This window comes from Thunnus maccoyii, chromosome 24 (assembly GCF_910596095.1).
Source record: "Thunnus maccoyii chromosome 24, fThuMac1.1, whole genome shotgun sequence".
Classification (NCBI taxonomy): Eukaryota; Metazoa; Chordata; class Actinopteri; order Scombriformes; family Scombridae; genus Thunnus; species Thunnus maccoyii.
In genome coordinates, this window is record NC_056556.1 from 15,760,318 (window position 1) to 16,029,732 (window position 269,415).

The following is a 269,415-nucleotide window of genomic DNA, read 5'->3' on the forward strand; positions in this document are numbered from 1 at the left end:
CCACAAAAAGGTGTTTCTCTTCAGTACAACGAGTCCTCTGGTTGCAGGTAGTATTATCACTTACTGGTCAGTCATTAATGTCAGCAACACTGACAATAATTATGACAGTGATGATGATTATGATGATAAGCCATAAACAGGAACATTGTGAAGATATTTCCAAGGATTTTATCTATTTATAACAAGCAAATACTGTATGATAAAAAAAACTTGTACTGTATATTATCTCCTCTTATTTTAGGGAGTAAACAGGACTGGTTTCAAGTCTCTGTCCTCTGTGTGGAGTTTGCATGGTCTCCCTTTCTTCACATGGGCTTTGTCCGATTTCTCCAGTTTCCTCTCACATGCAGAACATGTGAATGGGAGACTGTTAAAGAATTGAGTTTCAGGTGTAGTTTGACTCATATAGTGCTATAAAACATGGTCTGTAACCCTGAGAAAGCAAAAAGTGTAATTTGGTATGGCAAAATCTGGCTCTTGCATATCAAACAAATCACCAAAATCAATCAAAACATAGCAGTAATTAAGAAGAAGGAAATATGTATTAGGGGACAGTGGAGAACATTTAGTACAAAAGTTAATGATCCTAATAATGACATCTTATCAGTCTTCCACTATTACTCTTCGCTGCCAGTAAAACCAGGTTTTTATTGCAGGAGACACCTTGATGCACACTTGCAAATTGGTTTCAGTGCATTAACAAAAAATGAATTGCTGAGTGCTACCCAGCCACTGTTATATGCATATATTATGACTTTGTATGATTTTCAAACACTGACATATTTGACCTTAACATAGTTATTGTGCTGTGTTGATGTGGGGCTGATTCGGTCATTTAAGGCTGTAGAAACCGTTCGTTGCTTGCCCATGTTTGGATAACAGAGTCATAATTTTTAACCTTGCGGTTTGTTTTCATTACAAACTTGTTTTGACACTCACACCATTAGGTGGTAGCTGGTGTCATTCCAAGTACACCATTACTTGTAAAGCGATGTGGAATCATTCCAGCGATGTCTTGTTCCAGATCGAAAGTATCTGAGGCTTGTACCGATGTAGATTCCACAGAACACTGGTTGCATTCCTCCTCACCCACGCAAGGCCATTTTCCTCGACACAAACATAGGTCTTGATACTTGTTTGTCATATATAGGATGGATTCAGGAAGGTGGGTCAGCCATCACATTTATTAGACTACTAAAGAGCTTTTTGTGTAGTTTAAATCATTTATTTGGATGGCAGCTTCAGTGTCTTTGAGCCTTTCCAGGCCAGAGGTGCTTCTCAGTCTATGACCCTAATGTCTGACCTCTGTGTGTATGTGCATGTGCGTGTGTGTGTCACTGGTAATTTATTTAAATGCTAAAATGGCAGACCAAAAAAGAAAAAGAGATGAAAACAGTTTGTACAGAGCAGAATTTTAAAAAGTAGCTTATAGATTCAAGAAAATATAAAGAACTTCACATTGTCCTGAAAAACAAAATAGACTGGTTCTTCTTTCACTTCATCAGCAGCCCAAATTTGGTGTTGTTTATTGCTTCCTTCTGCCAACAGGGGGCAACCTCTGTCTGTGCAGCATGAGTTGGGCAGCAGTGAGCCCGGAGTCACAAGCCAGCCAGGGTTGTTTACTTCTCTGCTGCTGCTGCTGCTGCAGTAGAGGATCCTGGGAAATGTGTGTGGGGAGGGAGGAGGTCCATTTGGAGCTACTATGTGCTCCAGCAGTGAACCCGCTGTGTTTTCACTTCACACACACATGCACACACACACACACACGCACACATACACACAATGCAGTGCAGTGGAGAGGAAAGCTGGCTGACTGGCTGTTTATACTGTATGTCTGCTTACAGTATGTGCATGCACCTGTGCTTATGTGTGCAGCTGTGGGAGAGGGGGTGATGCTGGCAGGCTGCAGCACACGACCACCACCCCCTCCACCTATGCAGTAAACGGCCTGTCATGCTGTCATGCAGCAGGCAGGGGAGTTACATAAGCCCTGCAGGATGTGCTGCTGCACTGCAACGAGCGGCGACCTACAAGACAGTAAACAACTGACGTCACTGCTTCCGTGGCATGCATCAGCTCGCACTGGGACTGAGAGGGAAGGGGAGGAGGAGGAGGAGGAGGTGGAGGAGGAAGGGGGGTGTTTATAGTGCGTTGGTGTAGGACTGAGTGAGATTCTGGCATGGAGGCATAGAGGGATAGAGAGAGAATTGGGCAGAGTAATAGAGCTAAAATCTGCGACATGGCTGATGATTAAGCGGTGCATCAGCCTCCTCATTCAGAGTTTTGTGCCATCTGAGATGGTCATAAACACTTCCTGTCCCCTGCTGGTTGCTGACACATTGAGAAATGAATTTGCCAAAAAGGCTGCTTTCTGATTGTAAACACTGATTGCACAACTTTTCATAAAGGATATCAATGTGGTGAATCCAGGTAAATGCCAATAATGACTCATCAACATATGAGGGGAGGAAAATACACTTTTCCCAGCGCTTGGGCCAACATTTCCTTTAGTCATCTTATGTCATTGTGTCCAGACCCTCCTGCATTTCTTCCGAGATTTCTTCCACAGTGGCAAACCTTCTCCTTTTCAGTCCTAATTTTAGCTTCACCAAGCTGTAGGCATATGCTACCTAACGGCAAATCCGATAACAAATCCGATGGCTTCCAGGAATTTTTGGGTCTTCCCTCGTAGATGAGTCAAGAGGGACTTTTACATGGGCACTCCACAGATTATACACATGAAGATCAGTTTACTTGTCATGAGTGGTGTTGATCAGCCTGTGAAAATCTTTGCATTTGCTTCTGTGGCTCTAAAAGCAGCTTTATAAAGTCTGAGAAAATACTTCAGATCAGGCTTGAAACCTCACATTTTTTGTGGGACTTGAAGTTTAAAAGATGTGGGCAGGAAGGGTCTAATTAAGAGACACTATTGAGTTGCATTATGGGAATTGTAGGATCCAATGTTTTTGGAGCTGGACTCATACTAAAGACTAAATGTCAGGATATCTGCTGCTTCAATTTTGACCCTTCCTTTTTTTAAAGATGTTTTTTTCCCCAGCTTTATGGAAGTGCATGACTAAATTGCTGGAATGTCCCTTTAAGGGTTCAGATGACTGAGGTGTGGGTTGTAGCTCAGTATCATGTCCTGATTATTTACTAAATGCAGCATACAGAATACTGTTAAATGAAGAACGGCATGTATTTTTGGAATCAGGCACCAGCTGCCAAATCTGGCTTGAAGGGTAAAGATGACATACATTACCAACACACACACACACATATACAGTGCAGTGTGTGCATGAGAGTGTGTTTTCAGTACAGTATGTACCCACTTGCACGGTGCAGCTGTTTTATAAACAGAGTGAAAAAAACCACACTTGCCAAAGTCGCTTTTGATTTACTGCTGCCTCAAGGCACGATTGAACTTCTCACCACATAATCTTATACAAATGTCAGGAGAGATGAGGACAGGGAGATCCTGTTCACGTAAATTGCAGAACACAAAATATTGTGCTGGGCTTTCTTTCAGCTGGCAGGGCGAGCCAGACAGTACCCGGTGACCTTCGACTAAAATTAGATCGGCTTCACACATCACTACCATTCCATGCTGTGATCCGTGCTATTTTTTTTTTTTTTTACCTGTCTAATAGCTGTCTCTCTGTCTGTCTCTCGCCTCCAGTCTCTGTCATAACACGTTGTGTCATAACAGCATTCGCTCTCCCTCTCTGTCGTTATGAAATTGAATTTCTGATAAAATCCCTGACCATTCTCTGTTTTCATCAGACCGACCAGACAGCCAGCTAACCTGTGCAGCGGTCCTGATCAGTTACATCATGTGGCATAATAGCAGTGAGGTCAGGAGGTTGTTATGGCAGCCCTACAGTAACCCCGACTCGGTCTTGGTTTGGCTTAAAGCATGAGATAACAGCCCCTGCAGCTATAAAGTGAAGCAGATGGACTCACAAAGACGGTCAGGATTAGATTATGAGTATCTAAAAGCAAAAGTGCACTGTAGGTAGGTTGAACCAATGAGTTTGATGATAACTGCTATTTATTTAAAACTGTTTATCAGCTAGTTAGTATTATTTTTTGACCATGGCAACATTAAATAAAAAATAATCTGTTTTATTTACTCTCTACTCTCTCTCTATTTGTTTATCATAAACCAGAAATAATCTGAAATCTCCTTTACGTGAGGCTGTTATTATGCCTAAAGAGGGAAATACTCCTCATGTTCTGATATCACAACACCTACTTAATTAAGCTCAGGTTGAGAAAGGCTCAGGTGTCAAGTGGGGCTAATTAAGCCATGGAAAACAGTTCATGGAACACTGTTGGGTTCATTATCAGCATACCTTTACTGGATTTGTGCGGGAAGGGTGGCATCGGCTTAATGCCATATACACTCTCACCCACGCTTCTTTCCGCTGACACTTAAGCCTTTCTAGATTGGCAGATGCCTATCTTACTGGTGTTAAATTTAAGTGCTGCTTTTGACACCACTGATCACGCCATCATGATTTATTAGTTTAAACCCTGAGCTGGCACATCAGGATCTGTATTTCACTGGTTCTCCTCTTACATGTCAAATGGGAAATTTGTAGTCTCAGACGGGAGCCATATTTCTTCTTGTGCTCTGAGATATGGTGTGCCTCTGGGCGCAGTTCTTGAGCCTCTCATATTTTCATTCTATGCTTCCCCCAGGCCTCATAATTCACATTAAATACTAGTATTTGTATGTAGATAATACAGAACTTTATATTTAATTAAATATGTATATTTTTTATGACCTCAATAAAGCACATTTCAACTTAAATGTGGTGATTACATTAGGAAATTAATGCAGTTCTGCCACTTCTGATTGTTAAAAATTGCTAATCTATCAATCATTGTCAGATTATGACTAGATTAAAACTCAGGAGCAAGTTATCTCACAAAGTCCCCAACCAAACATTACTCCATCCTTGAAATTTTTGTAATTTTATGTTTTTACTGTACCTGAAACAGATTCCACTTTGCTTTCAAGTTGAATCTATTCACAACTTTGTTTAAAGTTACCATTCAGCATCTATGTGTAACACCTGAAACTTGAATTCATTGTTGAGTCAAGTCAGCTCATTGTAAGGTACAAACTAAAATTACCCGTCTTCTAAATAAACACAAAGTGCTACTGTTCATACTGTTATCTAAATGAGCTTTTACGTTCATAAAATGAACATAACATAACATTCCCTATTGGAATCAAAGGGGAATAAAATGTCAGTAAGAATACAGAAAATGTTACAAATCAGGCTTCTTATGCAAACACAAGTATTGGTCTCACTCTTTAGTAGGCTTAATCTGATATAAATCTTACTGTGATAAAGATGTAATTCAATATTATACAGACTGAGATATGTTACAGATAAATATCTCTTCCCAAGAAAACCACATATGTTTGATTGGTTAAGGAAATGATGGGGCTAGTAGAGTATGTATGCGCTGTTATTCTCATAACATGACGTGTATGCTGCTGTAATGGTGGGCTGGGCATATTTTCTGGCACAACTGTATACTTTAGGTAATGTCTTAGACAGGCTTACTAGGATTAGAAATTATTATCATGTGTGCAAGGCACTATCTGTAATGTACAGTTCAAAACATTTTCTTTTCCAGGAATCTGTAATAAATGGAAGATTTAATAGAAGATCCACCAATCACGATTTTCCTGATATTTGCAAACAAAATACATCACTCTAATATAAAGGTTCCCTGAAACATGTATTTCCAGTGTTGGCATTTATAGTGCTAGGTTTCTCTTCCAGTAAGGTTGTATTATTGATCATACAGTGTTTTGAACATTGTGTAATTGTTATCCTCCGTAGTCTCATTATCCGGGTGTCTTTGAACACCCTGACTGGTAGAGCCTTTTCTGAGTGATAACCGCTCCCATCCTGCCCTTCAGCCTAAACATGCTGGGTCACCTTCGCTTACTGGTAACAGTGTCACATCAGAAGCTTAACACGTATCAGCAACCATAGAGAACACAAGAAGACAGCACCCTCTGATGCATCTTATGCAACCTTATGCTATCAAGAGCCCTTCTTCAAGATACACAGCTCTGCTCAAAAACAACTCATTACATAACATTGAATATAATGACATTGCAATGTTCTGATGGAGTGTGACATCTTGTTCGACACAAGGGTCAGGCTTTGATTCAAAACAGGAAATGGTGCCAAGACAGTAAGCTGTGAAGTTTGATCTTAAATACTGTTAAATGGGACATGAGCTTTGAACTGGGTGGTTCCCTGTAGGTCGTAGTAACATTCCAGCCAGGTCGCTGATTAATCTATTTATTGTCTTAATCCTTTCACAATGGAATCTGACCTGATGGTCTAGGGACTAAACATACAACCCTGCTGCTATTTCACCACAAAGGCATCAATTCAGATAATTAATGCTCCTTTGAAATTTTAACGATCGGCCAGGATTGATTTCTTTAACAAAGCGTTTAACGTGCACACTGGGGCCATCAATAAATCATGTATATGCTCCCTTTTACACTGTTTATTGCTCCAGGTTATTGGCATGTTTTTGTTTACTTCAGGCCGGGAGTCTGGCACTCAGTGTGTGGTGCCAATCTGAGACACTTGGCACTCTTTGTAATCCAATGAGCAACTGGAGCAAAAAAACTCAGACAGAAACAGAGAAAAACATCAGCTCTATGCAGAGCATTTTAGCATCTTTAAGCTCATTGTTTTGTTTTTCTGGCCCGCAACTTTACCGTTTTCTCTCACAGCTCTCATGTGCATTGTTTTTACCCACAGAAAGCAGCTGTTTTCAAGACAGACAGATAAAGTTAGTGACTAATTGGTGAACATGTTAGAGCATCTAGAAGCTAATGACTCACATTGCCGTCATGTGTTGGTGGAGACCAAAAATGGAGGTAAAATGAGAATTGGTTTTGCATTCATAAGGTGGACGGTGAATCTAAATGATAATAATGCTCCATACCTACTGGGTGAATAATTGGGAAGTGTTTCCTAACATGCTCCCAATATCAACTTAAAAGGTGACAATATGGCAGTGAGATTTATAGATGCATATGAAGGCTGTATGTTTATCCAATCAAATGTGATTTGGGGCAAAGTTTGCAGGTCTTATTTCTTCATTTTTGCCTTGATCACCAATCAAAGGGATTGACAGGAGTCCATCCTAGATACCATTGACATAGGTTTTAGTTTACTTAAAGGTGCAGTGTGTAGGATTTAGTGGCATCTAGCAGTGAGGTTGCAGATTGCAACCAACTGAATCCACCTTTCCCTCCCCCTCTCCCTCCCCTTCCGAGCGTGTAGGAGAAACTATGGTGGCTGCAAAACTTCTGAAAAAGGCTTCTGAAAGGCCGTCTCTAGAGCCAGTGTTTGGTTTGACCATTCTGGGCTACTGTAGAAAGGTGGTGCAACATGGCGGACTCCGTGGAAGGGAATCCGCTCCCTATTTAGATATAAAGGGCTCGTTCAAAGGTAACGAAAACACAATTCTTATTTTCAGGTGATTATACACTAATTAAAACATACTACTAGATACTACATTTCTGCCAAGTCCGTTCTGCTACATGCTACTAAATTCTACACACTGTACCTTTAAGCGCCATATTCTTTACAAATATTATAAAACATATTGAAAGCATTAAAATGACTTTTGAAGTAAATTCAGTTTCTCCTGATCACCCTTTTTACAATCACAGACATGCTTTCAGCCACTGAAAGTTTCAGATTCCTGTTTTACAGCAAACATTGCAATATCAACCACAATTGACAACATTGCAGTTGACACTTTAGTGAAAAAAATGCATCAAACATCACATGTGAGGATTGTTCTGGTTGTGAATGTGTTTAGCTAAACATTTTTAAAACAATTATATTGAAATTTCTTGGTATCAGAAAGTAGGTTGCTCACTGGAGCAAGGCTACAGTTAGCTGTTTCGCTAATTATAAGCTGTCTGAAACCTTTTTCGCCTACCAGCTCTAGGACACAAACAAGTCCATGTTTCGTTGGAAAAAGAGGACTTTGGAAGTTAACTGCAAAACAGAGTCATAACATATGCAGGCGTGTCTTGTTTAGTTGTGTAAGCATGAGGCCCGAATGAAAGGTCACACTCTGTTTACAGCACACTTGTCATTAATACTAAGATAATCTTTTGTTTATTTTGTTTGATGGACACCTCAGTCATGGCTAGTTGTTGAGTTCTACAGCTGGTCATCTAGTTAGTTGCACCTGCTGTTGATTTCAGGGGTGTTTGGATCTTTGTTCTTGGATTAATTTGTTTGTTTGGGGACAGCACAGAGTATATGCGGGTCTCTCTGTTAAAAGGGCTGTTTTTCTGGATTCAGTCATAAGGTTTTGGGCATCTTTGCGTGCTACCACCCTCTATTAAGCCCCTCCGAATGTGTGTCTCCCTTGATTCTGTCCTGTTCTGTAAGCTTTAGCCGCGTGGCTGGCATGTTTGACGGATGATTTACTCGGCTACAGTGCACGCAAACATGCCCCCAGCGTGACCTTGGTTTTTGTGGGTGTTGGTGTGCTGCAGAGTAAGATTCCTATAGGCACTAACCCATTCCCACTAATAGGATTGGGCCCAGTTTCAAACTCCTGCAGACAGCTATTGGTGAAAAGTTCATATAGAGGGCATATGTGAAGCAATTGCACTGTGGAATAAGGCTGCAGCTCCCTTTGCATGGTGCAAAGAATTAAACTTATCCCAGATCACAAGAAGAAGGTGACTCAAATCCTTGCCCGACAAAATAAACAGAACCTCTGTAGTGTTGTGGTCACATAAAAAAAAAGTCATATTTGCTACTGTAATCTTCCCTGAAACTGCATAAAACAGCTCAAGCTTCAAACCACCATGCAATTTTAGACTATGACAGACTCTGAGGGTGTTTATGAGCAATTTGACCCAGTACCACACTTGTGAGGTCGCACAGGAGATGCATGGGGGCAGCACACAATTAGAAGCGGATGGGTTCCATGAATAGAAACCTTTGGAAAGAAATATTGACCTCGTCTCCACGTCAATAACACAAACATATGACAGAAAGACGTCAGCAGTGTGTTTTCAGCAAACATGAGGGGGAAATTTCCATAGAACGACAAGAGGAGAGATGAAGCAGACTCTATAATGGCAACACACCCGCACTGGTTAACAACGCCTGAGGTGTGTGTGTGTGTGTGAGTTTCCAATCTGTGTGTGTGTGTTCAGCATGTATAAGCTGAGTGGGCCTTTATCTTTGTTGTGTGACCATAAAAGCCTGGTTATTGGTTATAAAAGTGCACGTATCAGGATGTGTGTGTGTTGTAAAGCTTAGCAGTGTGTACACGGTGTTATGTTTCTCTATTTGAGCACAGTTTAGGCTTTGGATATATGGTGTGCGACACCAGGAAGCTCATATCATTAAGCTGTTTGTCTGCGTGTGAGTCAGTGTGGACATCTGTGTGTGTGTGTGTGTGTGTTGCCCTGTGGCCCAGGTAACAGAGGGACATGTACTTTCTCATAGATTAAGCCTTACATAACTCCACATTCCACTCAGCAGGTAAACAAGCACCGGGACTAAGGTCAAAAACAGCGAGACACCGGCTCAACTACGGAGCCAGACACTGAAGGCTGAAGCACAGTCGAGCCTCAGTGACCCACATGCTTACAAACTCAAGTGGTCATTAAAATCTGTATGGCTTAGGAAGCTCAGTAATCAACAAGAACTGTAAGCATCCATTTGGGTAGTCAGTTAATTGCCACTGTAGTACAGTGACAGTCTCCACTGTGGGTCGAGGAATGCTGGTAGAATGTTTAGAAGACTAAAATATGCTGCAAAAACTAAGTCATATAAGGAAATACTGCAGCTAGGAAGAACTGCTCCACAGTTATATTAGAAATAGTTGGAGAAAAGGAGGTGTTTCAGATAATGTATTCATTCCTGTACTGTGCAGTATCCACAACTTGCAAATCAATTTGCATGTCAGAAAAAAAATCTTATATTAATATTAAAATATGATATCACAAATCGGCAAAACCTAAGCATTTGAAACTTTTTTCTCACACACAATGGTTTAGTGATGATTACTGAGTCTTTAAAAAGACTAAATCCAGGAAAGGTGCCTTCATATGTGTGACAGTTAATATCATGTTTACAGTATTCAAGAAAAATAGTTATTATTGTGCAACCTAATTAACAGAATATCATCTTTTTTGTGCTCCTTTGGTAGGTTAGACACCTTTACACCAACATCAATTCTGAGTGTAGTTCATCTTAATAAAACAAATGCCTGCCTCTTATGGTTTTAGTTGGACACTGCCTTGAATCGTACTTTTGTCGTTTATACAAAAGCGTCCTGTGGGCCAGAACTGTGGCTGGTAAAAGGCTCAATGCTTGCAGTTCATGTCAGACTGAAAGGAATAATTTGACATTTTGGGAAATAGGGTTATTAATTTTCTTGTTAAGAGTTTGAGAAGAAGCACTGTCATGTCTGTACAGTGACTACGGAGCTAAAGCCAGGGTGCAGTTAGCTTAGCTTAGCATAAGGACTGCAAGCAGAGGGAAGCAGCTAGCCTGCCTTACTCCACAGTTTGAAAATACCAGACCAACACCTTCAAAGTTCACTAAATGTAGGAAATAGTTTGAGCAAGTAAGTCCCCATGAAACCACAACTTGTTGTTTTTACACTTTCGTTTTTGTATGGATTAAACAAGCAAGATATAATGTGTTAGCGTGTATAATGTGCTTTCAGCCTATGCTAAGCTACACTAACATCTGCATATTTTGCATACAGAGATGAGAGTGTTATCACTCTTCTCATGAAACTCTCGACAAGAAAGCAAATAACTAGCTATTCTTTCAAGGTTTTAGTTGTAGGCTCTGCCCTGTATCGCACCTGGATTATTATTTCTATGACAGGGCGTCATGTAGTGTCCTGCGGCTGGAGCAGTAGCTAGTAGGTCGTAAAAGTTAAATGCCAGAAGTTGATGTTAGATATAAAGTAGATTGATTCAGATGGTTTCCCTCATTTGACAATGCAGTGAATACCAAAGGGTTAGAGCAAAGTTCACAATAGTCTGGATTTAAAGAAGAATTTGAAAGATGCACAAAAAGCCTCCAGTCTGACAGGAGTGAGCATGAAATAATTCCTGACTTCATTCATTCATAGGCAAATGATAATCTTTATTGTACCCTGCGGCAAAACTTGGCTCAGACTCAATGCTGCTGCTGTTAAAAGTAACATCAAAACAGGCTTTAACAGAAGTAGATTGACAGGTTACATTACAAGACAACAAGCCAATTACATTTATGCTAAATACACAGATGGTCCTAATGCAGATATCCACATTTAAGCATTACACAGAGTGTTAAGGCCTTAATGTACACTGACAAAAATCACTTTTTGTAGCTGATCAGTGTAAAGGCTGAGAATAGACTCAGAGGTTTCACAGCTTTCCTTTGCAGATGCAGGAGCCTCACTAATAGATTTACGGAGATGAGATTACAGGAATGTATAAGGAGGAAAATAAGATTTGGACTCAAGCCAAACCTGGGGGATACTGTATAGCCTTTACATGCTATATGAGTTCCTTTGGCTGAAGCTAATTCAAGTAATGCGATCACTGAAGTGACAAAGTATAGGTCAAACTGTACTTTCTCCATGGAAGCATATAGATGACCAAATCTTAGAATTGGGCTTCAGACTGTTCGGGGATTGTCCTAAAGACATTTGTATGTATTCTTGTTTGTGTGCCTGCTTTTATTTACAGTGTCTGAATTTGACCATTTTTTGCCCAAAAAAGTCAATTTCTCATGGAATTCAAATCTGATCAGGCTGAAAAAGCCTCAGATAGAGACCATGGACCCACAAAACATTTGAAATCCAGAATAAAACTAGAGTTAGTCATCCAATTTATCCATGCATAAATTGATTTATGCATGATTCTTAAACCATCAAAATGTTGCATAAGGCAGACCATTAGACTCTATGTCTCTGCATGTGTAAATGTGTGTTTTGTAGCTTTTAGGTCACCAGCAGTATCATCCCAAATCCAGTGAGTCAGATTGGTTGTGCGCTGAGGGCCGCCCTCAATGTTAAACTGCCATGCTCCGCATTATAGGCTTATACTAATGCCTCATTAGCATCAGTGTCTCAGGTCTGGCTATGCGAGACTAGTGTCTCACTGACTCCGCTCTGAAACGGCATTGTACTCCACTACAGACGACCTGTTAGCATCACCGCCAACCAGGCAGAGCCGGAGGGGACTGAAGCATGTGACGCACAGGAAAAAAGCATGTCAGATCATCTGGCTGTGCAGAAGTGCTGGATGTATAATGCATATAATGCTGTATAAAAATAATTCAAATGAGCCGTCCAGCCCACACAATTAACATTGTATGACTAAGTTAAACAATAAAGTTAAATATGGTAGTTATTTGTTCCAGATCTTAAGCACTAGTCAGGTTTTGTTTCTACATTTTCTAGATTACTACAGCATGTTAAGGGTGAGTCATCAAGCATGTTTGGTGCTTTGTTTAAATTCCTGAGCATATCCTCCAGGTAAGAACATAGTTTGAACACAAGTAGCACCGAATGAGCTCACAACCGTCACACCTGAAAACTTCAGTTTGTTACCAATTACAGAAAATACCCAGAAATGTGTGGCTTTATAAGTCTGGCTTTTTTTTACAAGACCTGTAACTGAGAGGGTGAAGTCAAATAAACCAAACACAGAGAATAAACTGTGATCAGACATAAAAGGTGTTATCTGAGAAAATACTCTTCAAGAGTGTTTTTATAGCTCTGTGTGTCTTTAATTTTGTTTGCTATCAGACTGTAAAGGTCAGACACGCACAGATGGAATCATGGATAAGCCCGCAGGGTTTATGTGCATGACTGTATGCGTGCATCAAAGTCACCATAACTCCTAATCTCACTTTGCGTGTTTTGGTTTCTGATTGTGACGGAGAATGCCGTGCTTAAAACTCAGATGTCATGCAGAGGCTGTGTGTCCCGACACATGTGGATTAAATGTTAGAGGGCAAAGAGTGTGTGATGGATTTTGCGTTTTTATGCTGCTTTTCCATGAATTTGAAGCGCTTCGTATAAATACAGGAAGTGAAGCGAGAGAGCTGCTTTTCATGATAAATAATGAATTACATGACATAAAAATGAATGTGACCCGGTGAATCCAGAGAGATAATATAAATCAGTTTTCAGGCAACTCACTGTATGTATCTGAGAACAATTACACAGTGAATTTTTAGACTGATTTTACTGGCAACTTGACAAGACATGAAGCACAAAGACCATATATATATATGACCATAAATGTCAATTATCTGTATCAGCTATTTCCTTGTAAACAGTTATAAAGAACACCATGAAGTAGAGCAGAAAAAACAGGAAATTTATTTTTATAAGACATAAAAACCTCTATCAAGCTAACAGCTTATGTTTAAGGATGTAAATTTTGACTCAAGACTCAGATATTTACGTTCATACTGTATTTTCTAGAGAAAGAAAAACAAAGTATTTGTGGACGGCCATCAGGATTCCTTTACAGCCTGAGGGAGAATACCTCATCCTCTATTTTAAGGTTGTGCAAACTTTACACACGCAAAGCAAAGCAGAGCTGACACTGCGATTGTCAAAGTGTGTATTTGCATATTAGCTATTAGTAAGCCTTCCATTGGTCTGCAAGACCATTGAGCGTTCACATGCTCAGCCCGAGGCCTGCAGTGACTCATGTAAACTCAAAACTCATGTTTTACTCAGCATGAGTTTTTCCTCCTGAGAACGTGAATACAGAAACATAAAACAGACTCAGATCAAATTTCTAATGAGCTGGTACTTCTGGTTGACACTCATGAGGAATGGTTTAGACTTTAAAAAACCAAAAAGTATGTGTGGTGTAACAGCAGGAGAGCATACTGAGACAGGGATTTAAGTAAAGACAATTGTGCATATAGTATCAGGGGTGTACTATAGTATATAATTGAATGCTTTCGATTCAATCCATATGGGAAATTGTATTTGTATCAGCATGTCATTTTGTACAGGTGATGTTTTGCAGTGAACAGAAGCAAAGGAGTATGGGAGAAACCATCCTGCAGGCTATTCAGGTCACGCAGACTGTGATCTGTTTTATCTGATTCTAAAATAGTAAACTGACATACAGTATAATGCTGCCTACATCACTTGCTTTCAGTCCACGAGATATCATACCAGCTCATCAGAGATACAAAAATATGAGCTGACTTATGTTTGGCTCTTTTACAACAGTGTTTTCCCTTAGACTTCCTTTGCAAAACATGTTGACGAGCTGCAAGAGAGTGTCGGCTGATAAGATGGCATGTGGACCGGCAGGCTGGAGTCTTCCACTCCACTGCCAGCGTGGTAAACAGCAGCAGGAGTGTTTGTGAGCAGTGGGCGGGACCTGGGCTCCACATGCTGTCCAAACACGTGGAGTTGTTCAACACTCTGAATGCCACGAGCCAAGAGATACAGGAACTTCCATTCAAACACACACACACAAACACAAACTCACATGCATGTACAGACTCCCTCACTGACAAAAATATGCAATGTGTTTGTTCACTGCCAAACCTTTTCTTTGGGAGAATGATTTCTTTTCAGGTATGTCTAGTAAGAATCTTAAAAGACAGTACAAAGACTTTTATAATTATAGGTTGGAAAATAAATACCAAATAATATTAATAGAGCATCAGTAATTATGAAATGCCTTCTGCATCAACTCAAAACACCTTTGCTTGAGTCCAAATGCACGCACATTTCCAAGAGAACATACCCGTAAGGCTCTCAAGGCATTTTCAAAATAGCCAAAAGCTGAATCCCAAAAACTTTACTGGAACTGCAACAAGGGTACTGTCAACAAAAGTGACAGATCAAAATGAAATATGTTTGATCTTAAGGTATTAAGCCAAGCATCCAGTTTTTTTGCCTTGCAGCAGTTTTCTGTCTGGGCAGGCATGTAGAAGTGATGGCTGATAAAAGCCAGAAAGGGTCAGAGAGAAGACATGAACATAACAGGGTTTATTGACCTGTTGACTTTCATGTAATTAGAGTGCGGTCATTGCTCCAGGTAAAAGACCTAAAGAGAGTGCAGGCTTTTACGAAGGACAGATAAAGATTGTCAACAACCTCATGATTACTCACTTCCTAGTTCCTACAGCTCTGCTCTCTCTTTTAGACAGACTAGAAAAAAACAAACAGAAGAGGAGGAATGGAAGATGCAGCCTCTCTAGAACTAGAACAGCCTCTCAAGAACTTATTAACCCGCAACCTGGTGCTTCCCACAACTGTTAAGAACCTTGTGATGCTTGCATTTCCACTGTATTTTACAAATTGGGATATTTCTATTCTATTTCTTTCTACTATGCCGTTTTTTAACTGTTGGTTGGTCTGTCAGTTCACCACTTTGGTCTGGACTGAAAAATCCCGACAACTCTTAATGGACAGACATTCATGTTCTCTTCAAGATTCATTACAATCACTATGGTGATCCTCTGACTTTTCATCTAGGACCATCATCAGGTCAAAATTTAAATGTATTTATGACTAAATACCTGCAAAAAACTATTGACATTCCCATCAAACTCAGCCGTTTAGTGCTAACATGTAAACGATGGTAGTGAAAATGGTCAACCGTATACCTGCTAAAAATTAGCACGTTAGTATTGTCATTGTGAACATGTTAGGTTAGCTTGCGTCACAGTGCCTATACAGCCTTACACAGCTGCTAGGATGGCTGTAGACTCTTAGTCTTGTTAAAATATTGGTTGTCCTGGTCAATACAGATGCAGTAGTGAAATGGTGCTTACTGTGGTTGTGTTGTTGTTACATATCTGCTTAACCAACCATGACTGACAGCGCTACCGGCAGCTCCTGAAAGTGGCACTTGCATTTAGTATCACCTCCTGAGCAGAGACAAAATTTAGCTCTAGGAACTCGTCCCCAAAGCAGACAGAGAACGGTGGAAATTGAAGTAGAAACCGTGACAATTTGCAAGTTTCCTATAGTGGAAAAGTTCTACAAGTTACCAGCTTTTAGCTATGTGATCCTGTAGTATAGCACTGCTGGCATTCATTATGTCCTTAAAACTTTCCAGGATCTCACATTCATACACATACAAAATTTAGCATACTCTGTATACTGCATATTTTAAGTTTAACAAGGCTGACATGGTAGATTTTTCTCAACCCACTGAGGCCCATATGGTGCTTGAACTTCAGTATTTTGCATGACAAAATCAATATTCTTTATTCTTTATTTGGATTCCCGTTAGCTTCCACAAAGTTTTCACTAGTCTTTCCCAGGTCTACACAAAAACAACAACAATAAAATCAAACAATAATTAAAATCAGACTGTATCAATAAAACAAAACAAGCCAAATAAAAAGGTCAGAAAACAAGAGAAATAACTCCACATATGAAACAACAAACAATAGTTACCTACAATGAAAACAAAAACAAAATTGTCACAAATACACAAGAAGAAGAAGAAAATAAATAGAATTAAAGGTTCTGAAACAACAAAAAACATAATAGCATCTATATGAGATTCATCAATTTTTGTTTTAGTAATTTTTAAAAGAAAATCTACATTTGGTCTGTCTGATGTTGATGGGGAGCATATTCCATGCAGAAAAAACTCTATAAAGAACAGTTCTCATCATACAATTTGTTCATGGACTTGGCACTGCCAGATCACCAGTGCTCACTTGATGTGTATTATACCCATGACAAAAACCAGTATGTACTAGTTTTTCACATGAAAACATGAATACCAGAAGATTTTAATTTAGCCTTCACAGTTAGCCATGATAATCGGTTATGTACCTAACACATATTTGCATGGAAAGAACAATGAAGAGTTAATCTGGCTGCTCTATGCAATTTGAAGGTTTTTTTTAGATGTTTCTCAGCAGCACTTGACCAAATAACTGGACAGTACTCCAGGTGTGACAGAACAAGTGACCAACCAAAATCAATCATAAGAGAAGATGGAACATCTGCAAAACATTTCCTTGAAATTTCAATGCCCTTACCCATCATGGAAACAATGTGATCAATCTGACCAGACCAAAACAATAAATTATCTAATTTAACACCAAGTAATTTGGTCTTAGTGACCTGCTCAACTGATATCCCATCTATAAAGAGATTAAGTGCAGTGACGTTACCAAGAACATACCTACTACCAAATACAATACATTTAGTTTTGGTAATGTTTAGTACTAATTTGTTCAACTAATTTGTGCAACTCAACATGTAGATTCTCTCTCAGCTCCACTGAAGGTGGTGAGGCACAGAGCAAAGTTGAGTTATCAGCATACATCAGCATTTTTAACAACATATGGTAAATCATTTATGAAAATTGAAACCAAAAGTGGACCCAAGCAACTCCCTTGTGGAACACCACAAGATATCTTTTTACTGTCAGAAAAACTGCCATTGAAAAATATTCGCTGTGCTCTGCCAGAGAGGTAACTCTTCATCCAAGCAAGAGCTAAGGGTGAAAAACCATAACATTTGAGCTTTGCAATAAGAATACTGTGGTCAACGACATCAAAAGCTGCAGTAAAATCCAAGGGCACAGCTCCAACCAATTTCCTGTCATCCATATATGTTAACCATTGATCAGTCATGTGTACTAATGCAGTGCTAGTGCCCTGGTCTATAAAAATGCTGTGCTTTTGTAAGTAATCCATTTCTACTAAAATAATTTAACATTTGATTAAAAAAAGATCTTCTCAAGTATCTTACTCAGCACAGGGAGTATACGAATAGGCCTGATGTAATTGAACTTGGTAACTTTATTTCTCAGCTTACATTAAAGACTTCTGTCTAAAGAGTGCCCTGATTTATGAGCAGCTACCTTGGCTTTGTCCCTTTGAAGCTTTGAAGAGCTCAACTCATCATCTATCCATTATGCACTACTTCCCTTTATAGAACTTTTTCTAAGTGGAGCATGCTTGTCCACTAACCTCACTCATTTATCCATTTCAAAGCAATGTTTGCATCATTTTCCTGACATACATCAGACCACTTTAAATCTTTAATATCATTAACAAATGAGTCTGCATTAAATATTTTATATGACGTGCAGAAAACAATCCTAACCCCAGACTTGGGCATTTTAGTCTCCATTGTTAAAGCAATCAAACTACGGTCACTGCATCCCACTGCCACTGATACTGCCTTTGAAGACAGCTTATGTATATTATTAAAAATATAATCAATACAGGTTGAACTATTAACACCACCAACCTGGGTAAGTATCTGCCAACTTCTAACGTAGTGAGCAATTTTTAGAAAACCAGTCAATATTCAGGTCAAGAAGAAGGAAGTTATCCTTGCTTTCATCTGTCACTATATCTAGATTTTCACATATTCTATCCAAATACTTCACATTAGAACTGGGCGGCCTATAACAGCAACCAACTACAACTAGGCTTACAGTATGAAAGGTGAATCCATAGTCATTTTACTTCAATGTCAGTACTCGTAATATCATCATATTTGTCCCCATCTCTTCTATATAATCTACATCCTTCGACAGCCAGCTCAGAATCATCAAAAGTATGGTATGGTTTCTGACGGTGCTAAAACATGAATATTGTTTGAGGAGCAGATCCTGGTAATCTCAAGAACCTTGTTCCTGAGGCTGCATATATTTAAGTGAGCTAATACCAATTCTTCCTTGGCAAACTTAATAACAAAGATGCAGCTGTGTTATTTGGACACATAAAACAATTGAACCTTTAGGCACTTTAAGCCAATGATTGAGTTTGTCTACCCCTTGGCGTGATGCTGGCTTTATCACCTCTTTCTCGGGCAGCTTTCAACTTGGGCAAGAGCTTTTTCCTCCTCATTTGCACACCTTCTGGGAAGTCTTCATTTGTATAAATTTTTGTGCCTTTTAATTTCTTGGCAGAAGAAAGGACACTCTGTCTGTCATTTAAGCGCCAAGGTTTTACAACAATTTTCCAAGGCTTTTCCCCTCCTGGGGCTGACCAATTCCCTGGGCACGCTCACGCTCAGTATTCATGCCATCTAGTCCCAGGTTGCTTGAGAGCATTTGACAAACCTTCTTCTCTGATTCACTCCAGTTTTTTTACTTTCTCGTCTGCACTCCCATCAGTTAAAATGTTTGTTTGTCCTGCAGTGATTTTCAGTGTAGTCCAGCCTGGTAAACATTCCATCTATTTCCTGCTTAGAATTCATTATGTTGTTTTCAAATGACTTTAACTTTGTTTCAATCTCCTTGTATCCCCCTCTTGTCTCTTCAAACTTATCTTGGGTGAATTCCAAGCTGGTCTTGCTTTTGCTTTTGTACATCTCTACATCTCTACATCCAGTCTTTTGTTAGTTCCATCCATGACCAGCTGAATAAAGCATTTAAAGCTGTTCTGCTGCTGAAGTAACATCTCTTTGTAAAACTCTCTCTGCTGTTCCAATAACTGGGGGAGTACACTCATTGTAACCACTGAATCATCCTCACAAAAGGGATGTTTTAGCATATTTGGGAGGCATGATCTGTCTCACCAGGATGCACCAGGAGTTGATAGATGTTGGAGATGTTGATATCCAGTCAGGCCTGTATGTCAAAGGCCTAGTAGGCTTACGTCTCCCCCAAGGTCCATCAACTTGGACTACAGCCACAAACTCGAAAAACTGATGTGATATTGTCCACAATGTTGAGAGAAAATACAGATCAAAATCAGCTTGGTTCAGTGAGCAGCTGTATTTAAAAGTTCAGACAGGATTACATAGATTCCTGTTAGATTGTGGGGCACAAGCTTCTGCTTGTGTGCTTCCTCTTTAGAGAGTATATCCACAGTATGTTAATCAATATAATCAATAGAATCAGATTAGAATTAGATTTTGTGTGGTATTTTTAAAAATATATGTCAGTATGTTATGTTTTCATGTGGGATCACCAGTGCTGTGTGCCTCTGTCGTCTCCTCTGTGAAGAGCCAGAGCTGGCTACTGTAAGTGGGTCACAGCTCTGCCCTGTTGCTGCGGCGCGGCGGAGTTCAATGAGCTCGGCTGAAACCCTCCTTAGGCTGATTCAGGGAGAAATAATGGGGCCAGCGACTCCCAATCCCCTCAAGAGCGGCAGCACAGCACGGCAGCAAGCTGGCAGGGAGGCCCAGTGGAGCACAGTGTGGATGAGGTTGCCAAAGGAGCAGCTATTCGTTCTATAAGACCCTCTCACATGCTTGTAATCTACGGTGCATACCACACATGCTGTTCTTCAGTACAGCGGGTGCATCGAGTCCATACACATAAGGGGAATTGCCTTTTAAAGTTCAGTTTCACATGATTATTTCCAGTTTGGCCGTCCTCTGCAGATCAAGGCACTAACAAGTGAGGCCTGGGTTACGGGTTTAATTTCCAGTGGGGCTACTCATGCGGTTTACATGATGACCTGTTTATCGAACCTATTTCCCATGAATGACAGATTTAAAAGTTGACATTCATGGCTGTTATCCTATAAATATGAACAGTTGGCCTCTAATGATTCTTCCTGACAGCATCATCAGAATGAAATCCTGCAGGAACACTGATTCATAGAATGGAAACAATTAAAAAGGCCATAAGGTTAACATAAAACATAAATTAAAATATCAGATGTCATGTGCTCATGTTGGGAGAGTTCTTGCAGTGTGTTTGCACGTGCCTGTGTGTAATCAAATCAACAAATCCACTTTCTGCTGCTTATTTAGTTAACATGTTTAACATGTTTGTAACATCCTTAACATGACCTGCTTGGACAGTAATTTATGCCACTCTAAATTGGAAATATCCGGATCTTCAAAGACTTCTAGGCACAAGAAATGTCACAAGTTTGAGGAATTTGTATGTTGATGACGCAGAGAAAACACAGATTTCATGGTATCACAGTCATGATGAATTCTTTCTTGCTTGTCTCTCTTTGTGTGTGTGTGTTATGTGTACAAGCATGTGATTCTGAATGTGATTCTAAATTTGGGAATAATTGAGGGCATCCAGGAAAAGACCAGATAGACACACGCACGATTACTTCAAAGGAGCATCCTGTAAACTGTATTTTAGGAAGCTTTGACTGTTTTTGCACACCAGCCTGAAAGATTCACTTCCCTGACACACTTTATTTAGCAAGCTGTCCTTTTTTGTTGAGGAAGACAAACAGCAGCAACAAAAGCAGCGTACAACAAAGACTTCTGTTTTTGTGTCCTTCTCCTGTGGTTTGCCTTCAGGGCAGAAATGTGCCTATACAGATTTCGTTAAAGGAGGAGGAGTGTTTTTTAGACAGTCACAGTGCAGAGAGGGGCTGGGAACACTGTGTCCCTCCTGGTGGCTTGGTGGTGGGTTCTTATGTAAGGCTGGTTTCTGCCTGGCAGCAGAGCGAAGCCCCACTGACAGTGTCATACTGCTAATTAATACACACCAGCTAGAGGTGTGCCCTTAATGGCTGCTTGTATGTGTGTGTGTTCATTTTGTTTCTGTACTGGAGAGATGGAAACTTGGTGCAGTGATGGCCATAAAGAATATTAAAGCGTCACAGCTGCATTATGATCATATTGTGAGTGTGGGTATTTTTCATAATCACGTTTTGAGGGGACACACTGGGTGAGACCCTTGGTGACTAATTAAAATAATATGTATATGTAGAATGGGAGTAGTAGTAGCCTGAATGCTACTCACTTTTTCCTTCCTCTGCACACACCAAAGTCATTAGTATTCATTCTCTGGGGATCATGAATGTCTGTGCAAAGAAACGTCACGGCAATCTATTTAACAGTTGTTGAGATATTTCAGTCAGTCATGCTAGTGATATGGATGGCAATTTCTGGTCAGAAAGGGTAAAAAAAGATAAAAGTATACTACCATGATAAGAAATTGCTGGTACAAGTGAGGAGGGAGGAGAGTTATTGGTTGTTGGGAAACATAGTGAGACATTGCTAATCAGAAAGGGAAAATGTATTCATAGACATTGCTGTCAACAGCTGTAATTGGGGCTATTTCCTCAGTAAAAAGCAGTTCAAAAGAAACCTGTCCACAGCAAATTATCCATTGTTTCTAGAAATATATTTTGCTGTGTCTTTGAACTGATATTCTTCAATACCTTGAAGAAACAATTCATCATTTTGGGAAATTATTTGATTTCTTGTCAAGAGAAGAAGCACAAATTGTCTTTGCGTCAAGTATGAGCTGGCGCGAGGAGGCAGTTAGCTTAGCTTAGCATAAAGATCTCCACTGTATTGGGGTGACAGCAAAAGTCTCAAAATCTTGGCAAATGAATCCAAAATTATTTGCATGACTAGATACCAAAGTGAAAAAATATGTTTTTGGGAAAAAGATTTAGGTGAACTTACACTTTAAGCTTCTATACCTTGTTTTAACCAATAATAAGTAGCTAATGATAAGAAATGTAACCTCTTCAGTGGAGAGTATTCCTGTAACTTACAATGATAATGTGCAATAAGATAACTGAATGGTGGAAAAACACAAGATTGTTGCATGACAACTCCCAATATCTGCATGTGAGTGTGTGTGTGTGAGATAGAGACAGGTGAAATGGGTTGTTTACTTCATGTTTTGAACCTCCTGACCTCCCTGCTGTGACTACTCAGTCTTTTCTGGAGACGCGTGGCTTGGCAGGAAGTCATTGGCTCGGTATGAGCTTCCTGCCTCGGCCTCCGTCTGAAATAAAAACACCAACAGAGAGAAAAAGTGTCGGTCGAAGAGTTCAGCCTCTTCAGTCTCCACAGGATAGAGGTGGGATATCCTCTTCTTTCAACACACATTCAGGAAGCTATTTGTCTCTGTGCCAAAAGCATGAGATTCCACTTGGAAGAGGGAGAAGAGGGGCATGATGGGATTTCAAGTCTTGTGAGATTTAAAATGAGTAGTTTGTGGAGGATAAACTCACTTAAACTCAATTTTCATATATTTTTTGGCTAATTGAATGGTTAATTAACATAAGTCTTCTGACAAAAAACACAACATTAACATTTAACATAGTATTTTTTATCTATTTTTATCTTTATCATACTTCTTGGAAACAGGTAATTCTATATAGAAAATTATTATTATTACATTATTGTAGTGAGAAGATATTATTATTGTCATTAAAGCTACATGATATTTTAATTGTGGAAATAAATACAATAATGAAGACAAAGTTGTATCTCTTTAAATAAATTCATTTATTTCTGTAGGTTGCTATCCATAATCAATACAGACAAAAGCAATACTTGACTACCAGAATTTATAAATCATTATAATCATCTCTTGTGAGCATCACAATAAACAGTATATCGAACTATGTACAATGGAAGACGACGACACATTCAAACTGAGTCAATCCGAGATCAATCTGTAAAAGAAGAATCTGTCCATGGACACAGACATGGGGGGAAAAGCGCTTTGAGACGTGTCAAGAACGAAGTTCCCAGCAACAAAAGACAAAACACTTGGCAGAAAGAGAAATATACAAAGAGCAAAACTGCTTCTGCTCGTCACAAAAAAAAAGAAAAAAAATCATCAATGCAATGTTACATTTGGTTCCACGGTTGTAAACTAGATTGTATTCATGTCACTATTGCATATGCCATTAGGTAAAGTGTGTCGACAAGGCAAAGAGATCTCTATAATAAAATAGACAGAGTTTTTTTTTTCATATATTCATTGTGAGGGAGAAAAGCATACAATACACTGTACAACCCCAAAGCAAAAACCCCATCCCCTTTTTAAAAATCGGTAGCCAAAGTCTTTACACAGGAATATCATTGCAACATAGGTAAAATCTAAGTACTCTGTATTTTCAATAGATTTTTTTTAGTTAAACTCTTTCTATGTACACAATATACACATTCAAGACTCTGAAGATAAATAGATACCACGACTGAGCATGGTACAGCTCCAATATTATTCAACTCTGTCAAAACCATTTTCCCACATTATGTTTCTGTGGTGTTCCCACCAGCTCAGTGATACATTCAGACATGGTTAAAAGTTTTACAATCTACTGTACACTAAAGGGGTTGTGAGCCAGTTGGGAGTCGGCACAGCAGACGACACAAAGACCACAGAGTCAGGATGTCCATAGAGGGCTATTAGAAAATGCTAACAAACCCTCTTGGCGACCATTTTGGAGGTTCACAGGATCATTTTTTCACTGACCAAAGTGGTAACTAAAGAATATTAAGTATCCTTTGAAAGAACAAATAACACATTCTTCCTCTAACAAATGTACAGAAGAGGATTAGGGCCACATGTGAAAAATGTATTCCTCTTTTACATGTGAAAATACATTTTTCACATGTGGCCCTAATCGTCTTCCGTACAAGTGAAACATTGAATTCATCAGCAATAAAATGTACCTTCAGTACACTTTGTGGTTTCCCTGTTACAGCCTTACTTAGTCTGCTATGACCAGTAGCTGGTGCTACTTACATAGGTATTGCTGTGTAACTGTTATTTCTGTCAGTTTGCTACTCAACTTGTACTACTGTTAGACTAAATATTAGCATTTAGCATTAGCCTGTAAATGCCACTTTTAGCCGCAGAGGCTGCTTTTCAACAAAAGTCACGCAGTTTCACATTTTAAAGAAGCTTTTGAAAGAGAGAAGGACACATTCTTGTAACAAATGAAAAAATGAATTCATCAGTAATAAAACCCACCCTTACTCAATTCAATATTTTGTCTGGTGCGACCAGTAACTAATGGTGGCTAATGTTAGCAAACTTTAGATATTGCTGTATAATAGAATTACTGACTCATCTCTACTTGTGCTACTGATACACTGTTTTAGCATTTAATATTATCCTGCAATTGTTACATAACTGTCACATAATAAAGTTACATAGTGTTGCTTTAACTTGTAATATTACATAATTGTCTTCAGCCAGCTAGTTATATTTTCCAGACAGCTGATTCTGCAGTGAGCCTCCATGATGGCGCCAGATGTGGCTGTTGGCTTCTTCTATTTTTTTTCTTCGTTACACAGCCCTCCTCCCCCCAGTGCTTGTCCAACACTGCTGACACTGGCGGCCCCTTTCCCCTCCACTTCAGCACTCGTTCATTGACACCTCGACTGTGCCCCAATGTCGACATATTTCATTGGCTCCACCCCTCCATCCTGACCTCAACTAAGACAGTTGTACCGTCAAATGATATCACAGCAGGGTGGCCTGCGTCAAACTTAACAGCAGGCTGTAGGTTTGAAGGTAGGAGTGTGTGAGGTTTTCAGGCTCAAGTGACTGAGGAACTGTGGGAGGTACAGTGCATTCAGATGCCTGATGTTGTGGGGTCTGAGCTGAGTTATAAAGACATGCATAACTCTTAAAGACATTTAGAAATATATTTCTTTAAGTCCAGCGCTTTGATTGGACAAAAAATAAACTAGGTTAGAATAAATAAGAAATTAGTAATTAAGAAAATACTTTAATATCAATACGATAAATCAGATCTGAAGCAGCCCCACTGTACTGTACATTTCTGAAATTATATATTTTAATGGTAAACTAACTTTCCACAAGATAATAACAATATAGAGATGTAGGTCCAAACAGACATACTGCAATAGAATATTTATCTCTTATTTCATAGAAAACATAAGGACAGTATAGACATTAAGGCATTGGGTAGGTCTTATCAGACATTCATCTTTCAAAAATAAATAAAATATCTATTCTAAATATAGTTATATACTCAGTGTGCCTCTCAGGCTTGGTATCCTCGCTCCCTGGGCCATTTCTATAGTTAGTAGGTTTCATTGTTAAATTGTTAACTGACATACCAGTTGGCCGTACTTTGTCTCAAAAACACACACGCACGCACACAGGCAGTCATAAAACTACCCTCAAGTAAATAAATAGAATCTGGGTACCATTAGAGTTTTGTTATTGTCTGACTATCTTTGCTTCTGTGCTTGCGCTGTAATTTGGGTCACAGGAGAAATGGCCTCTGAAAGCGCGGGGAACATGAGACACACCAATACATGACACACACACATCCACAGACACACACATACACAAACACACCTGTCCTGCCTCAGGCTAATTCATGACATGCATAGGTGGTGACCTGCTTGTTTCCTAAGTGTGTGTATGTATTTGTGTGTGTGTGTGTGTGTGTGGTGTTGAGAGTCCAGACAGTCTTTTAGGGCCACAGAGGCCAGTGGAAGGGCAAAGTTGATTTTTTTTCTTTTTTTTCCGAGCAGCAGGTCAATGAAGACACCAAGTCAGAGGACAGAAGAGTCCTTCAGTCTGAAAGAGACAAAAAGAGACAAAAAGAAGGAGTTAATGGAAATATCTAATAATTTCAACTCTCAGGTAGGTTCAAAGCTTAAGTTATTCTATTAAATCAAAGCAGCACTTTTTATACATCACTTATTCCATAACAATACCTCATACTATTAAGTTCTGTAGGAAGAGCCTGTGAAGCCATTTGCATCCAACTGTCAAGCAAATTTTACTCAAATTTTTTGACATGTAAAAAATAAGATAAAAATGTGGTGCACTTGTATCAGCTGACTGGGAGTGAATAAACACAGATAAACCAGCTAAAGGCAATAATAACACATGGAGAGTTAAAGGCGCCCTGTGAAGTTTTCATGTAAACAAAACTTCTGTTTATATTCAGTGTTTCTCACATAAACACATTGAGTGTATCCTAAAAACCGCAGAGTTCATTTCCTTCCTCATAAAACATCTGCAAAGCTGTTCTTTTTAAAAAATATTTGAAATTCTGAATTGTTTACATCCACATTTGCTAGCCAGCAGTCTTCTTCTTCCGTCCCTTGTTGCTATGTGGGCATATTTCTGCACTTCTTTGCATGTTAAAGCCACCACTGACTAACTGAATAACGCAAAACAGGGGGGCTTGCTCATCAAAACATTGCTAGATAGCACTAGTGTTAGTCCAAAACGTATAGGGTACCTTTAATGTTTTGGTATATCCAATCACATGGAACCATTTTCTGTGACTATTCAACACATACTTTCTTTAACAACTAAACACTTGTGAATCTATAGCTTATATATATAGCTTCTTGTGCTACTGGGGTTAATTTTATTAAAAAAAATTCTCAAATATAACAATCATTCTAATAAAACTTGCTCTGATGGAAACACAGTTAATTTAGAAGCAATCTTTGTATATGAGAAGAAACAGGTGTTATGTTTTAAGCATTCCTTTCATCGCAGATGTTTAGTTTCATCTGTCTGGTTGTGAAAAAAAAAGTAAGTAAACCCTAATTTGTAGTCTGATCTTTTTTTTTTTTTTCCCTCACAAAAAAAACACCAGAGCCAACAATGCAGACCGTTGAGACAGCAGACAAGAGAGGTTTGAGAGAACAGAGTCTTATACTGTACTGTGTGAACTCATTCACAGACTCAGATTAGTGTTTTTGTGCCACAATAACAAGTGGAGATTGGGAAAACAGCTTGAATAACAGGAACAGTGAGTGCTACAAACACACGAGGTAGACGGCGAGGAAGTGGCATGTTACGACTTTATTATTTCCCTTAAAAACACATTAGTTTAATTTCTGGGCATGTTACTTCTTTTAATGTCTGTCCACCGCAGCATATTAACAATAGCAGGAGAGCCTTCATGTTGTGGTGTTCGACAGTGTGTGTATGTCTTTGTGTGTGTGCGTTTGGTTGGCCTTATTGGGCAGTCATTTTCTGATCTGAACACACCAGCCGTTTTGCCCAGTTAGCGCTTGAAAGATGTTGGGGGAGGCTGGGATCGGAAGGCAGTTGCAACGGTCATAATTACATAATCTGGGATGTAGAGTGATGGGGGTTGGGGGGTCTCCTGTCGCTCTTCCGTGTTGCTATGGACACACGCTGAGCAGAGGAGGACCATGTAGCAGCAGTGGCAGCGAGCAGTACAGTAGCTGATGCATCTCTGATATTATAAATACAGTATATTCTACATATTATACATACATGTGGTTGTTTATGACAACCACATATGACAAATATGGATAATTATATACTGTTGTGTGGTCTTTCATCGTGTGTGTGCAGGGGTGGGAGCGTTGCAAGCAGAAAGAGGGAAAGATTGACTTGGAGTGAGGGCGGTGGTCGTGGGGGAGGGAGGGACACTGGGTCAACTGGAAGCTTCCAGGAAGAGTCCAGTGGTGAATCACTAACGGCTGAGGAGGAACTCAATGTGTGTGTGTGTGTGTGTGTGTGTGTGTGTGGGGAAGGGGGAGCAAGACGTTAGGGTCCCGGCTCCTGACAATATCCTCGTTGCAGTCATGTGTCATGAAACCACACAAGGATTACATGGTTGTCTTGGGGCTGGGAAAACTTCTATCACTCTCAGGCTGATGAAACTCTTTAAAAAGCCGTTGGATAACCTCAAATATGCACAGCGGTCAGGCTGAGAGAGCGAGGCTGTTTTTCTTAGTTCCTGAAAAGTTGCCATTTTTTGAGATACATAGCTGTCACCCAATGCAAATATAAAGAAAAAAAACACCATCTTCCCTCCCTCTATAACATTTCCCCTTACAGAAGGACAAGATCTTTTTAAGATATTTTTAATATGATAAAATGAAGGAAGGTGGAGGGTAGCTCAGGACACTAGGGGTGTCAAGTCACTGAGATAAGTTCCTGTATCTTATATAATTTACTATGAAAACATCCAGAACTCACTTGCACATACTGACTTAATTTCTGAGAACAAAGAGGAGCAACATCTGATAAATGACGTGATAAAACTGTTTGGCTGATGTGATGAGTTATTGCCAAACTCATACCTAAGAATTTGTCTTCACTGCTACCCAGAATTTATATCCAAAAAGGATTTCTGTTGATTTTGTGCTCAATAACAAAATGTGGACAGGCTGGAGCTAACAAATGCCCACACCTTGCGTTACGTATTACCCAGCTGCTGCGCATGGAGTAGCCGCTGGTTCTCGCTGATCTACCCCCTGGCCGTCTAATCTCGCCTGCAGAGGCTGTAATCTCATCTGGAGCCGTCGCTGGCTAAATGTGGGGAACGCTGGCCACGCAGTTATCTAGCAGCTAGCGCTTCTGTCTGGAACATCCCGGCCTACTTTAGCCCCCCTCCTCCCTGTGCCATGAACACACATACACACACACACACACACACGCTGCCTGGAAACTCTGACACAAGAGCCTGCGGTGTTACGTGTGCATGTTTGTTCTCTATATATCAAGTAACATGGCATTTCTGAATTTCCTGCCCTGGCTGTTTGCATTGCATTGTAATTTTTGCAAGACAGCGGATTTAACGCAGCCCTGACGAGGATGCAAATAAACTATTTGAACAGCTTGTGTTTATGTGTGTGTGTCTTGATGGATTGGACAATCAGGCTGATGGCTAAAATCAGGTGTCACCTTTCCGAATAATTCGACAAATGCCGGAACAAAATGTGACGAAAATCAAGATAAGCAGTGGATGAAGTGGTATCAATGCAGCCCTCATATGCAAATGTCTCAGTCGCAGTATGTGTGTGAGACGGAGCGGCATGGAGGTAAAAGGAAAAAAAAGCAAGGGAAAGCACATAAACAGGAAAAGAGGGAGGTTGAGGAGGAAAAACGAGAGTCTGAGTGGGGTGCGTTGCATCTTCAGAGCGCGCTCAAGAGTCGCTCAGAGCCAGTTAGTGACGCATGGCTGTGCAACTAGACCTCGTTCCGCTCGCTGCCCTTTTCTACACCGTACAGAACATCACCGGAAATGTGGGCGACATAGATATATGTAACATTTGCTGGCAGTCGCTGGGTGCGTTCGGATCTACCCACCGCATCATCTCTGGGATGACATCACCGGCGATACTACTGACTGAATGACGTTGGAGAGGAAGCGGGATTTGAGAGTAGATGGACACGAATGCCTCTAATCTGGCGGGCGAATTACACACACACACACACACACACACACACACACACATAGTGCTGATGGTCGTGCTCTCTGCAGCCTGTGGGTGCGGCAGATGGCCGGGCTGTCATTAGCGGAGGGATAGTGAGTAGGTAGTGATGAAAGAGAGACAACATATAGTAGTATGTATATGTTTACGTGTGAGTGAGTGCAGGGGGCGGGGCAATTGCTGTAATGAGAGTGTTTGCATGTGTGTGAAGGTAGGGCAGAGGAGGCAGGTGTTTAACCCCCCCAACCCCCCACTAGTTCCTCCAAACACACACACACTCTCACACACTTGCCCTCCGGAGAGTGGCCATCTGCCACTAGCACTCAGGTCACAGCAGGGCTCCTCCTGTCTTGGAGCCCCCTGATCCCCCCCCCCCCCCTTTTTTTTTTTTTTACCCCCCGCCCCCACCCCCACCCCCCATCCCTCTATCTTCTACAAGCCACCCTGATGCTGGTGCTGATCCTGAAATGATTAATCAAAGTTATTAATCCTTTCAGGCGTGCACATCCCCTAGTAAAAGCCAATCAAATCAATACACCAGCAAACCGGCGTACGAGCCTAATGTGGTAAGAATCATCTCACTGTGCTAATCAAGCGCCTTGAATTGTCAGAGAGGAAGCAGGAGCCGTCATTGCCGTCAGATAAAAGTATTAGTCAAACGAGGAGGTGGAAACAGAGACGGCTGACTCGGCTAATCTGGGTCTGGTACAGAACATCCACCTGGCTGAGCTGCGGCTAGCCAGGGCTGCTAGAGGAGACGGGCAGCTCGGGTAAAGCAGAGGTAAACACCACCTCCGAGTCACATGGGCTGGCCCTCTGACAGAACAAGAGGTAAACAAACACCTGACCCTTATGCCAGGTGTTAAGACATCTAAGCTGACTCTAGGTGGTGCACCGAAAAAAAAAGAAAAGTATCCAGCTGTCAAAAGCTTGTGACCGCAGGGTTTATATGTTGTTTTGTTGACTGGAAGCAGTGCGGTCACGTTTCATACCGAGGGGGCTGTCACATGGGTCTGGGGGGGCTAAATTCCACAGGGTTAGTTTGGCAACCGTGCCTAGCTTGGGTTTAGCGCTACAGCCACATCTTCCTCCGGAGAGGTGGTGTTTAACCGGATGTTACCCCGACTAAGAGAGTCAGCAAGTTTTCATTCCAGCCAAACTACATTTCACTAATCAGAGTGGAGGCGCAGAGGTGTTTGGCTGGAATGAAAAAACCTGCAGACTTTTGGGTCAGGGTGGCGCATGGTCCGGGGGCCCAGCGTGACGTCCTGATAAACATGGAATCAAAGCCGTCCACCGCCAAACCCCCCCCCCCCCCCCCCCCCCCCCCCCCCCCCCTCACCCGCTTTCCCGTAGCACACTTTGACCTCCTTCACCCTGCTTCGCCACACAGCAGTAGGACGGAGTGTTCAGTAAACAAGCAATCGAGTCTGCCATCCCGGGGCTCCTGCGTTCCCAGAATGCACCTTGCTTCGAAGGGGGCCTCACCAATGAGTTTGTTTGTTGCTTTAAAAAGCTCAAGCCCCTCCCCTCCCCTCCTCTCTTCTCTCTACTGAGCATACAAGGCTGCACTCCATCTCCCCCCCCCCCCTTCTCTGCTTGTCTTACTTCTGCTAAGTGAACAGCCTAATGAGGCAGAAGGGCAGCGGACTGCACGTGCCATCCTGCCCCATTATGCACGCATTCATTCGCTCTCCCACAAACAGTCAGGGAAGCAGCGCTGGAAAACAAAACAGGCCGCTCTCTCTCTCTCTCTGTCTCTCTCTCTTTCTTTCTCTCTGCACATCCCTGCCAAGTGTTCACAGATACAGGCTACGCCACTGGAAAAAAAAAAAAAAAAAAAAAAAAAGATCCCTGAGAGAAAAATACCCCTGACTGATTTACATGCGTACGTGCAAGAGTCCCCATGTATGTGCTCGACTCTATCCCCTCCCTCCCTCTCTCTCTCTCTCTTTCCCTAGTCAATTACATTCAGCAGGCTTTATTAGCGCCATAAAAATAATTGTACTCCCATCAAAACAGGAGTGCGACACACGTGCCAAGCAATAATACGGCGCGAGATAAAAACAAACAACCGAGGCCAGCACATGTTGTCGGTCGTTCATTTTTCTGTAAATTCAATTTGCGCGGGGGACGCAGATAACCATCATTAACTCGGTTTACTGCCTATTTAACTGCAGGACAGCCATTTGACTTCAATCATGTACACATCACTGTCACAGGGATGTCACACAGTTGTGACAAGAGAGCATAAATCAAGGCTTCTCTGGGAAAATAACTGATTTTCCATACTATGGTGGTTGCTTGTTGTTGGTACATTCCTCTTTATTTGCCAGAGCATCACTGACTGTGCAAATAATAACTTTTAAAGCTTTTTTTTTTTTTGGTCTGTATGTTTAAAAATGAAAACATAATATAGCTTCTCAGTCCCCCTGTCTGGTACACAGGGGCCTTGTGGTGAAATAAAAGCCACTTTCTATTCAAATGACCTGGAGCCGAGACAAAAACAGGCCCCTCTCGCAGCAACTTTTCAAACCCGCTCCGCCAGGAATGCGGACCGTGACATCCAGTTACCTGATGGCCGCATAGCAACTCGCCCACTTTGTTGTTTTCCCTCCCTGCCTACAAGGACGCACGCACACACACACACACACACACAAACACATATCCACTTGTGCTCGGGCCTCACATGTCAGCGCTCGAAAAAAAACCCCCACCCACCTCTACCTACTCGCAAACACATGTGAGCTCGCTGTGTCCAATAAACAGCGCGGGGACAGAGGGTCAAACTTGGCTTTAATGTCAACATTCTGATCTGCCTTCGCTTCTTTTGTTTACGCCGTCTCCCGTTCTACGCCGGAGCTTTATTCTATTGATCGGGATATTCTGGGACACGGTAGTGATCATGGGACGGTGGGAATAAGAGGTCACATTGATGTGCAACACATCCTAATGCCTACCCGACTGAAAAACAACAGCCGGAAATGCTCGTGGCTCAGTGTGACATTACAACTGATAGGGCGTCCTCACTAACGGCTCAGAGGCATTCTTTTGGTATTACTGCTAATAACAAGCCATAATAAACCAGTTTTATTGACTTGATAAGGAACTATTTAATGCCTCCGATTTCTAAGCTACCGTATACTCGTGTCTGAAGGTTTTAAAATGAATCTACAATTTATCATTTTGTGAAAATTTTTCATTCACAAGTAGCGTCGGTGGATTGCTGAAGCCCACTCGTGTATTTTTGGTATCTGCAGCCCACGACAGCAGCAGCAGCAGCGAGGCAGCGTTCTGCTCTATCATGGTGCTTGTTTACTTCAGAGCTCTCAGCCCGGTCACGTTTCATAGCAGCCTCGTGCTGCCTTCACATACTGTGGGAAACAACTGGGATTACCAAACATGAATGATCCCGGAGAACTGTTTACATTAGAACAATGATTGCGACTCCGATCATACATCTCTCTTTTTTTGTTTTGACAATCCAAACTGCACTCTTTTGTTTCGTTGCACAAGAGGGTTATGGCAACAAAAATGCTTTTACGGGATCACTAAGTACTTGAAAGTAGGAGCTTAAGAGGAGCACCTGAAGGCAGCATCAGCACCTCCTACTTATGTACTTTGAAATCCACAGAGTCAGTTTGAATTTGAATTTAGGGGAAATGCAAGTTTGTGTTTTTTTTCCCTCCTATTTGACCACCATCTGTACAATGCAGTTATTTTTATAGAATAAACCCAAGATTTGGTCATCTGTTAGAAATAAAAGGAGCTACCTTTCACATTACTAACATATTTTAAGCTCTCCTTTCACAAGAACACCTGCAGGACTTAAAGCTGAAAGTTTAGATCAATTATTTAGCAGTAACACATCTGACATCAACCTAACTCACCCTTGGCAGTGGTTGCAGCCTCCTTGAATCCCAAACAGACATATGGTGTGTTGTGTAATCCATTGATACCCCCTTTGCAGCTGCTGGTGGGTTTGAAGCCAACCAGGTCCTCGCATTTCTCCACGCCTCTGTTGTCCAGCAGGTTCAATGCAATGTAGTTCAGTCCATTGGGGTAGCCGGCCGAGTTCTGCCGGTTCACCGGGCTGCCGTACTCCTCGTCCGAGCCCTCGCTGCTCCGGGATGAGATGTTCTCTACCGAGCTGTGCCTCTTCACGGCGTCGCCGCGGGCGAAGGAGGGGAACACGGGGGTTACAGTGGCGGTGGAGGAGAAGGTCTCGGAGCTGTGGCGCCGACGTCCCTGCGGATTGGCCCGGATCACCTTGGCGGAGCAGTCGGGGTCTACTGTGGAGGAAGAGGCGGCCCCGAGCAGGAAGACCCCAATGCTTTCCGGGACTCCCTGGTCCTCCAGAGAGAGCCTCCTCTCCCTGCTGCTCTGGCTGCTATATACAAAACATTATATTACTAGTTAGCAAAAGCTTTATTCTCATACTAGTAAATAAGAGATCAAACTATTAACAAAATACAGCCAAACTACTAAAATATTAAGGACATTTATTTGAAGTTGGGTCACAACCCCTTTTGCAATTCACATTCTAATTGCATTGAAGCTTAAAAATGAACGTATCTGCTTCTTGTTACAGTCATCTCCTTTGTGATCAATATTGATTTCATAAAGGAAATCAATCAAGGATCATTCATATTATCAATGTACATAATGTTGACTATCAAGACACTTTCCCTGACACACTGAACACGCGTTCATTGAGTAAAAATGTACGTTCAGAGTAATTAAAATGTCTGTTTCAGCACACAGTACAAACCTCAAATTAAAAACGGCCTTCAATTCCTGTTAATGACCGAATCACTATTTTTGGCCTTCCCTGTAATCACTGTTGAAATGAATGATAATAACCAAACACAGACACACATACCTTGCCGTGTTCTGAGGAACAAGCTGTGGAGGCGAGCTAGTCATTCCAAATGTCATCTCAGTGTAGTCATTTTTCCCCTCATCATTCAGGCCCTGAGACCCTTTCTTACTATCCAGATGGTACACTCCATCCTCCCCTGAGCAGGGGCACATGGATAGCTCTGGGAGTGCGTCCAAGCGCTCAGCGGGAGTGTCAGCCTCCTTGGGTGAGTGTGAGCCCAGCTCCAGGTTTATGTAGTCTGTCAGACAGGATCTCCTCGGGCCCCCGCCGCTGGAAGCCAGAGATGAGGACTGGCTCTCTGTGGACTCGATGGAGGGCGGGGAGAATCTGGTGCCGCTGAAGTCGATGTTAATGTACTCCCCGGGGCTCCTGGGCTCTCCGGGCAGGGGGTGTTCGTTCATGCTGGGCAGGGTCCTCAGGGTGTCCAAGGATAGCCTGTTAGGCCTGCCCAGCCTCCCTCTGTAGGGCAGGGACTCCGCCCGGCCGTGTCTGACCGGGGAGGGTACTGAAGGGCTCAGCGGTGAGGTCTGAGCTGCACTTGGCTGCATTACTGAATAGTAGTCAGACTCCGCTGCCCTCTGCCTCAAACTCTGAGGGCTCATCAACACATACTGGCTGTTATCTTCATTTTTAGAGGCTTGAAGTTTAGCAGGGAGGGTGAGGGAACCGGCCTGGTAAGCAGACCTCACTGATGCTGGTTCCCCAGCCAGCAGGCCCAAGTAGTAGTCAGGGGGGGTCTGGAGTGGAGGTGGGTTTCCAGGTGACATGTTCATGTATTCACCATGCCTATCTGGGCTCTCCATAGAGGATTTGGAGCCACACCACATTCTCATGTAACCGTTGTCCTCCAGAGAGCTGCTGCAGGGGGAGTTGGTCTTATAGCCCCCGCTGGCAGCTGCCTGAGGATGCACCCTAGGGTTCACAATCTGCTTCGGTGCTGAGACACACATGGGGCTCATGGGCACGTAGTTGTCTACCTTGCCAGACTGCGGCGCTACACCCGGCGTCATGGGCATGTAGCCATCATCGCCAAGGTTACTACTGGAGCTCCTGGATGAACCGATTTCTATGTCACCATAGTCCTCAGGGTAGCACACTTTGGGTGAGGCAGAGTGAGAGTTGTGTCCGTGGGCCATCCTCATGAGCGTGTACTCATCCAGGGAGGCAGAGGACAGCGGTGCCACCACTCTCTGTTGACGCGGTGTGGTGAGGGAGTGCGTCCGCTTCCTGTAAGCCAGACCCTCGCTGCCGGACCTGCTGCCGTTGGCCCCCTCCATTATCATGTAGCCACAAGGGTCACCGATGTCACGGGATGGAGGCGTGCTGGACAGGGAGTCAGGGGTGTCGCTGCGGGTCAGGGGGAGGAACTTGGGTTCACCCGGGCTGCAGCTGTAATCATCACACAGCATGAAGCCGGTGTCGCTGAGGGAGCCAGAGATGGAGGCGCTGCAGCTGAAGGGCCGTCTGGCTTTGTCAGGAGTGGAGATACTAGCCCCCCCTCTGGGAGACATACTGATGGGGCTGGAGGCAGCTGGAGGGGAGTTGGACACTGGCATGGACCGGCTGTGATGCAGGTTGGAGGAGGACTCAAGCATTCTGCAGGTGCGCCCACTGCTGAGTGTATGGGACCTGCTGAGGTGATTCCCAGAGTTTGGACTGGTGGGACTCCCGTTCACAGATATGGACATGGACACAGGCCGGGTCACGCTTCCATCTCCCTCGCTGGCCGTTCTTATCCGACAGGATGTGAACTTTCTCCCTGGGGACGTGGCTGCCATGCTATCTGTTCTGGATCGCCTCACCAGGCCCGTCTGACTGGGGGGGAGGTTGTTGAGGTTGCGTCGTGTGGGCACAGAGATGGGGTTAGTGCTGGCAGACTGGCTTTTGCTCCGCGGCCTGAACTCAGACAGCTCCTTCATGGCTTTCATGGCCTCTAGGATGGTCTCATGGATGTTCTGTGCCACCACTGAGTCCTCTGCCTGCATCCAGAACTCCCCTGGCCCTGTAACCGCTGACCTGCCCACTTCAATGAAGAAGAAGCTGTCTGAATGGCCACATCTCCGGATGTTCATGAGCTGTAAACTGACAGCAGCTGTTTCTGAGTTCAGTTTGACAAAGCTGATGGTCCGGCTGGACAAACACAGCCTGTATACTCCTGTGAGGTTCTTGATCTGACCCAAGCCTTTGGATTTCAAGTTGACCTGCCACACCTCCTTATAGACAGCAGTTGCAGGAGTAATGAGTCCGTAGCTGGACTCCTCAAAGCCCACTAAAGAAGAGGTGGAAGCGGGGCTGTCGTACACTTTCCCCTCCGCTATGAGATCAGTCAAAACCCCGTACCAGCTCTCCTGCTCCTGCTCGTTGTCCGCAGCCACAGCGAAGTACTCGTCCTTGGTGTAGAGGGCGATGAGGTGCTTGTGTTTGGCGTCGGCCCGTTTGTTTACGCACAGACAGGAGTCCAAAGTTATGACCCGCTTCGCCGCGGACTTGTTTCTCCATTTCTTCTCGCTTTCATAATACTCCAGCCGGGCAGGGCAACGGTCGGTCGCCTCCCGGAGCACGAAAAAGCGCCTGTGTCCGTGTTTCTGCTTCCTCAGGTAGCCGCACTTCTTCACACCGTTCGTCCCATTAGATAACAGGTGTCCTCCCGTCGCCGGAGGACTTGCCATTTCTCTCCACGTCTCTTTTCAAGTTCCAGATAAGCAAAGTCCTTTTATGGATAACTCGCAGCAAAAAAAATAAAAAATAAAAACTTCAAGGGTAACCCGTTTTTTTAAAAGAAGAAAAAAAAAATCTAATCCATAGCAGACACCGATAGATGTGTCCGCTGTCCGCCGCGGTAGAAGCAACAGTGCAGTCGGACCAGACCAGAGACTGATCTGATCCTGGAGAAAAACAACATGTGACGCTGCTGCTCTAAAAACAGACCAAAACACAGAGTCATAGCGGGGCGGTGCGTCCTGCAGGGGCCGTGCCTGTCTATCATCCGGCTCTGGCGCTGCTTATTGGCTGCTTAAATAATTCAAGGCAGGCAAACCCCGCCCCTCTTTTCCAGCAGCTCTCTCATATAGAAACAGAAATTATCAGAAGCCCTTTGAATTACATAAATGATTGTATATTCTGCTGTATAATAAGTGTCTCTAAAAACACACACAATGCTCGTTTTATACGCCTGGTTAAATGTAGCAGAACAGAATGATAGATCCATTAAAATATGCTCCTATTTTAAAAAATAACAGTGTGACTGACAGGACAAATGAGCCCATTTGGATTAATGAGGATTTGCTATGTGCAACATAATGCTGGATTGTAGCCATTCATTTATCAGGCAGTAAGACTGTAAACAACCCTGACGTCCCAATTGTTATATAAGGAGTGTTGTGGCCTATTTTTAAACCTGTGGGTATTCCTCTCCAATTGGAACCTTGCGTTTCCTATTTCAACACCTCCCATCTAACATTTGAACGGTGTTTGGTTATAATTATGATCATTATCTCTTGGAAACGTAGACTTTGCTATGTAAAAAAAAATTCAATCGAGCAAAGAGAGGCAACCTTGTTTTGCTTGTGAGATGATTTTCTTTTATGCTTATGGTGCACTTTGCTGCATATTTACAAAATGTTCATGTTGAATGAAAAACAGCCATCTCACACAGGAGGGATGACTAAAGCAAATGCGTCAGAGGCTTCAGTGTTAACTCAAGCTGCAGAAATGCTGCCATCGTCTGGCTGCTGCAGGTTTATTCTCTGCGTCTTCTTCCCACACATGATTTTGACAAGAAAAATACTTTATTTCCTCAGTGAAGATCACAATCTGAGACAAACAGAAAACACTAAAAGGCAGCCATGAATAACGGGGGCAGCTGCACTGTCAGATGACAGGAGGAAGCTGGCAGACATCTGTTCATCAGATCATCTCGGTAATTATGTTAGTAATTCTCCCTGTGATCTTCATGATCATTAGATCATGTCCGTGCAGAGCAGTGCAGCCATCAGACCCCTGTGAACCCCCCCCCAAACACACACTTGGATTGGTTTTCATAATCTCTCAGCAAGCAGATTACACCTCTGTCACTTAGGTGTCAGTGTGAATCAGATTGTGTAGATGATGGGGGGGTACCCCTCTTTAACCCCTTTGTAATGAGCATATCTCCCCGTTAAAACAACACAGATACTGCAGATTAAGGGTAATCCCTGTCTAATCAGTATTGTTCTCATTATTGTTATTGTTGATGCCCGTGTGATTGTGTATGTGATCCTGATGACACTTGGCCATTGCCTATTTTTCTGTTTTTGCACAAGTGTTAAATTATTGGGGTTAAGCTCAGGCCGAAGCATGTGTTTTCAGCATTAGCCCGCCACCTATAATCTGAGATATGAGCAAAAACATAAACACCTCCACCAGGATTTAGTAGTGCATTGCATTTGACGGCAGTTATAAACAGCCCGAGGCAAAAACAAGAGGAACAAAGAGATTATTGTTGACATTTAACTGGCAAAGATATACAGAAACTGGCAGCAATACTGAAGGAATATTGCTGAATGATGAATGTTGTTGTTTTGCATCTCTATGTTTTGCAGCCAGTTCATGGGATGTATCATACTGATACGTTCCCACACAGGTTTATTTCAACACTAATCTGGGTGTTTTTTGTTCCTTTGTGAGTTTGACACCAGGGATGTTTTATTTGTGCTCATGCCTAGGTGTGCTGCAAATTTATTGGATAAAGCATCTATTGCTTTAAATTGATTTTATGATTCTGTAAATACATCGTTTTGTTTGTCCTATCTTTCTCCTCTTGCATATTCGGTTGCTAGCTTTCTTTCTTTTTTTAGTTCAAATTAGGAGCTCCTCTAGCTCTGCAAGGTATTTTGGGATTCTTTCCACCACTGGTTAATTTTCAACTCCACGAGGCTGCCACATTCTACTACCCCGCTGTGAATAGTTCTGAGGACGGGCGCTTGTACTCGTATTCCCAGAAAATCTCTCACTCTGTCGTCTTTCCAGATGATTCTCTGGAGCAGCTTCAGTTTGAGTATCAGTTTCTGGCTGAGGGAAAGACTCTCAACTGACATACTTTGAAGCAGAGAAGCAACACGCTGTTGTTGATATGTTGTACTCTGAAGTTGCATAAGGACTTAAAATCCGAAATGTGTGACTTGTACTGAACTTGTAATCTGACAAATGACTTGAGACTTGCAAAACAATGACTTCATCCTACATCTGGTACAGTGTCAGTAGTAGAGGTAGTTGACAGGTTGACAGGTAGTGGCATCAAAGAGACATTCCACTGATTTTACACATGAAGTTCAGCCTGTACAAAACAGTTGTATAATGTCTCCTATCGCTCTGATAGATACTTTTAACCTGATGGTGTCATCATGGTTATCTCAGCTTGTGCTTACATTTCTAAACAGAAAGCCTGTTTAGAGGTGTGGCATTTGAAAGCGGGTATTTAGTAAGCAGAGAGTCTAATGAGTTGCATTATGGGAAATGCACAAGCTCGACTCATACTAAGGACTGAAAAGTCAAGATATCTTGACCTCTGCTGCTTCAATTTGTACAATTCTTTCAAAATATCCCCCAATTTTATGGAAGTGCAAATCAAAATTTCTGGAGTAACCCTTTAAATAAACCCTTTTCCCTCTAAGAGTTTTTACAGTGATAAATGTAGAAGTTGTAATAATAGTAGCTGCAGTAGTACTCACAATACAAGCCATTTGGGAGGTGAAGAGTAAGTGTTTATTATGAAGTGAGACAGTCAAAGTAGAACTAAATTTGAGGCTCCAGGATTACACTATTACAAACACATCAGGACAAAACTGCATATGAAGATAATAAACATTATGTCTCCCTGGTTTCACTTTCTGCTTCTCCTTCATATACATACAGTATGTAGCCACACACAGCAGCCAATCAGAGGCCAACTGTAAAATAAAACATATTTAGTCACCAATCCTGCATTTATTGTATTAACCAATCTGGATCAAGATAAAGAAAGTTCATTCATTCATTCAAACCTTTATTTAAGCCTCAAAAATCATTGAGATTTCTCTCATTTACAATGATGTCGAGATACAGAGTTAAAAACAAAAGTGTTGGTACAGAGACATTGGTGGAGAGGAAAATGCACCAAAACACTTGGGGAAACTATGCTCCCTAAGGGTGTGCTCATTCTATTTGTTTAGAGAAAACAATTACAAAAGCACAGGAAATTAAATTTTTACAATGTAATCACAGTACAGTTGAATAGTGGTGATCAAGGGGAAGAAGGAGGTCAGATTCCCACTGGGGTCCTTGCTGGTGACCTTAACTGGTGGCACAGGCTTGCAGCGCCTCTTAGGATCAGTGGCTGGAGTATAAAGTCTTCCAGGCTTAGTGCTCTGAGGTTGCAAGATTCTCACACAACAAAGCTGCTTTTCACTCCGTAAACAAATACAGATCAGCGTACCAGAGGGTCATGCGAGAAGGGTCAGCTCAGAACCAGAGGATTCTCATGTTAGCTGCTCTGAAGTACAGAAAGCCCTTTCAAACCACAAACTTTCCACACATGTGGCTTTAACTTTTAACACCTCCATGATTGTTGCTCACTTAAAACAAGTGTGATTATGACTCAGTGCTTTGCGGTATCCATAAGCCAGATATGGATGAAAGGTTTTAATGGTAAATACCTGCATGTGTGCACACATGCACTCGCACACACACACACAGACTCAAGCCAAGACCCACATGTCCAAGGAACATTCACTTGAGGATTGCAGCTTTAGTTAAATATGTACAACTTCAGGGCAATTATCATTAATTAATTAATTAATTATTAATGCATCTTTTAATTATATTTTTATTAACCAATTAATTATTTTGTCTATAAAATATGAAAGGAGTCTAATATAACCTAATCCTGTATTTTATGTTATTTTATATGGTTACTGAATACATTTCTGCCATGTTTTTTTCTCCTCTGAAAAGTAAAAACAACTGACACTATGCCTGGATTACATTGATGATAATCAGTAGCAGATACTGGAGACCGCACTGCTATCTGAGGGACTTGTTGGCTAACACAACACTGACATCTAGTGGCTGAGGAGAAAAAACTGTAGCCATGACCTGACTATCCTAATCTGTGTGTTTTGGCAAATATTTTTATGGTTTTTGGGAAAAATGGGAAAAAAAATACGTGAAAAGTTAGGCATGATAAAAATCAAAATACTCAGGTCAAACTTTTCTACATACTAAGTCAAAATGATGAGATACAAAGTCAGAATTCTTGGTCAAAATTATGAGATAGTAAGTAAACTCGTGATTTTTAATTTTTTATCGTGCATAACTTTTCATATTTCTTTTCCTTTCCTGGCAGAAGTGGACATCCATTTTCCATATTCCATATGTGACGAGGATATTTGATTCATACAGACTTATTTTAAAATGTAAACCATGCTTTGGTGTTTCATTTGACTTCTTTAAGATTTCATTAAACTCTTCGTATGATTCCTTTAAACTATTGGAAGTCAAGGAAAAGGAACCCTGACACTTTTACAGAGCAATGCCACCCTGATTTATTTACAGCATTCTGAAGATGCAGTTATTATGAATGATGATAATAGATGATATAGTGGAAAAAGGCAAGCGTGTGTCTTCATCAAAAATAAAACTTTACACGTAACAAAATGTAGTGAGGGAAGAAGTATTCAGATCCTTTACTTCAGTAAAAGTACCAATACAGCAATGTAAAAATACTCGACTACAAGTAAAAGTCCTGCATGAAAAAATATAAAAGTACATGAGTATTGTCAGTTTGATGTAGTTAAAGTATTGCAGTAAAAGTAGTGGTTTGGTCCCTCTGACTGATATTTTATTATATATGACATCATAAGATTATTAATACTGAAGCATCATTGTGTAAGCAGCATGTTACTGTTGTAGCTGCTGGAGGTGGAGCTAGTTTGAACTACTTTATATACAGTTAGATAGTTTAATCCAGTGGTTCCCAACCTAGGGGTCGGGCCCCTCCAAAGGGTCAGCAGATAAATCTAAGGGGTCGTCAGATGATTAATGGGAGAGGAAAGAAGAAAAAACAAAGTTCTGATACACAAATCTGTTTTCAGTTTGTTTGTTTTTTTGTTTTTTTTTTTTAAACTTTTTCTCTAATCTTTGATTTTTGGTGAAATATTGGATCATTTGAACATTTATTGCAATGAAACCATGTACAGTACTTGAGTAAATGTTACCTTCCATTAGTGATTGAGTTGGATATATGTTTCAGCTTGTGAATGGTAATACTCCACTGTACACTGCTGACACAGAGGCAGAGATATTCCATCACTGCTGTTTTCCCTTTCTTCATCAAGAGTCCATAGACTGTATGGTCCATGCTCTTATCATACATCTATTGTATGGTCAAGTCATACAACAATACGCAGATCTGTGCAAGCAAAAATTGTCCTAAGTGTTATCTTAAAAAGTAATAGTGAACATATATTGCACCTATGAAAGCTTTATGTTCCCCCAGTCTTGCTTTTATCTGTTTAATATATATATATATATATATATATATATATATATATATATAAGCCACATATTATTCTTTAGCTTTCGATTCAGCTGTGACTGTTTCACTAGCATCCAGTGAATTGGCAAGGGTTGGAGAATAGGACTTTATGGACAGGCACACAATAGGCAGTATTCACTATCCAATACTGTAGAGATTTTGGAAAATCTTATTTACCGAAGAGCAGAAAAGACCAAAACACTTTGAGTACAGCGAGGCAGATTGGGAACAATTCTCTGACAGCTGTAATAAAGCTATTGAGGGGATAAATGGGGAAGGGAAAATAGATGAATGGAGTAACAGCTTATGTGAAATGATTATGTGCAGTGCATATGACTGCATCCCTATAAAGGAAAATCCTAAAAGGAAAATGAATGTACCATAGTGGAACAAAGCATGTGATAAAGCAGTCAGAGATGGGAATCGTACCTACAGAGCACTGAGGAAATGCCCAAAAGAGAATAGAGCAATAGAGAATAAAAGGTTGAGAGCCAAAGGCTAGGAGGAGATATAGCAGAAAACCAGGTGTAGAGATGTCAGTTGGTGAGATATGGCGAGCAGTGCACCGAATGTCAGGAAGTTTGAGGAAAACAAATAAGACACTAAGGCAACACATGTATAAACTTGAGGTAAATGAAGATAACACTGACAAAGCTGAAAAGGATGACGGTAGCTATGAGATCTTTTAGAGATGAGGTGATTCAGTGTCAGAGGAAATATTGGCTCTCATAAATAATACATAGAAAGAGGGAACTCTTCCTAGCTCCTGGAGGAAAGCAGTGGTGGTTCTAATCTTAAAACTGGGGAAGATGCTTCACAGCCAGGCAGGGTCATATAGGCCCATTGCACTGACAAAAATAATGGAAAGAATAGTCACTGATAGATTAGTGTTCAGGCTGGAGAAGGAGGGTTGGTTTACTCCAATACAAAGGGGCTTTCGTAGAGGGAGGAACACTGTTGATTCTGTGCTTTCCCTTGACTCTGAGATAAAGAAAGCCGTGGTAAACAAGGAGGGACTAGCGGCGATGTTTCTTGATATTGAGAAGGCATAGGACACGCTGTGGACGGGCGGGGTACGAGGGCGTAGGCTCAGTTGGATTCAGGACTTCTTGAAGAGCAGGATTACTCAAGTTAGGGTTTGAAATGTTAATTCTGATGGCACAGATAGGGATAATGGAACACCCGAGGAAGTGTAATCTGTCCAGTGCTATTTAACATTATGATAAATTAAATCTTTCAAGACATTGGAACCAGTTTTGAACTCTCCCTGTTTGCAGATGATGGAGCAATCCAGAAAAGAGGCAGAAATATGAAACAAACAACTGAGCGAATGCAGGTAGCCCTGAGCAAAATAGCTAATTGGGGTGAAAAATTAGAGTTCAAGATATAGTGGGGGGAAAAACGAAATACAAAATGTCATATTTGGTAATGAGAAAACTGAAAGACAGGGTTTATTTATGTATGGACAGGGAATTAAGAGGGTAAAAGAATTCATATTCTTGGGAGTGCACTTTGACAAAAGACTAACATGGAAAAAGTAGATACATTATGTTGTGACTAAGTGTGAAAAGGTGATAAATGTAAGTAGTTCATGGGGTGTTGGCCAGGTTACACAATTAATGATCGACGAAGCAATGACAAGGTCAAGATTAGATTATGGTTCATGATATGGAACAGCAGCCAAATAAAATCTAAAAAGGTTGGATGTAATACAGGCTAAGGCACTGAGAATATGTTGTGTTGAGAATAAGTAGTGTTAGATAATGTTGGATATTGCTTGGGAGTGGTGAGCAGGGACAATAAAGAAAGAGTGTTTCATTTTTAATGAGTCAAGAGGCAGAGAAGCTGGGATTGGGAGAGGTAGAAGTGACCCTCAGTATATCAGAAAGCATAAGAATACATGATAGTACTGCATATCTGGGCATGGTAAAGGACAGGGTAAAAAACTACTGGGAACATTATCTCCAGATTTATACAGATGGGGCTCAAGATCCCAAAACTGGAAAATCAGGCTTTGCCTTTTTCATCCCAGACCATGAAACTATAAAGCTCAAATGACTGTCTGAGAGGGTTTCGGTATATACAACAGAACTAGTGGCTATAGTATGGGTACTACAGTGGGTAGAGGAGGTCAGGCTGAGGAGGGCAGTCATATGATCAGACTAATGACACTGAAAGAAAACAAGTTAGGGGCCCGCCCAGACCTTGTGGTGGAGCTGTTGGTTCTGTTGTATAACAGGTCGAGATTCGGTGGGGTTTTTTTGGGTGCCAGCCCATGTTGGGGTAGAAGGGAATGAGGCAGGAGACATGGCAGCTCAAGGGGCACTGAGGAGAGACACTGATCTGAGTGTATTCATCGGGATATCTGAATGTAGATCTATCATTAAGGAATACATAACAGCTGGGTGGCAGAAACGGTGGGAAAATGAAAAGAAGGGCTGTAATTACTTCTCAATATAAAAGAGTGTGAAGACAGAGCGTTGCTATCTAGGCAACGATATATCATGACACACTGTCATTTTGACCCGACTAAGACACTGTGGATTAGCAGGGGATCTATAGTGAGGATGGGCAAGCATGAAGATGGACTGTGTGGAACCTGCAGAAAACAACAAACTGTTAAACACCTACTTTTGGCATGCAGCCTATATGTAGAGCACAGAGCACAGTTATGTACTACATTATCATGTATGGGAATACAGACGGTCACAATGAGATACCTTCTTAATCCCACCGAGAACCAATCAAGGACTGTGAAAGCAGTGCTTGAATTCATTGTCGCAACAGGATTACACCATTGAAAATAGACATACCCCGAACTGAATAGAAGCTCACACACACACACACACACACCACACACACACACACACACACACACACACACACACACACACACACACACACACACACACACCAATCTTAATGCTTGTACTTTGATGCTTTGGCAATATTGTTCTTGAAACCTTCATGCCAATAAAGCCCTTTGAACTGAATTGAATCGAACTGCAGCCTAATCCCGACCTGCGGGAGGCAGCAATGTCCCGCAATGCATCTTGCCTGCCGGAAATGCACAAGAAGAGGAAGAATAAGGAGACGACCCAGAAGACGACGAAGAAGACGGAGAGACAGAAGACCGAGGAAGACATCAACAGAGACGGAACCATGGTCTCCGGTGTGGTGCTGTTTCTCTTGACGGTTGCCTCTGTCTGTGGAAAAGCTGCAGCAGAAGGAAAACTAGTCTATGTGACTGTGGTGAGTCTTTTTAAAATATGTGGTGTAGTGCTGCGTTTTTGGTTTGGAGAGACGTTTACGGAACTGCATTCAAAATGTATCAAGTTTTGTGTTGTCTTGGCTTATCTGTAAACATGAATATCAGCCAAAACATGAATTTAGTCAGGGTAAAATAGTTGGGGTCCTCCAGTGTATTCGGCTTATTTATAAACCACAAAGAAATAGTTATCTTTAAAAGGCACATTTTTGTGTTTGGTTTACACCGCTCGCTAGTAATTAATGCTTTCCAGTCTGACCCGTTGTAAAAGTGGACATTGTCTTGAAATAAGAGCAGAATTCACTTTGAATTAATATAACTAATTTGTAAAGTGCATAAAAAAGGTAAGGCGTGATTTGAATGCAATTGTGTAAGACATTATTAAACGACCAAAGACAGTCTTTTCACAAAGAATACAACAGGAAATGTCAGCAAGTATCAAGATGACACTTGAAATAAATCATTTGAAGTCTTCTTAGCTCTCATGTTAACGTTAGTCCTGACAAACACGTGCCAGCCTCACCTGTTTGACCTGCCAGTTTGAACAGATAATTATTCAAGTGTTTGGAATGAGCAAGAGCAACAACCATTGTCATTTTTTCCCCATTATTATAAACTCATCCTGTCAGGTGACTTAGTCAGCTGCACAAACAAAACAAAAACCAAACCCCGCTGTGGACTGGATTAGCAAGCCTAATATTTTTTACGTAAAAGCTGATATTTTCTGGGTCATATCTCATATCTGAGGCTGAGCTGGTCAAATTGATAATGATTTGGGTCATCATGTCCCCTATCCTCCTATTATCTCTGCTTGGGTCTTTTCCTGCATCCAAGAAAAAAAAAAACACAGGCGCATATTCATAAAGCACTTGCTCAAGTATTTGCAGATGCAGCATCTGCCCTTCCCAGCGGACCTGTTCACTGCTCACCAGGAATGCCAGCTTGCCTCAGGCAGGAAAGTGTAGCGCAAGTGTAGTCAAGGATACAGAAGTTATTGTCTTGTCAGAGCAACAATGAGCTATATACACTGATGACAGCGCAAGATGATGAATACAAACATAGTTCTGAGGATGGGACACAAGCAAACAAATTTCAAACTGTAGGAAGAACAAAACGTTGCTTGATCTCAGTGCTCAGAACACTTTCTTTCTTTCTTCATTTCTCTGTATTTGTCCTAAAGTAAAATATGTTGTGATAATATTCTTCTGTGACTGCTTAAGGATGAAAATCATATACAGTAATGAAAAAGTACTATTGATTATTTAGTCAAAATTGAGCTGCAAATATCGAATGTTAAAAAGTTCATTCCAGGTAATGTTTCTGTTTAGCAAATGTGCTGAAAAATGCTTCGTGACTTGCTCTAGAAACATTTTCTGACACAATATTAAGATTAGATTCGACAAAACTCTTGTTGTGTTAATATGTTAATATGTGATATTCTGACATTAATTATAAATCGACTCTGGCTGTAGGATCACTCGGTTCTCTTCCTTGCGCTCTTCTATTCCTCTTAAGTGTTACAGACATGGATCTGTCAGGGACGTGAGAATTGAAATAGCATTGGACACAGTCATGTTCTACCTTGTTAAAGCCATGACAGCAAGCATCTTGCATGTCACTGTGTTTAAAATATGAGGCTTTTTTAGGTTAAGGTCAGGAGGCACAATGAATGTTGCAGCTGATCATCTGTCAGCTCTGGAAGAAGTACAACATTGTTTTTTTTTTAATATGAAAGCTGTTTTGGTGGATGTTGTTGCAGCTATTTAGTGAGAGCAATGTCTTTTCTACTAAATGGACCCTTTCTTTGAAACAGTTTCCTACAAGATAGCCATGCATTGGATTGTGGGGCAGATAAGATTAAGAGTTTTAAAGGGATAATCCATCCGTAAATAGAATTTGCACACTTTTTCAGCTATTTTGAATAGCCCGGTCATGCATGCATGACTGCTCGCAACACCAGGAAACCGGAAACCCACATTTCTCTGTAGTGGCTAGAAGACCGAAAGTTGAAACTGTTTTGCTTGAATAGGCAGGAGATGTGTTGGCGTCTAGTAACAACGCCAGTTGACTGGAGACAGATATTACATTTAATATACACCACAGTTAGGGCTCAGTACATGACTTCCCTATTTATTACCAAAGCAGCAGTTTCAAGTGTGGGGCCCCGCTCATCAACGCAGTTCCTGAAAATGTTCCTGTACAGTATATTGAAACTATTTATGATGATTTTAAAGGCCTACCATGTTTGGAACCTTTATGTTTGTCTTGATGACTTGTGAATAGACATAATGATGTCTGACAAACACAATAGATCTTTACTGTCAGCTGACTGGATTTTGTAACTGCCAGTGACACAGATAAAACTAGGAAGAAGGTTTTGGCTTGATTCTATTTCAGAGGGGAACATGTTGTTTACAAATGTTACACAGAAATTCTCTTTGTGTCACTCAAAGGCCGAATGATGAGCAGCGATATCACATTATACAAATATCCACAATGTCGTATGCACTCTTTTTACATATGCAAAATACCGAAAGATACTGCAAACAGAAGCAGAGACAGTGTGTCACGTGTTAGTGGAGCATTAGCTGACATCTCTCCTCTCTTCCCCTGCAGTTGTTTCGACATGGTGACAGATCACCAGTCAAAGCCTATCCGACCGACCCACACCAGGAGAGCGACTGGCCACAAGGCTTCGGACAGCTCTCACAGGTATAATGAATATTTCTGACTGTTAACCTGCTATTTTCTTTTTTAATGAGATTTCATTCTGATGTTCCGAAAATATATCAACCAACATCATATATACTTCACATAAAGACCCCAGAAACAAACCCACAAAAAAACCCTCCTGCAATTTTATGTAGCTTACTCACAGCTAGTAACTATATTTCTCCCCATTTAATTTTGGATTTCCAGTGCTTAAGTATAATTTTTTTTACTATGCAATTCATACAAGTGATGAAAAAAACTCCTCTGATACCTCACTGTGTTGTTTAGTATTTCCTGAAATAAACAAACTGATTAGAATTGAAATAGATCATTTTATTAGTGTCTTATCTCCACTGTTATTCCTTTTCATAGTAATTTGTACTGCACTTTGGTCAGCTCCAGTTGTTTTTATATGTGCTCTATAAATAGACTTGACTACAAGTATAAAAGCTTAAAATTTTGTAATGTGACATTTAGCAACCGTGTGGAAGGAAATGAAGGATTTCCTAAACAAATCTGATCTGACCAATGCAGAATTTCTTAACTATATAGAAATCTAATAAATCAAACTTTGATTTACACTCATTTGGAGGGAAATTTAGTTTGATTCAGAAATAGATACTAACTTAGCTGGTAAAGTTAACAGAATCTTGCAGAAATACTACGCTGTAGAGACATTGTTAAAATCTGAAATGCGTAATTGGAATCAAGGTTTAAAGGTGCAATATGTAAGATTTGGCCACCTGCTCCAAACAAATAGGGGGCAGCATATCACCAGAAAACACAATATTAGATGAAGACGAAGGAAACATTACAATCAAACAAAAAATATCATTGTGAATGAAAATATAAAATAATGTCTTGAAATTATTTTACCTTGGATAAAGTTCACAAATATAACAGAGAACTGCAGAGTTACAGATTCATTGTTGCAGACTCTTTGGTTATATTGAGGGAGAATCTTAATTTTAACGTGCGATTTTCATGTTATTGTCCTACGTCAAACTTCTGTTCAAAGCTTAGCTACACCCATTGACGCCATCAGGATTGAAATGTCAGTTTGCCTTTCCATCACTCTGTTTGTGTGTGTTTTTCAGGAGGGTATGAGGCAGCATTATGAGCTGGGACAGTTTTTGAGGAAGCGATACAAAGGCTTTCTCAACGAATCCTACGACAGACACGAGGTAGACGTACTCTCCTCTCCCCTTTCAGACCACATGCCACCTAACAGACAGATGATGATTCATATTAACTCTGAGGAGAAGGGGCCTCTTGCCATATTGGTGTGAATACAGGGTTCCCACTGGTGCTGAAATTCCTGGAACATGATGGAAGTTTGACAAATGTCCTGACCTAACCAAAATCTGTTATGAACTCTCCTCATAAAACTCTCCAGTGTATTCAAACACATTTATCCATCTTTAAGATTAAATGACAGTTTTACCTGCTGGTAAATGAATTTGATCCCTCACTCCTTTGTCCTCAGATCTCAGTTCGCAGCACAGACTACGATCGCACTCTGATGAGCGCCGAGTCTAACCTCGCAGGTCTGAAAAACTCTTCTGAATCCTCTTCCCACTACGTCTCTCTCTAGCGTTCCTCCTCACCTTAATAATCTGCATCATTCTGTCTCTCGCCGTCATCAAGGTCTCTACCCCCCCAGCGGTCGGCAGGTCTTTACAAAGGACTTACAGTGGCAGCCGATACCTGTGCACACCGTGCCGCAAAGTGAAGAGAGGGTATGCATGTAACAGTTGTAGTTCTCCTTGTTATAAGTGATTCAGTGCTCTCTGTCTGAACTTTCTGTCTTTTTTTCTTAGCTTCTCTCGTTTCCTTTGGGAAACTGTCCTCGCTACAAACAGCTGATGAATGAAACCGAACACACAGAGGCGTTTCTCAATATCACCAAAACATACCAGGTGCAGTCTCTTCTTTAGTCTGAGAACATACAGTAGAAGTAATATTTTTTAAAATGATGATACAGATGTTGATGAGTGGTCACAGAGCTTATTGTGTTCTTCTCTTCAGGACATTATAAATCTGGTGAGGGATAAAACAGGACTGAATAAGACTAATGTGGAATCAGTCTGGAGCGTGTATGACACACTCTTCTGTGAGGTGAGAACGTACACACACACACACACCAGTAAAAACAGTATAGACACGTCTGACTTGTTTTTATAAAACCAGCATATTCGTGTCATTAACCTCTCTGTGAAAGTCCAACCTTGTGAAAGAGCTCATCTCTGGGAAAGTTTTTCTTTTGCAAAAAAATCCTTTCACATGACTTTCTCTAGAGTTATGTCGAAACAATGTTGAATTGAACCAGACGTAGCAACAATTGCATAATGAGAATTTGTCATTTGAACATTACAATGCATGAAATGTACATAAGAACATGATGTGTATATATTTGGATTGAAACAAACAATTATTAGTTTATATTTGACAAAAATCTGCTTTATGTGAAATTTCAGTTTCATATCATTGTTAAAATATGTTTCAGGTGGGATATTGTGGCAAGTTAGAGTCAAATACAAGCACTATTATTCAAGATAACTTCTAAGATCGAAGAGTTAAAAATCACCTCTCTAAATTGTTGTCACAAGAGGTTTGAATATGAGCTGAGAAGTTTATTCAGGTTTTGTGTAAATGTCTGGTGGGTGTAGCTCACTAAATGTCACGTGTGTTGGTTTTAGTCTCGGATTACCTCACCAGTTTTGAGGAACACGCAGACATTTTGGCAAGCCAGCTGTTTGAGGAACTGCACTGTGCAAATAGTAGCAGTTTCACATCTGGGTTTTTTTTTTCTCTTGCCTTATCTCGCTCACAAAGGTCTGTGTGTGCGTTTCAGCATGGATCTTAGTAGACGACATCAATATCTCTGATGTTGATGACATTTTCTGTGTCTGAGGGATTTATGAATCAAATACACAAAATCGAGCAAGATCTCATGTATGAGCTAAATATGAAACGTGGGGTAACTGGGTCACTGAGCAGCCACAGAACGGTTGAGCAACAATGTGAGAGATGGTTGCAGCGAGGAAGAGAGTGCAGGCGGAGGACTGCTGGCAAATTGCGAACAAGAACAAAAATACAGAAGTCAACTTAATTACTGCTTCATTAAAACTGTTGGGACATGTGTATTTTATGTTTCATGGTGTGTGTGTGTGTGTGTGTGTTTGTCTGTGCATTCAGTCCCGTCACAACATGTCCGCTCCTGACTGGGTGACTCCTGACGTCATGGAGAAACTCAGAATACTCAAAGACTTTGGATTTCAGGTAAAAGCAGTAGTTATTTATTGATGTGTCATTCTGGATATTTGGAAACAAAAGTGTTGTAATGTAATGATATTATTTGATGTGTAATTTCCACAGGTCATGTTTGGGGTCTACAAACAACAGGACAAGAGCCGGCTGCAGGGAGGTATGTGTGTGTGTGTAGCTGTAGTTAACTTGAGACTTGCCATACAAGATCAACAGGAAAGTTCTGTCTTCAGAGAGACAAAAGTATTCCTGGTTTCATTTATTATTTTGCATTAAATCTATGCCTTTAGCTTGTTTTTCACTGTCACATGTCGTTTTTGACATTTTGACATTTTTATATAATTTTGTGTGGGATTGACTCAAAATCAGCTACACTGTCAGGGCTCAAGGTTCTCAGGCACCATGTCTGATTTCAGGCATAGAGCAGTTTTAAATACATATAATACTTCATTCAATACATTGTCCACATTTCCTCCTGGACAACTTTTCATGCTAGCATATCTTTTCTTGCTTTAATCCCTGCAATGTGTGTGTTCATGGTAATAAAGGAACATGTCACCCAGTGCAGCAGTGCGACTCATTGATGAGTTCTATGGCACAGAGAAATAAGATTTATCAGGCTTTGAATACACACACAATACTGGTTGGTTTTAGTTTTTTGATGGGATTTGTTGACAGGAAATAAAAAATACATAATATCTCCAGCCTTCATTTAAAATGAAATGGGGACATAAGTATCGCTGTCTGTCTTTCAGGTTTACTGCTGAGTGAAATAGTGAAGAATCTTTCCAAGATGGCCGAGCCAGAGTCAAAAGAGCGACTGAAATTGATGATGCTGTCAGCGGTGAGATAGTTAATAATAATAATACTGTCACTACAAGAACACCAAAAGTAATATTTGTACGTACTATTTGATTAACATATCATATCTGACGTGTGTGTGTGTGCTTGTGTGTGTTCCACAGCACGACACCACTGTAGCTGCTCTTCAGGCCAGCTTGAATGTGTTCAATGGAAGACAGCCGCCATATGCCTCCTGTCAAATATTTGAGCTGTACAAGGATGACAACGGGTAAAACACACACACAGAATAAACTTAAGACACTCACTCAAGTATAATACTAACACACACAGACATCATGTGATGATGAGGAGCCGGTATCAGGAAAAAAAGGAAGATAATATGCTAAGTGGAATAAATAGATGAGACTTTTACTTTATTTGTGGGTCAGAACTGCTGATAATGGACAATAAACATATTTAAATCATAAAACTGACACCTTGTATCTGTTTCTGTCTTTGTGTCCATCCAGTTCTGCCTCTGTATCAATGTTTTACCGGAACGACAGCACAGTGGACGCCTACCAGCTTCAGTTACCAGGCTGCACCCTTGACTGCCCCCTAGAGGATTTTGTGAAAATTACAAAGCTCTCTATTTCAGATGACAGGGAGAAAGAGTGTCAACTGCCATCAGCTGGGAACGACAAAGGTGAGCTGTCAACACAAACACTGAAGCTCAAAACTCATGGCTGCTGGTATGAAAATAAGGTGGTTGTGTCTCTGTTGATCCATTCTCTTCATTCCTCCTTCCTCTCCTCTCTCCACATCTGTCCTTTGCCTTCTTTTCGGTGATTAGAGGTGATCATCAGTCTGGCGGTGTCTGGATGTCTGCTGTTCCTCCTCATCTCCGTCCTCCTCTGTGTCATTTGCTGGCAGAAGGAGCCAGTGAGCAGCCGGGGTTACCACCACGTGATCAACCATGAAGTCGGAGAGGAGTCCTGACAGAAGCACAGGCTCCTCCATCAGAGAGGTACAAGCCTTGCAACATGGGACAGCAGTGACGACAATGAACTCTGAACTCTGAAACATTTTGTGATGTCTTCATCAGCTCTGGTTCGGGACTCACAATGATACAATTTTTTTTTGTGAGTTTCCATCCATAATGGGTCCAAATGACCCTGTTTCAGGGAAGAATGAGAAACACTTCAATTTAGGATTTTAGAGAAGCTTTTACAAACTGTTCTATCATCACTATAAACTAATGTGATGAGTTATGGGTGGGACACGGAGAGACCAGGACTGATTTCTACACCGAGAAAAAACAGCAGGGAAGATATTTTTGTCATCTGAAGCACCTGCTGGGTTCCCACGTGGGCTGAAATGAATGATTTCAACTTCAACGTTCAGTCATTCACATTTTGGGACTGGAACGACTGCAGAAAAGTTTAGAAAGTCGGCGCAGAAAATTTTGAACTATGTGACAATAATCTGAATATATGTTGGGGAAACGGTGTGTTCTTGGTGATGTCGATGCAAATGCTTGATAAATCAAAGTAACTGTAGCCCAAATAACACGTTACCTTACTACTAAAGACCTAAATTTATGACCTAATTTCAACTCTAAATCAAAGTCCAGAATGCTTCAGGAACTGATCTGGTTCTTCTGGTTCTTCAGATTATTTTTTAAACGAGCAAGATTACATTTATTTTGTATGTGTGTGTGTAATTGCAAATTCATGAGTATTGCCCATGTGTGCACAGATATATTCATGAATCTGCATATCATTCTGCTTGTGGGGGGTGTGTGAGTGTGTGTTTGTTGATCCAGGGGCCTAATGACCATGATGCCTTAAATATTTGTAATAATGGGGTGTGCATTTTGTTTCGATTTTGGTTTGTTTTTTGTTCTAATGTAAGGCACAAAATGCATTTTTGTAGGATTTCAAGTTTTTCATGTGAACTCCTTCAGCAGCAGGGTGACAGCAAGCATCCGCCCTCAATTGTCCTTTAAGCAAGACACTAAAACACCAGCTCAAGGGTGACTTAGCTGAGCCTGACACTTTTTCTTTCAGTCACAGAAACCAAGTGCTTATAGATTTTAGTTTTATTCAGCTTCCATTGTGAACAGAATATGATTTCAGATTGTTTTCATTGTGAATATCTGGGAAGATTGGAAACTCTGAAAATCTTTTGTGTATTTTTGAATTTTAAATGCAGCTTTTAAATGCAAGTAAACAGGTATTTTATACTGTTATCATGAAAAATCAGAAACTCTATCCCTAAGCTTCATCTCATACAGTTTTAGTAAAAGATAACATTCACTTTAAACCACAACATTGAAGTCTCCTAATTTAGTTCACCTTGAGTCTTCTGGTTCAGGATTCAGATTACCGTGAATTTTATATTACAATAAGAGAAAACTGACATGAAGAGAAACACCCAAAAATTGAGCTCAGTGATATTTGCTGAAAAATTAAGAACATCTGTCACAATTGTAATATTTAATGCATTGAACTTGTTTGTCAGTGTTGTGTGGCCCCACTCAAAATTGTCATTTCAATTTCCTTTCATGCTTAACAAAATCAGACTTTGAGAATATGTTTGTAAATGTTTTGGAGAAATAAAATGATCTATTATTGTGAATCTTGTTTGTAGATCTGGAAAAAGGATGACATCTCTTTGTACATTTCTATTCATAACATGCTTAACAGATTCTCAGTTTGTGTATTTTGTGTAATTGTAAGTTATGTAAAATATGTGTACGTCTCAGACAACAGCAACAAAACTCGGCCATATTTTGTAGTGAGTGGGCCAGCTGTCGTCTTGACTTAACTCAGATGTTCCTCATAAACTTGTTAACTGGTAAATTCAACCACATGACCAGCTGCAAATATTGGTGGGAAAAAGTCAGAGCCGGTCAGACCCGCATTTGCAAATACAATAAGGACATTCAAAGTTCATCTGTGCACAGTGTACTGATCACATTTGTCCTACTGTACATCCGACCAGTAAACTATCTTAAATGTTATATTTGAGGTAACTTTTATAGATTAATATTTATAGCTACTTTAAGATGTCACATAGCTAAGTGACTGTATCTGAGGATACCCTGCTTACCTGTGTGATGACCCTTGTCATCTTTGGTTTGCTGTTTATTCACCTGTCTGCTCTACAGGTAGCTCGTTAGCCCAACTGGGAACACCTGGTGCCTGGTGTTGCCAGGTTAGGGTTAGGCACCTGTTTTGGTTTAGTTATGCTGCCTTAGTTATTACTTTTACTTTCATGCACCTTCCGACACACATCACAGACACCACTGACCCCACAGACTTCCACGCCTCATACTTTAATCAGTCAGTTACATCCTTTAATTTGGTTGAATTTGTTCAATTAAATATCATTTGTTAAGCTTTGACATGGTGTGTCTCCCTTACACTCGAGCCTGGTGATAACACCTGTTGTGATGTAGCAGTTTGTGACCATTATGGTGAAAAACTCTGGTTCATCTTTTGTTTTAAAAACAGTGCAGTAGGCCTTTATTTAAACATGGTAGTGCTTTTCTTGCATACATCTTTAGTGATCTGTTTCACAATAGGTTACATTCAGATGGCCACGGATAAAACAATCATAACATAAAGCAATTATCATTGTCTTCTCATAGCAGATAGATCAACATTTTTACACAAATATCACCTTGGGAAAAAAAAAATATCACACTGAGTTCTTGCACTCTGATGCAGAAGCATGCACTGCAGATGTTAATTTTTCTGAAATAGGTGAACAGCTGGACCCAACAATGAGAACTTCATTTCCTTCACTGCATTTCAATATGTCTTATGTAACTTCTCGATACAAGTGATGGAATCTTTGAGCACGAGCAGCGGTAAATGACTTTACCTGTCACTTGTTCCAAGAAACAGAACCAGGCTTTCCAGTCACTGCTTGTATATGGTTACCAGTTACAAGCCTTTTTTTGCTGTTGATGGTAAATCCAGCTGCAATGTTGCTTTTTTGTTTTTTCTTATATGAAGTCATAAGTTTACATGGTCATTTACAGATTGAGTTTCATGATAGCTAAAGTTTTCTAACACACACACGCAGCATTTTCTTTTTCCTTCGGTCCTGACAATCTTGATTTGAACAGATACACTGATTGTAGTCTGAGAAATGTTCCCTCAAAGTGAAATATTGCTTACAAACTGCAGTCTGTCATGAGATTCAGAAAATTCATTGTTAATGGTGTTGGGAGAGTTGGAAAGTGAAAAAAAAATAAACTATAAAATCTGTTAGACAGTAAAAATCAATGTAAAATAAAAAAAAATGTATAAAAGCATACTAACACACTAGATCACACACACATACTGACTCAAAATGTCACACTTGGATTAGAAATTGATTAGCTTGAAGACACAAACAATTAAAAACACACATCACTCGACCATTTCTTGTGCAAAAATATTCTTCCGTAAGGAATGAAACTATTAGATATGACACAATGTGATGGCACATTGATATTTCCTTTGTCAAAGGATAAATAGTAACATTGATAATACAGAGGATCACTGAGAAAAAATATGTAAAACAAGGTAGGAAATCCTACATTCAGGCCTTAAGCCTTTCCTCTGAAGGTGAACTTCTTCTAAGTGCAAAAGTGTTGCCTCACAGCTAACAAAGGATCAGATTACATGAAGAATTTTTGGTCAAATATGTTTCCTTCCACCCAGTTGACAAACAATCATACTCCTGACTTCTACTCCAATGTTGAATGTTGGTTATATATTATTACTTATTACAGTTCATAACACAAAGATATTCAGTTCACTGTCATAGATCAGTATGAAAACCAAAAAATATTCTAATTTGAGAAGCTATAGCCAGTGAGCACTTGCCAGTTTTTGCTGAAAAACCTCGAACAATTATTCAATTATGGAAAATATCAATAAATATTTTTAGCCAACAGCAGTGACATGTTCTTGTAACTGTGCAGATTTGTCATTAAAGGCTGTTAAAATTGTGTTTATGAATGGATTTATTTGATGACACATTTAATCATTAATTAAGCTCATGTTAATGAGATTGACATTTACACTTTTATGGCAGCTACATATAAATTTCACATATATTTTGGGGGCTAAGCAGTTTACATGTTTGTGAACACTGAAATAAAATGGTCAGTTATGAGAATTGCAAAGTCTGTAATGGAGGAACCTTTCATGAGCTTTTTGGATTTTGGCTTTGCTGGGTCACTTCCGAGACATTTCTTGGTTAAATAGATGATCAGTTGCTGTTAGGATTGGGTGTAAGCTAGCTCTCACTGCTCCAAAAGCTAACGGCAAATTAGCAGCAGCTAATTCCTGTCATACATAACCGGACCTAAAATAAAGACACACTATGAAATGCCGTTTATGGATGCATATCATTTGGTTTTCATCACCAGAAAAGCCTTTTTGAGGAAGATCAAGCCAGCAAGCTAGCACCCTCTACTGTTCTTTTCCAGCTAATTACAACACTCGTATCAAATGTCTGCCCGTTAAACAGTCACTCAAGCCATTTTCGATCCCAAATCACAGTTTGACCACTGCTGACTGAATATAATGGAACAGAATGGTTCTTTCGATCGAAGCAAATTATCAAGAAAAGGGAGAAAGGATGATGAGAACAATGATTATCTGGTCCCTGATGATTCCAGCCTCAGAAATGGCAATCTGACCAACACATTTGGTCTTTATAGACCATATCAAGTTTATATAGACTTTATATCAGCCACATTAGCGCTAAAACCCTGGTCCATGGCCTGCAATGATTTTCATCGTGGTCCATACACGCCATATAAACCTCCCTGATGTCCTCAAAAAGCAGTTAGTCTTGGCACAGTAGCTGATGCCACCACCTCTTACCAGAATAATATGGCGAACCAATTTTGACGCCCAACTTCAGCAATACTTCCGATCATCACTCAAAAGTTTCTGCTTTGATGTAACCGGGGAAGCAAGATGGTGACAAAAAACGCAGGAAGTTATTAGTCAATCTTCACGGTGGAGCCCGCTCAATTCTGCGGTGTGCAGAAATGCGTTTGTGATCCACAGTAATAATTCTGTGGCGTGGAATAGTAGTTACTGTGATGATGATGATGGTGGTAGTTGTTCTGCGGGGTGGAGTAGTAGTTGTGGTGGTGATGATGTTGGCTCTGGATGTTTCCGTAGGCAAAGAGGAGGGGCGCTGTGGAAGACGGCGGCTGCTGGGCCGGCGCCACGCCTGCCGTCAGGGTCCCGTTGCGCTGGATGGCGCCGTACCAACTAGACGTCCCCAGCTGGGGGGTGGGGGAGAGGAGGCTGACAGAGCGAGAGTTAAGAAGGATTGAGAAGAGGTGTTGAAGAGGATAAGGAAGAGAGATAGTGGAAAAATCAATCAAAAAGTCATTTAGTCTGTCAAGGTATCGATTTTGCATCACGAAAGCTTAAAACAATATTAATTTCAACTGATTTGCTAATGACTCTGAAAAACAGATAGTAACAGAGTATTTGTGCTTGTGTGTGTGTGCTCCAACCTGGTCCGATCAGTCCTGTTGTTAATGCTCCTGGACAGGTCATCATCACTATCGTACCGTCGAGGGTTGTCAAAGAAATACGCTCTGGAGCTGAAACTGTGGCTGTTGATCATCCCTCCTGGAGCCTGAGAGATATAAAGATATTCAAGCATCATTAAGGTTTGCAGCATTTGAGAAGGTTCACAGCTCTGTCTGACAGATCATGGCTAGCATTTGTACTTATAACATGCTTTTTTTTTTTTTTTTTTACCAGGTTTTGGTTGGGTCTCTGGACTCTGAAGAAAACCACCACTAAACTGGTGGGTAGCAGCTCCCAGAAGAACAAAATGATCCCAAACACGATGTAGGCTTCACCGCTGATCTCCTGAACATCAGCCTGCAACACACACACAAAACAACACAAACACACAATGATATACTTTTGAAGACATTCTTTTGATAACCTGGATCTTGAACACACTAAACAACAGAACAAACAGAAAATATTAAACATACTAATGCCTTTTCATCTTTTGAGTGCACATATTTTAGACTTTTTCATATAATTTTTTTAAACTGTGGACAAATACTTGCGGCAGCCTTACAGGAACAGTACAGTTTGGGAAGGTGTTATTCACCCTCTTGCTGAGAGTAAGATGAGTAGATTGATACTACTTTCATACATAAGAGTAGTAATCTTTTTGCCTAACTCTCAGCTAGGAAGCAAATAAGCACATCTTCCAAATGTGGAACTATTCCTTTAACTAACAACCAGCTTTTTCTTCTTTGAGTTATTCATTATCCAACATCTGTGATCAGGCTACTTTCAGTCTAGGTGGCTCAGTGCACAAGCTAAAGCTCAAATATACTTATGTTATATTCTGGCCAGTTATGTAGTGATAAATAAAAAGAAGGTAAACTATATGTAAACTTTATTTATCTCAAAGTCAAACAAAAGCACCACTTACAGATGATATCGAATATCTATTTTCAGACAACCATTTATTGATACGTTGTAATACAATATTACAGGTTTGATACTTCTTACTGTGATGTAAACTAAGAAAATGTCAACATAAATATGGGTAAAAAAGCTTGGTACACAACACAATACACACACCAATACACACACCCACAAACACATGCACAAGGAAGGGGGTAGAATAATGTTGAGATGTTGGACTGACAGCTGGTATACAGAGAGATTAAAGGAATAATTTGTACTGTCAGATAATGCCCACACACACACACACACACACACACTGTAGATGTGTGTTGATGTGTGTATCATGTCCGACACATACACACAAACACACACGATGAAACCCTTTAAAATGGGCTGTCCGTCTCAAGGCCTGAGCTCTGATGTAGGTCAGGAGAGACACACACACACACACTCTCTCTCTCTCTCTCTCTCTCTCTCTCACACACACACACACACACACAGAGGGTTATTTATAGCCAAACAAAGCCCTTTACCCCACTAAGCATTGCTTTCCTAAAGCTCCTAAGATGGATTGTCACACTCACACACTCTAACACTCTGACCAAAACATTAAAAAAAAAATCTTATTTTTCATCTATAACTTAAAACTCTTGGTATATTACCTGATCAGAAACATTGTACCAGCCATAATTGAAGGGACTGGATCTGTCCTGTGGTGACAGAGCCACGGCCACCAGGTTATAACAGGCTCTGGATGTGTAGAGGAGAATCACCACAGCTCCTATAGCTGTAGCTTGGCACACCGATGTACCCTGGAGAAAGAGTTATTGTGCTTATTACAGGCTTGCGCTCATATATCAGTCGGCAACAGGCCTGTAATTGAAAATCAGATAAGAGCCGACAGATGTGACCCAGCAACATGACTGAGGCCTCTCCCTGACAGACTGTGGGCCAGAAATTGAGTTTTGAGGGACAGGACATCTGTGTATGTGTACATAATAGTACATATCACGAGTCACCGTTTAGCGCTTACGTCTTTCAAAATGACAATGAAGAAAGGTTATCTTCACGGGTATCCGTTTCAAAATTATCTATGGTTTTCGAGCAAAAAGTCACTGTGGGATGTGCACATACGGTGGGGGAGAAAACAAACCAGAACGACTGAGAGCTTATGAGGAAACACATGAGAGTCGCCTTGGAAACTGCAAGAATCACAAAAGTCCTGTGGAAACTGAGAAGCAAACCTCCATTTCTGCCCAGAATGCATAATTAGCTATTAGCATGCAGCATTTTTAATAAGGTGGTGGATGGTTTTAGACAGAAACTAATATGATGGTTTAACACATTTGGCACATATCTAGTGTCTGGCATGTTTCACAGGAAGTTCTGCTAACAATACTAATGTGTTTGGATATGCGAGGACAAGTTGCGCATACAAATTCACCTCTAAACTGTTATTTATCTTGTTTCCACCAAGTTGCTTGGGAAAAATGTCCATATATAAGCTATTTTCACATTGTGGCTACATATTTTCTACCTCACTCCAATGAAAAGACCTGTCAATATAATACCTAAGTTACATTTTGTCTCAATGCAAAACAGCTGTGTGAGAACATTGCCTGAATAAAATAAGTCTGAAATAGTAAAATGATGCATATATGCTTTTATTCCTACCTTGGATTCAAGGTAAACGTTGGCAGAGGACATCTTGGCGATCTTGAAGATGCAGACAGCCAGAGAGATGGCACACAGGACAAACAGACTGTCGTTGATCAGGACCCGGGCCAGGACCGCATGTCTGATATCCCCATCACTGGAGACATAAAGGTTATTAACTTAATATGAGATAATAATAAGTGTGGGGGGCCAAATGTGACATTGTTATGCAATCAGAAAACGTTATAATTGTTAGTTTACCTTGGTGATTCAGAGCGCTCCAGAGCTCCTTGCACCAACAATGCGCAAGTTAAATTCACCACCAGGAAAAATATACTGAGACACAGGAAGAACAAACGCAGAGGAACCCTGGAGAGAGAAAAAGAGGGGGAAAGAAAGACAGTAAGCATAAGATATACATAACTTTATTAATAAACTGTTTAAAACCTAATTAAAATTCATGGTATAGAAGCTGCAAACCAACTGTGCGTGAGAAGAGGAGAAGAAAGAGAGTGGTTATGTTTAGGTAGGAGGAGTTACCAAAAGATTCAACTTACTTGTATTTGGTGAGTTCTGGGGAATACTTTGCTTTAGCCTTAAACATCACCTAAAAAAAGACAATTATAGAAATATTATTGCCAAAACAGACTGTTTTCATAATCTCAATATGGTATTATTTTTATTTTTATACTCTGACTCATCCAGAGACCAATTTTCATGATATTTTGACAGTTTCCACAGGAAAGATTTAATAAATCCACAAAAAAAAGACAAAGTATGATGAGTAAAGCACTTAAGATAAGATAGAAGGAAAGAGAGAGCAAAGAGGGCTTGGTTTGTTTTTGAAGTGGAGTGTGAATTTGGCAGAGCCTGAGGAGATTCCTGTGTGTCATTAGGGCGCACACACAAACACACACACACACAAACACACACACACACATTTATCTAGCATACGTTCAAACAATACAGGAAAAACAAGAGTTTCTGTACACACATAATGTATATAAACTGTTCAGCCAGTTGAAGTCCAGCTGAATTGAGTCAGTGAGTTAGTTTTGCATTTAAAGTCACGTCGAGGGGATTTTTTTAATGTATTGTTAAGATTTTATAACTTAAAGGAAGAACATTAAAGATCGTTGACAATACAACACAAATGCTCCGTTAGCTTCCAGGCCTGTGAGGTGGTGGGCCGGCGTGTTTGACAGTTGAACCAGCTACGGTCAGCTGTTTGTCAGCAGTGGTAGCAGTGAAAAAAAAGGACCAAACCACTCGACATCCAATTTGCACGATCTTAGCATGTGCAGGTGAGTCTTTCAAATAGTCAGTGTTACAGCTAATTTGCAATCTAGGCTGAAAATGTGTGTTAATAATAAGTGTACTTTTCTCTGGTGGAGGTTCGGTAGCTCATAGCCTGGATGCTGTATGAATGTGATGTGGATAAAATGTTTCATCATGGTAAATGTAGTTTTATTTCATGTTATACTGTGAGGCCTTTCCTGAAGATAATGTATGTGATTACTGTGTGAAATAATGATGATTGGCATGAGTTTTATAATCATATGAACCAACTGACCTTAATGTATTGGCTGAGTTATATCTGCAGAGGGAGTGAACGGGGCCTATAAAAACACTTGTGCAGTAGACTTGAATGCATTATGGAATATAACTCATAAACTATACATCATAAAATCAGTGGAGTTTGAACTATGTACAATAGCTAAGATATTGAAACTATGACTACATGCTAAACCCTTTCCAACTCTCTTTTGGTGACGTGAAGATGACAACAATGACACTAGCAATAACCTGTGTAGTTTTTTTCTATCTTTTCTACCATTAAAAGTAACTGCTTCATGTAAATACAAACTAAATTTAAATGTTTGGCTACATGTAAATAGCCAAAAAAAGAACCAATGGTTTGCAGACAGCTGTTGCTTCTCCCTCCATTTTTCCTTAAAGGGGAACGTAGAACAAATAATTTAAAGAGCAGATCTAGTGTGTGCAGTAACAATAAAAATGACAAACATTTGAAAAGCACTGTGCCACTGTCAGCTAATTGATGTATCACAGTATCCATACGTGTGACACGTTTTTTTGTTCGTGTCTTTCTATTCACAACTTGTGTAACACAATGATGACTCAAACTATCCTGTTCATTTGCCGTCGTTAGGAAAAACCCTTTGTTGTACAGGAAGTGATGCTCTTTAGACTTTTGGTTTGTTTGGAACAAATTAAATGGGGCTGCAACTAATAATTATTTCATTATTGGTTGTTCAATTAATTGTTTCATCTATGAAATGTCAGAAAATAGTGAAAAACATCCATCATTATTTTCCAGACTCCAACGTGGCCTTTTGAAATAATTGCTTGTTTTGTACGACCAACAACACCAAAACATTTCTGAGCAAAGAATCGACTTGCATCAGCAGTGAATTGAAGAACTGGGAGAGTAGGCTTCAGTCAGAAAAGAGCCCAACCTACAAATCCAAAGACAGAGGTGTTAGAGTACTAAACACTGTGTATCTGTACCTTATTTCCCTTTGAAAGATTAAATGATTGAGCAAATAGCCAAGACTATGCAAACAAAAAATACATATCAACGGCCAACAGCCTTGCTGCCAATGTTATCAGCAGTGACCTCAAAAAAAGCATCAAATGAACTGTGCACAAGTCCAGTTTAAGTGTACAAAAGCTGGGACACTGGCCTTCACTGATCCAGGTCACTCATTTCCTGGAATTAATTTTTGTTAAGTATTTAGTATATTTAGCAATTAAGAAGTACAGTGAGACAGATATGAAGACATAAGCAGAATCTGATCAGTCTGATCAAAGTCTCATATTTCAGACTCTTCGAGTGTTCTGATTAATGATGACAATGATTAATTTTTTGTTATTATATGACAGGTGCAATGACCCAAAAGGTCTTGAAAATGGCTTAACACTGTCAACACTGAGTTTAAACACACAGAGACACACACACACACACACACACACATACACATCCTTGCACACGCATACATAAACACTCAGCCTCTTGTGTGAGAATGTAGGTCAGAAAGTGGTAATTTGTAACCTAGAAATGAAGCAACCAGCCAACAGAGCACTGCTGGATTATATACTTCATGTATGTATGTGTGTGTGTGTGTGTGTGTGTGTGTACCACAAAAATCTATGAAGCATTTATTCTCTCAGTACAGAGAGGGATGTGATACAGCGTTTTTGTCTGAGCAAATGTCATTATTGTTTTCTGTAGTGAGACAGAGCTAAAATTTAATAAAGGGGAAGTAAATCACAGGTCACAACTCATGCCTGACTCATCAGAAGACAAGTATTTCCACATATGTATGAGCGTGTGAGACAGCAGAGTGTGTCACAGAAGCATGATGGGGTTTTTTTCCTTCAGTTTTTCAAGTCTGCCTTAAAACAAGTCAGGTGCCTAAATGAATACTGAAGTAGGTTCTTCTTGCCATAACCATTCCTTATGTTCATACTGACCTTCATAATGCACTTACAATGGAAGTGATAGAGGTCCTTCTGTGCAAAAATGTATTTAAAAGTTTATCTGAAGCTAATATGAAGCTTCAAAGAGGAAAAAAGACAGTAAATGTGGCAGATATCCACTTGATATGACTAACTCAGACTGCTGAAGCCTCATATAAGCTTCAGGTCAACTTTAATGCATTTTTGCACTAAATGACTGTGTGGACACACTGTGGATTCTGACCCCTATCACTTATATTTAAAGCGCATTTGAAGGGGATCTTTTAATAGCCAACTTCAACAGTATTACAGAGGCTATAAAAGCAGTCTGTTACACTACTCATGACTGCGAAAGTAAGTTACCCTGACATTGTAATGCACTGTTCACCAGAGGGGTCACAGTCAAGATCAAAAGCACTGCAGCAGGATGGTCAAGGAGCTACTTCTACTGCGTTTCTACTGCGGGAGAAAATATGAATCTGATATGTTTCCCAGGTCTGACCCGGCCAGACACAAAACCACAAGCAGGAAAAGTTTGTTCACAGAGCTGGCCAGTCACACAGTATTCCCGACATAGATGGAGGTGCTTTTTTTTTTTTTTTTAAACCTATAATGACAGGTTTAGCAGATATGGAAGAACATCATTTTGTTGCCACTCCGCAAATTTACTGTACTGGATGTTTTACACGTGATGTTTTAATGCAAAGTGACAAAGTGCAAAGAAAAGCTAGAGATTTATTTTCATTCAAAGGGAGGGTCACGTATATGCTTCGACTGGCCACAGATCAGCTGACGGGCCGCAACGTTTATTCAGCAAGTCATATGACACCATTGGCTTCATTACCTAATCTCCACTCAACCAGTTCGACGAGCTACTCACACTCCTGTATGTGATTGAGATTTATATTCCTTTAAAGTGCGTCTGTGGCGACTGAACTGTGCTTACCGACTAAAAATCTCAAAATGTGGAGGTGTTTCAAAGAGATCTTTGACATTCGAAGCGGGCAGCCGCGACTGACTGATTGTGTCCGTCTCTTTCAGTCATACACACACACACACACAGTTTGTGATAACATGCTGCTGACAGGGATATTTGCTTGTCCACTTATTGAACAGGACATATCAATGGAAGCTGGGACTTAATGCAGCACAGGCTTTTTTTTTTACTGTGAGATCTTGACATATCTAACCCCTTGGACATGAACTGAGTCCATTTCCAGAGCTTTCAAACCAACATCAACCCAAAAAAAAACTGCTTCAAGTCTGTCATCCCACTCTACCATGGAACATGTAGGCCGCTGGTGACCACAGTTGCCACATTTCCCCATCTGAAGAGGAAGAAACGTTGCCTGCGGATACATTTTGCAGGGCATTACTGCTATTATAGAAGCTGACCGAGCAAAAAGTTCGGTTTAATGTTTCTTCGCCTAACAGCATGTCATATTTGTCACAGACAATACTGCAGTCTGACTGAAGGTTATGTGATGTATTCAGATAACTGCATGGGTTTAACACAGCAACAACTGGTTATCGGTTTATCTGTTGGTTATTTTCCCCATTTATTGCTTGTTCAATAAAGAAAAATGTCCAAAACAATTTCCTTAAAGTGGCCTCGTTAAATTGCTCAGTCGTACAAAACCCCAAATTTTGGGTTTACTATCACATAAGACAAATAAAAGCAGCATGCCTTTGATTGAGAGGCTGGAACTGGGGAATATTTGGAATTTGTACTTGAAAAATGACTTTGTCTTTGTAAAAATTCAAAATAATTCTCTGTCGATTGATTAATTAAGTGACTGATCGACCTAGACCTAGAGATTATGCAGTTTTTTAAACTTAATCTAAGGCTGCAGCTGCCTGCTCTGTTGCGTTTTTCCTAGAAGACGCCCAAATCTGCTAAATCTCCAGCAGCAGCATAAGTGTTAAAGGAAAGGATAGAAGGGATCTTTTCAAAGAGTATCACCGACTAATCTGTTGATTATTTTCTCAATTTATCGATTCATCATCAAAAAACAGTGAAAAATGTCCAGCCCAGTCTCCTAAGGCACAAGGTGACGTCTTCACTTTTCATTTTTTCTGATAAACAGTCTAAAACCCAAAGATGTTCAGATTGTAAGATAAGGAGAAGCTTGAACCCTCAAATGTTTGCCATTTTTGCTTGAAAAATTATGTTTTTTAAAAATTGTTTTAGTTGATCAAGTAATCAATTAACCAACTGATTGTTCCAGCTCTAATTTTATCCAACATATCCGTGTCTAAGCCACAGACATGCAGTTGAAGCCTCATGGGAGCTGTGGACTTTGCTAAAATGACACTTGACGTTTTGTTTACAGTAATATGACAATGATTCATAGGTGTTTAAATGGATGCATCTTTAACCAGAGTTTGATAAGGATCCTCTGAGAGATTTGGCCCACAGCCTGTTGGGTGATGACTGACAAAGGAGGACCTTGAATTACAAGCAATTTTACAAGAAAGTCAGTAGAATTGAATAGAACAACAATACAGTTTGCTTGTAAGGAGGTTAAACTGTGTATTAAATGTGAAATCAAATGATAACAATGTGCACAAAATTGCAGTGTCAGCTCTTTTATGAAATCAGGTCACACACACACACCCTCTCTCTCTCTGTCTCCCTCACACACACACACACACACGCACACGCACGCACACACACACACACAGAGGGGTGCAGTCCTACCTGTGTGAAGTAAAGGTTTAGCAGGCAGAGGGTGAAGAACTGCAGGCAGACGGGGCAGCAGTAGAGCAGCCAGTAGGCCAGAGGCTGCAGCTGGTTGGCCTGCACCACATTTTTAAAGTAAAAAGAGAAAAGGGTCGTCCTCAGCGCTGCCCACAGCAAACACAGAAACAAAAACACACTCTGGTAGCTGAAGCGCTTGTGTCCGTAGTGCAAAATGAGCCAGAGCTGCAGGTAAACGAAAACAAACAGGAAAGAGTAGAGGACGGTGTAGATGGTTGTCAGACTGAGCTCCAGTGTTGGGGAAATTGCAGCTCCAGGGGACTCCTTCAGTGAGGTAAACAAATGGGAATTAACCTCCTCCTCTCCTGCCGAAAACATCTCCACTGGCGGCTCGCACTAACACATGGGATGCTGGGAAGGCAAAAACACTAAAACTGGGTCAGACATGGGTTCAATTCACCATGGATGACAAAAAGACGAGGGTATTCCAGTGAAAAATTGCGATAAAAGCAGTTTATACAGAAGAGAAGTGGCATAATGAAACTGCGCGGGGGTTTAAATCTGATAATGGGTTGAGGAAAAATGGAAGTGTAGTTTTTTAAAGAGGCGCAAGGTTAAAAATAACAAGAGAGAGGTCCCCCTGTGAATCTCTGCAAAGCAGCTCTCTGCAAAAAACAACTTGAGGGGGGACAAACCTCCAGATCAGCTGTGATGCAGTTTTAGACCCACCCCCTTGCTCTCAGCTAAAAACGGAAACTGGCTCTTCGACGGACGCCATCTTGGCTCAACACCTCGCTCATTTCAGTGTGAAACAGCTGACTCTAGAGCCACAGATCGCAGCCAGTTTCCGAGCTAAACCTTGCCAGTGAACGACATGGCCACGCCCACTCAACCAGTGCGCCGTCTCATTGGCTTATCCAGCGGCCCAACCTCCACAATTATGCCACTTCATTGGTTTATGATGATGTCAGCTGTGGAGTGCCCGCCCTCTGTGCGCTGCTGATTGGTCATGTGTTCAAGTCAAAACTGTTGCCTGATCTGATTGGCTCAAAGGACGAGGGCGTCTCTCACAGAAGGAAAGGCATCAAAACAATTAAATGAAATTAGTGAGGGATTGCCTTCAAAAGAAAAGCATTTAAATTCTGCTGAGGTGTGTAACACTGATCGTCTGTACTGACTTGTTTTAAAATTACTTTTCATTTGGTTTTCTTTCAAAGAACACATATAAACATATGTGCCAACCAGACACAAAGCACACACTTTAGAGAAAAAAAGTAAAATAAAAAAACAACAACAAGGGGAGGATCCATCAAACAACAAATCTACATATACATACATACATACATACATACATACATACATATACACGTATATACACTTACACATTGTACTAACTTTTGATTGAAACGGAACAATTTCTGTTGGTTTATATAGTAATTATTTGCAATTCTTATTCTTAAATAAAATGTTCTTATCTTTGCTAATTTTACTTCAGAATCAGAATCAGAATCAGGTTTATTGCCAAGTAGGTTTGCACATACAAAGAATTTGTGTTGTTGTGGTGCATAACAGTCATAAATATATACACAAAATTAAGTAATCTTAAATAGAATAAAAAAGAATTTAAAATTGAAAAAAAATATGTAAAATATATATATACATACTTAAAATGGAAGAAAATGAAATCAAATGTACTAAATATTGATCAAGAGTAAACAGTATATGCAGTGTGCAATTAAAGCTGCAGTGCATTCAAGTTAGCAGAGGGCTAACCGGAAGTTAGCCACTCGGCTGAGGGAAGTCTCTGGAGCGCATGCTTTGTAGATACCAGATTTAAAATATGAGTATACTGTGAAGTACAGAAATATTTACCTGGCGGTGATGGGCTTAATCAGTATTGTGTGAACTCGTTTGGCAAGGGCTTGAATGTAACAGATGTTCACTTATATGTAAAAGTTCCACACTGCAGGTTTAACAACAACAACAACAACAACAACAACAATAATAATAATAATAATAATAATAATAATACAAGCTGTGTTAATTCGTTTATGATTTTTTTCCTACTCAGACACATGTCAAGGACCTTAAATACTATAGTTATTGTGTCACACTGTTTGTAAAGTTCAATATAGTCAAATAAATAATAAATTGAATAAAACATAAGAGCATAACATATGCACGGAACAGCAACCCTTTGGAAATCAAAACAACAGCTAACACAGCTGTATTTTTTATCAAGTACAGACTCATAAAACACATTTTATTTTTGACCACTCAAAAACGTCGCCACACAAAACACATAAATTAAATCTTTTATTTTAAAACGATGACCGGAAGTGCTGTTTTAACTCGGTTAGCTTGACACTGTTTTGCGAAAGATGGAGCATCATCACCATCACTCTGTTATTAAGAGATATTTTTCAGTTTTCACTGTGCAGCTTGGCGAACAGTAACCTTACAAACTAGCTATGTCTATGACCTACGTCTCACACGGACATATTCCATTTGTATCTTCAAAATGTAAAGGTGTTACTGTTAGCTTTCTTTATAAAGTCATGAATGGACATCAGTAGGCTGCAGCTAACAGCGCTAACGTTAGCTAAAGAAGTAGCATTACCTACATTCCTAACATGTTTGGACTTTGTTAGGTATTGTACACTTGTAGGAGAAGCTGCTGCTCGTAATTAGAGTTATAATGTATTTATCTTCGTTCACCACGGTTTTAACTGTGGTTTCTAACGTCTGTGACACTGGGAAAGACAAAAGTTAAACCTTAACTCTACCTCAACTTTCTCAGGTAGGTTTCAGCTTTGTCGACACTGCTTGCTCCTTTCCTCACAGCTTATCCACAGAAATGAACCAATTACATATAGCATAGTGCAAGTCATATGTAATAATAGTGAGTGTTCATATTACCCCTCTTTGGTTTGTTTCATACCCCACATTAATTAAAGCTGAACTTATTACAGCCTGTCCTCTATAGGTATATATGACTTGAAATATACACTGAAGTAATGGGACAGTGCTGTTTATAGAAGAGTAACAAATATCATTATCATGTTAAAAATGTTTATCTACAAAATATTATGCTCCTCTGTGCTTATAACACCTTTACATCCCTTAATTACTCAACATCTTTCCCCTACAGCCTGTTCTCCATGATGTGGGTGTGTATTGCTGTTTTCCTGCTGTGGACGAGGTCAGGAGGATGTACAGAGAAGGCCAACACATCAGACCTAATAGAATACACAGCGGCCGACTTCTATGACAAACTGCATTCTGCGAAGATGATGTTTATCTATTTTGAGCATCAAGGTAGGCTGCTCACTCTGTCAAACACAAGTAAACAGTTCAGTCTTCTCTACACATGTATTGAGAACACTATATTTTAGCAGTGATGCAACACATTTGTCAGAACTGTCACACGCTTCAAATTGTCCTCTGAGCAGAGGATGTTATATGCGTTTAGCTACTAAGCTGAAATGTTTGGTGAGGTGAAAAAAGCCCAGTGTACTGGAGAGAAATTGTGCAACGTGTTTTTAATCCTGATGGACTTGCATTTAAGCTCGCACTGGTTTGCACCTCACTGTGTGTGCATTCTCAAAGTTAAAAAATTGCTGTCGTGTCAGCATTAATCCAGAAAGTTGCCAAGGTGCAACACAACAGATAGCAAATTCATGGATCTGGTCACATCATGGGTATTTAAAGCCTCTTAAAGGAGTATTTCTTTGATTTTAGGGAGCACTACGCAGCCTGTGAAAGTAGTTGACTTGGGCATGACTTCAAATGTTTAACAGAAAGTCTGCATTACAATTTAGAGGTCTGACGTTCAAAAGATGTGGTGTTAATTAGGTAAAGAGGGCCCACATGCGCCTATAGACTGCTAAAACAGCAATCTTACAAGTTCATTGCAAGTCACTCTGTGAGAAACTGGTCTAATTATCTCCTCATCACAATCTGTGCCAGACTGCTGCTTATCAATCACGAGGTATGTCAGATGATGCAGTGAATGCCTTTTGGACCATAGTGCTACCACGTACATTTTAAAATTAGCACATACATGTCATAAACCATATGCACCGCTACGTTATTGCTGCATGTCATTCCCCATCTCTCTCCCCTCTTGTTTCTTGTCATCTCTCTACTATCCCTATTTAATAAAGGTGCAAAATGCCCCATAAATATATTAAAAAGTAGCGAAACTGTAAACATTGGCCAGAGTTGAGTGTGAACCTGCTCGTGGTGCCAAAGTAGCAAAAATTCAAAAAGAGAGGGCAACATGAAATGCAGATTTTTCAAAGTGAGTTTGAGGTAAATATGTTTTTGAGAAGCAGCTTTACATTAGCTCATCACTGTAGCCATGATATTTTGTGGAATTTCATGTCATATTCTGATTGGTTGGATTGTAAATCACCAAGTTTCTCTTACAAAAATCAGCTTTCTTCTGAGTCAGTTCAAAATCAACATCCAGGTTATGTACATATATATATATATATATATATATATATATATATATATATATATATATATATATATATATATTATAATATGTATGGAAGTGCCTGAAAAACATGCAAATAGGGAAACCTCACATCAGCCAATATCTGTCTTTTATGGGATTACATTTGTGTCATAATAATTGAACAAAATCGACCACATGAGAGCTTTGTGTCAGAACTAAAACTTAAAAATTCTGCAGCAAAACTGCAAAAAGTGACTGCAAAAGAGAAAAGATTCTTGGCAGATTTTGTTCAGTAATTAAGTCGCTTAATGTAATTATAAATATGAATTGAATGAATATAGTGTTATATTGTGAATGCAGAGCATTTTGAGTTGTCCTGTGATGTGAACCCTCACATTTCATAAATATCTCTACCATCCATCCCACATGATGTGAACGCAGCATAAAGAAAGCGTGCAGTTGAGTTGCATTATGGGAAGTGTAGTAGCTGTGGTTATTGCAGCTTCTTGGGCCCTGCTGCTCTGATTTTGACCATTCCTTTTTTTTAATATGTATCTTCCAAGTTCAGTAATGTTTTGGAAATACAAAGATAACAGTATTTCTCTCTGTTCTCTGTTTCCAGTCTCTCCAACCATCTCTCTCTTCTTGGTGGAGTTGGAGAAGTCTGCTGAGGTTCTGCAGGATTATGGGATACTGGTTGGCAAGGTAACTGTAGGACTATGTGCTTTATCTGTCATAAGAGTTGACATTAGTACTCAAATTTTCACATTTTTACTAACTTCAACATTTGAGTGTAGTAAATCATGACAAATATTGAAAGGTAGCTTTTGTTCTTTCTGTCTAGATCAACTGCAATAAAGAGCTGCTTCCCTCATACTGCATGAATGAAAGGGTGCTGCATACAGCTTTTCTATTCAGGTATGTTGTGTAGACGTGATGTGTTCAGCGGTGGTCAAGCAAAAAATACAATAAGTGTAAAATTGAAATAAATTCGGGTAGAATTCTGCTACTACTACAAATAATTTATCACAGTAGAATCAATAGTAGGAGTACAGTACTAGTGGGAGCTGTTGATAGTATTTATCACAATAGTAACACCAGTTCTGTCAAATTAGCAGCAGTAGTATTCCCAGTAGACACACAGTATTTGTGGTATTGTGTTGGAATCTCTTTTTAACTCACGTCTCTCTGTCAGGAGCGGGAAGGAGTTCTTGAGTTTTGATTTGGACACCGTGTTTGACGTCAACTCCATAGTCTCCGAAGTCCTGTTGTAAGTAAGCAACACTCCTTCGGTTATCATACAGTTGGGAGTTATATTTTAAACATTTTATTGATTTTTTTGAGTGTGAATTCATTCATAGTATTATTTATTTTAGAATGTCTTATTCATTTAATATCAGTTTTCAATGAAAACTAATCACAGTGTGTAATGAGGAAATGACTTGTATTGACAGTGACTCTTTGACATTTTGACAGAAGCACTTTTATGGAGTAAATAACCATGAAATAAGCAGACAGTCAACAGTTTACTCTCATTACATATGATTGTAGATAATAGATAAGTGGCTTCGGACATATAGAGTGTCTCTACCACGACCTCAACATATAAATCACATGATGAGTGATTGTGTTGTGCTTGTATTGCCATTGATTGGTGCGTTAGATTGTCTCCAGGTAAATCTTTTCTTCATCTTCAGACAGCACAAAATGTGAGTTGAAATGCTCTCTCACGCTGGATGTGTATTAATCCACAGCTGAAAATAGTCCCCCCAAAAATGAACAATTTCCTCTTGTTTGAGGAAGGTTTGCTAAAAACTACACTGCTAAAATTACTACGCATTTTGGCAAAAAAGTGAAACTATAAATAAGATTTAAATCCTCAGTAGGAGGGTGTGAAGTTTTGAAACAGACAGACTAACACACTGTTGGTTTTGGTCTTTTCTTGGCATTTATTGACAACAAGAAAAATATAGAATAACACCAGATTTATCCTTTAAGATGACAGTTAGATGAAAACACAGCTTTTGTCTATCTGTCTCTCTCCTCCAGTGCCATCCTACGTGATGAGGTCAAGTACGTCCATTCAGATGCAGACCTCCTTGCCATGGAGAAGACAGCCAGAGGGAAGAAGGATATTGTGCTGGGTTACGTCAGCAGTCTGGGGACACAAGGTGAGGGGAGCGAGGAGGGGAAAGATGAGGAAAATGTTTCTTTTGGCATGTGACGCTGGATTATTATAAATAATGAGGTTAGATATGATATTCATCTGTTTTGTCTCTTGGTCTCATTACAGTAATGGATAAGATCAGGCAGGTGACTCATGAAGGAGACTGATTGTCTGATTGATTGATTGACTTAATTGACTCAACAGATTAATTGTGTTGTTTCTGCTGAATGTACTTCCTCAGAGCACAGATCGATGATGGAGACGGCTTACGTGTACGGATCCAAATACCAGTTCATCCTCATAACCGGAGGTCCAGTCTTGAAACACTTGGGGTATGTTGTTTTTTTTTCTTATTCTCTTTGTTTCTTTTCTTTTCTTGTATTTACTGTATGTCTCTCCCTCTCCATCTTCTCTTTCAGTGTGAACGAATCCTCTCCATCGTCTCGAGTGTGGTTCCTCCACTGTAGGGTTCACGCAGGGTTCATGACCCGGATGACCTCTGAGCGATGCCCTTTGACCCGTATGAGGAAACCCCTGTCTACCCTCAGCCTCCACTCCTTCCTGCAGCTCATGGAGGCTCCGCTAGTGGTAAATTGGATAATCCTTCAGCAAAGATTTCTTTGTATTTGAAGGTTTTTGAAACAATTAGTCTGTTATCAAATTCATGTTTCGGGCTGTTGGTCGGTTTGATTATGTCATGTTGGACTTTGAAATTGTGATGAGCATTTTATTCACTAGTTTCTGAAATTTTATACACCAGACAATTAACCAATGAATCGAGACAATGATCCGCAGAGGACTCGATGATGAGAATAACTTTTAATTGCAGACCTAGTTTTGTCCTTGCAAAAGAGGAGAACTCTAGAGTAATGCTGCAACTAATGATTTCATTTCATAATGATTAATTATTTGGTCTATAAAAGGAAAAGTGAAAAATGTCCATAATAATTTACCAGAGCCCAAGATGGCATCTTCAAATGTCTTGTTCAATTCAACCAACAGTCCAAAACTCAGTTGGTATTCAGTTTACTGCTGAATACTGGTGAATATCATGTATAATAATTATGTGTGTTTCTGCATCATCTCTGCCGTCTCCACCACCAGTCTGAAGTATATGATGACCCCTCTGCAGTCCAGCCCCCCCAGTTCCCCTACCAGCAGACCCCCCAGGTCTTCCTGTTCTCTCGTCGTGCAACCAAACACCTGGACCTGGACACGGCCACCACTCTGGCCTGGAGGCTCCGTGGCCTGGCCCTGCTGGTGCTCGTACACAGGTAAGAGGTACAGGTGTCCAACATACAATTTAATTTTGTAGTATTTTCCCATTTTATTATTATTTTATCCTTTGTTTCTACAGTAAAACAGTCTAAATCTACCTACATCTCTTTCTGTGTATGTGTGTTATCAGGGAGAGTCCTGCAGTTAAAACCCCTGACGAGTTTAATGCTGCTTACAGGCTGCCTGAGATGGTATGATGATGACATTCATACAAAAATAAGTACTTATTATTTTTACCCATGTGTGTTTTACCTTTTTGTGTGCGTTTATGTTAAACTTCCAGGGTTCAGAGGTGGAGTATTTGACCTTACACAATCTCGATGAGGTCATAGAGCTCTTCATTCATCAAGAGAAAGAGGCAGAGGGTGAAGAGGAGGAGGAGGAGGAGGAGGAGGAGGAAGGGGTGGAGGAGGATGAGGAGGAAGATTCACATTTTGGTAAAGTGTTTCATAGTGAAATGGAGAAGAAAGATGACAGAAATCAAACAGTAGAAAAGGAGAATAAGATATGTGAGTATTTATGTGTTTCTGTGTCTGCCTCCAGGCGAGTTGGACGATGAAATTGCAGCAGTTATCTACGACAACAGAGGAGACCTGCTGGACATGGACTCAATTACCCAACTGACCTCTGACAACTTTCACACTACAGTAGCACAAAGCAGCCTGACAGTGGCGCTCTTCTACCTCAAATGTAAGACACAGTCTCCATACTTAGTGACATTCATGTATTGCTGGAAATGTTTTTTTCCTTTATTTTTCAATTCATCACACTGTAAAAAAAATCACTGTACTGTTGAGCAACAGGAAGCAAATGGTTATGAATTTACAGTGACAATAAATGTGGATGGAATTAAATGTAGTTTGTATTTTCACCACCAGGGGATGCTGTTTCAATGACTTTTCTCAGCTCCTTCATTGAAGTTGCAGAGAGACTTGCAGGTAAACAGGAGAGCACAGTATGAGCTGTATCTATGTGATGTGTTCATGAAAACTTGGAATTTTGCCACCTCCAATCTAGGAGATACTCTTTTAGTTTTTACTTTCTGATTCATTATTATTATCTTGTTATCAGTTCCTCATTTGTAACACAGCGGACAGATTGTGTCATTTTCATTTTTATGAAAAAACATTGGTTTTCATTATTGTTAATAAATCTCTTCAGAGTCCGAGGTCGACGATGTTCAGATGAGCGCCGCCGACTGTGGAGAGTGGACCGACCTGTGTGCCGCTCAGCCAGGCAGCTCCCTCCCGATTCCTTTCCAGCCAATCACAGCCTTCCCCAGCGTCTTGCTGCTCCGACCCCAGGAGTCAGCCCAGCATTACAGAGGAATGCTGGGTAGTGAGGCGCTGCATCGCTTCATTATGCTGTGAGACGTTTTCTTGAAAATCAACAAAGACATGAATGTGTCTTAATTTTTAAATCAGGAGTTAATTTAAATATTACATTTCAGCAATTACATTCTCTGAAACAATAAAAGGTGCAAAATTAGAATTGAGAAAAAACATTTCAAGCAAATAGTAATCAGTATTCAACCAAATATGCTTCTTTTATTAAAGGAATATCCAGACAATTTAGAACCTAAAGGGCCATTCAACTGATTTTACAGATGAAGTTCAGTTCACTCGTCAGGAGGAGTATTCCCTAGTCAATGTGAAAACTATTGTGTAACATCTTCTGTGACTTTTTTAAAATGTCTTCACTTTCCATAGTCTTATAAAAATAACCCTGATGATGTCATAGTGATGTCATCAGGGCTATTTCAGCTTGGGTTTGGAAACTATGTATTTTTAACTAGAAAGACTGAGTTACAAACATTTAAAGGTTTGAAAACTGTGGGCATTTAATAGTATTCTATTGTATTCGTATAGTATAGTATTCTAATGAAAGACACCATCAAGTTGCATCACGTGAAATGTAGGATCCGGTGATTTTGAACCATACTAGGGACTAAAAGTTAGAATATCTCGGCCTCTGTTGCTGGATTACAGTCACTAAAGTGTTCATCCAGCCAGTTACAAAGACTGCAGCAGTAGAAAAAACAAAAGTACTTGATCATCTTCAGCATTCAAGCAAACTACTACCAAATTGCACTCTATCCAAAGATGTACTAAAAATTCTGGTGCTGCTGAAATCCCAAGATATGATCAAGAAAGTCAAAGAAAGACAAAATAAACTTCAATATCCCTACAGGGATGTTTGTCTTGGACATCATCACAGCTGTACCATGGACATGAAGCTGTTCCTGAGAACAGCAGTGTTTTACTGAAGAAGATTACACATTTGTAAATAAGTGTTTGCGTCACTATTGAGGTCTGTCTTATCACTTCTAATCTGTCAGACCTCAGCATAATCTTAAATAACCTGATATTTATCTTCACCGCTACAAATAAACACACACAGGAAACACGCTCATGTATTAGCTCAGCTACATGTAAACACATTTAAACATAAATAAATTGCTCAAAGAAGTGAATGACCTTTTGAATTTTGAGGAAATACTGCTGCTGTATGAACAGAACTCTGGCAACTCACTGCTTGTGTCCAGATTGGCTTTTTTCATGCTTCATCTTAAAACAGCAGGACAATATAAATCCATTTTAGGTGTTTTAAGTGTTTCTTCAATCTGCAGGAATCACGGAGTCATTGCTTATATTTATGTGCAGTCATGTTTTCTATAACTCAGGAGATTATCTCAGGTAAAGCTTTTTGTCCTGTAATCTCCTGGAGACTTGGATCCATGTTATATTTTATTATGTCTTGATTAAGTCCAGCAATCTCACCCAGCAGAGTCTCCTTCAAAAGAATGAGAGCAGAATGTTTTAACCTTTCTCTTGGATTAGTTATATTCTGAGGTTTTAACCATCTTCAGATCCTCCACACAGCACAGGTCAAAAGACTGATGTTGACCCATGTTTGTTGCGTTCATGTAAGGTGTAGATCATTAAAGAGTGAATGTTGTTGCAATGTTACGATATGTCGATCTACTCACACATGTGTCTTTGTACGCTTTGTTCTTCTTCCAGGAGCCGCTCAGCTTCTCCCGCACCGCTGTCCACCCTAGAGGAAGTGACATCATTCCTTCAAGAAGTGCCTTGCCCTGAGTTAACAGGCTATAAGCCTGACAGAGTACTTGGACTGTTCAAGACACACACACATGCGGGTAGGAAAGCTGCAGCACAGTTCACCAAAGCACTCTGCACACAAGCAGAAACCAATCAAATTTTACAATTCTTACAAATGTCATAATTGATGAAATAGCAGCTACTCAAAGTAAAAATTTCATCCCAAGTGCTTTAAAATGATGAATTATGAAACTTCGCTTTTATCTTTACAATTTATAACGAGTGGCAGGCATAGATAGTCCAAAGTGTTAATATTTGATCTTTTTAAGAGGGCTCCAGAGACAGCAGCTACACACTCTGCATATTTTAGCAATAACCCACACCATCTGCGCAACATGAAAAGATTCACGACGTGATAGATTCAGCATGAGCACGATCAAATGCTCACACACGAGGGGGATTCTCCCTTTTGTTCACATTAACCACATTTATATCAACTTATAAATGTAGACAGTGCAATAATGATTCTGTTAGCTGAGTTCTGTTGAGTTTGAAAGACATTGAATGCTACATATATAAACTAGCCAGTAAGCTTTTTGTGTAAATGTTTCATCATCAGGTCGACCCCTGAGTTCTGTTTTTGGAAAATCAGAAACTATTAAACATATATTTGACTAACATACCTACACAGATGGTTACCACTTAAAATAGTTACTATATCCTTCTTGAATTCCTCTAATATTTTTATAAATATTATCCCAAATAGCATATATTGATATTGTCAACATAACTGTAAGTGAAGCATCTTTCATAATATCTCCTGTTCAAACCCTTTGTTGGCTTATCAACCATCTCTTTTCCACTGTTAATAAAATCATATAATAATGTAATGGAGATGTCTGTCTTTCCTGCCAGATTTGCCTTTGTTTACTGAAGCAGCGAAGTCATTAAGAGGGGAGGTGCTGACTGGATTGCTGACAGATGGGCTGGCAGAGAAATGGTAACAGCTCATTCTTCTTTCAAGGTTGTCCCTGACTGATCACCTGAGGGCTCTTCAAGACATGTCAAAGTGTAACGAAAATATGAAGAGGGGAAAATGTGCGTTTTATGAGTTGTCTATGCTCCTTTAACCCAAACGTAGTACATCTGCTTGCACTTAAAGACAGCATGAGATAGTAAAAGGGAAATTAGTTTGTGTTTGAAGGGTAGAATTCCAGCAGCTGAGTCCAGTCAGGTATTAAAAGACTCTTCGGTTCATGTGTGGTTACGTTTAGTAAAGATTAAGATATTCCTCCATTATTAAAAAGTCTTATAAATTAGCTTGATTCATGACATTTAAGGTCCTTACTTTTCACCATGTAATGTATTATGTGTTACATCGATATTTTAGATGCATTTTCTCTGTTTTTCTATGCGTACATGTATATCAAGAGGTCATTTGCAAAAATAGATACAAAGCATTCCTAAAATGAACAAACAGATGTTTGATTGACACTCCCTGGAGTGCACAAAAAACATGATCCACATGATCCTCATGTTTTTTTGTGTGCACTCCAGGGAGTGTCAACTCTGTTTTTGCAAATGAACTCAAGAACTCAAGTGTTGTTTGCTGTGTGTGTACATATTTACTGTGCAGGGCTGCAGACCACACTGTGGATCTTCCCGTTGTTTTGGTGTTTCCATCTTGGAGAACACACACTCATCCCTCCAAGCTGCCTCTGTTCTCCTCTGCTGGGGAGCTGCTCTCACACATAAACACTGCCTTGCTCCATCCGCTGGTAAATCAAACTGTGTGTGTGTGTGTATTTGTCTCTAAATGTTAAGTTTATCTGGATGCATACAGTTTGCAGAAGCTTTATTGTTTAGTTTATGGATGAAGCATTTTGCACGCAGTTATCTGATTAGGGGTAATAAACTTTAATGCACCCAAATCCCAAGGTTTCTCAACCCAGATTGATTTAAAACTCATGAAATGCAATAGCCATAAATAAATAGTGTGGGTGCAACGCCTTGGAAACTCGTAAAAGCCAAGACGGAATTGTTCACAGTATGTCACACATAACAAGCACCATATGTGGATTCACAGAGTTTAGACATGTTTTCCTCAATACATCCAAAGACAGAATAATGTGTCTGAGTTTACATTTGCTAAAGTATACAAATGCAACGGAGTGATGTGGAACCAGCAAAATTTATTCAGCCCCCCCAAATTCAGCCCTCCCTGTAAGTGTTTATTGTGCTGCTTTGCACTGATGGATTTGGCTCCAGATTAGTTTAATGGCCAGGATTAGCGGTCTGAGTCCAAATTCCATTCATTGTATTTTAATGCACTTTGGATGAAGAAGCCAACCAATAACAAATGTTCCCTCTTGGTGGCACTGTTGCCCTCATTTTATAAATCCTGTAATGCAGCAATGGACCATTTTAATGAGAAAAGACAACCAAATTTAGAAGATAATAAAATTGAACAAATTATGGCTGTGAAGTGATATTATATATTCTGGATTGTTTCACTCGCTTGTCGGTTGCAAAGATGGTAGTATATTTTCTATTAAAACCGCACGCATTGCCAAATCTTCAAAGACTTTGTTGTCAATGTAATGGAAAAAGTAGCACAGGTGTGAATCTATGATTATGGAGAAAACACCAATGAATGAAAGGTAAGAACATTAATCCTCAGCAATTAAACCTCACAAAAAATGTATTTGGGTTAAATGCAGTCAGGTAGTAGTGCATCATTGGGACAATTCCAGTGATATTGATGTGATATGTTCTTCTATTGATTATACTAATAAACACACATTCTACATTCTTGAGGCAATTTGCATATATTTTATGACACAACTTTGGAAATCAACTACCCGCTAAAGAATCCTCTCTGCTTTAACAAAAGGCGATCGTGCCTTTGACTCCAAACTCCAACACTATGGAGAGATCCAACACTATATTAAGATGGTCTTGGTGTCCACTATAATTGACATTCATAAAAGGGCTATTATTTCAAAACATAAATAATTTAACTGCTCTCAAAACTAAATATATTATTCTTGACAAGGTAACAAACAAGAACATATATGATTATCATAGTAAAAAAACAATAAACAGAAACAATATTTGATTAACATCTCCTCATTCCATAAAATGTGCTTACTGCTATGTTGTGTATTTTGGATAAAAAGCAAGAGGAAGTTCCCAGCATCCATCTCAGCCTATAACATGACATATGACTGGAAAGCCCAGGATGTCCTCTTTACAATACAGCAGGGATTGATAGAGATTAGAGCTCAAAGGAGTAAAAGGAGACGCATGTGAACAAAATGTCCAGAGGACACAGAGGACACAAGTCAATGGACTGGGTCTCAGGAGGATACGTTGTCCGATATGCGTCAATATAATATGCGGTATCGGCATCTGCCCCAAAAATCCAGTATTGGTCAGGCCCTAATTGTAATATTTATTTTTTCTGAAGGTAGGCTGTCCGACTTTTTGGGGAAAGCAGGAGAGGATTTGTGATCATTATTTTTCTTTCCCTGTATGTATGTTTTAATATAACCCTCTCTTGTGAGGTAAACTATCACCACAACATCACATCAGTGTAGTGAGATGAAACATGTTTACCCTGGCAAAGTTACAAATATCTGTTCTGCATGTGCAACCAAGCTTCATTTCTATATGAATGACTTTGCTTATTAAATTCCCTTATGATATATTCAGCAGAAACTGGCCTTTGTGCTGATTTTCTCTATTTTTATTCTAGATGACGTTGAGGCATCAGTATCTACCTTACAGCTACTCCCTGTTGGCTTTAATTTCCACAAAGTTATTTATTGTACTTTTTCCTCTGTTGTATCTCCAGCCTGAGTTGACGGTGGAAAACCTGCCGTCCTTCCTCACCCTGGGTAAAGCCCTCCTCCTCCTCTTTGTAGGAGAAGAGGAGGACGAGATCGGGCAGAGGCAGAACAAGGCGCTGGTGGAGGAGATGAGAGGAGTGGTAGAGTTGGGAGGGGAGAGAATGGAGCCATACCTGGCATGCTGGATCCACCTGTACGTACATCAATCAATACTATCAATCAGTCCTTCAGCCAGCACTTTTTCATACGCATTTATTTGATCTCAAATCTTTACAGCGCTTTTTTCATCAAAATATTTGGGCTCGCCCTCCGTAGCTGGCAATGGATTAGTTGCTCCGTCTATTTATCATGTACACAGCTAAAAACACCACGCTAGTCTTGATTATCTTCTTATATTTTTTATTTTTATATTCACCTTATTTGATTATTTTCTTATCCGTTGATAAATTCATAGATATATTTTGTTGGTGTGTCTTGCAGTGGCCGTACTCCAGCTGGTATGTCCGTCCTGGGGTCATACCTGGGCTCTATGCCCCCACTTCCTGCTCTGGTCCTCACTCATTTGCCCTCTGGAGGTGAAATCTATCAGTACCCACCCAGCACCCCTATAGTGGCCCCCTCTGTCCTGCAGTGGCTGCAGAGGGTCGAGGACGGGACTGAGTCATCTGCAGGTAAGGAGGAGGTAGCGCTGAAGAGAAGAGATTACTACTAAGGAAATAAAAGGGAATGTCCAAAGCCCATGTAAATGTGGTTAGAAACTGACTATGTACTAATATCATTATTAATATAATATAATAAAAAGGATTTATCAATCCATTTTTTATTTTAATAATAGGAAATGTTTTGAAATGTCCGTATTCATCACATGTCTCAGCATCATTCTAAAAGTTAACAAAGGACTAACAAGTGAAATTATTACAACAGTTTTTGTGAAGCACTGCATAAATAACTGACATAAATACACTGACTTTCAGCAAGGAGAAGCATGATAAAATAGCAACATTTCCATGTGTAGGATTTATGTGTATATGCAGATAATCCAGGTCACTAAGTGATCTGGGTTATATATGCAAAAATATGATGCAAAATGAATAAATAGCTTGAATCTCATTATGATATTCACCATTAATCCATTTGCAGTAGGCTGTGAGTACACTCTGCCAAGCTACTCTTGGCTTAAAAACAGACATAATACAATTTAATATAGTTGATAATCAACCATATCCAATCACATGGTTGCCGCATCTTTCATGTATATTACTGCTGCACACCTGCTGCTCGAAGAAGAAGCGTTATGTTTGGTGATGAACGAACACTTCATTCCAGCATAAGATCCTTATCACATCTGTGAAACATGGTGGTGGAAAGTATCATGGTTTGGGCTCCTTTGCTGCCTCTGGACCAGGACAGCTTGCAATCATTGAAGGAGCTATGAGTTCTGAGTTGTACCAGCACATTCTACAGGAAATGTCAAGGTATCCATCTGTGAACTGAAGCTCAACAGAAAGTAGGTCACACCACAAGACAACGACTCTAAACACACAAGTCGCTCTGCCAAAGAATGGTTAGAGCAGTAGAAAGTGAATGTTTTGGAATGGCCGAGTCAATGTCCTGACCTTAATCCTATAGAAACGTCCTGTCCTCTCCCTGTGTTTCCTGTTTCTGTATTGCCACATTGTCAAATAGGCAAGAACGCCATAAAAAAACAAACCCACCACAACCCTAAAGGTGGATGCAAGCAAACAGCCCGAGCTCTACTGTATTAACAACACCAGTGTTCAAGCAAAAATGTAATACAACATAGAAGAAATTAAAATAGCAGCAACAAATCCATACCATAGTCACATTTAAAGAAAGCCGAAAAACCTGAAGCAGGCAGTTCGTGCATCATGTGTTGAGACTGTTCTGTAAAGAGGAGTGGGCTAAACTTCCTCCAAGCCGATGTGCAGGGCTGATAAACAGTTACCAGAAGCATTAAGTTGAACTATTTCTGCAGGAGGGGAAGTTACTGCTTCAAAAGTATGTGAACCATTGAAAACAAGGGTTCAGGCTTTTGCCTTGTGCAAATATGGTATTTAAGATTGGATAATGGTCCTCATTAAACAAATGAATAAGTTTAATGTTTGTTTAACTGGGTTTCTGATCACATTTTAGGTCATGAATATGCAGAAAAAGAGCACCACTCTATGTGCCCTGGCATGTCCCCCACTCTTGGGAAATACACTGTAACAATATGAACGTATCTTAAATATAGCTCTATCGGTAATTTAAATAAATAAATCCATGATTTGCATGAATGTTTGTTTTTATGTCATTTCATTATCTGAGGAGCTGTACAAGCGATCAAAGTTTGATTTATTATTGTAGAAATGCTTGTGACAGATACAAATTATCACTGTTGCAAAGCTGCATTTTTACATTTTACCTGTTTCTCCATTTTGAAGACTTGGTTTTATGGAGAGCGTGTTCTTTTGCATCCCACACAAGATCAGTCAAAAAAATGGAAAGAAAGGCCATTTCCCGGCAGCTTCTGACAAGTTAGAACACCTCCGGATCTCTCCTAAATAGCAGAGATAGGAGTCATTTCCTAAGTTAAAAAAGTTAATTAAAGGCGTTTACTCCTAATCCTGAAAGTTTACTCTTCATTAAGTTTTTTTTAAAATAAAAAAAAACAAGATTTTCAGATTGAATACCCTGGTGGTTGAGTGGTTTGACGTTCCCGGTTTGGTTTGAACCATTTCAACCTTTTATTGCATGTCATTACCCCCCGTCTCTCCCTGTGTTTCCTGTTTCTGTTTTGCCACAATATCAAATAAAGGCAAGAACGGCATAAAAAAAACCCAAAACCTGCACCCACCACAACCCTAAAGGTGGATGCAAGGAAACAACACACGCTCTACTGTATTAACAACACCAGTGTTCAAGCAAAAATGGAATAAAATAAAACAAACAGCAACAAATCCATACCGTAGTCACATTTAAAGAAAGCCTAAAAACCTGAAGCCAAAAGCCAGAGACGGTAAGCTTCCTAAAGCCTTACTGTTAATTACTGTGGGTGAAGTACAGTGTTATTTACATAGTGGCTCACCAATGCTGGCTTCTGTAGTCCTACAAACCCCAACTCTTTTGCACTGAGTCAGACTTCTTATCACTAGAATTAACAGTAGGGTGAATCCTGAGAAAAAAAACAGAACTTCTTTCTGAGTCATTTTCACACCTCTGTTCACTCTTAACTGTTCTCTGAAATTAGTCAGTTGCTTCTCAGCTCTTGTTTTATAAGTAAGATCTTTTTTTGCACCTGCTGTTAAAGTGCACTTTGCATCTGGATATGTTACCAGATACTGAACAACACATTTATACTGTTTATACATTGCAGTTGTTTGCATTCTGTACAGGTTTTCCACACACTTTGCTAAGCCAGCAAATCAGTGAGAACGCAACAACAAAAGCAGTCGTGGCAGGTGACTGTGCAGCCTTGATTTACAGTATGTTACTTTGAAAAAGTGATTTTCAGATGTCAGAAAGAGTAAAATACACTAAGGGGATGCATTCAAAGGATGGATATTAATGTGATTTCATCAACTTTATCTCATCACTTTTACATTATTATACAGTTTTACTTGCCCTCAGACAAGTGCATCTATGAAACAGTGACAGTTCAGTTTGTGGCGCTCCTCTGCTTTGCCTGTGAGGAATGTGAAAGGTATGTGCAAGAGGCTCGCAGTTAAGCAGCTACACATGTAATGAACGTAAAACGGTCTTTTAATGAAGGTGCTGATTGTTGAGGTAACTTCAGACTGTCTGGAGCCATTAACCTCTGACCTTTAAGCCCTGTAGTTTGTATAGGCGACAGACAAGATAAGACACCGGTCTCGCTGTGACTCGTCTCTGTCTACCTGAACCAAAGGATTGTCATCCATTAATGTCATCCTGCCCATTCCATCCATTCTCCACAGAGAAACCAGAGACCTGCAGCCTATAAAGATGCAGAGTGACTTTAAGCCTCTAGTTTTTACTTCCTGGGAGTTTCCATGGCAGGCCTGTTTCTGCATTGTGGCATTATTTAGTATCTTTGAAGTTGCTCATCAACATTTTCAGATTTTCAGAAGTTTCCCACTGATTGTCATGTTGCACAATTAAAGCTAAAATGATTACACCAGCTTAAATCCTGTATCAAATCATATTGTAATCCGAGATCTCGCGTTTGTGTATCTCTGCAGGGATGTTGGGTGAGGATAGCTGGCCTCCTCCTGTCAAGTTCTATGACTTCCTGAAAATCATGGACAAGGAGGAGCCTGGCTTCGCAAGGCAGCTATCTCCTAAACAAGAAGAAGAAGAGGAGGAGGAAGAAGACGATGCAGAGGTGAATGCGGAAGACGATGCGGTGGTAGAGGAGAATACAGATTCCTCCTCCGACTCTCCCACTCGTGATTCTCACCCTCACTCTGAGCTGTAACATGACAAGGTGGAAGGGAGATGACGCCAAGCCATCGATTAAACATGTTTTTCTATTGATTCTGGCCTTCAATTATTTCTTTTTTAAAATATATTTTTTAAATATTAATTTTGTATATGCTGTATTTATCACAGGACTATTGAATGTGTAATTGATATTCATTCTTTTCTTCAGAATTTTGTCAGATTTGAAAAGATTTAAAAAAAAAAAAGATGCATAATGTTGCATATTAATCTGTTTTATTAGTTAAAGATGGGAAGCAACATAGAGACTGTTAAGTTCTTAAACATTTTTATATCAATATGTATATTATGTGGTCGTCGTATTTCTGAAACATGAAACAAATCTGTAGGTGTTTCCTCAGAAGTGTTTAAAGAAATGCTCTCATTTCCTGGTGTAATAGTGCTGCGGTCTTGCGAGGAATTCTCAGTAAACTTGTGTGGTTTCACCACATCAGCTGAAAACACATTTGTAAGCTATAATTTGAGTTTCACTGACATTCAATCCCATGAATCATTTTTCTTTCAGCTAAACTTGACCGGTGCTCACTTTGCATATTCATTAAAACTATGAACTCAATGTAATCACAAACACCACCTGATAAACGATCTCCCCATCTGCATTGACACATTTCGCGGTGTTAGACGCTTTATCTGCCAGATCAAATGTCAGTTTTGTGTATGATCTACATCCTTATACTTGGACTCAAAAGGTATTTTTTGAGCAGCTATAAAACTCTTTACCCAACCTAAATAAGCACAACAGTGGAAAGCAACTCTCAAGTACACTTTTAAGGTTCTTAATACTTAAATATTTATTATTTATACTTCTACTCCACTACATTTCAGAGAGAAATGTACTTTTTATTCCACTTAATTCATCTTACAGCTTTATTTACTTTGTTGGTTAATATTTTACATTAGAATCATAATATGAGCTTATAAAATGTAATGCACTTATAGATTTAATGACCCAGGTGTACATAATGTAGTCCAAATGCTTTTTTAACACTGTTTTATTGCTACTTCTCCCTAAGTAAAATGTATATTTCTTTAACTGCTGACACTCCACCATTACTAGAGGCCTGATACACAAGAAAAACAAGACATCAAGGATAAGGTAAGCAACCTTAAGTATACACTAGTACTACCTCTTGAATTTTGTTTACTAGATCTGGACGAATGAGCTACTTGTCTCTAAAAGCGACTGTCCAGCAGCAGTAAAGTAATGTTTGCTGCCTCACATCAAAATATAACCATTGTAAATTTGTGGATCAGTGCTTCCAATCAGTTAACAGTGCTTGAAAATTGCTGTATGTCTGTATTTCTGGCAGTCCGTCACAGTTTCTTCTGCTCAACAATGATTGACAGCTGATCTGTATTAAATCTGCCTTCTGTAGGATGAAGTATGGCTGTATTTTGACCTCTGCATAAAAAATAAAAAAAATCATCAAACTCATTTTACAGTGCCAATAAGCCTTCCCAACATCTTAATCAGTCATATAAATAAAAGAATTCTTAAGCTGCTTTTCTGCAGATTTGCTACAATTTTATAAGCCATTCCATTGTTTTAACTGTTGCCATGTCTGCCAACTCTTATAAACTCACACCATGCGTGGAAATTGCAATGACTTTAGGTGAAGGACATGTAGATCCTGGAAATATCTTGGAAATTATTCTGACGTTATGGTTCCCATCATTCCACCTCCTGTCCCGTAATAACAGTGGCATCATGGGATGGCTGTGTAATTTTTCCCAGCAGTTGAGATGCAGAACAAAAAGATGCTGGTGTGCTGGATTGGTCTGTTTTAATTAGTTTGGTGGTTGTCTTGGACCTTGAGTTGTTTAACTCAAGTAGTGTCTCTGTTAAAATGGAACATCCGTCCTAAACCAGGCACTAAAGTCTAAGATCACTTGCATTGTGGTTTGAAGTGGAATTTTTTTTTATTAATCCCATGTGAATCTTTAGCTTCAACATTTGTCTAATTACTGGTTTTGTCTGTGTCATTGCTGAGTCACCGGACTGAGCTTTAGATACAAGATTGAAAATTTAAGTTCTAAGTGTTTTGATGCTGTAAGAGTTTGATTTATTACAAATTACAACAGCAAAAAATGCATAAAATATGGAAAATGTAAATCGCAATTATTTATCCCATATGTAACTTACTGGCTGCAATAAAGAGCACATTTAACACCTTGAGTGTAATTCAACATTTATTATTTAAAGAATAATAATCTCATGTGCCTGGGATCCTCAGTGACCTGCCTAAAATGCAGTGGCGCTTTCTCTCAGGACCCAGAACAAGCCAGGAGTCCCCCAACTATATAAAATATCTATATCACTAACTGTAAGAATAAAGATTCCCTCCAAACAAAATACTCTGCTCGGAATAATAATGTGTGTTTGATATGTTGTTTCCAGAAAAAATGTATAATTACCACTTTAAACTTCTCCCTTATAAAAATGACAGAACCTGTAAATATGTGAATATATTTAATCTCAGAAGTTTAACAGCTGGACACAAGATGTCTCCTACTTCACAGTAAAGTAAATTCTCAGTGTTTGTACACTGGAGGCTTCAAGTTTCAACATCACACTTGTGTAAGTTGAATATTGCACCAGGATTGTCTTCCAAAATAGTGGTGATGTCACAAATCCTGCTCATAGCCTGACTCTTAACATTGAATTTTCAATGGGCACAGAGAAACTTTCCCCATTCAGCAGAAAACAGTTTGTTTTCACAAAACAAACTGCACATACATCATTCTGGAGAGTGAATATCAAAAATCCAAACTAAAGAAAAAAGAAGAAAAAAATGTTTTTGAATGGAGGGGGCTTTAATTAAAGACTTAATAATTTTATTTGCCATAATAAATACGTTTTATTTCTTCTTCTTTTAGCGTTTCCTAAAGTGAGTGAAACAGCGCCCCCAGGGTTGTAACGGCTGGTAAATGTCACCAGCCTGTGTGGTCAAACCGTCATACACGGTATGACACCTTTACTGAAGTCTGCCAGACGGAGGGAAAGGGCTGGATAGGGCGCCGCCGCTCAGCCTCGCAGCCAATTTTTCCCAGTGGCCACTCGCGGTATTGCAGCGAAAAATCCCCCTGCGGCCCAAAAAGGATTTTCCCCATAGACCACCATCCCAAAAGAGACGCCTGTAAAACTGTTGACAGGACCCCTCGAACTGCAAACAACGTCAATTATGACTCTTTCTATTATGAACTTTTGATCCATGGAGGTTTTATGTTTGTAAAACTTTCCTCGAGCCGAGAAAAGCGATTTAAAAATCCGTGATGTCATCACAATGTAAAGTCTATGGGCCGAGCGGGAGCTCGCGGGCGGGGCCAGCGGGGGAAACACTACTGCGCATATTCAGTGGGCCGCACAACGCGGAAGCAAACCCGGAAGCTAGAAACTTTTTTGGCGTATGCGCCAGGCGAGAAATTCCTATAGGACTGAATGGGCGCCATTTTTAGTCCGGTATCCAGCTCTTATAACACATCCATGAGGAAAACCAGGTGAAGCTGCCATCCTTTGGTTAAAAATATAGTATCTTACTGTGTTTTATTGTAATGCCACCGCGAAACTGTGAATGGTTTCAGTCCGGCGTCACAGCAAACAACAAAAAGTTAATGTTATTTAATAAACAACCGTTGGAGCTAGTTTTACAGTGTTGCTAAAGTATTAGCCAGCATTACTGCGTTTTTCTAAGCCAGCTAGCAGCCATGAAGAGAAGAAATGAGGACTTCTATCCACAAACAAAATGAAAGTCAACATGGATAAGAAAGGAGAATAGACCTGGACCTCAAATAACAGGTGAGTCAAATACATGTTCTGTTTGTCTGTCTGTGCTAACGTTAGCTGCTAGCTGTGTTTGTGAAGGACAAAGCTGTTATTGTCGCGGAATTCACACATTAAACTTTAATTTCAGGTACGTTTATTAGACTTAATTTCAGCAACATTCACTGTTCAAATAGCATGGAACATGGGGGCATGTAACAAGGTTATAGTGCAATAATTGGGATTTATAGGAGCCTTGTGTCTATTGGGTCATCTACAGGAGATTTGTTAAAAATATGTAAAAGTTTTGATGTAAACCATGAAAGTCAAAACCTTAACCGGGGGGGGGGGGGGGGGGGGCAAATATTTGCCTACCACTGCTGTAGGCTATATGAGTGTGTAAGTCATGTATTTGATGCATGCATTTACTTTTTGTTGTGAACATAAACTTTTAGATCTCTAAATGTTTTTACTATTCAGCACTGACCTGTACCTGTAGTATAAGCTTTGTGGCACTGTATTTTGTACGTTAAAATACATAAGAAATGTTAATCATTTAAGTCATTTATCTATGATATGTGCAGTTTTTCTTTTTGATGTGAACATACGATAAATCTGTCGTCTAATGTGGTTTGGTTTATGAATGAATGAATGAATGAATTTTTTAATTTTGCTAGCTCCTTCTAAAACAAACAGCTGGCCCCAGTCAGGCCCCTGGTTTACATGTGCAACAACTGCCGTTTATTGGCAATATGGAGAAAATAAATCTAATTGATAATGGTAGAATTATTCCTTTAATAATTATTTGGTTAAATATCTTTGCAAGAATGTTTTATTTATTGATTAACTCACTTAATATTTAAAACCATTTGATCAGATATGCGCTGCACAGGGCAAAAATAACAGAGAGAAAACAGTCCTCAAATAGTAACTGACTCCTGTCTTGGAGTGGATTTCTTCTTCATGAAGTCAATGTTCAGTTTACTGTGTGCTGTTCAAGTCCATCAGTGTCAAAGAATGCTGAAGTGAACAGAGTAGAAATACGATTAAAATCCAAGGTCAGGCTCATCGTTGTGAGTTTATATTCCGGCATCTGGTTTTTACTGTATGGTATCTGTTTGGGTTTTGGGATGTTTTTCCAGGAGGAGGGAATGATTCGATCAGGATTAAATACTGAGGTTCTGCCTCAGCTATCCTGTCTGACAAAATTTTATTTGGTTCAGAAATGTATTTTCCAGAGTTCTTGGCTTGAAGGCTTATCTGACCTCAACTCATGTGTCAGCTATGCATCGTGTGGCAGTGCCAGTGTTGGCTCAAGAAAGTGAAATAACTGCTGTCGCTGACTTAACAGTTAGCTCTCCTGCTGTTGGCAGCTATTTCTTGCAAACTGACTGCCAGAGCAGCTGAGAGCATGAGATAATAGTGTGTTTGGATCTGGTCAGAGACGTATTTTTGAGACGGACTCGCTATTTAGCCAGATAACTGTGGAAATGATCTTTGTAGCTGCAGACAGTTTAATTTATGATGACAAAGCCAAACAGGCCAATTTCACAATCTGCTGATTGCCCACAATGGCAGCATAAGGTAACCTTGAAAGCCTTCATTACATAGAAAATCTGTGCAGTTAGAAGAGCTTGTACAGCTGAAACAGTCTCTGATTTCAGCTTCTCAAATGAGAGGATTTTTTCCTCCTTCCTTAGTCTTATATGGTAGTTAACTGCATATCCTCTGGTTTTGGACTGTTGATCTGATAAAAAAAGAATAGAAGACGCCAATTTGGATGGGCTTTTCACATTTTTCTGACATTGTATCAGCAAAATTTATTTATCAGAAAATGATCAACAGACCAATAAAAAATGAAAATAATGGTTAATTGCAGCCCTGGCTGTTAGTAAACTGAATATCTCTATAGCCATCTTTGGTGAGTTAAGCTGTCCCTGAACGGAGGGGTTTTGTTGTTAGAAGGAGAGCAGTTACAGTATATGCACATACAAGGAAATTGGAAATTAATTGAAAGAGTAAACCCTGCAGCACACTGACAAAAAAAACACAAATGTAAATGGACAACATTTATCTCCCACTTGCATTTTAATCTGGTCGGGCTTTGAGATTTGTATCTGCATTTTTGATGGTTTAACAATTGCATGGCTGTTAAACCGAGGGTAGTTAAATCATCTATTTAATGGTCGCTTTTAGCTTATTTGCTCCATTTTCCTTGTAATAATGGTTCAGTTTCTTGGTTAATCACAAGCGTGTATTAGTTCTGACTCTAAACAGCATGCAGTCTGTGGTTTAGACCACATCAGTAGAAGATCTTACCTCAAGGCCAGAGTTATGCTGCTAACATTAGAGTTTTAGGTGTAATTTCAACCATTAATTTTTCTGAAAAACTGTCAAAGTGTGTAGTCTTTATGCATTTCCTGGTATAGTTTTCCATCTTGTTTAATTCTGGGTCATACAAGCTTAGAAATCAGTTGCATCATTTCTTGGTTGTCTGTACCTGCTAAGTCAAGAGCAACTGCTCACTTTAGTATCTGGAAGATGTTTCTTCTCCTATCCAAAAGGCTTCTTCAGTTCTGACTGACTGGTGGGATGAGACACACACACACTGACATACACACACACTCACATGCAAAATAATTGTTTTTGCTGCTGTCTGGTAAAACCTGAGTCAGCATAATCAGTCGGTCGGGAAATGATCCTGTGTAAATCAAGAATGTAACTAGATTGTAGACCAACCATACACCCCTGTGTCGCATGTGAGTTATGACATTAGCATACGCAGACCATGTGTATCATTCAATTTGAGGAGGACATTACACACACACATACACACACACACACGCACGCAGCAGGCCTTCAGACAGTTTTATATCATCATTTGTTCAGTGATTTTTTTTTATTTTGTGATAAATATGGTTTTTAGAGCACTGCCTTGTTTGTCAGCTTGGCTCTAAAGCGTTCGATCATTCCTCCTGAGCAACATTAACAATATTACCATGTACTATACTGAGAGAGGAAGACTACGGTCCATTTCACGCTAACTATTCCTTTAAAATTGTTTCAGCAGTTGCGTAACACAACCAAATATTGGTAACCAAACAGACATATTTCCCACAAAATGAAAACAGCAAGAGCCATTCCTATTTACAAAAATGGAGTCAGGCACTTTTTTTCAAACTACAGACCAGTTTCTCTCCTTCCTCACTTCTTGAAAATTTTAGAAAACCTTTTTGTTTAAAGACTCGATCATTTCATAGAAAAACACAACTTATTGAGTAACCATCTATATGGTTTTAGATCTGAATGATCCACTGCACTGACAGTACTGATAGAACTGATATCCACAGCAATAGAAAATAAGGAAAATACTGTAGGGCAGTGGTTCTCAACCTTTTTTGGGTCAGCACCCCCCTATCCGTTATCCAGATCCCTTGGATTTTTCTCATCCTCCCACAGTCAGACTGTAGCCACTAGTCACCAGTGGAGGCGGTATGGTTCAAAGTTTATCTTTATCTTATCCATAAACATATCACATATCACAGAAATACAACAGACTTCATTAATGTCACCTCAGCACTCTTTATTTCCTTGTTGGAATAAAAGCCACACATCAGATTTTATGATCCAACTGATAAACATTTATACTTCTTGTTAATATTTGACTTTATTTCCAGATTATTCGTTCCAAAGTTCAGAGCTACTGTTCTGTTATCAGATTTCCTTAAAGTTCACTTCAGGTGACAGATGAATACAGAGAGTTGAGACTGTTTGTGAATCGACAGACCTTAAAAACTTCCTGCTGTGAGATTCATGTTTGTTGTTCTTCTGGTTGGTTTCCCGATTGAAGCTGCTGATTAATTTCACCTTCACTCATCAGCTCGATTTAGATTATTTTCAGCATCTAAATTTAATGTAACCAACAGTTTTCATCATGTTTGTGTCGGCGGTTGTTAAAATAATCTGATAACAGTAGAGATGCTTATCAGACACCGGTATCACTAGTTACAGTGATGTGTTATGTTGCTTTGTTGACTGCATCGGTGGAATGAATGCAACGCCAGAGGAAAGAAATAAGAATATTTATCAATACTCTTATCAGTTCTTTTTCATTATTAAAGAATTGAGGGGTTTGAATTAGCCTATTATTTAAAAAAAGAATAAATTCAGAACAAGATTAGAATAGATTTATATTTTAAATATGACAAAATATTGTTTCTACAGCAGCAACAGTAATGCTTCCATCAGCAAAGTCACTATAGAAAATAAATAATATCTCACCAGAAACAAATCAAAAAATTCTGTAAAATAAATAATATTCCTGACATTAAAATACTGAGTGTAGTTTAGAGAGAATGAAGAACACAGACATTAGTCAGTATCTTCATCCTGCCCTCCTCCTCCTCCTCCTTCTGCTGCTTCTCTGGGAAGAGGGGCTGTTTCAGCCACTAGCTAAGTTTACAGGAATTTAACAAATTTTAATACACAAACACCGACAAATAAAGCAGAGGAGACCAGACATAGTTTTTCCATGTGTCTACAGAGGAGGCGTTCAGGTACAATATTGAGCGTAGGTCACCCACATTTTGGAAGCGTCCAGAGGCCAATACACAAACTTGTATGTAGTCAGGTGCATAAACTTGAGGAAAATAGACTTGACTTTTAATATTTGGGTATCAAAAAATCAATAATCAAGTACAAATCATGATAGATAATGTTGAAATAGAAAGAGTTTATGAAGATAACATTTCGGGAGTTGTTATAGACCACAAACTGTGCTGGAAACCAAATCACATAAAGACAAAAATGTTGAAGTCTATTGCAATATTCCACAAAACAAAATACAACTAGTGTGTGGAGGTTTGGGAAACACGTACAAAACAATCACAAATCCAAAAATTGTAAGCAGAGGTGATTATCAACCAATACTATTTATAAACTCACATGCTCGCAAATGTAAAGAGTTGGTGGACTTTAAAACTGCACAATTAATGTCAAAAATAAGATGTTTCCAGACTGTTCCCTGCAGTTGTTTCACATGAGAGTGAGTCAGTGTGAACTAAGAAGAATTTGCATGTTTACTAAAACCAAAATATTTATCAGTCATAGAGTTCACATTGTTTGTGGAAAAGTTTTGATAAGGAACTTAATATATTAAAAAAATTAAAAATAAGATGATTAATGAATATAAAACTGAGGTCTGATGAACACTAATGTGTATATGAATATTGTTTGAGACTTTTGGGTATATATAATATACATACATAAAACATATATACATATAAATAGTCTTTCTCTTATTTTCCCTCTTCTTTCTTTCATTTTCAGTGTATAAATCTAAAGGGATCTGTACAAAATAATGAATATAATGCGGGTAGGTGTAATAAACTTGCTTCAAACTTGCTTGCGGCTGGTTTCAACTATCTGCTCAGCGCTAGCAGACATACAGGAGCTGGAATCAAAAGCAAGATCATGTGGAGAAGCCAGCGTACGCAATCACGGAGGCTTGATTACATAATAACACACAGATGCAGGTACCTAAGAAGCAAAGATGAGATGATGGGGAGGCAGAACCACAGCAGAGCCAGGAGGAGCTCATAGTTTGAGTTTCTGTCTCTCCAGGACTTATTATAAGCTTGTTTGTGTGTGTCGGTAAAGGCAAGTTTGACCCTTGCTTGTATGTGTGTATGACCATGTAATCAAGCCGTGGCTGACCCTGTCATCTGTGCATTCATTTGTCTCATGTGTTGTTATTGGCCTAATGAGTGAGTATGATAAATGATCTCAGCCCCCCCCCTTGGGAGCAGGGTTACAGAGATATGTTGTTGGGAATATATCTGGAATGTGAATGTTTCTACATGTATGTGTGTGTGTGTGTGTGTGAACTTGATCTGGCTGTGTGGGAATATATATTCCAAGATTGTGATAATCAAATTATAAACCATAATTACTGTACAACTCCTATGGGATGTCTTTTAATCTGTGTTCTCACAGACACACACACTAGGGATGCACGATATTGGATTTTTTGCCGATATCTGATACGCTGATATTTCCCAACTTGTTGATACGATGACGTGCAGATATTATCGTTCATCCCTAACACACACACACACATACACACACAGGATCTCACTAAAACCAGGCTTTTCTGGTGAAAAAGAAAAAACTCAAGTAACAGCGAGCGTCGTTTGGGATAATTAAAATGAAACAGTGTCCACTCGCAGCTCCTCTTCACAGCTTACATACAGTATGTCTGTCATTTTTTGAAGAGTGATTTTCCTCTCTAAACATCTCCTATTGTTTCATTTGAACATTTGTGAGTTGGCAGAAAATCCAATACCTATTTCACAAGAAAAGCAAAGATTAGAGAAATGTGTTTTTCCTCCGTCCTATCCCACTACGCATCTCCTGACCCCTCCGATTTCTCTTGTGACCCATTCGTGGGACCTTGAACCCCAGTTTAGCAACCACTGCTCTCGCCAGTCCAATATTCTAATATAAACCAATGTCTGCTTTGTTTTTTATCTCCATGTAATGTTCTTGAGAGCTTTTTCTGGCATGCTGTTTTCTCTTCTGTTCTGTTTTGGATTTGTTTGCAATAACTCGAAGAAGAACCGGTTATACCTGGTTGCCAGATTTCGGTGCCCTCAGGGACCACGGAGCATACAAGGGGTTATACTTTTTTTTTTTTTGTATCACAGCTGTACAGAGGAGCTGTTTTTTGGTGGTCAGAATTGTCAAGCGTTGCCCCAGCACCACAACATGGTGCAATTCTATACGTAAAATGTTGAATGTGTGTCTTTTGCCCCGCTGATCTCTATATTAATCAGTTTCTTTCTTGTAAATCTGCACCAAAACAATGTCCTTCTTATCGTGAGAGATTGATGAAGGCAATAAAGTCTTTATCTTGAACATGAAAGTCTCGGACTAATAGTCTGTATCAGTCTCTCTTCTTTTTATCTTTCAATTGTGTCGTATACTTTCCGGTAAATCAGAGCAGTTTATAATAAAAACAGGAATGCAGTCTGCGTGCTCTATCTGCAGTGGAAAAAATGAGCCGATATTAAGCAGATCTGAAGATGACATTAACTGAATTTCTACTTAAATGGTTTAAAGCTTTTATGTGTTCAATATTCCCCTGATCTAACTTTCCCCGTCAGTAAATTAGACAGGAAGAAAAGTGATATCCGTTCCTTTCTTTTGTGGGAAAATCTGAATTGTCACTGTGGTCGTCTGGAAGCCAGTGAGCGACTCATGACGAATGCATGAGTGTGTGAATGTGAGAGTAAACTTAGGCTACGTTTTATATTAATATGTTTTATTTATCAGCTCCAGGTCACTGCTAATATTTGGCCAGCTGCTATACAGTATATGTTGATCACACACTGTGTTACCATGGGAACCACTCAATTTTCTGTCTCTCAGCCATAGAGAAAAAAAAAAAAGGAATAAAATCAAGAAGAGCATTGAGACATCTCTACGGCATGAGTTTTTATGAGTCCTAACAGGCAGGTTTGTTTTGATTATAGTTTCTTAGGAAGCGGATTACAGATGAGTGCTGAGGAAAACAACAACATACAAACTTAAGAGTACTTGCCCTGTGTCATCTTGTACTGGAAGGCTGCACTACAAAAATGAATAATTAAGTTTCAAAGAAATGTTTTTGAGAAAATTACTGCCAAAATCACTTTTGCTGAAGCATAAAACATGTTAAGAAGAAGGAAGAAGAAGTTTTAAACTGTTTAAAATCCATACTGGATTTTATATCAAGGCTCGTAGATCCATAAATCCAATCAAAATCTCATAATAAGTGAAAACGTTTGTAATAACCAGTTTCATTTGTTTCATTTGAACATATAAAAAGAAGCAGATGTTTGCTGCACATAGTGGTCCGACCGACCACAGCGTCCCTCTACAGTCAGCCAATAGGGGAAGCCAACAACATCATGAAGTCATCCCATGTCATACGTAGCATACGCAAAACCGACCGTGGTCACAAATATCGTTACACTTTTGTATCTGTTTGAGCGATAAAGAACCTGTGCTCTCAAAATATCAGTTTTTAGAATAGTGTGTAGACCCTAACAATGTGCAGACTAGGGCTGCAACTACTGATTATTTTCATTATTGATAAGTCGTTTGGTCTATAAAATGTCAAAAAATGGTGAAAAATGTTGATCATGTCACCCAAAGCCCAAGATGCAACCTAAAATATCTTCCTCATATCTATTTACATTTAATAAGCTGGAACCAGAGAATTTGTTTTTTTCTTAAAAAAAATGGTGATCTAATTTCCTGTCAATCAGCTTGCAACTCTAGTGAAGACTTCATTTCTGCTTTTCCTGTACCCATGACTCATGAAGATGTGTGGAAATATCAGAGAGTGCAGATGATTATATAAAGCGATACTGCTTTCATCACTTCAGTGGAAGGATCTCATACTTTTAATTTGAGATTTTTAAAAAAAACCTTTTAAATTCTACTAAATAGACTCCATTCCCCTAACACTGACAGTTTGGAGATTGTATCTCACTAGAAAATATTTGTGATTAAGGGTGACTGCAGTTAAAGGTCTGACTGCAGAGGCGGTTGCTTCAAGTCTTTCTTCTGTTTTAGATGCTAATGCAACAATACATTTCTACTTACTTTTTCAAAATAAAGAAGAGACTACAGATGACTCATATTGAGACTCATACACACACCCACAAAGACATGCAATTACGCACAACTCAGACTGAGAAACACACACTAATGGATGTTTTACTTCTGACTTTCAGACAGTGATTTACTGGTTTAAGGAAGAAATCTCTGTATAAGTGTGTGTGTGTGTGCGTGCGTGTGTGTACATCTTAATAAATGTATCGATGTCCTGAATGAAAAAAGGCTGGAGGATGGAGTTATGAAATCAATGTGGTCATTTGGGCCGCTTGTTTGCACGGGTTTATATAGATGTGAGAAATACAGTGTGTTTGTGTGTTTATGTGTGTGTGTGTGTGTTTGTGTTTGTGTGTGAGTGAGAGAGAGACATTAAAGAGGCTTTTATTGGGTTTGTTACACAATTCTGGGAAGAGAGACACAATAGCCGGCCATAGAAGAGCAGATGTCAGGAAATTTGGTGTTTTTATATGAGTGTGATGAGAAAGAGAGAGAAATATGGCAGACTGTAACACGGCTCTGAACAAATCCCCTCTCACTTTTCCAGGATTTGATGCATTTTTCTTCTCGCTGTATTTCAAACAAAAAAAAAAACATGGCTCGCCAGTTCAGGAGCGATTGCCAACTGGGAACAGCATGTAAAAGGCGCACTGTTTCTTTTGTAGAAAATGCGATATTTAATCACACTCGAAGATAAAACAGTTCTGACTTTCTTCGCTTCTTGACCGACAGATCCATGGGGTATAGCGATTGTATCTACAGTATATGAAGGCATGAAATAGTGAAACAGGTAAAAGCTCGTCTGTGTTTCCTCTCGTTGACCGCAATACAAAGAAATTTTCTCCCACCTCCAGATCCTGGCAGCCTACAATACAACACCTTTTAGCACCTATTGAAATGGTTAACAAAAGCTCTGTGTGTGTGTGTGTGTTGATACAGATTTTCGACATGTAAACAAAGGCATTGTGTGTCAGTAACACAAGGAGGAAGATAAAATCTGGCTGACAGCTTCTCTCTGTAAACTCACAGAGATTTTCTGCCAAAGCTGCAGCCAAATACAGAATGTTTGAGTCTTGGTTTTCCCTCTTCTGGCTGTCTTAACAAGGAAAATTTAGGATCCATGTACAGTATTATAAGCCTGTCAGATGTCATCAGTCATGTCAGGGCACAAAACCAGCCACAAGGGCACAAATTTAGCCTCAACTTCAACTCTAGAGGAATGTGCGAGCTGTTTTATTTGATTAGGAGATCCCAGCTGATTGAGTTTTGAGGTAATTGAGAGTTCAGAGCTGTGAGTTAGGCAGCACAAATGCATGTCTCAAGGCAGGCATTGTCACATCCCTACAGGGACCTAGTGGTATGATTTTAAAAGTTTTTCTTTATAATTTTTTGACCTTATAAAAAAAGTCAGTTGTCTAAGATCATTAGATTTGTATGCATCAGTATCTTTTCAGTCACCCTTGACTATGTCCCACTTGGGCATTTTTTACGTATTGACCCTTTTCATTAAATTACAGTTAATATCTAAAACATCTGCATGAAAACTGTTTGCACAGCTTCTTTCAGTGTTTGCACAGTGGAATAAAATGGATTTGTCTTTCATATGACTAAATCAGTGACATATTCATATAAACAAAATCCTGTTGTACTTGATCTTTCTAATAGATAATGTGTGTTTCCATTTATTACTTCATATGTAAAGATATAAAGATATGTTGCAGCCAGAGACCGCACAGATTTCTCCATGAGTTCTTTCCCACAGTCATTCAGTTATTGGCTGCCAATCCAAAACCCAATTGGACTGGCTAACTAAGACTGTGTGTGTGTGTGTGTGTGTGTGTGTGTGTGTGTGTGTGTGTGTGTGTGTGTGTGTGTGTGTGTGTGTGTGTGTGTGTGTGTGTGTGCCTGCACATTTTGCATTTCACCTGGGACTGTCTGTCTCTAGCTATTTTGGGGCCTTGCGTCTTCCCTTAAACCACCAATTTTTAGTGTATGAGACTAGGCAAACAGGAAGCTGTCATTACTTTGCCATGACAAAGCATCAAGGGAGAGGTCAACACAGGACATGCAGTCTAAGCACGCACGCATGCATGCATTTATGTGTGCGTGTGTGTGTGTGTATATCACAGAAGCCACTGCAGGGCCAATACTCAGTAGTAACGAAGGGATTTAAAGATGTGTGTGTGTGTGTGTGTGTGTGTGTGTGTGTGTGTGTGTGTTTGTGGAAGGGGGAGGGGGGCGGGGGGAGCATGACGTGATCCTGTCAGGGAGTGAAGTGTGTGGGAAGATATTTACTACTTGAAGTTCCTTTCACTTCTCCTGCTATCTCCACTGTAAAGGCTACTGTTTCCCTGCAATAATCCCTCCACTGTTCAGTCACGGGTTCATATTGCACACATACAGATAGATTCATAGACAGTCTTTATGTATTATTGAATGAAGTATTTAGCTGGTGAACTTTTAGCTTTTAGCAACTAAAGAGACTTGTTTTTCTCAGATGTTGGTGGAGACCAAACCAGAGCTAAAAGGAGAGTGAATATTGGACTTACATTCTTCAGGCGGCCAGAAACAAGACTCCAAATGAAGTTTCAGGTAAATGTGGATAAAGAAAACACATCAAGTCTCCTGCTTAAAGTCACCTTTCACCTTTTCAACATTTAATCAGGTTTACAATCATTTCCTAACCTTAACCAAGTGCCTAAACATAACTATAGAAATGCGAATCTTGCTTTAGTTTGTACAAGTGGACATTTTATTAAACCTGCAGAACTTTTACATATAAATGAACATCTGTTGCATTCAAGCTCTTGCCAAACGAGTTCACACAAATCTGAGTTTTTAAATCTCATGTCGGGCTCAATATTCCTGCGTTGGCCGTTTGGCCGTTAATTGTGCAGCTCTTCTAGACTTTCCACATGTTATAGGACCGATTGGATCAAATTCTGATGGTGAAATGAGTCATTTTGCAGGGGTAATGTGACATTCAAAACAATTAATCCACTGTTTTACAGCCGCAACAGTAGGTTATAGCCAGTGGTGTACTGGCCATCGGGCATACTGGGACAAATCCCAGTGGGCCGTCAAAAAATACGTTTCTGGGCCGGTGGACCGTCAAAACATATCCGTTTTTACCGGCCCTCTCTGTGTGCCTGTCATTCAGGGAGCTGCCGCATACCTGTGTCAGGCTTCATTCAGACCAAATCAAGCGTTATGGCGCACCCCTGCAGGATTGAGCGGAGGTGTGTGTGTGGGCGTGAAACAATCAGAAAGTAACATTTTATTGATCTGGTTCACCGGCTTTCTCGTTACCACCACTCCCTCTCTTCACTCACTCTTTAGCTCACTCGACCACAGCTGCTCTCTTTCTCACTCTCAGCTCTCTCTCTCTCTGTCTCTCTCTCCCTCTCTCTTTTTCTCTTTTTTAAAACAAGTCAGGAGGCCGACAGAAAGGTCTAAGTTTACTTTTAACATGATCAAACAAAGAGAAATGTCCTCCCCTCTTCCTAGAAACATCTCAGGCAATCACAGCTGAGCGCCCCCCTTTACTCTCACTGCCAGAGGGGGGAGACAAAAGTACCACACGCCAGCTTTAAAAGAGCAGATATTGTCAGAAATGAAATAAAAAATGAAGAACATTTACCCATTATGTTATTAAAATGTAATGCTGGTAGCATTACTGTACGTCACTCCCTAAACCCATTTACTATTGCAAATTAGCAGTATATAAACCTACTTTCTAGGAGACAGGGTTGCATACTCTTTACTGAACCCACACTATGAGAAGCTTTCAGAACAGAACCCTGAATGATGGATGATCGACTTTTATTGCAGTTCCTTCGGGCTCCTTCTTTCATCTCATGTCTTCTTTATTGTTCTTTTGTAAATGACCACATCATGAAAGGACTGGTTTGGTTTCAAGATTGTTTTTATTGTATAAATCAGGTTTGAAGAAATGGAAAAAGGTGAGCTGAACTCAGCTGCTATAAATCTTAATGATAAAGTTAAAGTGGGAAATGTAAACCTTTTAAATTCTCCAAACATGGACGTCTTTTCCCTTCAGGAACAGACGTCTAATTTCACATGGCCACCAGGCACTACCGAGCTGTTGTTGCAGCTTCAGGGTCAAACAGAGGTGAAGTGTTTACAGAGTCCAGCCCGCAACCTTTGGTTTCAGTTTTGATCCTGTGTGAGAAGTCTAAAAGTCAAGCAATTCACCCTACAGTACGAGGAGAGCTGAACAGAGTTAGAATTGGACAACAGTGATGTATCTAACAAAAAAATGATCAAAGTGATCTATATTTGTTCTCCTAATGGTTTTTCATGTTTATTTCTCCACGCTTGATGCTGATCCTTTGGCTGCAATAATAGTATCCGGAGGATGACAGATGAAGAGTTTTCTAACTTTAGCGTGGATTAAAAAGCACATGTTTTTATTGGAAACTAATTGCAAAGGAGGGGGAGGGGGGGAGATTCACAAAGAGGAAGAGCAGAGGTCAGCATTCCTGCTGCTCCTTAGGGGCTCAGAAACACACTGCAGACAGAACAGAAGTATCATGAGGCAGTAGAAAGCACAGGGTGTCCCACTCAAAACAACAACCAGTCAACTCTGCAAGAGGTCAGTTTACTGCTCACAATCATTCACGCCGCTCAGTTTTGTGAGCTGGAGTAATAATACATGGTTTATAAAACGTACCAACCAGTTATATGCTCTTAAAGATGTGGGCCAACATATTTCTCGAATGACAAACACAAAGAGAACAAAGTTGTTATGAAAAATAAGTGTTTTTTATACAAATGTGGATTACTATTCAGTGGATTTTAAATGAAGTCAAAGCAGGTTTGATTGTAGTTGAGGATTTGTGATGCAAAATTCAGGATAGTGTTGAGGCTGAGGTAGAATTCACCCACGTATCCTGTATCAGTGGTATTCATGACAACAGGCACATGTGTTGTGCTCTCTACAGTGACAGTTGAATTGAACAGTTTCATTAGCAATAAAAGCACACATATTTGAGTTGAATGCTGGTGGAAATAGGCCTCTCCAAACAGATGACAGCCATGTGTGTCATTGAGTCTCAGCCTCGACTTAATAGCTCAACATCCTTCCAGTGTAAGAAGGTCGCTCCGTAGTGGTCAGAGGTATGTGGATTTCACTTTCCTTTTTTCCCCCCGTCACGAACTGGCTCAGCGTCAGTGACAAAGGAATAAAACTTTTAAAAAATTAGATTTATTGTTAACGTAATATAAAATATAATAATGTTATTCAGCTAAATCAGTCATGAATGCAGTGTATGGATGGGTGAAGTACGTGATGCCTGCAAGCAAAACAAAACAAAACCAAAGTCTAACCCATCTGGCTGGTGGAGGCCTGCAAGGAAGAGAGAGAAAGAGGTTAACAAGAAGACAACTAAATAGGCTGGAGGCCTAACCTACCCAGGTGCAGGTAGTTCCTTGACGTCCTCTCCAACCCCGCCCACTGGTTCCTGAGCCAAGAAGCCAAAGCAACCTCTTAAGCAAAAAGGCAGAGAGAGAGAGACGACACACCCCCTAAAGTTGAAGTTTATTGTAGTAGCAGCTGATAACAGCACAGCTCTGTTAGTTTGGTTTTGATCATTTGCATATCAAAAGACATCTAATCGTCTGTTAAAAGTCGACTAGATTTCTAAAAAGTTTTTCAACATGTATCAGATTCTACAGGATCTGTTGGACATAATTCTTGGCAAAAGTTAGCTGTAAAAAAAAAAAAAAAAGGGAAATCAAAGCGAGCTGCCTCTGCAGTAATGGCAAACTGTTTATTTCTGGCATTCCAGATAAGTCTGTAACTACCAAAAAGGCTGTAAGGACCTGGGCCAGATGTATAAGTGATGTGTTAGCACAAAAACTGTACATACTCCATTTCCCACATGTAAAAGAATGCACATTGAGAATGTTGGCAACTCACACAAGACCAGGTGCACATACTGTTTGGCTGGACGGCAACAGCGGGACCAGTACTGAGTCGCTGAGTGATGAACTTACACCATTGGTTAGCCAGCCCCTCCCCTTTCAAATATGTAGGGGAACCTACGGCGGTTGTGAAAGGCCCTCTCTAGAGCCAGTGTTTGGTTTGTCCATTTGGGTTACTGTAGAAACATGGCGGTGCAACATGGTGGCATCCGTGGAAGAGGACCCGCTTCCTGTGTAGTAAAGGGCTCATTCTAAGGTAATGAAAACACAACGATTCTTATTTTCAAGTGATTATATACTAATTAAAACATACTTATGAATATTATATCCTGATAAGTCTGTTCTGCTAGATGCCACTAAATTCTACACACTGCACCTTTAAAGCACCCCAAATAACAATGACAAAACATTTAATACAGAGTGAGTGAGTCTTAGAAAAATGAGACATGTGCAGATAGAAACGCCAACCCCCCCCCCAGTTGCGAAGCACTTTGTAAAGTTTAAATAATGGTGCTATAGACAAATAGACAAAATTATTGATTATCTTTCTGACATTTGTTACTGATGCCTGAGATATAATGATTTGGGAGCCATAAATATTCATAACCATGTGTAATAATGGTTGTGTGTAATGACAGCTGCTCTGGCATGATTAGATGTACGATATTGCGCCACTTCTTTACTGTTCTTTTTATTGGCAGATCTGAAGAGTAGGTGAGCAGGCAGAAGTATTGAATACAGTAGATTTGGCATATTTTTCATGGGCACAACCCACATACTCAGCTCTGCTGCTCATCCCACAAATGCATATTTCTACAAATGTGGCACCATTTAAAAGGGAAATAAACAGGCTGTCCAATGGTATAAGATTTATTGCCAAGAAGCATTGTTACAACAAAGAAATTATCTACCAAACACAAATTTCCTTACTTTTTGTGCCATGTTTAGATACAGGGGGTGGCTCATTTTACCCACTGATGCATCTGCCCAGATGTTTCTCATGTAGCGGGAGTACTCTACTACACCGTTGAAGAATACAGATTAACATCATTAGTCTCTGACATCTGGCTTTCATCAAAATCTTTGATCACCATCCAAAATAAGTTATATAAGGAAAGATGATTTATTGTTCCAAATAAAAGTCGTTTGCAATAATTACATGACTAGCTTCAGGACAAATTTTTGAGGTCAGAGCTTTCATCACTTACAGTCTGACTGTTATCTTTAAAGCAGATTGCGTATTGTGAGAGAACATCGTCCACCACATTCACACCTCAGTGACGTGAGAGTGAGATGAGAGTGTGTCTTATGAGAATTAACCAATGAGTCTATTCCAAAGGAGTGACAAAGTTAATTCTGAATCCACTGGAAATGTTGTCACAGGGTTGCAGAGTTTTACTAGATACCCTTTATCAGGCCTTAACTTCCCTTTAAAGGAAGTAAGGAAGATCTCAGGGGAAAGAAAAGGCAAATTTTCAGATGCATGAATAATGACTCAAATAGAAATGACATAAGCAACAGTTTCTCTGTTCTTCAATTACAGTACATCTGCAGGCAATGTGACGTCCATGTGTTCGGTGGAAATACAAACTGTAATAGAAAATAATGAATATAAAGTGGGGATATTTCTTATCTTTAGAAAGCATTTACTGTTATTGACCATGGCTTGCTACTTTAAAGACATAGACAGATATTGGTGTTAAAAGGGTTGCACACTCCTGGTGAAGTAGATAATAATTCAGAATTATTGAATGATATTTGTGGGGTTCCTCAAGGCTAAGTGTTAGGCCTATTATTGTTTATTTTATACATAAATGATATATTTGCAGATGCTACTAATGTATTTTATTGTGGTAACAATTTGGAACAATTCTTTGACACTGAAAAATGATTTGATACTTCAACAAACTATCTCTGAATTTAAGCAAGATTCAATTCATCATCTTTATTAATTGATACATGATCAATTTACAAAGCAAACTAATGATTAGTGGTTTTGGAATAGAAACAGTGGGAGTCATAAAAGATAATAAATTATGGTGGAAACCACATACAAATTATATCAAGGCCTGTTATTAACAATTACAGTTTAAACTTCTTAAATCAAGTTTCATTATACACTTTATTAAGTTCACTTATACTTTACTGAATGGACGTATGAGGAAATACACATAAACAAAGACAAATTCAATTTTTATACTTAAGAGAACCATACAGGATTGTAAACTACTGATGAAGAACCAACAAATCCACGGGTTATTAAATAAAAGGCTCTAAAAATGGTAGACTTTAAAAGAGAACAAATCATGTATTAGGCCAAAAGCAAATTACTACCTGACAGTTGTTTAAAATGAGATAATATGATTTGAAATCATTGTATTTCTGTTGAAAAGGAGCAAGTGTGAAAAGCATTTGGATAAAAGTCTTTGTAGGTTCTTTGGCTCTTCCAGTTGTCTGCTGCTTATTATAAATTATGTTAGTTTTTTTTGAAAAATGTTCTGTTTTTACCCAACATGCCAGGCCATGCTATAGAGTAAACACCAGAAAACCACAAACATCAGCAACGTTTCTCTTCACTACAGTGCCAGATGAAAATTGAACTCGAGCTCGGGCGTTTGTGTCAGCTGTGATGGAATGCCGGCATATATCGATGGCGCCAAGGCCGACGCAAAAAAAAACCCAGACCTAACACCTTCCCTTCATGGGAGCGATATCCTCTGTGGAGCTTACAAGTTACACTTTCAGCCTTGAATAATACTTTCATAGCTGTTCATGTTTTTCCCCCCGAACAAAAACATGACACCCAACATGGGAATTGTCCAAGTGGTTGAATTTGATTTATTAATGAGGGCATCTTCTATCATTACAATACAGCATTACTGTAATGCGCCCAATGCAGACACACATACACGCACCTCAGCATTCGTCAGCATTTAATAACATCTACTGCCATTAAGAGGTTTTTGCTGGATCAATATGGAGAAATGTGCTGCATATTCTGTTGAAAGCAGCATTTTTAATATCGTTATAATGCTTTTAGGCACAAAATTGGTCATTACAGTGTGCTCTGCGTGTGTGTATGTGGGTGTTGAGGTAACGGTCAGCTTTACTTAGATTTTCCCTATATGAGCCTACAGTAAAGAAAAACATCCTCCTCTTTGTGCCTCTCTGTCTCCACATGTACCACCTGGTAAACATCCTCCTCTGTCTCTGTTCCTCAGGAATGTCCTACACCGTTTATGTTCTTGATTAGAGAGAAAACGTGTGTGTGTGTGTGTGTGTGCCTGCCATCCATGATAAGCCTGGACAGCTCTTTCTTGTCTAAACCGCGCATGTGTGTGTGTGTGTGTGTGTGTGTGTGTGTGGTAAGCAGTGTGTTTAATGACGTCAGAGCTCTGATCTCTCTTTTTTTTGTCTACATTCCTGTTCTACCTTGCACACACATACACACACACACACACACTACTGATACTCTTTTGTGTTTCAGCATGTTGTGTGTGTGTGTGTGGTGCTAAATGTTGTTATGTCACCTGACAGTTTAACAGTGTATTGGAACTTGCCCTGTTGTCTCTCGCTGTCACCAGTCGACTTGACCACTTCCTATTTGCTGAGCAAGACGTTTTTAGCATCTTAACTTCATGTCAATACATTTCCTCTTTATTTCTGTCACATTACTGCAATGACAGGGCTTTCACAGCTGTAGCAATATTTTCCTTTTTTTCCCTCCCTTCCTCTACCACCACCACTGACGCTGCTAAATGTTTTGGTTTGGTGGTGTGAAGTTCTTCTTTTTACTCTTTGCTTACAGTTTTGTGACTGAAACTTGCCTACGCATATGTATTTCTCTTGTATGTGGATGACGTTTCGGCCCTCGGGCCTTCTTCAAGATCAACAATCATAGTAGGACACGTGTATGTTATATACGTCACACCCCCGTAGCACAGCTGATGGTGATTTGATAATCATGTGTTATTATAAGGGTGAGAAAAACAATCAAAAGGCAGATCAAAACTTTTAACCAACAGTGACAGGAACTACAGTCGATCAATCCTCTTCAAATAAAGTAACAAAAACCATCATGTTTCATATCACATAATAATAATGAATAGAAGCACATTACAGAAAACACTTCAAGTCATTATCTATATTTAATCCATGAGTAGTGCTCCCGCCTGAAAAGTAAAACATTCAAGTAACCTCCGCTGGGAGAGAGCGATACTTTCTCACTACCAATAAATCTCAGAGAGGAAACAGGATGATTACATTCAATAAAATGTGCTGTTTCTGGATAAGTCATGTTTTTGCATCGAATAGTACTTCTGTGTTCAGCAATACGAGATTTCAGTGCTCTGTTTGTCTTTCCAACATATGACTTACCACAAAGGCAAGCGATAAGATAAATGACTTAATGACTGACTCGCTGTGGTTGTTGTAGTCAGTGTAACTATACTTACTGCTGTAACAGTTTTAATGTCACGCTAAGTCGGTCATTTATCTTATTTAACAATTAACATCTTTGGGGATCGGTGATTAAAAATGGAAATCCTGTAGAAGTGCTGTGTCCTTGACTGAGTACTGACCCATCCACTGGGAAGGCTAGTTCATTGACCTATAAATATGTCACTGAAATGGGTCATTAGTTAAGGTGAGAGGTTAAGCTGCAAATTACACATACGAAGCATCAAGTAGGTTATTTCTGTCATGTATAAGACCCACCGGGGCGCAGGCTGTGGGTGGTGGGGGCGCTAGATCAATATAAGTGAACGACGCAAAGCCCCTATAAAGTCCGTAACATCCCATAGCTCTGCATACTCACAGCAGTGCACTGTAGTATAGGCCTTTAGCACTCAGTATCACTGTCAGCTGTGTCTTATCGGAGCCACAAACTGTAAACGGAACAAAACAGGTCATGTGTTACACAGCAGCAAATCATGGATTCAGTTTGGCTTTAAATAGCTCCCTCGCATTGACTGCACAGGTCACCTACATGCATTAAACATGCGATTGATTTATAAATGGTGAATGATGAATGGGAGGTGTGAGGCAAGAAGTAGAAGATATCACGATAGTCACTGTGTGATTCAAGAATAATCTGGGAATAAAGATCTGTAAACTGGATAAAAGGTGTGTGTGTGTGTGTGTGATATTGATCGAGCAAGAGGGTAACCGACCTCTACAAGCATCCCATTTGGGCTTTCGCTTCTTCACCGTGTCCTTCAGAAAGGGTGCAAACACACACACACACACACACACACACAGTAGACTCGATGGAGTGGTTGTAGTAAACTGGAGCAGATAAATCACTTGAATGTGACAGTTGTGAGGTAATCTCGAACACACTCATCCACACACGCTCACACACATACACAGTTAGGGTTTCCTGTATGAATAATATCTCATTTTGACCTGGTTTGATGTATGGATGCTTTATATGGTGCACAAACGTGAAAATGGATGGGATCATAACAGAGAGAAGAAACTCAGTAACAGCATCATTTGTATCAGAGGGGAAAATGTGAGTCCTGTGAAATCATCTGTGTTTTTCTCTGCTGATGTTGTTCTGCTGTTAAGTGTTTCTGTCAGAGGTGTGGTTCAGTTTTCTCTCTAGAAAAAGGAAGTAGAGCGACTTTTCTTATTATACACTTTCAGCACAAAGAAGAATAATGTAGCAATTTCTGAAAGGGTATGCCCTTGAAAACCTTTTGGATTTTCTGAACTTTGTGTTTGATGTGAGTTTTTTTTCACTGTATGAAACTGCCATTACTAGCAGCTTGAATAGGTATGCACTTAGTAATTTCTGCCTGTTGGAACTTGTTTGCATAATTATGAAATGGTGTCTTCTTTTTGGCTACAATTCACCTCCATGTCTCTGTTGCACTTTGTCTGACTTAAGAGTTGATTAGACACAGCAGCAATGATAGAGGAACAAGTTAAAGCAAAGACACAGCAAGTTCAGTTTAGTCTTTTCAAATTATGATGAAAGTGGTTGTGGAAAGTGTGAGTGATTTGATTCTAAGTGAGACCCACTTGGGGCGCACAGAGCGCTATGCCTGGAATCACCCTATTTACCGTATAGTGCACTTTTATTAGAGAGTACGAATCCTGACTAAGTGTGAAATATGCTCTATATAGTGCCCTCACAAATTCCCGCAAGTGAAAGTAGAAAAAAAAAGTATACTCCTTCCTGCTAACACTCCCACAATACAATGTGTTGCATTTTATACGTGTTAAAATTGCAAGGGTGCAACGCATCACCTGTCGTCGCTGACAAAATGATGATGATGGTGATGAAGTATCTGAAATCTCAATTTACTGCTCACTATAGAGAAAACCACTAACTGTGAACATGTGAGTGACATCACACACAATTCTGGATTATTTTCTTGATTAAAAGATGAATCATTTTGTGTATAAAATGTCATGGAAAATTGTGAAAAATGCTTATTTTTTATAACTGATTAGTCATTAAAGTAAGTCATTTTTCCAGCAAAGATGACAAATATTAGTTCCAGGTTCTCAATTTCAAGTTTCTGCTTTTCACTGTTTGATATCACTGTAAAGTCAGTATCTTTAGGTTTTGGACTGTTGGCCAGATAAAACAACATCTGAAGACATCACCTTGAGCTTTAGGATTTGTGACACTTTCCACTATTTCAGACATTTTATTGACCAAATGATTAGTCGATATACCGTATATAATAATTGGCAGATTAATCACTAATACACACTTTCCTAAAACACAATTTGATGATATCAGATTGCTGGTTTTGTGCAACAAACAGCATCAAATCCTCATGAATAAGGAGTTTAAACTAGCATTTTTGTCTTGAAAATTTACTGTAACAATTAAGCAATTATCCAACTAATACTGATTATTTGTCAGTCTGTCAGTCTGCTTATACTACCGCTACTATTTACTGCACTGCTGCCACCAGAACTGTTGTACTAATACTACTTTTGCTAAGACTATTATCTGTGCCAGTACATCTGCTGCTACCACAGAGTTCATGCCACTTCTGTGGAAGAGTAGAGCGCACTTGTGCTTTCATTCTGCTCATGTGAAATTATATGTCTTGTATTTTTCTGCTGTTGACAATTTCACATGTGGTTTCTCACCCTCTTTACGGAAACCACAACTCTACTTGCTTACACACTTTGTTGTGTGACTTAACACATCAACAGTATGTTTGTCTGTAAAGCTTGTCCCTTACTTCCTCTTCAGTGATCTGCCCTACCCTCTGTATGCTTCACTTCTCTCCAAACTGCAAAAATAGACTCTGTAATGAACCCTCATCTTCTCTGATCTTTAAAGAATGCCAGCAGGTAGCAGGTAATTGACCCTGCAGCTGCAACTATTCTACTTGATTAGTTCGACTAATTTACCATGCAAGTCTTCTGAAGACCACTAGATGTTGTCACCAAAAGAAACATCTCTGACTGCACTTTGGTTTATTTAAAAAAAAAAAAAGCTCCACATGAAAGAAAGCAGTTAGATGCCAACAGGAATAATGAACCTGTTGGAAATGACTCATTGAGTTGAAATAACCACATTGCAGGTAGCAGGACAACAGAATGAGTTTTAAACATTCAGGTTTCCATGTTTCAGGAAGCGCTGCCGTAACTCACTAAGAATCACAGACAGCAAGGGAGCGCAGAGACAGGCAGAAAAGGAGTGATAAGGAGAGGTCTATCAATATTTATGGATGGCAAGAGGTCAGGGGGAGAGGATGTTTGTCATGGAAAGCGATCAGAGGAAGGTAGAGGTGCATTATGTATGAGGGGGAGAGCAGAGGAAGAGGGGAGGCAGAGGAAATAGTGGGAAGGGAGTGGGTAAACAGAGATAAATGGAGATATGGCGATATGTCAATATTTATGAATAGTTAAAAGAAAAAGCGATAGCCTATTTTTCGCTGGCGTACACGCTACTTTAGTTTGAGCTCCTCCATCATTAATCTTTTTATTTGTTTTTATTTGTGCTGCAGGACCACCAGCTGTATTTTTATCGTTTAAACTATGTCCTGCACACACACACACACACACACGCACAAAATACACACTTTATCTCAAAGCCAACTGAAACAGAGGGGTTTATTAGCAATCACCAGGCTGACATGACGGATAAGACTAAGAAAGAGTGTAAACTCTGTAAATCAATCTCTCTCTGGTCTCCCCTTTTACTCAACAGGAAATATGAAAATGTAATAATGTACTGTATATAATTAGACAACAGAGCCTATTAGGCTGATACCACGCGTGCATCATTATTTACTCATCAAATGAGTCTGGTACGTTGATCTATTTGTATTTAAATGAGTCTGAATTCAGCCGTTGTCAGTCACTTTTTCTTTTGTTAGTGCGTCATAATTAACAAGAACATCGGACATCAATATGTTTAGTGCAAATTTCTATACTGTAACATCAGGGAGAGTGAACATGATGTTTAACGTAATCAACTCAGGGATTATTTTTGTTGTACTCACCTCATTTATAGTCAGCATGCATGCCCTTATTAAAAGACAATAAGACTTAACAGATTGTCATTTTAACAGTAATTTTCACCAATAATGTGCTCAACTTTGACATGTTATCACCTGATATATGCTTAGACATCCAGCAGCCACGGAGCAGCATGAGCTTTCATTTGGAATCATGTTTGTGTTCAGTATATTCACTCTCCTTTTTTGTCTGCCATTTATCGTCGGGCAGGTTTCACGTAGGTAGCGGATTTATCAGAACTTCTTTGTAGAAACAGCTGCCCGCTGCAGGTGGGAATGCTGAGGACGAGAGCAGCGAGAGGGAATCAAAACTGAAGTCGCAGGGTGTAAAACCAAAACAACCAGCTGCAAGATGCTAAAACACACCGTAAAGCTGAGAGGAAGTGAATAGTCTGTTGATAATTCTCTGCGGGAGAGAAATAGTTACCTGTGAGGAAGGATTACGTGAATGAGACCTGATGGATGCAGTATGACATATTGACAAACAAAATCGTACCCTTACATTTATCAAACTGTCCTAGTTACCTAAACCAATTAGCGATTTAAGCTGCTGACATATAATCTTTTGACTGATACATTATTGCCCTTTTGAGGAGCATAATCTCCACATAATTCATGTCCACAAAATCAGATTTGTTTGAAGGAGTCTAAAATCATTTGGTGTGCTGTTTTGTGTCTCTTGTGTAAGATTTAGTGGAACAGCACCTGGTGGAGTCTCTGCTTTTAGGGAGAAATTTGATGAAGTTGAGAAATTCTAACTGAACTGCCTGAGGTCACAAGAAGACATATTAGTGGGTTTATGGTGGATTTTCCCTTTAGACTTGAGCCTCACAGGGCTCATCGACCTTCACTTTATTGATCCTCAGGAAGCCTCCGCCAGAATGCTTTCTGTTCTATAGCATTGTCTCATAACAACAATATGACAAAGAGCACTTCAGTATATGACTTACAGCAAGATCAACCAAACTGCACGATCAATGAAGATGTTCCTCCTACAATGAGATTTCAAAAGATTCCCGAATAGAGACAGAGTGCAATGAAGTCCCGCCCACGCCGGAGGGGAAAACAATTCATCGCTCTCCATTGACTTTGTATTGAGTGAAGGTGCCACTTCTGTCTGCTAGCAAAAAACAGAAAAATACCTTTGGTTGCATATCATGGCGCTGATTGTTTTCCCCCACCGTTGGCCGTGGTTTTCAGTAGGAGTATGACGCGGTCTGTCTCTATGAAGGGAATTTTGGCTAAAAATTCCACCTCACTATGGAATATATCATCAGAAAAAATGTCTTACCACTGATTGTAGCAACAGCAAAGAGGCTGACAAAAATAAATAAAAAAAATAAGTTGTATGGAAGCCCATTTCTGCCAAGCAAAAAAATGGGTGAACAGTTATACATGATAAAAATAAAAATACAAAATGCTATACAAAGTCAAAAAATTCAACTTATAAGTCAATGTTAGAAGAAAATTATAAGATGGTAAATCAGAATTGATTTACTATTTCATAATTTATGATTTACTAAATAATGTTAGTAAGTCAAAATTTCAAATTACCATGAGTATTTTTTTTTGTATTTTTACTATCCCTAACTTCTCATGTTTTTTTCTTTTCTTGGCAGATAAGGGCTTCCATAAAATGATGACTTTATTAGGACAAAGTCTAAGGAAAAGACGTTGCAGTGCTGGACACAGTGTTTGATTGACAGATGATTTCTGGGAAATGCGGTGCAAAAACATCACAGCAATGTAAACCAGTGTAGATGGAGCCAGAATTAATATGTTTGTGATATTTAAACCAGACTCTGGTTACTCCATCATGTCCTGACGCATGATGCCAGGAAATAGCTTCACGCACACACAAACACACAAACACACACACACACACACACACACACACACGGTGCATTGCAGTTACAAGAAGGCACAGCAGCTGACGGCTGAGAAGCTCCTGTCTCATCCAATCAGAGAACATTTTAGCATGCAATAAGAAATCACCTTGAAAACAGACTGAGTCTGTTGTTCTGGTTTAGCAGTAAAGGCTTACAACGTGGCTCTGTTTCCGGCCCGGGTGAATAGAGCGTGGGAATACTGAGCCAGTCACATTTCATGCATTTAATGATGTACTACTATCAGAGCAATAATCTAAGATTCCCAGCTCTCTGTGGTTCTCTTCAAATAATTTGTGGATTTCCACTGAAACCAGATATTGTTTTCTTTTTGTAGTGAGGACATTATATCCTTTGAATAAACAGTGCACATAAATTCATGGCAGCCACTAAAATTCATTCCAGCGGGGATACATTAAGTTAGGCTAATTAAATCAGTGTCATCCTGAAAAGACTAATTTTGAAGACTATATTTTAGTATCATCTAACAGAGACATTGTGAAATCTCTCACCTTTTAACATTGTTAAAAAGTTAAAGATTTCTAGGCTGCAATTGTTCTATTGTGCGTACTCTAAATAAAGAAATGGTTTGACATTGGGGAAATAGGCTTATTTGTTTTCTTGCTGAGAGTTAGGTGAGAAGATAGATACCACTCATGTCTGTACGTTAACTATGGAGCTAGAGCCAGGTGATAATTAGCTTAGCTTAGCTTAGCTTAGCTTAGTATCCAGAGGTTTGTTTAATTAGTAGCCAATTAGAAATATAAAAAGACAAGTTGAGGTTTTACGCTGACTCATGTGGACGAAAGTCACTGCTCCAATACAAAAACTGCATTACTGTTGCCCAGTATTTTATTGTCATTTTAATAACTATTTTATAGTTACAGCTCTAAAACTACACCTTTCTTCCCAGGTTCAACCTAATGTTTTGTTCCCTGGCAACAATGATAAATTGCACTAAACGAATAGTGCAATAGTAGTAAGTAATCCATATTGAAAACCTTTTACATTGTCATTTTTGTAAGTGTATTTTTGAAAATAAACGACACCATAACCAATTTCAATGCAACATCGACAGTCACTGTTTCCCCCATATTTCCTGTCTTGTTACCCAGTAACAATATTAGTCTACCCTGTAATTATTCATTCATTTAAAAAATGTTTACAGTATTCTAAATCCCTCTTAAACATAAAGTTCTTACCCCTTTACATCCTAACCTCCTCCTCCCATATACTCAATAATTACACTATAATTTGCAGGCTGTTATCTGAAGCAAACCAACTTTTGTAGGACATATATAGTATGTTTACATCACATTTGAACATATGATAATGTAAAAATGCCTTATACATAACTAAGATTCTGGATATGAGAGCTAAAGAGTAGTTTTGTCATCAAAATCTTGAGTGAGTGCTCTGTGGCTTCACTTATCTTAATTCTTTTGGTGGTTTGGTTTGGAAAGGAGGCATGACTCACAATCAATAACATTCATTCAGCCTCAGCGTGGCCACAAAGATATCAGCAGTAAGACTACAGCAGCACCCATCTGTCCTCAGTCTCTGAAAAAGACTAATTCTCTCTGTCTGCACACTGTACATCCTGCAATTTATTTCAGAAAGCTGATTAGAATTACAGCACTAAACTAACTGGTTTTGTTTGGCTGAAGTTGTGCAACTGGAGAGCAAAATCAATTCCAAACCACGCTTTTCACACTGCTGAATTGGATTGTCTTGAGTTTTAGAATGATTTCCTTATAAGGTTTGTCCCCAAGGTCACACCGCCTGTGATACTGTGTGTCTACCCTGTTCGCTCTGCCAGGATTATTCAGACATCAGTTCCTTAAAACAAGTAGTGACAGGCCTCAGTGTTGGCTCACATACAGTACTAATACATTTCCAAATGCACACCCATGTACACAAGAATGTGCACTGAGTGAGAAAGACAACTTATAACGTGCCACATTTTCAAATGCACTGTTTTGTTGATTTTTTTTTTTCTCTTTTGTGCCCCCATGGCCTAGTGGAGAATCTTGCAGGGACTGTTGGTTCATAGATTGACAGAAAAAGAAAGAGAAAGAGAATGAAGAGGAACAAAAAAGAAAGAGAAGTTTGCTTCCTCTTAGCAAGAATCTGGCATGGTTCCAGGTATTAGCTCCTTTCTCTTCACAAAGCACAGGTAGTGAGACACATGTCTTGAGTGCAATGGCCATTTCGCAATGAAGTAGTGACTCAGGACCTCCTATAGCAGACTTGATGCTGTGATAGCTTGAGTCGAAGCATAACCTCAGGAAATGAGACATCATTTTTTCTGTGTGCTCATGAATAGTAAGATAAAGTTCCACTTATCTGAGCCCACATAGTGAAAACGTCACTGGAAAATCCACAAGGTGTCAGTGGTAAAATGAAGAAATATATTGTGAAATATATGGAGCTCCAAAACTGACCAAATGTATTAAAGTAAAAATGTAACTGAATACATCAATAAATAATATTGTTAGTTAAATAATTAAAATGGAGTGTAAAAAGAAATAGAAAGCTTTACACTTTTCCTTTAGCCTCTAATTGGTTAAAATAAGCATTTGATTTTTTTTCGTTTACCACCAATCACTTGATAAAATAAACTTAATGTATTTTACAAGGAGTAAAAGGAGTTCCTTTTTTTTTTAAATAATGTCAAACAAACTAAACCAAAAACATCTAAGTAGCATTAGGTATTAGGTAGGTAGGTTATGTTGCTGACAAAAGTACTGTAACTACTTTTAGAAGAGTTTATATAGTGATACTAAAGCAGCACTGTATGCGGTGCAGTACATGGATAATTAACATTACCTGCACTGGCTGCTCTAGTTTTACGACTTTAGTAATCTGTAACTTGGTAGCTTGCTGAAAAGAATGTTGCTTACCCATCATTTCTTTCAGTTAAGCTAGCTAGTCACACAGTCCTCTCAAGTTTTGTAACCAACTATTTATGTACCAATACTGTTGTATTTACTTATTTGTTTGACTTGTCTGATAACCTTTTACCACATTTAGTTAGTTTGGGCTCTCTATAGAATAAGACGCAATTATACTGTAGTGAGATCTTGACCATGGTTAAAGTGAAACTGTAGTGTTTTTATACAGCAAATTATGATATACGCCACCGTCATGCTACCAGTAGATGTCCCTTCTATGCACTCACCTTGACATTGCTGCCGGCCTCTCATCTCGTTTGCCTCACAGCCTGGCGGCAACAGAAAGGTACGTTGGCTCGAACGCTGGCTCTAATGTCCCCACAGCATTTTGATATATGGTATAATTCCTTATGGAAGATAAATGTTGGTATAATTTACTGCATCTCTGCATGAGGTTATTTCTTTGTGAGAAAAAAAGTGTTAGTGGAGCTTTGAGTTGAGATTATTTTGTCACAGGTAATTGTTTTGAAGCTGAGCTGCTGCTGTCAGCAAGTACGTTGCTGTTCCAGTTGTAGAATGATCGTACTGCATCCTCCCGACCTCAGAAGTTTGTAGTCCCAAGTCGAACTTGCCAAGTCCAAACTAGCAAGTATGCAAATCTGATCCAAACTTGGTGTACTTGGTATTGAGAAAGGCCCTATGTCAAATTGACTTCAGTCAAAGCCCAGCCTGGGGGCTTGGTCGCCATGTGTCACCATGTTCTATATCCGTTGTTTTAAATTAGAAGCCCCCTAGCGTTTCATACACGGTCCAGCCATATACTGGGTTTTGACCTAGTCTGTTTACTATTTACTTATAAAGTAATATTAATAATTTGTCTCTGGGCCTCTTCTGTGATGGGTTATTCATTGTACAGTATTCAGTGTTTTGTAAAAAGTGGTACAAAAGGCTACACTGAAAGACATTTAAGGTCAACACATTTTGCAAGGCATTTAAGTGACCATTACATAAACCATATTTCTGTGTAATACAGAAACAATGGCATGTGCGTGTTTTTATGCTGGTCCAAGTTATCCGTACACAACGTAAGGAGCACCTGACATTTTTAGCTGGTTGAGATAAACTCTCAGAGAATTTTTGAGACTGAGAGTTGAACACAGGAAGTGCTGCTCTCAGAGAGGCAGATCAGGGCAGGTGAGGACGATACAGCAATGCTAGTGTGAACTGGGCATGTTCAGACCTGAGACAGAGCAAGAGGAGACGGAGGGTGAGCTCTTCACACAACTCTGAAACAATAACAACCCTGAAACTCTTATTTCATATTTACACTACATTTACAGCCTGACTTTCAGGCATAAATGTGGTAATAGTCAAGTTCCTAAGTTGTTATTGTTACTATCTTGTGTTCATAAAGTGTTAATTGCCATGGTTTTGTACTACACCTCCAGTAAGAAACCTGACCCTCAGAAAACATTAGTGAGACTTTTTCTCAGTTTTTCTGTTAGTTCTTAGTTAGGTTTTCTGATGTTTGTACAGTGTAGTGATTGTTACTGCTCATGTCAAATATTCAGTACAAATATTCAGTTTACTGTTTTCTCCAAATAAAACAGAAACAAAAAATGTATCACTTATGCTAGACTAAGTGTTTCTGTGTTCTGTTTTTTTTGGCTTCAATTGTGTTTATTGGTGGTAACTAAAATCAGGAGCAGGACAGCATTCCGCTTAATAGTTTATTGATGCATGAATGTTTCAGGCAGACGTCCTTCCTCAGCATGCAAACTGGCAACATACTGCTGGTGCAATAGCAGCAACTATGGGTTCGTACTACATGTCCTGGAATTCTGGGGTCAGCAAACGCTTCTTGATCTGCTGATTTGTCAGAAATTCAACAAGAGAGCAATTGGTGTATATGTTTACAGTGCAGCCAAACAGTCGCTAACCTTCTTCCGTTGTGTAATGAACATCTACTGCCTAATTTCATGCTTTGCACGCTGTGTGGTCTTGTTTAGATAAACTACTTATGGACAAAGCATGATAATACAGTGCTGCTTGAGAGTTTGTTAACCCTTTAGAATTTTCTGTATTTCTGCATAAACATGACCTAAAACATGATCAGATATTTACACGAGCCCTAAAACTAGATAAAGTAAACCCAATTAAACAAATGAGACAAAAAAAAACCTTTTTCATTTATTTATTAAGGAAAATTATCCAATCTTATATATTTGTGTTGGGCAAACGTATGTGAACCCTTGATTTCAGTAACTGGTGTGACCCCCTTTTGCAGCAATAACTTCAACGAAACGTTTCTCCAAACGTACCTGTTTATCAGCCCTGTACGTCAGCTTAGAGGAATTTTAACCCATTTCTCCTTACAGAACAGTCTCAACTCAGGGATGTTGGTGGAATTCTTTGCAAGAACTGCCTACTTCAGGTCCTTCCACAGCATCTCAAGACTTTGACTTTGACTTGGCCATTCCAAAACATTAACTTTCTTCTGCTCTAACCATTCTTTGGTAAAATGACTTGTGTGTTTAGGGTCGTTGTCTTACTGCATGACCTACTTTCTGTTGGGCTTCAGTTCACAGATGGATACCTTGACATTTTCCTGTAGAATGTGCTGCTACAACTCAGAACTCATAGCTCCTTCAATGATTGCAAGCTGTCCTGGTTCAGAGGCAGGAAAGCAGCCCAAACCTTGATACTACCACCACCATGTTTCACAGATGGGTTAAGGTTCTTATGCCCTAATGCTGTGTTTGCTCATCGCCAAACATAACGCTTCTCATTCAAGCCAAAAAGTGCGATTTTGGTCTCATCCATCCACAGAGCATTTTTCCAGTTACCTTCTGGCTTATCCACGTGGTCTTGAGGTCTCTTAGGTCATATTTATGCAGAAATACAGAAAATTCTAAAAGGTTCACAAACTTTCAAGCAGCACTGTATTATCATGCTTTGTCTATAAGTACTCATAGTTGGGTAAACTAGGAAGTTTACCCAATACTATTACTATATAGGAAGATAAAACAAAGATATGAATAAAAATATAACACTGCTGTTGTCTCATGTGTTCTGCTTTCTCAAGTGGCTGTCAGACGAAACCCTATGACGGCAACCATCTCAGACAAGGAGGTGGAAGTACTGATGGTAAAGTGGCTTCACCTGGCTGGTGACAGAGACGGTGGGAGGAAACAAAGACAAAAAAAAGCGGACGAAGCTGACAATTAAGAGACTATACACTGTTCTTGCTGTTCTTGTTGGTCTTTTTATTTGCACTCCATTGACACTCTAAGTTCTCAAAGACTTTTATTAGGAATGTCAGTAACCCAAGCCAGTGGTTTGGGTCACAGACCTGTGTTGAAAGGATTTTGTCAATAAATTACAAAATAAAAGAGGTTTTTTTATGTTTGTATTAGTAGTCTATAAAAAGGGTCACAAAATGCCACGTTTGCCAAATTGGCATTAACCAAGGCTTAATAAACTATCCTACTTTTAATAACCTTTGCTTTATTGGGGAAAATCATATACAAACAGGTTTACGTTAAATTCTGGGATAAGTGCGGATTTTGGTCTGTCAGTCACATGAGGGCCATAAGGCCTTAACAGAACTCAGCCATACAGATATTCTATATCAGGCCCAGCTATGAGCCATATCAACTATTTGTATTTGGCTTAGTCCTGGTAGAAGTCTGGCTTTGTTATGATTCAGTAATAGTTATCATACCCTTGGGTCGGATATTCACTTCCAGATGTGGGCCACATCTTTGCTGTTTATGTGGCCCACATCAATGCCAAAGGAAATTTGCTATCAGAGTGTTTACTGTCCACTCTTTTGATGCCACATCAGAGCTGTATTAAGTTAGTGATAATGCTAATCCAACATTTCCTATTGCTGTGTCACATTTAAAACATTTACGTGGCAAAACACAGGGTGACTTGTATTGTGAAGCAGTCATAGAATCACAATGCATTTGTTACTGAGGTTAGCGAAGACAGTGATCGTTCTTCAAAAATGTGTTTAACAAAACAAGACCACACACCATACATGAAATTAGGCAGTAGATGCTCATTACACAACGGAAGAAGGTTAGCGACTGTTTGGCTGTACTGTAAACAAATACACCAATTGCTCTTCTGTTGAATTTCTGACAGATCAGCAGATCAGGAAGCGTTTGCTGCCCCCAGAATTACGGGACACGTAGTACGAAACCATAGTCGCTGTTACTGTACCAGCAGTATGTTGCCAGTTTGCATTCTGAGGAAGGACGTCTACCTGAAACATTTGTGCATCAATAAACTATTTAAGTGGAATGCTGTACTGCTCACTTGAAGTCTCGCATAAGTGATACATTTTTTGTGTCTGTTTTATGGAAATCAGTCATATTTATGTGGAAATGGAGTAAATTCTAAAGGGTTCACTAACTTTTGAGCAGCACTGTATATACATATATACATATATATTAAAAAAATATGTTCCTAGCACTGCGCTCTTCTGGACAGAGACCTCAGATGCTGTACCTGGAATCTGCTGGAGCCACTCTTCCAGTCGTCCTCTTCCAGTTTGTGGGTCATAGCCCCCAGTGCTCTTATTACCACTGGCACCCCTATTGCCTTTACTCCCCACATCTTTTCTAGCCCCTCTTTCAGCCCTTGGTATTTTTCAAGTTTCTTGTGTTCATTCTTCCTGATGTTGCTGTCACTTGGGATTGCTACATCTATCACCACTGCCTTCTTCTGTTGTTTGTAGATCAACACGATGTCCGGTTGGTTAGCCATCACCAATTGTCAGTCTGGATCTGGAAGTCCCACAGGATCTTAGCTTGGTCATTCTCAACCACCTAAGGAGGTGTCTTCCATTCTGACCATACTCAGATGCAGATGTTCCCATACACTATGCCAGCCACTCTATCTGTCAATGGTACATGCCGTGTAGGGGCTTGTCCCTCCATGGTTGGACGTCCTCCTTCTCTGCATCATTGGATTTCTGCTGCCTGAGGTATTCACTAAGTAGCTCATATTTTTGGGCCAACTTCCTGATGTATTCCTGGATCTTGGTTGTTTCGTCCTTGACAGTGGCTCTGACGCTCACCAGGCCTCGGCCTCCCTTGTTCTGCTTAGCGTACAGTCTCAGGGTGCCGGACTTGGAATGAAACCCTCCACACATTGTAAGGAGCTTCCTTGTCTCGATATCAATGGCCTCTATCTCCTCCTTTGGCCAGCTTATTATACCAGTGGGGTATCTAATGACTGGCAGGGTGTACGTGTTGATGGCTCGTACCTTGCTCTTTCCATTCAGCCACCTTCTCAGGACCTGCCTTACTCTGTGTAGGTATTTGGCTGTGGCTGACTTCCTTGCGGCCTCCTCGTGGTTCCAATTTGCCTGCGGGATCCCAAGGCATTTGTAGCTGTCCTGAACATCTGCAATGCTGCCCTCTGGTAGTTCAACCCCCTCGGTTCTTATCATCTTCCCTCTTTTTGATACCATCCAACCTCACTTATCTAGTCTGAATGACATTCCGATGTCGTTGCTTTAGATCATTGTGATATGGATCAGTGAGTCAATGTCTCGCTCATTCCTGGCATACAGCTTGATGTCATCCATGTAGAGGAGGTGACTGATGGTTGTTCCACTCTTTGTGATGATGTGGCTTAGGGGGTCCTATGCAGAACAGCAGTGGGGATAGTGTATCACCTTGGTATATGCCGCACATGATGGTAACTTGTGCAGTTGGCTTTGAGTTGGCCTCCAGAGTCATTTTCCAAAGCCCCATTGAGTTCTTGATGAAGGCTCTTAGTGTCCTGTTGATGTTGTACATTTTCAAGCATTCCAGTATCCATGTGTGTGGCATTGAGTTGTTGGCTTTCGTGTAGTCAATCCAGGCGGTGCACAGGTTGGTCTCCCTGGTCTTGCAATCTTTGGTAACTGTTCTGCTGACCAGTAGTCTTTGGTGACTGTTCCGCTGACCAGTAGCCAGTGCTTGGCTCCCCTGGTATTACTACCAATCCTTTTGTGGGCCCTGCTCATCTATTTGGCCATGTGCCCATTGATCTTACATCTTAGCTGCTATGATGCCTTCACACTGCTTGCCAATGACAACTGTCTTTAAGATCAGCCATTTACAGATATTTTTTCATTTACCCCCCTCCAGTTCATCTGTCTTGCAACAGCAGTTGAACATAAAGGTGCAGCAGCAGTTGCAAACCATTTGAGTGATGTTTGGAGAACATCAATGCATGTCAGTTCACATGATTGCCATTACTACACCACAGCCCAGCTGATCTGGGCCAGGTACCTAAATTTCAGAGGTGATCCTGAAGTGAAATTCCCTCCAATTTTGAAGGTATGATGAAATGTATGTGGTTTTGATTTTATTTTGATATAGTATCAAAAGCGGTGTTTAAATTCATGAAAAGCTTAGCTTTAAACTATATAAACTGTATGTAGTTTGAGTTGCATGTTTTAATTTGATATTATAATGAGATTTCAGTGAAATGGTTTCATTAGGCTGACATGCAAAATTCATTACAGCACTTCTTCTGGTAACACAGGTTTAGAAATTACAGTAATGCTTCCTGACTCTTTCCGTTCCTGCACACTTCTGCTCTCACAATAGATCAGTACAAATAAAGTAATGGTGACAGTTTGAGTAATTTAATGTTTTAGCTGCAAAAAAATGAGAACTGGTGGGACACACACACACACACACACACACTTAACTTCTCCCCTAGACAAAACATGTCTAGTCCACTGACTTCTCACCCCATCAACTCTCAAACACAAACACACACCTTTTACCTAGTCAACTTTAGACATTTAATATGGTCTTTGCCAGTTTCTCTAGACTCACAACATCACATGTCTGCATTGTTCATGCTCAGAAACGCTGTTGTACTTTTCTCCCTGAACAGATGTATCCTGGAGGGACAAAGTCCCATCTCTATATCCCAGACAGAAACCACTGCTGCAAACTGCACTGCTGTCAATCAAGCTCTTATTATCAACTATGACGTTGGATTAGTCATTTTGTTAATATGACATATCTGCGTTTTCATATTTTTAGCATTATAAGCATAAATACCTGTCAGGAACTTGTCAAACTAATCAGTGTTGTTCTAGTACGAAGATAAACATATGCTACACTGCAGTGTTTCTCAAACAGAATCACTTGCTTCTATCTGTGTTTGACACATATGGAAAAGCTGAAGCCAAAACTCTTATTATTTTGTCAAAACTATAATGACATATTTTACTGACATTCAGTATTTACATTGAACCTTTTTCATGGCCAAACCCCCCCCCCCCCCCCCCCCCCCCCCATTTTTTTTGTCAGGATAAAAAAATAAGCACCTGAAATAAAAAATTATGCTCAAAGTTTCAATATTAAAGGTTGTTTTGTAAGTCACAGTCAAACTTTAACAGAGTTTGTCATACTGAGACTAATCTTAATAATATTCTTTAAAGTTTCGCTCAAAGATTTGTAGTCTCTGACAATGTAGTTTGTTTTCTTTGTAGACTAAGCGATTGCATCACTATTCAAATGCATTCAGTACATAAATCAGTACAAACGCAGCAACGTTCAGTGCTGATCCTGACTCTTCAGGCTGTCATGTCCAGTTCAATACAGAACTAGGTCTATACAAGTTTAGAAGCTTAATAGGACATAAAGATTCATTCATGTAGCACTTCTACCGCCAAACAAAGAAAATCATTGCAATCACAGCAATCTTGCACACACTGTTTTGGAGAAAGAAATTGAAAGCAGAGCTGCAAGCATTAGTTGATTAATCGATTAGTCAATTGACGAAATCGTTTTTAATAGTTTCAGTTTAGTTTTTAGTAAAATGTCCTCAGTTCCAGCTTGTCATTTATGAGATAAATTCAATATTGTTGGATTTTAAACTGTTTAAAATTTATATCATCACTTTAGGAAACTGACTGACATTTTTCACTGTTTTCTAGCGTTTTATAGACTAAACAATCAATCAAGAAAATAATCAGCAAAATAATCTATAATGAAAATGATTATTAGTCGCAGCCCTAACTGATAGCAAAAAGATTTCCAAAATCTCAAAATTCTTAAATTGAAATGACACAATTATTACTTAATTTATAAATTGTAACTGATTCAGCATAGTTAAAATAATGATGAGTCCACCTTGCAATGATTGAGGTCGAGCCTGGACATTGCCTGGTTTCGTCTGACTTTCTGTTTTTGTTGTTTTTTCACTCTGTTGAAATATCCGTGACCCTGCCTGAGCACAACATGCACTGACTAAGTCTAGGCTGGTGTGCTTCCTCACTTCAAACAAGCGACACTGCCCTGGAAACAAGTGGAATTACCTCATGTTAGTGCCCATACAGCTTCAACACTTGGTGAATTCATTAACAGCAACATTAGTAGTTTCCCTGCTGCCATTCCGGACAGTTAATTTGTTTATGAGTCATAAAGTGCACTGCTGTGTATTATAGATGTCATCAGTCTCCACTAGTTAACTCAGTGTACAGTACTGAAAATGATGAAATATTCCATAACTTGCTTGCTGTGTTTTCACACAGATGTTTTGAAGTGCTGTTGTAATTGTGATACTGCTCTTACAACTGGTTGAGTGGGGGAAAGTTTGTGTGTTGCTATATTTAACTAAATTAGGTGTCCAGAAGCTGTTTGTTACTGCTGTGTGTAATAGTGGACATTTAGTTGTTGGGCAATCTTCCTTCTGTTTTGTCTCTACTGTATGACCAATGGGGAAATCCTCCTCTAGCTCAAAAATTATCCTTTCTCACCAATCCTTTACTCTCCAGCTAACTGGAATTCTTTCTTTCTTCGTCAGTGTTTTCCCCGGTAAATGAGACATGCGTTTTATATCGATAGCGATAGTGAGAGTGGAGGAGAGCAGTTGTGGTTCGCAGAGGAAGTGGTTTCATGACTTAGGAAGGGGGAAGGGGGGGGTGAAGAGAGACATCTGTCTACAGTCAGCCCCCTCTCTGGGATCAGCACACCTCTCGTGTCTGATTCATACGCTGTATTTCTCAACAGTCAGTTAGGCAGGAATTAAGCTAAATTAAGCCTCAGTGGGCGGAAGGATAAGATGTACTGTATGTCATAAAACACAGTGTTCCCAGGATTAAGCTTGCTCCAATACTCAAACACACAAATCATTGCATGCAAGAGTGTAATTTCCATTGGGGATGGGGGAAGACACCCCTTACTCTTTTAAAATCAAGTTTTGGTCCCCTCACTTTGTTTCAGGTTGTCTTTTTTGTCCTGCCACCAGCGTCCAGATGAGAGAAGGTCTGAGTTGATCTCAAGTATTGATACGCTTATTTCAGTCACCTTCAATTATTCCTTTGTGCTCAAGCTATTAAGCAATTTGCCAAATGTGATTAACAAGCAGGAAGTTTTGCCCTGGGTTTGGCCACATACAGGCTGGCCTACTTTATTGGTGAAGATTGTCATGGCTGTATGCCTGCAGACACTACTCAAGCCTGAAAAGGGTACTGTCAATGTTGTTTTTACGGTAATATTTTTATTCACAAATGAAAGTTTGTTGTCCTTTTGCAACATACCTTCCTGTGATCATTTAACTGATTGGAATCACACCAACTTCACGGCAGGAACAGGAGCCTAAAGCTACAGTAAGTGCAAATGTAAAAATGAGCACAGAACATTTGTAACAGAGGGGGAAGAATAAAATTCCTTCTGAGGGAAGGGACCTCGGAGTTTTGGGAAAAAGACGTCGAACAGGCTGCAATGAAACTTATCTCATGTTTGCAAGTTGTTGTTTTTTTACCCTGAAGTGCATGAAATCTGAGCATCGACCTTTCCTTACTGACACATACTATATGTGAAACAGTATATGTCTGCAGAGATTCAGAAATTCTCTGCTGTGAAACCGTTTCAATCTGTGAGACATACAGCGTGAGTGCTAGAGGATCAAACAGATGAAACTGCACCACTAAAGCCTTTCTTGATAGTAATTTCACCCCAAGGCTTTCTCTGGCTCCTGTACAGCAGTATATATATTGTGAGATGCTGTCAAAGCTCCATCTTGACCATGACATACAACACCACATATTTATGCATGAACATGTGTTCTTATGCATCTACTAACAAGACATACCTTCAGCTTGTAATCCATTAGCATATCCATGTTTATATATTTTTAGGATGTATGATGTATGTGTGAATGTATTGCTAGATCTTAGAGAAACATCTGTTCAATTTAACCATAGAGGGTCTCATTTACCGAAAGTGCCACCATCATATTTAATGCGTCGCAAGATGCTTCTCTCAAGGTCGAAGCCTCAAAACTTGAATAAGCTGTGGCAATTCCGATTAAAAAAAAACAGTCAGTAGTACTTCTGCCCTGACTGATAAGCGCTGAGGTACCCATAACGCTCATAGGCCAGTGGCAGAAAACTGAGCTGAGGTTCAAAATAATAAATCCGCTTCCCCTGCAGAAAGGAGGTCAAACCCTCCAATTATTCCAAACACCTTTCTCTCCAGCTTCTCCTCCCAGGGGTGGGGTGGCCAAACGTTAAAGACTGAAGTGTCCTTCAGCAACTCACTGATTGCTGCCAGCTTCAGGCTTTATATTCTGTAGCTCAGTCTACAGGCCCAGGGGGCATTAGTAACATCTCGTATATCACCTCCCCAGACTCTGCAGTTGTTGGAGCCGGGGACGGTTATTTTTCTTTCCCTACAGCTTCACTCACAGTCACCTCCCTCTTACAGCATACATTCCACTTCTCACACGTAAATGTGTGAAAGCAAGTTTGAAAATGAGGATGGTGGTCAAAACCAAAACCAAGAAGAAAAAAAAAAGTCTTAATTTGCTTTTCTTGTCCTCCGTTCAAATCTCAGAGATAGGGAGACACAAAAAAGATGTTGAGCATCCTCCTTGCCACAAAATATGTCTTCTGGATCATTTTTACACTTGTGTATCATCTTGCACTCCAGCATCTTATCCTTACAGTTGGAGGAGAAATAAAATTATGCTACTGACACTTTGCTAAACCTCAACTCCCTTTATTACTGTTGCCAAACCTGTCAAGCTTTCCATTCTAGTGCAACAGATTTACCACTTAAAATTCTTAGTAGAAACAAAGTCACACAGCCATCACGCTTGATGGTTACATACATGATATAACGCTAAAGCTACATGTCAAAGACAGAAAATGTAGAAGACTTGTAGCATTAAGTTCTTGTATTGCAGAGTCAAGCTAGTTGGCACTATGGTTAAAGTACAGTGTTAAATAAAAATGTATCCCTCATTGGATGTTTACTGTAAAAAAACCAACATTGTAATACAGAGGTTAGATTTGTGTGTATTTTCAAACAATATGTTAACTTACAGAAAAGTCTTATATTATCTCAGCTACAGCTTCTGAACAGGGCTTTTTGTAACATAACCTGTAACCCCTCATAGTTAATATCATAGTTAGCTAATGATGTGCTGCTTAGCTTAGTCAAGATTACAGTAGAGAGGATAAACAAATGATCCATTGCTGTAGTTTTTTGAGTATTATTAGATTTAAATAAATATGTTGTTACAAAAAACTTTTCAGTTTATATAAGCATTGTCTAAATTAATTCCTGTCCCTTCTTGTTAGCAAGTTTGTATTTGTCAGGCTGCTCAAATTACTTTTACCTGATTGGATGAAGCAATATGAACCTAAGGCATTACAACATGTCTAATACTCTGTTTGATGGAGAACAAATGAGCTTGCATCAACTTTTTGTCCATCTAAGGAAACTTAACTAGAAAGTCTCCTAGTTGGGTTTTGAAGCAACCTTCAAATTTGTAGTAAATATCTTCACACTGTTGCTGGATGTGATTTCCATGGGAAAAGCCTTGCAGACAAATAAAGCAGGTTTAAAAGCTATTACCAGAAGAATGTTCCCTCATTAAAGTCAGGGTGATGAGTATTAATTTTCAGGAATCTTAAGTCAGGCTGGAAAAGCATAGCTGCAGGAGTTTTAACCCTTTTTGGTACAGACTTGACTTTCTCATCGGTTATGTTGGCTCAACTGAGCTGACAAATTGCAGCTTGATATTCAGACTCTGATGCATGTGTAAAATACAATTCTTAGCCTGAGTGGTGGATTATCTTTAATTAATTGGATTTAAAAAGTGTTAAAATGTGTTTTAAAAATAGAATCATACTAAAATGATACCAAAACAAAGCTAGTTAACTAAAACTTACCTTTTCAGCTACCTCCAACAACTGAGAAAGTGCACACATGTAGGAGCTTCTGACTCAATAAAATCAGTCAAAAACTGCTGATCTGTATCTTGTTCTTAATTGTTCACTTCCCCCAAAGCTATAATTTCCTGTGTGCATGATGTCCTGGTCATGACCTCCTCTCAGCAACTTGCTTTTCTAACCTCTGACCCCACTGTTAACGCCAATGGCTGCAGTCTTTAATGAACTCTTTAATTACTGCGTCTTGATTAGTATTTCGGTTGTTGAAAAATGATGAGAGAGATTGCTGTGCTTTTTCATAAACGCTCAGTTGTGGCACATCTAAAGTTACAAGCTGATATGGGACATTAAGGTAAAGGCAAGAGCTTGTTTCATTTTTGGCAGTTTCCCAGAATTAGAGTGGATTTGAAAATGGAAAGTATTACTATTCATCGGTAACCTCTGTGTAGGTTATATATGACTTGAATACTGAAAGTTGACAGACTGATTTCTGTATGACTAATGACGAAACTGACAGTTTGGCTTTTATGTTGCTGAAAAAATAAACTAAATATATTATTTAGCTCATCAGATGTGGGCACACTGACCGTAAAATTCCATTCGCCTTCACATATGACTGAGTAGTTTTTTTTTTAAACCCAAACCACAAACTTTCCCTTATCTCAAGCGAGACGTGTCTGAATTTGACCTTTAACCCGAGCAGAGGCAGATTAGAAGATAGTCATAGGAATAAAAAAAAAAAAATGTTATTATTACTATATTGTGTGTTTGGTCAAAAATTATTGATGTCTTTGATTTAACGTCTGAAGGTCCCTTTACAGAGTGCGATTTTGGGCTGAGATGAAAGTTGACAATCATGAGAGAATTGTGGTGAAGTCTTAGGTCATCAATCCGAAACTGTGTCTGAGATCAGACCGTGAGACTTGACCGCTGATGACTGATTTGGCGCTTTGGTGACCAACTTGACAGACTTTTGGGACCACATCTAACCAACATCTACGTCTACCAGGCAGAATACGACATGAGATGACACTGAATACTCTCTACAGCATGAGACTTTGTAAGTGCAGTTTTTTGAATAAAGTTTAGGGGATACACACACACATCCTCCTTAATACATCCAAGGCAAAATGAAAAAGACATTTGTGCTGAGTCACAGCAAAGTCACTGAATACCTTTGGGTTTTTTCACTGGTTTGTTTGAATACCATTGCTATGCTGATGACAACTACACACATCAACATCAACTTGAAACACAACAACAGTATTTCTCTAAAGCTTGTTTCTGAATGCTGGGTGGCAAAAACTGAAATGGAAACGAGTGAAGTAGCTCGGCTAGTTGATCTCCTGGAATCTCTTGTAAATCCCTTCATCTTTCTGGGACAGCCTCCAGTATTACGCCGCGACTATCTGGAATCAGCTCTCAAATCCAAACTCAATACACACGCCAGCTCCTTCCTTCCTGACTCAATCAAAACTAGAGAAGAAAAGAGATTATCCAAGTCAACGGAAAGGGTTAATAATCAACTAATCAATTATGTGGAATTAACTCAGTTTAGACTGCTGTGTTCCTGATGTCTGGTTGGTCAGTTGGATGTTAATTGTTTATTGGTGGGACATTAATTGACAGAAAGCAAGCAGGATAAATAGTGAGTTATGGGTTATTATAGGGGGGGAAATGGCATTCCTGTCAATGTAATCAAATGACGTGCTTTCAGTGGCACAGCTTTGAATCTAACTCATGACACTTAGTCCTATTATCCAATGGCAGATTGATTCTAGGTGGTGTGAGCTTAGTATGAAGGTGTCATTGATGGAAGACATTATCATCAGGACTGTGACTAGCCAGTCCTAGCAGTCAAAGCATGTATGTGTCTCATTGTGAGAATGTAGTTTGAGTTTATATCTTTTTGAAGATATATTACTGTTGAATTGTTTAATATACTTTAATATCAAATTTTTCCTATGATTTGCTGTAAGATATAATATACAATATAAAAAAGACACATTTAAAAAGAGTTGTACAAGGTAAGTGGTAAACAGAAAAGTCTCCTCTTTAATAACCTGTATTAGTCGCCTAACCCAAACTGTCAACTGCTAACAAGTCCTCCATCAAAATGCAAAAGAAGCATTTTCTGAACTACTGACAGTCATCATGTACAGAAATGTAGAAAGTAAACATTTTAAAAACCTCAGCATTGGACGTGGAAAAAAAGTCGTCATTGAACGTCATCCGGGGTCATCAACCATAACAACATCAACAACGGTGCTGCATACAGCTGTTGAGCTCTTTCTTGTTGTAGCAACACTCACATCCTGTCCTTATCAATTAGCAAGAGGGAAGCCATGGTGTCTTATAGGAAATTATTAATTTTAGTCATGGTGATCATTATTTGTGTTTTGATCAGACAAGACCTGTGACTCATCTAAGACACAGGAAGTCTCTGTTAGATAATATAATACATTTGCACGCATGGTCACATCTACATCCATATTTATCCATTGGTATGACTTGTATGAAATCACAGCTCATGGCATCTAAACAGTTGCTATAAGAGCAGACATATTTCATTTTAAAACATAGATAGTGCTTCAATATAGTGATCAGGCACCAGGAGCTAACAAAAATAAATATATATCTGCAGCCATTCAGACTTTAATACACTAACACACACTCACCAACAGGCTGTTCGCACCAGCGCTGGATGCCAAGAGGCTCTTAGCTTACTGTTGTTGGAGAGAAAGATGAAAAGAAAGAGGGAGGGAGCAAGGTTAATTTGCAGAATGGTTTGAAAGAGAGGGAGAAGAGAGATGGGCATATAAATGGGTGTTGGCATTTAATGTCTTTCATCCTGGATCATAACTCCCGCTAAATTAGATTATCTCACATTCACCGGCTAATGGCGGGAGGAGATGAGAGAAGAAAAGGTCGGTACAAGAGAGGAGGAAGCAATAGAGAGAAAACACTTCATGAAATCCTTTAAAGGGTAAATCTGCAAAATGCAAGATAATAAACTGTTGCTACAACAAAGGAGCGACACATTTCCACTGATTAAGACCTTGAAGATTGGCTCTAATTCACCCAAATGAATTTGTGGTGTTGGATGTGATCATTTCTCATTTCTCTGCAGGAAAAGACCAAACTGCACTCTCATCACATCATCTAAATAAAGCTGGACTCAGCAGTGAAAGGAATTAGGGATTTTTGTGCTTTTTCTGTGCTTCTTTATTTATAGCTGTTAATGTCACAAACATATTTAAAAAAGATCTGTATTTGGATTTTAAGTGGAACTACATAGAAGGTTGTTAAAATAGTCTTGACTGTTGCATTTTCTGTATTAAATCAAGTTTAAGTTTAGCTGCTCACTAAATATACAAAATGCATAAGATTATAACCACATACCTAAACTAAATCTGATAATAAAGCATGATTTATATTTGAACAACACCTTCAAAGTCAAAGTTAAAGCTGTGCAACTGTTTATGATCTGGCAGGAAATAGACTGTTTTCACAGTGGAAAAGAACCGTCAGCATTGGTCCATACTGTCAATACCAATTTCCAATTCTTCTTCAAAACTGGATGTTTTGTATATAATGGGAGGAAACCCAACGCTGTTAGCTTAATAGAGAAAACTATTGACAAAAATCTGAGAGAGTCTCTTTGCCATTTTTCGTTGCACCTTTCAGGCGGTCCCTTACGTCAGCTAGTCTGTTTCACTTCCACAGCTAAACGTCAATATCAGATCATGAGGTTAAAACAACAGCTGTGCAGCTTCATCCTGCACTGCATACTAAAAATGGTAAAAAACTGATTCCATGTTATTGAGGATGAACGTCTTTTAAAGTCTGAGCTTACGTATCTTTATATCTACGTTTGTGTGTTTTGAGCCTGCAGCCTACTTTTCTTGGCAGACCTGCATGATAGAAAGTTATGTTGCTTTGGCTCCTAGCAGTTCTTGTTCACACTGTACAGACGACAATCACTTGGATCACTGCTGGTGCTGAAGAAAAAGTCTGATGATGTGACGTTAACATCCTTTTTCTTTTCTTATGGATCTTTAGACCTCAATGCTACAACTACTGATTGTAGCAGTGTGTGGATGATGTCTGTTTCTTTGATTTGATTGAATTGTGACTATGAGAAGATGTGGTGTGACTGTGTGGTGTTTGTGGCAACATGAGTCAGACAGGAAAAAAACAAATAACGCAGAAATTTGTATCCTGTTTGTATCTATTCAGTGTATAATCTGTCCATATCCCAACAATATAATTGTTAACATCCCTACTTTGATGTAAATGTGCTGTTTGGTTTACTAATGGCAATTTATGGAATACCTAAGTAGTGTAGGCCATCGATTTAAATAATTTGCCTTTTGTTTCCTTCAACAAGCGAAGTGCCCAAAGCAGATTTAAACTTTCTTTTTTATGCTTTTAAAGCACCTGTATCTGTTTGTTTGCATGTTTCCATTTACCTTTCATTTGCTGAGTGTCAGAAAAGAAGCAAAACACCAAAACAAAAACAAATTTTCATGTGGGACACATTTATGATCATACATCTTTGCCCACAAGATGACTAAGATTAGAAGAAGGCTCTTTGTTTGGTGTGTCAGAAGACCATAGAGGCCAGTGTGATTGGAGTAGTTAGCTTAAACTGCTGAAATATGTTATGTTCAAAGGACGGGAAACACAATATAAACAAAGCAGTCTGTCTTAAGGTGACGTGAGTCGGGGGGAGTGGGGGGGGAGGGGTTGGGACGGGGGTTTCTCCAAGGCTGACACACAGAAACTCAGACACACACATCGCTAATTGAAAGATTCTGTATTCTCCACATCTGGAACCAATCCACAGAGTGTGTGTGTGTGTGTATGTGTGTGTGTGTGTGTATGTGTGTGTGGAGGAAAATTACAAAGCCGGTTGGACAGAATACTTGTAGGATGAGATGTTTTATTTACATAAGCCATAAAACACACACACACACACACATACACGTACACATTTGTGTGCTCAGTGCATTCAGTTTCAGTACTTTCTAATTACAGAGTACAAGACATCCAGATTACATCAACAGGTAGATAGCATTCTGGTTTGACATCATTACATTTCAGTGCTGTCAGTCTTACACACACACACACACACACACACACCATGCACATACACACAAGCTTGAACCTATTGCATGTATGAGGCAACTTGCTATTTGCACAAAAAAAATACATACACCCATTCTTTCACAAAATACGACAGGAAAAGCACTGGCACACACACACAGAGAAGCAGAACTCACAAATAACATCCACAGGAAGCAGTAAGTCACTGTCGTAAACACTGAACATTTCTATGCTGAACTCGGAGCCAACATACAGAGGCGATAAACAGCTATCTTCAGTGCCTTTTCTCTCTTCTCATTCTCACTCACACATACACACCACAGATAGTAGATAATAGATACTTAGTTTATCTGATGCTCACAAATTTTTCCAGCATCCTCGAAATGACGGACTGTTGAGAAACTGCTGTTTTTTTCCCCCCTCACATTAACAAACTTGCGGTCGATGCTCTCAATTTCAGCTGGACCCCTGTCGTTTGGGTAACTGGAGTCACTCCAGTTAGAGTGTTTTACTATTCCAAGAGATTTATGACCAAAGACCCGCAAAAATCTGTAGTAGCTTATTTTTTTTTGCCAGGTCCTTGACCCCTGTTTGAATTTGATTAGTTGTAGAGGAAGAGATGCTGTAACAGTCACAATTCCTCAGAGTTGTTGTGTAATTTTAAGCCGGTATGAATCCACCGTTTGTTACTTTCACCAGAAGACACCGGCAAAAACAATTAACTGGAGAAATTGAGTTGTTTTTTCCAGGAAACTCATTTCATCAAGTCCGTTGGAACTGACATTGTAATGTAATAATGTGTCACGTTGGTGAGCAGCTGATTACCAAAACACATGAACTGACAGGGTAGATAAAATAACATTTCAATATGTTCCCTAAGTAAAACGGACTTCAAACGGCACTCAAGTTGTAAAGTTAAAATGTAGAAATTAAAATTAAGGGCTCTCTTTTCATAGTTTTTTTTTTCCAAATAACTTTCAGGCACATGATGGAACAAAGTAGCTGCCAAGAGCAAAATAAAGCAAGATTTAAAGTCACTACAGGAAGAGTTCTGTCCTGATATGAGGTTTCTCGTAAGTGAACACTGATTTACTGAACGGCACACATTGAAAACAATCTATGGTACTTTTTAAAGGGTAACAAACAACTTGCAGGGTATAGTCTACATTTTTAGACCATATTAAGAATATTAGATCTGAAAATGAACACCTTAGCTTATTAAAAGATAGAGATGTTCATTTTTAACAGCAGTTTCCCAAAAAAAAAAAAAAAAAAAACAACCTTATGGTGGTTAGAATTCAACTACAGCTAAACAGGAAATTTCAGCCACAGTTTAACATGTAAAGAACCTGATGTGTAAAAGTGGTCTGACCAATCCTAAATGCGTTTGTCATTAAAGGAGGTAGCTTTGCTCCTTAAAAAGTACCATCATCTGCTCAAATGCGCTATTTAGTGCTCCACAAGAATTACAATAACTGTACAGCGAGAGTATTTAAGAGTATTTACTATCTGCTGTTATTCATAATATAAGAAGCACACATATTTCAAGTCAAAAGGTAACTGCAGTCTCATATGAAGAACTTTTTTTTTGTTATAAAATGTTATTATAATATTATATGCTACATACTATACGAGTACATAGAAACAAAGTATTGTCACTACCATCAATACAACCTTTTTTTCTGTGTTTATCACTCTTTCCCACCCGCCCACACCCTGAGTGAAGTTTTGGATTATCTTGCATAAAAGTCTCTTCTTGCCCTTTGACCTTTGTGGTGGGAATCTGGTAAAAGGTTACCAAAGCAGACCAGAGGTTAAGGTCAGGGGTTAAGAAGCTCAGAGGTGATCAAGATAACGTTCTAAAGATGGTAACCCATGACCATCTAGGTTTTTGAAAGCAAAAGTCATGCCCCAAATGTCTAATAGCAAATATTTGAGGCCTTTACACTTGAATAAAAGTGTGTCTTTAAGGTATGCTTCAGCCAAATTTCATCTACACCTTAAAAAAGCATCTCTTTGCTTTCCTGCTATGACAAACGGCTCCCATCCAACAGTATCCCAACATATATCTTCCTATATGCGTGATGCCCAGTTGTTCTGAATGTGCTTTCTTGTTGTATGTGTGCAGTTAAATTTAAGATTTAGTCAATAAATCAATTTGTCGATGGACAGAATAATAATCGTTTCATTGTTTCAAGCAGAAATGTGATTTGCTGGTTTCAGCTCCTCAGACATGAGGATTTGCTGCTTGTTTTTTACCATGTATGTTTGGTTTTGGACTGTTGGTCAGATAAAAGCAAGCAATTGAAGGACATCACTTTGGGCTCTGAGAAGCTGTCATTTCTTTTAGACGTTTCATAGACTAAACAGTTTAATCAATAGTGAAAATAATTGTTAATACCAAGTGTAAGCCAGTTCGATGCTCACACTCACAGGAACAACATCTGGAAAGCAGCGTTTGAATCAGAGAAGGCGTATACAGCGTTGCCTTATGTCATCAGTTCTCTCTGCCTTCACTGTTTGTCTTGAGTCCCGTTTGAGTCCAGGTTGATAGATGAATGTTGAATTCTGTCAAATCTCCTTGCTGAAGATTCTCCAACCAAACAGCTTTCTTATTACAATACAGACAAAAACACTTTTAGTTGGTGTTTTTCAGATCAGCAAAGAACCTGAATGAAGTCTCTTTCCTTTTCTCAGATCCCATCAGCAGCCTTTTTTATTTAAGTGCCTCATTGACATAAAATCAAAAGCAGCAAAGGAGGCAAAATGTTGAGCTTTTACACTTGAAATATAAAGCTCTACTGCAGTCAGTGTGTATTTAACATGCATGCTGAAATGCTTGAGGTGGATGGAAACACCTGGTACACAGCAAGAGACGGCCACCAGTCGATAGAACCGGTTGTAAGCGTTTATCAGTTTGACAGACGGGTCAACACCCAAAAAATTAGATAAGAAAAACCACACACAGGTGAGATCTCGTGGTTCCCCAAACCTCTGCCCTTCATATGATAAAGAAGGAGAACACACTATCCAACCCCATGTCCTTAAACAACTCCAATAAATATAAATATCAAATAAAAATAAGTACTGCTATGGTCATACATTCCTCAAATCATGAAGCTCCTCGGTGTATTCCAGCTTTGAGCGAGACAGTTCTATGTTAGCAGGACAATTGTCTTTGGCCAGCGATGATTTAAACACTGAACCCCTGGAGAATCCCGGGGGGGCTCGGCAGACCGGGGCCCAGCAAAAGTGCAGCATGCTGGGGGAAAGGAAGATGAAGACCCAGGGGTCGATGATGGAGTTGACGGAGATGAAACGGAGGGCGACCAGGTCCTGGGAGTGAGACTCATTCTGTATGGAGTTCATGTACACACGTATCTAAGAGATGAATAGATAGAGGGTTGAGGAAGGAGAAGGGAAAAGACAGATTGTGTGTTAGATTAGCTAGTTTTATAATTCTAAAGCTAACACCGTCCGCGACAGCAGCGACAGGCACACACACAAGACACATCCTTTGCAAACATCCTGGTTATAAGTCCAACAATAACCCCTTTATAGTAGCAGTAACACATGAATGAGTGTGACCAGTTTCAGTGGGATCAGTGGGAGAGGAACGATATGGATTGACTGTTTAAATACCAAGCTGATATAGATTCTTAAATATAAATGTCAAATTAGAGAGAAAGTGGTACATCTCAGACTCCAGTGACCTTTTCTTCCTTTCTGATTCTGCCAATTCAGTAAGATACTTATCTACTACATGCAGTTTTTTCTAGTTGAAAGAAGCTAAAAACTCATTTTACTGTTTAGATTTGAGATATTTGACTGTTACTGCATGAAACTATTACTATGAAATACACCATACAGACTCTCAAATAATTTAGGTTTCTTTTTTTCTGATCTTTTTGTTGAAAAAAATTCTTTCTCCACGACCAAAACTAAATAAAATGTAACCCTCTTCATTGTTTTAACAGTATCCTCTGCTGCCCAAAACGATCTTGCTTTATGAAAACTGATATCTCTTCTTCACTTTTTGCACTAATAAACAAGATCTCGAATTTCAGTAACATTACGTCTCTGCCAGTAATGTTAGTGAATGTAAGCAAAAGGAAAAAATAACAGTTTATTGGATTAAACGCACCCTGTGTCCCATTGAAAATTAAACAAGTAGCAACAAACAGCTGAGACAAACCACGAATCACCGAGGAAAACTTGACTAAATCTTCTTTAGTTTGTATGACTAAGACCTCAGAAAAATCAAATGACTAAAATGAGGTTAACACATTTTTGATTTTAGGCAATAGCTGGTGCTCAGATTGAAGGAAACAGAACTAAATCCTTCTATCCTTTCATTTCTCAACCAGCATTTCCTAACAACAGAAAAAATAGATTTGAAAGATTATGATCAGTGAGCTGAAAGACTGGCTGGTGTGACACAAACGGTTACTCAAAGAGAACACCTACACGCCAGATACCAGCATGTGGAAATAATAAATACATAAGAATACGTTACTAATTAATTAGCATAGTACTGTAGGTGTGTACTCTGATTATTAATCTAAATGATTTGTTTGCGCCGACTCACTCACACACAGGATGTTTGCAGAGATCAAAGTAATGTTCTAATGCCAACCAATATATTTGAATCACTCAAATTATCATTTTGTTTGCTTTTTCGACCGCAGCAGCAAACACAGACCACTTACTGCTCGCTGAGTACGCGCACACGTGTGTTCTTTATTGCTTTAGGAGAGGCTTAGAGGCAGATGTTGAGGCCGAAGCGAATTGAGATTCCCATGCTGATATCCAGCTGTGTTTACGCACGCAGATTCATTATTACTGTGTTATAACCATTTCACTCAAATAGAACAGAGTGAAAGGGATGATAAAAATCAGCAAACGATCTCGCTATTCTCACACATACATACGTATGGCTGTGACGTGTGTTGTCGGGCATCTCCGATCAACAAACGCTGTATTACATAGTCTTTGACCTTTTTAAATGGAAACAGTTCTCGCATACAACTATTTTTATTAGCACTATTGACGCCAGCAGATTTCACCGATTAATTCCTCCTCTGTGCTCGGTGAAATCCTTTACTGCTGTGATTGGATAGAAGGAGGAACTCCCTGGACTACTCGCACAAGGTTGAGAACCAGCGCATTCATACAATCCATGGAAGCTATGACTAGTTCACAAGTTTAGAAATTCCTGCTGCAGATCTCTCCGGGGGTCAGAGAGGAACAATATCTAGTAAAAAATGAGGGGAAAAGTGACCTTACAACAATTTGTCATCAGTCTATTCAGTGACAAAGCTTCTCTTTGTCATCTCTTATACATTTTACATTCTCTATTTATGCTTTCACCTCTTCCTTCCAACAACCTGTGTCCCTTTAATTTTCTCTGTATTTCTCAGTGACTCCTTTGTAAGTTTTTCTACTGAAATGACTCAGGTTCAACTAAAAAATGCCCAATTTCCTGCCAGGGCAATGTCTGCGCCAACAATGTCATTCCGACCTCATTATGCCAATTTCCTGTTTTTCACACGAAACAGTGAGTGAATTATTGTCATGAGGACTAATTGGTTTTTTTAACAGCAGCCTCTCCGCTGGGCCAACTCCACAGCTGCAAATATCAGTTAAGAGTCGTACTTACTGTAAGGGCGCATCATGGCTGAGAAACACATTAAACACTCACTTTTGCGCATTATCTCATCTGATGCAGGCAATTTGTTTTGTAACTCTTCAGGAAAAGTTATATCATTGTAGCAATAAAATCTGCATATAGTTTGAAATACAAATGATTTAAAAAGCTCTTGTAAAATCAAGCAACTTCAGAACAAAAGATGTGCAGTTTCAAACGATGCTTTTAAACACAACCATGTGAGATCATTAATGTGATTGATGACAGGCCTGAGTAGGCGAAGGATTGTGTGTGCGTGTGAAGACAGATTTTTCTTTTTGGTTTTTTTTTCGAGGCTGAGCCGTGAAATCCGACACACACACTGCGGGCCGGTTTTCTTCTCCTCTCTCCGACAGGAGGAAGAGTAATAAAAGTGTTATGAAGTGTCTGCAAGGGGATGATGCTCAGGGAACAAAAACGCTGTCCTCTGTTTCATTTTCAGAAGCCAGACTGAAATTTGTCAATCGGAGAGTACGTGCTTAACAAGAATAACACAGAGGTCAGAGGAGATTGTATTTCCAGCTCTGCTTTTTCTCACTTTTCTTTCTTGAAATGTGTTTATTTGATGAAAAAAAACATTCAAAATGCCTTTTCAAAGAATTCTGACCATCTGTTTCTCTCTCTCTCTCTCTCTCTCTCTCTCTCTCTCTCTCTCTCTCTCTCTCTCTCTCTCTCACTCTGTGCCAAAAGGCTAGAGTTTGGCCTTTTCAACTTTTAATGCAATCAGAGACAACCAGAGGGACACCACACACACACACACACACACACACATATTATGAGCCCACAGTCTAATATCAACAGAAAAATGTAATATGATCTTGCTGTGTGTGTGTGTGTGTGATTATGAGTGTGTTTCTGGCAGTTGATATCCTGACCTCAGACTGTGGTAGCACAGGCCGGACAGCCACAAGTGTTTATATAAAGCTCTTAATAAATGATGCACTTGTCGTATTTAATACAACAACAAAGCAAATATAACACAACCTTAAATCAAGTGTAAACTTTCCCAAAGCAAACAGAGGGCAGGGCTTGTCCTTCATATGTGGATAACCAAATTATCCAGATTAGTATGTTGACAATTTGGCTTAATATTCATCAGGAACAGAGCAACGAATCCTTAAACCCAAACTTGCAACAGTTAGCTGGACCATGACTGAGATGTTTTAGGGTGAACCTCAAACATGAACTAATTTTCAGCTACAAATTTTCTTAGCTTTATAGTGAAAAAATGTTGATTGGTCATGATTTTAGATGCAGGTTATTGATAAATCATTATGATCAGCTGGTGTAATTATCACAATTAAATTTTATAATGAAGATTTGTCTATGTATACATTATAAAACATACAACAAAAAAGAGTGAGTGAGTCAGTGAGAGATTCTCCGAGCAAAACATAAACACTCATCTGAAAAATTCTGACTGTGAAAAGACTAATGGAGCCAGAACATGAAGCGTTTAATATGGCATTTCATTGGGAATTTGTCATTTCAGCACTAAAACGTATTAAATGCATAACCGCGGAACTCACTTTGCTGAAACGTGTTTATACAGTCAAAGCTGCTTTATGAGATGTCTTAAGGTTTCATTTTCACAGCGAAATGACTCACAGTCTGCCCACAGTCACTGATGATAGCTGATAGCAGAGAAGACACTGTACAGCACATTATAGAACACAATAACAGCATCAACAATGTAGGTACGCTCATAGAAGAAGACGTATATCCATGAATGTATTGCCCCGGTGCATGCTGGGAGGGTTCCTGACGCACCTTACCTCATGTAACTGCAATCACATGATCAGCACTCATGAATCATGGTTTCAACTCTCATCATTTTGCCAAACTACGTGCAAAGAATCACATTATCTGTATGAAAATTAACAGGATCATTTTAACCTGATAACAGCACGTAAGCCTGAATTAGTTAAATCACATTTGAAGAACAGGACCCAGGACAGACCTGCTGACATCATCCTGAACCTTGATATAGTAACATCCAGAACCAGCTTCCACACAGTGCATGTTCCTACTAATCAGTTAGTGTGTGCTTTGAATGATAGATGGTATAAGGTTATTACATTCCCTGCAGGGCTACACATGGAAATGTCTGCCAATAAGCTAATGTGGCCATTCTGTGGATATATGAGAGCAGAGGAGAGGAGAATGTGACAGCCACAACAGTAAGTGATTTAGTTGTATGTATGACGTATGATTACCATTATAAGAAAGATTTATCATACTAGGCTGAAATGAATGTTATGATGATTTCTATCCGCAGTGGTGAAAGGTCTGCTAACCGTCATGGCCATCTGATAAGAGAGGGTAAGACAGGCTAATAGCTGGACACAACAAACATGAAGATGCACAGCCTAATGAATACAACTCCTGGTTTACTGACGTGTAATCAGTGCGTAGAGAGACGAAGAAATTGAATTGGAAGTATCTGTGCAAATTTGACACTCTTTAAAGTGTAACTTAATCTTGTTTTTGCTGACCTCCAGTGGTCTCACCTCTCACCTTGCCGCAGTGATGTACAAGTGTACTCCAGGACCCCGTGACATCACTGTCAGGCGTGTTCCAACCACACCCGACCACTTTTCAATGCTCTCAGAGTTGAAATCGAGAACGATTTAATAAAAAAGACACAAGAACCAGCTAAACCATCCCAGTTCCGTCTCAACATAGCAAGGACGTTATGATATTGTGCATGATCATGATGTAACTGATAACGGTTTACTTTTCTGAGACCTGTGGAGAGCAGAGAGAGTATCTGCTGTGGCCTAATTTGTTTACCTTCCTCTTAATCTCCTCTCCCTCTCTCCTGCTGCCTCCTTTCACTGTCTGTCCTTGTTTGACTTCATTGTACCCGAGTCATCTGTTTTATCGAGCCTCCTGCTGAGGTAGTGACTGTAGAAAACTGATCCCAGCATCCTTTGCTCTGACTTAACACCTGCCTACATAAGTTTATTGTAGGCGGTTTTCAAAAAATAATTTAAAGTTTCAGGTTCACTATACACAGTACTGTTTCCTGCCGGTTTACCGTTAACGCTCTGTGGATATGTCTTATGTGGAAATAAAAGTTTTCTGTCTTCATGATGGTGTTAATTCATTTTTTTATGGTTATAATTTATTTTTCTACCCATTAAAAGAGGAGTTTTTCCTTGCCACTGTCGCCAATTGCCTGCTCGTGAGGGAACGTTGGGTGAGTACAGTCTAGACCTGTTCTACGTGGAAAGTGCCCTGAGATAACTTCTGTTGTGATTCAGCGTTATATAAATAAAACTGACTTGACTTGAAATTAAATCATTAAGTACAACTGACCCTGACATACGGCACCATAATGAAGCTAATGGCTGTAGCCGCTAATTTGTTATCTTCCTGGAATCCATTGCAGCTCCTGTATCTGATAAGATCTGTGATACAGAGTGGGTCCAACAGGGCTCTACAGTGTGAGTATTTCACTCGCTTTTACCCTTAAAAATAGATAAGTGCAAACAGGATAAATAATTTAACATTTACAAAGATTACAACCTACCATAATCTTTTTTCCTGTCGCTGCTTATCATTCAAAAACCAGTATTTGACAGTAACAGTCACAGTCACAACACAACACATTGGCCGATAAATAACTATGCTGATTGCATAGTTATCAGACCATCGCAAGATATTCAGGATATCTTGCTTGATGCGATAAGCAGCAGGGCTGCGGCTGCTTAGTCGGACACTCCCCCTCAAACACACACACACACACACACTGAACAGCCTCTCAGTGTTATCTCAGCTACAATACAGATACCACACAGAAACTTTTACTAAGGGCCATGAATGTGCTTTCTTGTAACTGTCAAATCTCCATTGGAGTCTCTGTGTTTCCAGCGCAGACATGGAGAGTCTGACAGCAGCTACTCATAGCTAGTTATTTTGCTTGCATTTCTTCTTTGTTGTCACCTACAACTGCCACCTTTGACTGTCACCAGTCTGTTCAGTGTCTCCATAAGGAGGCAGAGGGCAGTGGCGCTCTGGTAGTGGTGAGCCAAAGTAGCACACACAATGAGGACTGTTCCTGATCAATGACTTAACTTCTTGACTGTGGTCCAACACAAAAAGGTGAATGATAGTTCAATTCCTGTCCTCTTATTGATGCTCCCCTTGGAGGAATGGTGCTCTCTCAGAATACTGATCTTGCATCAGGCTGGCCTCATTATATTTAAATTTGAGTCTGTTTGACAAAGACCTGAGCTGCAGAGAGTCAGACCATAACTGAGTTAATAAACTCTGTTTTACTTGAACATTTTTCACTGTGCTCCTAAATTTTTTCATCTAGTAGCACATGTGCTCCCTGAGAAAAATATTGGCGTAGAACCCTGATTAACTATTTCATGATGCAGCTTTAACTCTATATTTAGTAGGGTTCAAGTGGTAAAAAGACTTTCATGAATGTTTTCAAGTGTTAAAAATTCGCTCCCATTTTAAGGGCTCGGTTTTGTGAGAATACAGAGCTCATAAATTGTTTCTTCGTGTGGTTTGTGCTTGTGATGTTGTGGATGTTATTAAGCGATATGATAAGATCTCTGGAGAGATGGAGGCTGTGACTCTGAATTTCAAGCCACAGCTGAAATGCAACAGCGTACTAGAAGGCACTCTGGCTCATTACTGCTGTCTGTGATAAAGTGCACAATTACATTGAATACTGCTGGGAAAGTTATTGATTCCCCCATTTGAAATCCAAAGTGACACTTTTAGAACCGGGGTGGTTACAGACATTGCCCAAGAGTCTTACTGAGACAGCATAATGGGTAATCAGTGGAAGATGAGTCATTTGTGGGTTGAATTTGTACTTTGGTCCATCGATCTCTCAGTCAATACACTCACGATGTGACTGGTCTCCAAAATCAACCTTCTGGCTCATCTATCAATAATGGTTGTCACCAGACAAATGAATCAGAACTATGTCAAACCCAGTTTGATGACATCACTTTATACACCCCTTTTGAACAACTTATCAATATAGAGGACACAATGCTTCACCAGCTATACTGCTGTGATGGGGTCAATATCATTAAAATGTCATTTCAGTCCATCATTTGTGTATCTAACAGGTATGGTAAATGATTATTAGGTTCATCTTCCAATTAGTCAAAGGGCACAGATGTTTTTTTTGTTGTTGCTGTTGCTACATTTGAGACCAAATTTATAATTATGGTTTCTAAGCCTCATCTTCTCATGCTCTCTGCCCAATTTGCTTCCTGATGACATGACTGATCAAACCCTGCATCTCCAAATGTCATTTATTTACTGCATGTAAAGTCTGGTGGTTGTATGTTCTCTTTAAAATTGTTTTTTTATGTATTCTTACCTTTTACCTTAGGTGGTTATGATCCGCTTCTGACACATTTGCACACCGGCACAATGCAAAGCAATCTTCTATCAAACTTAAACCAAACTTGTTGAAATTTAAGTGAATGTAAAGTATAAGATTAAAGGAAAGAAAATTATGTTTGCATAATTATTAAACTCCAAGATGTTTAAGTCCATTTCTTGGGGAAACTACAGACTATTTATGAGTTTTGACTTCCACATTAACAATGGACTGTAAAATCCATTGAAACAGCACCTTATCTATTTTTGACTGTAGTAATTGTAAAATGATGATTTATTTTTCCCTTTAAAAGCAAGAAAATTAAAAATAATAACCTAAATATTTGCATTTTGAGTGAACTTCACTGTCATGATGTCTGTATTTAGACATCTACTATATACCTGTGGCATCAAAATAACCATCTGAGTCAGACCTGCTGTGAATGCCGCTGATACAGTGTTTCCTGTCTACAGCTTGGCATCAGAACAGCCCATAGTCTATTGTATTATTTATGAATAGCTGCTTTTCAACAAAATGCCAAAAGTATGCAGAGACACAATTACACAAATATATATATATAGCAGATTAGGTAACATTTATTATGTCTGCTGTCTGTTACATTTTGGTATATTTCTGATAAGATTGTTGTGTTACTGTGACTGGCTGGTATTTGTTTCAAAGCCCCAAAGCACTAGAAGTGGTTTTATTTTTCAGTCATAATATCAACTTACATTAGGGAACTCAAAATGAGATATTCTGAAAAGGAAATATGTTTTATCCCACAGTATAGATCACTTTACTTTCCATATATGGATACATTTACTGTACTTAATTTGATTTGACTTAATTTCATTTGTAGAACCAAGCAACAAATTAAAGTAATATTGATGATAGAACTGTGATGTAGCTCAGATGTTGCCTTTTCTTTTTCTTAATGACTGCATTAGAGTTACATGGTGACATTTTAGTGAAAGCACCAGCACTTCAGGAGCAGGATCACGCCTCAACCCCACCTCTAACCATCTGTCAAGCCCACTTATTCCTGTCATCCCACCCTGCCCTGTGTGTCTCAGATTTATTGACCCACCCTCCCTTTCCCTTCCCTTCATCCATTCACCTTCCTACCTCATCCTTACCCCATCCCTCCCTCTATTCATTCCTACCCACATCCCTTCATCCTCTCCTCCATCCTCTTCTCATCCCTTCCTATTCAATCTAGAGCACGTCTCCCACGTCTCATTCTAGATACCGTCTGGGGGCTTGTAATCAGCTTGGTCTCTCTCCACCCAGTCTACACTATGTCCGCCCAGTCCAGCCTAACAGACGACATCCTCCTTCACCCCTCCCCTTTACATTCATTCATCTGTCTTCAACATCCAATACCTCCTGAATTTCCATGAAACCTTTCAATAACATATTGTTGTGGTGTGGTTCTTGCTAGTGAAGTCATCCCTAAAGCACAGTACAACTACTGCCTTATTGATTTTGCAAGTACCACCGTGCCTTAGCACCTCATTGCTCAAAGAATAAAGAAAAAGCTATCGAGAAAAAAAAGAATGCAAATTTTGTCGAGTCCCTCAACATGACTAAAAACAACAAGAATGAAGTTTGCTTGCGTACCAAAATCGAGTATTTTCCCTCTAATTGTTGTAATATTTATTTTCTTAAACCAAATGTTTTGGGAGTCTGAGTTTTGAGAGAAAAAGAAATGTGGTGAACTTAGTGAACCAATGTTGGGCAACCCACCAGTCCCACAGGACCTGCTTGCTCTCAACATCATGGAACATAATCAATCTCTGCTGTGACTCTATTGACCAACTGACCCATTGAAATAATTCACCCCAACTTAGTCTTTTAACTGCTGGTGCATTCAATTAGCTCTTATAGTCAATTTACCCAAAAAATTTAATGCAACAAGTCCAACTACTTGTTGACAGTGAACGGTCATCTGGTTGTCACCTTTACTCACCTAAAAACTACATAAGTGTGTGTTTTTACTTACAGGAGGGAGTTACAGAATAAGGGTGAATGTGTATGAATGAGTGAGTGTGTGTTGAATTATCTGCTGTGATCTTACCACCAGGGGCAGTGTGCAGACGATGAAGATGATGGTCATGATCACCAGCAAGATGAGATGCTCCACCTCCTCAGCCATGGAAATCGCCCTGCGGTCGTTGCTGGATCTCGTGGCCACTATCACTGAGCCGCCGTTCCTCCTCCGACGTTGGTACATCTTGAACAGGTGGTACACAACAAACCCGTTGCACACCACTATGGCCAGCACCAGCAATAACATAATGGTGGCATACAGGTTGGCGTAGACCCGGTCCCCTTTCCCAAAAGGGTTCATGTCAATGAAGCACCATGTGCCAGGGCAGTATTGTACATATTTACCAAATCCCACAAAAGGCAGGAGACAGAATAAAGTACATAACAAAAACACTATGGGGATTGTGATGTAGGCACATTTTTTGGTGACATGCCGGCTGTACAGGTAGGGGTACCCAATTGCTAAGCATCTCTCTAGTGCCATAGTGAAAAGGAGAGACATGGTGGCCAAGCTGAAGAAGGTCATGGTGACACCAAAGTATTTACACACCCCGTCAGCTGCAGGCGACAGCCCCACCAAGGTAGTGTTGAGTGAATATGACAGCTGCACAAGCGGGCTGACCAGGCAAGTCCCAGCCAGGTCCGTGACCACCAGCGATGTGATGAGGATGTGAAACATCGCACGACGCCTAGCGCCCCCAGCCCTCATGTCTCTACGTCGCCGGATTTCCAGGATCACCAAGGCAGCCACATTGCCTAAGATGCCTGCAGCGAACATGATGGCGCTGATCACCGGGCTCTCTCGGGATTCTATGTGGTGCTTGCTGTGGCACGTGTCGTTGTCAAACTGCATCACGGCTGAAAACTGTCTGGATTTAAGTTAAAAATATGTCTCTCTGCTTCCAAAAAAAAGAGTCAAAAATGTGTCCTTAAGTAGTTGTCTGCAGCCATCCTGGTTTAACAGAAAGGAAGCAAAAATACCTGTGAGATGAGAGACACTTCAACAAGTGTACGGTGCTGTGTAAAAAGTGAACACAAATCACTGGTGACATGAATGCTTTCTGAATTTAGTGATCACACTATAACTTTCTCAACAGAAAAATTGCATTTTTAATGCGTACCAGGATAGAATTTAAAAACCAAGGTTAATAACAATCTTGCGGTCACAGCCTATTTTCAATTTAACATACAGTACAGTCAATGAGTAGTAAAATAACATCAATAGTTTTTGGACAAAGAGATGCAATTAAACTACTATAATTGCAGAGTGCATGGCTAAAATGTATCATGAATGCAACTTAAGTGGCCTAATACAATAAAAAACAAACCACTAATGTCAGAACCATTCATATCTACTAAAAGAACTAAACCATTCCTGGAGCTGCTCTATTGCTTTTGTTGAACCTCACTACAGTTGACTGTTTGGTCATCACACACAAGATCTTGGCTGCTGAGATCATTTGATTCTGACTGAGATTCAGGGAAGTCTGCATGTGCGAGTATTTTCAAGCAGAACTAATCGGCAGCAACATTTATTTGCCACTAAATGGTCCAATAGATCTAACGTCATTGGTAAAGGATGTCTACTAGTCTCTCTAACTTGGAGACTTTGTTTTGACTCAATGTTAACAATGTTGCATTTACACACCACTTTAATTTCATGTTCACATCAAACCCCAAAGTTTTTGGCTAACTTTACTGAACCCATAGATACACAAATAAAAACAACATTTTCTTCCTCTCAGAAAAACATACACTGAATCATTCCCGTGCTTGAACTCTGTTCCAGTATGACTTTTGAAGATGTGAAACCCAGAGTGGTTCCTCTTCTATCTCTTCAGTTAACAGATTATCAGCTGACAAACTGAAAGTTCAATAGCTGCGGTCACACTTTTTCACAATGGATTTTCTAATAAAATCGCCAGCTGTGCTGAATGAGAAAAAAAGCTCTTGCATTACTCAGAAAAACGTGGAATACCTCCTGTGTACGTGTTTACTAACTAGTAAAAATAGGCCTCGACATTCTTACACATCTCTTCCACTTGTATGACTTTGTGTGCGGGTGTGTGACCTTATTTTGACTGGGTGTGTAACGACCAGTTAATTGACTCACCTACTGCTCTGACCAACACTCGACGTGTCCACTCTGGTAATTCCCAGGGTCCTAACAATTGTGAATATGGTCGTTGTCTGCCCCCAAACTCAGCGGATAGCTTTGATAAATGTGTCAGGTGTCGGGTCTGTGGACAGCTGGTTGTTTTTGTTGAGTCTGATATTCTGCCAGTTGTTGTTTTGATAGGAAAATGCTTGATAGATCTGAAAATTAGACAAATAAGAAAATTACTGGCATGCCGTTTTTTTCGTTGTGAGAGAAAAACTGCCAAAATGTAAGGTTTCTTTCCTTTAAAGAATACGAGAACATAACTAGAGCCATTAAGACATCAGTAGGTTTTACAGTTAGTGTTATGAATTGGTACACAGCGCGCAGTGGTGTACAACACACACAACGTGCAAGACAAGTCAAATAGTTGTCAAAGTTGGAATTTAATTAGGGGAAAAAAACCTCCCTGACAACATTACCGTTTCTCAGTCTCAGTTAAACTCAACACGCGAGTATTTCTTCTTCTTTACGGAGTTTCGTTTTGAGCTCGCGCCGGATGAGCCGCCAGCTGCACCCGCGTGGACTTAACAGCGGTTGAAACGCATCCAAACAATGAAGTTCTCACCTTTCTCATAAGTTTCTCCTCGTGGCGTAGGCGTTCATCTCCGTGATTTACAGTCCAGAGTTAGTTTCACAGTGGATCGCAAATGAATCGCTACTGTTGGTTTGTTTCACTACTGAAGCTGCTGCGTATGTGTATGTGTGTGTGTGTGTGTGGAGGTGAGGAGCGGCAGTGTGATGAGGCAGACATGAAGGACCCGGGGTACAGGGAATGATGCGGTGACGTCACACGACATGTGTACACCCACCCCTTGCATACAGGCTGGAGCTAGTTGAATAGCTGGAAGCCTCACCTTCAAATATTACTAGAAAATAGCTGGAAAATACTCCTGGGAAGCCAAGCCAAGTCTACCAAGTACCAAGTGTTAGCTGACAACCTGACGTCAAACGTAGGGAATTATATATTCATAATTTATACCATTTAACACATTAACACAATTACATTACAAACCGTGTTGGCTTGGAAGAGCAAACTTGTGGTTTATAAAAGCCTCAGTATAATCTCAAATAGGAATCAATCGGGTCATTGTGCACTGTCACACGACAAGACTCAAGTCATTGAAAGTATGGGGATGATGTGATGTAGGACTGCTACTAACGATCATTTTCATTATCAATTAATTGTAGTTTTTTTTTTTGATCAGTCGTTTAGTCTATAGAATGTCAGAAAATTGTGAAAAAATGGCCATTGTTGGTTTTTTTCCCTAACCAACAGACCAAAATCCAAAAATTTTACATTAAAGATAATATAAAACAGCACACTGGGAAAGTGGAGCAAGCAAATATTCAGCATTTTTCCTTAATAAATGACTGAAACAACACTAATACTAATTGTTTCAGCACTAACACAGTGTAATTATATTACACGATAATCCAGGTAAACAGGACATATTCATGAAGGTTGTTTTAGAAAAACTAGTGTGTTTTTCACATCCATGTACAGCAGACATTTACTTCACTCCCACTGGTCACCTTGTCTATGTGTGTTTTGTTTAATAAGGGAAATCAGATGCTCACCTTGGCTGTGCAGCACACAGAACGTGCTGACTAAGTGAGGCAGTTTCAATAGCATAAAAGAAACATTCAGTCCCTGAATCAACGTTTCTCTAAACAAACAACTGTGAAATGGTCTCCCATATGTACATGGCATTGTGCTGATGTCCTGACCTGCAAATGTTGTCTCCAAAAATAACGATTTCTTTTGTGCAACGTGATACGTTCATGCAACCCTCTGTGTCTACGTGTGTGACCTGCCTTCTTCTGAATGTAACACCAAAACATTCAAAGTATGTGTTTTGACTCTATATCATGAAAGATGGGTTTCCTATGTTACTTTATGTGTGGAGATTGCATGTTGTTCCCCTGGGTTTCCTCCCACAATCAAATGGATTTGAGGCTCAAATTTCCCATAGGGCTGAATGTGAGTGTTTATCTTTCTACAGTATCTGCGTTGCCGCCGATGAATCAGTAAGATATCCGTCATGTTTCACAGGAACAGACGGAAAGTCTTGTTTCACCAAGTTGTGCTGTGTTGATTGATGATTCTGTGTAGCGAAGATGACACAGACCACGAAAGCAAAACATCTGCCCCTTGCAGTTTATAAAATAGCTTTCAGAGATTCCACAGTGCATTGAAATGTTATCCTAATCGCACAATTTCACCCCTTTCAAGAACAGAATAAATGCCATACAGGATCCTAAAACGAGCCGTGATGTATGCTGAAAGCCCTGAAATGTCGACTTGAGTGCTTCAGGGCCATTAAGGAGGTCTTAATTGTGACATACGGCCATTACGCCATCGCCTCTCCCTCTCTCATTCTGTCTTACTCCTACACCAGTCTTTCTTTCTGTCCCCCTCCAGAATGACCTCCATGTATTTTAACGTGACTCATGCCATAAACATCACCTGCACAAACACACAGCAGCGCATACAGTACAGGTTACATTCTACGACCTGACTCGTCAAGCGCTGAATGTTATTTTTAATTTTGACAACAGGAATCTCATGCACTCCCACTGCCTGTGTCTTTATCTCTTTTTATTTTTTGTCTCTCTCCTAGTTCAATCTATCCATTCATTTCTCCTTCTTTCTCCTTTTACCCTTACTCTATATTTGTTTCCTCACACAGCAGGGGCCGCTTTTACCTTGTGCTCTACCCCTGCAGCACCAAAATACCTTTCCTTCCCTTTGAGTTGTTTTCTTTTTCTTACCTTTCCTTTCCTTTTCTTTCATTTCCTTCCTTCCCTTTCCTTCTCTTTCTCTCCATTCCTTTCCTACCAATAATACCAGATGGCAAATGTTTAGAGAAGCAACTGTTTCCGTGACTTTCATGCGGTAACTTTCATGTTAGTCGAAACTCCATTATGTAAATAGTTGCATTTTGAAGTTTATTCATAAGTGTCCCAGACAATAGTTTTAAACAGAATCACCTGATTTATTGAATAAAAAAGTCCATAAGCTAAAATCTCAGCTTGAATCCAGATTTTTGACTGACCACCCCGGAGTCTAGGTGATCCAAGTGATGATTAAGAATGCAAGAGTAGGCATCTTAAGTGGTGATCCTCACTGTTTGTCTGTGCTCTTTATATAGAAGCAATTCAATTATTGATTAAGTGCTTAATCCACAAATCCTATAGTCTGCTCTGCTGGTAAACAGCCTTTGTTAGGGGCCTGGCATGAGTTAAAGTGCTGACAAGTGCTGTATGTATTGTTAGTCTCTCTTTCTGTCCCACACACAAATCCACACACACGTACAAACACACACACATACTGTATACAGAATCCTGCTGAAAGCCTTCACTTCTGACGTCACACCTTAAAGTAAAAAAAAAAAAAAAATTGTGTGTGTGTGTGTGTGTGTTCCAGCTAATGGTCCTCGACTGAATCATTGATGAGTTCATTGATTTTGTTGAATATCTGATGTCATAAATGAAGCCGGTCATTCAGCAGCTTGTAATCACACACCGGCATAATCAGAACATGACCGGAGAGGAAAACATGATCTGATTGTTGTGTTGTAGGTGGTCATGATCAAACTCTTCAAATGACAGAGTGTGAATTGCGATCAGCTGTGTATTTATATGTCTATACCATGGTTTGTTGAAAGCACAGTAATCAGTGCTTTCAAGTGTTCAGATTACATGAGGAAGTGTGGGTTTTCTAGTTGAACTAATTATTGTAATATAAGGAATCAGGCATGACATAATAGACAGCAGACCTATAAATATCTCTTTGAAGAAAATACAGTTTAGCCTTAACATACCAAAACCTATTTTGTTGTGATGCTCTGTGTGCTTTATCATCTTAGCCTTGCCTTTGCCTCCCCCTATAGGATCCTCTGGGTAAGTGCAAACATTGACTATAGGTGGATATGATTGATTTAAACTAGAGCACATATTCTAGTGCTTTGTTCAGAAAATTGGCACAAACATCATTCCCAAAAACTCAATTAAATACACTAAATTTCTCACTCCTTAAAGTGTCTGTGGTAAGGGACTGTAGATAAATTATTGAAGTGGGAAGGGGGGCTGAGTTTTATATTTCTTTTTCTTTTTTCTTTTTTTTTTTAAAGCAAGGCCCTCCTCAGCATGGTTATTTTTTTTGGACTTGAACATAATATCCTGGACAGATCACCAGTCTCTCACAGAAAAAGAAAAAAAATCCTCTCTGTTTTCTGACTTTCCCTTTCCTCCTAATAATTTTCATACAGTCCCTAAAAATAGTATGCCTAATGATGTTTGCACTTTGGTGATATATATTTTTATCTCATATACTGTAGTACTACAATAACAGGTGTAAAATAATTGTTTCTGTAGCCTAATCAACCTTTGCAGTGATCTTTACACAGTGTATAATGCTTAGAGTAGACTTACTAAGTTCTATAATTTAATGCTCTGTCAGGCCTGTACTGCAGCCGTGTGAGCTTTTTGCCTTTAGTCTTCAGGAAGTGAAACATGTGCTCAGCTGGATTCAGGTCATATTTTTGACTGATGTGGCCACCCAATAATACTCCACTGTTTCACCCAAAAAAACAAAACAAAACAAAAACTTACAATTATACAAAGCAGAGAAAATCAGCCTATCCTCACATTTGAGCAGCTGGAACCAGAGAATGATTGGCATTTTTGCTTGAAACGTGACTGAGATGATTAATAGATTGCCAAAACACGTGCAGATTTCTGTTGATCAACAGAATCAATTAACTGACTAATTGTCTCAGGTCTGATTTCAAATCCAAAATGCAGGCATACATTGTGTATGCTATAGAAAATTGATGCAGCAATATGCTGTTACTGCCACTAGGTGGCACACAAGGTTGTATTTCAGGGTTTCATTCATGGCTTTCAATGAGTGAATGATATACTTAAATACAATATATAGTGAAAAGTGAAATAACATAAAATAACAATAAATATGTAATATGATATTGAAAAAAACAATTTAACATACATAATAAGAAGTGCTAATAATAAATAAAATAGACTAGAAAAAACTAGACTTAGACTATTTACTGCAAATGTTAAACACATATTCGACTTAAATGTGGACACCTTTAGTAATAATAACCAATTATGCCTATGGAGTTCACTTCCATGTTGATAAATGTCTTTCAGTGAAATTCAAACTATGTAAGAATTTAAACTGGTTTTCTTATGTGTGTGTGTGTGTTGGTGGTTGTGTGTGTGTGTTGGTGGCTGTGTGTGTTAGTGTGTAAAAATTATACAATGTGACTTTTTCATTGTTGTGAAACAGATAGAGTTACATCCGGATTAAAAATGCTCTATTTGTCTTTTCTTTAATTCAAGCCAGATGTTACCTCAAGCACTGGCCTGCTGTCACTCAACCTGCCTGTGACCAATCACAGTGGACCTAAACTCCCCCTAAACTCCTCCCTCCCTCTCTCCAGAGTATCAGAGCCTCAGTGGAGTGGAGAGGAAGAGTGTGTCGGACTTCTCCCTCTTTCTGTTTCTCTCTCTGAGTCCATCTGTACCTCTCTCCTTCTGGTCTCTCTTACTGCAGAGCTGCTGAATCACCCCAGCTCTACAATGGAGAGAGGGGAAATATTGGCTGTGTATCTGCTGTGCTGGTGCTGCAGTGTGTGTGTGGTTACAGCCATTCAGAGGGCTGATATGTTTCCTTATGGCAATTTAAGTGGAGATGCAAGTTTGGAAGTAGGCGACGATGTAACCTCCCCAGTGCTGTCCCTGCCCAAACCCCTCTACTTCTACAACGACCCTGTCTCACAGCTATATGTAAGTAGAACTTTATTGATATTAATTTGCATGCTTCTTATTGATGTTAAAGGTCATAACTGTGCATACATGTATGATTCACAGTTATGTGCAGGCTTTTAAGTGCTGATAAAGAGTTGTGAATGGGATTTAGGGTAGTGCTGAAAATGGGAAAGTTAACATTTCTGTTTGGTGTGGTGTTTTATTCTCACACAGGAGTTCCTGATTATGAAAGCATAAAATTATTTTCTTATGTTAACATTTTGCAGGTGATATGTGCAGCTGTTGAACAAGCTGCACAGTAGAGTGGTGGTGGCAAATGGAGCGATTTTATGAATATGTTTGAATGGAGAAAATCCAATCAAGACACTGAGAACACAGGCCATTTGGTTCATTATAATCTGTTTGTCTCAGCTTCACACAGTTCAGTGAAGTTACCACAAATTATTCCTGTTATGTTTGTATTAGATTCAATAGATCCAAATGCTCCAACATAAATATACTTTCCCCATAGAGTCTGCATGAATATAAACATTCAGAGAATGTTTAATTTTGAAGAAAAGAAATCTCAACATATCTGATGTAAAAAATCTATTTTGTGGCACTCAACAGATGTCGAAAGTCAACAGACTTGCAATCAAGAATAAATTGTGCCGGTAATAACTTTTAGTTTAAATAAAGTCAGTGATGTAAGAAATAGTCAGATAATTTACTTAGGTAAAAGTAGCAATACTACATTAGAAGTAAAAGTCACATAAGCAGTACTTTCATCTTGTAGTTGCTACTTGTAGGAAGTTTAATGCAAGTGTTGCAAACCTTGCTTTACATTAACACTTGTTACACATTGACCAGAAGGTGCCATGGTCCATTATCCAGTGTAATATATCAAGAGGAAAGTCAGTGACAATTGAATGTGGTTTGAATGTTTCTAAAGTATAATCAGCGAACAGGCCCGGGGATCTTTGTTGGAGCCCCAGAGGTCCTTGAGGAGGTTCCTGTGGTTTATGAGGGGAATCTAGGGGTTCATTATGTGGTTCCTGGGGTCCATGAGGGGGTTCCAACAGTGCCCAAGGAGGTTCCAGCGGTTTATGAAGGGATACGGGTTCATTAGAAGGTTCCATGGGTTCATGATGGTGTTTGGGTATTTCCTAGAGGATTGCAGGTATTTATGATGGGTTTTGAAGTATTCAGGGGTCCAAGGCGGTCTGAAGGCACACCAGGGGTAGCCATCATTAAGCAGCTGGGCTCATTATTAATTTGTGATTTCACTCTCTTTAGGTGGCCACCAACGGTATCATATCAACCCAGGAACTGCTGATGGAAAAACAATACGTTGACGATGGCTTCCCCACAGATTTCCCCGTGGTGGCCCCGTTCCTGGCTGACATTGACACCAGCGACGAGAAAGGACAACGAGGACAGATTTACTACCGGGTGACCGAAATACCCAGTGTACTCAACAAAGTCGCCCAGGTCTGTCTGTCCAGTGAAATGTAAAATCAAGATTGAAAGAGGAAAAATGTGACACTTTGTAATCACTTCTGTAAAGAAAAAGGGGTATTTCTACCATAATAGGTCTAAACATGGTGATGAAACTGCAACAAATATGTCATATTTAAGAAACTAATAACTAAGTATCTCTTAAAACTGTATTTTTTTGAAAACGAGAAGAATTCTGACAGTTGAGTTAAAGGTCACTCAAATTCACTGTTTTACACACTTTCCTTGTCTTACAACAAGATAGAAAAAAGGCTGAAATTACGTGTCAAGATAAATACATGTTCCACTGTACTTAACTACAGATCTGGATTCTTCCTTTTTTCATCCATTAGTTCAATCCATTGCACACTCTCCTTCCTTCCTTTTTTATTTTTCTCCTTCTGTCCCTCCCTCATTCATGCATTCATCCATTCATCTACTCACCCAGGAAGTACATCGAGGGTTCCCTGATGCAAAATTCACACCCACGCATGCTGTGGTGGCAACATGGGAGAACGTTGCGGCATATGAGGAACGAACCACTGGACGTTCAAACAAGGTAAGATGGATGGAGGTGTGGATGGATGAATGTGGGCTGGAGGCCTTGTCAGAATTATGAAAACATGCAATAATTCATGCATGTTATCAGAATTTGTTTTTGTCTCTTGAGGAAACATTGACATTGCGTATCTCTCAGTAAGTTTTGATTCTTGGGAGACACACAATCCCAAATTCCTGGAGGTTGTGCATCACTTGTAATCAGCCTGGGGAGGGGGGTCTATTTGTAATCCCCGTTCCCCTCCTAATCTGCCTCTTAACCTTTTTAAGGGGTCATAGGTCATCTTTCAGGGTCATCAAAGTGCCCCCACCCCCCACCCCCCTTCTGACTCGTTATCCCCCTCCTTCAGTTCACACACAGGTAGACACAAACATGCCTTGACCACTCATGCTGTCAAGCTCTGTTGGACATTACTTCCTCCCCTTGTTTGTCAGCCAGTTACCAGTTAATAATTTGGTTTACCATCAAAGTACTCTTCTCCAACAACCCAATTTCACCATGGTGATCATTCACAGTTCCTCACTAATTTATTGCTTTTTTCACAAATTTTGGCTTTTATAGATTGAACATAATTTTGGAAGAAGAGGAGCCAAGTGCAAAGACAACAAAGCTAGATTTTCAACATCCTCTTTGTTAGGGTTAGGGGTAGACAACAAAACTTGGGAAAATGCAAATGCTGAGTGTCTGTGTCTTAGCTCAATATGAATGTAGTGCTAATTTCCCAGGAAGTTACCTAGAAAGAAGTGTGTGCTATGGCACTAATTATTGGTAAAACAGTAATTTTCTTGAAAAAGAAGCTCCACGTAAACCCAACCCAGACATCTATTCACTATTCATTTATTATTAGAAACTCTCCATATTTGTTGAGTTGCACGCCTTCCTGTAGACAAATTTAACATTTTTGCATGTTCAGCTACCTGCAATGCACTGAACAAGTCTTTAGGTTTGACAAGTAACTAACTGGAAATAATTAAAGGGGAGCTCCAGAAATTTAGTATTGCTCTCCCATAAAGTTGGGGAACTCACAAGAGACAGATTAAAAAAGAAAATTGAAGACGCCGAAACATCCTGACTTTTAGTCCCTATTATGAGTGGAGCTCCAAAACACTGGTTACTACATTTCCCACAATGCATCTCAATTGTGTCTTATGTCATAGCCTTCCTGCCTGCTAAATGGCCACTTCTTTCAAACCCCACACTTCCAGGCTTCCGGTTGACAATGTATGTCTCAAACCCTATGCTGAGATAACCCTGCTGACATCACTATGACATCACCAGGGTTATTTTTCTCAAACTTTGGAGAGCCACAGAAGATAATCTACAACTGCTTCCCAACAGTTTCCTAGGAGTTCTCTCAGAAAACCTTAAAAATACAGGGTCATCTAGCGGAGCGGTAGAAGGTTTGTTTGAGTTAAACTTTGGGAAATTGCCAAGTAAAGCTGGACTTACTGAACTTATCAATCAGACAGTGCTTTGTTGTTCCTTGTTTGTATCATATGAGATGGAGGGATGAAGTGGGGAGTGGGAGATTTAAGGAAAAACCCCAGGGGATCTCAGTCTCTTCCTCCCTCTCATCTGTGTTTGTCCTTGTTCCTCTCATGGTCTGGTTTCATTTAGGCTTTCCTTTATTCTTCCTGATTGATCGAAAGCTAAACATTCAAATAGTTGAGTGGGGATACGCAACATTAAACCTGTTACAGCATTTCTCAATACCCACAGCTGATTTTGATTGCACTGCTGCCAATTGGACAGAACTGCGATTACATCTTTTCTAAGCCTCAAATATCTGAATTATGTTAGGTTTCCAAATCTCTGTCCACTATCGACAAAATGTTGATTAGAGCCTGGTGCCCACTTCTTTGTTTTTAAAACATTTTTACATGTACTAAGAGGGGATTTGTTTCGTTATTTAAGGGGTCTGGCTTGTTAGATTGGAGCAGCCTGGGTCTCGGCTTGGACTTGTTTCAGTGGGTCTCTCTTTGGACTGATAGCATCTTCCTTTGAAGTGATTAGCCAGAGGTGCTGGGTGGGGTGCGCTGGGGGTAGAGTGGTATGTGTGTGAACTGATTAACTTGAGGTGTGTGTGTTTGTCAGGATGTGTATTAGAGGGGGGCGGGAGGGGGGTAGCGTTTGGGGGGAGGGGACAGAATTTGTGGTGTTTGGGGGTCGGATATAGAGATGGGAAGAGCAGTGGAGAAAAAGCAGAGACGGTTAACACCCTAAATAAGTGGGGTTGTGTTTTCAAGAAATTTAAGTGGGTATTATCATAATTGGAAAGTAATTGCTTCACTTTAAACCTAAAACACAAACTCTGTTGTATCTACCACCATGGAGCTCAATCTGCTAATGACCAGAGCCATTTGCAGAGAGACTCTGGCCTTCTGTATGTTGATGTTTTAAGATGTTTTGATCAGGCTTTACTTTGAGCAGCTTGTTAGTAATAACACGAGGAAACCTGTCATTTTGGTGAACACTGTTACACAGTTTATCTTCCACTCCCACGAATGTCATTATTTTAAGTAGTAGAAATCAACTTCCTACCTGCAGAATGCTGCATGAGCCTCTTGCATTCTGTACTAGTTGCATATTTAAAAGTTGTATGCCTTCAGTTAATAGCTGATACTATCACGAGATTAAAATCTTAATTTTCCAGTTTCTGGCTTTGCACGGAGGTTGTTTATGTTCACACACTTCTTTTTTGGACATTTTGGGAAGTAAACTCATTCGCTTTCTCTCTGAGAGTTCAACAATGACTCTAAATATGACACTATACACAGCAAAGCTTAGCTAAGCTTAGCATGAGGACTGGACACAGAGCAACAGCTCACTCCAAAGTTAAAAATTCCAACTACCAACGCCTTCAAACTAGCATGTTATATCTTGTTTGTTTAACCCATACAAAAGCCGAAATGTAAAAAACTACAATTTGTGGTTTTATGGGGAGTTACGTGCTGGAACGTCTTTATGCTAAACAAAGCTAATCAGCTGCTAGCTCTAGTTTTGTATTTAACATACAGACAGGAGAGTGGTATCAATTTTCTCATCTAATTCTTGTCAAGAAAGCAAAAAGTGAATTTTCCAAAACTATTCTGTTTAAGCAGCATTTGTTTTTGTGGAACACAATGGCTTTGAGGACTCTGGAGTAATAATCTGATGCTAATCGAACTGTAGAAACCAGCATGTTCAGTATTACAGACTCTGAACACTAAATATGAAGCTACAGCCGGCAGCCGATTCGCTTAGCTTAGCATAAATACTGGAAACATGGAGAAACAGCTAGCTTGGCTCTGTCATCTAACTCTCTTATCTAACCTTCAACAAGAGTGCCATGCCTTACAATATACACTATATTACAGAGACAGTTACTGTTGTGGATTTGGCCTCAGAATGGGATTTCACATATGACCACAGTACACCAGTTTGTCTGTTTTGTGCTCAGGCTCTCTTCAAAGCTACATGTGTGAAAAGGAACGTGTAGGATGAACAGTATGTCACGTGTCCACTGTGATTTGCTGGACAAGGTCAGATGAGGCTGAATTAATGAATAAATGGACTCCTCTGTTGGATTTGGCCCTTGCCTTTCATTATATTTTTTAACTTCTCTTCCTCTGGCCTCTTTTCTTTTTGTCTCTTTTCTACTCTTCTCTCTTTTTTCCGTAGCACAATAGGAACCATTGTTTCTATTAGTGTTATTTGTTGTTTCTGGGGGCTCCCTTGCAGTGACACAGGGGGCATCCCTTGAAATATGTTCATCCTAGTTCAAAGCAGACTCTTATTGAACTTCAGCTTTCATAATATGTGAATCCTTCCTGATGACATGGGACCATTGAGCTGATAGTCTACACCTCAACCAGAAACAAAAGGGTGTGCCATATAGATATACAGCTGCATAATAGCCACTAAAATGAAGATGATTTTATGAGACTTGGAGTACACATGAAGTTAACTTGGCACAAAACTGAGACTTGGGATCCTGATGGCTTTACTAATTACTAGTACAGTCATGGTTTTTTAATTTCTGGTTTGTTGCGGAAAAGATATTCATGTTCACAAACCCTTCAGGATCTAAGAAAAGCAGCTATGGTTTTACCCACCATATGCTGTTAAGTTGATCAAAATGGTTTCATAAGCCCTGAAGTTGTACAATTTCCTCAAACCTTAGAAGAGCAGGGGATCCATTTGAGTGCAGCTGAAGTTATAACAGGAAAGTTAAAAAAACTGGACCAGAGGTTTTCATATGACAACAGCAAAATACTGACTGTTCCTGGCCACAAGCCTGTGTGTGTGTGTGTGATTGTGTGTGTGTGTGTGTGTGTGCGTGTGTGTGTGCCAGTTCCCACGCTGTAGGCAGTTCCGTTTGTAGCACTCTGGTGAGACTGGCAACTGGACTGCAGCTGCTCTCTGTCTCTCTCTGCTTGTTTGCAGCTGTGCTGCGGCCAACGAACTGAAAAACCAGCAACCAACAAACAAGTGTAGCACATTCACTCTGACATCCCTCTTTCTGTGTGTCTCCCCCTCCGCATGTCTCTTTCTTCCTCGGGATGTCCCAGACTGCCCAGAGTGGGATCCAGCTTTAGATAATCATAACATGATTCAGAACATTTGTTATAGTATGTTGAGTCTTTTATACAAAACGCAGATGACATGAGAAGTCAATTAAATTATCTTCAGCTGAAGTTATGTATGGCAAAGTAGACTAAACTTCTTTATGGAGGAGTAAACTGGACTAATAAATAAACAAATACTTAACAAGACCAAACAAGACTAAAATATGTTAAAAACTAAAGTAAACAATGCAGGGAACTTGAATGAATAATCTGGTTCCACAGGTGCTAATGTGTGACTGTTTAGAAATAAAAGTCTTTGGCTAAACAGCTTTCTGAGCAATTTTCTCAGAATTTATTCCACATCTGATACATGTTTACAGCTGCTGTAGGGTACACAAAGGTAGCTGCAAAAGTTGGAAAAAGAAAAGACCTTTAATAGATTCCTTATGAGTTTACTGTAAAAATATTAATTGTTGACCATAAAGTCTATAGACCAACTTATATTTCCACCATATATATGTATTTCCTGAATAGTGTGTATTACAGTATGTCTACATTAAAGGGAAACTTGGGTATTTTTCAAACTGGACCCTATTTTCCCATCTTTTTATGTCTGAGTGACTAATGTGGACAATAATTTTTAAAATTGGTCCAGTATTGAGTGAGAGCACTTCAGCCAGCAGCTGAGAGATGTGCTGTAATGTAATCCGCTAGGGCAATTGCATCCGTCAGTGTACGTCAATGTAACACTAAAAGTGCTTGTTTTTGCCACTGACAGGCTCGGATTTTTATTATAAGTGTCTGACAACATTATGGAAAGGACCATAAAGATTAACAAAACATTGTTCTTTACCTTACGCTTGATCCGGTCTGTTGTGTCGTTGTGTCTAACCAAGTCTCGCTAAAGGAGAAGTCTTGATCTGAAATCTCACAAAAGTTTAGTTATTATCAAAATCAGCTAAATATTCAACCATCACTTTGAAAATCTTTTAGATAATGCTAAGCTATGCTTTCTGTACTCCAACACAACAACAACAAACTCCTCCTCACACTCAAAATGAGACATGTCTTTCAGTGAGACTTGGTTAGACATAATAACAAACAGGCCAGATCGAGCGAAAGGTACAGGAAAACATTTTATTTCTCTGTATGGTCCTTTCCAAAATCAAGCACTTTTAGTGGATGTACATTGATGGGGTGTTATTGCCCCATCAGATTACATTACAGCCTGTTTCACAGCTGCAGGCTGAAGCATTTTCGCTCAATACTAGACCAATTTCAAAAATTGTCGCCATTAGTAACTTAGACACAAAGAGATGGGAAAATAGGGTTCAGATTGAAAAATACCAGTTTCCCTTTAAGCCAGTAAAATGTATACAGTCATGCTCCATGTCAGGTTAGCATAACCCCCCCCCCCCCCCCCCCCCCCAAAAAAAAAAAAAAAACTGAGGCTTTGCAAAACAGTCATATAAGCATTGACAATAAAGGTTGGGGGTTGCTTCGTAGTAGAGTTAAGGCTGGGGTACACTTGAAACAAACTACTTCAAGACAAAAACGTTTATAGCTGTTTCGAATGACCACACAAAAGCCTGATGTCAAAGAGATGTATGATGTTTGTTTAAGTACGAGGATAATGGCGCACAGTCTTTCCTGGAAGGCATTCATATTGTCACACTTGATTGTACACAAGAAAAGTGACATTATTGGTTGTGTAAAAAATGAAAAGAGAAGTCACACACTGGGGCAGCGGCTTTGAGAAGTGGTGGTAGATGTCGGATTGTTGGTTTCTCAATTCTGATGTTGCAAAGGTGTTAGTGGAGGTGTTACTGAAGCTGTTCGACCATCCGACTCGCACCGCCGTCTGACCATACTGACACATTTAAGAAGTCTATAAGTATTTATGTCAAACAACTTTATAGATTAAATAACGATTTGATCAGCATCTCAGCGCAGCAGCTTGGGAAAGACTCCCTGGTATACAGGAAGTAAAGAATATGTAAAACGTTCCATATACAGAAGAATACGTAAAAGAGAGCAGCTGAATAGGGAATTGTGCTGCGTTAACGCACAGGTGGTCGCAGAGAGGGGACAGAACTGAGCTTTAACGGGCTGAGACTTTAGAATAGTAATCACACACGTCCTAACAGGCCAACCAGGGGGCTTGTAAAACAGACACAAAACTCAACAAAAAAGAGCGCCTTTATACAGAATATCCAGCACATCAGAAATGTGTTTTCTTCCTGTTTATTTTCAGACTCTCAAACCTCCCCACTGTGCAGCAGACTAATATTACTCCCTAACAAACATTTGTCGTTCCCGGAGACGATTAATGTCTGTGTCTGGTCAGTGTGTGTGAGGACACTCCTTTAAAAAAAAAAAAAAAAAAAAAAAGGTGTGACAAAATGCCTGTGGGGAGGTTGAGGGTTGTGTGTGTGTGTGTGTGTGTGTGTGTGTGTGGGTGGGTGGTGGTGGTAGGGGGGGGGGGGGGGATTGTCAAAGCACACACATACATACTGAGCTACACACTGTCTGAAAGTCTTTGATGTGCGTTGGCTGCAATTTGTTGTCTTCCAGCTGTGAGTCTGTAAAGTACACCAACACTACTTCGCGAACACACAGACACACACACAGCAAATGACCACACAGATAGAGGAGACACCTTAAAGACATAGTTTGACATTTTGGGAAATGGTTATCACTTTCTTGCTGAGAGTTACATAATAACCCATTCTCATATTTGTGGGTAAATATGAATCTAGAGCCAGCAGCAGGTTAGCTGAGAAAACAAAGAATTGCATCTCCTAAAATGTAGAACTATTCCTTTAATGGATAGAAACTTTTTTATCTGTCTCTCTATTTTTCTCCCATTGTAAACCAGACCTAGGGCCTCTCTCCTAGCTCCGCCAACCCCCCACATCCTTTCATCTCTCCATCTGTCTATTCCTCTCTCCCTCTATCCTCTCCTCCTTTTGCTTCTCCTCTTCTCTCTTCCCTCTCCTCTTCCTTTAGCAGGGATAGCAGGAGAAAAGACATTTCGAAGGGGTATTAAAAACAAAGCAAAAGCAGATTCCTTCTTGTTCTTCCCGGCTTCGTCTCCTCCTTTCCTGAAGACAGAAAGAAAGAAAGAAAGAAAGAAAAAAGAAAGACCCCCTCCTCACCAATTACATAGAGCCCGCAGGCTACAAAGTCCTCCACGCCCACAAACAAGAAGATAGTTTAAAGATGTCGATGTAAACAATTAGGAACACACACACACACATACATACATTCACATGAGATGAACATAGGTGGAGGGACATCTGTGCTTGTGTGTGTGTGTGTGTGTATGTGTGCGCACCCCATGTCTCACACCGTAACAATGTCTGGTTTGCATGTTGTAACATCATCATGAAAGATGTCCAGACACACAGGAAGACAGCTGTGGAGATCAACATCTGGGCTGGGGGTTGAGAGAGCGAGGTGTGTGTGTGTGTGTGTATGTGTATGTGTGTATGTACAGATAATCAGATTCTGTCCCAAAGGAAAACAACATGGGATCACTCACAGCCTTCCCTTCATTCACTAAATCTGTGTTTTTTCAACTGCGGTTTGGGAGGCAGAGTGGGCCAGACGCCTCCACATACTTCATTTCTGTTTAGAAAAGATGGAGTAGAAAAGGTTTCCTGAGTCATCAGTTCAACGTAAATGGTTCCAGAAAAGAGCTATTCATCTTTCCTATTTTAATTCATCATATTTTGCGCGTTTGGAAACCCAGATTGAGGTCAGTATGTCAATAAATGGTGGTAGGAAGAAGGGGAGGGTGTGAAGGGTGAGAAGTCTAAACACGAATCCCAGCAGAGAGAGAGATGAGAGAGGAAGGGGAGGAGATACAGGGGGTGAGGAGAGAGGAGGTGCGAGGAGAAGTGTGAAGTTTAAATATGAAGAGTGAGTGTTAAAATAATTTGACTCTGGTTGAGCTCCACTCACAGGTGGTGACCTCATCCCTCTGACATTAGAGGCACTGAAAGTCATTATATAACAGTATTTGAATACAAGAAAGCTGCTAAGCTTTCTAACATCAGGGACAGAGAAAAACAACTCTATGTATTTGAGAAGATGAGACTTTTAAGACTTTGTAAGTTTGGTTGAACAGTGGCCAATGTGGCTATAAGTGGTAATTACAGGATAGTGGTACTTCAGTCAGTTGATTAAGCGAAGGAAATGGAACCACATGCAGGAAACAACACATTACATGCTGAGCTGTTTACTTTTTGCTTTACGTTTTTACTTAGGAGGTAGAGCGGTGTATTACACTGTTGATGATTCAATGCTGTGACCCCTAAATTGCTCCTGATGGTCAGGCTGGCGTCTCATCTCTGCCACAATTGGTGTATGAGTGTGTGTGAGTGGGTGAATGGTGCACTGTATAAGTGTACTCAATTCTGCGGTAAACCTATTTAAATGTTAAGCTGTGGTACACAGAAACTTAGAATAGCAGTAGAACAAGTTGAGAAAGCTTGCAAACTGACTCAGTAATGCCAGTTACACAGCAATATCTATCTAAAGGTTGCTAACATTAGCCACCGTAAGCTACTGGTCATACCAGTCCAAGAAGGGCACATTTCTTTTCAATCAGTATCCTCAGAACATACTTAGAGCATCTGGTGATGACATCTTATGCTCTAAAATCTATCAAATAAAAAAACAGACTTTTAAAACCTCAATTTCCTCTCGCCATATACTTCTTCGAATATATTAACGTGAGGACAGACTAATGGGTTTATTGCATGCACGCTTACTGCATGTGAAACAGCCTTGCTAGCGGTTACATTTTATTTTTATCACAGTTTTTTTTGTCTGGTTCAGACTGACACTGTTTCTCCTCTCTTCTCTTTAGGTCAATACTTTCCAGGCAGTAATTGGTTATGATGAAACCGACTCCTACGTTCTCTTTCTCTACCCTCAGGATGGCCTGAACTTCTTTGGGACAAGACCCAAGGTAAACTGGTTAGAAACAAGGCCTCGGTTGTTTTATATGCTACTTACTCGGCAGAAATATAATGTTACTGTAAGTCTAGAAAAAAAAAAGTTGCTATTCTTATATTTATATATGTGTTTTCTGCTTTCTAGGAGTCTTATAATGTTGAGATAGAGCTTCCTGCTAGAGTTGGTTTCAGCAGAGGAGAAATCGTGTATATGTTCTTTAACCGAAAACAAGGACCTCACTACAGCGTTACCAGCGATGAACAGAGTGTTAAAAATCTCTACCAGTAAGTAAAGCACTTTCTCAAATATCCTAAAAACCACATCTGACAACTCTGTACTTAATCTGAGAATTAGCCGTGTGCAAATAGTGGCTAGCAACATAGCCAGAAGAAAAACTAAATAACTAATAAAATGTTTTTGTGTAAGTTAAAGTTCAGTTTTTGATGATGTAATTTGTGTCTAAGGTGAGGTTAAGTATGTGGCGCAGAAAACTAATTAGCTCTTCAAACAAACAAATTATATACTTTGGTAAATAAATGTGTTTACAGTCATACTTAACAAGATAGTATGGTTTGCTATCTGACAAACTGACAGTATCTAAACACAAAATCAAATCTGGTACAAGTCCAAAAAAAGTCATTCATTCACTGTTGGCTTAGAGCTAATTGCCTCCTGTATGACTGCCAGAATTTGTTTTACACCTGAAAGTAATTGACCTTTTACCAACCAGACTTTCATCTCAGCAGTGCAAGCACAGGTGTAATTAATAACATGTATAACGACATAACCCTGTGAGTTTGGAACACACTCTGGACTATGAGCATACACTGACTGGTTTGCTCCTCTCTAGGGTTGGTAATACTGGAATTCCAGGCGTATGGCTCTTCCACACTGGGAATCGTTACTCTTTCGACAATATTGTTCCCGCATCCACTGGGGGCCTCCTTGCTACTCCACCTGGAGAATATGGCATCTCCCTGGTAATGTTGTTTTTCTGTCCAATTCAAATTTCATTCACAGTCAAGAGTTGTTTTAGTGATACGACGTGCAGGAAAACTCCTCTAACTCCTCCTTGGTTTCTGCTCCCAGGACACCACCACCCCTGAGTACGATGAGTATCCAGACAATGGCTTTGACCATGATAACCAAGAGGAGGAAGATGATTATCCTCTGACAGGTGGGGACCCTGAATTCCATCCAGCCCCTGCTGGTAGTGACTTCTCTGAGTCCCCTCAACCAGGAAGCCCTGACACTCCTTCTTCTCCTTCAGAGGATTCTGCTCGTCAGGTATCATACGGCAGTGAAGATGTACCGCTGACCTCTGAACCCAGGTACAGTTTCGAGCCAGCAGGGAGGCAGTATGCTCCTCTTAATCCTCAAGAGAACGTCCCAGCGGGAGGTGCTCAGCAGCCCCAGGAACAGCAACCACAGGTAAAATGTTTCCCTGCAAATTAAATGCTAGGCAAGCAATCCTATTGGCTTAAGACAACTGTATATTACTGGGCCAGAATCAGGTTTTTACTGGTATTTGTGTTGCTGTTTAATTTTTGAAACAACGGCTAAACTGCAAACATTTCAAACCTACAAGACCGTCTTTTTGTGTTGTATGACATTAGTTCATGAGACTACTCCTGGAGAGAGCAGCACCGTGTGGCAATATGTTCAGATTCTCTGAAAGCTTCATTTACTGCAGTGGTAACAGAAAAAAAGTGGAATTTAAACTGGCAGTGCTGTCAGGACTGTTAGAGTTCTGTAATAATAATTTGAAATTGTAGTGGCTTTTTGTAAATTCTGCGGTTATAATGGAACGCTGTTTGGAGTCAGTATGGTGCTGTCAACAAAACGCCGGCAAATACCCGACATACTGTATACAATATTTAAGGTATACGCCAGTCATAGCTCTCTGGTTTATAGCATCTGGAAACAGTTAAAAAATCTTGGCTTGGCTCTCAATAACAACAGGAAAAACATATTTGAAGCTAAACATAGCGCCCTGTATCTCCCTCTGTAGGTTCCTCTGGAGGTGGTGGATGTCTACCCCCCTCACAGAAATGAACCACCTCTCTCCCCCGGAGGTCACGTGGTCAGCGTGGATGAAGACGACGTTGATTTCGAAACAGGAGGTAAGAGACAAACCTTTTATATATGTAGTTGTCTTCTAAACTTATGAAAGGAGCGGCCGCTGAGAGAAACCGGAGGGTAACACTACCTCGCCCTCTGCAGCAGAGCCGCTCAGCAGCTGGCAGTACAATACTGCCGTTGTGCTGGGCAGCTCCCAGGTGTGTGTGTGTCCAGCTCTCCCTCCCCTGCAACTACTCCCACAGGTTTTTGCTGTAAATTAGAATGTGCTCTCAGTCAGCTTGCCTAGTTACATAAGGGTCAGAAAGTCTGTGTGTGTGGAAAATGTTCATCTTACTAGGTCATTTAGTTCAACTTAGAGTGATGAAATACCTTTTTTTATTTTTTATTAGAATACTCAAATATTTGTCAATCATTTTTAGAAATGCCCATATTTTTAGTTTAGCAAGTCTCTCTCAGTATTAAAACATTTTCTAATTTCTTTGACACATGTTTATTTGTTACATCAATTAATAATCTTTGCTTGTTTTTGGGAAAACAAGCTTTTTAAGACTTGATATACTAATAAAATGACTTTTGGTCATATGTGCATATCCAAAATGTCAAAATATCAAAAATGAAGAAAAAGCTTAATTTTCCAATATACACAGCTACATGTTTCAATGCTGTCATGGGTTTAATATTAATGACAAAAACACATAATGATATTGCTATGTGATTTTCCCACCACAGCATTGACACGTGTGTGTGTTTATGCGCGTGTGTAAAAGCACAGCAACTTCTCCCCTGTGTGTGTGTGTGCAGTTGTTGAGAAAATATACTGACATCCTGTGTTCATCTGTGTGTGTGTGTGAGAGAGAGAGAGAGAGAGAGAGAGAGAGAGAGAAAGTGTGCGATGGCCCTGTAGGATGATAGAATGCTACAATTTGATCCCAGATCAGCTATTTGCCAAAAAGAGAAATCGAGAGAGATACAAGGAGAGAAACTGGAGAGAGCAAAGCACTCACTCGATACTCGTGCAAGTTCCATGTGGTGTTTTGAGTCTAATAAAAACGACTGGAATCAGGATCGGTAACCCTTGAGGAGTTGTAGCAACATATCCAGTTTTCAATGTTTTGGCTTTGCATTTACATGAATTGCTTCATTTTCTAAAAATGATATTGCTTTTGAGACCTCATAGTTTGAGCGGTTTGAGGAATGTTGTGAGAGACAAACGTGTAATTCACATTTTGTCTGTTCAGCAATGGTGACTGGCTCTTTCCATCCTGACTGGCCAGTTCTTTCTCTGTTTATTATAAATAAATTATCAACAGAGCGCATCACTTCCTGTGTGTCAGAGGATATTTTAAGAGTTTGGAGCACAGCACATGTAAAAGCTTCTATGAACTACATATATTGTACATGTCACCGAATGTTACTTTATCAGTTTATTTGATTCTTTTTTTTTTTTTAGAGTTTAAGCCTCTGAAATGTGAGTTGAAACATTTTACATGAAGCAACAGTAATTTGTATGCGTGGGTGTGGGATGCAGGATTGCAACAGCTGGTTTCTCTCCAAGTGGCATCTTGATGTGTTTCTTTCTGTCCATTTATCCTTTTAAAGAAACAGTTAATACTTTCTCTCTGACATTTTTCCATTTCTTCTTTCCAATTAAACTGAACTTTTATTTGAGGGAAGACAGAAGTTAAAAGCCATGAAAATCATATAAAATCAAGAACCTGTGACCATTGCAAATGACAACACTGGTCTCTATATACATCTTTGTGTTTTGTCCTATTAACATTGTGATTGCAGCTGCATTTATTGTATTGCATTTGTGATGCATAATAATAAAGATATCCTCTGATTTCCTCTCTCTCTCTCAGTGATTCAGTACACGACAGAGAACAAGGAAACATGTGCCAGGTATGTGAAGACTAGCATGACTCGATTAGGGACTGTATGAAAATTATTGGGATGGGAGGAGGGGGGCTGAACCTTTTTTACTTTCTAAAAAAGGAAGAATTTTTAATATTGTCTGTGAATCTTCCACTTGAATTAGAGGAAAAACTGTTAAATTAGTTCTAAAAGTGGACTAATTCAGTCCAAATTTTCTCTTTGCAGATTCCAGCAGCAGTGCTCCCAGAATGCATTTTGCTCTGACTATGCCACAGGCTTCTGCTGTCACTGCAAGCCTGGCTTTTATGGAAATGGACACCACTGTCTACCTGAGGGTTAGAGCACTACCCTGAACTCACATCTTATTCTTGTCAGATTTTTAACTCCAGTAAAACACTTTTCTTCAAACGCTAAAATTCATCATAAAGCACTGAAGTGGTTTCTTGTGTAACCCCTGTGCTGGTCTCCAGGTGCCCCCCAGCGTGTTAGCGGTAAGATGAGCGGTACACTGACTGTAGGATCAACTCCAGTGGACCTGAACAACATCGATCTCCACGCCTACATCGTGGTGGGAGACGGGAGAGCGTACACTGCCATCAGCGAGGTAGGAGTCTGAAAAATAAACATTTCAACGTGCATGTCTATAAAAACCAACTTTTTATATGAATTAATTATATGAATTTTAATTTTTTATATGACTTATCTTGCATTGTTCATCTCTGATTTGATGTGATTGGTCAGGTACCTGAGCCACTGGGCTGGGCTCTGATGCCGGTCGCACCAATAGGAGAGCTGTTTGGATGGCTGTTTGCTCTGGAGCTGCCCAATAGCCAAGCAGGATTCAAAATCACAGGTAAAAAGTGTGCGTGTGTGTACCAGATATTCCTCAAGGGCAGGGTTAGGGTTAGACAAGTAGTGGTAATGGTTAGGGTTAAGGTAAGTCTTCAGGAAATGAATGTAAGTCAATGTAATGTCCTCTGAAGTGATGGAAACAAGTGTGTGTGTGTCTGTGTTTGGTTCATGTGTTGCCTTGTACATCTTGACTCATGAGCACATCTGTAGCGAGATGGGGGAACTCCTCTATGGTGAGGACATCTTGTGTATGTGTGTGTGTGATTGGTCTCCCAGCCAGCTGTATTGTCTCCAGGGATGTGATGTGATATCAAGCTTCCACCTCCCCTCTGTAATAGGAAGCAGCTGTGTGTGTGTGTGTGTGTGTGTTCTGTGCAAATGTAAGGATTGCAGACATTTCCTTTTTTATGATATGCAACTGCTTTACAGTTGGTCTGTCTGCAATATGAAAATAATCTATAAATACACAAACAAAAGAAGTATTGATTGATTGATGGTTTGATCAGTTGAATAATTCTGTTTCCAGGCGCAGAGTTCACTCGTCGTGCAGAGGTGATCTTTTACCCCAGCAACCAGCGTCTGTCAATCATCCAGACGGGCCGTGGCCTCGACGAACACAACCACCTCACCGTGGATACTGAGGTCAACGGCAACGTGCCTTTCATACCCCCTGGAGCCGAAGTTACCATGGATCCCTTTAAGGAAACCTACCAGTACTACCCATCCGGTAACCATAACAACCACAAGAGACAATTTGTAGATACCTGACATTTGATCGTCCCGCTTACCTAAAACCTCTCCCTGTCTCTTTTTACAGTTGTCACCTCCACCTCCGTGAGAGAGTTTTCAGTTGTTTCAGCCGAGCGAGGGTCCGAGTCCTTCTCCTTCCAGCTGAAGCAGAACATCACCTACCGCGACTGTCGGCACGACAACCGCGCCGCCGCCGTGGAGACACTGCAGATCACCATGGAGAGAGCATTTGTGGTGTATGTTAAAGAGGAGCGGATCCTGAGATACGCCATCACCAACAAGATCAGCCCAGTCGGAGGTGAGTCAAACCGGGGTTAGTTGGACACATCGCCTGCAGATGTTTGGCTTTTATTACAAACCAGATGTGTTCCAGTCAGTGGAAATGATATTTACTGTGGAACTGATCAATACTACGATCTTAATCTCCTTGCCTGAATAGGATTCTGGGGAAGTATTTAATGTTATCATCCATCCAGAATAATTAGTAGCATTTAAATGGGATTTTAATTGTAATGTGTAGTCTTCTCAAATGATCTGAATGTTGTTTCAGAAGCTTTACACCCTCAGGACAGTAAAACTGTGATGGAAGACAAAAACCTTAATTGTTCCCAAATGACAATCTGTTTTAAGCCAGCTGTCATTAAAAACATGCACAAGAGACAGACACAGTCATATTACATCGAAAGAAAAAAACGACAGTAAAGAAAAACAGTCTAGAATATAGTGTACTGCTTCAGAACAACAATTTGCACCACATTTCAGAACTAATTTGAGAAATGCTAAAATATTGAAATGTGAGTGTATTCAACATCCTTGAAACTCAAATAACAAACCGGTCACAGATCTGAAATATACAATATCATTAAAACATGAATGCAATCTTGTGTGAGGGTTAGACAATATACAAATTACCTGGGATCAGGTGGACGACACTGACTGGCTGATGTCCTGCTTTAAAAAAAGGCCAACAGCGGCCCATTATATCGAGAGCAGGGTAAGTGAGTGACAGCCTAAATCCATTCCAGACCATCACTGTCAATCTCGAGTGGGCGAACGCACTGGAGGCGTCGAAAACGTGAGGTTTTCTCCTCCAGAGCCCCAACTAACAACCAGACCAGACCACCTAGTAATTGTTGCAATGCTGCTACATAAACCTCAGCCAAACCACGGCGCAGAGTTGGACAGAGCTCAGCTTCAAACACACATGCTGCATGCTGGGGGCTAATTATTTATTGAAAGCATAGAAAACAATGTTAAAATGTCTGTATTACCTCTGGGTTGACTGTCTACCAAAAGCCGCAGACACACCACTTTATGGATCATTGTAACCAGCTGTGTTTGAATATTCGAGTAAATTTGCACAAGTTTGGTTCGCTCATACAGATGATTGTCATTTATTACTCAAAGTGTTGACATTGTCCTGTAAAATGAGCTGGTCAAGCAGTCATTTTCAGTGAGACTTTAGCATGAGGAAAAATAAACAGATAAAAGGAATTTGGAGAGAAGAATCCCCACATCGAGTTCTAATACCATTATACCAATCTGCACCTCAGTGTTGGGTTTTGTATTTGGAAAGTTCTTGGTGGCACCAGAAATCAAAACCACAACCACAACCACAACTGAACTTTGTATTTTGACCAGATTGGTTTGGTTCTGTGGCATTAGATCGCAAATCGTGTGTGTTCCCTAAATCTACCAAGTGTTCAAGTGTGTGTTATATGAAATTCAGTTTGTCTTTTATAACACAAAGATTAAAGGTGCAGTGTGTAGAATTCAGTGGCGTCTAGTGGAACGGACTTGGCGGAAATGGAATATAATATTTATAAGTTCATTTCAATTAGTGTGTAATCACCTGAATATAAGAATCATTGTGTTTTCGTTACCAGAATGAGCCAGTTATATCTACATAAGGAGCAGGTCCTCTTCTACGGAGGCTGCCATGTTTCACTGCCATGTTTCTACAGTAGCCCAGAACGGACAAACCAAACACTGGCTCTACATAGTGCCTTTCACGTTTTTCATGAGTTTCGCAGCCACCATAGTTCACCTTGCAAGGGAGGGGGAGGGGCATTCAGTTGGTTGCAATCTACAACCTCACCACTAGATGCCACTAAATCCTACACACTGCTCCTTTAACAATTATTATATACATAGATGTAGATTTATGATACAGCTGCAGTAAATGCAACTATAAGTGCTTTCTAGAAACAATTACAACTTATTTACACCCAATCACCACTAATACATGACATGCTGTATCTCTACTTGCAAGTGTGTGTGTGTGTGTGTGTGTGTGTGTGTGTGTGTGGCTGACAGGTATTTTAAATACATCCTTTTTCATTTATGTTTTCATGGTTGTAAAGTCTTTACTGCACCCGTGTGAGTGGTAAATCCAGAGCTTCAGCCAGTGTCAGCCAGAGGTTCTCTTGGATCCCAGTCAGTGGGTAGCTGAGCCAGTAACACAGCTTTCTTTTTAATTATATTTTATTACATGCAAGGTTTCTCTCACTTTTCTTTTCCATCTCCTCCTTTTGCTTCATTTTTATCTTCTCATACATTGTCTGCACTCATCTTCTCGCCAGATACCAGCAGAAATAAAGAAAGTTTATACAAATATGGAAATGTGTATAGATATGCAGCATGCACTTGTGTCGTGTTCTTTTTCTGTCAACACGCAGTGGTCATGCTTTCTTTACCCAGTGTATCTGATGAAAACCAGATAGTACCTGTGTCCTGTCCAAATATTTGGATAAATTGTACATTGGTGCTTTGGCAACATTGTTCTTGAAACCTTCATGCCAATAAAGCCCCTTTAAATTGAATTGAAAATTGACAGAAGACCTCAGGAGATGGAGAGGAAAGAAAGAGTTTGAGGATTGAGTCGGATTTTTTTTTTTTCTTCCAGTTTTTGAATCCAGACCAAGTTTCTGTCATTTAGACGTCAACACATTGACTAAAAACGTTATGATGAAGCATCTCGCACATGCACATGCACACGGACACACACACGCACGCACGCACACACACTGGTACAGCCAGAACACAGCTGGAAGAGCTTTCGGGGATCAGGGGTTTTGTAAACATGGGTTAAGTTGTGTGTGTGTGTGTGTGTGTGTGTGTGTGTGTGTGTGTGTGTGTGTGTGTGTGTGTGTTCAAGGGTCTTACACTTTCTGGGAAATAATATCCTAGCCAATGACAGATTTTCTAGCGGGGGGGTTGCTGGGCAGAATAGCTGCTCCGTGATGTCATGAGAATCATTGAACTGATAGAGAAAAAGAGAGACACGGAGAAAGAGGGAACACATTTACCAGATTTTGAGTATGTGTTGTTTGCTTTATGCTGTTATCTGCTGCTGCAGTCACCTCATTCCCACATGGGGATGATTAAAGTTACATCCAATCCTTTTTCTTACAGTGACAGCAGTACAACCCTGCCCTCATTTGTTTCAGTTTAACTAACTCAGTGCTTCAGATTCAGTGCTAGATCTGAAATAAAGTAAAAGTAAATTTTTTATAGGATAGTTGATAGTGGAGAAGTAGACAGGTAATGAGGGGAGAGTGTGGTATGAAATGAAACAATGGTGGAAGGTATGTGGTATGCACCTTAACCATTTGGTTACCTGTATGCCCCAAAGCTGGTGGACTTTTTTTTTTTTTTTTAAGAAGAATGGTCAAAATTGAGAGATCCTGACTTTTAGCTCCTAGCACAAGGCTGGATCCTACGTTTCCCACAATGCAACTCAATAGCATCTTTCATTCAACCTTCCCTGCCTGTTAAATGCGCACATCTGTCTCGTGGGGTGCTCCTTTTAAGCGCTGTGCAGTGCTTTAAACTCATGAATCTATCAAAACTACCTATCAAACTGGACATTCTGGATCATATTTTGCCTGAACGCCCGCTATGGGGCTTTTTTCCTGTCTTTGTTCACTTTGGTCTTTCAATTTGAGAGCATAATTTATTGATTTCAGATTTTGTAATTCTTTCCCTCAAACCCTTGCATTCAAAAAGCCCTTGCTTGCGCTTGGATTCGCTCTCAGATATCAGATATATTTTTGTTAACACAGATCTCCTGCTCCAGCTTGAGTCCTTCTCCTCACACTCATGCTTCTTCTGTCCGCTCGTGAAACATCTGCTCTCAGATTTCTGCTCTGCACTTGGATGTTTTGTGCAATAACCCTGTCAGCGCCAGGTGTGGAATTACAAAATTGGAACGTGAAATCAATAAATCACGCTCTCAAATTGAAAGACCCACACTCCTGCTAACAAGCTAACTCTGCTAACACGCTGCTTTCATTGCTTTAAACACCATGTTCTCTTAAATTTCAGGCCATTTCATTGTGTTAGTAAAAGTAAGTGAGGATAGATAGATAATGTTGTGTTGCACTAAGGGTGGGTCGTTGGATTTTACGGGTAGTCAGTACACCTTAGCCATCTTGTTAGCGTTATAGCTATACCCCTGTAAACCCAGTGTGTGTGTGTGCATGGAGGGGCTTTATAAAAAGCAACAGGTGGGAAACTGCATTCATCGCTTTGATGGTGTGTGTGTGTTCTCCACCCCTGTCTCCCACTCGCCTTCTCTCTCTCTCTCTCGCTCTCTCGCTCTCTCTAATTATCTCTCAGTCTTTTCTCCCATCCATGAGTATCTCACCCTCTCATCTCCCCTTCTTCCCGGCCACATTTGGGACTTTGAAGCGTCTCTCTCTCTCTCTGTCTCTCTCTCTCTCTGTCTTTGATAATGAGCCAAAATTGGTCTCTGGCCTCAGGAGATGGAAGCAAGCTGTGCCCAATTTCTGTGTGTTTGATTTTGTTTAGGTGTAAGTGTGTATGTTGTTTGTGGGAAGATACCCCTGATGGTAAAGAAAAAGTCCATCCTAAAACACTTTAAACATCATTAAAAACAGATATTATTGATGTGTAGTTTTCTTTTTTTTCTTTTTTTGAGGGTTCACATCACACCTATTCTTGTGGATAACTGACCATATGTAGACATTATGACCAAATGTTAGCCTCTAACTTTTTCCTTAAATAGAAGTTATGCAGACACTGAAAGTGTGCCATATTTGGAATAATATTTAGATGGCGCTGCATAGGTTCTCCAATGAAACTCACATGATAAGAAAAATGAAAAATGTTATGTTTTTTGGAAAAATATTTAAACAATGTGACAACAAAGTTATCAATCAGAAGTGCAGTATTTTTTTTATTAATAATTTAATGTTATATAAATATATTCCTTGAATCTAAAGTAAACACATTTGGAATGATATGAAACTATAACTTTCCCTTAAAACCAATAATAATTTGACATATTTAGAGCATTATTTAAACCATGCTTAGAAAAGCACTTGCACATTGAAGTGAAATTAAAAACCAATACTCATAAACAGCATTTCAGCAGACAGTAAATTGAGGTAGAGAAGTGCTGTGCGTTAGTCAGTCATTAACATATTTTAAGTCTCTCACATTCTTTTGTAATCATTCCCAGTGCTTTGCTTTACTATGCTGTTTTTCTCTTTAATTTGCCAGAAATGAGTCTGAGAATTGTTTTTTTGAAATAGTCTCATGTGTCTGCACCATGCAGTGGTATGAGGAAAACCACCAACACACATCCGCTCACTCATCCCTCTGTCTGTGTATCACCCCCTCTCTGTCTCTCTTGTATATGTGTGTCTAACCTTATCCATATGTTGAATATTGAGAACATGAAGGGAGCCACTTCCTAAGAGGAAACCATCCTATGGGAATTTGTCTGGGGTGATTTTTACATGTGTGTTTGGTTATGCTGTCTTGTAATCATGTACTTTTAATGTTGAATAATCCAGAGCTCAATTCATCTTAATTCGGGACATTTTGAGTCTGTGCAGTTGTGGAGTACATTTTTCTTGTCATGTGTCTTTTTTTTTAATGAGAAGTTTCTGTGGTTATGAAGACAAATACTACAGTGTTTCTTTTTTCTGCTTGTATGGTTTGTTTTTAATCTGTTGTTGTTTTTTTTTTTTTTTAAACCTTTATCCGTGGTACTAAATCCTCTTCACTGAGGTGTCCTTACATTGCTCCAAAAGTGATCACTTTCAGGACCAGTTCTAACAAATTACAGTTTACAAAGAACGTTACAAAAAAGTTATATAGATTAAATATGGAAACCCATACCGTGTACCATACTCCTCCCTCATGTCATTTAATCTTTCTCCTCCTCTCTGTAGTCGAGCCAGTAGGGCCGGAGCTGGTGAACCCCTGCTACGCTGGAAACCACGACTGCGACACCACGGCCCAGTGTATCCCACTGGAGGGCCAGGCCTTCAACTGCCAGTGTGCCACTGGTTATAGAGGAGATGGACGCAACTGTTATGGTATCTTTGTCTCTCTGTGTCTCTATTTCTGTCTTTATCACAGCTGGTTACACTTTATATGGGCATGCATGTGCGTATACATCGAACTGTTAGAAAAGTCTTTCCAGATACGCTGTCCAGCATTGTGACAGTCTATGTACATAACAGAGTGCTTTATGGTAGTCCCCTTTGTTTTGCTTAGTCTAATGATGTATCTCTCTCTCTCTCACTCACACACAAACGCACATGCAGACAGAGTTAAAGACAGTTCAAGGCAGTGTGTCTGTGTTTCATCAACACATGTCCATCTAGCGAACAGGGGTCAAGTACAGGCTGGATGGAAGGAATCATCTCTCTTCTCTTCTCTTCTCTTCTCTTCTCTTCTCTTCTCTTCTCTTCTCTTCTCTTCTCTTCTCTTCTCTTCTCTTCTCTTCTCTTCTCTTCTCTTCTCTTCTCTTCTCTTCTCTTCTCTTCTCTTCTCTTCTCTTCTCTTCTCTTCTCTTCTCTTCTCTTCTCTTCTCTTCTCTTCTCTTCTCTTCTCTTCTCTTCTCTTCTCTTCTCTTCTCTTCTCTCTTCTCTTCTCTTCCTTGTCCCACCCTGCTTCACCCTCCTCCTTCAGGTTAATTCTCTAGTTAACAGGGGGCTTCCTGGGCTTTAAGCTGGTGCGTGGCCTGTCATTAGCCCAGCAGCGTGTCTGTCTCTCCTGCTGACAACACTAGGAAAGCCCCAGGCTCGGGCTCAGTTCCCATGACTGGGCCTCAGTTTCTCTCTTTGGTCACATAATCCGTGTGTGGTTCTGTCCCGTGTACTGCACCATACATTTAAGAATGCAGTGTGGGGTTACAACACAAACATGCAGGTACATATACAATGTATATGTACTAAAAGCATCAGTAATTACCCATAATTACAGCTTTTATACTCTCATACATGCATGCAACATGCTACATGTTAGATCAGGGATTCCTGCTTTACAGGTTTATAAGTTTATAGAAACACTGTCTCACTATCTCTCTCTTTCTCTTACTGCAGACATAGATGAGTGTGCTGAGGGCTTGGGCACATGTGGTGCTCATTCTCAGTGCGTGAACCTGCCTGGTAGCCATCGCTGCCAGTGCCAGAGTGGCTACGAGTTTGGTTTTGATGGGCGTACCTGTGTTGGTGAGTAGTACTAAAGACGAGACTGTGCACACATGACATGGGTTTGAGCCCTCTGCTCACTGTTAACATTTAGCTCAAAGATAGTTCATCATATTCACTATCTTAGCTGAGTACACGCGCATGCTAATGTAGTACAGCTGAGACTGATGGGAATGTCATTTGTTGTGCAGGTATTAAGTCATGAAACAAAGTAGCCAACTGGACAAATGAAATTTTTGATGAAGGAGCTAGATGAAAAGTGAAGTCAAATTTGTCATTCGCCATTCCACTAAAAACCACAAATGTCAACCTCATGGTGGCACTAGAGAAAAAGTCAGGGGATCAGCAGAGCCATTAGGCTTCATCATCTGGACACCACAGATGTCTGTACAGAATTCCATAGCAATCCATCCAATAGTTGTTGAGATATTTCAGTCTGGAACAAAGTGCTGACATTGCTGTCAGTAGAGCCATGCCTCTCACGTGGCTAAAAATTCACCCCAAAAAACATCTCTACCGGGCTGATATTTTGTTGTAATCACAGTTGCTTTATTCATTCCAAGTAAGACAATTATTTAATCCCCCTGAGCAGGATAACCCAGCCCCCATCTGTACTTGTGTGTGTTGAAATCGTTTCAACACATGTTTCAACACCTGTTAATTATTTTCTAAAATTAATGACACGCCAGATGTAGTGGTCTCTCATATTGCACTGAGCTCCATGGCACTCCATCATTTAACTGATAATCTATGTCAACAAAGTTATTTACCAAAGCCACTAAAGATACTGGCTTGACTACAGAAATATGTCAACTAAAACCACTAAACACGCAGCTTTCTGCTCAATCAAGTCTGCTTGCATCGTACTGTAATTCTCATATATGTGATGCTTTTCAAAATAAGGTCTCTGTAAACATATACTTTTTTACTATGGCAGAAACCATGTCATGCTCCCATCTTCATCATCGTCACATTTCGTCTTGAATGGGTTGGTTGTCAGTTGCACTAAAGGGGTTTTTTGGAGCATGTAGTCCTGCACGTTCCAAAATGAACCGAATATTTGGAAGAGACCCACATATTTGTCCGAGCACAGGCATAACATTTCTTCCACAACAGTAACGCACAGCTGCAAGACCTAGGGAACACAGCGAGAGGGGAGGATGGGTGACAAATGTGAGAATGCGAGGTGGAATGAGAGCACTAATGTGAGAAAGAGAGGGTGAGATTAGACAAGAAGAGGGGGTGAAAGTGAGAGACAAATAGAGTAACGGCACAATGTGTGTTTTGGAATGTGTGTAGGAGAGAAGTCCTATGTATGTGTGTGTGTGTCCTCCTTTCACCTATCAGTGTGAACCTTTGATGAACTTCCCTAAAACCCTCCCCACCTTCTTTCTTTACAGCTAACATAACGTAAAACCTTGAAATTATCCAAAACCACAAACCAAATATTGATAGCACTGAAGTGAATTATTTACAGCCAACAGCCAGATATCATTTCACATATCGCCATATATTTATATTTGTTTCCAATTTTCAATTTCAGGATATGTTTCTACATTTGTGATTTATTTCTCTTGTCTTGTTTTCTTAGATGTAGATGAGTGCAGCTCCTCTCCATGTCACATCAATGCCAGATGTATCAATGGACTGGGATCCTTCCAGTGTCAGTGCCAGCTTGGGTTTTATGGGGATGGTTTCTACTGCTTCCAACAGGAAGGTCGGTGAAATCACCATTATAGTGATGCATGACAGGGACAAACATTGCAATATGACTCTAATATATTCTAAGAACACAGAAATATATGTCTTGGGGTTGTAACTACCATAATCCTACTTTGATAATATTTTATACAGTTAGGGATCATTACTGTTTGCCAGTTACATTCATTTCTTAAATAGAAGTTTAACTATGTAGATACTGAAAGTGTCTCTCTAAACTTTATACAAATGCCATATTTGGAATGATATTTGCAACATGGGTTCTCAGATGAAAACCATATTAGTAGTTAACACGTGACAAAAAAAAGTTAAGTATGCAGTATAAACAGGAATACATATCTAAAGTGGACTAAATACAAAGATATGGGTGGAAAGAAAAAACAACAATAATATATACTTTTTCGTTTGTATTTGTCTACAGGACAGACAAGTCGACCAAAGAGTCAGTGTGAGCAGCACAGAGACAGTCTGCAAAGTGGAGTAGAGCACGGTGGACGACCAAGTCTTGGAGCCTTCATCCCACAGTGCGACTCTGACGGACGGTACCGACCGCTGCAGGTGGGCACTGACTGACAGATTGTTAAAGTACGTGACTGATCACTTGAGTTAGGTGATGTACTGATTTTGAAACGTTTAATAAATCATTGCAGTGCCATGGCTCCACCGGACATTGTTGGTGTGTGGACAGGAGGGGGCAGGAGAGAGCAGGAACCAGAACTCCACCTGGTACAGCACCTACAGACTGTGACAGACCAGGTGAGAAATACATTCACTGACACAAACACTGCCATGACAGCTTGTATCACAAACATTAATGACTAGTCGTACTTGATGGCAACATGTGGCAAAGGTACGAACTCTGTCCCTAGAAGTTGGTCTTCAAAGAAAGGATTAGATTATGTAAAAATGTGTAATATTTTGTTCATCTTAATCTCCTCATATGAACCAGAGCGTCCTAAAACTCCCTGTGAGCACCACAGAGACAGTATACAGACTACCAGTCCAGAGGGATATCCTATAATTGGAGCCTATGTGCCCCAGTGTGATGCTAATGGACAGTACTCACCGTTGCAGGTTTGTGAGAAATTAAGTTTTGGAAAGGACTTTTTATCACCCACAACTTAGAAAATACATTTTATTCTATGCTTATAAAATATATTGTTGTTGTTGTTATTGATGGGTTGATATTATTAATTGCAGTGCCACGGTTCCATTGGACATTGTTGGTGTGTAGACAGTAGTGGCCAGGAGAGACCAGGAACCAGGACTCTACCTGGTACAACACCCAAAGACTGTGACAAACCAGGTGAGGAAAATGCATTCTTCTCAATCCAGTGCCTCCCAAAATGTAATGATGTGATGTGTCTATTGATTTCTGAGTTCTCTTCAGATTTTTCTGCACAATGACAAAATATAATTGTGGCACACTTTGGTTTGAGGCTAAAGCCATTTACATTAAAGGGGTACTTCAGTCAACTAGTCTTTATCAACGACATAAAATGCTCATATATGCAGATGACACCACCCTGGTGTGCCACATCACCAGCAAGGAGGAGAAAACAATGACACTTAACTTCTGAAGGGATCTTAGCTTAGCCTTAGTGAGTGGACTGGACACCAGTTTCCACTTTTTAAATACTAATTATCGAAAAGACAACAGACTCTGAGCCTACTATTTGAACACAATATGATGGAGTCAAAAGATGAAAAATGTATATATATTTGGAGTATTTGAAAAATTTGCTAACCAGCATGGCAGAGAAATCAAACACTATTCTATGAGAGACTGAGAGACAGTATTTGTTCGTGATCACATATTTGTTCAACTGCACATTCATTTGTAATTTTCATACTCATTATTTCTCATCCTCTCTCTATGAACCAGAGCATTTTAAAACTCAATGTGAGCACCACAGAGACAGCATACAGACTACCAGTCCAGAGGGACATCCTGGAGTTGGAGTCTATGTACCCCAATGTGATGCTAGTGGACAGTACACACCACTGCAGGTCAGCAGCTGATTATTGATCAGTGAATGACAGACTAATATTGTTTTTGTATTTAATTTACAATAACATAAAAAAATTCTGACTACATGAAATTAATAAAATGTATATATTTTAGTGTCACGGATCTTCTGGATATTGCTGGTGTGTAGACAAGAGTGGGCAGGAAAGAGAGGGAACCAGGACATTTCCTGGTACACCACCTAAAGACTGTGACAAACCAGGTGAGAAAAGAAATGCATACACAGAAAGACAGACTTCTCCCTCTATTAAGCTTCCCATGAGGACTTAAAACTGTTTTGTTATCTGCAAGTAACAGTATCAGCATCAGCAGGTGTATTATGTCATGCCTCTCCAAGGCTTTCTTGCTAAACATTGACCTGTGAACCCCCTAATTCCTCAACTCAATGACAAGTCAAACAGACAGCACGTTTACGTGAGTGTGTGTCTAACCTTGTAAGTGGTACACTCTGGAGGTCATTGGGTCATAGCCTTGGAATGCCTGGAAAAACAGGTGATATCACTGCGAGACTGTGTGTGTGGTGAGATGTTGATAGTATAGGATGACAGAGTGACAGAGTAAGATGAAACCAAAAAGATATGAGATAAAGGAAAGCAAGTAGTAGTTGCTGTAAGTTTGCTATTTTTTCTCATATGATCTAAAGGTTGACACATTTATGAATTATTTTATGAGACTTTTAAACTTATGAGTGTCAGTTAGAAAATATACATCACCTCAGCCATTCCTCTAAAAAGTGCCTTGTTAAAGTGCATTTATATTTCTATACACAAGTCCTCATCCAGTATTTACCTAAAAGTAGAAGTACAAGCAGTGAAGGATAATGTAATTATAATACAAAATGAACTGCACAAAGGGAATCAGACATTTGCACACTTTTTATTCCTTTAGTTACAATCATTACAGATGGAAACTGATCCTGTTATTGTCCTTCCCTCTCAACCAGATGAGCGAGAGCGTCCCAAAACTTTCTGTGAGCACCACAGAGACAGTGTACAGACCACCAGTCCAGAGGGACATCCTATACCAGGAGTGTTTGTACCTCAGTGTGATACTAATGGAGCATATAGATCTCAACAGGTAAAAGCTGGTTTAAATGTATGGAAGCATAATGTGTTTACTCTATCATTATGGTTATTCTAATTTTTGTGTATTTCAGTGTCATAGTTCCTCTGGACATTGTTGGTGTGTGGACAGTAACGGACAAGAGAGACCGGGAACTAGGACACCACCTGGTACAGCACCCAAAGACTGTGACAAACCAGGTGAGTCTGTTTTCTAATAGGCCAAGAGGTTAAACAGATAAGTATTGAGCTTAGGAAATCCAAGAATATCGAGAATGATATCAGTTAATCTGAGGTGGATAAACCAAAAGGTTAATGAGTGTTATGAATAAGCTGTAGGGACTTAAGAGAATACTTGAGGAGGCCAGCCAGATGGGATTTATAGTAGTACATGCAGGAGTTAGTATGGCTTTAAAAGGCCAACAGCAGCAGCAGCAGATAAGGTTTAGGGTTTAGAGATCTAGTGTGGAGAGAAATAGCAGGGGGCTCAGTATTGAACCATGTTGAACCTCAGTGCTGAAGATGTCTGCTGAAAACACCCCTGCACCACCCACAATAAGTTCAGCCAGTCCGGGAGCAGACAGTATGCCCTCAACCTCTTAAAAGCCTTTAAAAGTCAAAAAATGTAAAAGGTCTAAGAGGATGGGAACTGAGGAGAGAGAGAATACTCCAACGCTGTAGCATCCATCAGCAAAAACAAGAGGTTTTATAAGTTGACCACCTTTAAAACTGCTTATGTGCTCATGTAGACTTCGAAGATGTGATTCTGTGAAAAGATATTTTTGTTGAATTGGTATTTACTAAATATCATAGCATAGGAGCAGCAGAAAGTATATGAGAGCATAATAACTCACTTCAATTTTGCTATAAACATCTACGTTTCCTAATAACATTTTTCTTACCCAGATGAACCAGAGCGTCCTAAAACTCACTGTGAGCACCACAAAGACAGGGCACAGAGCAGTCCAGAGGCATATCCTGGAGCCTTTGTACCTCAGTGTGATACTAATGGACAGTACATACAATTGCAGGTTAGCATCTGGTGACAGACTTATTTAACTGTGATTTACCTGCGGGTTTAATATTACTTTGAGTAACTTAAATAGAATTCTAAACATAATACCTTAACAATCTGTAATTATTGCTTCAGTGCCACGGCTCCACTGGACATTGTTGGTGCGTGGACAATAGGGGGCAGGAGAGAGCAGGAACCAGGACTCCACCTGGCGCAACACCCACAGACTGTGACAAACCAGGTGAGGGAAAAGTTTTGCTCAATGTGCTATTTTGTGTCTTGTATAACACGAAGGCTCCAGACAGATTAAGAAGAGACTTTACTAGCCAAACAAGGGTACATTAGATGGTGACTTGACCAATGAGAATAGTATCTGTACTCTGGAGTGACTATGTATTTACTAATATTTCCATTTGATGTATAAGTTTTTAAAAAAATGATCTTTAATTCTCAGATGTGCGTCCTAAAACTGACTGTGAGCAGCGCAGAGACAGCGTAAGGACCACCAGCCCAGGAGTATTTGTACCTCAGTGTGATGCTAATGGACAGTATACATCTCAACAGGTATTATTGTGATTGTTTATATATATATATATATATATATATATATATATATATATATATATATAAATTAGATTTCCTGTACATCCTTACTCTTTATTGTTATGACTGTTACAATCATCATTATGTCTGTTCCAGTGCCATAGTTCCAGTGGACATTGTTGGTGTGTTGACAGCAGCGGGCAGGAGAGACCAGGAACCAGGACACCACCTGGTGCACAACCTAAAGACTGTGACAAACCAGGTGAGACTTGTGTTATACCACCCAAGACCACTTAGGCTTTGTTTCATATGAGTCCTAACTGTTACAGTGGCTTATACCAAGGTGGTTTTAACATGTAAACTAAGAAGCAGGAGTGCTGCATCGTAATGCATCATTTCACGGAGTGGGACACAAATATTCAGCAGCCTTCTAGATGAGTTGTAGGATGAGAATACTTCAAGAGTGAATGTACAAGTGGCTGACAGAATGCAGGATTTTTTCACAGTCAGAGATTAGGATTATTGAGAAAGAAGAACATTTTCTTACAGCTTGGTTGAGATGATGATGACAGACAGATGCACAGACTCCTGCCTCCGTCCGTGTGCCAGAAGAAGCAAAGGAAAGTTGAATATCATCAGCATAGAGTTGGTAGGACCAGATAAGGAGAGCAGTCCTAGTAGTCAGGAGACCTAACCAGCCAAAGACTTGCATATACAGTTTTGCCAAGAACTTTTATGTGTTTTTCTTCAGATGAACCTCAGCGTCCTAAAACTCAATGTGAGCACCACAGAGACAACATACTGAATAGCAGTCCAGATGGATATCCTGTAGTTGGAGTCTTTGTACCTCAATGTGATGCAGATGGACAGTACATGTCTCAACAGGTAAGACTGTTATTTCTCTACATACAGAGGTAGATTCATCATGTTGTTTTTTTGTATTTTACTTGTTTTGTAGTTGCTTTTCTTCTTCTTACTAATATTATTGTTTTTATCATGTATTTTAGTGTCACGGTTCCACTGGACAGTGTTGGTGTGTGGACAGACGCGGTCAGGAGAGAGCAGGAACCAGGACTCCAGCTGGTGTAGCACGTGTAGACTGTGACAGACCAGGTGAGGTTCTTAATCACTGCTTGAGACACCAGGAGTTTCATAAATATGGATTCAGCCAATGATTTGTGAATCCAGTCTGTGTGAAATACAAAACTAAATAGCCATGAAGACATGTTAATGAGACCTGAGCAAGATCTTTAGAACATCTGTAAACTTTAATTTGGTGTACTCGTAATATCCATACCACATATCATTTGATAATTAGTTGGGTGGGCAGCTATAGCAGTGGAGAATATATTATGTGCATCATAAATTTAACATTTAATGTCCTTGTGGGAAAAAAAAATCTCTGTGATCTTCTCTCTTCCTCTCACTCACACTCTAACGTACACATAGAGGCTGTCCTATAAATCCAGGTCTTGCTATAAATTCCATTTATGACCGTCCGTACAAACATCTGAGGTGGTCATTTTCGTGGTAAGATGAGCTGCCAGCTGTTGCCAAGGCAACCAAACCAAAACAAGACAGGCTGCCCGACCAGATGAGTGACAGCACAGTGTTACACCCAGCCTACAGAAGCTGCCCAGACACACACAAACACACATGTATGCACACTTTGTTACGTTGTTGGACCAGCTTGTGTTTAGGTGTTTGTTTAGATGAGTTAGATTTAAAAAGAGCACACAGTTTTGTTTCATTACCATCTTGACTCATATTTAGTTGCACTTATTCACATGCGGAAGCTGTCCAGGACAACCACAGTCTCTTTTTTTTGGTGTCCACTGCACTGAAGCCTTATTCAGAGATTTCTCAGTAATAGTTCATGATGAGGGAGTCAGAAGCATTTCCTGCTCAGTTTTGGTTTGGACTGAAACTCCACCGGTCCAAATCAGGAGCTAAGAAACAAAATGTGGATTATTTGTGCGGCTTTAACCCCATAATTAGACTATTTCAGTTGTATTTATGAATTAAATTTGTAACACATTTAGCAGTTTAGCACCCAAGTTAAACTCTTAAATGTGTGCGCTGGTCGCAATTAGTCTGTATTTAAGTGTACCCACATGAGTAAGATAACTAACTGCCAGTTTCTGGATTAAAATATCATCAATTTAGTGGACAATCCACATGCTTCTGATTTCTGGAAAGGACGTCAGAGACACTTGAACCACTAAACTCAAACAGCCATGTGGTTTAAGAGTAAATAGTAGTAAAGCCAAGTGATTCATGTGACTGGATTCCGTCATGTTAACCACGTCTGCAATAAATACTGGTGGAAAAACTTATTACATGACATCAGTTTGATAGTCTAATTAATTATTCTTTGTTTCTCTTTACTTTTCTGATTTGTCACTATATTTCTGTTCTATTCTCACCCTCCTCTCAAATATTATTATGATCTCCCTCTTAATGCATAAACTGTACAATCCTACATTAGAAATTTACACGGCTAAATTAAGAGAGCAAGGGAGTCCAGTATAAACATTAGTGGAAGCCTAAAGTGGTTTCGGGTTTGGTTTTAAAGCTCTCCTATAAAGTGAGTTATTAAAGAGATTTTACAAGGTAAACAGTTTTGACAAAAGCAAGATGTGTGCGCCTCTTTAAACACAGGACCTCCCCACACCATTAATCAAGCACTCCACCTCTATCACTGTGATATAAACTCAGCCAGCTAGAAAACACCCCGAGAATGTAATAGAATAGATAATGACAAAGTACAACAGAGCAGAATCTGAAGTGTAGCATTATATTTAGCTTTAAGAACGGGTCTGTTTGATTCATGTCCCCCCGCAGTCCCTGTGGCTCCGACCCAGCGCCCTGAGAGTGTGTGTGAGCGATGGAGGGCCAGTTTGATTGAGCACTACGGTGGGAAACCAGAGCCACAACAATACGTGCCTCAGTGTGAGCCAGATGGACAATTCAGGTACACACACACACACACACACACACACACACACACACACAGAGTGGTTGAAATGGGTTTTAATGCTTTAATTACTAGAGAAAAAATCAGGCTTCTTCAAATTCTGATTCTTCCACCCTCTCAGTCCAGTCCAGTGTTACGGGGAGACCACCTACTGTTGGTGTGTGGACCAGGACGGGCGGGAGGTTCCTGGCACCCGATCACATGATGTGGTCAAACCTGCATGTGAGTGTTTTCATGTCTTCTCTGTTTACATGGTCAAAATGACGTGTGACTGTACTGTATAATGCTAGTCTTATTGCCACCAATCACAGCTGATTTTTTTTTTTTTTATTCCATCCAATTTTGTCTCAGGCCTTCCCTCAGTGGCTCCGCCCACTGTACGGCCATTGCCCCGCCCAGATGTGACCCCTCCCACAAACACTGACGTCACACTGCTGTACGCTCAGGGACAGAAAATAGGAGCGCTGCCTCTAAACGGGACCAGACTAGATGCAAGCCGCTCCAAAACACTACTGACTCTACATGTAAGATATGAATAGATATGTTACATATTTAGCTCTATAATAGCATAGAACAACTGTTTTACTGATGTGGCTGTAATCATGTCACCATATGTCATCATGTATATGTTATCCAGGGTTCCATAGTCGTTGGTTTATCATATGACTGCAAAGAGAACCAAGTCTATTGGACAGATTTGTCTGCAAGGACCATCAATAGAGCATCAATGGAATCTGGAGCTGAGCCTGAGATACTCATTAACACCAGTAAGAACACACATACACACACACTGTCCTGGCCTTCATTTCTATAATAAATGTTGCATTATGTTTTAATGATTTCTATACTTCCTGCAGATCTGGTCAGTCCAGAGGGTTTGGCGGTGGACGTCAAACGCAGGTTGATGTTCTGGGTCGACTCGAACCCAGACGTGATCGAAACCGCCAACCTGGACGGCAGCGGGAGGAGGACGCTGTTTGACGCAGACTTGGTCAACCCCCGAGCCATCATAGTGGTCTCTTCCACCGGGTAAAGCCCCTCCGTTCATCTAACCGCTTCTCTTTCTGTCTTTCTTTTCTCTGCCTTTTTATTGCTTATTTAAGTGGGAAAAAAGCCTGAAATTTCACCCTCAGAAAACTCATTCAGCTCACCACTTCTAAAGGCTCGGGACAGTTTAATCTGGATTTTACAAGCATGTACAAATCTCTTCCCTGAGCAAGAACCAAGACAAGCGCCCACACACTGTCTTCACGGTCAAGTGTAATATCCTGGAGGTGCTTCACTGAGGCAGAATGAGATGCAGACTTCACTGTACCCACAGTCATTTTGCATCTGAAGAAGACCCAGATGTTTAGCACGACCATGAAATCAAACTCAGTTAAGTCCTCAGTCAGGCAATGAGTCAACACAGCCTGTATCTAATTTATCAGCACAGTGCAGCCAATCTGCAGAGAGGATCCTTGTTGAGTCTGCTTTCTAGACCGGGGGGGATTGTGACATAACATGACTTCATCAGTATGAGACGGGGCGATTGTAGGAAAATCATTGGGATTTGGATTTTAGGGTGGGGTGGCCCTTTAATAACGTATGTTTAATCATACTTTCATATAAGTGACTTTTAGTGCTTTCTCTGTGGGTGTTACACTGAACGAAGCCAAGAAAACTATACAGGATTTACTGATGCTATTAATCCTGGACAGACACAAACACACACACACACGCATGCGCGCAACAAAAGCATGAGGCCATCATCAGTCAACTCTCCAGGACTAACATCTGCTTTTCATCATCGCAACTAATCACATAATCAACAGGTATGTGTGTGTATGTGTGTTAATGTGGTTGATACAAAAAGATTAAACACAGCATCAATATCCCAAATCATAAAACCTCAAAATGTGTGTTTCACATTATTGGTTTGACAGTTTATTTTCTGACTGAAAGCCATGTGTGTGTGTTTGTACGTGTTCTGACAAAAAGCCAAGTCCTAAAGGTAATTACGTCTTTACACGGGTACGCTGATGATGAAGCATGTGCTCTGTGATTTCTGAGTCTGCACATGTAGCCCTTACACACACACACACACACTCACACACACTCACAGAAACATAACCAAACACAGCGAAGCAGACACACTGAAATTATGTGCACACACTTTATGACAACATGTACACGTGTATGAACGTCTCATACACGGACATCTGCTCACCCATACCTTCAACAAATTGATTAAGACCCATAAACACTGTGTGTGTGTGTGTGTGTGTGTGTGTGTGTGTGTGTGTGTGTAAGCTGATTGCTCATGTGGTGTGTATTACCTGTAGTTCCCAACGGACTGCCCACATGTACACCATCATCTACAAAAACAGCGTGGCGTCATAACACACACTCTGCCTAAAGCTCTGTTATGATCCCGCCGAGCACATTAATGACACAAACAATAAAATATGATTTGATGCATCATAAAAACACATTAATGAGAAATACGAAGGAACCAGCTGGAAATTAGAAAAATATGCCTATTTGTGTCCATATTTCTGATGTATCCAGATGAAACGCTTCCAAAAAAATGCACCGAGGGGAGCCGGGGTCAAAGGTGGCACGTTGCTCAGAGTAACCTGACCGTGACCTCATCAGCATGAGACAGCCGGTCCCTGGAGCCCCGCGCTCTTGTACCTTGACGTACCTGGTCATGTGTCTGTGTGTGGTTGTGAGCACGCTCGTGTGCGGTTTTCCCTCTTGTCTCATTGTATTAACCAGATCTCAAAACACGTCGCTGACATTCTCACAGTAGAAGAAATAAAGAATAAATCCGTCTGGGATAATTGAATATGAGTGCACAAGTACAGTCCTACAGTTTCCAAAAAAAACCACTCTAAAGTAAATCATTTGCATGATAGAGTTTGAGTGAAATAAGCTCTATAATGCGTTGTGTCTGTCTCTCTCTGCAGCACTCTGTACTGGACAGACTGGAACCGAGAGGCTCCTAAGATTGAAAGTTCGTCAGTGGACGGTCAGAACCGCAGAGTGGTGGTGTCTGATGGGATCGGTTTGCCAAATGCTTTAACGTACGACTCTTCTTCTGGACAGATCTGCTGGGCTGACGCAGGTAAACTACTACTATACTACTCCTATCTCTGTTGATGGCTAGTGGTCATCTATAAGGGTGTCATTCCCACTGGAGACGGGGGGAGACATGTCCCCCCCATCACTTTTAGAGTTTCAGTTTGATTTACTCTCTAAGACTTCTCTAAACACTGTCCTCTGACTGTTCAGCTGCCAAAATCCAGCTGAGAGGAGTCTGAGTTGATACAACAATAATCTTAACGGTCGGCGCCAAGTGATATGCAGACTTTTTTTGCCCTGGGTTTCATCTTTCAGGCTGCGTCGTCCTAACTTACCTAGTAAGCAGGCTGAGAGGAAGACTGCAGAGGGTTAAAGGAGTACCTCCACCTCCTCTGCATGTTTGGAAAAAAAAGTGTTTTTATTAACAGATATGGAGCCTTCAAATCTTGTTTGCACAAGTTATTATCTCTGAAAACACTATCTTGGGTGAACAAGATAAAAAAATATCATCTTTCAGGACTTCAGGGGCTCAAACAGTTAATGTTTGAATCTCATTCTGATGCTAAAATAACTTTTATTACTCTTAACAGTGGTAGCAGCTGTGCTCATGTTACATCCTCTCAACTCAACTTAAACATACAATGGAGGCCCAACAAACTCTATATCAAAAGAGCAACATGCTAAAGATAATTTCTTTTCTTACGTCTTCCTCTTTTCTTCTGTTCATCAGGTACAAAGCGTTTAGAGTGTATATTCCCGGATGGTTCAGGTCGAAAAGTGATCCACGCCACCCTCAACTACCCGTTCAGCATGGTCTACTACAGGAACCACTTCTATTACACTGACTGGAGGAGGTACGCGTCTTTATTCATCTTTCTGTTTGTTTGACTACAATCTGGCTGTTGTCATTTTATTGTTTTATTCACTACTGATCACTAATCAATGAGCTGATCAGCATGAAGCCATACGGTCCATCCTCAGTGTCTCTCTCTCTGTGTCCTCATAGGGATGGCGTGATCGCAGTAAGCAAAGACAGCAGTCAGTTCACCGACGAATACCTGCCTGACCAGCGCTCTCACCTCTACGGCATCGCCATAGCAACATCTCACTGTCTATCAGGTGAGTTCATGTCATGACAACAGGCAGCCATAATCTCTGTAGTGTTGTAAACAGAAGTGCTTTTTCAAATTTTAATCAATGGTTCAATGTATTATTTATTGATTTAATGTGGTTGCTTTGCTGTTTTATATAAACACACACACACTTTGTTCAGACATGTCCTTTTGGCTCTGTATAGTAACATCTAAACAAACACACACACTGACTTCAAGATGTCGCAGACAGTGAGCTCATTGGTTTGTGTGCAGTGATGTCATCACGTCAGTCAACTCCTACCAGATGTCACCTTAACCCTGAAGGCTGCATTTACACTGAGATAACAACATCCCAGTGAAGGGTTAACTGTGTGTTCTAAGTTATTGTTTTTTAATATCAGAAAATTTCAAATAATGCAACAATTTCCTCAAACACTAGTTGATGTGTTGTCATTTATCTTTCTGTCCAACCAAAAGTGAAAACTCATAACTGAGCAAAATTCTGTTCACAGTGAAAGAAAAAAGTAAAAAAAAAGCAACAACTCCTCACACTGGACAAAAGTGAAACAGCATTTTGGGATTTTTAACCTTGAAAAATGACTTAAACAATGAATGTGTCATCTGAATTGTTGCCAATTAACATTCTGTCAATCGACTAATTGAATTGTTTATATTCCAAATCATCTCAGTAATCCAGTCTAGTTGACACAACAGCATGTTTGAGTTTCTCAGACCTCAGATGTTATGTGATCCATTAGACACTAATAACAACTTCAACAGATTATTGGATGTATTAACAGGCCTGATTACAGCGATGAGGAGCTGAATGTTAAAAAACTGATTTTTTTTCAGGTGATGTAAACACATCCTCGAGAAACCCAGTTTTGTGTTTCATCACCCTGTACACAGAAAACAGTCATCACACAGCTGGCTTAGACCCTCGACTCCACACCCACACTTCTTCTTTGTGTGTGTGTGTGTGTGTGTGTGTGTGTGTGATGACTCACATACACTCATGAAATAGGCACAAGCAGAATGATTACACAGCTGTCTGCGACCCTCTTCTTGTGACCTGTGTGTGTGTGTGTGTGTACATGAGACCAAAGAAGAATGATTACACAGCTGTGTAAGACCCTCTACCTGTATTTTGTGTGTGTGTGTGTGTCATGTTTGATGTGTTGATGTCTGCAGATGGCTTCAAGTCCCTCTATAGCCTTGTGTTAAGCACCTTTAAAGTACAAAGTAGCTCACTAAACACAGGATAATCCCTAAAGTACTACCTTGTCATTGTCAAAGCTGCACACACATCTGCAGAGTGTGTCAAATCTGGTCATGATAGAAGAGTTCGGAAGTCACGCAAAACACAATGCAGTTTGCGCGTACTGTATGTGCGTCTTCCTCTCAAAAGGTCCGAATGATGACGCTAGTGTGCGTCGCTGCAAACATCCTCTTACACTCTCTAAAGCCTCAGACTACATAACAGCCGCTTGCTTCAAAGATGTCGATGTGTGGTGTAATTCTGACCATGATGACAGCTCTAAAACACACTTGTTAAGGGTTTGGGAGCTGGTTGTAAGAGGCTTAAAAGCTGTTATTGTTGAATACATGAACACACACACACACACACACACACACACACACACATGCTCTTTACGGAGATAATTCTCAGTCACCACAAGTTGTTAAGTGCAGGGCTTTGTTCAGGATGCAGGGTCTCTTTCATTAGGCTGCAGCACTAAAGCTCTCATCTTGTCACATTTGGATTCACACAGGAAGTGAAAATCAGACCTTTTTAACTCCTCATTTCCACCCGTAGAGGAAAAACAGGAGGTTTTTACTTTCACAAGGGGACGAAATATGCGTAACAAAGTGATAAAAACGTACCATTTGTCTAATTAAGTTTGCGATTTCTGTGTCGCAGGGAGCCACTAACGACGGACTGGCAGCCGCAGGGTCCTTTTGGTGCTAAAAGTTCTGGGGCAACTCCTGAACAGAGGGCAGGACCACCCTAACAAACTTCCTCTCCAGTGTCCCTCAGAAGAAAAGGACACTCACAAGGGAGCAAGATGACTTCCTGTCGCCAGAACGGCCGGCAGAGCAAATTTACATCCCCTCCACCCACCCACCACCCACCCCCATTATCTCACCTTAAAGATATAACCCCCAAAATAAATGTTTTGTAAATTTGTTTTATACCTCATTTTTAGTTTTTTTTCTACTGTATTTTTGTACGTGAGTTGTTTTTTTTTTTGTTTTTTTGGTTTTCTATCAATCGATTAAAGCTACCGAACAATGAAATCAGATTTTTAAAATGTATGTGAGTGTAGGTTTTTCTGTTCTTTAAAGCCAAAGAAGAATGACACGAAGAGCTTTAAGACGTTGAAACGTTCGAGCCAAAGTCCTGTTGTGAAACTGAGCATTAGCTTTTCGGTCAGCTGGCCACAGCGGCTTTTAAATTCTGTGTCACCAGTCTAATTATATAGCGTACAGAATGGTGTCTGAACAGAAATAAATACAGCTTGACTTTTTGGGAAATACACTTATTCACTCTCCTGCTGAGAGCTACATGAGAAGATTGATACCACTCTCATATGAAAAGTCTGACAGAATCAATACTGAAGACATTCACGTCTGTTCACTGATCATTGTTTACTGGATTAGAAATAGAATCTACAGAACATACTCAGAAACCTGTTGTTGTTCTTACACACTCTATGAAATCTAAGTGGAATATCACTGCCATTGTTGCATGTCTGAAAGTTTTTGTAATCAGGTTACTGTAATCAGATTATATGTAATAATCTGTCTCCCTCAGCCCTGTGAGCCACAGTCAGACCACAACAACTACAGTCCTGCTACATTTCTCTGCACTACTAATCTGGATTTCACACATGACGGAAATGACGTTATTCTTTTTTTTTTTTTTGCCAAATACTTTCACTACTACTACTTTTCAAATCTTTATCTTTTTATAAGATGTGATATTTATAACAATAAAAATGTGATTTGGTACTTGACAGATTGTTTTGGAGGTTATTGCTCAACAGGAAAATGACATCCAGACATCCGCAATAGAGGAAGAACAAGAGCCAAACTCAGTTCAACTGCATGTATGTATTTCCTAATACAGCATCAATTCATATTCCATTTCAAACTAATCTTTTCTTTCAGCTGAAAAACAAAAAGGTACAAATATAACTCAGTTTCAATATTTCAGGAGCTTCTTTGTGGTTTCTATTGAGGGAGATGATGGCAACCAGGAGTTTATCAGAAGGTTCAACCTCAGACTCTGAAAAAATGAATCATTTAACATGTGATTGAAAATTAGTACCTCAATACAAACTGTTGAGCAACTATTGTAACATGGCTAGAAACATAATAGTGTACATTTGATAAGGTTGGTATCAACTTAACCTAAGCTTCTGTACAAAAATTTTAAAAAGCTACTGAAAACCTGGCATTCACTCATATTTGCGTCAAATTCCCAACTTGAGCACAGTCTGATCTCATGCAACAACAGAAAAACAAACTCATTTCTGTCCCGACTCGAACTTAAACAGGCGTCTTCTCCAAAATCAAATTAAAACTCCCGCGGTTCAGTCCATCCCTTCCTCCGGCACTCCTCTTCGTCCTCGCTCTCATCTGCCGACCTTGCCCAGCCTGTGGTCGGTCTTGGGGTCGGCTATGATGGCCTGAACGGCTACGATGGCCTCGTTGATCTTAGTCTGGAGCTCCCTCAGCTCCTCGATGTGCAGCAGACGGAGGATCTGGGCCGCTTCGTTCAGAGTCGCATCTGAGCGGAGAGGACAGAGTGAACATTTATTTTACTTTGCCATAGATGATTAACTTTTATTGGATACATGTGTGTTGCTCCGCGCCGCAGCTCGCTGGGAGATTTCCGATCACAGGGCTGCCCGGCTGAGTGTATGTCCTTGCACCGATACATCAACGTGTGTCAAAAAATCCAAACAAACCCTGCTGCATCAGTTTGCCTTTTCTTTACTTTCTACAGCATGATGTCAGAAAAAAAGCAGCACTCACCTCCAGTATCGAAACCCAAGATGTGTTTGTCTAAAGCTACTGGAACACCCTGGAACAAAGAGGAAAATATTTACAACTGAGAAAGAATCCCAAACTTTCCCTGATTTAAATCACTTAACTGCAGTTTTACCAGAAGAATTCTAATACATAACATGTGCACATGTGTATCTTCAGCTTACCTCTCTGTTCTGGCTGGCTTTAGTGATGGCTTCTGGAGAAAGTCTGTCTTGGATGAGAATACGAATAGCCTGGCAGGAACAGACCAACTGATTAGCAATTTTCTTCTTAAATAAGTAAACTTCACATAATATAAAGTATATAAACAGTCCGAGTTGTGAAGCTGAAGCATACAATTTACAGAAATGTAAAATCAAAGTGAAAATATCTTGATACCCACATACAGTATGAACACACTCTCACCTTGAGCATAACCAGGTAGTCGTCGTGCCGTTGTATCTTGAGGATGTTAGACAGAGCCATCACTCCTGCTTTGAAATCTGGCGAGTTACCTGAAAAAACACACATCGTGTTATAATTGCCTCCTTCGTCTGAAATGAAGAGATCAAAAAAGAAGGGTGAGAAGAAAGAATGTGAGGAAGACAAAGTGCAAGGACGAGCAAGAGGAGCGGGGTGGTGTTTCTACTCACTGTCAAGGTTGACGAGAGGATCCACTGCTTTGTCGCTGTTGCCGGAGGCTGCCAGCGGCTGACAGTTCTTATACTTATCCACTGAGGAGAGACAGATTTTTGGTCAGAAATGACAGTTTTGGCTCTGCAAGCAAAGTTTCTGTTAAAACTCTGAAAACAAACTGTAGGACTGGTGAGCTGACATCACCAGAACACGTTATAGCTTTTATAACGTCTCCATCTACTGGTCACCATCAGTATTTCAAGAGACGTTATTATTACTAGTTTGGAGTCCTGACAAAATACTCTGATATCAAAGCTGCAATTTTCACAACAGATGCACGTGTGCTGACATCATACCATTGTCTCCGTATTCATATCGTACAGCCAGGCCCAGTAACCAGTCTACAGCTTCCTGCTTCTCCTGAACTCCAAACGGACAGTTCACATCCTGCAGGTACTGCACACAGGAAAAGGGAAGTTCAAACACAACTCATGCACGTGCAGACATTTCCACAACAATAGTACAGATGTCTGGTAGCAGCAGATATGAGATTTCTATTTATAAATACCATTCAGGTCAGCTTTAAGGTGGTTTGCTAACATTTCACTGACTGACATTGAACGTGGCAGTGTGCTGGTGTCACCTTCTGGTAGGCTTTGGGCCAGTCTGAGCTGGGGATGTTCCTCAGGTTGCCTCTGTCCTCTATCTTATAGTGTCGAATCTTCTGGTCTTCCAGCCACACAATGCAGTTCCTAAACTGTGTCTCATCTGAGCAGAGAGGAGACAGATACACGAGTAGATTACTGGACAAATATTATCTCAGCAGCTAAATGCAATGATTTGACATCATATAACACAAACATCTACACAAATAAATACAAATGATCTCTGTCATTCAGCTACTTATGGCAGGATGCAAGTTGTTTGCATTTGAGTCTGTGTGAAGCATTTTAATTCACTGCTTTGACTGTCTTAAACTGACATTTACAGCTCAGAAATTAGCCTGAATTCTGACTGGATATATGCAAATAAAATGCCATTTTCCATATTTTGATGTACTTGCTTGCTAAATTGCATCTTTTCAATTTTAGTTGACATATGTTGGAATTTAATTGTAAACACAAGGAGCAAAACTGAGCGTTTACTTCAAATTAGCAATGCCGAAAAAAAGTGTGGTGTGCTAAGAGGTTGTAAGTGATTTTGTGTAGTCTTTTAACAAACAGACACGTTTGTCAGCAATAAAAACACCACGAAACTACTATATTTAAGTGGACTTTGGCGCTGCGTAGTCTCCTTCCACGTTAGCCGGCTCCACGTTTAACTCCACTCACCAACTCAAGAGCTCCTTAACGAGTTTCTTCTTACCTGTGCAGTCAAATCCGTTGGGATTATGATAATCTAGAGCTGTCAACTTCCTCCGAAACATTTCAACGTGTGTTTTGGTGTGCAAACGACAGCTTTCTTGAGCTAACAAGTAAGCTAGCTTAGCTGGTTTCTTCTGCTAGCTCAGCTGTCAGTGTGTGGCACTGCGCATGTGCGGGACAGGCTTCAACTTCCTGTTCCAACTATCAACATTAATTTCTCTTCACTGAGCACACAACAGTACTAATATAAGCAGACAGCTTGTTTCTACCACTTCTATTTAATACATGCTGCTGTTTTCCGGCTTCAAAGGCCAGATTTTATCTGATGTAACATTCCTGCAGCTCTCATGGAAGTGTTGGAAATCAGCTGCTGTAATTGAAAGAGCTGATCTGATGATACTTAAAATTACTCAACAGGATTCCCAGAGTACTTTCAATTTACTGCATTACACATGTTTACGCAGACTTCATATTTTGACTGAAAAGAATATTTAATGTAACTTGGGACTGCCTTGAGCCTGAAAAAAGGCGAGCTTCCCCCCCAGTATAAATGCTACTCCATGCACAGAAAAAAATGTGACAAATTAAGAATCAATTTCCACAACCATCTCACACAGTATGATACACAGGAAGAGGCGGAATCATTGGAAAAAATGACAACTTTATTACACTTCACGTTTTAGAAAATGAGGCAAAAACCATCAAAGAGGGTGCATAAGAAAAAAAAAAAAACTAACAACAAAACCAAACTTCAGTTCACATGTGTTGGTTTAAGTATGTATGTTGGTGTGTGTGTGTGTGTATGTTTAAAAGGGCCTCATGCGTGTGCTAAGGGGCGGGGCTCTGTTAGGTGGTGTGATAGCGATATCTAGATAGTCTCCAATCTGGAAGCGCTGAGACTGCAGCGTCATGGAGTCGTCGGCACCCTTCCTGCCGGATATAGTGCTGCCGATGTCTTTCAACCTGAAGGAGAAGAAAGGAACATGTTTAAATATGTGGTGCACACACATTCACCGGTCCATTCACCAGTCCTGTGGTACCAACCTGTACACTTTCCCCCGGGGGTCGGGGTAGACGATGGCAAAGCTGAAGTGGGTCCCCTTTTTCCTGGCCTCTGGATACACTTCCTTCACTAGGCTGGTAAGCTCCTTCAGAGTAGCATCCATCCTGAACACACACACACACACACACACACACACACACACACACACACACACACACACACACACACACACACACACAGAATCAGAACCTACATTCACATCAAATATTACTTCTACAAGCACTTATAATATATATGTCTTTATACTAAAGACAACCAAGAAATAAAGTGAAATGTTGGTGATCTCACCATGTGTATATCTGCAGTTCACTAGAGGGAACGTTGCCACGGGCAAATTCATCTGCTCTGTGGTGTCGGCCACTGTTGGTGGTGAATACTCGCAGCAGAAGGGGGCATGTCTGCAGCACAAATAAGCATCAAACACAAGAATATAGAGAAAAAATGAACAAGACCAAACAGCAACAAATACAGATGTTGAACAGCATCTTATTGTTGCTTTAAAATCCAATCCTGTTAACATCAGAATCATCTTTATTGGCCGAGTATGTTTACACATACAAGGAATTTGACTCTGGTTTAGTGGCTCTCAATGTACAAAATAACACAACAATCTTCAGAAACGTACACAAGGAATGACTATATACAGGTGAAAGTGTTTGTGAACAGGATACAAATAGTGCAAAGAAGTGAAGAGTGCACAGAGTGCTGAGATAAATATTACATGGTAAAAACAGTGACATGTTACTTTATAGACATATAGTAGATATACAGCCTGTTCAGATATATAGTAACGAGTGAAATGTATAGCACATAAATAAATATGTATAATTTGTAAGTACAGTGGTATTATAGTATTAGAACGCACTAACATGAAAGCCTTTTTACACGCAGACATACAAATAAATGAGATACATCCACACTGCATATTTTTAATGTTTTACTTGTTGACTTGCTATGGTATCAGGCTTGACAGTGGTGGAGTGTTGAGCATTCACTGCCATCTAGCGGCCAAACCGAATAATTACAATTTAATATTTTTATTGCAAATATACTGCAAATATATTGCACCGAGCCCATACATAAAACAAATGAAAATGCAAGTGCAATGTTAAAGAAATAATTTCATATATAAATAAGTAAAATGCAGATAAAAGATATAAGCTCATATAAAGCAGATGAAATCTAAGTAAAAGAAATAACCACATAAACACATGAGATGCAAATAACAGACTAGAGACTAGCAGCACTGGAAACTAAGTGCTGCTTTGAATTGTTTACACGCCGAATTTACACGGTTTAGTTTCATAAAAAGACCAACTTCAACCAGCTACATTCTGTGACTTTACCTACTCATATACATGTAAACATTAAAATTGCACTTTTCCAACAGAGTTTGCTCATACAGCAGACTGTGGTAGGATTGTTAAGTCTAACTTTCGTTTTAAGTTAAGTAATAACTTCATTTCATGGCAACAAATTACCAAATGCTGAGTAGCTTCTAGTACGATTATAACCTACCTCTTCATTCTGGCTTTAGATTTAGAATGATTTACAGACATTATTTACTTTATTTACTCACTTATTTTATTGCATTCATGTTGCAAAGCTTTATTTGATCTCTTACTTTATTATTAATATTATTGTATTTTTTTCTTTGTTTTGTTTATTAATCTATTTTATCTAGCTTTTATTTAGTTTTCATTTCACTCAAATTTATTATTATTATTATTATTATAACTTTTAAATCTATTTGATTGCACCGACCTGTATGAAAGATGCTATACAAATAAAGTTTGACTGATTGATGATTAGCTGGCTCGCTAGCACTAAGCTAACGTTACTTCACGTCGTTCCTTTGTTTCATGTTAACTGCAAATTACCAACAGCAGCTGCATAAAAACAACTGAAATCACTAAAACTGAGATAACAGTGTTTCGAATAACATTTCTGGGTTCCTCCTAGAAACAGAAATCAGTCTGCAAGCTGTTAGCAAACCAGGTTAGCTTCGTGCTAACAGGTAAACAGAGTTAAACCAGGCTGCGAGGAAAACGTCCCGCTCTCTACCTTTTCTCGGTCAATGGGCTTCTCTGGCTCCTTCTTAATTTCTTCCTGTGTGATCCGCGACTCAAGAGCCATTGTTATTTTTTAGTAATGTATGAAAGCACTTAGGTAGCAGCTTCCACCACCTTGCTTGGATATTTTATCGTAACAGGCTGCAGCACAAAGTGAGACAGTTTCCGTTTCCTTTTCTCTGACTTCGCGGCATTTATCGCCCCCTGCTGCTTCGGAGTGACCATGCATTTATTTTCCACATAGACAGCAACTCATTTACTAATGAAATGTATTTATCATTTGATACATTGATTTCTTTGCTTTCCCGTACTAATCAATATAACCCACCTAACTATGATGGAAATTTCCTTTTTAATGTAACTAACTGTTTCAATGGACTACCTCATTGACTGCCTCTTGCAATCTCCTCATAGGTTTTATTTATTCCTCTTGTGCAGAAGCTCTCATCATCTGCAAAAAAAAGTTTAGCACTAAGGGAAATTCACCATTTAACAACTGTAAAGGACAAATCCCACTGCTCTGTTGCATCTGTTCTCCGTCACATACTGATTTGAGAGCTATCATCATGTCACGACTTGTTTTGTTCGTACAAACAGAAAATATTTGAAAAATTACAATGTTTTCATGTATTAAAAACAACTCTGCGATCATCAGTTCCTCAAAGCAGGAACTGCCACACAAATAATGTGTGCCATAATGAGCCATAAATCTGCTGTTAGGCAAATTCCTCAAAATCCTCATGACTGTGCAAAACCTGTCTGTCTTCTTTTTTATTGTTTCTGCATGAATGTACAAGAGCAAAACTATGTTTTGTAAATATCAAATCAAGTCTCAATCCCTTTCAAGAGTCAAATGATTAAAATGAAAAACAGTGGAACATTAAAATATTTTGCTTTACATTTTCATTTCATTTCCTGAAAAAACAATATCTGGTTCATTTTTAGTAATTTATTTTAATATCATAACCTTTTGAATGTTCTGCCCTTTTAAAACTATGTAGCTATAGATGTTGGTGGTCCTGATTTTACATCTGGAATGAGATGAAACATCCCAGCAAAATCTGCAAACTCCAGAAATCACCAAAACGTCCTGCAGTGCTCGTACAGACTTGAGTGGCTGATCCAGGATCAGTCAGCCAAGTCCACCTACAGAACCGCGACGTGCTATTCAGTCACATGCTGCTCTCCCCCTCACTCATTACAGTCTGTGTGTGTGAGAGTGTGTGTGTGTGTGTGTGACCAACATGTGTACCATATATATGTGAGCGTCGTACAGTGTGTGTTGAATGTCTGCAGTGTGTGTTTTGTGTGTGTGTACCCTGACACTGGCCCCCTCTGTTCTCCCGCTGGCTGGCTGATCAGGAGCTACTCTAACAATCAGCTCTATTTTACCTCTCTCTCTCTCTCTCTTTCTCCCTACTCATTCATTTTGTGTTGCCCCCCCCCCCCCCTCCCTCTCTGTTCACCCCACCACCACCTCTCATCAGAATGGATGGCATAGACCAGCTTGAAACAATCTGCCAGCCCCGTCCTGGTCGAAAGATCAAACAGTGGTTCTTTGAGTCGGGTCCTGACACTGATATCCATTCATTGATATGCATCAGGAATAAGTGTCGCTGTTATTCCCCTAATGACTCCATTAGAATCACTGACGCCCTCTCTGTCTCAAGTCAACCCAGGACGTTTTCTCGCCCTTTGCAATCATCGCTGCTCATTTTCTAGGGTCGTGTTACATGCAGTGATGCAGAGGAGAATCTAAATTTAAAGGACGGGTTCACAATTTCTCAAGTCTGTCTTAAAATAACAGTCAGGTGACAAAATGAACATTGAAACAGCTTTTTCTTGCTGTAATCATTCCTCCTGACAATTATAACATCTCCAAATGTGCTTACAAGTCCTCGTTTTGAGCTAAAATGTATTTGAAAGTTTATCTGAATCATAAATGAGGCTTCAGCAGTCCGAGTCCATCGAGTTAAGTGGATATCTTTCACACTTACAGTCTTTTTACTAAAAAATTCACTCTTTGTGTCTCAACGGACAGTGTTTCCCTGTTGAGCTGCGGTGGAAGGGTCGTAAAAACAAGAAGGATGTTGACAGATATTGACTTGATTTGACTCATTTGGACGGCTGAAGTCTCATATTATCTTCAAATAAACTTTTAAATACATTTCCCCATTACTTACATTGTAAGTGAGGGGATCTCTTAATTAAGGATGAATGATTACAGGAAGGAAAACACGTGTCAGTGTTCGTTTGGGCTCCTGACTTGTTTTAGGACAGACTTGAAAAACTGAACCCGTCCTTACCAGCAGCCCTTGCTTCATTACTCATGAAAATAAATAGACATGTGTAATGAAATCATAGTTCCTACACAAGAGTCAGAATACTTTTTCACTCATATACTACTGGTGCACAGTTTGTCTACAAATATCAAGTTGTATCTCAAACAGAATATGCAGAATAGTGCATTTTGCAGTTTATTCAAAGGTTTTCACTTCACTTTTGTGAGAATCCACAGTGTAAACTGAGGAAGTTGGTTTTACTCCCACACTTCAGCAAACAGTGGGAAAAGCTCACAGTCACAGTCATTAACAGGACACAGAGCAGCACTGTCCTGCAGGCCCACTGCTGCCAAGTGATGTTTTGCTTCTGAAAAGTCACTTTGACTCTCTACCTGTGTCCTGTTACACTCACACACACACACACACACACACATTTACACCACAATGCAACTTTGTTCTTTCAAACCTCTGAGTTTGAGACTGCACAGGCCCTCTGTTAGTGCAATCACCCTGGACACCAATTTTACATCAACATTAAAGTTCATGTGATCATTTGTGTTTGTTGGAGTTTGAGCCTAACATCTCAGCCTCTGCTGCTTTGATTCTGACCTTTCTTTTTTTATCTGCCTCTTGTGAGGTGAGTCCCCTGAGAAGTGCCCTACTGCAGTGCCCATAAAGAGTATTCACTCCCCTTGGAGGTTTTCATGTTTTACTGTTTCACAACATTAAATCAAAGTAGATTTAATGTGTTTTTTTGACACTGATCAACAAAAAAACAGCATTTATTTAGCTTGGAGTGTTGCTTTGACTTCATGCCGCAGGTTTTGCCACGATAACCGGACCTTCCATATACAGATGTATTTACAGTCCAGTTAACTGACACTTCTTGACTGCACACAGGTGATCTCTGTTTTACTAATTACGTGACTTCTAAAACTAATCGGCTGCACCTGTGATGACTTAGGTGTGTCATGTTAAAGGGGGTAATTCACGTCTGTATGTCATTTAGATTGCAGAAATGTGTTTGATTTCTCTGTTGATCACTTCCAAAAAAGCCACATGAAATCTACTTTGATTCAATACAACATGAGCATTTCCAAAGGGGGTAAATTCTTTTTATAGGACAGGAGTCATTTTTAATTAGACCGTACAGTTTATGACTGACAGTTCCCTCCTTTACACACCTAATTGGATGAAGAATTAGTTTCTAAATATATAAATATGTATAAATATATTTGACTACTTTCATCTTTAGCAGAGGCTCTTGTGAAAGTAATCCCAGCAGTTTTTTGTAAATCCTTACATGACAATAATTAGTGGTGGTTTCGCATCTGTGACTGTGCATTGAAATTAAATCAATATCCCTGAATGGTTTTTCTCTTTTTTTGTGCAATTATTCTTTAATTTCAACTTTTTGGCACGGCACAAACAACAGAAGCAAAACAAAACAATAATAAAACCTCCATCTTTGGCCTCTGTGTGACATCATGATCCTATATGCACACCTGCACCATCTTGGCCCATTATCAAGGTACTCATCACAGTACTCATCACAGATTCTATTATCAAAGTATCATCTCAGTTTCTATGTCTGTACTTTTTGTGTAGCTTCTTCCTCTCTGAGGTTTTACTTTGAAACTCGTCACAGGAAGTCATCATATTTCATTCTGGCTGACTTGACAGCAGAGGCGCATCTTTTATTTGATGCAAAGGAAGCAGGAGCTGCAGGTTTGTGTTTTGATCCTTATATTAGTTTCAGATTCCATTTCATCTTGTTTCATCTAGTTTTGCCAGTAATGATGTGACAGTGAGCTGTGTGTTTGTTTTCAAGCTGGAGAGGACCATGTGGAATATTTTCCTACAAACAACCTGACTCAAGGTGAGAAAAATACCTTTTTAATAAAGAAATGTCATCACATAAAGTCTGACATCACTTTTATAAGAAGTAATTTTAGAAAATATAAAATTTGAATCATCTGTTTTATGTTTTCCACTTTTTGTGAAACATTTTACAACTAAAGAGGTGATCTTATCAGCACAGTACACATCATTCAAATAATCATTGAATCAATTAATCAATCAATCGATCTGGTGAACGGTGAGGCTCGGTGAGGACTGTAGTAGTGTGGGTTTGTACAGTGTGTTCAGTGTGGTTTTAGGTGAGTGGGCTCGGTTCAGTACAGTCCACAGTGGGCAGAGAGGTTCATCAGTTCACATGAATGCTGGCACTGGGCCTTCTCTCCTCCTCCTCCTCTCAGTTTCATTCCTTTTCATACTCTTTCTCTTTCAAACTTCTCTTTTGTTTCATCGCTTGTCTCTGCTTTCATCTTTTGCCACTGCCGTGCTTCTTACTCTCCATCTGTGTCGCTGTCAATGTGTGGCTCAAAGGAAGCAGCCAAACCTGACGCTGTATCTAGAGGCTTGAACTGTCAAAAAGTCACTTCAGTGATTTTAATATTGTTATTCCCATTTTCATGTCTGTGTCCGTTTCTCCAGGATGTCTTGGCCTGCTCTGTACACTCAGTTGGTGGGGGCGAACCGTCACTCCACCAGCCTGGGTAAAATCTGGCTCTCGGTACTGTTTATTTTCCGGGTCATGGTGCTGGTTGTTGCTGCTGAGAGCGTCTGGGGCGATGAGCAGTCTGACTTCACCTGTAACACATTACAGGTAAGGCAGCTAGTCGGTGAACTCATTTATGAAAATATGGTATATCTATGTTCATGTCTTGTCTCCTTGTTGCGTGGTATGTAGGATGGTATGACATCATGATGACATTTACCTGTATGTGAATACAACAACTCAGTACATGATATTAACTTCAGGCTCAGATTCCTTCTATATAGTAATGAATAGATTTTGGAGCATCATGCTGCATATATTCCAATATTAATTACAAGTCTTAAATGTACTGTCACTACTTAATAGTTTTTGACAGCTCCGAAAGTGAAAGTCTTATATGGCAGAAATATTTGCTAATAAAAGCATTAAAGTGCAACTGTGTAACTTTTGAATTAGGGATGTGCAGAGAGCCCAGTATTTGTATTTGTATTTGTTGAGGCAGCAAAATTATTTGTATTTGTAGTTGAATAAAAGTGGAAAGAGGCTTAAAAATCCTGTTTTTGTTTTTATGACGCTTTTAATTTTAGAAAAATTTAAGTGTTACATTAAGTGTTTATGAATAAACTACCTTATGAAGGAGGTCCCCAAACCAGGTCTCGAACTGGAGCCTCCCAGATCATAGACGTCTGTGGTGACTACTGAGCTAAAACTTTACTCATCGTCTCATTGCAGACAGACCTCTACCTATTTATACACCCATAACACAGAAACAGCACACCATTTTTTCTTCCTGAAAACAAATAATTTTTGAAATATTTGTATGAAACAAATATTTGTAAAAAAAACAAAACAAAACAAAACACTATTTGTGCTTTGCCGAATAATGTATTTGTGTTCAGGCACACCCCTATTACCCATTTCAATACACTCAGCAGTTTTGCTTTTACAGCCTTACTAGATATTGCTCTGTAACCGACAATACTGACTCCCCTTTATGACTTGTGCTACTGTTACACTTCATTTTAGCTCATTCAGATCACCTAATGACGGCATCTTTAAAGCAACTGACTTAAAGGATGTGTCTGGTGATTTTTCTTATTGTCTACAAATCTCATGTTTGGCTGCTAACAAGTATTGTGTGTGTATCCAAAGCCTGATATATTGCTGTCACCCAAAAACTATTAAAAACATGTCAATGAGTCACACCGCCGCGCTGGGTGACATGTTCATGTTAGTTTGTTTAGAAACAGCTCCAAAGACGAATAACAGCGATCAGGTTTTCAGTCTCACTCTCTTCCTTTCAGCCTGGCTGTGAGAACGTCTGCTATGATCAATTCTTTCCTGTCTCTCACATCCGTCTCTGGTGTCTCCAACTTGTCTTTGTCTCCACGCCGACGCTCCTGGTTGCCATGTATGTGGCCTATCGGAACCATAGCGATAAGAAGAGGGTCTTGCAGGTGTGCGTGCTGTTCATTTTCATATATTGTTTGTATGCATGTATGTTTCATATTCATATGTTTCATATAATGTTGTCACGTCACATCATATCACTTCACTTCTTTTCTGGTATGTATGGAAGGTCATTTGAGCAAATAACCTCTCAGAAATGTCATGTTTGGCCTTCCATATATTTGGTCTTGCTTTATCTTGTCATGTCATATTCTGTCATGTCTTGTCATGTGTTGTCTTGTTTAATCATGTCATGCCTCTGTGATCCTGTGTTTCTTTTCTGGTCATGTTTTGTGTGTTTATGTGATCCTGTGTGACAGGCGTCTGGTAGAGCTGGTTTCCTCAGCAACAAGGGCCAGGAGGGAGAGCTGGAGACTCTGAAGAGACGGAGACTCCCGATCGCTGGCGCTCTCTGGTGGACATATGCATGCAGTCTGGTGTTCAGGCTGCTGTTTGAGGGAGGCTTCATGTAAGATCTGTGATTCTGATTTCCTGTGAATCTACCATATTGCTGGTTTGGTATAATCATACCATCTGCATACAGTATTTGTGATTGTCTCTCCAGGTATGCTCTGTATGTGGTGTACGATGGTTTCCAGATGCCACGGCTGGTGCAGTGTGACCAGTGGCCGTGTCCTAACCTGGTGGACTGTTTCATCTCACGCCCCACCGAGAAAACCATCTTCACTGTTTTCATGGCCACCGCCTCTTCTATCTGTATGGTCCTGAACATCGCTGAGCTTGCCTATCTTGTTTCCAAGGCTATTACCAGGTAGAGGTATTAATCAGTCAGGCGATTAATTAAGAAAGTATTCAAGCAATTATTATTTCAGCAATGTTACAAAATGACTGTCAATATCTTCATCTGTGTTATTATCTCCTTTTCTCAGGAGTATCTGTGGCCAGAGGGAGAGGAAATCCAGCAGAGAGAGGATGCAGAATAAGACAAACTAGAAGTTGCTTGTCTCAACCTGAGGAAGCAGCGACAACATGGATACATGAAGAAGATATTCCAAAGACTTAAAACAAGCTAAATCTGCAGGATCACAAGTGGAGAACACATGAATGACCCCAAAACTATGTAAATATAATTAAAAAGTGGACATTTTCTATGATACCCAAATTGTTGAAGTGTAACATTGAAGGGGTGGAGAGGATGGAATCAGTATCAACAACTCAAAACTGTATTTTTACATGACATTGTTTCAGATTGTATGTCAATTATGACTTCTTTTTTTTTTTAACTTGTGTTGATAGTGCAGTTGTGTAATATGATATCTAGTTAGACAATGTATTCTAATGTAAAAAACTAAAAAAGACACATAGTCTATTTATAATAATGCTATGATTTAGAGCCATCATGCCATCTACTGGCATGAAGAAAACATGAAACATAAAAAATGTGAGGACTCACTAGCAGCTACACACACACACACACACACACACACACACACACACACACACACACACACACACACAAACAAAAGTTGTTAATATTTTTTATTTTTCATATATTCATTAAATAACAGTTGAATAAAAATGTTCTCACAATTTTTCACTTAACTTACACAAATAAATGTTCATTTTATCTTAATTCTGTGACAGTCTGATTGTTTCATTTAAAATTGTGTAATACTAATAATACTCTTGTCTGGGAAAACTAAACAGGAATTGTCACTCCTAACTTTGTGGCACAATTACAGACACATGCATCACACAGAAAAGCCTCCTAACAGAACCATACAATGCATTAAACCACATGTACTCACAGTGTCTATTTAGAGAATATTTGTCTTTAGCTATTTATTTGAAAATCAACCTAATCTGTAAGAATTCCTACAGATGGAGTTTTTTTTTTTGATAAACTACAAGCTCCTGCATGTAGAATATTTACCTCAACAGAATCTTTACATCAGCATATCATCATTTTGTTTACACAGTATACCAACCAACATTAGAATATCATACTGTGTGGACATACTTGAGTTATTTGATTACTTAAAACACAGATACACAGTTTATGCTCTGTCCAAAAGTTTATATTTTAGGAGATATTAATCTATTTTTCTGCAATTATGAAAGGACTGGATCCAGATGGGAATAACTACTGGACAGCAAATTATCCTCAGAAGCTTGAAGACACCTGGAGCGCCTCCTTTTCAGGACTGAGTGATAGAGTAAGAAAAAGTTACTGCATATAAAAGAATGTCATATAAGATGTGCAGTCAAATATCATAAATACGTAAGTGAAAGAATGAGGTGGAAGCATTGATGACATTATGTCCATGTGGAAGCATTTCTCCTTTCTCTGAATAGTCCAGATTTCTTTTACTCTTTATTTCTAAAAAACACATTTTTTTGGTTAAACCCTCATGTTTCTGTGTTGAGTGTTGGGAAAGTTGTGTTTGGCCTTTTTTCCCCTCAGTTTTTACAGTACTGATGTTATTTTTCAATTTTAAGACTTTTAAACTATTTGACAAAAAGTTTGTTTCAGTTTTTTGGGTTAGGGTTAAATACATCTGTTGACCTTATAAGGACTACACATGCATTTTCATTTACAACAGATGCATCGAGTGATATACTGTATTGACCTCTGCTGGTGACCATCAGTGACTACAAGAACGCTGACAGGTCCATGAGTCTTCCCTCCCTTCCTCTGAAGGACAGTGACTGAGACAAAACTAAGTTACAACAGAAATGTTGGTGAAGAGGTGAAGTCATTCTTTTAACAAGCAACCATGCTGTTAAATCACTGTACTGTACTGGGCTGAAAAGGGAAAAGTGCATTTAAATAGTTTTTTTCTAACTTTGGAAGCTACTTGTTTAGAAATATACTTGCGCCTGAAGTACTCACTTTTATGCAATACTGATTTTCTTATTTATTTGTCATTTGTATTTCATTGAAATACATGTTTTTGCTCACTTTTCCACATTTTGACTTTGTTTTTTATCTGAAACAGCCAACACAATGTGTAGCCTGGTTACACTCCAACAACTAAATGTTACTTCTAATACTACTAATACTACGAATACTACTACTGCTACTACTAGCTGTAATAATACTATTCATTTTAATAATAAAAAAAGGACTCCTCAGCAAATAATACGAAGAAAAATTCTTGTGTTAAAGTTTAAAAACTATTTTAAATTGTTTGAATTTGGCTTTTTGCCAGAGGTGTGATGGAGTGGAGTCGCCCCTGCCCACACACACACACACACACACACACACACACACACACACACACACCTTCCCCCGCGACCCCCCCCTAACAACCCCCCTCGTGCGCCCCATGCACGGGGACACCAATGTGTGACAGTGGCGGATGGCCTTGGCCACGCGGGACGCAGCCGCTGCGCTTCGCCTTCGCGGGACAGGTTCCACACGCGCCCTTTTTTTTAGACTAGACTTGCCTCACGTCTTTTTTTTTACTCTCTCTCTCTCTCTCCCTCTCTCCCTCTCTCTCTCCCTCTCTCTCTCTCTCTCTCTGTAACTCTCTGTCTCTCTGTGTCTCTCTCCCTCCCGCCTCCTCACCCACTAATCTCGCCAACTCCTCGCTTGTTCGCCTGGAGCCCAAACAAAGAGAAGAAGGAGGAAAGAAGTGAGAGAAGCAGCGCGCAGCCGGGAGGGGAGACGCGTTCAGAGGAGAGCGGTAAGCAGGTGGATGCTGGAGTGATGGTGCTGGTTGAAGTGGGAGGGAAGAGGAGGGATTATCATCCTAACACCTGCTGGATTATCCAGCACCTCTCATGCTGCGTTCACTTCCCTGTGGGAAAGACGGCGCGCAGGAAGCCACAAATATTTTATGAATTGAATGTAGGATAGTTTTGTGACTTAAAAAAGTGGACATAGGCTCACTGAAATGGATGGAATCCTGAGATTTTAAACTTTTTTAATATCACAATGTCTATTATTAATATTATTATTTAAAAAAAACCCCATTTGGACAGTAAATTAGGGTGTTTTGGCAATTGGCTCCCTCATGCCAGCCACCCTTGTCTCTCTCATTTGTCTCTTAGAAGTAGGTGGTACTGTAAGTGTAGTCAAGTCAATTTTATTTGCATATCCCAATATCACAAATCACAAATTTGCCTCAGGGGGCTTCACAGTCTGTACAGTTTTACAACATCCTCTGATCCTTGATTCGAATAAGGAAAAACTCCCTTAAAACCCTTTAATGGGTAAAAAATAGAAGAAAACTCAGGAAGAGCAACAGAGGAGGATCCCTCTCCCAGAGAGGAAAGATGTGCAATAGATGTGTGTACAGAATAGAAAAAGAAAGACAAATTAAAGAAATACAGCATAGAACAGGATAACAAAATTATGACAGATTTATAATATATATAAAGAATGTGATGAGTGTAGGCCTATTCACACCAGCCACCTAACTGAACAAAACTGGTAAGGTGTCAAAAATGAATATTCTGCATTCTTCACAAAACTGGCATTTTAAGATATTGCACAAAAATTGTCATTTTCCTACTTTATAAATTATAAGAAACTTAGTTTAAAACCAGTATTCCTATTAATGTTGTTTTCACAGATCACTATAAAACATGGTGCAAATTACCTGGTAGGGCCATCCTAGGATATTTTGCTTTTGTGAAAATATCATCATTTTTATTCTCTATCTGTAAAAAAAAGAAAAAGAAAAAGAAAAAGAAAAAAAAAAGCAGATGACAAATCACCTGATGTTTGGAGATGGGCCTTAATTTAATTTAATTTAATTTAATTTAGTTTGAGTTCTGTCATTTCCAATTTAGAAATATCAGTAGTGAAATGCATGAATATACAGTGCATGAAATAGACTTCACATCACACATGTTGTGCATTACAATAATTTTTTAATCTGATCTCTTATACTTAAATGGCGGGAGACCATTTCCAACAGGTTTTCTGTGGTTGGAATATTTGATTTGGGAGAGTATGAAGTTAAAAGTTATTGTTCATAAGTGTTGAGCTGAAGGGGGCAAACAAATTCAATAGAAAATATCCGTCATAATAATAACTGTGAACACTTTGAAGTTGCTGCTCTCAACCACCCAGTTGTTGTTATTATTATTTCCATATCTCCTGTTTCACTAATGGATATTGCTTTATTGGAGCCCAAAGCTTGGACATTCTTGAGTCTGACAAGATTTGCATTCATTTTAGGCACCATTACCTTTTTGTACATTTGTGCACGTTTTTGGACCCTTACACACCTTTGTGCTTCTTTATCAAATATGTTCTTTTATATATTTTATTTATATTTTGGTACCTTAAGGCATTTTATGCACCTTTACACATTGTCACAAACCTTTGTGCACTTTCTGTGTATTCTTGTGCAGTCGCTGTCTTTGAACTATTATCAGTTTGTAGAGCAATTTCCTCAAGAAAAAACACTGGTCATGTTAGCTGCATTAACTAAGTTGTTCTCACTGAATTACAATGTTAATGCATGTGAGCCGAGCCAGAGTAGGTTGCGTCATTTACTGGATAATGATCAGAATTGTCTTTCATCTGAACATTGCCACTGTCTGCATATCTTAACAGGGTTTTCAGGGTGCAAACGGCAGGCCAAGAGTTAACTGTTTGACTGTTTTAGCACAAAGACCTCTGATCCATCAAAAGCACACGCCAGCCAGGACAATGTCCATCTGGCAGCTTCTCTATTGTCTGTCTTGACAGATGGTATTTCATCACGTCAACACATCATGTACATGTACACATGCCACAGTTCGACTGGTGTATCAGTAGACTGTTAATTGGTTTCCTCATTTGTTAGCCGAGAATAGGAATGTTTCATTCAACTGTAGGATTTCAGAAAAGTCACTAAATGTGAGCAGCTATGACATCATTTGAGGTGGATTTTTAAACTTTTATTGTATTAATGTAATAAAACACAACTTCTTAATGATATTTCATATATGTACCTTAAGTTTGTATAGTACTCTATCGTGTTTGTTTGGTGACATTATATTTTAGGAGATTTTATTCATTGGTATTACTTTAGTATTCTTAAAGGGAACTAGTGTTTTTTTGATAACCTGTGAGTAGTTTTCTTTTTTAAAATGTTAAATGGATGGTTGCTTGATTTTTCAGACTTCTGATTTACTTCTTGTGAGGGTAGATGATGGGTTTATGTTTCATGCTAGAGGTAAAATAAGTTGTAGATGACCTCATTCAGTTGTGACAGAGTGCTGGCTCAGATATACAGACGTAGCGTATGCTACTGTAACTGTGAGTGTGTGTATGTGTTTGCGTGTGTGTACATATCAGTCGATCCCAGGCAAACATTTGCCCTCCTCAGCATTCCTGGGATGTGATGAGTCCAGCATTCAACAGGGACGACCTGTTATCCACTCATTCACTTCCCGCAGATGGCCAGCCATTGTCCGCTAGACAGCCAGCCCTGCGGCACATACACACACACAAACGTAACTACACACAAATGCGTGCACATCTGCAAGCAAATGTATGTGTGTATATAATATAGTAAAGACACAGGCATGCATGCACAGATTTGCAGAGAGTGACATATGGACATGAATAGATACAGTATTGTTCTGTCTTTATGATTATGTTTAACTAATTCTAAAATCTGGAAATTATAAAAAATCTAAAGTATTTTAATTATAATGATAAGGACTAGAGCTAGACTGATAGATGAGCTGATATCTTGGTCGATATTAGCATATGGTAGATATATCTGTATCTGTACACGTCGGCTGATAAGTCATTGCAATGCAGAAATAAATACGTGTAGATATAGTGTCACCATTACCCAGTTGGGCCATCAGAGAGCACTGACAAGTTTATTTTATCCAGTTCATTATCAGCCGACTCTGCAGCTCCTCTCAGGTCAACGCAGCGTTTTAGTTTCTTTTAGCTCATTGTTTTGGTTGCATCTTCACTTTTTTGGTTTAGTCTCACTGCTTTCATCAGTGTGATTTCCAGATGCACCAGACAGCAAAAACGCTCTAAAGACCCTCTGTACGCTACCTGCCCCGCACCAAACAGCAGACAAAGTTAGCAACTAGCTGGTGAACATAGTGAAGCATTTAGCAGCTAAACAGCCTGATATTTCCTACTGGAGAGTGAATGTCTAACTAGGCAACTGTTTGCTAACAAGTTCACCATATCAACTTAAAAGGTGATACTATGTAAGTGTTTTGTTTATAGCTTGCTTCTGCACCCAAGAGGTGGTTGTGCAGATTTTGCTGTGCCAAGTCTTCCTTTTAATAGGTCTAGAGTCACTAAACATGGAGCTGTTTGGTTGCGTCGTGTGATAAGTTGACTAGACACACATTTCTCATACCATGGCTGCTTCTGGTTTATTTTATAGGTGTGATTGCTTAGGGAGTTTAGTTAATTTGTAGGTTCTATTTTCAAATAGATTCTGCATTCATTTTAAATCTCTTAAAATTGAAATGTAAATGACAATTTTGTGTGTGACAATGACCTGTAGAGTTAACAAGAGCATTTTGTCTCTCCTTTCAGGATATTGTTTTTTCTTCTGATCTCTGGTCGATGGATTTATCACTGACAATACAACAATATTTTAGTAAGCCTGTTTTCACTTTTTGTTGTCTCTGTGTCTCCTCTGACCCCAAACCATGTGATAGACATTTCTTTCAGGCCCTCGTCTGTTCTATTACTAAAAGGAATTTCGGTACAGGCTGGTAATGAAACCCCAGAGTCTCTAAGACCTAGTTTGTTGTCAGGATTAACAACTGTCCTTACTGACTGGAACTATATTTACCATATTGACACAGTATCAGTGAACAATTGGAAACTATTGTAGCTTTTAGGTAAATATGAACATGTGGTAAAAACCTATTGCAAAACAGTCTATAAGTTGGCAATTTGAAACATTCAAAATTATGTATGTTTAAGATTAAAGATGACTGGACATAAACTCTGTAAGCTAGACAGTGGACAAGTAATAAGCCAGCCAAAAAGTGGAAGTTGAATGATTTATGACTGATTTTATTCTTATAGTAGTTGATACACCTCCCAACTGTGGTCCCTGACTATCCGAGTATCCTTCTCAATTGTCTTTGAGAAAGTTGTTTGAGTTAGATTGTCGTGGGTCCCATCTCCTGAATGATCCTTGCTGAGAACAAACTCCTATAGAATTTTTTTTTCAAACCTATTGGACATTGGTATTTTAAAGAATAAGGTTGACATCCCATTAAAAGACCCAAACCAACAATGAACTTATCTCATTCTTCTGTGCTATTAGCTTCCATTGTTGTAATCTATGAAAACACATCAATGTGCTACACGTCGCTCTTGAAAATGGCCATCGTAGTTTATTTTACATCAATCCTGTGCTGGTGTTGTAATTACTCATAGCCCCCCAAATGTGTATTAATCCACCCTTGAAAATAGTCCCCAACAAATTTTTTCCTGTTTGAGTAACATTTTGCTAAAAAATAACAGTGCCTAGTTATTCTTAAGTAGGAACCAATGGGCTTGGGGCTGAGAGCCACAGACAGGGACAGGAAGTAGAAAAGACAGACTAACTTTTTTTGTGTGTCTTCACAGAATTTGTTGACACCAAGAAAAAATAGAGTATAACCTAGACTTATCCTTTAAAATAAATATCCATCCACTACTAAGTCTTCATTCCTATAATATACCACATAATCTGTCCACCTCCTCCATACAGAACTTCTGCCTCCTTCCCTGACTCCTGCTCATCCTAACAGGGACTTCTTGTTTTTCTCTCCAGGCTAGAAAATCGAGTGAAGCATGGGTGACTGGAGCTTTCTGGGGCGGCTGCTGGAGAATGCTCAAGAACACTCCACTGTGATAGGAAAGGTGACTGATTGACTGTTGATTAACTTGATCAACATGAAATTATATCACATGAAGTTTACCCTCTTTCTCTCAGATAATCCTTTGCACCCAACAGTATTCATAATGGCCACATTTTAGAATCCTTTCTGATGTTTCTAACAGCTTCACCATGTGGCTCAGTTGCCTCTTTTGTACCACAATCCAATACGACACATTATACCAGCTGAAGTGCCTGTTCTGTTTTTTAAACCTTCCGTCCTTCCTTGTCAGGTTTGGCTGACCGTCCTCTTCATCTTCCGCATCTTGGTGCTGGGTGCAGCAGCCGAGGAGGTCTGGGGTGATGAGCAATCTGACTTCACCTGTAATACACAACAGCCCGGTTGCGAGAACGTCTGCTACGACGAGGCCTTCCCCATCTCCCACATCCGTTTCTGGGTGCTGCAGATCATCTTTGTCTCCACGCCAACCCTCATCTACCTGGGCCATGTCCTGCACATTGTCCGCATGGAGGAGAAGAGGAGGGAGAGGGAGGAAGAGCTCAGAAAGGCCGGACGGCACCAAGAGGACCATGACCCTCTATACCACAATGGAGTTGGAGACGGAGGAGGAGGCGGGAAGAAGGAAAAGCCACCAATCCGTGACGAGCATGGGAAGATCCGGATCCGAGGGGCGTTACTGAGGACCTACATCTTCAACATCATCTTCAAGACCCTGTTCGAGGTGGGCTTCATCCTAGGACAGTACTTCCTCTATGGGTTCCACCTGAGGCCGCTCTATAAATGTGGCCGCTGGCCCTGCCCCAATACTGTGGACTGCTTCATCTCCAGGTTAGAGGGTCTCATTTAATTTTAGGACATGTTTGTTTTAGATGTTTCTTTGTGTCTTGATTTTTTTCTTGTATGTTTGTGTTGTTCATTTGCCATGCAAAGCCAACTTTTCCCATCCACTGAAACCTTTTCATATATATTTGATTCAATTGACCATTCGCTAAGCCTCACCACTTAGTTACTGTTGCTATGCCTGTCACACTTTCTGTTCTCACACAGCCTATAACCCAACAAACTAATGCAGTAAGTTAATAATGTGCTCCTTAGCCTTGGAAATAATGCCAGGTTGCTAGTGTAGGTATTAAGCTAGTTAGCTAGACAAGGTAATGATTGCAGCTGATGTTAGAGCAGATAAACACACTGTTAAAAACATTTACTATAATTACATTTGTTTTCATTTGTGAATTAAAGAGGAACTCCACACTAAATTATTTTTTGTGCTGTACACATAATCACATAGATTCATGTTGGCATATTATAATACAGGTGATTTTTGCAACAATATACATATTTTGTGCAATCTTGTATGTATCTGCTTGTAGCCTGAAGTTCAGTTCAGCCAAATTCTCTGGCCCCTCGCTAACCCTGATGTAAACTATATTTCGTACATTTACCCTCCCAACTGTGGTAGCGGTTGCCGTGTCGTGACTGTCAAAGCAGTGCTGGACTCTTTCCAGTAGAAACATAGAAAGAACACATCCTGGTTAAATAGCCACAAGGCCACCCCTCATACAGCTCCTCTGTTGCATTTTTTTAATATGATGGGAGGGAGAGTTCTTGCAAAATTTGAATGTGTACTTACTTTTTAAACTATTTTTGTTCATTTGTTGTTGCAGACCAACTGAAAAGACAATCTTCATCATCTTTATGCTGGTGGTTGCCTGCGTGTCTCTGGCCCTCAACCTGCTGGAGATCTACCACCTGGGCTGGAAGAAAGTGAAGCAGGGGGTCACCAATGAGTTTGTACCCGACAGTGATTCGCTGCCGATGGGTGCAGATGAACCCGACGCAGAGACGATTCCTGAGCAGACCTCTGCAACAGTGCTTGACTGTTTGCCAGCGTACGGCAGGGTGAGCGTAGTGGGGGCTGCGGAGGGAGGAGCCTACAATCCAACTGAGACCTCCTTAAACCCTAACATAGCAACCACCCCTGTCAAGATGGATGGCACAGCATTCCACCCAGATGACTTCCTGTTCGATCCCCTGCATACTTCTTATTATGGCAATGACGAGAAAGGGAGCACTGGGAGCCACGGGCAGCTGTCGGCAGTGGAGCAGAACTGGAGCAACATGGCGCTTGAGCTCAACAATCTGGATGGAAAAAACTCCTCCTACTCCTATCCTCCTCCTCTTCCTTCTCCTCCCACCTCCAACTCCTCCTCTCCACAGGGGGGGACGACTCCACTGCCTCCTCAAGAGGAGCAACACTCCTCATATCCTACACTTCCTCGTAATACCCCTCTTTACCAGCTCTCACCACAAGAGGCGCCGATGGATGAGGAACCGTGTACACTCCCATATGACGACTTCACCGTGGTTACCAAGGCGGAGATGCATCAGCCTCCTGCTGCTGCGGCGACAGACATCCGGAAGCCAAGACGGGCCAGCAAGAGCAGCAGCGTCCGAGCACGCCCTGATGACCTGGCAGTGTAGCTAAAACACACACTCACACATTTACACAAGCATGCATACATGCTGTATACACATATGCAATTTTTCACACATGCACAATGTATTTAACCACACACAATCATGCCCTCCAGCAAAAGACTGATGCCTGCAAGACATAGAGATTAAGCTGGAGTTGGTCATTTATTTTAATCTCAGATTTACGAACCAGAGGGAGGGATACAAAGAGTTTGGCCCAGTTGCACTAATGGTGCTGATGCCCTATCCCTATATGCCCTACATATTAGTAACAATATGTCCACGTGAGCCTCTCAACTCTTAAGACACCAGCTCATAGGGGCTTTGCAGGTGTGTCAAAAATCTCCTAGCAACACATCTGGAGTCATTTTGGAGAACTCAGTGGAGAGATTGCTGTCAACACAGGAGATCCAATTCCAATTAATTTCAAACGATAAAAATACTGCTACCACTGCATCATGGTTATTCACCTAATATAACTTCAAATAATATGATAAAATGTAAAATATCAATATAGTTGATGCAAAAAACTGAAGCAAATTGTCTTAATTGTGTTTGCACAATTCTAAACATCATAGTAAAAGACATACAATAAGAAAGCTTGGTGGATACAAACAGGAAGGAAGGAAGCTAAAGGGCTTACCCAAAGTCCTCGCCAATATGAAAAATCCAATTGAGTGTAATCATAAACGTCAGACAACAAGACAAGACAAGAGCAGCTAAAAAAACTTAAAAAAATGAATTTACAATCAAAAATAAAAGAAAGAATGATGTAAAAAAAAAAAGCACAGTGCACAGAGCTGCAGTATTAGAACAATGTCATCCAAAGTGCCTTTGATTTTTTAGACACATACAAGGTTCTAGTATGAATATTGTCATTTTTATTAAGTCTATTGCTTTTGACACCTTTGTTGAGCCCAACCAGTAAGAGGTAATGCCAGTCATTTCGTAACTTTGTATGCTTCACAATCAAATGCCCTGATCAGATAGCATAGACGTATAGGGCACGACCACTGGTCATTGCTGTACAGTGAGACAACAAACTAACATTATGTAAACATAAAATAAATCTGTGATGAAGTGACTTCTAAGACTAAAACATGTGTGCTAACCATGTTTAGCTTATACTGTGAAACGAATGGTTTGACATTTTATTTGCATTTTTGTCGAGAGTAGAGGCTTCATACCGGTCTCATGTCTGTGTGCTAACTATAAAGCTAGAGCAGGGAGACAATTAGCTTAGCTTAGCGTTAAGACTGGAAACGGGGAAACAGCAAGCCAGGCTCACTCAAGTGCAACACTACCATGTTGTAACTCATGTGTACATTCACAAACCAAAATGAAAAGTTGTGGTTTTACAATGTTTTGCTAGAACTATGTCTCTCTGTCGTGACGTCATATTGTTCAGACTGTAATTCTGAATGACTGTATTGGAAAAACCGTTGATGTCAGCCTGATATCACAAATTCTGACAGCTAAGATATCTCCCACTTGATAAAAAGAATTACATTAGTGTCAAAAGTAGCTAATTTAGGCTATTTAAATGGTGTGACTATAAGGCTAATAGTTTGCGTAACCAACAATCCAAAGTCTGAATAATGCTAGGTTTTCCTCTTCATCCCATTCTACCGAATGCAGCTATGAATGAATGCAGCTTTAGAGGTGCTGGTAGGCATATTTATGACCATTTATGATGCTGTGAGTCAGGCTAGCTGTTCCCCCCTGCCTACAGTGTTTATGCTAAGCTAAGCTAATCATCTTCTGGCTCTAGCAATAAATACACAGAGGTGAGAGTGGTATTGATCTTCTCAAAAAGCAAGAAAGTGAATAAGCGTGGAACTATTCCTTTAAGCAATACAATCAGTATTATCTCACTTTCTCAACCAAAAGCTGAAGATCTCCAACATGGCTGCCAGAGGGTGTGTTACAGCAACTAAAAGCTTATGTATGAATTGTTATTTGCTTGGCACAAATGGACAAATTAAGGAGCCAACATGCCTGCCACTTACTGATCTGGCCAGACTCACTTTTCTTTGGAGAAGTTTGATTGGATCACAAACATACACACTCACATACACGTACACACACCTGCAGTATATATATATATATATATGTATATATATATGTATGTATATATATATATATGTATATATATATATATATAGCCAGCACAGACAGGAAAAGGTTATAGTGATGATGATGATGATGCTGATGATGATGATGATGATAATGATGATGATTGGACTAACTAATAAGTTTGGGAGCTTAGCGGCAGCAATACTATATTCTTTTATTTTCATCCTTCTTTTATTTCTTTGCTGGGAGACATCAGAGGAGAGGTTTGCACTTTTGTTTCTTTATTTTTATTTTTCTTGTGACGTGATGGTGGAGCTGAACAGTCCGTGTGTCTGTTGAACCTGTCTGTCTGTGTGTACTGCTCTCACTCAGCCTGTAGTTTCAATGAAGAGAGGGATGCACTGACATTCGGACAGAGCAGAAGACTAGAGGAAAGCAATAAACGCAGTCCCACCCTGAGACATAGTCCTTAGGCTTCGCAGGCTGTGTGTGTGTGTGTGTTTGTGTGTAAGTGTGTGTGTGTGTGTGTGTAGGTACCTTAATTTTGTTTCAGTGTTTCCAAAATGACATCTCTGCTGTTACATCAGGGTAAACTATATAGAGTATATAAATATGTACATATATAATGATCAGTAGTAATGATAGGCTACACAGGATGTTATACAGAACTACCTACATTTTAAAAAAGTTAGTTTCTGCTCAAGCTGCAATTTATAGAGACTTTCACCTAGAAAACCAAAATCTAAAGTGCTTTGGCTTATTCTGACATTGGCCCAACTGGTCACTTTATACAAAAATCCAATGTTAGAAGAGTTGATGCTAATGAAAACAATATCCTCAAGGGCTAAACTACATTTCAATGAGTTCTTTATTGAGAAATCTTTAGTTTTGCGGCTTGGACAGAGCGTAAAAATCAATACACCTTCTTTCTGATGCTTGTGTTTGCAGTGTGTTACAGAACGGTTGAGTTCCCCCTAGCTGTTCTGTATAGAAGGACTTTAAGTTAATTTTTTAGACTAGCTGTAGGATATACAGTAGCTTTTAGATTTTGGAGAAAAAAAGAAAGCAATATGATCTAAAAAAGTGATCAAATTTATCTGTTTGTTTGTAACAGACATAATTTTTCCCATTCTTCTCATTAATTCCTGCCAAATGAGACAGAAAAAAATATACAGAAAATGGCACAAATAAGTTCAGTTGTATTCCCTTACAACAACTGCCCAACAACTTCAATTTATCCAATCATGTTATTCTAATATTTCATCCAACGTTCAGGAATAAAAGATGTAGGTTAGTAGCAAGACAACAAGGGAGAGTGGTTTGGGGCAAACTATGGGTTTGTACATCTTTGTGTTTCTCTCTGGGCAGAATATTAAGATACTTACTGTAGTTACTTAGTTATAATACTTGAAAAAAGTAGAAAAAGTGCTAGACTGTATCACAGGGCATGTGTTCAAATTAGTGTTTGAAGACCATAAAGAATAACCTAAAGAAAGTACGGTCAGATTCAACATCAATACTTTCAACCACATCTCATGGTCTTCATTGTTTTTAAGTTTTAACCAGATCTGGTAAAATGCTTTACCATCAGGTGAATAACCCATGACACTGTTACATTGTTACAATGCCATGGGTGTCAGCCTTCTCCTAAATGAAGATGGCAGTCGTGCTGCATGAGATTTTTACTGCAGCTAGCTGCCAAATCTTTGAGTGCTTCAATTAATGGTTATATACTGTACAAATAAATCAGTACAGTGGGAATGTTTGCTCATCTGCATTGATGGCAACTTGGAAGTCATGAGCTTAATAATCAGAGTGGCTTAGCATTCAAACTTTTAGGTAGAAAAGCCATAGTCTAAACGATTAACGGTAGCATAGAGTTAACACAGAGGCTACCTTATACATTGCCAATGTTTATTGGACATAAACAGAGTTGTTAATTATTGCAGAGAGTTAGATAGAATAGATAGATAGAATTGATACTCTCATGTCTGTCTGTTAAATACACAGCCACAGATGGGAGGCACTTACCTTAGCTTAGCATAGAAACTGGAAGCAGGGGGAAACAGCTAGCCTGTCTTTGTCCAAAGTTCAAAAATGCAGCAATTTTGGACAAAGCCAAGCTGTTTCCCTCTGCTTCCAATCGTTATGCTTAACAAAGCTACTGTAACTGTATCCTGACTGTAGTCTCATATTTAAGGTACAAATAGGAGAGTGATATCGATCGAAAACTATTCCTTAAACATTTCCATCTGTGTCTTTATGAAAGCACAATACAAATTCACAGGAGTATCCCTTTAATTTAGCAATTAACAGGTCCAGGCTGCTAACATTATTGCAGATAACTGTCATGGCTTATAGACCTTTTTCAAAGCAGATATTTGGGCATGCAGGAAAAGCACAGCTGCAATTACTAACATTAACAATGGCTGAATCTCAATTGCATGACCCTGGTTAAGTAGCATGATGTTTCACCAGCGTGGCTTCCTTGGTCACTTGAATGGAACTGAGCCGTCATTAATGTTATCACCTGTGCTTTCCATACTATGACAAGTCAAAATGTTTGCCCATTCAGTGTACTATGATGCTTATCTGAGTATGAACAAATCACGATTAAGGCTTTATTTGCAGTACAAATAGTTTAAGCTTGACTTAGGAACTGAACATGGGTTGCCATGTTGAAAGCAAATGTGTCCGCCCACACATAGCCTTAGTTCAATGGTCTTTGGCACTGGGATCGGTGGCCTGTCAAGGTGTTTTTTTTCCAACTCTGACTTTGAAAGTTTATGATTCCCAACTTGTCCTGAATGCAACCACTTAACAACTATAAAACAACATGAAACATGAGGTGACAAATGAGAAGCAAGATGCAGTAAAATGCACTTCAGTTTTGGCACATTGGCTGCATTTTAGTTTAGTACAACACATTCTCTGAAGATATGGTGAACCAAAGGCTGAATATATGCTGTTTGCAGACTGTGTCTATGTTTACATGTCTCTGATCAAACTTAGGTGCCAAAATACTTCAGCACACCATGGCAGCTGAAGCGTTGAATCTATTCTTTAGAAAAGAAGTTATTTCTTGTGATGTGTATGATTTAACCAAAGATATTCCCAAACCAAAGAGATTTGTGCCAAAGAGATGACAATATTTGATGGATTTTTAAATGTCTTTGCTTGGGAAACTCACCCCTAACCCTTACAAACATGGCTTTAACCACAAGATCAGTTTTACAACCCTTTAATGAATCTGAGAAATGAGAATTCCACCAAAAAAGACATTATGTTGAACTTTGTCTCTAAAAGATTGTTGAAACAAGGTTCATTTTACTTATTTCTATTGCTGAAATGTTTTTCATACCTTGTAGTTCCAAGTTGTTCTTAGTACCTTTGATATGTAGATAAAGATTTGCACAGTTAGATAGTAATGAGGATCTGATGATACTATAAATAGAAAAGAAAAATAACAACGGGTGTCCTACAGTAGGAGGAGGGATATTAACATATTTTTGTTTATTTATGGAAATTATACAATCCAAATTAGACTTGGAATAGAAAAGAAATCTAAAATGGTTGTTCTTTTTCTGTCTTGAATATGGATCGAGAGACTTTTGGCTACTCCAACTTTAACACCATGGATGTGCCCGGAATCAAAAATCCCCCGATGGAAAACAGAGGTTGTGTGATGGGATTTTCATGGCGCACCTACAAGCAGGGACACAGACTCCCTCGTGTTGAAAATGAAAAACAACCCCTGCTTTTACTCCAGCTGTAAAATGACTGTCTTTGAAGAGAAGTGCCTTGCGTCTAAACCTTTTGTTTAAGAACATGTTGATGTAAATGTTCATTTACCTCAGATGTTTACAGAACTGTTACTGAATAAACTTTTTGTACCATACCGGTTTTCTGTCATGGTTAGTGTTTTATTTTCCCATTTGGGGTCCAGAAATCCAACTGACTGACCAGTTATAAATGATGTTTAATCTCAGTGAGGCCCTTTTCTGGTTAAATAAAGTGAAAACAAGTGGCCATCATGTGCAGTAAAATTAATATCAATTGCTTAAATCTGCTATAGTCACTATTTTTATATGAACAATGGATCGAATGACTAATTGTAATGTGAAAGATGTCGCTCATCGTGACACACCCACAGAATTATCACCTGATTTTTAGCATCTTTCAACTCATTGTCTTGGTGTTACGCACCACAACTTTTCTGTTTTAATTCAGTCAAGCCGCTCTCCTCTGTGTCGTTTTTAGTCACAGCAGTAAGCTGTTGCCAGTGGAAATGTTCTGATAAACCCGCTGTACATTACCTGCTCAGCACCAAACTACAGTCAGACAAAGTTAGCAACTAGCTGGTGAACAAAGTGGAGCATTTAGCTGCAAACGCGACTAGAATGAATGCTAGCAGTAGCCCTGTTACTTTTTCAGTTCAGTGTTTCATGTGAACTTTTTTGTATTTTTGCCAAACATACAACATAGGGCCTAAGGAGGGTCATGGATGGATTCCAATCAATTGTTACCCAAGGGATGAATCCTGTGACTTTCCTCTGGTTCCACTATCAGGACAAAACCTCAACTTGTACAAAAGAAATATAAAAGGTTAAAACACAGATTGGAATTAAATTTATGGATACAGATTTATGCTCCCCAGAGGATGAATTCTTTCCGTGTCCTAGTGTCCATGGACACTAGGACACCTGCTATAGCAGAACAATAGATGATCATTTTCCTATTTTATTCTACTTTTTTAAAATTTACTTTTTTGAAACTAAACTTACCTCTTGCTGAGATCCAGATGCTAGTAAAATGTGTCTCTGGCAGATGAAATAATAGTTAACAGTAATACTAGCTAGTGTCTTTAGGGAATACAAAATTAAACACTTGTTTTTTTTTAATTGATCTCAAACTTTGTCCCCACTGGACACTCTCTTTGACCTAAAGTCAGTCACATTAACTGGAAATAACATCTCAAACATACTGGTGATTGGCTATTTCTTCAAGAAAATAAATTGAAATATAATGAATAAAAGAATGTCAATTAATTATTTTAGCATGGTCACTGATTAATATTATCTGACAGCCAGTGGCTGTGTGTGTATATGGATGCAATGAAAGCATTCAGTACTGTCTGTTATGCATGTGTGTATGTGCGTTAGTGTCTCTACGTGCACATGCACGTGTGTGTGTATGCGTGTGTGTCCTGATGGCCTCGCCCATTAAGCTGTGCTGAGGCCAGCACTTCCTTTATGCTTGCTGAAAGTCCCAGGGATTTTGGCTGAACAAAAAACCTCTCCAGGGAGTGAAAGGGCCTTGAATGCCTGCTAATGCCGTCCCGACCCCTGGACTCTTGCAGGCTGCTGCGTACGTGTCTATATGGTTCAATATATGAGCATGGGATAGTCTGTGAAAATACTGTATGTTGTAATGATGATGACTATCAGCTTTCATATGTATTGTATCCAAATTCTTTCAGACATCTCGGCCATACATGACTACATGACTTTTTGAGGGTGAAAATGGAAAGCTTGACTTTCCTGCTGCAACAAATAATAATATAGTGTTAACTTTAATTTACTCTTGAGAATAGAGACACAACGCACAATAAAAAATGAAAACATGGTATTTGACTATATCTTTTGAGTGAGAATATCAAAGCTTTTCTGTTCAAAACAGAACTGAAATCTCTCACAAGAGCAGTTTTTTACAAGTAGCGTAAGAGCAACCAGAACGTCTGAAGGAAATGTCTCTGACGAGCGTCTGTGTCAATAAAGTTTTGACAACCAGCAATTCCTTTGATTTGAGACCAGTGTTGGAGAACTTCACACATGCTTGGAGACCTTTTACTGAGCTTGCATCTACACCTGCAACTCGTTGCTAGAAATCATTAACAACTCTGTACAAGTAGAGGAACAGCAACTTTTTTTTTTTAGTTGTTGATTCAAGCTTCCAACCTCCAGTGTCTGCTCAAAAGTAAGCAATATTTTTCTTAGTTTGCTTTTGAAATGTTTGCACACCTACAAATACAGTGACTGAGAGAGTCCAGCACATAGTAACACAGTAAGACACATGGAGATACTACAGATAAAACAAAAAGTCAGAAACACTGCACTATGAATGTAACACACTGAGCTACAGTGGAACATGAATGACTGAACACGTGGTATTTGTTGAGAGAAAACATCCATGAAAAATCTAAATGTTAAAACTAGAATGAATCACCAACACCACAGATTGCACATTTGGAGCTTATGTTCCTGAACAGTAATTCTTGTTTTATGTTCAAACTGATTGATAGGGTGAAGATATTCATGAGCTAACACCATTTAGACAACATAATAGTATGCACAGCCACCTGTCCAGCATTGGTCTGATCTGCTATTGTAGCAAATCATGTCTTCTCAGGGGTTGAGGTGCAAATGAGATGCAGGACCAAACCTCTTTAAGAAATTTCTTTAAAAACGGCACACACACAAAAAACATCATCACCTGAATTTTCTTGACTGTCAGTTGCCTAGTAGTTTTTTAATACTATCATGCTGTCCTTTAGACATCCACTGGTTTGCACAGTCTCTAAGTGGCAAGGGTGAAATTGAACTTGTAGGACTTTTAACCCTAATTTCCACACTAGAGCAGCACTTGAGCTAACCAGAGGGGCATTTGGGCGCCCACAAGAGAGGCATTTAGACCACTCTAGTGCCCATTTGGTATGATATCAGGGGAAGTGTGCCATTAGAGCACAGGCATCCTGGTTAAAAACAGGCATTTTGACAATTTGGAAATATTCAGAGAAAGAGGTTTAAGACACAAATGTGCAAAAAGGGCTGCTTGTTAAGATGTTCATATGTCCTGTCTAATGTAGGATTCTGTTACTACAGCTCTTTCTGGTCAGTCCAATCCTCTCATTGTTTCTGGTGTAACGCATTCTTATGTACAGTAGGTCCTCTAGTGGCCAAACTCTGTAGTTACTTCATACATTTCCTGAGTTTGATTTTTGTTCCTCATAATTATTTTTGTTCAGTCTCAGTTTCACATTTGCAAACTCAAAATATCAAACTCATAATAATAATTTAAAAAATACAATAAAACTACTGACTGAAATTGGCAGAATAATTTACACTCCAGTATACAGTTTTCTTTCCCACTTTTTATTCATCAAACAAAAGTCAGATTTTCATTCCACACTGTTTGTATGACAATGGGGCACTTATTTTCTTCAATGATAGAACTTTATTGCACTGCATTGGTCCACAAATCCAGATCTTTCTCTATCTGATTCCTGATGTTAACCTTCTCTCATCCACTCTGAATAACTGATAAGAAGAGTTTACTTTGATGCGTGTTCTGTCTCCCTGTCTCTTGTTTCCTCTGTATAAGCAGATGACTGTGAGATATTCTCCCATCTCTGACTACTAATCCCGACATCCCATCATTGCTGAGGTAATAGGTTTAGACAAAGGGGAGACTGTGGTATCAGCCAGTGCCTTTGCGTTCTCATAGTGGTAATACTCTGAGCCCTTGAACACATCAATTCCCTCTGGACCACACAGACCAGCATCGATATCGTGCAAGGCCAAAGCATGATCTTCGGTCACGACCCTCGGCGTGGCAGTGAGGTCGACGTCATGCATCGTGTGTCCTGTTGAAAGAAATAGGTGTGAGTTAAGATGTTTGGCAATAACTTGTGAGCAAATGTGAAGCTTATATTATTTGAAAGTAGCTTTAAATTTAAAGTTCAACCCAAAATTTCACCAAAAAAATAGAAATAAGAACTCTGTAACATTACCTTGGATTATGTGAACCGTGTGTTCACTGGGACAGACAAAAGCAGCGTCCACATGTCCCTCAATGCCGAGCTCTTCCTTCAAGGTTTTAGGGTAGCCTTCAATCAGCGTGTACTGACCATCTCCTTTGTAGATGTAAACCTTATCGTCCTGCAGGTGTTTGGCAGAACAGGAGGAATTTTAGTTTTAACCTCACACAGTTCGAGGTTTCTAATAAAAATAGGAAGAAGTTTGACTGGTTACTTCAAGGCGTACCTTAATCAAGTAGATTTTATCAGTGTAGGAGAAGACAGCATCCACCCCATGGGTCACCTCCTTCCACGCCCTGGTGATGTGGAAGGCGTGAAGGCCGTCACGCTTGGTGTCCAGACGCATGTAGATAGGGCCTGGGCAGATTGAACTGTATTCTTAGTGAAAGCTTTTCAGCAAAATAATTTGTCTATTGACAGGTTCAAATTCAAAAGAAATGTTATGATATTTTGGGAATTACATTTTCTTGCCAAGAGTTAGATGAGAGGATTGTAACCACTCTCTCCATTAACTATGAAGCTAGCTTAGCTTAGCATAGCAAGACTGTTAAAAAATACACCCGTGCCTCTAAAGCTCACTAATTAACACATTGTATCTTGTTTATTCAATTTGTACACAAACTAGACAAGTTGTGGTTTTATGTATACACGCTGTCACTAATTGTATTTTCTAATTTTAACTAGAGCCTGGCTAGCACTTTTACATTCCTACCAGCCTTTATGCTAAGCTAAGCTAATCACCTTCTGGCTCTGTGGCTTCATACTTAACAAAAGTTCTTCGCATCTAACTCTCAGCAAGAAATCAAATGGAATATTTCCCAAAATGTCGAACTGTTCCCTTAAAGACTGCTATTTTTGTGTATTTGACTTTACCTGCAAATAAATACGTTTTGCCTGTATCATCAGCGGTGATGGCATCTATTTTGGTTTCACTGCATTTAGGGATTTTATAACCACCTCCATGGCCTGTAAGAAGATTACACATTGATTTGAAAGTAAATACTTGTATAAAAATTAATCTGTTTCTACTTCTTGTACCAAAAACAACCATTTTAAGATTTGAAACAATTTACACTTTGATTTTATTAACTTTCTTGATGAACTCACCAAAGCTTTGGCACGTCATGAAATAATTGCGGGCGTCCTTCGGGTAGCCATCTCCGGCCACCTCTCCTGTTACTGGGTTGAACCTGGTGAAGTTGTGTCCATGGAAACAGTAGTGTTGCATCAGCCAGTGTATAGCAGAAGTGCAGACAGGCAGGTGGGACCATGTCTTGGTCTTCACTGTCTTTGTGGTAATATCATAGACATGCACATCATGTCCTGTGGGGAGGGGGGAATTATTAGTTTTAGAGACAGCAAGAATGCTGAAATTCTTAAAAAATGTGAAAACAGAAAATAATATACTGCAGGTTTGCTGCATTAGGACAAGTCAAATAATTTAAGTTGAATTTATGCCATTTACTGTAATTTGACTGTGACAAAGAACAGCAAAAGAAGTATTTCATCAGTTTAAAGCTGCTTATCATGACAAAACTCACTCCTGCTGCAGCCAATTTCTTCCACTAGGGGGCAGCATTATGCTTATAATAATCCACAGTTATAATGTAGAGCATTGGCATTTGTCAAGAGAAATTTTCTCTCACTTTATCTGATTCCATTATTTCTTCCTTTTATTTTTAATGTTATTTTAATTGCTCTATATCTTGATTTTAGTGAGATGGATAATTTTGTAGTAAATGCCAGCATACCCTTGAAGAACAGAACCGAGTCGCTCTTGCACTGTTCTTTGGGACACTCCACAGCAGCATCCAGATGAGTAGGGACTCCTGCGAAGACCTCCTGGATTTCTTTTGGATACCCATCCTCCAGGGTATGGTTATAGTAGCTGAACACCTTGTCATCCTGGAGATTACATGAAAAATCAGTGACAGATACTGCGCTACCTCTTGGTCTGTCTCTATTTCAATCAGACTCATATCACAAATTAAGGTGTCTGTGGCTTATACCAGGAGTAAAATCATACGATCGTGTTCATCTGGGTTCTCTGTGTTGTGCATACGGAAGGCGGCGTCAATATGGCCTAAGCCGTGGATGTCATCCAGCTCTTTGAAGGTCTCATTGGCGAGATGAACTTCACCACCGAAGCCGCCCCACACGTAGTCACCTGAAGGGAAAACATCAGAGGAGTTTCATTACACTGTAATAGAAATACGTTCAGTTTGGAAAAATATATAAATGAAATTTAAATAACCTGATGAGAAAATACAGACCATAAGTCTAAATAAGAGTTGTAAATGTAGAATGTAAAAAGATACTCTTTATTAAAACTGTCCCACACCTTTGAAGAAGAACATTTTTCCTGTCTCATCAGGAACGATTGCATCAAATTCAAGCCCTGAACACCGGTCTGGCAGAGCTGCATGGTGGCCTCCATCTTTATAAAAATAAATAAATTGATAAATAGTAATACAACTCTTGTTACTATAAATGTAATATGAATTGTAAATATGGAAAATGTTAATAAGTGTAATATGTAATATGTATACTAAAGACCCACGTCCTTCTGCTGCATGTTCGTGGTGCCTGTGAAAGATTAAAAAAAAAAAAAAAAAATGTTAGTTCTACTGTAAAATTACTTTACATAGCACCATATCCCATTTAATTTTTCAAAAAATCCCTGAGTCATGATCCTAACAGGTGAATCAGTGACAAAACACCAAGATGACTCAGCACTCTTGTATTTGTTGAATCAATCCAACCAGTGAACTTTGTGAACTAGCAGAGTTATGAAATGAATGGACAGTGACCTGTGTATTTCCACTACACTGATAAGAGAAAATACAGAAACAGAGACTGGACAAAATAACACAATTACCTAACAGTATGATGTGATCCAATGCTTCAAAAACAAAAACTATGACTTAAAAAATGATCAAAGAATTGACTCAACACCTCTTGGGCACAGGACAGAAAATTATTGTATTTGGCTTGGATTATATTTTAAGACATTCGATTATTCAATTATAAAATGAATTATACCACATATTAAACACAGGTCAATTATGTTTTATCTTTTTAGCCTTAATAAACAATCTGTACACACAAAGCTCTAAAATTCAAAGGGTTGGAAAAGCTCTTGAAAGACAATGCACATGACACCAATAGTGAAGGATCTTGAGACCAGGATATCAGGACTAGCACATCCTGACATGAATGACCTACTTAATACAAGTAAGAAGAATTTATTAATACTCACGTAGGGGCGCCGTTAGTGAGGCAAATAGCTAAGCACAAAAAAAGAGTTTTGGTGAGCAGCTTCATGATTTCCAGTCCCGATGGAGTCCTCAGATGTGGAGTCTCACTGTGGAGCAGAGGTGTAGCTGTGCATGAGCTGAAGCTGCACTTATATGCTGAAACGGTGTGTGGGTGGACACGTTAGGAAATTCCTGTGTGTGCGTTTGTGTGTGGGTGTATGTGTGTCTATATTTGCATTGACAAATCGTTGGAATTGCAGTTGTTGCAAAATGAGGCTCTGACATGATCATTAAAGAAAAACTTACTGATTTGGTAATGTCTTTATTTCCTAAATAACTGTTAATATTTCTTGCACTGTAACTTAGGTACTACACTATATACTACATTACAGCCACAATATCTGCCACTTGATGAAAAGAACTACATTAATGTCAAAAGTAGCTAATTTAGGTTATTTAAATGGTGTGACTATAAGGCTAATAGTTTGCGTAACCAACAATCCAAAGTCTGAATAATACGGCTATGAATAAATGCAGCTTTAGAGGTGCTGGTAGGCATATTTATGACCTTTGGTGCGAGTCAAGCTAGCTGTCCCCCCCTACTTCCAATGTTTATGCTAAGCTAAACTAATGAATAAGAGTGGAACTATTCCTTTAAGCAATATGATCAGCATGATCTCACTTTCTCAACCAAAAGCTGAAGATCTCCAACATGGCTGCCAGAGGGTTTGTTACAGCAACTAAAAGCTTATGTATGAATTGTTATTTGCCTGGCACAAATGGACAAATTAAGGAGCCAACATGACTGCCATTTTCTGATCCGGCCAGACTCACTTTTCTTTGGAGAAGTTGGATTGGATTACAAACATACACACTCACATACATGTACACACACCTGCAGTATACATACATATATATATATATATATATATATATATCACCAGCACAGACAGGGAACGGTTATAGTGATGATGTTGCTGCTGCTGATGATGATTGGACTAACCCCCAATACTATGCAGCAATGCTATATTCTTTTATTTTCATCCTTCTTTTATTTCTTTGCTGGGAGACATCAGAGGAGAGGTTCTTGTGACATAATGTGACTGTGTGTACTGACATAGTCCTTGCAGGTTGTGTGTGTGTGTGTGTGTGTTTGTTGGTATTTGTTTTTGTCTTTGTGTTTGCATTGCCAAATGGTGGCATTGCAGTTGTTGCAAAATGAGGCTCTGACGTGATCATTTAAGAACATGACAATTTACTCATTTGGTAATGTCTTTTTCTCCTAAATAGCCATTAGTATTACATGCAGTTTAACTTAACTGTGACACTATATACTACATGTAATGTACATGTAATTTGTCTTGAGGCACAGTGTCAATCCTGTAATCATCAAAATAAAAGCTGCTGAATGCTTGAGAGGAATCTTCTTTGGACAAAGGCACGAAACGAGAAACTTTACTTTGCCTTTGATGTGGAATTTCAAATAAAATGATCGATCTGTTTGGTTAACATTTTACCACCATTTACTGTGTTTGATAATTGCATACGCATCAAATCAGTATCAGTGAGTTCTAAGCAGATAAAAGTAAAGCTTTCAGTGTGTTCCCTAGGTTGTCAGACAGGCTTTTCTAAGAATACTTTTTTTTACTTTTTTTTAGCAAATATGCTGACCGGAGAAATAAATACCCAACAGTCAGTGAACAGCCTTTGAGTTTGTGTGGCAATGTGTGGTTAGGCAATAGCCCAAGTAACAAAAAGAATGAGCAAAATTTAATTGAAATCAAAGTTTAATTATTTTTACTCAGAGAAATCGACAGTACAAAATTTAGATAGAATAGACCCATTCCAACCATAAGCCAGCTTAACTGTTTGATCTTCAATTACACTAAGACCTCTCAAATTTGTCTGGATATTCGATTATTTAAATGTGTTGCCATACAGGGCATGATTCACAAGATTTATAATATAATTTGGGCAAACAGCATTATGGGTTGATGCTTGAGATTAATTTGAAAAAAACAAACAAACGTTAGAAACACTCACAGTCCTTTGAAAGGCATGCAATAGTATTATAATTTGAATCTTTATGAACTGTATAGATACAAAGAAAATAATTTGTACTAATCGTCTACACTTCTTGCATCTACTGATTATCATAATGAAAAAATCATAAAGCACTATCACCATTTTAAAATCTCATCAAACATGATCATATCAGATTCTAACAGGTAAGAGGTAGAGGCTGTAGATTATACTCAAAGAAACTCACAATTAATTTCCAAGGATATTTCCTGCTATCACAAATTTAACCCTTTCACTGTATCACAGTAATTAGTCTAAAATCTATCTATGTTTGGTTCTATGTCTGTCTTTACCATCATCTGCAGTTCACTTGTAGCGATAGATCTTGATGCAGTGATTCATGCTGTCTGATACAACAATGTGGCCATCTGGGAGTAGTGCCAGACCCCTTGGGCTACTCAGGTTATCGGTCACCAGAGGCCAGCCAACACTCTTGGATGGGTAGAGAAGAACGCGGTGGTGCTGCTTGCCCCAGTCTGCCACCATGACATCCCCATCACTGTCGATACAGAGACCCCAAGGGCAGGTCAGGACAGGCCCCAGGCCGGAGCACACCCCCAGGATTCGGATAGTGTTCCATCCAGGCTCCAGGACCCGAATGCATGGGACACGTCCTGTTTCATTGCCTCGTTCTGATACTGCCATGAGCCCAGTGATGAGACAGGCTGCCACCAGGTAGGGTCTATGGTACCCGGTCACCACTGTGCGCTCTAACCTGGCCCCGGTTTTGGGGTCCAGCTTCAGGGCTGTTAGGGTGCCACGTTTGATGTCAGCGACCAAGAACTCATCTTCACGGGTAACTGTCACCCCTCTGGGAGCATCCAGCTCTTCATTGGTGGAACCAATCATTGTGCCTCCAAATGTCTGCAGGAGGCGTCCATGACGGCTGAACACCAACACAGCTCGTTCAGCAGCACAGGTCAGGGCAATGAGGCCCTTTGAGTTTACAGCCACATCAAAGTAGTTGCAGATGCGGGAAGACCTTTCTGATCCTGAGGGGGACACCTGCTGTACAACATTTTTCTGGAGATCAGTCACTTGAATGCGAGCATTTCCACAATCCACCACAAATAGCTGCCCTTTGACCGTTGCATGGACACCGCTTGGAAGGTTGAAGTCAGTGCGGCCTGATCCTTGTTTTCCAAACTGTTTGACCAGATAAGCAGAGTCAAGCGCAGTTGAGCCGCCCTCTTCCTCCAGTTCCCTTAATGCTGACACAACTCTCTCTTTCTTGTCCTTGTTGTATTGCTGTGATTCCTTGGCTTGATGTAATTTGTCACCTTCAATGGCTGACATGGACAGAGATCTGCTCACACGATTTAAACCTAAACCCTGTGTTACAGAAATCTGGGATCTTGAATGTCGTTCATCAGAGCTCATGGTGTTCCTGTAAGATTCTATGCCATTTCCCTGGCCTTGTTGAAGAGTTGAAGTTTCAGAGGCAAGACGCATTCGGTTGACCTTCCTGATTCCTCCACACTCACCCTTATCACCATTAATCAACGGGCGCCGTTTACCAGAGAGATTGGTGGTGGATATTGAGTGGCAATGCCCTTGTTTGAGGGATCCATTGATTGGAGTGTTCACTGCATAGGTGTAACAGGAATCCTCACTATCCACTGGGGATGGAGGGCTTCCACTGTCCATTGATGATTCATTTGAGGTCTTCTTCTTGGATAGGGCTTGTTGAGAAAGAGAGTGATGTCTAGTAGAAAGATCTACAAGACTTTGCCTGGAGAGTGAACCTTTGTGCCTAGTCTTTGGAGATATTGTCACATTGCTTCTTTTTTCATCAGTTTCCTCAGGAGGGCAGGATGGTTCTTCACATGAGACCAAGACAAGGGCCTTTTGCTTTCTCTTACCCTTTAGTGTGAAACGCTTCTTGGTTCCATATTGTCTTCCATCAGATTCATCACCCTCTGATTCTCCTTGACTGGAGACTGGTGGGATAGCAAGGAAAAGGTCTTGCCCCTGTGTGTCTGAACACACAGACTCCACTTCCTCATCTTGGGATGACTCTGATACACCACGATGCCTTGGTGTGGGGGATTTTGGCGATTTCAGCTCATCCTCATTCTCTGTAGAACTTGACAGACGTAGTTTCCGGACAATGCGCATGTTCCCACTGTTTGTCTTATTGGTCTCCTCTGGACTGTTCTTTTGCCCGGATCTATTCGGTTGTGGTTCCTTTCGAATTTCAATAGGGGTAATGTTAGAAAATGTTGTATCCCCTGAGTGCAAGGCACACTTCTGTCCTTGGACACCACAGACACCAATGGGGTAGGTCATACCTTGCTCACGAACATCAACTTCTCCTAAGCTTAAGGTTTTGGACTCAGGGCCTGGTGAGAAAGTGACCCTTTTCAGTGTAAGAGAAATTTCCCATGGTTGGGTGACCTCTGCCACCCCTCTTTGGAGCTGATTTTTGTTGGATCCACCTGCAGTACTGCCCCATCTTTGTATCTGCTCCTTCAGTTGTCCCATTTTCCAAAGTTGCTGGTCAACAAGTGACTGCACAACCCGCACTGCTGCAGCATTCTCCCTCTTCACCTGACTAAGGTGCCGCTGGGCTTCTCTGTGGTCCTGCTCAACTTTCTCAAGAAGGCGACGCTCCTCTCGCTGAACTTCAATCACTGCATTGTCCAACTCACGACTCACTTCTTCCACTTCAGCCTGCTGTCGTTCCCTGAGGCTCTGCAGTTCTCGTTCTCCTTGCTCAAGGTTGGAAAGGGCCTGAGTCACCCAGGGAGGAGGTGAAGTAAGAGATAATGGTGTAAAGATGGACTCCTGTGGGGTGATGGAAAGGGGAGGTGGGGAAGTCACATCTCTCTGTTTAGGAGTGCTGCGTGTCAGTAGGGCTGAAAACCCAAGGAGCGCTCTTCTCTCTGAATGAGACCGCATTAACATTGTGGATGGTAGATGTTAACAATTCTCTTGTCACTTTTCACCACTTTTTGAGTGTGTGTCTGTAAAGAGAAAGATAAAATGCAAGAGAAAAATGTGTTATCATCAAAATCCTCTTTCTATGCCATTAAAAGTACCCACGAGAAAGATTACAGTAGACAAATAAATAGAAAAGGGAATTAAAGGGAATTACAACATATTCTTAAGTGCTTTTTAAAAACTCTATAAGAGCAGCTAAAGAGTTACAGTTCAAAGCAAGATGTCAAGTCTTGGAAAAACTGATACTGATTGTATATATTTACAAAGAGTTACATTTCTTATTAAAGAATACTATGCAATGTGAAGGTGTTTATTCAGAACATCAGTGCTCACCAAATAATCATCTTGTAATGTTTTGTAAATAAACTCTCCAGTCCTCTATGAAATCTACTTCACCTACATGTTGACTCAAGTGTATCACATAAACCCAGTGGGGAGTTGTGTACATTTCTATTGCTTTTTTAAAAACTGGGACACAGGTTCCCTGCGTTGCAACTTTATCTTACCCACACAATATTCAGTTTCTCACGAGACTCTAAAGTGCTCTCAGATAACCACTGTCCTGTTTCCCTGAGGTCAACATTGTATTCAGAACTCAATGCTGTTGGCAGCCATTGATCACTCCAACAATAAATGTCCAAAATTGAATGTTAATCAACAGGTTGTTAAAGCATATGTAATGTGCATCTGTTCCATGCAAATAATTGCATTTAATTACCAGAGTCATTCTAAATATCTCTAATATAGGCAGGTTTTAACTCTTCTCATCATAATTTTATTATCATCAGTATTTATAGCTATCTGTGACATTATAAGATTATTGAATGGTTATTGCATGCTTCGTTGAGGCAGAAGGGCTTATATGTCACTTTATTTGCCAAGTCACTTCTGTCAATGTCACTCATCATGAAATCTCAACAGTCTCAAATAGTTGCTTGCTTCCGAATGCAGCACAGAGCCCCATTGTCACTTTTGGAGGAAACAGCGGTGCTTATCTGCTCAAGGCAGTGAAACTGAGCTTTGTCTTTCATCACCAACACAAGGTATGAGAGCGATTGCCAGGAGAGGGGTCACTTCTGTCTCCTTTAGTGTAGGCCTTTTTTTTAACTGAGTCTGTATGACCTTGTATTAAATAGATCATATTCTACGTCTGCAGGGCAATTGTTGGTACCAGGGTGTACATGTTAACAGTAGAGAGTCTTTTACCTCCCCGGAGCAAAACAACAAGGCTTTTGCAAGGATGAAAGGGTGAGGTGTCAGTTTACCTATGCATGTTCACAATAAGGTCCCACTGGAAACATGTGACCTCAGAGTGTCAATGGATAAAATCTGATTCCCATGTTTTAAAAAGATGTAAAAGATGTTATCTATGGGTTGACATTTGTTGTATTTTATCAGGACAGTTTGAGCTTTTAGTAAAAAGAACTTAAAGGAGAAATCGGGAGAAGGAGATCATGGAAAACAAACTCCTGTCCAATCTCAATGTCAAAAACTACACTTTATGCACAGATGGGTTAACAGGTGTATGTAAAGGGCATCAATCTATTTGTTACAATGAGGGAAAATGTAGGTTATGTGTCAGTAACAAATCCCTGTCATTCTCTTGGAGTGAGGCCACTAGGTCTTCTCGTGTTACCCCACTTTAATGTTGAATGAGAGGCACTAGTTGCTAAGTTACCGGATGGCCTTCGCTGAGGTGCTGAGACTATAGAATAAATGATACCATTCATAATTGAAAGGATTATGCAGGATGTTCAGGAGCATTCCAGCGTATCGAAAATAAACAATGGAGCCACTCAGCACAAGTTACATAGCATAAAACTCAGAGGTAAAGACCTCTTTGAAATGTTTTATGAAATATACTTCAGTCAGTTAAGAGACGGAATCAAATTGCCCTTGCAGGACTTTTTTTTACATTATTGATTTTTTTTAAAATTTCCACGCTGAATACAAATGCACAACAAAAGTTTTCATTCATATTTTCAGCTGCAAAATTTAAGAACATACTAGACGAGATGATACGAGTACATATACAAAATAATGCAATTTTTAAAAAGCGAAGTTAAAGAGGTCCTACCTGGATTCAAGGTGTGTGTGTCTTCCTCCGCTGCTCTCTCTGCTCTGTCCTCCAGCCTCCAGTTCTTCCTCCCTTCAGCTCTCTCTGTCACTCCCCCATGTCTCCCCTCTTCCCTCCCTTTCTTTCACTGCATTCTTTACAGGTTGTTGTCAGAGTCTAATATGACGCACGGCAGTGATGTCTTTATGTGTGCAGGTATACAAATTATATTTGAGTTGTACATGAAAAATGAACATTTTGTGTGCTACTCAACTGAACACTGGGACATATTAATTGAATATATAGGCCAGTTTTACTACCACGTTGGTTTAAATAGTATCAGAAAAGATTAATAGTCTACAGTTGAAAATGTAAGATTACATAAGTCAATTTTGCGAGTAATAGCAGTTTTACTATTTTGTGATTCTGTCTTTATGGTGAAAATTGAGATAAATATTCATAACATTGAAGGTCAGAAGGTTAAATATGTTAATGATAAAGTAAGAAAGGTAGTCTCAAGGTTACAACTGAAATATCGACACATATACATACATACAAACTCATACAAATGAGAGACAAGACTGAGACACTAAACCTGCTTCCCCAAACTAAAAGGCCGGTGTGAGAGGAATGGAAGGAGGAGAATAGTCTGTTCTAAAACAAGTGCCTGTTCTCTTTCTTGTCTTGGTCAACACTCATGCTGCTCTGTTTATCGTATGATTTTTGAATAGATCAGAGAGGAAAGCACTGTAGTGATCAAGGCTGTAGCTTTGGTAATATTAGTGGTTTGGTAGTATTTTTGATGTGGACTTCAGCATTTAAATGCAGATATGATACTTTTACAGACTTTAACCTTAATATTTTGGATATATAGATAAATTCAACTAATACTAATAATAACTTTTGAGAAGAGCACACTGCATTTCACAAATTAAATTCTGAAATTCAACCTGTTGATGAAATGTTGTGCCATATTTGAACTCATATTCAATAACTTCTAAGTATCAGGCATCTCTAATGCCAAGAAATCACTCAACGCTTAAAGAATGCTTGACTGTTCATGTATGTCATCAAATTTATAATATCATTTATAGACAGGAATTGAATGATTACACCTGTGATGCAGACACTTGTTCTCCAGATCCATTTTATTGACATATAGTTTTACTAATTGATGATATTTACTGTTCACAAATCAGCCACTAGATGTCAGCAAACACAAAGGTTTACAGGAAAGACGACCAGCACAGTTAATGCATTCTGTTCTCTTAAATTAAACATATAAAAATGAGAATAGATTACAGTAAATTAATATTCAGTCCACTTAGATATAATAATGCAATCTGTTTTTTCAAATTACTGCACAGAAATATATAGCTGTGTACCCTCTAACTAGATATTTTCAGTTCCATGCGGGCTGTGAGATCCATTAATAAATTGAGAAAGACCACATCACACCACATGGACATATTTTAATGCAAATGAATGAAAGCAATTATGGTTAAAATCTAAGTTATGTTCTATAAAAGTACTTACTAGTTAGTTTCTAATTGCATTACATTTTGCAGATGGCTGGTGTTCTTGTCAGCTGCAGTTTAGGAGGAGTCTATCCGCAGTCTGTTGCAGGTCTGCAGAGGACATTCGCAACAGATTTAACAAGGTTCGATCCCAATTAGGCAATCACACATATTGTGTTTACCTTTAGAGAAGGTGAAAATCCAACATCACGATTTTGCTTTGTATGTTTTGGTTTCAAAATCTGTGCAGGGTGGAAGCTTTGGGAAAGAAGTTCAAGAAATGTAGAAGAAATTGATTTAAATTCAGTGTATGTGATGTACATATATAGATTTTCATGGCTGCTGTCAACAAGCTGTGAAAAGAAAACTCCATATGTTTTCAACATCTGACCGTTGAACTGCATTCTGGGACTGTTTTACTACTTTAACTCACTGGCCTTGATATGGATTTTTGGATATAAGTCAAAGACATACACACTGTCACTGAATTTATGACTAAAAAACCAAACACTCTTTCTTTTTCTCTAGTGGGGGCTTTAAGTAATACTTAAAAATAATTACAGAGAAAGAAATTTAAAGAGAGTATGTTGAAAATCATTGACTACATGTCTTTTCTATTATGTAGAACTCTTGACTCTTTGCTCCCAGATACTAAAGTACAAAGGTTGTTGTAGTTTTATCTTCTCTTGTCAGGCTGCTTATGATTTTTCAAGAATGCACATACTCCAGACAGACCAGACACTTAGATTTGATTAATATCTTTAGAACAAAATGTTAAGTGAAAATATTTCCAAAGAGAGGGCAATATACTTTTCAGATGGAGAGAAAATAACTTTTTAGTTCAAATGTAGGTTAATATTTTTGTTGTTGTAATTAAGAATTAAACTCCTTGTGTCTAACTAACTAATATGAATGCCTGACATCCATTGATCAAGCCATTTTGGGTATCTACTGTATAAGCCTTTAAGCAGTGTAACAGATTTCTTCTTCTTATAGGATCCAACATCTTCTCACCAATTATCCTCACGCACACACGCACACACTCTCTAAAACACACACACCGAGCGTTGCCCCCTGGACACAGATGGGTCCTGAGCCATCAGTGTTGCTGGATGTCACACAGGGTCCTACAGGCTGCCTGGCTGGTGTTGTGACTGATTATTTCTATCTTCCGCTCTGTCAGGAGAGATGGAGAATTATATCGGCCTAAGGTGGCGTCGGGCTCGCCACGTTATTGATATCACTGTTAAAACTTTCCAATCCAGCTGCTCGCCTCGCCTCCAACATCACTGCAATTAAATCTACACGCTGCTTCCAGCCTGTGTGTGTGTGGCAGAGAGTAATGGGCCCAATAGTTACTGTAACAAAACAATAATGTGATTCCTCATGGCAGCATAACAACCAGATATATATATATGTATATATATATATCAGTGAAATATATGACAGGGAAGTTAATGGGTTATTATTACCACTCCCAAACAAATGGCAGCATCATAGCAAAGCAGGTACTAAGTGGACTTGTTGCAAACAAACAATTAAAAAATAAGTCTGCAAGCTTTCACAGATGGAATTAGAAAGGCGGTCAAGAAAGTCATATTGCACTCTTCTCTCCCACTTTGCATACAGCAGGCAATATTAGGTGATGAATATGGTAATGGTCCTCATTCTAGTGGGACTATCTCCTTTCAGAGGGGAAGATCTGGTTCTGCTGTTAGATTCGATTAATTCCTCTTCATGCCACTCCTCATTTTTGTGTCCCCCTCTGCTCTCACCCCACCTCCCCCTTCCTCTCTAACACTTTCAGGCCTATGATATTAGACGAACAATCGCAGAAACAAAACGAGCTGGAACAACCAAGATGGGAACAGATGGCATGTAATTGCCTGGTGGAGGAAGCCAGGGAGTCAATTTTTACCCGTCCTGGGGGAGTTGCAGTTGCAAGGAAAAAAAAAAAGTGCAGGTGCATTTGTTTTGATCAGATATGGCCTAGAGGAAGCATCTGAAAAATATTCATCACACACACATTAGGGAGAGGAATTTAACAAAAGCATTGTGGGTGAGACCTTGGATGCAATCGTGAGCTTTCATCGGGGCAAGGAAGTAGATGTGTGGCAGAGTCAAGAGCAGCAGATGCATCGCAAATTAATATCAGACTGAAGTGTTGCAAAAACTGTAAAACTTTCAGATGGTAGCAGTCTGTCCCCAAATTTGCCAACCCAATTTTATGATTTTGTGACAAAGTAGCATGATGAATATCGTGAGAAAACTTTGGAATAACTGCCAGTCTGGATATTTTAAGAAAACAGAAAACATAATAGTATAATTCTTAATTGTTTTTATTGTGCATGTATTCTTTGCTTTTAAATGTGTATAAACCCTTATTTTGACAATTTTAAAAGTGAAATAATGACCTTTTTGCATTCTAGGTGAATGTCTCCAAGAATTATTATTTTTTTAATGTTTCGATAATGTGTCAAGGATAAACTTTCTTAATTTCCACAGAGACTAATTCAATTCAATATGTTGCATAGAACATGCTGTTCACCTCTCATACATAGATTCAGCATCTCACCAAAATGTGCCAAAAATGTAAAAAAAAATAAATAAATAAATTTTTTTAAAAAAGCAGATCTACTTCATTTGTAAATGCCTCATGGTAGAATAATTTTGGAAGAGAATAACTAAATTAATCTCTGATGTTTTTTTTTTTAAAAAAAATATTGCACAGGATCCTAAAGTGTGGATTCTGAGTGACCTGACCTGACTGACTATTACCTGTTTAATATTCTATCCTACCTGCCAGTACTGCTGGGGAAAAAATGTATCAGATTCACCTCTGTCAAAAGGACAATGAGCTTAATTCCTGCTTGGCTTCAGAGACAATTCCCAAAGTATCAAACTATCCTATAAAAGGTGAATTTAAATAGGTATGATTTCCAGCTGATAATCAGACCCGACTTATCATATTTTACCATTAATTCAGCTTCATTTTCCTTGAAAAATCCTTAAAGTCAGAGATATGTGTTCACTTGATCAGTCTGCTGCAAGTTTTGCATACATAGAGAGTTAAATCTCATGACTACAAAGCTGGATAACACTATTTGTCTGCACCCACTTCATCTTTGGACATGAATCAGTCACATACTGTACTGAGATGAATTCCTTTTTCTCGGTCCTCTAAGCTCTGACCACATCTGCTCAATTACCAGCATGGAAAGTGCATTACCATTGGCTTTGTTGTTGGAGATGCTTGATTTTCTTAGTAAAAAGCAGATGAATTTATAATGTTGTGATCCCCTCTGTTGTGAATCTCTTCAGCGGACTGAGGCCCGGGATCAGAATAAGCATTTTGATGAGCTATAGGCCGTCGCTTCTTTTTACAATCCCAAACTTGCGCTGCCTGCCCAATATCAAACTAATAAATTACAGCCCCCGTCTCCCACATAACTCACTGATAAATAAAAAAAAGGGTCTGCCATAGTGTGCAGCTGTGACCCAGGGTTACCTAGCAACAGGTCATGCCCAGACGTGATGCACAAGGTAGAGATACACCTCTAAGGAGCAAGAGAGGAGGGAGGGATGGAGGTGGAGGAGATGGAGGAGCAGGGGGAGGAGGGAGGGAATGGGTCTCATCCTCACTCTCTATGACCCTTGACAGATAGAAAACGCACTCAGAGGAAACGGCGTTTGATTGACAGGGATATTTGAGGAACCTGAGACTCCTTGGTTTCTCCATTACTGTTGGGCTGCCAGGCTGGACTCAGAGCTGCTATTTGTCTGTAAGAAGTAGGCAGAAAGCGGATTTGTGTAGTTTTATAAGCTATAGACTGACAAATCCCCTAATAATAAAGCTTTTCATTCAGCTAAGGCGAATGAAAAGAGACTTTGACTTGATTTGTTTCTTGTACATTCATATTTCAGATGTGGCACTAAGAGAGAATTTGTTGTTCTTAATTCCCTCTGAAGAGTCCCCCTGTCTCTTTCTCTATCTCCTGTATACATGCATTAACACACACACAGAACACATTTGCCACACTGAAGTACACAATCAGCTTTCCAACCTCTGCGCCCAGAGAATTGTCTGATGAAAACCCTAACTGACAGGCCTAAAAAGATTGAGCAATAGCACTAGAGACGCACATCCACAGCGGTGTACAATGTCTTTGCCAGAACAGTGCGGCATGAAAATGAGAGTCGCTGTGTTCAGTCCATGTCCCCCCCCCCCCCTCCTCCCTCCTCCGCCCTTCCTCTGTTGCCTGTGCCACAAACCCTCAAGGGGACTCTGCAGCTGTGTGGGGTTAGCACATGGTCGAGTTAGGGGCCACACACACAAACACTCACACACATACACACACACACACACTGACAAACAAAGCAAATATGGAATATTTATGCTGCGTAAACTGTAATAAGTTATGCTTTAATGAGAATATTTTCCTGGGATGTTTTTGAAAAGACTGAATTGTAAATACTGTTGATGGAGAAAGCAGCTGCCATTTGTCTTCAAATGCTTAAAGCTGCTATAATTAATATTTTTATATTAACAATGGATCAAATGACTGCATGTATAGTATATGAAAGAGGTCGCTCTGACGAACCAACAGAGAATCCTACTCTACTGTTCCCCTCAGCTCTACAGAGCAGTTTAGCATCTTTAAGCTAATTGTTTTGGTTTTCTGGCCCACAACTTTACTGTTTCGGGTCGTTCTCATCAGCATCGTTTTTGACCACAGTAAGCAGCTGTTTTCAGTGAAAAATCTCTAAAAACCAACAGTTAACAACCTGCAACAGCAGACAAATAAAGTTTAGCAATGAGCTAATTACCATTTAGCAGCTAAAGAGTCAGATATTTTTCTCAGGAGCTGGTAGAGAGCAAAAAATAGCCAAAAGGAGAATGAATACAAGACTTACATTCATCAAGTGGACAAAAGCATGACTATAAATGAATGCTAAGGTTTCTCTGTGTCTGCTGGATGTGGAAATAGGTGACTGTTTGCTAACAATTTAGGGGATAACATGTCTGCCAAAAACAAATTATTGCAGATTTACAGAAATTTCTGGATTGGAGTTAAGGTCAAAGTGTCACTTTTAAATATTACCTACTTCCCTCTCTCACTTATTTCATCTGTGCTAGCATGAGTCATGATTGAAATTTTTAGTATGCCATGGTAGAAGAGTAACAACCAGGAAGTTATCTTATAATTTAATCTTTCAAAACAAGATGGGATTTCTTAAAGGGCATAATTTTATCACACTACAAGTATGTTTAGAGAAAACATTTGAAAGATAAAAGTGACTCAGAAAGTCTCAGGTCCTCCAGCAGATCATTGCTAAGCTGAGGCCCTGATGGCAAAGACTGTCAAACCTTAGTTTTAAATGTGGACTTCTGCGACATGCAAAAGACATCTGGTCTGTGAAATAGCAAGGAGCCAGAGGCATGGAAAGCTTTAAAGGTAATCAATTACGTCTTAAAATCAATCCCAGCCAGCATTAGAAGGGTTAAAATAGGTGTGATGTGGTCGGTAAGTCTCATTGAGGTTGGAGACCTCTTTACAATGAGTTGACAGAGGCTTTTATCCAAAACAACTTACAAGTGACAAGCCCTTGCAGGTTGCCCAAGAGAGCAGAAAAAAAGTTGCAGACAAAACAAAACAAAGTTAGGCAATGGACAAAACATCAAAATAAGGCTAAAAGTAGGATAAGAGATCATTGACAATGGATTCATTTACCATTGACTCTACAGTAGTCTTGAATTCGGGCAGAGATATTAGATCCATCAACTTTAAGTCCCTTTTAGACTATTCGAAAAGGCCGGTGCAGGAAACACGAAGGCCTTCTTTTTCCATCTCTGTCTGTACATCAGGAACAGACAGTAGATATATCTCTTGTAATCTGAGATATTGATTGCAGTGTGGACTCTGTGAATCAAGTTCCCAGAGATACGATAGTAGTTTGCCCAGAATGGCTTTATAAATAAAAATATACCAATGCCTAAGTCGATGTATGTCTGTATGATGTGTAAGTGTTTTTTATTCAGTTATGAATCTCAACGTGATGTGATAAACAGAGTCCAACATGTGGAAAGAAAAAAGAATAAGAAACAGTAAGAAGGTGGCAGTGATCAATCTTCTCCTAGCTTCAAGAGAGAAACAAGAGTGTAAAAGAAAAGTTGCTTTTAAAAGAAAGACATTCATAAAGCCAAATCCCGAGATATTTGTGACAGGTAACAACCTCCTTTGCTTTCCCTTGAATCAATGTCTTTGGGATTTCTCCTAACATTAGAAAATAACATTAACTTAGTTTTATCTGCATTCAAAATAAGCTTGAGTTAATTAAAGCAAAATATTAAAGGCAGACTGTAGTTTTGTAGCATTTTCAAGTCGTGACCAGACAATTACTGTAATTTTTATGAATAAAAAGTATGAGAATTTAATTTTTTGTAATTAAATTTTTTGTTAACCTTTTCAAAATATAAAAACCCATAATGAAACACAAGACCACATATTACAGTAAATTAAAAAAAGTAAAAGAACAAAGCAAAATCTGGACGAATGGAATTAAGTCAATAAGTACCACATGAATGGGGAAGCACATTTTACTTAAAAAAAAAATTGTAGGGGTATTTACTTCCTTTCAGGTTTCTTCCTTCACATACATCAGAAAATTAAACCAAACTTCACACAACTTCCCTTGGTAATTATTAAACCTTGCGATTAGAGATTCAAAACAGAAGTATGAGAAGATTAAAGTGTGTAAGACCTCTGGGTGTCTCAAATATGTAAAGATAGTAAGCTGACACTGATACCAAATCATTCATTTAGTTGAATGAAATAAATAAGAGTCACATATACTGTGTGTGGAAGCTGTTTCCTTTATTGAACAAGACTGAAAACCAGGAAATATCTTTTTCTGAAAAATGGATGTCAGTGTTTGGTGCAAACTTTAAAAAAAAAAAAAAACACTTGTATTGTCATTTAATGTTGTACACACTCTCTGACAAGTAACAAGAGCATGTGTTGAAGTCCTCTGTGGTTTCTGAATCTTCACCTGTAAGTTGTGTTCTCCTCTTGTTTTCCAGAAACTCAACATACACCGGATGTATCAGGCAGTGGATGACATGATGGGGGATGTGCAACTCCTCATGCAGTTAATGGACAGCACACACACGGTGATAATTCACAGCTAGCAAACATGACGTATGCCATCAGAGGCTAGTGTGAGTAAAATGGGCATCCATCACAGATGCTAACAACTCTGATTAAAAATACATAATCTGCAAGCAGCCCCCTGATACCACCGTCAAGCCATTTTGGGTCTAATTGCAATTGGTCTCCGTTATGATCAAAGGCAAGTCACACCTGCTCGCCTTTAGCTTTCGTTCCGCTGATTACACTTTCAAATTTCATCAACGTCAAGTTGATAGATATGAAATTATGGGGTAAACCTGTTTACTTGTGGTCAACACCATAACAATCACAAGTCCCATCTTTCTCCTGGACCTGCGCTCCCTCCTTCTGCTTCACACCTTGTTTTTTCTGCTCTCTCTCTCTCTGGAATCAAATCAAATGTTTCATAATGCATCAAGCAAGGAAAGTGGGCAAAGGAGTTAGAGAAAAGACACAATGGAGCTGGCAGTCTTGAAACCAACACAATAACAACAGAAAGCTGAGCCAAACTGCACCCCCCACCCTCTTCTTCTCCCTCTGCTTCTTCACCTTACCCACCACCTGTATCTCTTGGGGTGTGAGCGAGTGACAAAGCATCAAGAGGAAGAGTACCAAGCCTTCACTCAAGGCTTTGCACCCAGCGCTCACCCAATTTACACCTCTCCCTATCCTGCAAACCCCACCCAGGATCCCCTGGTGACAGCACCATGCTAACCGTCACCTCCCTGCTGGCATGACCGTGTGTGTGTATAAGAGAGAGAACGAGGGTGTGTTTGAATGTGTGTGTGTGTGTGTGTGTGTGTGTGTGTGTGTAAAAGACAGAGTGAGAGAGAACAGAAGAACATGCTTGTGTGTGTGTAAGCATGTGTGTGTGTGTGTGTCATGTCCTGGTGAGAAGCAGTTTTAGACCTTCGGAATGGGTACATTTTTCGCAATGAGGTAATTTTGTTCAGTGCTTTCTTCTTCCAGGGACAAGTATAGAACAAGTGTAGAATTAGAACTTGAGGTAATATTAGTAAGTGTTAATAATCACATTGCATATCGTATCAGTTGCTTATCAGTTTGGCTTCTACCAGTTCCTACAAACACTTTCATTATTTTCCCAGATGCCTGTTTGCCTTCCCCTAACCTTTCCTGTCATTCAGCACCCTAACATTCCCTCACCTTTTCCCGCTGTTCCACTGGTCACCTGATCCTCACCTGCCTACACACCTGTCCCTCATTGCTTTAACCAGCTCCCTTGTATATATACCAGCCACTTTCCTTCAGTTTCTTGTCCGATTGTCTGTTGTGCTTCTGCCTTGTCCAACCATCCTGCTCTCTGCCTGAAAACCTTTTTTTGTGCTTTGGACACATAAAACTTAGTTTTAATTCAACCTGCCTGCTTCTTCTGAGGGAAGTTGGGTCCATTACCTGTTTAGCCTTCACACACTTGCTGGTTTTTTTTGTGTCAGTCCTACTGGACTTGTGTTTCTGACCACCTAATGAATGAAACTGCAATATTTGCTCTCTTTAGCTCCTAAATGTTCCAATATCTTTACCAGCAAGCTTCTAACTTTGTCTTTCGTTTGGTGCTGTGCAGGTCGTGTGCAGTATTATTAAAAGGGTTTTCGCTGAAAACAGCTGGCTGCTGCATCCAAAAATTACACTATGAGAGCAGAGAGACTGAAACAAAACTGTTAAGTTGTGTGAAAACCACAACAATGAACTGAAAGATGCTATAAAGCTTTCTAGAGCTGAGTTGGTTGATAATTCTCTGTAGATTTGTCACTATAAGCAACACCTTTCACATACAAGTAGTCATGTGATCCATTGTTGTTATGAAAATATTGATTTAAATCCACTTTAATCATATCAGAGTTAAGATCACACAGTAAAAGCTGCTGAGGAAGTAGTTGGCATCAGAATGACAGCAGTCAGTATCAGAATTTAAAGAGGATCACATAACTCATAGCAGCTGTTAATATTGAGCCCTGTTAGTAGAGTTTCTCCTATTTAATGTAATGGTGACAGATGAAGTTGTGTGAAGAATGAACAGAATAGGATTTCTAATCCATCTAAATGCCTGATGATGACAGCCAATTTGCAATCGAATGGTGTAAACAATTCCTTAACTTCTCTTTTCTTATTTTCTTTGATCACAATCTTGCCCTCTCAGTCACAACCCAATCAAGCCAGGAGACACAGCTGCTATTGATTATACAAATATTACACAATTACAGCTTTAAATGTTTTACCAGTTTCTGTCTTTAATGAAAATACTTGAGAACATTTAGACAGTGTGACTACTCAGAGTAAAACTGCCTTATGTTGAGGCATGTAGTGAAGAGAGTTATTGTTAGGGAGTAAATGTTGCAGAAGTAATGTAGTAGGATGATGTCCTTCCACAACTTATGTTCTGCAAAGGCTGAACCACAGAATCTCAGTGGCCTCAAAAAATCTGCACACTCACACTAAACCCACTCCCTCCTGAGCTGAACCCCAACTACGTGAAGATAAAAGGGGGCTAAAAGAATCATAAAAAAAACTCACTGACAGGATTTGAAATGATGTACCTACTGTACGCAAGGCCTGTTTAAACATCTTGACAGGATTAGAGTGGAGTTAAACTGCTTTGCAGGCGCAGTTAATTGAAGCGGATGAGGTTTTTAATAAAGCGTGCAGTGTTAGCAGCTGACAAATGGCTCGGCTGACACACAGGGGAAATTGCATTTAATGGCATCAGGTATGTGCTTTGCTGGAGCTTATCACATTACACTGGTGGGTGCACACACACACACACACACTTGCATGCAGGCACACATGCATAACGCACACACCCTGCTTTCATCTTCATTTGTGGCCGTGTGTGTGCACATTGGCCCATATAAACACACACGCACACATCAATTTACGCTTACCTGAGCCAGTCAAGGTGTTTTCCCTCATGGATTTCAATTATGGTTCAGCGGGATGCCTCATGTAGAGCAAAGGCAGAGATGGGTGTGTATGGATGTGACAAGTGAATCTGCTCACATCTTTGTTGTTGATTAAGCCACTGTAAAGCTTGTGTATTGAGAGCTACAAATTCAGATTGTATTTTATAGTTAGTTTGCATAGTTGTGATTCTATGGGAGCAAGGCTATTTATGCACTGAAATATAGTTTTTCTGAATGGGAACTTTATAAAATTGTCAAAACTTAGCAAATTGTATTTTTGTAGAAATTGACAATGATGCCATTTCATTAGTTTATGATCATTTATCTTTAGGTTTGTTTGTATAATTGGGTTTGATTACTGATTGAGAGGTCTGGTCCCAGATAGTCACACAACAGGCTACATGTGTTAAAATCATGACATGCATATACATTTGAGTTGCTTTGAGAGATATATATGTTTGGCACCAGACTTTAGTTACGAATCCAAAATGACACTTAAGTGTTTAAACACAATTGCTTCCTTTGTTTTCTATTTATTACTATCTATTAAAAATCTATCACACACTTAATTCTTTGATGAAAAGCGCACTAAAACTGCTTTTGTCAAACAGTTATCCTTTCAATACAATCACTTTCTGTTGATATATAAATGATTGTGTCATCTGCATACATTTGAAATCCAACCTCATTTGAGAAGGGAGAGTAAGATAGCATCTCTCACAACCCAAACCACTGCTTTTACGAAATACCTTGCAATATTTCATGTAAAAATTACAATTGTGCTTCCAAATGCTGTTCAACATATTCAACCTACAGACACACATCATATATTTCATGTTTTTTGGCACCTTGATGATGGTGAGCTCTAATAAATAAAATATTGAGACAAAATATATTGAAAATAATGATTTTAAAGATGACAACTGAAAGATTAATAAGTGTAACAAATATCAAAGCCACTCCAATAACAAATGCATCAAAATATCATAAAACACTTCCTAAAATGGTGTTTAATGCCTTCATGAGTCAGACACTCATTATAAAAGCATGCTGTGCAGCCAAATATTGTTCAAACCCACATACCTTTATTTTAAATCCTAATGGAGATTCCAGTGTTTCTAAACATGGTACATATGAAACATTTCCATGGATGGAATCGTGCAGGAATAAAAAAACATGGGTGTAAATATTTTGCTCACTGAAACTTTGAGAGAGCTGCAACATGCTGATACAGAATGTACAGTATATACCTCTATATGATACTATCAGACTGTATGGAATAAGATCATTATAACAACCTTAAAGCAATAGTGGTACTTGTCAAAGTCCTCTGTTATAGCTAACACATTCAACTACAAAATATATGAAAAGCTTTTACAGTTTTTCTCCGTCACTTTGGCACAATTGTCGAAATAAAATCTTTATTCTCAAAACACTGTGAAATTCTCAAACCCATAGCTCATTGTGTCACAGCAGTATATGCATTTTGTGTTGCTTTCACACAGAAGTCAAATGAATAAGCACAAATATACTCAAATGTTGATTAAGTCTCACATTGCATTTTGGTGGCAGTGATGCACTGGTTAATGAAGTTATTTACTTTTGAGTGAGTGACATATGAAGAGCTGTGCTACACAGTTCAAACTGATGTGATGATCGTACTTAATGTTTTGAGAACTGTGACTATGTTTCGAAAAATGTGCTAGCAGGTTTTCTTAATTGCTGCACATTTTCTGAAAGATTTTTACAACTCTCAAAATATTAAGTACAATCACTGCATCCTTTATACTACATTTAATCTGTCCTGCAAAAATCTGTCACTCATTCAAAACATATAAGTGTCAAAAGTACATAAATGAATCAAGTGCATCTCTGCCACCAAAATGACATGTCCTTTTATCATATCCAGACAGTGAACTGTCAATATGACAGAAATCAACAGACTCACTAAAGTAACTCACTAAAGTCAACTATCCCTTAAAAGCTCGCTGAATAAACTCTATTAGACTCTTCACATGTCACAGTTCACCTTTCTGGTGTGTCCCCTACTCACAGCGAGTACCTTTTTATATGTAACAATAATATAAAACATATCTGTGCTATGTCTTCAAAGGCAGCATGTAAGCTTTCCTCTGTGTCCACTTCTCCGTCTAATCGAACATATTCCTCTATATGAGGGCCTGCTGTATTAAAATCAGTATTCAGTATTAAAGTCCTTCTGTCTGTCTACACACTGTACAGACACACAGACCTTGAGGAAAGCAGAGATTCTGCTTGCCATTTCTTTTATCTAAGAGATCCATATCTTCCTGATAATATAGTGTCTGGATCCACCGGATGCCATAAAGGCAAGAAACTGTCAGAAAGGACAACAAGACAACATGAATTATCTCAAGTGAGATGTTGGGAGACCGCTGCATAGATGCCCTTTAGGAGTTGTCAGTTTGATATCTCACCCAGTAGTGCACACACACAGATGCATGCACAATGCACACACACATACCGTCCAGAGTGTGGGCCTGTAAGAAATTCCTCATATAAGAGGACAATTAGAGTGTCTCATTTTCCCCTAATATCAATCACACAGCTCATGAATAAAGACAATTAGGTCCTCACGATTCCATACAATTGCATCTGCCCTTTGAGCTCCCCCTCCGATTTGGGAGCGCTGCCTCTTGGGTATATGGCGCTCTCATCACCGCGACTCAGTGTGAGCCACTGCAGTCAATAGTAGGGGATAAAACAGAGGCGGCGAGGGCCCAGTTTCAGACTAGATCAGATCCTCCGGACGCGTGTCACTCTTCATTAGGGAGGCGGGGTAGCAGGGGACGCCCTTAAGGTGAGGATGGCCACAGAGTGGAGGGGGTGAAGGGAGGGGCAGAGTGGCAGCTGTGGAACAATGACAGAATCTGTGTCCAAGGGCCCCCCAGGGCAAACACCAGCTCTCCTCCACCCTGAACTGATCTCTCGCCTCTAGACCCAGCGAGGAGGGAGGGAGGGTGGGAGGAAAAAAAGACAGAAATAGACCAGTCACAGTCAGTGGACTTTCTATCCAGACTTGCTGTACTCAAGACTCCGGCTGACATTGATGTAACACATCAAATCAATGTGTCTAATGTCATATTCATAGAAATGTGATTGGTTTACCTCAGGCGTGGGTGGTTCCCCTTACAGCACAGCAGCTTGGATAATGTCAGGTATTAATCTTTCATAGCCTCCATTAAATTAAGCACTTTGATTCACTTATTATTAATTTATACTGATTGCTGCAATGTTGGCGAACATGCAAGCGAAGGCAGTTACTAAAAGATATCCCTCACTGGGATTGCCATTTGGGAAGACACTGATCTTCTCACAAGTAGGAATAAACATTTTTTTGTCTAATTATTTGCACTGTTGCTAAACAGATTTTCACTTCAGCTAATACATCACATTATTGGCCTCTAATCCCATTAGATAATTGGATAATCCTCAAAAATGCATTGTCAGGCCTTGGGCGGCAGGATTATTTTCATGGTTAATTGATTAATTTTGGTCTATAAAACATCAAGCCCTAGCCCAAGGGATATCATCCAATGTCTTGTTTAGTATGACATACAATCCAAACCCAAAGATATTTCATTTACTATCACATAAGGCAAAGAAAAGACACGACTCTCACGCTGTGAGAGTTCAAATCTGGGGCATCAAACAACTTAAAGGTGCAGTGTGTAGAATTTAGTGGCATCTTGGCAAAAATGGAATATTCAGAAGTATGTTTCAATTAATGTATAATCACCTGAAAATAAGAATTGTTGTGTTTTGAGCCCTTTATATCTACAGAGGGAGCGGATCCTCTTCCATGGAGCCCACCATGTTGGACCATGTTTCTAGAGTAGCCCAGAACGGACAAACCAAACACTGGCTCTCAAGGGAGGATGGGGGATTCAGTTGGTTGCAATCTGCGAACCTCACCATTAGATGCCACTAAATCCTACACAGTGGTCCCTTAATGCCCCCCTTAAATTTGTTTTCCATCTTGTTACTTCACTTGGATGTTTGAGCTTCACTGTGCAGAGTGATGTATGTGCAGAGTTTGACTCTAGAAGACTGTTTTTACATTCACCTGTTTCTCTGTGCTCACCTTAAATCTGAGTTGAAGGGCAGGATTTGTGACATCACAACTAGTCTGGAGCCAATCATAGTCCAATATTCAATTTACACAAGTGTGATATGGAAACCTGAAGCCTCCACTGCAAATATACTGAGAGGGGACTTTACAGTGTAGTAAGACACTTCTTGTATCCAGCAGTTAAACTTCTGAAATGAACAATATTAATTATTCATAGTTATTGGATTTTTAATGAGCGAGAAGGAGAAGATATCATTTTAAGAATTTCAACTAGTTAATTGAATTTTTATTGTGGAAAAACCATATCAGTCATAAAATATGATTCAAAGCTGATCATTTTAATATGTCTTAAACCATGTCTGGAGGGGATCTTTAAACGATTAACAGATTATCAAGATTGCTGACAATTAATTTTCTGTCAATCAGCTAAGCAATCGTTTCAGCCCTTTCAAGCTTAAAACAAGTGTCTTTTACTTTATTAGTCCCTGAAAAGTTAAACATTTTGGAGCTGTTCCCGACCATCCAATCATACATCACACCCAAAGCTGCAAATATCAACGCAACTGATGTTTGAGCAACACACACATTTTTGTCATCAGCAATACATCAAACTAATAACCTCTTCTAAAAGAGGACAATAGGAGCTGTGACGGAGGCCGCGGCGCTCTCCTGCCACACGTAGGTGGCACACACTCGCCTTATTAGCCAGGTCAAACATAATCAGTGATAGACACGGCAGGGCTGCTTAATTATGGCTGGCAGCTGGCAGCAGGGGCCTTCCTTTAGGGGCCGGGTTATGCCAATGCATGAACCCCCCCCCACCACACCCCACCCACACTGCCCCAAATGAAGAATAAATCTAACCTCCCTTTTGTTTGGAGTGAAGCATGTGGCAGCCCCTTCATTTAAAGCAAGAATAAAAATGTGGACAGAATTCAGGATTAATAGAGGGGAATGGAGCATTAAATTAGTGTAATTGTAAGGTAACAGTGGCGCACGCATGTATGTGTGTGCTTAGTGCGTTTGTGTGCATAAAGGCAATAAAAAAAACAACAAGAGTGAATCCTTTTTCGAGGACGAACCATCAAACAAGCGAAACCTGAGCTATTAGACGGCTCCGGTTTGTTGTTTTTTTTCAATTTCATAACACAGAAAGCCTGACAGCTTGTTTGCTGCAGTTTGGGCGACACAACAGATGTATTGACATGACAGCTTCCTCCCAACTAGGCAGAACGCATCCTGAAAAGGCACCTAAGCTCCTGTCGCAAACAGCTTGTAAATCTGCACTTAAATGAGAGCAAGCGAGAGCCCGACTCCTGCCTGTCTGCCTGCCTGCTGCGTCACTGAAGAGATATGGCTTCATGAAGTTTGTAAGCAACACAGGGGAGAGAGAGAGAGGAGGGGTGGGTGGGGGGTGGGGGGGGGGAGCAGACTGAGGCTGATATACTGTGTGATTTTATTGTCTCTACACCTAAATGTTGCCCCGGTTAAAATAGTCTGTGCATGCTGCAAAAAACAGCTGTGTGTGTGTGTGTGTGTGTGTGTGAGAGACAGAAAGAGAGGCACTGTTTGAAGCCGCAAGCAGTTGTGCACTCTGATCTCCAAAGGCTGTCTGTCTACACACACACACACTCTCTCTCTCACACATGCAGAGCCCCCCAATTCAGCCCCCTCTGGTATATTGATCCACTTCATTCTGCCTCAATGAGATGCAGACAGCATCCCAGCGCCCAGACCGCTCATAATCATGATATAACACTCGGCTGTATTGAAACCTGCCATAGGAAGGCATAAATCGGATAATGCAACAGCCGGGATAATGAACAATATCAGATGACATATTGATGTTGTCATGCACGGCCTGTAATGAAACATACATGTGTGTTGTGTGATGTCAGGTGTGAGGCGTGCAGGAGCAACTGCAGACATGTTTTTTTTTTGTCCTCAACACTGCTTCATACAATGTGCAGGGGAAGTTATGAAAGAAAAGGAGCGCTGCACTTTTGAAGCAGGACCTTGGACAGCACTCTATTCAAACTCAAGGGCCGCTCTCTGCTGTATGTCAATGTATGGCTGTGTGTCTCTGTGTATGAAAGCAAAGGAGCGCTGTACTTTTGAAGCAGGACCTTGGACAGCACTCTAATCAGACTCAAGGGCTGCTCTCCGCTGCTGTATGTCGAGGTATAGCTGTGTATCTCTGCGTATATGTGTGTGTGTGTGTGAATTTAAATCCACCTTTCTCTCTTCCTCTGCTCCCTTTGCCTTCAGCTTCTCCCCATCACATCACACCGTAGCCATGGCAACTATTCTGATCGATCCGGTGCCATCTAATACCAATGTTTTCACCAAATCAAAACTTAAACAATCAGGCCTTGTGAACGAGTCGCCGGCTGGAGGTGGCGCAGGGCTCCAGCAGATGAGGATGATGGGAGCTGTGCTGAGTTAGTCTGTCAGTCTCAGTGTGAGCAGATGCTGTTGAATAAAATTATTATTGTCCTGTGCTGGAGATGAGCTTTACAGAGAAATAATCACAATAAAATTATAAACTGAGAGTTGAAACATGATACCAACGCAACAAAGGAAATAAAATCTCATCCAGACTTCAGTGCTCGCCCAGCAGCTGGAGGGGGTGTATGGGTTTATGTGAGGAGGGATGTGTCACGTTTACTTTATGTCAACAGCCATGGATAGCTGGTCAGGGTTCAGGGTTCACAATGTGATATTTCACCATGTCTCTGTTCCCCTTAACTCACAGCGTTCCAGCCAGTGTTTGTATCCAGAAGCGATTCAGCCTATCTGTCTGTCTTTTGTGTCTTTGTGCGTGCGTGCGGAGGGTAAGACGGGAAACCTTGCAACAACAACAACAACAACAACAACAACAAAATCAAACACACAGTGCAGAGAGGAAGAAGAAATGGAGAAAAGGTGAGGGGAGAAAGGGAAAGAAAGAGAAAGGATGAATGAAGAGAAAGCTTATTACCAGAAAACAGATGGCCCCCCAATTCACAGTGGCCCCACAGGGACCTGGAGGGACAACTCTTTGCACCTCCGGGTTACCAGCGCCGCAGAGAGGGGTGGGGTGCTTAAACACGACTCTGTGTGTGTGCACTTTTGTTTGTTAACTTGTAAACAAAAAGCAAATTTGTGACATCTCTGGCAAGATGCCATTCCTCCCTCGATATGGTTTTAAGATTTCCCAGGAGTTCGTATTCAAAGACGATTCCATTTAGGTGTTTTGTTACATCTGAGAAAGGATTTCGAAAGACATGATGTTGCATCTGAGGAAGAGTTGTGTCTTTTTCTTCTGCGGATGCTGTGAAAACTACTGGACTTGCATATTCAAACAAGCAGAAAAATGCTTTAAAAAACACGAACACACACATTTGGTGTCACCTTTTATTCCGCCAGACATCATCAAACCCATCGCGCAACATCAGCGCTGGACGAGGTAATGTCACAACATCCGTAAAATGAGATCTCACACACGCTCAAACATTCGCACCCTTCAGTGTATGTGTGCATATGCAACTGTACGAGTGGACACGCACACAAACACACACATGACAGGCAGTGAGTGGAAATGAAGGATTTGGAGTTCCATCCCGTTACATTATGCAGCAGATGGCGTTCAGGCCAAGCCCGGCCAGGCCTCTCCCAGGAGAGAAAGAGTGAGAGAGAAAGAGGGGAAGAGAGAAGATGGGGGAGGTGTAGAAAGAGGAGTGAGGGACAAAGCTGTTGTCTCTGTTTTGTTTTTTTTTGTTGTTTTTTTTTTCAACTCGCGTGAACGCACGTGTTTGTTTTCCCTTTTTCAATTTTTGACGGACTCCCTCTTGGTTCGCCTGTAGGACAGAGTCTTCGTCGTCGTCCTCTCCTCTCTTCTCCTCTCCCCCCCCCCCATCCCCCTCCTGCCCAGCTGAGGCTACACCTGAGCCCAACCATGGAGGCCCCGACCCCAGCTGACCCGCCACTGAGAAGAAGGAAGCAGAGAACAGATGAGGGAAAAGGTGAGAGTGGAGGGGACAAGAAATCATGGTAAAGCTGAAGCTGCAGGTATAGTCGTGTGTTTCAGGGAGATTATGAAAGGAAAAGTTAAAAAATTTCACAATAACTTCTTATTTTTGTTGTTATTTCTCAAAGTTTATTTCTGGTTGTATCTCTCTCGATAAAGCAGCTGTACACCTCAACTAATCTGAATAAAATTCACACACATGCACTGCAGTTGACTTGATCAAATGCCACAATCAATACGCACAGACACACACACACACACACATACAAAGCGGCCTGTTAAGTCCCCCAGATCTTTGCCCCCGGCACTTTTTGTTTTGTGTTTTCCGAATTAATTGAGCCAACGCTCAAGTGTGGGGCCAGATGTCACTGCGACCTGTGGGGATTATTAGAAATCTGTTTCCCTCATTGTTTATGTGGACCCCTTCAAACCACAACGCCTCTTGCTCTTCCCGCTGAAGTTTCAGGGAGAAACAAGCCCCAAACCAGATTGCTAATGTACAAAATAATAGTCTCTGGCTCCAAGAATGGACACTGAGCCGAATATCGACATGTGGGACATTCTGGGACTTTTTTGTCCCACCTCCAATGACCATGGCTTGTGCCCAATGGCCACCAGGGGCCCCCTGATGCCCTCCCAGTTTGGCCAGAACAGCGCTATGCTCCTTGGCAGGGCTCTGGGCCTAATGAACTCATCAGCCAGCTGGAGGCCCTGGATGGAGGGACAGGGGCCACTAGGGGTAGGCTGGGGGGCCAGAGGGAGAGAGAGAAGGGCAGCAGGCCAGGGTGCTAGGTATGGGAAGATGGAGAAGTGGGGCGGCTGAGGATAGCTCACCAACACGGTAAATGAGGCAGTTGCAGCTTTGGAGGGGCGCTGGGGGCCAAGACAGGAGGGTCAGCAGGCAGGAGGGAGAGGTATAAGAGGCTGTGGAGAGAGAAAATAGAGAGTAGGTCTGTGGTGAACTGGATGGGATGGAGAAGAAAAGATGGAGGCAAAGACTGCATTCATGACTCTGGCACCAACATACAGCTCAGAAGAGCAGGTGATAGAAGAATTATCAGCTGCAAAGTAATGTATTTTTGAGTTTGCTCAACTTTAGTGCCAACCAGTTAGATGTGTTCAGTACTTTTACACACAAATCTTTGACACCAAATCTTCAAACTGAGCAAAGTGAATCACCATTGTCACTGAACGAATTAGCAGATTTTAGCAGCGGAGCTCCTCACTGGCGACTTAGGATTAGTGTAACCTTATAAACTCAGACTGAACTTACTACTGAACTGTCAGAATCAGCGCTGGACATCGAGCTATATAAACAGTGATGTATTCACTTGCTATACATCATAAAGTGCATTTCAACGGTGATGTGAGTGCTTACGAAAAAGTGATTTGAATAACTGCCATACCTACAGTTTTTCCTGTCCTGCTAACAGCCACATCCAAACATGGATCAGGGGATCATTACAGTGTGAAGAGGATACTTACCTTCATCATGGTTTAAAGTTACAGGTCTGATCAGAGAAACCATGGGACTCATCTGAGACACATGCATAAAAAGAAATAAAACAAACCTCCATCATAACTTTCCTCAAATTAGTAGCTTAGAAAGAGGACTTTCTGGTGAATTATAACCCAAATACAAATCCTCTGACTATTTCTTCATTTGGACTAGCGAAGACTCCAGAAAGTTACTGTTCCTGACAACAAAATAGTCCTGCACATAACCCCTTGCAAAACAGAGATTTTTACAGCGTGTTAATCGGTGAGCTTTAGAGGCGCTGATGGGCAGATTTTATTACCCTTGTGGTAAGCTAAGATAATGCAGACATGGAAGTGGTACCAATCTTCTCATCTAACTCCATTCCTTGAAGCTCTAAAATTGCTCCACACACTAAAGACTTTGTCATGAATTATATTAATGAAGCGAGAGACTGTTTTGGTTTGTTGCTACAACTAGATTTTTGACTTTAAATGCTGATAATTTATATTTCTATGTCCAAACAACTTGTAATCCTTATTTATGCAAGAGAATATAAATTGTATTTACAGTGTAATGAGAGAATAAAAGATGTGTTTTTGTGAGAATTGCACAACACAGCTGGGTCGTTTGCTGACTAGTAATGCCTACTCTCCCTCCTCTTGCTCTCTGAAGCCATCACACTTATGTCAGCATCATCAAGATGCTATCATCCTGTTCGCTGCACAATCATCAAACTCATCATCCTTCCTCCCATCTCTCACTGTTCGATCCCGCGTGTGTGTGTGCGTGTGTGTATGTGTGTGTGTGTGACTGCATGTCCATGAGAGAGAGGGAAAGTGAGCACCTTTGTGTGTCCATATGTGTCTGGGTGGCGGAGAACGCGCTGAGCGCCCTGCTGGGAGCACAGATGGTGCTGAGGCCTGCCACGGCAGCGCTGACGATGGCCACATTCTCACATGGGACCCCCAGCTTTCTGGATCCCACACCTCCTGTTCAGGCCTGAACCGACAATCTCCCCCTCCTCCTCTAACACACACACACACACACACACACACACATACACACACACACACGGCCAGGGTCCAGGCCACTGCCTATATCACTAGAAGAAAAGAGAACACAACACATGACAAGTTGGCATTCACACACTGCCCAGAGTGTTTTCCTGTGCGTGAGTGTGTGTCCCAGTGATGCAAATGCGAGAGAGGAGTCAAGTTACATCACTGTCACATTTTGAGTTTCTGGGGAGCAAATCGGCACTTGGCTAAATGATCAGTCGCCACAACTTCTCCCGTCTCCTTTTTGTGTCTCTCGCAAACTGCATTTTCTCCCACTTCGTCTTCATTTTTGCGCTGTTTCATTTTTCTCCTCCATGTCTGCTCTTCTCTATCTTCTCTATCTGGCCTCTAATTTCTTCTCTCTCCCCTCTCTCTCTTTCCCAGATGCCCCCTGTGGCTTGTCGTCCACCTGAGAGAAGCCTCATACATCTCCTGACAAAGTGACTAATCCTTCCCATTTCACAGCTCCATCCCACTGCTCCCTGGGAATGTTCAAAACTGTGTGTGTGTGTGTGTGTATGTGTGTGTGTGAGTGTGTGAGTGAGTGTGTAGTGTCATTGTGTGATAGGTGACAGTTGGGAGTATGTCACACGAGTTCACAGTGTTTTTTGTTGTAACAAGTGGCTCAGACAGCTGCAGGGTCACCTGAGATCTGACTGATTAGAGAAACAACTCCATTACAGGCGTCTTATCAGAGTGACATCACTTCCCGAATTCATAATGACAGCTTCTTTAAAATGAGGTCCGCCTACTTAAAAGCTGGCTTTTTAAAAAAAAAAAAAGTCTTTACAATTTCTTTTGCCACTGCCTGGAATACAATTTGATCCATTCCAAAAGAATCAGGTTTCAAATTTGCATCTTATTTCCTCAGAAACTCTACGATATTAGGCCTCAGCTGGGTGGGTGATATAAGCCCCGCAAATAATAATCATAGCCATAAATCAGTGAAGTGTTTCCTGTGTGTCTGCCAGTTCTGAATGATTATGGGAACCACTGTGAAAGGGCATTTCAACCCGGACTAAACACGTTCTCCTAAGGTGGTCTTTTTTTAAAGGAATATTTCACCCTAAAATGAATAAATGTAGCCTTTCGGGGTGTTTTTTTTTTTTAAAGCTGCAAAAAAGTTTGATCTCTTCACTTAAAGAAATGACAAAGTACCAAGCTAAGCCCCTTTGTGTTTTGTTTTCTAATAAACCTTGGGTTTTAAAGTATATTCAACAGTGCGAAAATTGTCAGTTGTTCTCAAAGAATGAGTGCACTGTATTATTTATATATGTGTGAGCCATGTCAAAGACAAATTGCCATTGTTTGGTGACAGACAATAGAGTTTTTTTATAATCTGAATTTTTCCAAAGAAATATATCACTCTAAAATGAATGTAGAAGGGAAAAATGTGTTCTTGAATATGCAAGCTGGTAAGAGAACACTGATGTCATCTTTTAAGTCGATAAGCTTCACTTGACTTGACTGAATTTGGCTTATTTATACATTGAACAGACATGGAACAACATTAGCACTCTTCAACTGCTTTGCTTCACTATGTTCACCCGCTAATTGCTAACTGTGTCTGTTTTCTGTGTCTGCAGAGCAGGTAGTGAACAGAATTTTTCCACTGTAAACAACTGCCTGCTGTGGCTGTAAATGACACTGATGAGAGCTGTGGGACTGAACCAAAACAACAAAATTGTGCACTGTAAAAACCAAAACAATGAGCTGAAAAACGCTAAAATGCTCCGCTGAACTGCAGTCAGGTGATAATTCTCATTAAAAGTGACACTTTTCACATTAAATTTAGTCATTTGATCCCTTGTTAATATATAAATTTTGATTAATGCAGCTGTAACTAAGATGAAGACTTTTGGTTTTTAGGGCTTTACAGGTTTGGATTTGTGTATTTCAATTTCTTAGCGGAAAAAATGTAATGCAGTACATCTTGTTAAAGCAGAACCGGCTTTGTGGGAGAGATTAACTGAGTTCAATAGATTGTTGAATCAATTACAGCTACATGCCGCATGTGTTCAGGGCCTCAGAGTTTTTTTTTTCCATGGTCTTGCCTTGAAATACATGGTCATGTTTTTGGATGTTCATATTACATCCCATCACTGCCATTGTGTCACAACATAGCTTATTCAAGTAATTTTCTCAAACCGAAGTATGATTTAAGGTTTCACTGCAGATTAACAAAACTATCCAGTAAAGACTTTTACCAGCAACATCATGACTAAACCGTGCGTCATCTGTTTGACTGAGTGAACCGTTCTCTGGTGACTAAACCACCCTGCAGTTTGCCTCCCTGTCTCCAGAGTCACTACATCAGCTATGGGATGTAATTGCAGCAGGCACAAACAAAACAGCCTAGGAGGGGTCCTTCATGTCTTTGGCCAGGGGCCGTACAGACTGAGGAGGGGTCCGGGCATCGCAGACCACCGAACATGGACCATCTCTGCTTCTTCATCTTTGGAGCAATTAGGGTGGTTGGCTGTGTGTGTGTGTGTGTGTGTGTGTGTGTGTGTGTGTCCGTGGGCTCCAGCTGTCAGGAGGCCTCTGTCTCCTGGTCCTGACATGTCTCCAATACGCCCCACTGTGAGTCTCTCTGTGTCACACACACTTCCCAGACCCGGCCGGAGCCTAAGGCGAGCTGTCCGTCATCTAACACACATGTGCACACATGCACGTTCTCTCTCTTTCTCTCTCATGCACACACACATGCTCAGTTTTCAACGATATGGTCCTTCTGGCACTGAAGTAGTACTTGCGAGTACTCTCTCACTCTGTGTGTGTGTGTGTGTGTTTGTGTGTGTGTGTGGTGGCAATAAGCATGGCGGTGGCTGCAGGCCACGGCAAGTCATCCATGCTTCCCCTTATCGTTTTAATCACCTCGTTAGGCGCAGCTAGTCCCCACACTTACTGGCCACTGCCCCTCCTCTGGAACCATGCCCTCCTGACCCGACGCTGGTGGTGCCACTGGGCACAGGGATGCATGATGGGAGGACAAGAAGAGTGGAGGAAGAGGAGGAGACATGAAGGGAAAAAAAGACTTTGTACACCTGAGTGTGTGACAGGTGCATCACAGGGCAGCGGAACTGGGATAAAAGTGAAAATGTATCTGATTGAAGTTGTTTAGACCAAAACATATGAAATAAGTATGACATAAACAAGCAGTAAGCAAGAAAGTGCTCATTAGTTTTCACTTTTATTCTCGGATTTTCCAAAGGACTATATACTATAGTATATAGTATATACTATAGCAATACTACGTTCATAAAGAGTAAATAAAGAGTACATTTTACTACGTTAAAATCTTCTCTTTATTTTCAACATTTTGAGCCAGAATTGTTCTCATTCAAGCCCATAGACTGTAAAAAAAATAATGGACGTAGCCACTGTGACGTCACCCATTGGTTTGTGGACTCCCATTTTGAAGCCTCTAGTTTGGCATTTTGACCATCGCTATCTTGGATTTTTGGAGCCAGAAGTGATGAGAAGTGACCATATTTAGACAAGACCCTAAGGCCAGCTGCTGGCTGCTAGCTTGGTTAGCACAATGCATTTACAGTCTATGGTTAATTGTGATAATGCTAATGCTAATTTTCACAAGTGAAAAACAGGCTTAAAAGTATTAAAACAAAATGTACTGAAATAGCGACGGCTACAGCTACACCTATACTCTGAATCTGGGGTTACACCATGGTTACGTTAGCTAACCGATGTTCTTGCAGTTGTAGCGACTTGTCAATCACAACATAGCCACGCCTTAAAGCATACTCTGCTGTATCATCAAATTTAAATTAAATGGGACTATAATTTACAAAATGAACATCGTGCTTTATTGAAGAAGAAATGAATCTAAGGATTGAGAACATAAAGTCATTAGGAAACTGTTTACTGAGGTAATAAATCAAGTGAGAAGTAGTTTCATTATCTCATAGACTTCCATACAATTGGACTTTTTTGGAGCCAGTGGAGTCGCCCCTGCTGGCCATTAGAGAGAATACAGGTTTAAGGCACTTCCGCATTGGCTTCACTTTTCAGCTACCCACTTGTTCAAGCCTGACTCAGTACATATAAAAACTACCATACATAAGCAATAATCAAAAACTATTGCAATAGCG

General features: G+C 39.9%; 11 protein-coding genes and 1 long non-coding RNA gene across 28 annotated transcripts; 6 read left to right on the forward strand and 6 right to left on the reverse strand.

The window, feature by feature from the left end:
- Positions 1 to 23,715: 23,715 nt before the first annotated feature.
- On the reverse strand, positions 23,716 to 37,738 carry LOC121892275 (insulin receptor substrate 2-like). Of its 2 annotated transcripts, none has more exons than XM_042405220.1 (3): positions 34,823 to 37,738; positions 33,831 to 34,327; positions 23,716 to 26,302 (listed from the first exon to the last, which is right to left on the reverse strand). In XM_042405220.1, exons 1-3 carry the CDS (start codon positions 37,489 to 37,491, stop codon positions 26,298 to 26,300), a joined length of 3,171 nt encoding a protein of 1,056 aa, XP_042261154.1. In that variant the 5' UTR covers positions 37,492 to 37,738; the 3' UTR covers positions 23,716 to 26,297. The 2 variants fall into 2 exon arrangements, with proteins under 2 accessions (XP_042261154.1, XP_042261153.1); XM_042405219.1 differs by having other exon boundaries at positions 33,831 to 34,330.
- Positions 37,739 to 46,466: 8,728 nt separating this feature from the next.
- Positions 46,467 to 56,043, forward strand: acp2 (acid phosphatase 2, lysosomal). 2 transcript variants are annotated; one of them, XM_042404833.1, is made up of 13 exons: positions 46,467 to 46,625; positions 49,258 to 49,353; positions 50,451 to 50,537; positions 50,840 to 50,900; positions 51,001 to 51,092; positions 51,174 to 51,272; positions 51,382 to 51,471; positions 52,552 to 52,635; positions 52,732 to 52,780; positions 53,376 to 53,464; positions 53,586 to 53,692; positions 53,934 to 54,109; positions 54,257 to 56,043. In XM_042404833.1, the coding sequence occupies exons 1-13, from the start codon at positions 46,536 to 46,538 to the stop codon at positions 54,400 to 54,402; spliced, it is 1,266 nt and encodes a 421-aa protein (XP_042260767.1). In that variant the 5' UTR covers positions 46,467 to 46,535; the 3' UTR covers positions 54,403 to 56,043. The 2 variants fall into 2 exon arrangements, with proteins under 2 accessions (XP_042260767.1, XP_042260768.1); XM_042404834.1 differs by having other exon boundaries at positions 54,337 to 56,043.
- Positions 56,044 to 56,556: 513 nt separating this feature from the next.
- Positions 56,557 to 69,526, reverse strand: gpr137c (G protein-coupled receptor 137c). The gene is made up of 8 exons (XM_042404870.1): positions 68,707 to 69,526; positions 63,083 to 63,132; positions 62,787 to 62,894; positions 62,544 to 62,682; positions 61,532 to 61,681; positions 60,195 to 60,320; positions 59,945 to 60,069; positions 56,557 to 59,729 (listed from the first exon to the last, which is right to left on the reverse strand). Exons 1-8 carry the CDS (start codon positions 69,082 to 69,084, stop codon positions 59,444 to 59,446), a joined length of 1,362 nt encoding a protein of 453 aa, XP_042260804.1. The 5' UTR covers positions 69,085 to 69,526; the 3' UTR covers positions 56,557 to 59,443.
- A 1,530-nt stretch (positions 69,527 to 71,056) lies between these two features.
- Positions 71,057 to 88,044, forward strand: txndc16 (thioredoxin domain containing 16). Of its 2 annotated transcripts, none has more exons than XM_042405467.1 (20): positions 71,057 to 71,506; positions 71,858 to 72,024; positions 73,794 to 73,876; positions 74,016 to 74,089; positions 74,367 to 74,441; positions 75,221 to 75,342; positions 75,580 to 75,670; positions 75,758 to 75,926; positions 76,443 to 76,612; positions 76,747 to 76,807; positions 76,900 to 77,053; positions 77,160 to 77,306; positions 77,495 to 77,554; positions 77,778 to 77,982; positions 79,640 to 79,776; positions 80,594 to 80,678; positions 81,315 to 81,456; positions 83,535 to 83,722; positions 84,010 to 84,200; positions 87,750 to 88,044. In XM_042405467.1, the coding sequence occupies exons 2-20, from the start codon at positions 71,868 to 71,870 to the stop codon at positions 87,983 to 87,985; spliced, it is 2,547 nt and encodes an 848-aa protein (XP_042261401.1). In that variant the 5' UTR covers positions 71,057 to 71,506; positions 71,858 to 71,867; the 3' UTR covers positions 87,986 to 88,044. The 2 variants fall into 2 exon arrangements, with proteins under 2 accessions (XP_042261401.1, XP_042261402.1); XM_042405468.1 differs by lacking the exon at positions 87,750 to 88,044 and adding an exon at positions 86,925 to 87,695.
- A 3,399-nt stretch (positions 88,045 to 91,443) lies between these two features.
- On the forward strand, positions 91,444 to 145,850 carry LOC121892164. 4 transcript variants are annotated; one of them, XR_006094311.1, is made up of 6 exons: positions 91,444 to 91,804; positions 102,924 to 103,018; positions 143,090 to 143,146; positions 144,737 to 144,827; positions 144,926 to 144,969; positions 145,149 to 145,847. It is a non-coding gene; the product is annotated as an uncharacterized LOC121892164 (long non-coding RNA). The 4 variants fall into 4 exon arrangements; XR_006094310.1 differs by having other exon boundaries at positions 144,926 to 145,850; XR_006094312.1 differs by lacking the exon at positions 143,090 to 143,146 and having other exon boundaries at positions 144,926 to 145,848.
- Positions 139,857 to 153,452, reverse strand: ptger2a (prostaglandin E receptor 2a (subtype EP2)). 2 transcript variants are annotated; one of them, XM_042405030.1, is made up of 4 exons: positions 152,782 to 153,452; positions 152,169 to 152,371; positions 150,084 to 151,007; positions 139,857 to 140,342 (listed from the first exon to the last, which is right to left on the reverse strand). In XM_042405030.1, exons 3-4 carry the CDS (start codon positions 150,906 to 150,908, stop codon positions 140,058 to 140,060), a joined length of 1,110 nt encoding a protein of 369 aa, XP_042260964.1. In that variant the 5' UTR covers positions 150,909 to 151,007; positions 152,169 to 152,371; positions 152,782 to 153,452; the 3' UTR covers positions 139,857 to 140,057. The 2 variants fall into 2 exon arrangements, with proteins under 2 accessions (XP_042260964.1, XP_042260963.1); XM_042405029.1 differs by having other exon boundaries at positions 150,084 to 153,452.
- On the forward strand, positions 150,161 to 199,108 carry nid2a (nidogen 2a (osteonidogen)). Of its 8 annotated transcripts, none has more exons than XM_042405021.1 (41): positions 150,161 to 150,248; positions 157,798 to 158,030; positions 159,288 to 159,482; positions 159,937 to 160,047; positions 169,471 to 169,572; positions 169,704 to 169,843; positions 170,410 to 170,539; positions 170,649 to 170,990; positions 171,571 to 171,682; positions 173,504 to 173,543; positions 173,742 to 173,851; positions 173,987 to 174,120; positions 174,258 to 174,369; positions 174,895 to 175,095; positions 175,186 to 175,416; positions 181,322 to 181,468; positions 182,480 to 182,608; positions 184,179 to 184,304; positions 184,728 to 184,864; positions 184,957 to 185,062; positions 185,256 to 185,380; positions 185,507 to 185,612; positions 186,183 to 186,316; positions 186,432 to 186,537; positions 187,279 to 187,412; positions 187,492 to 187,597; positions 188,303 to 188,427; positions 188,547 to 188,652; positions 188,866 to 188,975; positions 189,111 to 189,216; positions 189,706 to 189,839; positions 189,962 to 190,067; positions 191,799 to 191,928; positions 192,053 to 192,153; positions 192,283 to 192,455; positions 192,569 to 192,698; positions 192,789 to 192,960; positions 194,883 to 195,040; positions 195,728 to 195,851; positions 196,004 to 196,116; positions 198,013 to 199,108. In XM_042405021.1, the coding sequence occupies exons 2-41, from the start codon at positions 157,824 to 157,826 to the stop codon at positions 198,021 to 198,023; spliced, it is 5,322 nt and encodes a 1,773-aa protein (XP_042260955.1). In that variant the 5' UTR covers positions 150,161 to 150,248; positions 157,798 to 157,823; the 3' UTR covers positions 198,024 to 199,108. The 8 variants fall into 8 exon arrangements, with proteins under 8 accessions (XP_042260955.1, XP_042260954.1, XP_042260957.1 ...); XM_042405020.1 differs by having other exon boundaries at positions 150,232 to 150,248; positions 157,588 to 158,030; XM_042405023.1 differs by lacking the exon at positions 150,161 to 150,248 and having other exon boundaries at positions 153,446 to 158,030; positions 170,649 to 170,736; positions 170,830 to 170,990.
- Positions 199,109 to 199,186: 78 nt separating this feature from the next.
- Positions 199,187 to 202,315, reverse strand: rtraf (RNA transcription, translation and transport factor). The gene is made up of 8 exons (XM_042405031.1): positions 202,128 to 202,315; positions 201,406 to 201,530; positions 201,119 to 201,218; positions 200,780 to 200,860; positions 200,553 to 200,641; positions 200,312 to 200,380; positions 200,133 to 200,181; positions 199,187 to 199,884 (listed from the first exon to the last, which is right to left on the reverse strand). Exons 1-8 carry the CDS (start codon positions 202,186 to 202,188, stop codon positions 199,730 to 199,732), a joined length of 729 nt encoding a protein of 242 aa, XP_042260965.1. The 5' UTR covers positions 202,189 to 202,315; the 3' UTR covers positions 199,187 to 199,729.
- A 452-nt stretch (positions 202,316 to 202,767) lies between these two features.
- sap18 (Sin3A-associated protein) lies at positions 202,768 to 205,442 on the reverse strand. The gene is made up of 4 exons (XM_042405032.1): positions 205,254 to 205,442; positions 203,478 to 203,587; positions 203,171 to 203,293; positions 202,768 to 203,089 (listed from the first exon to the last, which is right to left on the reverse strand). The coding sequence occupies exons 1-4, from the start codon at positions 205,323 to 205,325 to the stop codon at positions 202,933 to 202,935; spliced, it is 462 nt and encodes a 153-aa protein (XP_042260966.1). The 5' UTR covers positions 205,326 to 205,442; the 3' UTR covers positions 202,768 to 202,932.
- A 3,466-nt stretch (positions 205,443 to 208,908) lies between these two features.
- On the forward strand, positions 208,909 to 212,963 carry LOC121892158 (gap junction beta-2 protein-like). 3 transcript variants are annotated; one of them, XM_042405017.1, is made up of 8 exons: positions 208,909 to 209,074; positions 209,192 to 209,271; positions 209,375 to 209,422; positions 210,040 to 210,211; positions 211,539 to 211,560; positions 211,873 to 212,021; positions 212,118 to 212,324; positions 212,443 to 212,963. In XM_042405017.1, exons 1-8 carry the CDS (start codon positions 209,031 to 209,033, stop codon positions 212,504 to 212,506), a joined length of 786 nt encoding a protein of 261 aa, XP_042260951.1. In that variant the 5' UTR covers positions 208,909 to 209,030; the 3' UTR covers positions 212,507 to 212,963. The 3 variants fall into 3 exon arrangements, with proteins under 3 accessions (XP_042260951.1, XP_042260952.1, XP_042260953.1); XM_042405018.1 differs by lacking the exon at positions 208,909 to 209,074 and having other exon boundaries at positions 209,100 to 209,271; positions 211,408 to 211,560; XM_042405019.1 differs by lacking the exons at positions 208,909 to 209,074; positions 211,539 to 211,560 and having other exon boundaries at positions 209,100 to 209,271.
- Positions 212,964 to 215,054: 2,091 nt separating this feature from the next.
- On the forward strand, positions 215,055 to 224,552 carry LOC121892111 (gap junction alpha-3 protein-like). The gene is made up of 4 exons (XM_042404936.1): positions 215,055 to 215,202; positions 220,270 to 220,358; positions 220,608 to 221,164; positions 222,001 to 224,552. The coding sequence occupies exons 2-4, from the start codon at positions 220,290 to 220,292 to the stop codon at positions 222,815 to 222,817; spliced, it is 1,443 nt and encodes a 480-aa protein (XP_042260870.1). The 5' UTR covers positions 215,055 to 215,202; positions 220,270 to 220,289; the 3' UTR covers positions 222,818 to 224,552.
- A 7,465-nt stretch (positions 224,553 to 232,017) lies between these two features.
- On the reverse strand, positions 232,018 to 236,029 carry hpxb (hemopexin b). Its single transcript, XM_042404995.1, has 10 exons — positions 235,963 to 236,029; positions 235,264 to 235,289; positions 235,045 to 235,140; positions 234,713 to 234,870; positions 234,455 to 234,608; positions 233,811 to 234,026; positions 233,577 to 233,669; positions 232,930 to 233,060; positions 232,677 to 232,824; positions 232,018 to 232,529 (listed from the first exon to the last, which is right to left on the reverse strand). The coding sequence occupies exons 1-10, from the start codon at positions 236,025 to 236,027 to the stop codon at positions 232,303 to 232,305; spliced, it is 1,314 nt and encodes a 437-aa protein (XP_042260929.1). The 5' UTR covers positions 236,028 to 236,029; the 3' UTR covers positions 232,018 to 232,302.
- Between the last annotated feature and the right edge of the window lie 33,386 nt (positions 236,030 to 269,415).

Excerpts from the sequence above, each read along its gene's own strand:
- LOC121892275 (XM_042405219.1), bottom strand. The coding sequence starts at position 37,491 with ATGGCAAGTCCTCCGGCGACGGGAGGACACCTGTTATCTAATGGGACG. Across the intron at positions 34,331-34,822 it reads GTTCCTCAGAACACGGCAAG|CAGCCAGAGCAGCAGGGAGA; the intron begins GTATGTGTGTCT and ends TTTTGTATATAG.
- acp2 (XM_042404833.1), top strand. The coding sequence starts at position 46,536 with ATGGTCTCCGGTGTGGTGCTGTTTCTCTTGACGGTTGCCTCTGTCTGT. Across the intron at positions 49,354-50,450 it reads GCTTCGGACAGCTCTCACAG|GAGGGTATGAGGCAGCATTA; the intron begins GTATAATGAATA and ends TGTGTTTTTCAG. Across the intron at positions 51,093-51,173 it reads TGCCGCAAAGTGAAGAGAGG|CTTCTCTCGTTTCCTTTGGG; the intron begins GTATGCATGTAA and ends TTTTTTTCTTAG.
- gpr137c (XM_042404870.1), bottom strand. The coding sequence starts at position 69,084 with ATGTTTTCGGCAGGAGAGGAGGAGGTTAATTCCCATTTGTTTACCTCA. Across the intron at positions 63,133-68,706 it reads TAAACCTTTACTTCACACAG|GTGATGTTTAAGGCTAAAGC; the intron begins GTAGGACTGCAC and ends GTCTTTTTTTAG. Across the intron at positions 62,895-63,082 it reads CCAGAACTCACCAAATACAA|GGTTCCTCTGCGTTTGTTCT; the intron begins GTAAGTTGAATC and ends TTCTCTCTCCAG.
- txndc16 (XM_042405467.1), top strand. The coding sequence starts at position 71,868 with ATGATGTGGGTGTGTATTGCTGTTTTCCTGCTGTGGACGAGGTCAGGA. Across the intron at positions 77,555-77,777 it reads AGTTGCAGAGAGACTTGCAG|AGTCCGAGGTCGACGATGTT; the intron begins GTAAACAGGAGA and ends AAATCTCTTCAG. Across the intron at positions 83,723-84,009 it reads CTGGCATGCTGGATCCACCT|TGGCCGTACTCCAGCTGGTA; the intron begins GTACGTACATCA and ends TGTGTCTTGCAG.
- ptger2a (XM_042405030.1), bottom strand. The coding sequence starts at position 150,908 with ATGCAGTTTGACAACGACACGTGCCACAGCAAGCACCACATAGAATCC. Across the intron at positions 140,343-150,083 it reads TCTGCACACTGCCCCTGGTG|ATACGTGTGTACATGAACTC; the intron begins GTAAGATCACAG and ends TTCATCTCTTAG.
- nid2a (XM_042405021.1), top strand. The coding sequence starts at position 157,824 with ATGGAGAGAGGGGAAATATTGGCTGTGTATCTGCTGTGCTGGTGCTGC. Across the intron at positions 169,844-170,409 it reads AGTGTTAAAAATCTCTACCA|GGTTGGTAATACTGGAATTC; the intron begins GTAAGTAAAGCA and ends GCTCCTCTCTAG. Across the intron at positions 192,154-192,282 it reads TGATGTGGTCAAACCTGCAT|GCCTTCCCTCAGTGGCTCCG; the intron begins GTGAGTGTTTTC and ends ATTTTGTCTCAG.
- rtraf (XM_042405031.1), bottom strand. The coding sequence starts at position 202,188 with ATGTTTCGGAGGAAGTTGACAGCTCTAGATTATCATAATCCCAACGGA. Across the intron at positions 200,861-201,118 it reads ATATGAATACGGAGACAATG|TGGATAAGTATAAGAACTGT; the intron begins GTATGATGTCAG and ends GTCTCTCCTCAG. Across the intron at positions 199,885-200,132 it reads CTTGGGTTTCGATACTGGAG|ATGCGACTCTGAACGAAGCG; the intron begins GTGAGTGCTGCT and ends CTCTCCGCTCAG.
- sap18 (XM_042405032.1), bottom strand. The coding sequence starts at position 205,325 with ATGGCTCTTGAGTCGCGGATCACACAGGAAGAAATTAAGAAGGAGCCA. Across the intron at positions 203,294-203,477 it reads GAACTGCAGATATACACATG|GATGGATGCTACTCTGAAGG; the intron begins GTGAGATCACCA and ends GTGTGTGTTCAG. Across the intron at positions 203,090-203,170 it reads CCCCGGGGGAAAGTGTACAG|GTTGAAAGACATCGGCAGCA; the intron begins GTTGGTACCACA and ends CTTCTCCTTCAG.
- LOC121892158 (XM_042405017.1), top strand. The coding sequence starts at position 209,031 with ATGATCCTATATGCACACCTGCACCATCTTGGCCCATTATCAAG. Across the intron at positions 209,272-209,374 it reads AAAGGAAGCAGGAGCTGCAG|CTGGAGAGGACCATGTGGAA; the intron begins GTTTGTGTTTTG and ends TTTGTTTTCAAG. Across the intron at positions 212,325-212,442 it reads GTTTCCAAGGCTATTACCAG|GAGTATCTGTGGCCAGAGGG; the intron begins GTAGAGGTATTA and ends TCCTTTTCTCAG.
- LOC121892111 (XM_042404936.1), top strand. The coding sequence starts at position 220,290 with ATGGGTGACTGGAGCTTTCTGGGGCGGCTGCTGGAGAATGCTCAAGAA. Across the intron at positions 220,359-220,607 it reads ACTCCACTGTGATAGGAAAG|GTTTGGCTGACCGTCCTCTT; the intron begins GTGACTGATTGA and ends CTTCCTTGTCAG. Across the intron at positions 221,165-222,000 it reads GTGGACTGCTTCATCTCCAG|ACCAACTGAAAAGACAATCT; the intron begins GTTAGAGGGTCT and ends TTGTTGTTGCAG.
- hpxb (XM_042404995.1), bottom strand. The coding sequence starts at position 236,027 with ATGAAGCTGCTCACCAAAACTCTTTTTTTGTGCTTAGCTATTTGCCTC. Across the intron at positions 235,290-235,962 it reads CTCACTAACGGCGCCCCTAC|GCACCACGAACATGCAGCAG; the intron begins GTGAGTATTAAT and ends AATCTTTCACAG. Across the intron at positions 234,609-234,712 it reads ATCGTATGATTTTACTCCTG|GATGACAAGGTGTTCAGCTA; the intron begins GTATAAGCCACA and ends TGTAATCTCCAG.